Source organism: Hemicordylus capensis, chromosome 4, assembly GCF_027244095.1.
Source record: "Hemicordylus capensis ecotype Gifberg chromosome 4, rHemCap1.1.pri, whole genome shotgun sequence".
NCBI lineage: Eukaryota > Metazoa > Chordata > Lepidosauria > Squamata > Cordylidae > Hemicordylus > Hemicordylus capensis.
The window spans coordinates 270705401-270993758 of NC_069660.1; the positions used below are offsets into that span (position 1 = coordinate 270705401).

The 288358-nt window shown below is 42.9% G+C and overlaps 3 protein-coding genes and 2 long non-coding RNA genes across 13 annotated transcripts; 2 read left to right on the forward strand and 3 right to left on the reverse strand.

Annotated features, from left to right (window-relative positions):
• Positions 1-1053: 1053 nt before the first annotated feature.
• Positions 1054-14681, forward strand: LY96 (lymphocyte antigen 96). 3 transcript variants are annotated; one of them, XM_053248381.1, is made up of 5 exons: positions 1054-1213; positions 3834-3923; positions 5395-5523; positions 7731-7783; positions 14146-14681. In XM_053248381.1, exons 1-5 carry the CDS (start codon positions 1102-1104, stop codon positions 14239-14241), a joined length of 480 nt encoding a protein of 159 aa, XP_053104356.1. In that variant the 5' UTR covers positions 1054-1101; the 3' UTR covers positions 14242-14681. The 3 variants fall into 3 exon arrangements, with proteins under 3 accessions (XP_053104356.1, XP_053104357.1, XP_053104358.1); XM_053248382.1 differs by lacking the exon at positions 14146-14681 and adding an exon at positions 12367-13712; XM_053248383.1 differs by lacking the exons at positions 7731-7783; positions 14146-14681 and adding an exon at positions 6216-6334.
• A 14705-nt stretch (positions 14682-29386) lies between these two features.
• On the reverse strand, positions 29387-36372 carry LOC128324702 (uncharacterized). The gene is made up of 3 exons (XR_008307045.1): positions 36199-36372; positions 30373-30519; positions 29387-29713 (listed from the first exon to the last, which is right to left on the reverse strand). It is a non-coding gene; the product is annotated as an uncharacterized LOC128324702 (long non-coding RNA).
• A 33462-nt stretch (positions 36373-69834) lies between these two features.
• On the reverse strand, positions 69835-79660 carry LOC128324703 (uncharacterized). The gene is made up of 3 exons (XR_008307046.1): positions 79628-79660; positions 74481-74547; positions 69835-70969 (listed from the first exon to the last, which is right to left on the reverse strand). It is a non-coding gene; the product is annotated as an uncharacterized LOC128324703 (long non-coding RNA).
• An 11339-nt stretch (positions 79661-90999) lies between these two features.
• Positions 91000-188288, reverse strand: JPH1 (junctophilin 1). 5 transcript variants are annotated; one of them, XR_008306771.1, is made up of 9 exons: positions 187679-188268; positions 179732-180488; positions 109242-109360; positions 98705-99336; positions 96825-96997; positions 95585-95705; positions 94215-94346; positions 93484-93579; positions 91000-93290 (listed from the first exon to the last, which is right to left on the reverse strand). XR_008306771.1 is itself a non-coding variant. In XM_053248653.1 (6 exons), the coding sequence occupies exons 1-5, from the start codon at positions 188055-188057 to the stop codon at positions 93499-93501; spliced, it is 1968 nt and encodes a 655-aa protein (XP_053104628.1). In that variant the 5' UTR covers positions 188058-188264; the 3' UTR covers positions 91000-93290; positions 93484-93498. The 5 variants fall into 5 exon arrangements, 2 of the variants coding, with proteins under 2 accessions (XP_053104628.1, XP_053104629.1); XR_008306770.1 differs by having other exon boundaries at positions 94215-95705; XR_008306772.1 differs by lacking the exons at positions 94215-94346; positions 95585-95705.
• A 19670-nt stretch (positions 188289-207958) lies between these two features.
• GDAP1 (ganglioside induced differentiation associated protein 1) lies at positions 207959-219731 on the forward strand. 3 transcript variants are annotated; one of them, XM_053249319.1, is made up of 6 exons: positions 207959-208255; positions 211355-211547; positions 211921-212094; positions 212744-212838; positions 213414-213528; positions 214262-219731. In XM_053249319.1, exons 1-6 carry the CDS (start codon positions 208145-208147, stop codon positions 214633-214635), a joined length of 1062 nt encoding a protein of 353 aa, XP_053105294.1. In that variant the 5' UTR covers positions 207959-208144; the 3' UTR covers positions 214636-219731. The 3 variants fall into 3 exon arrangements, with proteins under 3 accessions (XP_053105294.1, XP_053105295.1, XP_053105296.1); XM_053249321.1 differs by having other exon boundaries at positions 208166-208255; positions 211355-211402; XM_053249320.1 differs by lacking the exon at positions 211355-211547 and having other exon boundaries at positions 208117-208255.
• Positions 219732-288358: the final 68627 nt, after the last annotated feature.

Consider the following 288358-nt stretch of genomic DNA (forward strand, 5'->3'; position numbering starts at 1 on the left):
TGGGTCTTTTTTCTAGGCTCCGGAACGCATTAATCCGTTCCCAATGCATTCCTATGGGAAACCACTTTTCGACTTACGAACTTTTCGACTTACAAATGTGCATTCGGAACGGATTAATTTCGTAAGTAGAGGGACCACTGTATTTTCATATATAGCAGGCGTTCCCAACCTTGAGTCCCCAGTTGTTGTTGAACTACAACTGCATTCATCCCCAGGCACAATGACCAAAGGTTAATTTGGCACAGTAATGATTGGTGAGGTCAGCTTGGTGAGGGCGGTGGGAGATACCTTTTAAAATATGCCCATCTTATCTGTTGCTAGCATCCGGCATCCTTACCAAATTGGTGGCTGCCAACCCAGTTTCCCACCACCACTCAGCTAGCCTCTGCACATGTGCAGTGGCCATTTGAAAGGACAATGTGGCTTTTAGTTTTTATTCTGTAGTTCCACAATCCGCTCTAGAAAAACGTTCTACATTCTTTGAAACCATAACAAAACTTTTCCTCCAGCTTTTATCAGCTGCTTATTTCTGATTTGAACTGTTTGTATGTTAATAAATGCTGGCCTACATGATGAGGAAAATTACTTAAAATAGTCCCACTGAAATTAAAAGGACAAGTTAGGCAATGCCTCACTTTCAAGGGGACTTCTTTGAGTAGCTTTCCTCATAATATCAGTCACTTCAGTTTTACTGTATATTATTTTTATTACATTTCTGTACCACCCTATCCATCCAAAGGCTGTAGGCAGTGTACAACATATTAATATGCTATGTCTTATTTCACTTCCTTATTTGAAAATGTGATGTACCTATGTGGTTTCAACTGCATTCTCTTTTTAAACTCACTTGTTGAATATCATAAACATAGTTTTATCTAGTTTGGTTGGCTATGGATAATGTGACTACAACATTTTTCTCTTAGAACTATGATACAAATTAGAAAAGGCATTCAAATATTCATTAAATGTATCACCATGTAAGCAGAAACGTAACCAAAAAGCCCCAGATATCACATGACTGGAAGTGACTAAGCGTAACTTTGTTCCTCTTAACTGAAAATAAAGCTGTACAGTAATATCCTTCTTAAAAATGGTTTAAACATGTTCCAGCCTATAGTTCTTATTCTGTTTGCTTCTGGATTTACTGTGGCACAAAAGAAAGAGCTCCTTTGCAGATCGGATGACTTAGAAATATCGTTTTCCACCTGTGGTGGTGAGTAAGCATTTGATTGTTTTATATCTCATAGTCTCTGCAAATAAACCTCTCCTTCTCTGTGATTAAAAATCCTAAATATTGCATACCTTAATTTCTTGTATATCTTCTTATATACCTTAATTTCTCCTATTCCAGATTCTTTAAGGAAGTCAGGAAAAATCTGTTTTGCAATCAAAGGCAGATTAAAAAAACCCACTGGTGTTTTTGTTTTCAAAGGGGAGCAGTCATTACTTCTTTGTCTGAAGATGCTTTAAGCAGCCTAATGTCTTTTATTAGACATTAGTTGATTTAGTTTGGAGCCCAAAGAAGAGTCCTATGAAACTTGAAAGATAACTCAGTCCTTATTATTTTCAGTTGGTCCTAAAAAAGATAGCAAAAATTTAAGTTGTTGGTTGTTACCTATGCAGATTTTAAAACCTATTTATTCTGAATTATTTTAAAGGGAAACTCTATTGGGAAACCCTGGTCTAGATGTTAGCCGTTGTGTGCACATATAGATCTGTATACACATACAGTTATTCACAAGTTATGTTGAATGGATGTACAACAGTGCATTTCCTATCTGTAACTGCATTTGAGGGGTCCAGGTTCACTTTTAAAATAAATGCATGTACAGTCATTCACACAAAACATGCATGCATACAGACACCTAAACTGATGTTCAATGCAGTGTTCCAATAGGAGTATGGTGCCACATATCAGTGGATCAAGCTGCTGCTGCTGCTGCTAGTAATAATTAATAAACAACTTTATTTGTTAGCCACCCCATAACAGATTGTTCTCTGGGTGGCTTACAGCACAACATTAAATCATGAGATAAAAACACACAACACATTAACTCATAACAGACAAAAAAAAGGTGGAGGGAGAAAATACAAAATACAATACAAAACAATTTTAAAAACTTGTTTAAAAATCAGTTAAAAGCAGATCAAAATTTAATTTTTTAATGATAAATACAGCGTGTAGAGATAGTATGAGATAATATATTCTTTGTATACTGCAGTGTGTGTGCCATTGTTTTCCAGAGCCTAATCTGACAGACAAACTTGAAACATTTAATTCAAGTCTAAGCTCCTGCTAAATTCACATGTATATGTCATCACTCAATGATCACAGCATTGAGTGATTACCTGATTGTGTGAAACACATTCACCCTCAGAGCCTTTACCAACAGAACTTTACCTCACACAATTACCTTTACTTTCCCTGAGCCCACCTGCCACCCAAATGACAGGTCAGCCCATTTTTGGCCCATTTTGGGGTTCTCTGTGCACCCGCGTCATTTGGGTGGCAGGCGGGCTCAGGGAAGGAGCTCTTGCCACTGCCTCTCCCACCTCGGTCTCCCCTCGAGTGCCCAGACCACCCAGCCTTCCCCCGTCTTCATTACCATACTCGCCGCTGTTTAAGTTTTATAAATATTTAACTTGCATGGTGGGTGCAGGGCAGCAGTGGGGCTCTGGGGAAGCCCCCCAACTAGGGATGTGCACGGAACCAGTTCGGAGGCCCTTTATGGGCCTCTGAACCGGTTCGATGGCAGGGGGTGTCTCACTTTAAGAGTGGAGGAGGGTGCACTCCCTCCCATCGCTTTCCGCCTGCCGGCGGCCATTTTCGTAAAAGCTCATTGGGGCGGCAGCATACCTCCCTGCTGCCCTGTTGTCTGGATATAACCGGAAGTCCCCGATGCATCTGTGCATGCCGGCATGGGTGTGGGTGGGTGTGCGATGTGCCTGCATCAGGGACTTCTGGTTATAACTGGACAATGGGGGCAACAGGGCGGCAGGGAGGGGCACTGCCACCCGAATGAGCTTTTACACAAATGGACACCAGTGGGGGGAAAGCAGCGGGAGGGGTAAGTGCATCCTTCCCCACTCTTATAGCGGCACTCCTGCTACCTTCGAGCCTCCCCATCACGGTTCGGTGCACATCCCTACCCTCAACATTTAGAGCCCTCCCAAGTCAGGAGGCCACAGGTCCGTGGCAAAGTGTGCCTCTCCCTCCATGTTAAAAAGAAGAAGAAGAAGAAGAAGGGGAAAAAAGCTCCCCGTGAATAGAAAATATTCAAGAGAGAGGTTCAGGCCTAGCCATTTGCTCACTGTGCTGGTTTTCTAGTTGCAAGGGCAGTATCCAGACTGTTGGGCATCACTGAAATCAATGAAAGAAGTTAGTCATGACTGAGTCCCATTAATTTCAATGGTCCACATGGTGCACAGCTTTCTTTCTTTCTTTCTTTCTTTCTTTCTTTGATTTATATAACGCCCTTCCAAAATGGCTCAGGGCAGTTCACAGCATGATAAAAACAATTAAAACAAATTAACAATTAAAATCAAACTATTAAAATGCAATAAAACCAATAAAACAGCTAAAAGTCCTGAATGGCTCATTAATGCTCCACCCTCGGGTTACTGAGGGCTCATAAGCAGTTTTGACACGGCTGAGATCCAGCAGTTCCATAAGCAGCGCTTCTGCCGCGCTATTTACTGCAACGGACTTCATATGGTTTTTCAAATTAGGGATATGCTGGTTTTTCCATTTCAGCAGGGAGCTGGTCAGGAAGGAAATTAAAAAGTTCATGCCATTTTCAATGAATACTATGACATATCTCTCTGTCATATAGATCACAGTACTGGCCCATTCACCTTTGGAGCAGAACCATGTAGTTTTAAAGGTAATTCAAGATGGAAGGGTTCTTTGTTCTGGATTCCAAGTAAGTTGTGTTTCCTATTTCAGATAACACTTTACTCCTTGTTTTACTTACATTAATGTGGGAAGGTGAATATTACCCAGAGGAGGTTTTTCCTGTCATCTCTATTCTGGTGGTATGCTGTTAAAAGTTTGGAAGGGGAAAAAATGATCACAGCTGCCCTTGAGCAGAAAGCAGTTGCAGAAAATCAACTCATAAGTGAAGGCACTTTGTCCCTATGCAGACATACACTCATAGCCTCTGTACAGAAACCTTACAAATGTGTGGAGGTCAGGAGTAGGGCTAGCTGGTGTGATCCTACCTTCTTCACACACTTTTGTGTCATTTGCACAGGTCTTGTGATAGTGTTATCATTGCTTGTTTAGAAAGTCTCTGAAATACTGTGATTATGAGCAAGTCACCACTGTGTTCATATTTGCTAATGTTTCAGTGAGCCAGTTATCCTTCATCAAATGAATGAGTGTTAATCCTGTGTTTGCTGCTTAAAGAGGTTTGAGGTACTGCTAGACTATTTTACTCTGGGAGGGAGAATTATATTCCCACTGCCTTGTTGGTTGGTTGTGTCTGTGTGTGTGCACATGTGCGCATGCATGCACTACTCTCATTACAGAGCTTTTCGGTGATCAGAAGTTGAGGTATGAGGATGGAAATCTATAAAATAATTCTATTTAACTAATTTATTTAATGGTCAATCTCCAAATTTAACAAAATAGTTCTACATTGACTTCACTTCATGTGCATTATTTCTCTTTACAAATAGTTTTCAGTTAATGACTTCAGGGAGTGGTCATAGCTCAGAGACAGAACACATAGTTTGAAACAGAACCACCCAGGTTCATTCGTAATCATTTCTAGTTTAAAAGAGCTCAAGTAAAAGGGCTGGAAAAGAACTCTGTCTGAGAAGACAATAAGGCAAATCACACAATGGATTCATTGTCCTAACCAGCACCTATACCCACCTGTTTAATGAAGCAGTAGGAAAAGCCTTCTTACCCAGTGTAAGACTCCCACATCATGATAACTTCTCCCTCCTCCCTAAATTTCCACTTGCACTTGATAAAAAATTGGACTGTGCATAGCTTCCGAAGCTGGGTAGGATGCTTGTCCTACCTAGTTTTCAATCATGTGAACTGCCTTAATATTGGCTTATATTAATGCCATCAGTCAGATTATCACCAAAAAATGCATTATCAAAATTCCCAGAAATCTGTATTAGTTTGGAAGTTGTCCTAGATCAGGGATTCTCAACGTTGGGTCCCCAGATGTTCTTGGACTTCAATTCCCATAATCCCCAACCAAAGGCCACTGGGGCTGGGGGATTATGGGAGTTGAAATCCAACAACATCTAGGGACCCAATGTTGAGAATCCCTGTCCTAGATCACCACAAGTATGCATTTTTCTTCCCTGAAAAAGTAAAGTCAGATTTTTGTAATCTTCTTAGATATTTACCTTTTTATTGTGATTTTTAATTAGAGGCTGATATAAACGTCTTGACTGGGTGTGTACGCTTGTGGCATGCAAATTCAAAAGTCTTAGAATGGAAAGGTGCTCTTTGCAAAGGTGTGGATGATGACTATTCATTCTGCGGAGCTCTAAAGGGAGGTAAGTGTGGATATCCCTGGGGGTATCCCAGGGTTAAGCAGGTACACAAAAAGCTGCTCTACATGAAGAACATTCCTACCTCTCTGTGGTAGGGATTCAAATGGCCTTAATACAGCAGTTAGTGCACATGAATTGTTAGCCCTTGGGAAATGTATGGTTGGCAAGGACAAGAGGATGTTATGCTCCTTTAGAATGGCTGCCTTTGGACATAACGCAAAACCACAGGTACAATGAACACACACTTCCATGCCCCCTCCTCCTGCTCTCCCATCTGCATTCGGACAAAATGGAGAGCTCCCTCTCTGCAATATCACTGACTACGGAGAGGAGGGGGAACTGGCTGCTGGGGCTTCCTCCTTTAATGAAGGATAGCCCTGGCAGCCAATAGCAGCTGGAGTGAGGGAGGAGCTTCCTCTCTCAACTCTGGGTGCAGAAGGGGGAGATTGTGGTGCCACCATTTGGATGTAATGCTGGCACCAGAGAACCGAAGGTCCAGACGGCAGACCTCACTACAAGCAGAGGTACAAAAGGCAGTTTCTTCATGAAACTGTGGTTGCCCGCATTCAGATATATAGCTTCTGAAACCAGAGGCCTCTTCACCTCCAGTTACATGCTTATGCAGCCAATGTTTTGATGGGATTGCAGCTCTGGTGGCCAGATTTTTCTCTTCTCCACCCTTGCCCTTGTTCCAGAATTTGTCCTGCTACTACATCTTTCTGGAACTCCCCTCTGCAAGGAATTGATGTAAGCTACTGAAGAATGATGGGATGACGTAGTTCTTTCCATCTGTTAGGACCAGAGGTGCACCTAGGTAATTGTGGAGCCTGGACCTAAAGGCCTTTGGAGGCCCCCCTCCCCTGAAAATTAAGCATCATCATGCTCAGCTGGGTGGCCTCACCACCCGGGACAGACTAAAGAGGATTTGGGGGCCCCCAGGGGCTGTGGAGGCCCTGGACTTTGACCCGGACATTCAGGGGTAAGAGCGCCTCTTGTCAGGACTTGGCCTGGCTTCAAGCCAGACTGTTGTTAGATGGGTCCAATTGTGGAGCAGGCAGTGAAGGCCAAAGGGGCAGAGGCAGCAAATATCCTCAAGACAGGGTCGAAGGCTGGATCAGGTAGATGAGGACTGCAAGAACCAGAGGCAGAATATGTAGTCCAAGCCAGGCTGTGGTCAATACTGAGTGAGCCAAGTAGAAGCTGAATGAAGTGAGACAAGGCTGTTGCTTAGCTGAATGATGTTGCTCTGAGGAACCAACCCTGGAACAACTGTCATACTGATGTGTTTAGAAAACCAAAGAAACTCCATGTTTGCCCAGAATACCACATTCTAACTCAAAGTAACCCTAGCCCTGCTCAGGAACATCACGGCCTCTCATGATCAACGTCGTTATCTCTCTCCACTAAATTGTATCTAAGAAACTTGGTTCTCACAAGGTTCTCACTGTTCTTTGCTGACAGTTAAGAGAACAGGATCTAACCAAATAAGGGGGAATTACCTGAGGGACAATAGAGTCAAGTTACACATGTGCATTTGAAAGGGTTAGATCACCAGTTTGTTATGTGTATTGGGCTGGGAGCCTCAGCATCCATTTTGTTGATTGTATAAAAGAGAACCTCAGCTGTAACCAATTCGTATTCAATGTAGAACAATTAGCCCATTGAATACCTTGCTAACTGCAGTAGCAATAAAAGCCTCTAAATGATTCCCACTGAGTCTGTTCGACTGGCTAAAAGGCGGACCCAGGGACGAACCGAATTCACATCAATACCAGTTCTCTATTAATCAAGCCAGGTCTCTATTAATTCCTGAGGTCAGCTGGGCTGAAGAGCTGCAGTACAAGCTGAGCTATTATATGGGGCAGGGTGCTGCCCAGCTGCATAAAGCAGGCTGATAACTTCATTTGCTTAAGAGCTGCAGTGGTGGTGTAGGAAGTAAGGTGCCTGAACCCAACTGCCAGGTATGTCAGTTCAAGACCCTTGCCATCCTAGATACATCAGTTCAAGACCTCCCCACACTGGGGTGCAGATCCCCCCCCCCACTAAGCATGTTAGGAGTTTCCCCAAAGTTCTCCCTCACAAAGTATCTTTCCACCCTCCACAAAATTTTTTAGGTGTGGAATTGTTCCTTAGCCTTTCCCTCTGTCTGCATCCCTGCTTCGTGCCCAGTTGTAATCATCATGCTCTTGATAATTGTTCCTCTTTTGCAGAGACTATCAACACAACTGTGAATATCAGCGGTGGAAAAATATTCTACCCAAAGGTAATTTTCAGATCTATTTCTTCATATATTAAAATGTGAAAAGTTAGAAAAACAGCTAGTTCACAATTATATCTTCCATAATAAAACTCAGCTAGGGTGCATTCAAGGCAGAAGACGTATTGCATTTCATTTCATTTCATTTCACTCCCTCAATGCCAAAGCACTAAATATTTCTAACTCCTGGAAATATAGGCTTGGATTTTTGAATGAATGAATCTATTATTGCAGTCAGTGACCAGCAATCAAAAAATAAAATGGAAAATAAAATTAAAGTAAAATTAAATCAAAAACAGGACTGCATAATATAGAGTATCAAAACATATACATACAGAGGTCTCAATTACAGTTAATCAACTGCTCCCATCTCAGTTTCCATGCTGCGGCACAGAATCTTGCTACCCCAGCTATAATTGCTGTATCCAGGTCTGCGAGAAGAAAGGAAGTATAATACTCTTCTGATTGATCAGGCATGTTTTTTTTAATAAGTGGTTCAATCCAGGCAATGTGAATGTCCCTATAATATGAACAGTATAAAAGCACATGTGAGATGGATTCGATATTGCCCAAACTGCATGAACATAGCCTGTTTCTGAGCAGTATTCTCTTAAATCTGCCCTCCAAAATGACACAAGGCAGGGCATTAAACCGTATCAGCGAGAACGCTCTCCTCTGGTCTAGAGTGGTCAGTTTTTTAAGCAGGGGAGTAGCAAGGTTGGAGTGGGCCCAGAGACAAGATTTTAAAATGGGCCCCCTTCACTGAAGCTCAGCTCATGAAGTAAAGAAATCTTAAATGGGGCTGATATCTATATCTATATCTATATCTATCACCTATGTGCCACAATAGAACATCATCCTAAATTATTTTTTTAAGCTTTTGTAAATTGTGGACGATGCAAGTCATTTAATGGTACTAGAGAAAGACATGCTGTTCTGGTAGCTCCAGGTCTTAACACTCACATCAGTTTCGGAGGATGAATACAACTGAAGGAAGCCCGGGCGGGTGAGTGGCTGGGGGAGTCAGTCATGTGACTTGCCTCTGGGGCCCCCCCAAGTCAGTGGGCCCCCAGACAACTGTCTCCCCTTGCCCTATTATAGTTACGCCCCTGTTTTTAAGGTATGCTGCTGGCTGAAGGTAGTATGAGAAACCACCTGGAATGCAACTAAGGTTAACAAGACTTAAATCAGATTGCCCCCCTGAATTGCTCTAATATCTATGGCTGCCTGTCAGCCAGGCCAACAGTGCACACCTGAGGGCTGTGGGACTCTCAGGGATATATTTTCAAGTGGCAGAGAGAAATTCAGAAGGAAGGGAGGACTGGTGGAAAATTGGCCCTTCCCCATTGTACATACACAATATTTGGCACATGCAACACTATCCGGATATCAACCCATTTCTTTTTCCAGAGAGGAGACTATAATTACCTATTTCCTCTCATTATTTATTATTTTTTTAATCATTGAAATAGTACTGTTTGGGAAAAGAAAATTAAACAAATAGGTCTAAGTAGACCCAATGGAGCCGACCTTTGGCTTTTAAAAACATGGTGAACCCCTTCGACGTGCTTTCCATTTGTTTGTATCTGTATGTCAGCACATGGGTTAAAGAGGTGTTATCTATATTTGGTGAGTATGAAGGGCTGAGCTAGCAGTGCTCTAGCGTGTTCAAGGAACACGGGCCCCCAGTGACACTGGGGGGCACCGTTGCAAGCCCTCATCCACCTTCACTGTGCCTCAGCAGTGCTGTGCTCCTGCTGCCCACTGCTGCATTGCTGCTGCCCGTGCACCATGCTCTGCTGTGCGCTTGCCGCTCATGCACTGCACTCCTGCTGCCTGCCACCACGCATCAGCCGCTTGGCTTTTGACCCTAAACCAGTTGGGAATGGAGGGTGCATGAGTGTTCTCCATTTCCAGCCAACTTGGGGTGAGAAGCTGTTTCTGACCCGAGCAGCTTGTAAGTGGCAGAGGGCAGCAGGAAAGTGGTGCCATGAGATATGGGGAGTGCAGTTTGCTGCCAGGAAGGCTGCCTGGGAGGGGCAGAGTGGAGGGGCTGGGCTGCCGCTATGTGAGGGGACCCACCTGTAGAAACACAGGCCCTCTTTCTCCTTGCTACGCCACTAATGACTACCATCTTGAAATGACATGGCAGATCAGCAAAAACATGCACCCATTGGGGTTCTCTAGGACTCCCTCCTGGACAGTTTGTATTTGACTGTCAGGACATCAGTTACAAAGGGGTGTTGCCAACATGTTGAATTGATGCCATCTTGAAACAACATGGCAGATTGGCAAAAAAAATACCCTCCCCAGGTATCTCTAGGCCCCGCTTCCATGTTATGTGAATTTGATTTGCATCAACGGTCGGCACATCAGTTACAGTACGTCAGTTACATTTTTAGTATATGTTCTCGATTCAACATGGCAGATTAGCAAGAAATTGCCTCTGTTGGGGTCCTCTAGGACTCCCTCCTATGTGCTACCAATTTGGTTTGTACACAGCTGTCAACACAAGAGTTCCTAAGAGGTGTTGCCTATACTTTGAGTGGCCACCATATTGAAACAAGATGGCAGACTAGCAAAATGAAAACCAAAAACCCTAGCACACCCTTCCATGTGCTGTGAATTTGGTTTGTATCTGATGGTACAAACCAGCTGACTTTTAGATGTTAGAGAAAAGACACACAGGCGCACATAAGCAGACATGATGAGGAGAGCTGGTTTGTGGCTTTGCTAAGCAGGGTCAACCCTGATTTGTTGATTTGCAATAGAATGGGAAACTAAAAGATATTCCCCTCAGGGGATGGGGCTGTTCTGGGACGTGCACCTGCATGCTTGCATGCAGAAGGGTCCAGGTTCCGCCCCTGGCATCTCCAAGATAGGGCTAAGAAAGACCCTGCCTGCAACCTTGGAGAAGCAGCTACCAGTTGTGCAGACAATACTGAGCTAGATGAAACAGTGGTCTGACTCAGTAGGAAGCAGCCTCCTATGTCCGTATCTTATAACCTTTCTTCCATTTGGAAATAGGCTGAAAGAAAAGAAAAGAAATGTGTAATTGGCCTCTTCCCATAGGCAAAGAACTGACAATAGTGCAATTCAGACAGACTATTCAAGGCACCAGTTAAAGTTATTAAATACAGATGCCCCAACCATTTTTTAAAATTGCTTTTCCAAAATGGAAGCAATAAAACTGGCTAAGCTTGCAAAGAAAAGGTTTTCATTTTACAGGCTTAGGTGTCTCAATATGCCTTAGTAGCACTTTGACTATTCACACTAGACATACTGAAGTTGGAAAACCATAAAAAAACACACACACCACAAATTGGGTCTAAAATAACATGGGAGAGGAATGGAAGAAATATTGGAAGTCAGGGCATTTCCCTACTTCCAATATTTCCTCCATTCCTCTCCCATGTTATTTCAGACCCAATTTATGGTGACTGATAGGCAAACAGCCACTCTTATGGAAACATTGGGTAGAAAAAGGAATCAGCCGGTTATCACAGCTGATAAATGAAGATAACTACAAACTCCTTGCAAGAGGAGTTCCATTTTCCACCAGCAAGTGCCTGGCAGTATATACAGTTGAAACATGGTATATCTGCTCAATTCAGTCCAGACGCCCTGGCGGCCCCAGCTACTCCAGATATATTAGTGTAAGCCATTAAGATGTCCTCTCTCCCAAAATTAAATAAATACCTATATGCCTGTGTGCATGGAGACATGGACCCTGGATTGGATTTACTTAGGGACAAATAGAACCTGGAACTTACAGAAAAAGTATCACCAGTGCAATGGCAAGCTATTTTAGGTTGTGTTAAATGCAGCTCAATGGAACTTAAATTGCACCTAATCCAACAGATTAGTTTCAGGGCCTATTGGACCCCTCTACATCTTAAATGATTAAAAATAGCCTCAAATAGTAACTGCTGGAGATGCAATAATCCTCATTCTAACTTAATGCATATGTTCTGGGACTGTCCCATAGTGCAAGGCTTCTGGAGGGAAGTTACTACGTGAATTAACTTAGTGATGGATTCATCTATTGCACTGAAGGATCTGCATGTAGTGTTGGGGTATATCCCATCTGACTGGGAACTAAAATCCAGTTCTAATCAATGGCTATGGAGGAGCTTACTGATAGCCAAGAGGTTAATACTGAGGCAATGGAAATCTCCAAGTCCACTAGGAGTGAGGATTGGGTGCATGACCTGCTTGAGTTAGCGGCACATGAAAAAGGTCCCTCATAAAAGTAAACAAATTGGATAAATGGTCAGAAATCTGGGACAACTCCCTTGAACTATTCTAATATAAACCCCTCTGATCTAACCACACCTACTGGTGCAACTTCTCCTTTTCCTTCCCTCCCCTTTTGCCCTCCGTCTCCCTCTTTCTCATTCCTTCTCTCCTTTCTTTTCTCATCTCCCCCCAACCAGCGCTGAATGGAGAAGGGAAGCTTGGGCTCGGGTGGGTGGGACTGGGAAAGATGTTTGTAAAATACAAAATGTCAAAAAAACATTAAATTTAAAAAAAGAAATATTGCAAGTCAATGATTTGGAAATTATATCTTGTGAATGTTCCATAAAAAGTGAGTGTACAAAGACTGACAGTTTCAGAGAAGAGACTAGTGTGGATTTATCCCAGGAGTCTTGATAAGCCATCTTACTTCCACTAGGAAGAACAGGAATATACTAGTAAGTGATGAAATTATTGTTTTGTTCCTTTACACATTCCATACTCGGGATCATTAGGAAAGGGACTGAAAATACACATGTTAAAATCGTAATAACCTTATACAAATTCATGGTGCATCCACATTTAGAGTACTGTGTACAGTTCTGGTCACCATATCTCAAAACTGACAGTGTAGAACTAAAAAAGGTGCAGAAGAGGGCAACCAAGATGATCAGGTGTCTAGAGCACCCTCCTTATGAGTCAAGGCTACAACATCTGGAGCTTTTTAGTTTAGAAAAGAGGCTACTAAAGGGAGATGTGATCAAAGTGTATAAAATTATCCATGGAGTGGAGAGGGTAGACAGAGACAAATTTTTCTCCATCTCTCATAACACTAGAACCAGGGGTCACCCCATGAAACTGAAGGTTGGGAAATTTAGGACTGATAAGAAGTACTTTTTCACACACCACATAATTAATCTATGGAATTCTTTGCCATGGGATGTGGTGATGGCCACCAGCTTGGATGGCTTTAAAAGGGGCTTAGTCTAATTCATGGAGAACATGTCTATCAGTGGTTATTAGTCTTGATAGCTATAGGCTACCTACCTCTCGGCCCAGAGGCAGAAAGCCTCTAAATACCAGTTGTGAGGGAGCCACAGCAGGAATGAGGGCAGCATGCCTTCATATCTTGCCTGTTGGCTTCCCAGAGGCATCTGGTGGGCCACTGCGTGAAACAGGATGCTGAACTAGATAGGTCTTGGACCTGATCCAGCATGGCTGTTCTTATGTTTTTATGTAGTCATTGCACCACATTTTTGTCCCCTTTCAGAACACTTGTAGTGTTCTGTAGTGTTTGTAGAAAAGGGAGTAACTCTATGGACAGGTTAACACTATCTTCTGCAAGAAAGTAGGAGGGAACAGCAGGTTCCAGGGGAGTGCATAATTTCAACATAAGCCAGTAGTTTCAGCCTTGTCCATGTCATCTGCGCCCAGAAATGTTGGGTGGAGAATATTGGGTTCCCACCACCTCCCAGCATTCCCCAGCATCTGAAACCAACATTTGAAATTGTCTTGAGAATGTCAGGCAAATGTTGAGCAGTGCTGGAAACCTGACATTCTTGATGCAATATGGCAGATTTGGACTTCACAAAATAAGTGCAACATGTGCCCCACCCTGCGCATCACACACATAGGGTGTGTGGCCAAGCTCAGAAAGTGCCCAGTGCCCTACTCAAACCCGCTCCCCACCTGGGATCACAGTGGCCGGGAGGGCTTTGCTTTCGTTTCCTGCAGGGAATTAAGGCAAAGCCCTCCCTCTCACTGTGATCCCTGGCAGGCAGTGAGTTTCTGAGTGTGGTGTTGTGTATTTTAGGAGCTTGGCTATGTCCCTTGTGCGTTGCTGAGCTCCGAAAAGCATGCAGTGCTCAAAAACTCACTCCCTGCCAGTTCACAGCAAGAGGGAGGGCTTTGCCTTCATTCCTTGCAGGGAATGAAGGCACAGCCCTCACTGCTGCTGCGATCCCAGGTGGGACAAGGTGCCAGTAGGTGCTGGCATATACTGTCAGAAAAGTGTATTTTGTGTATACTGTCACAAAAAACACTGGTGTATACTGTCACCAAAAAAAGCACTGCATATACATAAGAAAAAATGCTTCTCTCAACTGGGAATTAATTTGCTTTCTTTGTTTTAGGGAGAATACACAGCTGTTTTTAGAGGATATGCTGGCTATCCCAAGGAGGAGTTGGTATTCTGCATGAATTACACATTGATCATTAAGAGCCATTAATATTCTGGATTACTTGGTTCTTTTAAATTTCCATAATCCAAGAACTACTTTCCAGGATGCAGCGGAAACTTGTCTCTGAAAAAATTGGCTGTCAAGTTTTCATTTTACTGAGTGCTATTTGAAAAATTGTAAAATAATACAAATGCACACTATCATTCCAGCCAAAAATGCTGATGTATCCCTACAATATACTTTTGTGGCCAGAAAAGGTAAAATCTATGTGACAGCTCAATTTGAATTTACATAGCCATGCATGCCAAATATGGCTGGAAGCGGAGACATTGTAATGAATGAACTTCAATGCTATCTTGTGCTAGCAACAATTAGTTGCTTTCATAATTTGCTAAACAAAGCATTTTCAGTGTGTGACAGAAAATACTGCCTGATTTTTGAAATCCTTTTTTTCTTTTCCTGCTTGCCAATAAATTCCCATTTCTACAGCCAACAGAGTGGTGTTTGTTTGTGAATCAGCCCCAAGATTTTGTTTTTTAAAACAAACATCCAGGCATGTCAGCTATAGACTGAGTGGGCCAGGGGAGCTGTGGTGGCACCAGAAAAAGCAACTGAGGGGAGCACAGAAGGGGCAAAGCACATTTCTGGGTGTGCAAGCTGTGTCCCACATCATGGATTTCTGAAACAGAAATGGGGGAGCTACATTTCTGAGGGGAGACTTGCCCCTTTGCTCCCCCTCCAGCAACCCTTGCATAGGAGCAAATTAGGCTCAGCTGCCCCTCCCAAACAAGACATAGATTTTTGACGTAAGATGAGGCCTGCTGCTGTAAATGGTACACAAAATGGCCCCAGTGATGATATCTGCTGACGTATTGGATTTTAACTGGAATATTTCTATAACCTGCTTTTGGAGAGTCCTGGCTGAAAGGTATTACCCACATGATGCGTAATACAAGATAATTACCCACACGATGCTTAAGGCAAATGCGTTCCTGATTGGCCAGTGCTGGTGAACATGTTGAAGCCAGCCCCAGGGCTTTTTTTTTTTTTTTGCAAGAGTTCAGTTTTGCAACTACTTAAAGCATTGTGCCCACACTTGCTCAGCACTACTTACTTTGGAAACAATGTAAGTAGCACTGCACACGTGGGAGTTTGCTGTTTTAAGTAGTTGTGCAGCTGCGCTGTTGCACAACACCTCCAGGGCTGGCTTCCATGGGCACAGAAGCACCAGCTGATTGGGAATGCTGGCACTGCCTTGCTGATTATGTGGGCCAATAATAATACTAATGGTTATGCAGACTCAGAAGTAGAATCAAGAGCTCCACCTTTACAAAGAGCCTTGCTAGTAAACTAGCTCTGTTCAAGACAAGCCTTGTGGGCCATTATATATAGAGAGGAATAGATGGATTCCTTGAGTGGGGGCCTATTTGGATAGGAATTTATATGCCTATGCTGGGTCATCACATCTCAAGTCCTTTGCATGGCAGAAGAAGGTTCACAAGCATCCTGCCAGATGTTAATCCTTCACAACTGTGCCTCAATGACTCTGCTTTTTGATCTTGTCCCCCTATTTATTCAGTGGTGGCCAGTTAAACAACTGATTAGGCAAAACTACTGGCAGCTACTTCATGGTGATCAAAGGGGAAGAGAAATTTCATTTCTAGCTCAGGGTGGCCCTATCCAACCTCTGCACAGCATCCCCCCAGTGGCTGTTGCTGGTGTCTATCTTATGTTTCTTTTTAAATTGTGAGCTCTTTGGAGACAGGGAGACATCTTTATTTATTTATATTTCTCTATGTAAACTATTTTGGGAACTTTTGTTGAAAAGCGGTATATCAATAGTCGCGGTAGTCATAGCAGGGTGGTGGTGGGAGCAGGGTGCTGTAGCGAGCATCATGCAAGTGACTGGATAGGGTCCCAGCTGTTGTCACCAGCCTGTCAGAGCAACTATCCAGTCAGAAACAGAAACTATGAGCTTGCATGATGCTAGCTGAAGTACTTCCTTTTTCTCCCTCTGTCTCCACCTCCTGGCACCTAAAGGTACAGATGGGAATTCTCCTCCCCATGCTGGAAGCATCATCTAGGAAACAGCTTCACTGGATGCAACTGTTTGTATTTTCACACTTTAATGTGACCACATGCATTTTGTACTGACAAAGATCAAATCCTGTGTTATGCAATGAGCTGTGGTTAATAGCATCAGGAATATTTGGAATTCAGTTCTGTTTACTGTGTTCCAATAGATTAAAGCAATCTGTGTTTCCACACATATGTGTGTCTCTGCATATAAGTGTTATGACTGTCTCACAGGTATTTCTATGTTAAGTATTATGTTGCCTGTTGGCTTCCCAGAGGCACCTGGTGGGCCACTGCATGAAACAGGATGCTGAAGTGTGTAGGTCTGTTAAGTGTGTAGGATAGCACATACACTATCCATTATTGGTGGGGCTGAAAACAAATAATTGGCATTTTGGACAATCTGCTAAACCACTGTACTTACCTATGAGTCCCCATCAAACTTTGCAGAGCAGAAACATGTCCCACACAATGGCTGACACCCAGTCTAATGGAAAAAAACTTTTTGTGTGTGCAATTGGGGGAGGGGCAATCTCCTCTCCCCTCCATTGTGCCTTCCAAAAATATGCCTCTGAAGGTCCCACAATCTTCAGGGACATATTTTAGGAAGGCACAGAATGTGCTGCAGAAGAAAAGCAAAACATTCCTTTCCCTAGCGTGCAAAACATTTTTTTCAGAGCATGCAACATTAATCTGGATGTCAGCCACTGGTTTTATCTGAGCATGAGAGTGATAACAGCTATAAAGTAGTCAGAATAACAAAGAGCTCTAAGTGGCTGATATTAAAATCCACAACAGGATGGAACTGGTTTGAAAATTTTGACTATAATAATGCCAGCCAACAGAATGCAATGAAATGAAGCCAATGCTGCAACTGTAAAAGTCAACATTTATTTTTGTATTGCAAAAGCCAACATATTCAAGGGCAAAACCCCAACATTTGCATGGTGCATTGTTGCTTAAAGTGGCATTTTTAAATCATCCTATAGTACACCACCACCAATTCAGTGAAAGTCCAGAAGCAAAAAGAAAAGAAAAAAGAAGAAAAGTTGGCCTGTGATTAAACAAAAGGAATATTTCTTGATGCTCATCAACTACTTTTTCACAAGGTGTGGTAATGGCTGCGAACACAGAAAATTTTAAGAATGTTTTATATAGCAGCATGGAGAGGACATGCCTTTCTCTAATGGTAGGGATGGGTTTGGGGGTCTCTGTCAATCCCTGATTTGTGTGCTTCTCAGAGCATCTGACTGGCCACTACTGAAGATATAGTGTTGCATTATATGGACCATTCAGACTGATCTAGTAAGGCAATTCTTATAAGTAGCTTGTACCAATACCACATCTTCCTTTGTATAGGCAGTGGCAGTTGTGCACAACCTAGGATCTCTTGTGCAGACAAGTAGGTGGTCAAGGAATACCATACACTGAATGATTATTCTCTTACTCAGGAAAAACTGTGTTTCCCATAGTGAAGTCATCTCTCTCACATATAGCACAACAAGATCCATGATACCAATTGCCTCATTTCAGGTGCAGATCATTCTTAGCAGTACTGACTTTGTTCCAACAGAGTGCTTATGGAAGAGAACAATACATCCATTTGATAAAGGGCTCCAACAAAGTGCTTTGCTATAGAAATGTGGGGAATGGTGACATCACACTCTGCTCTGCTTATTGCTTTGTACAAAAATACAAAACACCCCCCCCCAAAAAAAACCCCAAAGAAAATAAAGGCTGGCCCTTAATCTTGCCTGACAATGCTTTACTTGTCACATTTTGGAAGAAGCAGAACAAAAGGGCATTGTCTCAAAGTACAAGAAATGACTGACATTCTCTGGGCATCAGCCAGCATCACCGTGGTCACTGTTACTCTTAGGGCTCCTCTTTTAGTGCTTGTATCTCAATGGTCAACTAGGTGGTTTCCAGTAATATAACTCTCTAAGGAAGCTTGCAGTTCCTTTGATGAGTCACCTGTGTGACACCTAAAAGACTAAAATTTATTACAGTGTATGTAGAGCTCACTTTATCAGGTGCATGGAGTGTTTTCCCCAGCAAGGAAGTGGGTGTGGAAGCAGATAGAGAGAAAAACAGTATTTTCAAAAGGTCATGACATGTATGAAATACAGTTTGTATTTCTAGGCAAAGTCCAAATGTAAGTTAAGCATAGTCACCATGCACAACATCCTTAAATAAATACAGACAAACCTGTTGATAACTCTAGTTCAACAATTTCATTCTGGTATTTCCCTTTCAATGTTTTTGCCCCTGAATACTGGTGACTTTCAGGTCAGCAGCAGACTGTACTGGGGGACTGAAATGTTCTCCCACTGGCTTCTGAATGAAGATATTTCTGATGCCAGATTTGTGTCAGTTTATTCTTTTGTGTCTTGTTTAACTGGTTTGTCCTACATAGACAGCAGAAGAGCACTGTTGACAGGTGATGGCATAGATCATACTGGAGGATGAGCAAGTGAAGTTATGGCTCCTGATGTTATGGCTGATGTTTTTAGGTCTTGTCTTGTAATACTGTTGCCTGAGTAGAAATAGGAACAGCAATTGGCAACTGGATTAATTGCAGGTCCTGATTCCTGGATTTGTTTCTTAATTAGATGGACTCTTGTTGCTGAAAAGTAGTCTAGGTTAAGTGACTGTTGTAACAGATTAGTACCATTATCCTTCTGGAGTCTGATGAGACAATTTTTTTCTGGTACTAAAGCTACATATTTTTCTACAGCCACTAGGCTGTGCTATGTTTCACTGATTGTTTCTAAAGTTGATTTTTTTCTTTCACTGTTTTGCAGACTCTGAAGCAGACATGGCCGGTTCCAGGGAATCCATTTGAAAGCAGGATCCTGGTCTAAATAATGAAAAAGTCACAGACAACCACTATTCTAATTGTTTCCATTTATAGCTCAAGGTGTTTAGCAAAAAGAGAACCAAAATAATGCAACAACTGATGGAGAATCCTACATCATCATTGCCAAAGCAGGGTTGGTTTTGTGGGGTTGTTGTTGGTTTTTTGCATAGGCTGCCTAGTTTCCCATCAACATGAGACAGAGAAAATAGTCACACTTCTTTCATGGTAAATGAACAAGGCATCCACAGGGTAGGTCCACATGAATGCCGGTTGGTCTGAAGCGGGGCAGGAAGGCACAAGCTCCTAGCAAGTATGATGTCGGAACCACCCGTCCAGTTCCAGAGATTCTTTACCCAACATTCTCCCAACTAGGTATCCAAGATCTGCAAGTCAGGTGGATAACCTTGGGAGAATTTTAGGCCAAGGGGACGACAAGTGGACTTGGATAGGTATAGACGTCATGCCTGCCAGGAGAATGGGCTCTTGCATCTCAACATATCCCTGACATTTTCCCCACTTCCAACTGGCCAGTGGTGATATGAGCCCACTCTTAGTGTGGCAGTGACCAAACCAAATAAGAACAAACTACTTCCATGGTTAAGGTCATTTTCCCACTCTAGAATGAATGTTCCCTATGAATTCATGGAATATAGAGCTCAAAACATAATTTTCTGCCAACAAAGACTACACACCTTTATCATCTTGTAGGATAGTACTTTTCTAGGAGCTCTTACCAGCTGTCCATTTCTGATGAGTGTCAGCTGTTTTAGGTTTTAATTCTCCTTCAGCTTCAATTGCCAAACTGCAAGGAAATTCAGTAATTATACTCCAGAGAAGAGACAGAGTCACTTCTTATAAAAAATTGTGAATAATGATTGAAAGACTGAATGATGAACAGACACTGGGTCATTAATCAATAAGCAGTATTACGTGCAAACAATTCATAGTCAATCCTTCAGCTATTAAAACAACACGACAGCCTCTTCCTTTCTTGATCTTTTTGTCAACTGCTGTCACACTTTCATTTTCTCTTCCAACTGTTCGGAATGTTCACCTCCCTTTCTTGGAAGGTGGGCTCACCAAATCTCTGTTCAAATCCCAGTGCCCCGATTGGCTTACTGGGATGCTAGCTACTTAAATGGGTTAAAATCAGATGCCATAAATGTGTGCATTTTTATCACACAGAACCGTTTTATCAAAACATAATACATTCAGATATTTAAAATATGGGACAAATTGTGGGACAAGCTTTTAAATATGTTGCTGGACTATCGACTACTTCTCTTACTTTACAAACTGCATGAGAACTCTTATCTGAAGGTCTGCTGTAGTGCTGCTGGCCATTACACCAAAGAAGTTTTAACATATAGAGGAGTTAGACAATTTAGTTATCTGCCTTGTTTATCTGCCCAAAATAGCCAATATATACCTTCCTACCCTACTTTATGTGGATGATGCAGTTATTCTATCATAGACCTTGGTGGGCCTTCAAAGAGCTTTATGCCCCCTGGGGGTATTTTGCCAAGAACAAGCACTTGTGATCAACTACACTAAAACAAAGATACTTACATTTGCGAAGTGCCCAAGAGTTCAGAATTGGTCACTGGAGGGCCACAAATTAGAGCAAGTCAAAACTTTTAAATGCCTCAGGCAAGTGCACTGCACATCTTCAGTATGTGATTCAAAATGCCCAAAATTCTGCACTAGCCATCCAATATTTTTTCTGCTCCAGTGGCGCACATTTTATCCCTGCAGCAGTAAAATTATTCCTGGCAAAATCCTGCTTTCAACTACTTTATGGAGCACATCTAGGTCCATACAGCAACCTCTCAGCACTAGAGGCGGTGCAAACAATGTGGTCCTCTGCGCAGAAGCAGCCATCGCCAAGGTTGAATCCAGGCTATGGTTCTTGATTGCTGGTTCAGGCTAAACCACCCAAAGAGCTTGCGTTTTGGGAGGTATAGAGATGTATTAAAACAAACAAACAAACAAACAAACAAACAAACAAACAAACAAACCACCATCTTCCTGGCTTGGCTCCCCTGATACTGTCAGGCAATTTTGACTCATCTTGGAAAAGAGCAGTTTGCCATAAGTTAAATTTATATGTCTTCAGCCCAGAGTCTTTATTAAGAATGGGATACACCCGAGCTAAGGCAGCTCTTAAACAGCGAATCTCTGACATGGATGCACAAATAGAACAATCCTTGATCCCCAGGGATGTCTTTCTTGGAAGCCAACCATTTAATCTCAATCCTGCTAGATATTTATCTCAATTCACAATTCCCAAATAGTGCAGGATGTTTACACTAGCCCGTTTTAATGTGTTACCTACCATAGTGCTTGAAGGGAAGTATAGGAAAATCCCATATGCCCAAAGACTCTGCTCTTGTGCATCAGGCATGATTGAAACTACAGCACATGTTTTACTGTATTGTGAGCTATACAGGGATTTCCACCATCATTATATCTCCCTGCTTTTAACCAACTTCTCACGACATTCCGATCTCTTTTATGTATTTTTAAAAACTTTCTCACCAGCAAGATGAGATCTCTAAATGTCGCCAAGCTTTGTTGGGACTGCTGCACAATGAAAGGGGCTAGAATTTATTCTGCATAGGAAGACATTGTCGGATACAGTATTAATTATGCTACTGTATTAAGCTTAATTACTTAGTTTTCCTCAACTTGTATTGAGTATTTGCTGGTCTGTGACTGTATTAATAAAGATTGATTGATTGGTTGATTGATATTTAAAATGAAGTCAAATGAGATCTGGTTCCCAAGTAAGGTAGTTCATATGGGAACACAAAATGGCTGAAATTGGCAGGTAAATTCAAATTTTAGGTACAAATTATGTACATACCACTAAATTATACCCATAGTACGAAAATATGTACTGTACCTTTTTCATAGGTATAGCTGGAATATATTTATTTGAAACATCGGTTGGTTTCATGTGTCTGAATATATTCTCTCAAATCTAACAGAACCCCAAATCAGCAGTCTCTGATTTCAGTATAAGCCAGCTTTCAAGGTCCTTGGTTCCTTACAGCTGCATGGCACTCCAGTGTTCTTGACTTTGTTTTGTCACAGCTGGCTATATATTCACTGCCTTTCACTCTTGGGATAAAAATACCTCCTACCCAATGATGGGTCATATGGGGTGAATGGGGCTGAACATGTGGCCAGTTCAATATCTAATGAGGAAGGGACTGGGAGTTTTGGTTGCCTTCATAGCCAGAAGAGAAATGTTCCTGCAGAATAGTTGAGCAAAGTGCCTGCAGATATATGTGGAAACTAGATACGTATACGACATGCACCGTGTCTTTTAGAATTAGACACGCATCTTAACATTTAACTGAATTACAGCCAGAATGAGAGCTGCAGGGAGCCGACTGTAAGAATACGAAATACTGAGAAGAGGAAGCTATAGGCCACCTAAGGCGCCCCCTTTCCCCCATGCATGACAGGAAAAAGCACGCAAAAGAATATAAACAATAAACGTGCAGCCTGCCTGTCCTTTAAGATAAGCATGAAAATGTCAGAAGTCTTGCAGATAAACTGCTAGGTGGATGACTCAGTCCAAATGTGGAGGAGAGGCCACCTTCCTTCTACAGGAGAGTTATTCTTTTAAAGGATAAGGATTAGCTGAGCAGTAGCTTTCCACTCCCTCCTTAGCTTCTGCATACCTGCTTTACCCTTCGTGAACAACTGCAAAGGGGTGGCAATATGTGTCCAAAAGATCCCTTTGATTCTGAATGCTAAATTACATGGGAGCTAGAAAGCTCTCAGCTCTGTGATTATAATTCAGCCCAATAGGTGTATTCCTTTGCATTAGAAGTCACCTGGAAGGGGCTAGCCAGCGAAAAAGCAAAACTATTTGGGTATCTGAGACAGAAAACCCAAATGACATCCCAAACAATAAGGGTATAATAATGAATTACATAACTGGCAGTTTGCTGCCCTGTAGTCACACCCCAGATTTGTTGCCTAAGGCAGCCTCATTAATGTGCATCCTGGTAGGGTTGACCAAGATCCACACACCTGGAAAAAAGGCAGGATTTTCTATTAGAAGGGAAACATGCAAGTGGAATCAGGCCACTCTGAAGCATGAGCATTCGAGTGATACTTCAGATATGTGGTGAAATTATAAGAGGGGAAAGGCAATCACTTTTGAAGCACCTATACTTGCAGACGAGAGACAGCTATCCACCACCCCCCTGCAACTTTCCTGTGTTTTTCTGTATTTTTTCTCCTACCTCATGGAGCTGTTATCACCTTTCTTATCTTTCCACTAAATCCCCCTTTCCCCATAGTCATGCTGCTTGTAATTAAAGTGTTTATCTTTTTTTGTATATGCCTCAAACATACAAAAATGGTTTTATAGAACAAGATGTTATTTCTTAAAAAGCTTAGTAGAGAGACATCCCATGGTTCCTACTACTTGTACCTCTCTTCTTTAAATGTACTGTCTTGTAGCAGTTGGCGGACATCATAAGACTTTCTAGTGAGTTGTTCATAGTACTACATACCCCATGTCTACTGTGGGTATTACCCCTCACCAATTCTATTATAGGAAAAAAACAATCCAATTAGAATGGCAAATATAAGGAACAAAACTCAGTGAAAGCTGATGTCAAAGAAACAAAAAGAGAGGAAGACTATTTACCCTGCACACAGAATTTTTTGTCTTCCACTCTTCCCTGTTGTGTTACATTGGTGGTATCTAGAAAGCAGGCGAGAATCAGAATCTGATAAACAGGGTTAAAAAAATCATACAATTGATTTTTCAATAGGAAATTATCCTTCCTCTTGGTAACTGATGGAAAGTCCAGGGAGTGTTTGACCAGCTCACACTGAAAATATAGTTTCTATCACTTTTGTTACTGTCTCCTAATGTAACAAAAGGGATAGAAACTATATTTTCAGTGTGAGCTGGTCAAACACTCCCTGGACTTTCCATAAGTTAACAAGAGGAAGAATAATTTCCTGTTTCGTTAAAACCAACCTTTCCCAAAGCATTCTTTGTCCTTTACTTCCTCATATATTTCCTTCCTCTGCCGCCTTCATTTGTATTGTTTTGAATACAAAGACTGTGGAACAGTTCTGTTTTACAATGAATTTAGTGGTTTTTTAAATTACCAGAATAAGCCTAGGTGGTGTTTTTTTTTTTTAATGGTTTTTTTTAAATGGTTTTTTTTTTTTTGGCACAGGACATCAGAATTTCACTGTTATCTTGATGTTGCTGTTGTATGAATCCATGCACATTGAAAGGAGACATGAAAAAATACATTCCTGAGGTATTAGCCAAATCAGTTCTGAGAGAGATGCTAACTTGCAAATAAGGCAAGCATTAATAAGTTGAATGTTTGTGCAAAATATATTTACAATCAACTTTTCTACAGAAAACACTATATGGTGTCGGCAGAATACTAATAGTAGGGTTTGTGAAAAGCGACAGTAAATACATTTGTATTATGCAAGCATTAGAATTGTGTACAACACACAAAGCTGTCTCAGATCAAACCCCTTCCTCATGTACTGAATCAGATGGGCTAGTAACCCTGTTAGTGACACAGCAGGGCCACCAGACATTAACAGGGAGATGCACTCTACCCCTTGAAAAATCACCAAGGATGACGAGGCCAGTGTGGCTACTTTGCCCCTGCTTTCTCCTCTCCTTTCATTCACCCCCTACACACACACACACACACACACACACACACACACACACACACACACACACACACACACTCCTGCTCACTAAAGAGATGGTGGGCAAAAGAACAAGGGATAGAAAGGGCAGGAGTAAAAGTAGCTCCTGTATCTCTTGCTACTTCAATAATCTTGAAGGAGAATGCAAGCTGCAGGTTACACCTGCCAATCCTACCTTGAAGTGTGAAACTTGGCTGTTTTGACCAGGACATTTGGAGCTATTGCTTCGTAAGTATCTTGGGCCAGTTTAGGTATGCTGGCACGTGTGACGGGGGGCAAATGGAATGCGTCAACCAGCCATGCTCCCCAGTCTCGATGTGCTCATTGACCACGCCCCTAGGCCCCTGCACACACGTCACTCACCTGTTGAGGGCAGTGTTGAATGGGGGGACCATGTGACTAGCTGGTACATTCCTGCTCAATTCAACAAACATGTAAGGGCGGTATAGAAATCGAATAAACAAGCAAGCAAGCAAACAAATAAATAATAATGTGCCTGAACAAAGCTTTGCTATCTGCCTGATCTCTGCTTGAGGGCACTGTGGTCTAGAAATGCACAGGCTGGGCATGGCCAACTGGTGATGACACTTGGTAAAAGTGTCCTCCTAGTCTATACAGTAAGGCTAAAGAACACCTAAACGGCATAACAATAACAGCATAACAACAACATTGAAAATGCATTCAAAACAAAATTCTGTGCAATTAATAAAATTAAAGGCGGGCCTTGCCCACAAGCTTTGAGTCTAACATTTCATATTTCATTTTTCATGCAGAACAGTTAAAACATGCCAAATATTAAACATGTGTGCAACCTGGCCTCAGCTAGAAGCATGAAAATGCCAAATGTCCGGCAGATAAGCCTCTGTGCAGTTTGTACTAATTTGGGTGCCAGGAGAGGAAATTATAATTCAATGAAAAGGAAATGAACAACATCTGCTGTCTTGGAGCTATCAATTCTAACTCTGCCGCTATCAAGGAAGGTACAGATAATTGTTAAGGATTTAACATTTGATTTGTAATACATAGTAGACTAGTGGGAGCTCAAAGAAGGGACTCATGTCAAAACTGGAGAAAAAAATTGGGAAATTGTAAATGGACAGTCCAATCTGGAGCCCAACTTGCACAGAGTCCTTTCATGCATGAAATGTCCCTTTCAGTGCAAGGGAGGTAGCAGACCCGCTATGCAAAGAAATAAGCACAATTATCTGCTACTTTCAATGTTATAGATGTAATTGTATGTGCATTGCACCGGAGCCCTAGTATTCAGAAATGATGTTGAAGATTTGCATACAAGTGTACAGGGTACATAGTTTCAGAACTGTACACAGGTAGATTGACATATTATGTTGAACACAAGTACAGCAGTACTTTTCTTATCTATACTACACACCATGCTCTTGAGAGGACTGTATGCTAGATTCACTTGTACATGAATGCAAATACAGTCATTCTCAAATAAATGTACAGACGTCTGTATACCTGTACAACATAGGCTGTATTTGCACATAATGCGAAACCGCAGTTAAATGGGGCAGAGGTTTGAATTTGTGAACATCTGAATGCGTGCAAATGCAGTTTTGCGGCAAAAGTGACTTGAGGTTGCCTCGCCAAACTCCAATTTGAACCTTCGGTTTGTTGTGCGTTTCGCCACCGTAACGTGAGCTTTTTCAGCGGCAGAGTTACATCCGAATGAAGATGCTGCCATAACTATGGTTTTGTGCAGATTCTGGAGCTGCAATCATATAGAGGGAGGCGCAGACCTGGGATCGCGCCCGCGCCATGCATGCAGCGCTTCTCGCTGGCTGCCTCTCCGAGCACTTGCTCCGCCCTCAATCCAATAAAGCAGTTGCCTGGCAACAGGGCACGTCCCATCCCTAGCTTATCAATCTGTCAAATAGCAAAATCACACAGGGGCATGCCCTCTTCCCACTCTGTCCCTTGTTCCCCCCTCCTGGCAATCAGGAGAGAAAGGGGATAGAATGGCCAGACAAGCACTATATGCTTTGCTTTCCAAAAATGAAGTGATAAAGGCATATGTACACAAGCACATACATATGAGATGGCAATAGAAGCAGGGCAACCCCATTTGAGCACTGGGACAGCAACATATGACAGGGCAGCAATACTTGGGGGTAATGGCTTTAAAAGGGGCTTAGACAGATTCATGGAGGACAGGTCTATCAATGGCTACTAGTCTGGTGGCTGTGGGCCATCTCCAGCCTCAGAGGCATGATGCCTCTCAATACCAGTTGCAAGGGAGCAACAGCAGGAGAGAGGGCATGCACATACTGTTCCCTGTGGGCTCCCCAGAGGCATCTGGTGGGCCACTGTGCAAAACAGGATGCTGGACTAGATGGGCCTTGGGCCTGATCCAGCAGGGCTGTGCTAATGTTTAAAGGGCAGCTGCAACTAGCAATTTGGGAATGGCTCTGCTCTATTTTTTTACACAGTGATGTCGGGAAAGGCGGCCCAGCCCCTCTCCCTTGGGGGAATGTGTGCAGTCCCTAGGCTTACTCATGGGAAGGGCAACAGGATCTGCATTGCCCCCAGTGAAAGGAGCTATTCCTAATTTGTGATGATGATGGATATTGGTCCTGAGCTCACTCATGAGAGTGTAAGGCCATGAGGATACCCTTTCACAACTCATGAGAAGATCTATCTGTGAGGACAGGGGCATGGGACTGAATCAATAATAATGTGCGATGACATCGCTTCTTCCATGGATTGCTCTCTCACGAGAGTGTCAGCCCATGGAGATACTCATGAGGACTGGACTGCAGATGCCACCCAGCCAGGTTGCTCTATACAAACAAGCCGTGAGGATGGGCACCCTGGCAACAGCTCTGCCATTCACGGTGACAGCCGCAATGAAGCTGTCAAGGCATGTCCTCTGCCAGCCCATCCACTCATTAGTCCATCTTCATTTTTGCCCACTATGGTGACCTCACTCTCCTATAATAACTGGAAATCGGGACTCCCCTCTCCTGTGATTCCCCATGGCGGCAGATCTGCATATGGCACAACGCCATTCCGAATATTTGACTGAGAGTACAGATTTGTCCCTGGTCCTGGTGTTTCTCCAGTCTGCCCTCCTGGCTACGGCTGGGCACACAGAGTGTCAAAACCTCCTTTGGGTGCATCAAAGGCCTTGACGCTCCTTTGGGTGTGTCAAAGGAGAGGAGGGGGTCGCTGTGCACAAGTTATATCATTAACCAGAGAGAACAGGGGCTCCACACAAGAATGGGATAACTCAACTCACGAGCACCCATGGAAGACTAAAGGTTGGTGAGCTTAAGGTCCTCCCCAGTAGACGGGCCCTCTCATGAGAGTGCTAGTCGCTTGGCAGAAAGCTGTCACAGGGACAGGAGTGTGGTTTGGTCTCCAAGGACTGCTTTGCCAGGGTGAGCCATCACAAGAGCATCCTTGGTCACAGTGGGCCAGAACCCAGGATCCTTTGCCCCCCCCCACATATCCCCCCCTAGGAAGTTATCATGTTCCCTTCCCTTCCCTGAGTAACAGAAAAATAGTGCCTCCCAAGATCCCCACCCCACCCAAAATTGTGCTTGTGCGAGATAGTTTTGTTTTGGGGCTCTTAGGATGGTGGCAGTGCAATCGCTGTCAGAAGAAGGGACGGAACTGCATGACATTTAAAGGGATTGAAATGCCCATTCTCTGCCGTGGGAGAGTTGAGCAATCTGAAAAGGCAGGATCATGCTAGCCATGCCCTATTGAAATTCATGGCCAATGGCTGCTACCCTGGAGATGTGCTGACACCTTGCCCACAGTCTGGCAATGCCAGCACTACAGAGCTTGCTGGGATGTGACCTCAGTGGACCAGGAAGAGGGAGGGACTCCTCTGCCCTGAAAATGGAGGTTGCTGGTCTGTGGTTGGATGGCCATTTGTGATGCAATTCACAGGTTGAAAAATTAATCATGGGTTCGGCAACCTCTGGTTTTATATTGCATGCGAATGTGGCCATAATATATAAATAGGGCTGGGCTTAGAGACAACTTTTAGAATAAATCTCCTGTTCCGACTGCTGCCCCCCAAATGAGAATTTTAGGACAAAACTCTATGATTAGGCTCTTCTGCAGTGTTTGTTTTATTAATTAGCAGCCTCATGGTTTGCACTGAAGATCAGGAGGCAGCACTTTGTGAGTGGCTGTTTAACTCTTTCCTCCCATTTCCCTTTCCCAAACTAAATGGTCCCCCACCAGTATTGGTTGTATGTGCATGGTGTTGGGAGAGACAGATAAGGGACAGAGGTTAGAGCTACTCTCACTGGCAATGGCTCTCTGGGTCCTCAGGCAGAGGTCTTTCCTAGCACTTCCCACCTCAGATCATTTAACTGGAGATTCTGAAGATTGATGCTCTCAGATATGTTTCCTTCCCACTTGCCTTATTCCTGCTCCAAATAGCCCAATTTGGGAGATCTGTGTTGAAACCTGATACAAATTGAGGTGTTGATTGTTTACCCATAATGCTAGTGTGAAGCAAGAGCTGAGAAATGTCACCAATCACAACGTTTTTATTCTCCCTCTTGCCAACAGGATATGAACATCTGAAAATTGTTATGCATGCATGCATTTGTTATTACAATACTTCAGAGAATTAGAGAAGCACTTCTGTGGCTTCTGTACAAACGGAAATATGGCAGCAAGAGACAACTTCAAGGGATGTACCAAAGAACTGGACACCAACATTTTGAAACATTTCTTCTCTAGCAGGATTTCCCAAACAAGTTAGGTGACAATGCCAGTGCAGTCCTCTCTTGGCAAAGTACACTGTGTTAGCATTGCCTGGTCTACTTCCAGGTTCTTCTGAAGTTCTTCCAAACAAAAAGGACTTCCAGGTCCTCTGAAGTCCTGCACATACAAAAAGAAGCGGGAACCCTCAGATGTCTCAAATGCATTTTCCGATGCATTTCAGACAAATCATAGTCTTTTAAGGGCACCTTCAGTTCTTGGTAAAAAAATTGTTAACAGGATACTAACTCCTCAAGCATTAAACTCTGCCACGGCTATAGAGTTGCAAGGTATGTGTTTAGCTTCCTTTTTTGCAATATTTTTGACCAAAACCAGAAAGTGCCCTTGAAAAGTAATTTTTTCAAAAAGCACTGTGCTTATTGTCTAATAAAGATACTCGTGAGCCTTCTAAGGATTCCCTCTCCTCTTCCCTCTCCTTTGTTTCTTCAGTGGTACCTCCACTCTCATTTTTCTCCAGCTTCAGTCCACCATAGGAAATTGAATACCGGCCTTCCTGTCATCTCAGTTCAGGGTCTTGTGCTCATCTTAATCATGGCTAGAGTCAACCATTGTAAGAGGCACCAGCCATCAGGACCTGGCTGCAGAAAGGTAAACCCAAATGACAGCACTATTATAAATCCACAGGCCAGACAGAAGAGGGGTGTGTGTGTGTGTGTGTGTGGCCTGGTCCAACCTGTATGACTGATGCAACACCCCTAATCAACACCCCTAATCCAATGGGTAGCAAGACTACAAGGCACCCAGCATGCCATACATACTTTACTAGGAGACAGCTGTAGAGTCACCCTTTCTGTCTGCTATTCAATCAATTAAAATAGATTTCCAGTCATTCAGATGTGAGTATCATCAAAGTTCTTCGGCTGCTGGATGCACTCTTTGTTCGCTTGTGCCCTAAAGGAAGAAAACTGAAGAGAGAAGGCACCAGATGTGGCTGCGAAGATTATTAAAGGCGAATGTTTCAGTGGCTTTAGCACACATGCTGGATATTCTGATGTCCACACAGTCCTGTATGCATATAACATTCTGTGGTCCTTCATGAGCTGGGAGATGCTCCTAACATCCTGTGAGGAATTCCACACATTTCCTTATTTTCTTCCTGGTACACGTCCCTGGTAAATCACTGCATCCATTTTGTCCCTAGTTTTGCCTTTGAGGAATACCTTGTTAGCAATTTTGTTTGCGTGCATTGCTAGCATTGTCACTCTACAGTGGGGGCTTCCAATCCTAACCTTAGGTCCCAAATGTTGTTGGACAATTGCCTTTGGCCACTGTGGCTGGGGATGATGGGAGTTATAGTCCTGGGAAGCCAAGGTTGGGAACTAGTGGTGTGCACGGAACTGTGGTTCGACGCCGGGGATGGGGGTGGCTCTTTAAGGGCGGGGGAGGGTGCACTCCCCCCCTACTCTTCCCCTGCTGGTGCAAGGTTTTTTTGAAAGTATATGGGGCAGCAGTGTACTTCCCTGCCACCCCTTTGCTTGTTCTTGTCCGGAAGTAACATATGCATGTGTGCCCGGCCTGTGCACATACGTACATCGCACCTAGTGCACACACATCGCACACGGCACATGTGTGCACTTGCGGGCCGGGCACACATGCAGACATTACTTCCGGCCGAGAACAAGCAAAGGGGCAGCAGGGAGGTACGCTGCCGCCCAATATACTTTCCAAGAAATGGTGTGCCAGCAGGGGAAGAACGGCGGGTGTGTGTGTGTGTAAGTGCACCCTACCCACCCTTAAAGAACCACCACCCCTGGCATTTAACCTTCGAATACCATTGCATTTGAACCGGTTTGGAGGCCTCTACAATGGCCTCCGGACTGGTTTGTGCACACCACTATTGGGAACCCCTGTTCTACAGGGCTCCACTCCCTTCCCAGGGGCTCTAGCAGTGAAATCTCAGGGCACTGCTAGTGATGGTGCATGCAGCTTTGGTCCAACAGGGCTTACCTGAAGAGGGTAGCCAGCCTTCCAAAAGATGTATTATTGTCCAACCAACTCATCCCTCTGAGACCTGCAAGCTATCTAAACCACGTAACAATATCAAAATTCAGGAGAGCAGAGCACTGACCTTGCTCATGTCAATGTTCTTCCTACTGCGGTACTAGAAGGGAAATTTAAGAAAATACCTGATACTGCTCAGCTATGCCCTTGCGGCACAGGTGCCATAGAAACAACCGTGCATGTCTTGCTATATTGCTCATTTTATAAGGACATTTGGATTAGTTTTATTTTGCCCTTTTTAGCAAATTTCCACAACCATACTGACATGTTTTATATGCACCACCTTCTGTCTGACCATGATGATTTCATTTCTTTAAATGTGGCAAAATTCTGCTATATAGCTTGAAAAATACGCAAAGAGATATTTACTTTGATGTCGCTTTCATTGTCTGCTGCAAACTGTATTATGATTGTCTATCTAGTTAATGACTGTAATAAAGGAATCTATCTATCTATCTATCTATCTATCTATCTTTCTGAAGAGGGAAAAGCCCTCTGTGATGGCAGGCACGTGATTGCAAGGGTGGATCATATCTATTGGGCTGAAAAATCCATGGTCTTTCATTGAGGCTAAGGTGTAGTGGGGGAATGCTTGACTAACAAGCAGAAGGTTGCCTGTTTGAATCCCCATTGGTACTGTATCGGGCAGCAGCAATAAAGAAAGATGCTGAAAGGCATAATCTCATAATGTGCGGGAGGAGGCAATGGTAAACCCCTCCTGTATTCTACCAAAGAAAACCACAGGGCTCTGTGGGCGCCCAGAGTTGAAATCGACTTGATGGCACACTTTACCTTTTACTTTAAGGTGTAAATGGCAATCACCTTAAGTGGAACAGTGGGGAAATGCTTGACTAACAAGCAGAAGGTTGCCAGTTCGAATCCCCACTGGTACTGTATCGGGCAACAGCGATATAGGAAGATGCTGAAAAGCATCATCTCATATTGCATGGGAGGAGGCAATGGTAAAGGCCTCCTGTATTCTACCACATAAAACCGCAGGGCTCTGTGGGCGCCAGGAGTCAAAATCGACTTGATGGCTTCATGGAAGCTGGACATGAATGCTCTCTCTAATGAGTCAGACCATTGGTACATCTAGGTACAAACTTGTATATCTAGGTACTATGGACTGGCAGCAACTCTTCAGAGTTTCACTTTCAGTCAGGGTTTCCCCGCAACCCTATCGGGTGATTTCAAGGATTGAGCTTGGGACATTCTCCTTGCAAAATATGTGCTACCAAAGAGAAACTGTTGTTGCCTTAACTTACAATGTCCACGAAGGAATTTGTAAAAGCATTAACTTTGTCTTTTTCATCCTAGAATAAACTAAATTATATGATCCCCACCGCATGTTAAGGACATCTGAGGAGGTCTGTCTCCAGTTACCACTGGTTCATTTGGTGGCGACTCAGAGGTGGGCCTTCTCTGTAGCTATTCCTGGGCTGTAGAATGCACTCCCAGCAGAACTCTGCAATCTGAATTCTTTATTGACCTTCAGGAGAGCCCTTAAAACGTATCTGTTTGGCCGGGCCTTCCAGGGTTTTAAATTAGTTTTAATTGTTTTAATGCTGTAACCTGGTTTTCAGGGTTTTTGGGTTGTTCTGATTGTTTAATTGTTTTTTATGATGTTTTGTTAATTGATGTTTTAAATTGTTTATATTTCTGTTTTAACTGTTATTGGTTTTAATGGTTTTGTTTTAATTGTAAACCGCCCTGAGCCACTTTGGAAGGGTGGTATAAAAATCGAATGAATGAATGAATGAATAAATAAATAAATGGCTAGATAGATAGATGGCTAGACAGATTAGCTACTGAAGAGATAACCTGACTGAAAGACCTTTAAATATGTAGGTATTTTTTGCTAAATTATTTGAAGGATATACCAAAAACTTGTTTTATAAATGATAATAGCTGCTAGAAAAATAGCTATGCCAAACACTGGAGATTGCTTTGTACATCATCAAGCTGAATGGAAAAATAAATTATCTGAGTATGCATGCAATAATGTCAAATTAAGAATCTACATACCAGTGAAAGACGGAACAAAAACATGCCTTTTACTCATTATTAGCAAAATAAGGCTCACATATTTTTAAATATGACTTGTATGTTTAATCTATTGTGACATTTCAGCATTTCAACAATGCAATCCATTACATCATAATATTTTTGTCAAGCCACATCATAGTGTCTGTAATGTTGTCATAATGTAATATTTTAGATAGATAGATAGATAGATACACTTAGCTTGACTTTTTTTTTAAAAGCTACTATCAAGTTGCTAGTAAAACAAAATTTCCCCCCGTTTCACTCAATTCCCTCATCTGCATGAAATGACACAGCCTGTTGTCCTGGCATCTTGCAGTGTGCAATTTTTGTTGCCAGAGGAACAGCTTGGAAAGCAGCAGAAGAGGTTTTAATTAGAAGAACAGAATTCAACCTGTCACTTCTCACCATTTTCAAACAGAGGATATGAACTAAATCTTAAATTTGGAGGTCCCAAGATGTTGAAAATCATATAAGAGAACTTTAAAACATATATATATCTATATGAATGTTTTCTACCAGTGTGCTTTGTAAAATTTAGCCTCTACCGTACAGTTCTGCAGGCTCTTTCTTGCTTTCCCTCTTTTTAAAAAAGATCTACCCAAGCCTCAAATATGCATGCTCACATACACCTCAAATCAGGATGTGAAATTTGAAATCTCATACATAAGACTGTGTCCTGAGTTAATGCTGCTCTGAATATTTCAAGGTAAGATTTTTCACAGCAAGAGTGGCCAATTTAGGGTGGAAAACCCCTGGTAACTTGGCAAAGATGCACCTTTTATTGTGGTGGTTCTCTTTATTTAGCAGGGGGAGAGTAACTAGCCCTATCCACTCCCTGGTCTTGTGGTAAGGAACATGGTAGTGGTAGTGAGCACTACTTGTGGCAGTGACCCTTTGTTAAGCAGGGTCCATCTTGGTTTGCATCTGGATGGTCAACTACTAGTACTACTACTATTTATATACCACTTTTCAACAAAAGTTCCCAAGGTGATTTACATAGAGATATAATACATTCAAAGGAAGAGAGGGAGGTGGCATTAGCAGTGCACAGCCAGGGAGGCAATAAAGACAAGTAAGTATGTTGTGGTTTTGCACTCACTAATTATAATGGCCTTATCCCAGGCTTCTACTCAATTACTAGCTATGGATACTAGCATTTATTATATTGCTCATCTGAAGTACACAAAGTGCTCCAGGTCCATGATCTAAGTACAATATCGTGGAGTAGCAGACTTGATACATGTTTGGAAGGCTCCCTTTCTTAAAAACAAAACAAAACAAAACAACAAAATAGTAACTTTTCCTTCCTTCCCACACATACACACACTCACTTACTTTGCAAGGCAAATACAGTAGCATATGTAAACAACAATTCTCTCTGGCAGGGAAAAAGGCAAGACCTGCTTAAAGATGCAAGAGGTTTCCCATGGCTACAATTCAAGCTTAAAGATGCTTTGAGGCAGCAAGCCTGCCTGAAAGGAAGACCTTGCTCAGGCAATTCAGAGCTTGAGGCCATGCCCCTTTGACATAACGCACAAAGGGGTGTGGTCTCAAGCACCGAAGAACCTGAGCAAGCTCTTCAGCGTCATTTCAGGCAGGGCTTCCTAATTATAATGGCCTTATATGGAGGGAGAGAAAGGGGAATAGATGCTTTCAGGCACCGAATGCTGCCTGAAATAAGCGGCAAGTGTTCGCTGGGGGGGGCACAGTTGGGGGCAGGGGTGGGGGGTGGGGCGGGCAGGCACTTTGCACCCCCCTGAAATGGCGCCCTGGGCATGTGCCCTGCCTGCCCTACCCTCGTTACGCCCCTGAGTATTTAGCTCTACAAGAATCTCCATGGGTTTTCTCTAAATAGCTGCACCAACTAAACCATCCTCTGCTACCTACTCTGTAACTGGAGTGTGTGCTCTCTTCCTTAGTGCTCTGCTGTTTACCTACTGGGGGTAAAATTAACAACCCCCAACAAAAGCAACTCCTTCACTCAATCCATCACCCCCACCTCAGCAACTGTCACCCCTATCCAAACATTGTCTCTGAGCCTGGGACTTTGAATAATATATTGTCTAAAGCTATGAATAAGGCTGAGAGGGCCCTTTCTTTCCAATATAACCCAGTGTCATTAAATTAGAAAGAAACAAGAAAACATAGCCATTTTGCTGCTGCTCTTGCTAGGCAGGCTACTGGTATTTCAGGTTGGATTCAGACAGGTTAACAACTAAGTAATGTGTTGCTAATTTCACACATGTGAGAGTTTTCTTCCTATTGCCAGCTGTGGCTCTTGGATGAAAAGTCTTATCTAATTTTTTGTAGCAAACATGTGACAAATGCTTTAAACGCCCAGGCTAGCATGTGATATCTACAGGAATGAGATAAAGAACATGGCCATCTAAATCTGCACTTTGCTGTGGTACTTATTTTTTTATAGTGCAATCCTAAGCAGGTTTACCAAGAACTGTAGAATTCAGTCCAATTGAATTCAATGAGATTAACTAGGCCTGTTCACATAAACTTTTGGGGGTGAGTTGGAGAGCTCCTACCTCATTATCAGCACATGACCAGAACTTCTGCTTGGGTCAGCAGCAAGCCCAGGAAAGAGATGATTAAGCTAGGTGCAGCATCCATCGATGAAACTGGGAGCTGAAAGTCCTCCAAGGCCTCCATGCCTTCCCAGTATGCTTTGCACTGCCAGCAGATTGGAAAGCTTCATGATGTTGGCAGCTGCCCTTGGATTGGCCACAAAGGATCAGGAGGCAGACTCAGCCCTGCTGAAGCTGTTCCAGCTACAGGAGTATATAATGTGCTTTGTAGAGTGGAACATTCATGGATGGCAGCCCCTGTAGCCACAGCTGTCTATTGTTTCCATGCCTGCTGTGTCGTGGTGGCTGGGTAGAAGAGGTGAATGTGCTCATACAACCAAAGAACCAAGGTAGAAGAGCTCTCTTCTTTTATCTTGGTCAAGAGCTGTGTAGGAACTATGGGAAACACCTATATCGGGCAGCAGCAATATAGGAAGATGCTGAAAGGCATCATCTCACACTCCGTGGGAGAAGGCAGTGGTAAATCCTCCTGTATTCTACCAAAGACAACCACAGGGCTCTGTGGTCACCAGGAGTTGACACCGACTGGACAGCACATTTTACCTTTAGGAAAATTTTGAGCAAAATGCTTTGAGCACCCTGGACTGGAGGGATTTTTTGTGTGAGTTCAAACAATCATACAAATCATGTTCACACAATCATGCAAACTTATTTGGTTAATTGTGTGAACCAGGCCATTGTCAGGTAAATATCCATAGGACTGCAGAGTTCAAATGTGTCCTTCTTTGGCACAAAGCATGGGTTTCCTTATTGCAGAATCTGGATTACACACACACACACACACACACACACACACACCAGTTTGCATATCCCCCTTTTATATACCTGCTGAGACTGAACCCTGCTAATCTTCCAGATGAATGCATAACTTCTCTCAACCTCAGTAGAAGTACCACATGGAGTTTGTATGATCAGATTCTGAAACTGACAGGCTGAATGAAGACAGGTTTCTCTCCAGCAAGCACTATCAACTGGTGCAGTTGGTACTAAGCTCTACTTGTTATGGTACTGGGTTCTTGTAAAGAAGGTTAAAAAAAGACACTAGGTTGTAATATGAGATACTATATCGCACCAGTTCCTTAGGACACTGCAAGGGGGATACAGGTAAAAAGCCTGAGTGCAGACTCTTTGTAGTGACTGCAGGTGAAGCCATTTTAACATTTTAAAAGGGCGGTTAAAAAAAGAGAAGCCAGATATACAGGTCTGACGCTACTGGAGGTCCTGAGCATGCTTTTTCCATTGGCAACACAAGTCAAGTACAATTTGTCTGTGAGAAAAATCTGACACTTGTAAGGCAGCCAAAGCCTTTGCAAGCTGGAGTGCCAGCTGCACCAACCTGCCTGAGGCACTGAGCAAGCCATCTGAGCAAGTTGCAAGGAAGTCTCTATAGCCCAGCTCAGGAACATAAAATGGACGTATTCCATGAATGAGCTCCGTTTAGGTCCAGCCATGGGCATTTCTTGCAGGAGACTCTTCTTTTCTGTTCCTTCCCAGTGAAGCGACCTTTTAAAGAAAATTATGATGATGAAAATTATCAGATCATTCAGTTATGATGTGTACACATCATACAGGGATTGTTCTGTGTTCTATAAGGATGGGTTTGCATAGCATCCAACAATACCCTAACAAAGAGGCACACGTTTCTCATTTGCTGCTATGCACTGAATCTTCACCCAGTCCTTCAGCCAAAGTGCCATTTTTTTTAGGTAGCACAACCATGTGTGATCTGGTTCAGAACTCGATACAAGAAGTTTGTTAGCATACACTGCAGTCTGAAATTCTAAGAGTATAGGGCTTGAGGGAGGGGTATTAGGCTTTAAGAGGGGTTTGTATAACTTCATGGAGGAGAGGTCTATCAAGTTGTATCAACAGCTACTAGTCAGGGGGCTGTGGGCCACCTCCAGCCTCAAAGGCAGGATGCCTCTGAGTACCAGTTGCCGGGGAGTAACAGCAGGAGAGAGGGCATGCCCTCAACTCCTGCCTGTAGGCTTCCAGCGGCATCTGATGGGTCACTGTGTGAAACAGGATGCTGGACTAGATGGGCCTTGGGCCTGATCCAGCAGGGCTGTTCTTATGTTCTTAGGGAGAGAAATGTTGCAGACAGCTGATCTATAGAAACATCACATGATTGTGCCAGGTGGTCAGCTGATCTATGGCAGTACCATGTGGGTGATCTTTTGGTGTGCCAGGGCAAGACAAGGATGCAGTTTGCAGAGTTGTTTGAATTGAGGTTTAATGTGGGTTACCGACATTAGCATGATAATCCACGCCGTGGCAGGAATTTCAGATTCATCTTAGGACAGAAACCACCTTGGCATGGGTCCACACAATCAAGCTAATGTCGGTAACCCACATTAAACCTCAATTCAAACTGTATAAATGAGGCCAAAGTGAGACCTAACATGTACTAACACATTTCTATATTGTACCAATAATATTATATCTGTATTATAAATGTGGTAATAAATTTATCTGTTGAGGAAAGGGCTAATGCAGTTCCAAGCATAAATTTGAGACTTAGGGTCAGCCTGTACCAGCAGGCTACAAGGAAAAATGTGAGCTGGAGAGCTGTGTTTTATTACAGCCTAGAGACCTTAATATGTGTCTGTCAGGCACACTCTGGAGCCAGAGTGTGTTGTAATTAGCTCTAAAAAGCTCTAACAGGATCAATAGGTGGCTCATTGATCGCTGACTTCCATTACTTTGTATCTCAAAGCTGCCTGGCATTCAGAATTAACTATCAAATTAGCCAAGCTGTGTCCAGAGTTCACTGGACACCTTCCTAAATGGTGAGTGGGGGAGGGCAGGAACATGACGTCTTTCATGCCCAGAGTTTAGATAAGTTACCCTTCTCACCCGCCAGTCTGCAGCTGGCAGTGACCGATGGCAGAAAACAAACTGCACACTATCTTCATCACTCTCCTCACGACCATTTCATCACTATCTTCAGCACTTTCAATCTGAAGCTGGGTTGTTCTCTCTTTGGGCAGCCACTGATCTGAAGAATACGCAGATTCTGACCTGCACTGCTCTCTGCCCAAAGGCTTTTAAGTCATAGGAACATAGAAAGCTGCTACATATTGAGTCAGACCATTGCTCTATCTAGCTCAGTATTGTCTTCACAGACTGGCAGCGCCTTCTCCACAGCAGACGGGCAGATGGTGCGGCACCTGGTGATGGCAGAGAACCAAGCCCAGTACATCATCACCCAGGATGGCTCCCAGCACCTGCTGCCCCAGGAGTACATGAATCTGCCTGAGGGGCACCATATCCAGGTCCAGGATGGGCAAATCACCCCAGATCCAGTATGAGCAAGGTGGCCCCTTTCTGCAGGAGCCCCAGATCCAGTATGTCCCTGTGTTGCCAGGACAGCAGCTCGTCACCCAGGCCCAGCCAGAGGCAGCCGCCCACTCTGCAGTGACAACGGTGGCAGATGCTACCATGGCGCAGGCCCAGGGCGCATTGGACACAGAGGCTGCAGCCGAGTCGCTCCACCAGCTGTGGCCGGGGATCCACTACGACATCATCACCCTGGGAGAGTAGCCAGGGCCTCTCCCATCCGCAGAGGACTGACTGACTTCCTTGTGCTTTGTCTAACTAACAGGGGGTACAGCTAACCTCTAGGAAAGTGTACAGTACATCCATTGGCACATACAGCAAACTTCCCACACACAGAGGCTATGCACACGAGCAGCCCTACCTGGGCTTGCGGGGTAAGGCTGCTCGTGTGCAGTGCTGGGATCAATTCCAATCCCAGCACTGCCTACCCCACAAGCCCAGTTTTTTTTACCTGGGCTGTTACCTGGGTTAAAGGGTGTGAGCATGCAGCCCGAGCATACACAGAGTCAGGCGCCTAGAGCACCCAACGTCCAGGGGAATCCCCTAATGAACCACGTTCATTGTGCAGTGCATTGTGGGATTCCTGGAGGCTGGAATGAGTCCTGGCCTCCAGCAATTCATGTGGCACGGAGCAGTGTGGATCGTGTGGGGGCATGACAGCATCCCATGAGGGCACTAAGGATCATTTATTTGTTTAGTTAGTTAGATTTATATGTCACTCTACTCCCATAGGACTCAGGGCAGCTTACAAGCAATAACATACAAAGCAACACAATTTCATAAAAATATATCTTACATAGCCTCATAAACCACAACCCCATACAATACACATTCCACATGACATAATAACCATGGATTACAAGATCATTCTACAACCAGCTATCTCAGCGACCAAACACACGGCAGAACATTTAAGTCTTACATGCCTTACGAAACGCCAACAGATCATGGAGAGCTCTGATATTATCTGGGAGACCATTCCATAGAGTCGGGGCCACCACTGAGAAGGCTCTGGCTCTCGTTGATTGCAGTTTAATATTCCTAGGGCCCGGGATCATCAAGGCATTACTTGTGGCTGATCTCAGGATCCGGCGAGGGACATATTGAACAAGGCAGTCTTGGAGGTATGGAGGGCCCATACCGTGTAGGGCTTTAAATGTTAAGGTTAATACCTTAAACTTAACCCGGGAATATGTGGGGAAGGTAGATGAAAACCTGCCTTCCCACCCAAACCGCCACCCTCCTCGCCCTGGCGGGGATCGTGTGTAGTCCTATGGTCTGCTTTGAGTAGGAGCCCAACATGCCTTCCTTCTCATACAGATTGCCAACCAGGCCATCCTTTCTGTGAAAATATCATGGTTTATAGCACAAAAGCGCATAGTGAACTGACATGGGCTGGTTGTCAAGTCTCACAATAGGAACATAGGAAACTGCCATACACTGAGTCAGACCATTGGTCAGTATTGTCTTCACAGACTGGCAGCAGCTTTTCCAAGGTTGCAGGCAGGAATCTCTCTCAGCCCTATCTTGGAGAAGCCAGGAGGGAACTTGAAACTTTCTGCTCTTCCCAGAGCGGCTTCATCCCCTGAGGGGAATATCTTGCATTGCTCACATATCAAGTCTCCCATTCATATGCAACCAGGGCAGACCCTGCTTAGCTTGCTACAGCAAGACCAGCTCTCCTCTCCTAAAAAAATTTAATCATAGGAACATAGGAAGCTGCCATATACTGAGTCAGACCATTGGTCCATCTAGCTCAGTATTGTCTTCACAGACTGGCAGTGGCTTCTCCAAGGTTTGAGGCAGGAATCTCTCTCAACCCTCTCTTGGTGAAGCCGAGGAGGGAACTTGGAACCTTCTGCTCTTCCCAGAGTGGCTCCATCCCCTGAAGGGAATATCTTATAGTGCTCACATCAAGTCTCCCTTTCATATATAACCAGGGTGGACCCTGCTTAGCTAAAGGGACATCATGCTTGCTACCACAAGACCAGCTCAATCTATGTGACAAGAATACTGTTATGATACTGCTATACTGATACAATAATATATGATACTAGCCCTGTTTAGACATTACATTGTACCTGTGTACAGGTGTCTGAACACATAGACATGTTTCTGTGTGAATGAAAGGCATTCATTCTGAAAGTGAATCTGGGCACAAGACCCCAGGGTACCCTTGATAACCAAGCATCGAAACATCATTTAAAATGTTGATTACCTTATATTTAGCAGGAGGAGAGCAACTGCCGCTATCCAACCTCAGCATAGCATCCCTCCAGTGGTTGTTGCTGGTGCCTACCTCACATTTCTTTTTAGACCATGAGCCCTTGTGGGACAGCAAGCCATATTTATTTACTTATTATTTTTCTGTGTAAACTGTTTTGAAAACTTGTGTTGAAAAGCGGTATATCAATATCTGTAGCAGTAGCAGCCACGAACAGACAGGAAATGTACTACTGTATGTTCATTCAACATAACTTTACATTTGTCTAGATTTGTATGTGTGTATACTGTACACAGAGCCACCTAATGGCGCAGCAGGGAAATGACTTGACTAGCAAGCCAGGGGTTGCCAGTTTGACTCCCCGCTGGTATGTTTCCCAGACTATGGGAAACATCTATATTGGGCAGCAGCGATATCGGAAGATGCTGAAAGGCATCATCTCATACTGCGTGGGAGATGGCAATAGTGAACCCTTCCTGTATTCTACTAAAGACAACCACAGGGCTCTGTGGTCGCCAGGAGTCAACACCGACTCGACGGCACACTTAACCTTTACACTGTACACAGATTTTACGTGTATTACACATAACAAGGCTATGCACACAAGCTGCCACTCCCAGGCTTGGGCAACCCAGTCTGGGTCTGGCTGCCCGTGTGTACCCGATCCAGGTGCTGCCTTGGCCCCAAGCCAGAGTTTTCTACCCAGCCTTTTACCAGGGTTACAGGGCACAAGTGCGCCCTCCACCCCAAGGCCAGGACTGTGTGTGTGATTCAGCTGCTTGCCTATAGAGATGGGTGTCTAGAGTGCCCGACTCCCAGAGGATTCATCCAATGCTCAGCACTTGTTGCGTGGTGCCTTGTGGGATAACCACACGTTGGGACTCATTTTTCCTTGAAGCAGCGCAGATCTGTGGGATTGCAAGCCATGCTCCACACAGTAAACCACTGATCGTTGGGGGAGAAGGAAGGTTTGTCCCTGCCTTCCCCCCACTGCCTTCCTGCCCCAGGGGGCAATTGTGTGAATAGCTTTAATGCAATTAGGGCTGCTGTTATGCTGCCTTGTTTGTCCCCCTCTCTGTTGAGAAGTTCCATGGGCTTTCAGTGCACTCTGGATTCTGGAGGAGAGATTACTACATACTTATGGTGCCTTGGTAACATCTACCCAGGTTGAGATAGAGAAGAAGGTACCAACACATTCCTAAAAGACAGGTTATATCAGTGCCCAGAGAGTTTGCACCCTAGGATACCTCAGCTTTCTACCTGCCTGCTTCATTCCAGGCTACACAAATTGGTCTGTCTCCCTCCCATAGCAGCTATTTATAAAACTGCTCTCTCAGTCTCTACATAGATCCCTCTGGGGAGGGGAGGGAAAAGGAAAGGAAAGGAGAGGAGAGGAAGAGAAAGGTGCCAGTCACCTTCACCCCCTTCTGTGAGATGCAGTCCAGTGGTGGCTTCACATCCAGGATAAGCCATTAGGCCGCCATTTTTAGAAACATGAAGTTGTGTCAGCTAGTATGGTTAGTTGGAATCTGCCTCAAAAAAGAAGAGAGTCACGTGGCTATCATGACTGAAATGCTCATTCATTATAAGACAACGTTCCTGCTCAACTCCAATTCATTTCAAATAACTCAATGCTGATGATAATCCTTTATTCAGAATCATCAGTCCTCTGCCAATTTAGCAGGAAATAAAACTTATTGGCTGATATGATAAGGAAAATTATTCAAAGTACTTCCATTTAATTTAAAATGATAAGTTAGGTATTGAATTCAGTAGTAGTTACTTCCAAATAAACATACTTAGGATTGGGCTGTTTGTTTATTAAATGATCATTTTTAAAAGTATGAGGGCTTTCCTCCCTTCAGTATTCATGAATACATTTTTCATTTTTTCTAAGAATATAGTATTTCCACTCATACCAGGAGGAAAATCAGAATTGTAACTTGTTTCTACTGGGGAAATGTGAAGATATTTAAGAGGTTAAGCAACCTCCTCACACCTCCTACTGGAAACCTCCTTTCCACTGACTTTGCATCATTTTATACAAACAAATTCCTCAAACATCTAAAGCCATTTGTTAAAAAGAGTTAACGGTGTCTAAGAAAAAGGAAGGAAAGCAATTTAAATCCTGCCCCATAGCTAAATACTATACACTGTGTTAGTCATGAATTATATTATTTAAAGTTTATAAAGATAACAAGAGGTTAGTTAAAGGCTCCAGTACAACACCATTAAATGATTTTGGAAGGGCAGTATATAAATCAAATAAGTAAATATAAATAAATAAGAAGTGCACTTAAGCGCATTGATTTCAATGGCATTAAACACATTAACTTTTGGACTGTGGTCAACATGTTAAATACAATAGCAGCACCTTAAACAGAAAAGCTATTAATATTACTGTTTTATCAGGGGCGTAGGGAGCTTGCCTGCGGCCGGAGTACCAAGTTCTGCCAGTGGCTCCTCTGCCTCTTTTTATTGCCCCAAGCCATGCCCCCTGCATCTGACATCAGATGCATCTGACATCAGATGCAGGGGGCATGGCCAATAGTAGGGATGGGGCCAGTGAGCAGTTCATTGAATCACTGACTGGGAGCTCTTTTCCCTGCCTCTACGCAGAGGCCCTGTCACCGGTTCTGGCCACGCCCCTGCATCTGACATCAGATGTAGGGGGCGTGGCTACTGCTTGGGCCTGTTCAGACGCTCTCCCATCCTCCTCAGTCAGCATTTCATTGAAACACTGACTGGCTGGGCTTTCCCATGAATGGCTGGGGAGGAGAGGGGCGTGCCTCACACTCCCAGTCAGTGAGCTCTTCATTCGTGGGCTGGGTGTGGGAGGGGACAAGGGGGTGCCCTGGCTGAGGAAGTGCCTTGGCACCCCCTCATACCCCTTGGTCCTTTGTCTTCACATTTGTGCATATTACCGTAATAAGTAAATAGGAAATAGCTAAACAGGGAAGAGATTAATATTACTGTATACACCTTCAGTGTCTACCCTCTCCCAAATCTTGTTTATATACAGGAATAATAATTAGACATATAATCAGTAAATGATATACAAACCACTTTTCTTCAACCCAAGTATAACCTAACTACCAGAGTGTCAGGTTCTGCCTGGGCTGCTGTCCCTTGTGGCAAGTTGCTACACTGCAGCAGTCTGAGTCCTTAGAGATCTAGCCAGCTCTAAGGCCTCGCCCCATGAGATCAGTTATCGGTTCTCTTCTCTTTTTTCTTTGAACAACAGACCCTTCTCCCCAATACCATCTTACAATTGCTCCTGAAAATCCTATCAGTTTCAAAAAGCATTTTGCTTTGTAGCACGCTCTCTCTCTCTCTCTCTCTGTGTGTGTGGTTTGTTTTGAGAAAGACAAGACCAAAGCCCTGTTGGGCAGAAATAACTAGTTGTGTGATAACCTGTATCCAGGAATTGTATCCAGAAATTGTATTTCTGCCTTTGCCCATCCTTCCAAACTTTGTTTAAATGGGCATTAGATACTGTCCATATCTTCTGCACTGGAAATGTAGAGATACAGTGCCTTCTTCCCCTTGAGGCAATGGGACAAAGAAGGATAGAATGCAGAAGAAACCTTAAAAACCTTAAAGAAAAATACACTTGTCAAAATATGGCTCCTCAAAACAGGCACAGAAAATAACATTATCACACCCTCCAGTTTTTATTTAGCTTACCTACCCGAAGGTGTTCAGGGTATCTGTGTGTGATCCAGACCCCAGCTTTTGAATGGTGCTTTTGTTACTTGCGTTCCAGTCCGGGAGTAGAGGCGGGGCTAACAAACAGCCAGCCGCAAGAGCACTGAGTAGAGGCGGGGCTAACAAACAGCCAGCTGCAAGAGCACTGAAAGCAGACTGCACTTGCCTCTCTGTACATAATATCTATCTCATTAAACCATTAGTATTCCTGATTCAACTCCACTGTCTTAGCCTTGCATACTGCCACTTTTTACTCTGGATTCTATAGTACACACTACCTGAAAGTAAACTAGGCCTGAAACAGCCAACAAGTGCAAACCTTAAAGAACCCTCCAAACAAAATCCCACTGACTATGGGCAGCTCTAAAATGCTCCATCCTTCTATAACTTAAGGCGTCATGCACTAGCAAAACCTCAAATGAATATGAAATGGCTGTTTGTTAAAAAAGAGCGGGAGAGAGAGGTGAGGGGATATATATGCCTGCAAGACTTGTGTCCTTGCCCGTCCCAATTCTAAAATCCTTTTAAAATTACACAAAAAGGCACCAGGCCTCAGTTTTTAGAGGCCTGCACGAAGCAATTTCAACACCAGCCAATTTCAGATAGATATTTTGCTGCCAGGGGCATATAAATTTCCATGAAATTATCCAAGGAACCTCTCATTTTATATGGATTCCTCTCCCCCGACCCACTCCAGACTTGTAATCTTCAAATGAACATAGAGAGTCTGAGCACACTGTATTTCCAAAACAGCGAAGACAAACTAGCATAATGAATTTCAAAGTGGAGGGTTGACATCACAATAGTTTAAAAAAATTTAAATGTATTTTTATCTACATTAGATGGACCAATGGCCTGATTCAGTTTAAAGCAGATTTATATGTTCATATGTAACCTCCTCCTTCAAGCTAAAGAAAGAGCTATTTTGAGAATGACAGGCTGTCTGGAGGAGGCCAGCTTGAAACATCATTAAAAATGTCCTACCAAAGAAAACCACAGGGCTCTGTGGGCGCCAGAAGTTGAAATTGACTTGATGGCACACTTTACTTTACTTACTATTTCCTATTTGCTCCACCAGCATAAAGAAAATATAAGTGAGTTCAGCTAAAACCAAATTTTCATTTTCAAACTTAGAGTGAAATGATAATTTATCAATTTCAGCATCTCAAATTGTGATACAATTCTAGCTTAAAAAGAAAAAAGGAAATTTCAGAACCACACTTTGGGTTCAGACTGTTGGAATTTTACTGAGTAACTAAGCATTGCCTCTCTTCTTGCCAAAGGCATTCTTACTCTGTGTCTACGTAGGGTCCTTGGCGATGGAGTCAGTCTTCAGTTCTGTTGATTGGTTGTTTTATCAGTTCAGTTGGTTTTGCTCTCCCCCTCTTACAGAAGTGACTGTTACCTTGTTAGAGAAAAAATAAATGTGTTATAGAAAAAATAAATAATGATAATAAATAAAGATGTTTCTGCAACTAAAATTAAGCCTCTTGTTTAATTCCTCATAAATCAAGGAATAACTTTGCAACACACAAAATGGTTGCTGACATGTGATAAGGGCCAAGTTATGCTGAGAATGTATCTGCTGTGATGTCGATGGACTACATCCTGACATGCTTTTGGTGTGTTCCTTTATCGTGTAAGGGGGCTGTTAATCTGAATTGTCCCTCTACATGCACTGCCAATCCCTGTTTAAACAGGCAGAGGATATCCCTCTATCATGTAAGTGGGCTGTTAATCTGAATCACTCTTCTACATGCACTCCCAATAAAAAGACATGCTATCTCTATCATGTGAGGGGGCTGTTAATTTGAATCACCCCTCTGAATGTACTCCCAATTCCTGTTTAAACAGGCGGAGGAGGTCCCTGTGTTGCATAACAGCATGATCCATCTGAATTGCCTCTACATGTTCTCCCAATAGTTATTTAGGTATTGGGAGTCCACTCACATGATAAAGGGTCATGCAGAGAGCGCATTTGGACATCCTTTGTGAATGTAATGGCGGGCATGCTCTTGGCACAACTCTGTCCTTATCACATGGGCCAATGGTGTCTCTTCTGAACCAACCCTTTGTCATATTCAGTTTCCCAAACCTAGGACAGGATGCCCCAAGAAAGCTTTGTGAACCCTACATTTAAATCCCCCTCCTGCCATAGATTCATTGGGTTTACTTTCTTCATATCCTGTCATGTATTGCACTGAGTTATGGATTCACTATGTATGGGTTCAAAATTTTATATGGCTGCAAATTTAATTCCGTAATTAAAATCAAATTAAAGAATGGAGGCAGCCAGGTGAGTGAACTCTTGTCCTCAGCTCCTGAAAAGACCGACAGACTGAGACAATGTTTTTAAAAACCTTATGTAATTTCCTTGTTTTAATATTATAAACTGCTTTGGGTGCTTTTGTCAAGGCAGAAAGACAATCTAAAAATGCAATAAATAAATAATAATATAATATAATATAATATAATATAATATAATATAATATAATAAAAATTTAGTCCTGGATAGATATTCAAAATGTAGTGGCTCAAATTTAGTCCTTTATGGATTCAAAATGTAGCTCAAATACAGCACAAGCACTTGTGCAACTCTGTGCATGCTGTGCTACAATGTACATGGCAGCTTGTGCTGTATGTGAGCCAATAAGTTTAATGATCTTCTACATAGGAACATAGGAAGCTGCCATACACTGAGTCAGACCATTGGTCTATCTAGCTCTGTATTGTCTACACAGACTGGCAGCAGCTTCTCCAAGGTTGCAGGCAGCAATCTCTCTCAGCCCTATCTTGGAGAAGCCAGAGAGGGAACTTGGAACCTTCTGCTCTTCCCAAGCGGCTCCATCCCCTGAGGGGAATATCTTACAGTGCTTACACATCAAGTCTCCCATTCAGATGCAACCAGGGTGGACCCTGCTTAGCTAAGGGGACAAGTCATGCTTGCTACCGCAAGACCAGTCCTCCTCTGTGGACTGTAATTCGAACAGAGTCTAAAGGCATCTTGTTCATATTTAAACAACCTTCAGTTCTCAAACTTAAGAGCATTTCTGTACAAAGAGCAAATAAATCCAACATAAGAAAATGCTCAAGTATGTGTTTCAGAGTTGCAGGTCATGTATTTAAGCACTTGTTCTCCAAAGGCTTAATTCATTGGTATTTCAACAACTTTTTACTTGACATGCAAGAAGAGTAGGAAAAAATAACAGCTGGAGACCAGTCAGGCAATCCAATGCAGAGTAAACTAAGGGGAGCTTGGTCATGTCTCAGCTTTTGCTGCTGTGGTCCAGGGGAAGGCTTCTACAATAATGGGCAAAGGCAGAATCTCATTAGGACAATTATATGTTTTATTTTGAAAGTTTTAACTCATCTATCTATCTATCTATCTATCTATCTATCTATCTATGAAAATGTAATATTTTATTCATTGTTTTTATAGTAGTTAGAGAGTTTAAGAGTGGAGATTTCTTTATCTGCCCCAGTTACAGTGGAAGTGCACAGGCAAGGGAGCACTGCTGCTAATTAATATTGTATGGAGACATGGAGTTGAAGTTCCAAATAAAATAGAGATTGAGACCGACCTCATTGCTAGCTACATACAGGAAGATGGGGAGAAGAAGGAAGTCTGTCTCTCCAGGTGAGAGAATGCAACAGGAGACTATCAGTTTAACACGGGGGAAGCAGAGTAGAGAAATCATGGTCAGAGAGGGAATGCCCTTACCTGCTGTCTCTACCCCTAAAGCCTCTAGTGGTCAATAGGATTGCTGGTGCTAAGAGTTGATGCTATACAGGAGGTGCAACTTCAACAGTACTTGCTTCTGAAGAAGAGCATTTCGTGCTCTAAACACATCAGGCAAAACTGAATAAATCAATTTATGAAAACTCATCAGCATCTTTGAGAACTCCCCCCCCTTTTGTTTCTGATTTGTTTGTGCCATGTCATTTTTCTCCTTCTCCTCGTCTCATTTTCAGAATCTCGTTCTAGCCACTGCAACTTCAAAACGTAATTTTTATCATTCAATACAAACTGCATGCCCCTGTACTTCAACAAGGGAATAGACAGCAGTAACTTCAGAAATACTTCACATGTAGACAAACATCTTTTTTCTTGCATAAAATCAAGGGGAAGGAATACCTAGTTAATAAAAACTATTGTTAATATGTTAGGTATAATCAGGGCTGTGCATGGTGTAGCAACATTGCGGGCAGCCCAGGGGAGGGGAGGGCGCAGCAGGTGGGAGGCAGAGGGGCACAGCCACAATTCACAGAATTTTGGAACAGCTTCCCAAGAGAGGCCTATTTGATTCCAGCTTTGTTCATTTTTTCATCAGGCAGCAAATAGTGGCTGACATACAGCACAGTGAAACATCAGCGGTTCAGCATCACCTGTGCAGCTATTGCATGTGTGTAAGACCCCACTGGCACTGTTGTGGAACAGAGCAGCTCAGCTCCAACTTAAAGCCGCACAAGTGCAGTTGCCCAACACAATGCCTATTGAAAATAATGTGTGTCAGATTGCGCATCTGGGTTTGTGCAGCTTTAAGTTGCAGCGGAACTGCTTTATTCTGCAACAGCGCCAGTGGAATTTACACAAATGCAGCAATGCAGGCAGTGCTGAGCTGCCTGCGTTTTGCTGTCAGGTGTTTATGTTTTATTCCAATGGGCTTTTTCTAGATATTGCTTTTAAATAAGATTTGACTGCTGCTCTTTTTGACCTTCCAAGTGAGGTAGTGATGTAGCTCTCACTGCTGTTCTATAGGTATATTTAATGGTCACTTGGCTTTGTTACATTTTGTTTTGTTAGATCTGTTTTCCCCCTAGAAAGCTGGGATTAAAAATATTGGTAATAAAGTCTACATGAATTAAGTGGGCTATGTGCTCTGAAAACTTGTATTTATTCATTTTTCTTCTTCTGGAAAACAATGTGTGTAGCCTCACAGTAAATCACAAATTAAGGCCACACTGCTGTATAGATGAGACTTCAAATGACGTACATTACTAAGCAACTCAGCACTCTGCAGAGTTAAATCTGATAGGCAATAGCAGGTGCTTGCTGTTCAGATTAACCTTGGAAAGATGAACCCTCAAGTGACTATTAATTTACATCTGATGGCTGTAAGATAAAGTAAGGGTTAATTAAGGAACTTCCAGAGGGAATACAGGATGTTCAGGTGAACCCTGGAAGGTAGAGTGTGCTCATAAAAGAGCAGAAAGAAGACAAAAACAGCTGCCCTGAGGCTTCAGTATAATGTAAAACTCTGTATAAAATGGAGAGCACTCTATTATTCAGGGGAAACTTGACGTTGGTGTTCCTCTGCAATCTTATGAACTGAGTGTTTTTTCAACAGAAAAGAGATCCTTATAACTAGAGAAACAAGTTCTAGTAAGAACTAATTTGCAGTGTTCCCTCTATCAGGGATTCCCAGATGCTGTTGACTACAACTTTCATAATCCACAAGCAAAGACTATTGCTGCTGGGGATGCTGGGAGTTGTACTCAGCAACATCTGGGAACCCCTATAGAGGGAACACTGCTAATCTGAATAATTTATTTCACTATCCCTACAACTGCACTAAATTTGGTCCAGATTGGTTAGGCAGTTAAGTTAGCCCACTTGCATCTCAAATGTTCATGTGTCCGCCATATTGAATTGGGGAGGATGACATCATCACAAATTATGTGTTTGAGGTGTCCCTACAACTGTATAAAATTTGGTCCAAATCAGTTTCCACTTGCACCTCAAATGTTCATGTGTCTGTCATCTTGAATCAGGGTGGATGGCATCATTACAAATTATGCCCTTGAGCTGACCCTATGTGTCCCTACACCTATAGCAACTTTGGTTCAAACAGGCTAGGCAGTTCTCAAGTTAGCCCAATTGTGCCTCAAATGTTCATGTGTTTGCCAACTTATCACTCATTCATTCATTCATTCATTCGATTTCTATACCACTCTTCCAAAAATGGCTCAGGGTGGTTTACACAGAGAAATAATAAATAAATAAGATGGATTCCTGTCCCCAAAGGGCTCACAATCTAAAAAGAAACACAAGATAGACACCAGCAACTGTCACTGGAGGTACTGTGCAGGGGGTGGACAGGGCCAATTACTCTTGCCCTGCTAAATAAAGAGAATCACCATGTTAAATTGGGGTGGATGACATCATCACAAACCATGCCGTTGAGGTGTCCCTATTTGGCTGTACAACTGTACCAAATTTATTTCATATTGGTCCAGGCATTATGAAGTTGATGGGGGCGGGGTTGGGGAACACACTGAATGCCAGGTGATCTCCTAAGCCTACTGGAAAGTATGCTAAAGAAATGACTGTATCTGTGTACAGATCTGTACTTGTGTGCACTGTACACTGAAATGGAAGTGACAAGAGGCCCATTTACACGTCATGTTCAACACTCATACATGACATGTAAATGGGCCTCTTGTCTCCTTTATTTGAAGAACAACGTTCATTGCTGGAAACGGGAGAAATAGAGAGGGAGAAGTGCTAGTGCTAGTGTGGCGGTGGCAATGAGGAGTGGTCGGCTCTTTCAAACACCCAGGAATACAGATATTTATCAAGCTCAAACCAGCAAGTATATTCTTAGCAGGGATTTTGTTGTCAAGTTAGAGGCCAGCATGTCTGCTAGCTAATTTGCTGCTTGTAACGACAACCACAAGCATGTAGACTGTGTACCCCACCCAGGCAAAGGAATCTTAAAGAGAGGCAATTCTGCTTGAGCTGAGAGATTTTGTTGGCTCTGTCCAATTTGGACAACATAAAGGCATTCTGCATTGCACTGAACAGTTGCACAAGAGGATCAACACCACAATGAGGTCATCCACACAATCAAAAACTGTGTTCTACACAGGTTTGGGAGCTGTGTGTGCTCCCAATTTTTGGTGGTGTGGAAGCAAGGCAAGACAAAAAAACTGGGTAGAAGTGATTGCGTGGAAGCAAGGTAGGAGGAAAACCTGGGTAGCTTTTCCTCCTGCCTTGCTTCCATACAATCACTTCTACCCAGATTTTCCTCTTACCTTGCTTCCACATAACAAAAAATTGGGAGCACACAGAGCTCCCAAACCCAGGTAGAACACAGTTTTTAATCGTGTGAATGGCTTCATTGTTTAAAATAACTCCATTTATGCAAATATTTGAGTCAGGCTACATTGCTTTCCTTTCCTATTCTGTTACATTACTGACAAATATTGGGTGTATCTGTTATGATGGGTCAGTATACATGTACATATTTTAAGGAGGAAAATATTTTATGAAACTTTGGGCACAGATAAATTTAACACCGATTTAACACAGATAAATATTTGCTGATGGACGCCAGCATGGTGCCAAAAATGCTATTAGTGAGCAGCATCTCTATCCTAAGCACTGGTTGTTGTATCTGCACCCCATGTGGACATTACATCATAGCTTGTAATCCAATGCTGACTGATGCAGCCGCAGCAAATCTTAAACTTGGGCTGCAATTCTGAGAGGGTAAAATTTTAATGTGAGGCATTGAGGAAAAAAGTGGAACAGATCCTCAGTTAAAAATGCAAATTGTGTTTGGCAGAAAATTTATAAAATTTTAATTTAGACCTTCCTAAAGCTTTGGCTGTTTATGCACTTGCACATCTGCCAAGAACATCCCATGGTAATCCTTCATGTGACCACTATGGCCTATCCCATCTGCAGTCTACTTGGGTGATGTCAGCGGGGCTGTGTGTGGACTCTGGGCATCACGTTTCCCTCCGGCCATACAGAAAAATGTCACACTTGCTCTGCCAAAGTAAGGCAAAAAAAATCTCCTAGAATGAGATCACATTCACAAGGTAAGAATTCTACAGGCAGGAATTTAATGGTTAAGCAAGCTTTGAGTATGATTCAGTCAGCATTAGACCAAATGTTTTCATGTAGAGCCTGCTGAAAATAAAGTTGCCTTTGGTATGAGACAAGCCATTGGAAATGAATGCAGCATTCTGGGCCCAGTTTTCACCCATTTTCCTGGTTTAGTTAGGTGAGTCCATCCTTTTCTTCTTTAAAGCTGTTATTTACAGTCTGTAGACTATATGAGAGCTTAAGCCAAAGAGTAGCTGCATTCAAATTACCATAGTTTGGAGGATCAGGACAAAACACTGTGTTGGCATGCTCCTGGTTTGATCCTGGTTTGTGATTCTGGGGGGAAGCTTGTTGCATTTGGGCACAATGGCAAACTATGGTCTGATGAAAAACAGCAAGTAATGCATTAAACAGCTTAGGCCCTGGGTACTTAAGAGAACACCTTCTCTGCTATGAACGCCACCACCCACTGAGATCATCAGGAGAAATTTATCTGCAATTGTCATCTGGTGGCTACTCAGGGACAAGCCTTCTCCGTTGCTGCCCTGAGGCATTGGAATGTGCTCTCTGCTGAAATAAGAGCCTCCCCATCTCTTACAACTTTAAAAAAGGCAGTCAAGTCACATTTGTTCACTAGGGATGTGCTGTTTGGCCACTTCAAAGGCAGGGGGCGTACATTTATGGGCGGAGGAGGGTGCCCTTACCCCTCCCACCGCATTTCCCCCACTGGCACTCCATTTTAAAAGTGTCAGTTGGGGCGGCAATGTACCTCCCTGCCACCCCATGTCATCTTCGGCTGCAAGTAACAGGAAGTACCCAGCAAAGCGTGTGCATACCGGGCATGTGCACATCATGCTCGCTCACATGCATCCTGGGCACTCGAGTGAGTGTGACATGTGCATGCACGCGTGCCAGGTACTACCTGTTGCTTCCGGCCGAAGAGGACATGGGGTGGCAGGGAGGTACGTTGTGACCCCGACGGACACTTTTAAACTGGAGCGCTGGTGGGGGAGATGTGGTGGGAGGGGTAAGGGCAGCCCCCCCCTTTCAGGCCACCCTCTGCCAGTTTCGTGCAACTCCCTACTGTTCACCCAGGCTTTTAATTAGATTCTATTTTAATAGAGTGTTGTTTGTTTTAATAGTTTTAACATTGTTTTAAATTTTAAATTACTGTAATGTTTTAAACCTTTTTATTTGTCATTTGTATTGTTTTTTTGTAAGCCACCCATAGACTTGTGTTTTGGTCGGTATAGAAATCAAATCAAATCAATAATAAATAAATATACAAATATGTTAATCAAATAAATAATGAAGAAATTAAACCACATGCATGAGGGCAATAGGGAACACAGGTTTTGGAGGATCAATGGAAGGCACCAATATCTTAGCAGCTGTGTAAGTAAACATTTACAGTATCAAGCAGGCATGCCTATTCGTGCCCAAGGCAGGCAACGTGAATAGGTTTCCTTCAGAAGCTCTGGTGCCATCGCAGGGAGAAGAAATTTCATTGGATTCTTCTTCATTTTAAAAGTTTTAAAAAATCAAATTTAAAATTCAAATTTAAAAGGCCTGAGTGAACAGAAGGGGCCTTACCTGACGTCTAAAAGAACAAAATGATGATGCCAGGTGAATCTCATTGGGCAGGCTGTTCCATAAATGGGGTGTGACCACCAAAAAGGCCCTCTCCCTGGTGGTAGATCCAAAAGATACCCAGTGGGCCTCCTTAATGTAGGTATAACCTAGCTGTGGCATTTTTTTTGTTTTCCAAGTGCAATTACATGCAGGTAACCCCCCCCCCCCTTGTTGGCTTTACCTGGGTGGCAAGGCAGTGGCTGCAGTCCTGAGTGTTGTTGGGGTTCACCTGGACACCGACTTCAAGGTCCTCATTGGAGGAGGAGCACACTCCAGCCTAGATGCCTGATGCTAGGGACCACCCCCTGGATCTGTCAGGACTGGATCCAGACACTGCCTGAAAGAAACCCTCTGCAGGGCTTCTGTCCTTTCCTCAGAGCTCCCTCCATCAGGAGGCACCAACACACCCAGAGCTCCAGCTCCAAAAGTGGAGTGGAGCATGAGGCTCATGCTTGCCGCATTTTAGAGGTGGCCTTCCAGACAACCTCCCACCCATGAATGGGCATCCTTCAGAGGCTCCAGTGCCATCACAGGGACCTCTAAATGGAGCCCATTTGCAGTTGGGGAGAATGCCTGGAAGAGATGACAATGGAGCAAGTCACTTGACAAGTCATTTCCCACTCATCCCATCTGCAAATGGGCTTCATCCAGAGGCCTCTACTACAATGGCTTAGGGTCTGTGAGTCCGAAGAAAGCCCATCTGCAAATTTTGAGAGTGGGGTAGGAAGTGATGAAGCCATTCTCTTAGCAGAGTTTGTTGCTTCTTTCACTGAAAAACGAACACTGGCCAGGGCTGTGAATCTTTTGAGGATCTTGGGCTCCTAGCCAGTGCAGACAGTAACATCAAATCACATTGTATACCGGACTGGGATGCATGCCAGCATTCTCTGAGAGCAGCAGGGATGTGTTGGGTCAGCGGCAATGGGAGAGGCAGTGTAGATTGCAATAGGTAGAGCAACAGAGGCTTTGTCGATTGGTTGAAGCTGCACAGCAGCTTGATGTGGCCCAGGTATCTGTCTCTGAAGACTTTGAGACTTACTGTGTTGCATCATCATAGGACACTTGTAGTAACCTCAGCATTAAATATTATACCTTTTTGGGCTGGAGTTAGACTCCACCCCTTGATTTTTCTATCTGGTTCTTTTCAGTCCCCAAGAAGTGTGTTTTGCATAGTAATAAAAAGGCATGTTTGTTTGACTACAATGAAAAGTAAGGGTTTGTTTTTCTGGAAACCTGGTCCTTATACAAAAGCAATAGCTGCTGCTGCTTCTTTCTTCCTTCTATCTACAAGTATGAAGAAATCATCCAGTCCATGTGATGAGCAGGTGCAGGATGTAAAGCCTCCAAATAACACAGTCCAATTCCATTCACTAACATATTCAGAAGGAGTAGATCTAATCGAGTGCCTGGAAACCTGGCCTATGAATGAAGAATATATAGCAACACGTGTCTGACATTAACTTCAATATATATAGCAATGGAGAATTTGAGAAGATGACACATCTGGCTCAAGGGTATAGCCAGCCATTGGCTACAGTAAGACCTGAGGCTGCTGTGTTTGTTTGGATTTTTTTAAGGGTGGGGCGATATGGGTAGAGACTGTATCAATGCACTATTTTTAATATATTAACATTAAATGTATTGTTACAGAGAGAGAAAAAACACATTAAGGAAAGCTTAAGGATGGTCTTTAAAAAATCAGTATTACAACCCTACCCTCATAGCTGTAGGATCAATTAATAATTGAATCATGACATATGTGAAAGAGACCTGCCTCATACAAGGGAGGGAAATCTATGAATTCTGATTGGTTTAGAGGTTTGTCCTGCAGAGGTTTTGAAGGGACCAGTGACCAACAACAGAGTGAAGCAGTTGCTGAAGTGATGAAGATAAAAGTAAGAATGGCTCAGGGAAAGTTAGGAAGAGAAATATAGTTGATGTTCAAATAATATGAATAGGTTCATATTTAATATTCTATTACTTCCCTCCATTGTGAAAACTGTCCATTTATTCCTACCCTCTGTTTCCTGTCCTTCAACCAGTTACCAATCCACACATGAACCTGCCCATCTTATTCCATGACTGCTAAGTTTACTCAAGGGCCTTTGGTGGGGAACGTTGTCAAAAGCTTTTTGGAAGTCCAAGTATACAGTGGCTAATTAAGATGTAATGTGGAGTCGCAGGTCCAATAAACCCATGGCTTGGCACCCCCCTCCTCCCACTCTTCCATCCGAATTTTCAGAGATCAGCCACTCTGCATTCAGTGAGACTGCAGAGAGGCGGGGGAGATGGCTGTGTGGGCTTCTATATTGATAGAAGGACAGCTTGCACAACAAATAGGGCTGGAGTAAGGGCTGAAACTGGTGCTGGTGCTTTGCAATGCTGGTGCCACAAAATCGGAGACAAGGACGGTGACACTCTATTCTGTCTGAAGGTTTGAAGTGGAGTTGGGGAGGGAAACTGCAGGTCCCTTTTCACCCTTAACTCCAGTTTGCTGAATTTGGACGTGCAGCTTTGGAAACTGGAGGTGAAGGGACCTCTGGTTTCCCCTTATGTCTGAATTTGGCCTATATGCAAATACAAATATGTTGAATATTTATATACCACTTTCCAACAAAAGCTCCCAAAGCAGATCCATATCAACTGGATCACCTTTATCCACATGCTTGGATTATCCACATGCCTGGATCCACATGCCTGAACGCCAAAAGGTTAATGCAGAGGCGTAACTATAGGGGGGGCAGGGGGGGCATGTGCCCCGGGCGCCATCTTTTCTGGTCACATGGGGGGCGCCGACATGACAAAATTTTTTTTTATTTTTTAAATTTTTTTTGTTAATACAAATGTTTCCTGCTCAGTGCAGCAGCGCTGCAGCAGTCAAGGGAGTGCGTAGGCAGCCCATCCCCCACGAGCGGTCCCTTCCGCGCCGCCCGCGACCCCCCCCCATTGCTTTGCTGGCGCCTGGCGGCCAGTCAGTGGCCTGGCTTGGCGGCAGCGGGCGCTTGTGAGGAAAAACCTAAGTATAATGTAGTATGTTGTGGCGCGGGGGGCGCCATTTCAGTGCTTGCCCCGGGCGCCATTTTCCCTAGTTACGCCTCTGGGTTAATGAGGCAAGACTTGCCCTCGCAGAAGCCATGCTGGTTCTCCTTCAGCAAGGCCTGTGTGTTTAACAAATTTGTCCTGAAGTATGTTTTCCATCAATTTATCCAGCACATAAGTTAAGCTACCCGGATCCCTTTTTGAAAAATGGGACTTACATTAGCTACTTTCCAGTCCTCTTGTATAGAGCCTGATTGTAGGGACAAGTTGCATATTTTTGCTAAGAGATTAGCAATTTAACATTTGAGATCCTTCAGAACTCTTGGGTGGATACCATCTGTCCCTGGCTATTTGTTAATTTTTAGTTTTTCAAGGCAGTTTAGAACATCCTCTCTCATCACCTCAAATTGGCCCAGTTCTTCAGCCTCCAAGCCTGAGAAGCTCAGTTCTGGACTGGGTTTCAGTATCCTCTGCCATGATGACAGATGCAAAGAACTCATTCAGTTCTAAACCACATGTGCCACTGTGGGCATTTAAACACATGCCCACATTGCTGCTCAATAGGGCTGTTCTCCTATTGCTTACTGTTGCATAATTGCATGTTGTGATGTGACTTGCATTATTCCCAATGCAACTTGTGTTGCAGTGTGTGATCATGCAGTGGTAAATAGTGGCTGAACAGCCCTGTTGTACAGAAAGTTGTGTGTGTGTGTGTGTGTGTGTGTGTGTGTGTTAGACATCTGCAGGGCTGTGGGTGGTTCAGAACTGCCCGCATTATTTTATTTATTGGATTTATATACTGCCCTTCCTAATGTGGCTCGTGGTGGTTTACACTAAAATAAAAAATACATAACAATTAAAATTAAAAACAAAACAAAAGCAGATTAAAATTACAATTAAAACTAGATATTAAAATCCCTCAGGCAATCCAGAAGGATGAGGAACTAATTCACAACTTTGTCAATGGTTAGTGAATATAGGCATAACAGCAAATCATAGTTAGTGCAGAATGTAGTTTTCAATCCTGTTTCAAACTCTGGTTTGATATTTGGTAGCCACTTGCAAACCACAGTTTGTGAACTGTAATGGGCAAACCATAATTTGGGCTAAAGTCTGAATGCAGGACTTAGGCCTTACTCATTGGGCAGGGAATAGGAAAGGGGTTTGGGTCTTTGGCTTGCAAACCTATTACATGAGCCCATTTGATTGTTCATAACAATAATGAATAAGATATACAGTTGCATAATTGCATATGGCCTGACAGGAATAGTGGTGAAATGTAGGACTGACAAGAGGAAGTATTTTTTCACATAACATAATTTATCAATGGGATTCTTTGCCATGGGGTGCGCCGATGGCCACCAGCTTGGATAGCTTTAAGTGTGTCTTAGACAAATTCATGGAGGGCAGGTCTATCAATGGCTACTTGTCTTGATGGCTATAGGCTACCATCAGGTTGAGAGGCAGGATCCACCTGAATTCTTAGTTGCAGGGGAGCAACAACAGGAGAGGGAGCATGCCTTCATCTCCTGCTTGGGGGCTTCCTCGACACATCTGTTGGGCCACTGTGGTAAACAGGATGCTGGATGAGATGGTCCTTGAGCCTGAGCCAGCAGGTCTTTTCTTAGGTGCTTGTGAATTCCTTGTCCTAATTAGCACAGCAGAAGTATATATTTAAGACTGGCATATGTAGTTTGAGGATCTTTGTTAAAGCTCAACTTTGCAGGCTATTCTTAAAGGCAGGCTTACTCATCACACAGCTTAGTTCAAGTTGTTTTGATTGATTTTCCATTCCAGCAAGTTGAAATGAGAATGAAACAGCCTTCTCTTGGTTAGCAACAATTCACGACCAGTGCCCCGCAAGCTGTATATTCATAGGAATGCCTGTTGTGACTAATGCAAATTGATAGTCCCTGCAATGCAATGTTGCCAGCCTGGAGGCAACTGGAGCCCTATTTTAAATTAATATGTAGGAAGCAACATGGATAATGAAGGTCTGCATATATCTCTTTTCTGGGAGAAATGAATAGATGTTGACATTAATGAGGATGGAAAAATTCTATGGCACACCACATGCATATACAAATACCCAGCTCAAGATAGAAGGCAGTCATGGATTTTTATTTTGGTCAGCCTTGTTTCAAAATGATGTCTGCAGTATAAATCGATGAGCTGCTCCTTTTCCAGCTTTGTATTAACAAATGGCAAACAAATGCAAACATATCCCAATGTTGCTATTGGCTCATTATTTCTTTTACCACATCTTATATTAAGGTCTCAGTTGCTGTCAAACAGCCAAATCGATTTGAGCCTCTCTTCTCAAAAGGGCCATTACTGTGCTGAAAATCTAGCAGCTAAATGGCCTCATTCAACACAGCACCACAGAGTGTTTTATAGTGGCTTCCCTCACAAACAACGAAATATTATATAGATTTAACTATTTTTATTTATTTTTATTTATTTATTACATTTTTATACTGCCCAAAACGTGAGTTCTCTGGGCGGTTTACAAAACAATAAAAATCAATAAAAAGATTAAAACATTAAAATTTAAAATGTTAAAACTATTAAAACACAATTAAAACACAGTTAAAGCAATGTCTAATTAAAAGCCTGGGTGCACAAATGCATCTTTACTGCCTTTTAAAAAGTTATAAGAGATGGGAGGCTCTTATTTCAGCAGGAAGTGTGTTCCAAAGCCTCGGGTCAACAACGGAGAAGACCCGTCCCCGAGTAGCCACCAGACGAGCCAGTGGCAACTGCAGACGAACCTCTCCAGATGATCTCAATGGGCGGTGTGGTTCATAGCAATTATCACACCATTCTCTTAAATACCCAGGGCTCAAGCTGTTTAGGGCTTTATAGGTTATAACCAAAACCTTGTACTTTGCCCGGAAACTTATCGGCAACCAGTGTAAATCTTTTAAGATGGGAGTGATATGGTCTCTCCGAGATGACCCAGAGACCAAACTGGCTGTCGTATTCTGGACTAACTGCAGTTTCCGGACTATATACAAAGGCAGCCCCACAGAGAGCACATTGCAGTAGTCAAGTCTGGAGGTAACCAGCAGATGTACTATTGTTCTGAAGTCATTTATCTCAAGAAATGGACACAGTTGGCGTATCAGCCAAAGCTGATAAAAGGCATCTCTGGCCACTGCCTCAACCTGGGACACCAGGGAGAGTTTTGTGTCCAGAAGCACCCCCAGACTGCGTACCTGTTCCTTCTGGGAAAGTGTGACCCATCCAGAACAGGCAGATCAAAATCATCTCCCGAATTCCGACCCTGCACAATAAGTTCCTTCATCTTATCTTGATTCAGCCTCAGCTTGTTACTTCTCATCCAGCCCATCTCTGCCGCCAAGCAGGCATTTAGGGAGGTTATGTCTTCTCCTGATGATGCTTGACATGGAGAAATAGATTTGGGTGTCATCAGGATACTGATAACACCCTGCACCAAGTCTCCTGATGATCTTTCCCAGCGGTTTCATGTAGATGTTAAACAATATCGGAGACAATATGGAACCCTGAGGGACACCATACCGAAGTTCAGTTTTTGAAGAACAACTGTCCCCGAGGGACCCCATCTGGAATCTGCCCGAGAGATAAGAATGGAAGCACTGCAAAGCAGTGCCTCCCACCCCCCAACCCCCTCACACCCTCCAGAAAGATACTATGGTCAATAGTATTGAAAGCTGCCGAGAGGTCCCAAAGGACCACCAGAGTCACACTTCCTCTGTCAATTCCCAATTGGAGTTCATCCATCAGGCCACCAAGGCAGTCTCCACCCCCTAGCCCGCCCAAAAGCCAGTTTGAAATGGGAATATTGACTGAGGAGTGATTTGAATTCAGGCCCACTATTCACTTGGCCTTACTAGCTTGGAACTTATTTTAAAAACCAGCTGCTGAAGAATACACTAACGTGGTGCTCAGAATATAGGGCCAGTTCAGATGATTAGTGATTAGATTCCTCTATCTGTGTACAAATGATCATCTGAATGGAAAACCACACATTCTCTACCCTGGATTTAGATACTAGATGTAATGTAGGATTTAAAACGTGGGGTAGTCACTATCATGTGATTAGATTACCATCTGAATTGCAATTGTAGAGTTTGAATTGTAAACAGAACAGAGGCCAGGATTGGTTCATCCAGTTATGTTGGTGGGACCTACTTTTGACAAATCGCCCCCCACTGCCCGAGGTGGAGGGTTGTGAGAAAGTTTTTTAAATCTCTGCCGCATTAGCTGAAATCGGTGAAATAAGTGCTGCTTACAAGACAAGTGTGCTGTTTACAAGTTTCACCCTCTTTCTGGTATGAAATAAATGTTAAAAACTTTGTATGCGTGCCTGTGTGTTTGCGTTTCAAGCATGGCTTTTTATTTTTACTTTTTTTTTTCAGTGACAAGAAAAAAACAACACGGGCAGTTTTACCCACCAAGACTGAAGGATCACCCCTGGTTCCTTGCCTTCACTCCCCCACCTTCTAGAGCCCCACTTGCAGCCTCTTCAGTCATTTCCCGACCTGGGCATGCAAATAGCTCGTGTGAACATGTGGCAGCCTTCAACATGGCCACTGCAAGCATGGAGACAGCCCAAAATAGGCTGGGGGGGGGAGGCCAGTGGGAGGTGGAGAGGGAACCTTCAGAGACCTCCTCTTAGGACCCCACAGAGGCTGCCGGACCCTTTTGGGAGCAAGGCCAGGCCAGAGCTCCCTAGCAATCAGGCTGGCTGGAGTAGCTTGATGAACAGGCTGTTCCAGCTAGTAAGAACAAAACAGGAATTTAGAGGGAGGAGGAGTTGGAGGAAGCTCTCTGCTCTGGAGAGTTCACTGGCTTTAGCTAAGCCTGATCTTCCTGTGTTTGTTTTTGTATTGGGGCATGGAAGGGCCGAAAGAGAGAGAGAGAGAGAGAGAGAGAGAGAAGGAGAGAGAGAAGTGGGGGTATTGGATGGCAAGGCTTGGAGGAGAATGATAAATGAGTCATGGCAAGGTTTTGTGAGAGAGTGGTGGTGGTGGGGGTCTTGGTGTGTTTGTGAGTGTATGAGTGTGAGTGTGTGAGAGAGAAACAGGCAGGCTTGGTGAGAGAGAGAGAGAAGGCATTGCAATGCTTTGTGAGAGAGAGACCCACAATTGGCTCTCAGCCACCACTGATCATTACCTGACTGTGAATTTACCCAATCTATGTGTGGGTAATTGAAGTCACCCATTAATACAGCTCTGTCTCTCTTCGATGTCTCCCTGATTTCCTTCTGCAACTCCCAGTCAGTGTCAGCATTTTGATCGGGAGGGTGATAGCACATTCCTTGTAATTCATTTCCTTTCAGGACTTGTATTGTCACCCACAGTGTTTCTGTGGAGGACTCCAGTCTTCCTAGTTTTCTAGCTTGTTAGATTCTATCACTTCTTTAACATACGGTGCTACTCCAATACCAATCCACCCTTCCCTGTCATTTCTGTAGAGTATGTACCCAGCAATAACAGTGTCCCACTGGTTCTCACCGTTCCACCATGTTTCCGTTATGCTGCCCACTATATCTGTTTTCAATAGCAACCAAACACTCCAGCTCGCCCATCTTGGCTCGGGGGCTTCTGGCATTGGCATATAAGCACCTATATGCTGAATCTCTTACCCGGTGTGTGCTATCTTTTTAATGGCCATTTGATCTCTTTGACCAGCTAGCACAGACTTCTGCCTTCTCTTTACCTGGTTCTACTCTGTCACCTTCTGGTTTATCTGAAGCATTTACACCCTTGCACTTTAAGGAATGGTATTTGCCGAACCAGATACTGCCCAGCTATCCCCCAGGTGGCATTTTAAAAGCTGCTCTGCAGCCTTTTTTATTTTAAGCACCAAAAGTCTGGTTCCATCTTGGTTTAAGAGGAGCTCTTCGCTTTTGTACAGGCTAATCTTGTCCCAAAATATATCCCAGTGCCTAACAAATCTAAACCCCTCCTCCCATCACCACTGTCTTATCCACTCTCTGGCCCTGCACATGGCACAGGTAGCAGAGCAGTGCTTACCTTTTTATCCCCCTGGCATACTTGTGATCAAGAGGGGCTCCTTTCAAGATCCCTTGCACACCTCCATGCTAAACATTCACACAAAATTCCTAAATTACTTGTGTGCTGATTCCTGTTCACTAAGTTCTGTTGGCCAAGGTCCCTGGCCACCTCCTCTTATGTAGAGAGTAGGTTTCAAATGGAGGTAAACAGGCTCAGCAGGAATGTGGTCCCTCCCACCAGGTAGGACTCATCTCTGCTCTAGCTGGCTCCTCCCACTCTCTCTCTCCAGAGGTAAAAGAGAAACTAAAACTGAAGAGCCACACAGCCACAAAACCAAGCCCTGGCAACACACACACACACACTTCACCTCTAAAGTTGCCTCAGGTTCCCAGAAGCCCCAGTTCTTACTTCTCCCATCCTGCCCAAGCATTTTCTATTTATATCCATGTAAACCGCTTTGGGAACTTTTGTTGAAAGCAGTATATAAATATTTGTTGTATTTGTATTTGTTGTATTAATGAGAACTGTGCTGTTTGTCAGGCAGCACAGCTCTTGTTATTGCTGGGAAGGGGCGGGGTGGGAGGGGAGAGAAAGGTGGAACTGGGGCTGCTGGGAATTAGAGGCAGTTGTCTCTCATTTGGTGTCCCCGGGCACGTTAGGATAAGCTGTTAGAGTTTGTATTAACACTTTTGGTTAAACTGGCCTGCTCGTCTGCAGAGGTGCACCAAGGTAATTTTGAAGACCGGACCTAAAGGCTTTTGGAGCGTCCCCCCCCAACTGGAGGGGCCCCCCAATTGCAAGTTAAACATCATTCCCCTATTCTTATCCCACATATTGCCAGCGTGGTGTAGTGGTTAGAGTGGTGGACTAGGACCGGGGAGACCCGAGTTCAAATCCCCATTCAGCCATGATACTAGCTGGGTGACTCTGGGCCAGTCACTTCTCTCTCAGCCTAACCTACTTCACAGGGTTGTTGTGAGGAGAAATTCAAGTATGTAGTACACCGCTCTGGGCTCCTTGGAGGAAAGAACGGGATATAAATGTAAAAAAATAAAATAAATAATAAAATAAATTTCTTTCCCCACTCCCCTCTCTAAATCACCCGGCACAGGTCATAATCACACTTGGCCGCCTGGTACAGTGTGGGCCAGCGGCAACCACACCACCAAGGACAGACTAAAGAGGATTTGGGGCCCTCAAGGGGTGTGGAGGCCCTGGACTTCGGCCCCAAAGTCGAAGGCTAAGAGCACCACTGCTCGTCTGCAAAGAGGCTCCCCCAAAATAGTCTTTCTCCTCAGACTTACTACTTTTCTCATTTACTCATTTATTTTCAGTGAATTAGTTTATAGAACACAATCATATCCCTCCGAAAGAGGTGGCAAATAGTTCCTTTCTTCCAGGCTGCTGGAGCTTTAAGCAACATAAGGTACTGTAGTAGCATGCATGACTTATGGGTAACCACCCACTGTTATAGCAGGAAGGAAGCAAGAATGCTGCTGCTGCTGAATGGACAAGACTGAAAAGTTAAGGGAGAATTTAACTGAACAATTGGTTAAGCAGTTAGGAGTCATTATGTATTTTTCCATGAATGACAAAAGCTTCTATTATTGTTTTTAAAAGCACAAGGTATGTCTTTCCGCTGCGGTGGCATGTAGCAATTAGAAGAAGGGGCTTAGCTGCTCGTATTGCTTTGTAGCCTGCCTAGACTCTAATTCCAATTGACACAGCATAAAATTAATTGTACTTTATCACAATGGAGGTTTAGAAGTCTTTTAAATGTTACCTTTTATATCTATAAAGTATAAAGAGCACCATCAAATTCACCGGAACAGAAGCCCAGACTCAGCAATCTCATCCCCACCACCCACTTTCTTTTTCTCATATTTCTCCAGTATTTAAAAACTGGAGAGGTTAGATTAATGCCTCATTAATTGCACAGTAAATAAAACCTACAGGGTAGGCTAAGAAGCTAGGGATAAAATACAAGGTGAATGTATGCATGTGTGTGTATTCACCTCCTTCAGACCTCAGGGCTATTTCAAATGTTTCTTACATAGAAAACAAAACACTACTGTGCCGGAAATGGGATCCACAGAAACCTTAGTTGAATGAACATGAGGCAATTTTACAGTGGGAAGCTCCAACCAACTGACCTGTGCCATATGTAGGCTCACTTCCAGTGCCGAAAGAAACCTACATTGGTTGGGGTCCATCTCCCACCCTGATGCCACCATCCCTTGACCATTTGTTCTAGGGGGCTATTGCGTACATTAACGGATGTGAGGAGTCCTAATGTGGTTGTGTCCTAATTAGCACAAATGCAAGGATCTAATTAGCACAAATGCAAGGATTAGCACAAATCCAAGGACAAGTGATCTTTCCCACCTCCTTTTCCTTATGGCTAATCTCGGGGTCCCCTCAAAAACCACTCCTTGGGGGCCTGCTGTGGGTGCTCCCCTTATGCAAGGTGGCTGCACTCAGTTTCTGGGGATCCCCTTGTAGGCCCTTGTGCCTCATCCCATGCCATTTCTGAAGGCCCCTGAGGGTCCTTTCAGGGGACTGAGAGAAATAGGGAGGAGAGAGCAAGGAAAATACCTTGTGTGAGTGCTACTGTGCATGTGCTAGTTTGAATGCAACTCAGTGTGTCTATGTCATGATTAGTTACAGCTTTCCAGTGGATATTCGGGTAACAGAGCAAGTGTATGTACAAAAATGTGTGATGGCTGACTTGCACTTTCCACCCTTGTCATTTCATGAACATGTTTTGCCATGAGTGGCGCTGAGAACAGTGCATGGCACAGCAAGAGAAGAGTTCAAATCCCTGTTCAGCCATGAAACTCACTGGGGACTTTGGGCCAGTCACTTATCTCTCAGTGTAACCTACCTCAAGGTTGTTGTGAGGATGCACATAACCATGAATACTGCTCTGAACTCCTTGGAGGAAGAGCAGGATATAAATGTAAAACCAAACAAACACGCCAGAAAGAGAAGGCCAGTTCATATATTTATATCTGCCCCTATAGCTCATTACAAAAACCTGAAGAGGCAAGAGCCTTCCCAGGGCTCACAGCATGGCAGCATTCATGCAGAGGTGCCATTTGTGGAAGATGCAAATTATGGCAGCCACAGATGCATTCCCCATGGAAATGCCAGTTCTCACCAATGCAGCCACAAGTTCACTGGTGGCCCTAAGGCTCTCCGTGGAGGCCATCAGAAGTTCAAACTAGTCAAGGGAGCTGCTGTATTCGTATTAATTGGAAACAGATTGCTTTGTCCTTTGTGGATTCCCCCTTTAATATTGCCTCTTGTGTTAAATTTCCTTCTGAAGTCTCCATGCAGATGCGCTTTGTAATTCTCTATAAAACTCTACAGTATGCTCAGAAAGCTCATTATGAAGCAAGAAGATTCATTTCCAGCAAGAAGCTCTTTCTCTGCTTAAGCACTCAGTATGACTTGTTTCTCATTAAACATGTATAAGTCTCCATTCAGGGAGGCACAGTGTTATAGGCATACTTTAGACTGGTATTGAGACGGCTCATTTTGTTGGTGAAAAAGAAATGCCATTTTGAAAGACATTATTGCAACTCTTTGGGAGTGAATTAAGTTTCACAAATGACTGATTGATATATATTCATAAATGGGAGGTCGAGCAAAATGGTATCATGGGGGCCACTCTGGGAAGCTCTCATGCAGGAGGTTCCAAGTTCCTTCCCTGGCATCTCCAGATAGGGCTGAGTAAGACTCCTGCCTGCAACCTTGGAGAAGCCACCGCCAGTCTGTGTAGACAATATTGAGCTGGATGGGCCAATGGTCTGACTTGATATAAGGCAACTTCCTATGGTTCCTATGATTAAATGTTTTGAATAGATTAATCTGTTTAATTGATTAAACAGCCCTACTATTTTTTCAGCCCTACACTTCTTTTTTTGTGTCTTCACTGACTCATTCCTGTTCTGTCAACATGATACATAATTTGCTGGGGAACCTTAGTTTTATTTGTTTGAGTCTACTATCGTTTATGTCTATAAATGTTAGAGCACAGAAAAGGAAGTTAAACATATCAGTAACACCCACCCGCCTTTTAAAATTCCTTTTGGGGCAGCTCAAGGATTAAACCAGGTATTTTAATTGTGCAGAGCATCAGCTGGACTCATTTTATATTTTAGTTGTGTCCCTGATATTCATATATTTGATAGTTGTACAACTAACATGTGATCAAAATTAATTCAGAGTGATCATGTAGGTGTACTGTATTACATACTTTCATTGGAATTTATTTGGAATTCTGCATTACCAATGCATTCATTTTCGCCAAGTACTGTTAATACCAAGGCTAAACAAAATTATTCTTGTATGTCTACTTTCATATCATAGCTACATACTCTTCTTCATAGTTGGAACCCTCTAGTAAAAAACAAAACAAAAAACTAATGGACTTCAAAAGAAACTTAATACCCAAATAATCCCATGAGTATTAAAAGCCTCCCCTCCCCAAAGGAAAGGCATTTAAATAACTAATTAGTTGACCTTAGTAAATAACCCACTGGCATTTGCAATAACCATTCCTATTGGAGGTTGGAATAAATATTTTGTTGCATGTAAAGTTATAAATAAGATATGATACCAGGCTCAACTTGAAAACAGTATGGGAAATTAGATAAATCTTGATTGTGCAAAATACATTGGGTAGTCATGTTGCACTGTCAAAATGAGCTTGTAACCCCATTTAGTTGAAGGAGGAGAGGGCAATGCCTTTGCTTTCTCTCCCCAAGATCAAATGATAAGTAAATCCAAGCCATAATGAGATTGAGTGGGCAAATACAGATGACCATATAGCCAGGCAGCATTCCCAAACCCACTTACTAGAGACAAAAGCCCACAAGTGTATAGATGTCTGTACACTCATACATCTTTTTGTATGAATGACTGTACCTGCATTCATTTTAAAAGTAAACCTGGACACAGGGCCCTCAAATGCACAGTACAGATAGTATGTGTACTGTTGTACCTGTGTTCAGTGTAATGTGGGGATAACTGTACCTCTGTACAGACCTGTTACCTTTGTACAATGTACACTTATTGTACGAGTGTTGCATATAATGTGTGAATAGGGCTGAAGTCCTATTGATAAAATGCACAGAATTCCACTGTATGTCATCGATAACTCACTTTTTAAATTGTTGCTGCTGCTTGGATTTAGTGATTTCAACTTGGGAATGGAAACAATGGATTGCCCTCTGTTGGACGCATTTTCATTGCTTTCATTATAAATTACATGTTGGGTTTTTTTGGAGAAGAGAAGGCTGGTTATTTTTATTCTATATCTGTTAATAAATACACGTGGGCCTTTTTGAGAGCATGCTTTAATGTGATTCCTTCAGCTCTTTTAGTAGGGAGATATCAGCTCCTCCCTGTTCAAGATAGAAAAAGCCCCTTTGGTTATATAGAAACTAGAGATCATATTTTGCTCCACTGTAAGCTCTATCATGAGGTTAGACAACGATTGATTTCCCTGTTGATACACAGCGGGAGGGGGGTGTAATCTGATGAGGCTCTAGTAAAATTTCTTTTGTCGGATTTGGATAAAGTAGTATCTTATGTTACAGCTAAATTTTGTTATATTATTATTAGTTGCAGAAGATCTATGCACTTATAAATTGTATGTTTTATTATTCATTAGGTTTTATGCTGTATGTTTTGGTCCATGACCATAAATTTCATAAAGTAAAAGTTGTTTTGATTATTATGTTGTTCTTAGCTGTATGGGGAATTCTATTATGGAAGTAGAAAAGCAAGGTACAAATTCACCTTAAGTAAATAAAATGTACTCCCTTCCCATTTGCCAGAACCGAGGTAAAAGAGGGCTCAGCCATATGATGATTGATTGATTGATTGATTGCTGTCAAGTCGGTGTTGACTCTTAGTGACCATATAGAAAGATTCTCTCCAGTATGATCTATCTTTAACTTGGCCTTTAAGGTTTATCAGTGGTGCATTCATTGTTGTCTTAATCGAGTCCATCCACCTTGCTCCTGGTCATCCTCTTCTCTTTTCTTCAACTTTTCCCAGCATTATGGACTTCTCAAGGGAGCTGGGTTTTTGCATAATGTGTTCAAAGTATGATAATTTGAGTCTGATCATTTGTGCCTCGAGTGAAAGTTCTGGATTGATTTGTTCTGTGATCCATTTGCTTGTTTTCCTGGCTGTCCATGGTATCCTCAAAAGTCTTTTCCAGCACCAAAGTTCAAAAGCATCAATACTTTTTCTATCTTGCTTCTTTAAAGTCCAGCTTTCGCATCCATAGAGTGTCATGGGAAAAACCATGGTCTGAACAATTCTAATATTTATAGGTATAGAAATGTCACAGCATCAAAATATCCTTTCCAAGGCCTTCATTGCAACCCTACCAAGTGCTAGTCTGCAGAGTATTTCTTGGCTGCTGTATCCTTTGCTTTTGATGGTCGATCCTAAAAGGCAGAATCTATCCACCATTTCAGTGTCTTCGTTATCAATTCTGGGGCTGGTTGCTGTACCCATTGTCATTAGTTTAGTTTTCTTTACATTTAGTCGTAGTCCCATTTTTTCACTGTGCTCCTTGACTTTCATACTGGAGCTTGCAGATCATCCGCATCCTCAGCTATCAGAGTGGTATCATCAACGTAGTGCAAGTTATTGATGTTTCTTTCTCCAACTTTAAAACCACACTCATCTTCTTCCAATCCATCTTCTCCCAGTATATGTTCAGCATATAAATTGAATAAAGAAGGAGAAAGTATACAGCCTTGTCTTACTCCTTTGCCGATCTGGAACCAGTCTGGAACCAGTCTGAACCAGTCCATAGGATGACTAGAAGTTAAATTAGTAGCTGGGCCTTGGTTTCCTATCCCCTTCTCAAACCAGCACTTCAACAAAGCTTGTAGCTAGACATAGCTGTATGGAGAAAAGTGACATTCAAGATGAAAAACTACCCTATCCCACTGATAATAATTTAGGAGAGTGTTCAGTAGCTACTGAGGCATTGTTTGCAAAGGAGCACATTTGGTATTTGAGTATTTAAGAAATACGAAATGTTAAAAACAATCAACTTAGCTCCTTTAAAAGATGACAGCTTAGGTAAAACTTTGTTTCTCTCTTATTAATGCATTTGTATGAACAGTTCTATGAATTCTAATTTGAAGAGAAATGAATATTCAACATATTAAAAGCTTGAATTGTGGACACCGTCTTTCCCATTTAGCTTAGGTGATTATTGTTAGTTAGTCAGGCTTGATCATCATTATGTTCTTTTATAGAGTTCCTTTAAAATTTCCATGCTAGCATGATAGAATTAGTACCATGAAAAAATCCTGTTTTTAATTCATTATGAAGCACCATTAGGATAGTAATGTGTGCTTCAGCCAGATGGAGTCCAGAGCTGATTATATACATTTTTTGTTTGCTGTTTCAAATGAAGCCAGAAAATCAGTGGGAGGAAATGATTCCCCCTGAACCTTGCTCTACTTGAACTTTTCAAATGGATTGCTATTCAGCTTGATGTCATACGATCTTGACAAGAACAGTGCTTGTGAAGTCACCGAGAAATAATGCCTTGCATTTCCATGTCCTTAAACAACCTGTACATTTTATAAAGTATCAGGAAGATTTATTAATGGGTTGGAAGCCTAGAGATGAAAGAATGTGTTGAGAGCTGAAGGAACGGCTGGAATAGTTAAAAATGACAAATGAGGAAAATGGAAATGACATTGTGCAGAGACCTCTAAACCTATCAGAACTTCTGGCGCGGCTATTTGAAACTTGTTCCTGTTGATTATTTAAGATGTGGTCCAAACAATGTTAAGCACTTTAAAGACCCATTGGTTCCAACAGGAGATATTTATGCATATTTTCAATTCTATTTAAATCAACAGAACTTAAAATTTCATCAGTTAGAAATTTTCTAACCATACTGAAATTGAACTGCTTTATGAAAAAAGCATAATCCTGAACAATCAGTTTTTATTCTGTAATCCAAAAACCTTCGAGTTAAGATGAGAGTTAAGATGCTTTACATTTTCACTCATGCTCTAAAAAGAATGGGAATTGCAAGTTAAGGTGCTCATCTTAATTTCAGCGTAGTATAAGCTTAAAGACTTAGTACAGTCTGGTATATTACAATGGCTTTAGAAATGAGGCTTCATACACCTACACTTTGCCTTGATCAGAGGTGCATCAGCCAGAAATTCACCAGGGGCATCTCTAGGAAGTGATTGGGGAAACGATAACTGTTATATTTCTGCCTGGATTCATCCCTCCCCAGCCCAATGTCCAATTTGCCCCAAATGTTTAGAGATGAAAGTTTGGGGCGGTATACAAATTTGATAAAACAAATAAATAAACTGAAAGACCAAGGCAAAGTGTGGGTGCACGGAGCCTCATTTCTAAAGCTATTATCATATACTAGACTGTACAAAGACTTTACAGCTTATATGGTGCAGAAGTTAAGATGATGAATGAAACATTTAATCATAGGAACATAGGAAGCTGCCATAGCCGATTAGCTTGCCCGGATTCTCAGTTTTGTTTTGTTTTTTTAAAGGCTAAGCTCTAGCCCTTGCAGAAGCAGAGTTATGGAGCAAGATGTGCAGTCACTATTCTCCTCAACTGTGAGTAAGGCAGGGTAAAGCATAGGAGGCTGGCTGGGAAAGGTTCACAATAAGTAATCCACTGAGGAAAGTTGTCTTTGTCCTGTATGGACTGCTAAAATGACATCAAATGCATTTAAAAAAATACATTATCTGTGGTGAAAAAAGGTCACCCAAACTTTGAAACCTCTTTTTAGGAGTTAAAAATTTAAAACTGCTGTATCTCAACCATTTTGCAATGGATTTGCCATGGTGTCTCTTGTCTTCCTAGCTGATGTGTGCATGATTTCAGAGGGATTGAGTGGATACCTTTGACTTCATAAACAATAGAATGTTGAGGGCTTATAATGGTGGAATGTTGAAAAGATTCTTCATCTAAATCATAGTAGCACAACTGTGCCAGTATAATTTGTAATTTATTGGCATTGTGTACAGTTCAACAGACATATTTATTTAATTTACTGTAAGAATGCTCTGTACTTTTCTTTTTCTTATTTGTTCTTTTTCTTATTTGTTATTATTTTTTCTTATTTGTTGTTAGCAATGTTTAAAAGAAAACAAATTGACCTACTTTCTCCAGTTCAGGTGTAGAAAGTAAAAGTAAAAACCTTCTGAAATGTATAGAAAAAATGGTATTTTTACAAATGATTATAGTAAGCTAAGTTATGGGAGAATTTTCTGTTGTATATGAATTGTATGCAAGTGACCTGGAAACAAATCATGTGTCAAGTTTTATTTTTGTTTTTTGTACCAACCAGTACAAAACCAGTACCATACCAAACCAGTCTGACCTGCTTAAACTATATTGTGCAGCTAGAAAACATTGTTGCTGTACATGTGTACAAGGCTGAATTTGTTGTGTCATTTCACATAAGACCTGATTTTTGGGCTACTGGTTCACATGTAGGCATATTTGTTAATTTCTCATTGGTTAATTATTTAATGATTTATGACTGAATATATGAACTGACTCCATCAAAAAGCCCTGCTGGAGGTGATTTAAGGTAATATGAAAGTTCAGGCTGAGGTGTTTGTTCTGTCATGGCTCATACATTGATGCAAACTAAAACTTGATGCTACAATCATTCAACAATATAAACATGACGCATGTATGAACCACCCCTGGGTTGTGTGTAGGAAATCAGCACAATGTATTTATGCTTCTGCTGTAATTTACAGAGTAGGGACTGCTATATCCAGCAATCTTGTCAAAGCTTAGAATGATACAAAAGAAGTGGGGACTCAAAAGCAGACAGACAGCATATATGAACTCACTGCCCCAAGATGATGTGATGGCAACTAGCTATGGCAGCTTTTAAAGCTTATTAGACAGTTTCATGGAGGACATCAATACTATCCAGTCTTGATGGCAATATGCTATCTCCAGGTTCAGAGACAGTATGCTTCCAAATACCAACTGGATGGGAGCAACTGTAGAGGAAAAAGGCAGTATTTCATCTCCTGCTTGTAGGCTTCTCAGAGGCATCTGGTTGGCCAAGGTGGAAAACATGATGCTGGACTAGGCAGGCCTTGGCCTGATCCAGCAGGGCTCTTCTTATGTTCTTAACAGATGTCTAAACTGGAACTTGGAGTGTACAAAGTAGTAGGCAAGAGCTACCCAGGTTGAAAAACATATGATACCTACCATAAAGCAAACCAGAGTGTTTGGCTGGCAGTCTGATTCATTCTTCAAATGCCACTGACCAGCCAGCTCCTCTAGCTCATCATCCAAGCAACTTCCTTCCTGATAGGTGCAACCAAACTCCATTTGGCCTTCAGCCCACAATCAAAATGTGCAAACCATAAAGATGAAACAATACCTTGTTCTAGATTTTATCTTGCTGGTGGCACTTTTTGGTGGCAGCTTTGCATCTTTTTTGGCCATTCCTATAATGCAACATAGTGTTGTGTCAACAGAGCTTTGATAGGAACATTTCTGGAATACTGGAAATACCTTTTGAGCCTAGACATACCAGCTGATTCCCATTACAGTATGCAAAGTATTTGTGGCATGTTGTACTTGCCTGCAATCAGGAGATCGTAGCTTTGAAGAACAGATGTGCATGAGTACAGTGCACATGAATCTGCATATACACTACTGCCCTCGGCAGTTTAACATGTTGTGCATGCATACACTCATGCGTCTGAAGTGGGTTTATTCAAACATCTATGTGGGGTACAAGCTGAATTAGTAGAGTGTTACTCTTTTAGTTCACTAGGCAATATGCTGTCCTCTTGAGCTAAAGATCATGAATTCTGTTTTCATGACTGCTCCTATTCACTTGGCTAGCACTGAAGGTATGATTCCTTTGGAAATACAGTAAGTGCTCATGGGCAGTGGCTACATAAGCAACAGACTTTAGGACAGTGTTTTAGGAACGGAGAACTTAAGTGTCAAACTCCTGATAAATGTGACAGCAAGATGTCTGACTAATGACCTGTTCCAAGTGGAATTAAGAATTCCTGTTTGTCTGGAATGGTCACTTCTGAATTTTGTTAGCATGGTGTGGAAAGCTGAAAGCAGCCATTTTAATACTGAATATATAATCATCAACGTAGCTTAATATTGAAAGTGTCAAAGAGGCGTTTCTAGTGAAAATAGTGCCTAGGGCAATAAAAAATTGTTTTACCTGTAGCCCCTTCAAGGAGCTTCCTAAAGGCCGCAGGGGTGGGGCAGTCTGCAAAGTTTTCCCCTCCCTCCGCCAGCCTCTTAAATTGCCACCATGTAATGAAGTTCTGTGATGTCCATCGTAAGTGTATGTCTGTCCAGATCGTCCTCCTTTTCCCCTCCCATCCTTTACTGCAGAGTTTCCCAGTATTGCATCCCTACAACTCCCATCACCCCCAGCTACAATGCCCTTTAAATGCGGACTATCTGTGTTTGCTTTTTAAATTTTGTGTAGAAATGTTGTGTTCACACCTCCTTTTATTGAAATGATTGACTGCCACCTGTTCCTACTATCCTTGCCAAGACTAGTGCAAAACATTTCTGCTAACAAAATGAATTAGGATGAACATATACTACATTAAACATACTAAGTTGTTATCAAAATATCTTAAGTTTTAAAAATCCCAGAAAGTTATTCTGAAATGCAGGGTGCCTTCTAAATCATTTGTATGTATTTTGATTTGGGTTTAGATGTGTAACTCACACATAGCAAAAGTGTGGGGCAGATAATAAAAGGCAAAAGATAATGAAATTAATCTCCTTGTAATACCACTAACATTCTTTATCTTTTACAGTTTCACACTGGCTCCCACAGGCCAGTTCAAAGAGGTAGGTCTTTATTGTCTGTTTCCAAAAGGTGTCGAAGCTTAGATGTTTAGCCTAGCAGTTGTCATGGACAGGGTTTCCTTCTGAATGCCACAGATCCCATCCATGAACAGTAGCCACATCTCTGTCCTCTCAACTTATTTCAGTTGCTCCATATTCCACTGTCCAGCACTCTGCCACAAAGTCAGACTGTCTTCCAGCAAATTTCCTATCTGCAACATAGGAATAACAAATGGGGATGCTGGCCTGCTTATAAGATTACTGAGCATGTGCGGTGGCCATTTTTTAAAAAATAAAACAACTTTTAAGAACTGGCCGCCGAAAACAAAACGGCTACTACACATGCTCAGACGGTCCCTGAGAAGCCTTAAACCTTGCCGTGCCTCGCAGAGGTCATTTGAGCATGTGTCGCAGCCTCCAAAATGGCCACCGCACCAATTTTTGCAGGCTGGAAGGGGCTGAAAATCATCCCGGGATGGGCTGTGGCAGTGATTTAAGAGGCCGGTGGGGGGAGGGGGAACCTTTGCAGACACCCCTCCCTGAGACCTTTAGGAAGCCCCCCCGAAGGCGCTACAGGTTTTTTTTAAAAAAATCCTGAACTGGGGAGGGGGTGGGAAGCAGCATGGCACTGGCGCCCCCCACAAGTGGTGCCCAGGGCACGTACCCCACATCTAGATACACCCATGCAGTGTAGTTCTTCTACTGTATTTAGGGTTGTGGAAAATGTGTGACTGGTAAAACACAAAAGGTCAGAGATTTAGAACAACTTCATGCAACACAAAGGCAATAGGAATGAAACAGATTTCTGTTTTCAGTCTGCCTGGAGTTCAGCAAGGCTCTTGGGAGCCAAATGGGAAGGAATGCATTCTGGAACAAATTTAAGTCCTTTTAACACTTACAGTTGTACAGATGTTGAATGTGTGGGATAATCCCCACCAGTGGTCCCTCTAACAGGATTTTCCAGATGTTGTTGACTACAACTCCCAGAATCCCCAAAGGCCATTGCAGCTGGGCATGCTGGGAATTGTAGTGAACAATATCTGGGAATCCCTGTTAGAGGGAACACTGGTCCCCGCTGGTTTTACCCAACTGCCACACACTCAGTGGAAGGGATGGCAGGGGTTTCTGTTGCCATCCAGTTTTACACTTCTAGGCTCTGTGATGCAACTGGGTTCTTACACACAAATACAGCTGTGTATGTTCTTCCATGTGACATTCCCCCCTGTGTCTTAAGGGGAGATAAGACAGGAAAAAATAGAAATCAGAAAAGATTGCATAATCAGACAAGGAAAACTTTTGTTCTCTGCTCTGGTTCTAATAACTAGTAACACAGGACTCTCACATAAAGATAGTGGTTCACCATGAGGAAAAGGAAGGGTGAGAATGAAGATGCATGCAGCACATTCTTTTTCATCCACCCAGAGAACTTGCATTTTGGGCGGTATAAAAATGTGATACACAAACAAACAAACAAACAAACAGGAATGTACCCACTGCTGCTCATCCCTCCAGGGTTACCATCATATCATATTTACTTGTTCATAACCCACTCCAACATGTGACTTTAGGGACATAGCAACATAGGAAGCTGCCATAAAGTGAGTCAGACCATTGGTCTATCTAGCTGAGTATTGTCTACACAGACTGGCAGCAGCTTCTCCAAGGTTGCAGGCACTCTTAAAAGAGTGTGTGGTAGCCAAAAGAGTGTGGCAGGGAGTAAGCAAGTTGTTAGCGTGGCCTGATTTGGAAAAACAGACTTAACCTCGGGTTTGAGCGATATAACCTCTTTTTGAGGTCCCAGAAAGAAACCTTCAAGGAAACGGGATGGAACAGGTGCCCTAGGGAACTAGGGAATTGGAATGTTCCCCTTCTCTTAATGCCCTAGGGAACTAGGGAATTGGAACGTTCCCCTTCTCTTAATCAGGTTAGTAAACCTGTATGTCATTTATGCAATGCTCCTACATAGGAATAGGGAAGGAAGACGTGACCAAGAGGTTCACGTGGATGAGACAGTAAATCTCTTCTGGAAAAGTTTGTATGGTTATGTGCAAAAAGACAAGTGTGTGTCTTTTAAACAGCAATGGGACAAATGTGGAAATGGACGTTGGATGTAACCCCCCCGATTACCTGATGTGCCTTGTAAGCCCCCACCCCCAAGTTACAGTACTGCCTGCATATACTTTATAACCCTGTTGGTTTCCAAATCCTTGTGTGTAAATCTTTGTAGATATATGATGTACAAACAACCACTTTGTATATAATTGTGCTTTGGCAACGTACTGTATGCTTTAGTAGTTTGTTGGTTTAATAAAAAAAATCTTGTCCTATCTTAGAGATTCCAGGGAGGGAACTTGGAGCCTAGATGCTCTTCCCAGAGCGGCTCCATCCGCTGAGGGGAATATCTTACAGTGCTCACACATCAAGTCTCCCATTCATATGCAACCAGGGCAGACCCTGCTTAGCTAAGGGGACAAGTCATGCTTGCTACCACAAGACCAGCTCTCCTCTCCTTTCCAGGCTATCTGTAAAATGTGTCATTATTTTAAGTGTCCTTAGGCATTTTGTAGGCTTGGTGAAACCTGTCCAAGTTGTTTAGGTTGTAGAACATAGAACTGCTCTCTGGAGTTCAGTTAACTACACATTTATGAAACATTTCACGGCCACCAAAATCTCTCTATGATAAGCTATCATATAAGTGCAAATAAATAAGTGTGAGTTTTCTTTCCCCTTGCCTCCCTCCTGTTATCAAAGTTAAGCAAGTATATGCCAGAATGCTTGATGTGCCCCCTTCTAAAAACCTATTCAGATGGTTTTGGCGATCACTCTTTAATAAAACTTCCTCTGTCTATAAAAGTACACCGGGAACCACCCAACACAACTTAATCAATAACTAATATGCCTTATCAGGAGCAGGAACTCCTGAAGTCAAAAAATTCCTGAAGGGGACCAATTACCAGACTCCTTTAGCTGTCAGTTAAAGCCTCAGGGTATGTTTTTGCCTATAAACATTCCCCTCAAACATGGAATCATGCTGTCCCCCCCTAGGCCTCTTGCAAGCCCGCACTCTGCCTGGGGTACCCTTGCAATTTGAACCACGCTTTTGCTGGGATCTCACTTTTGCTCTTGCAACCGCCACCTCACTTTGGCTTTTGTCAGCGCCTTCTGCCTCCAGCATTTGCCACACTTGCCATCTGTACACCTGTGTGCACCCTGCCATTGGACGCTGTGCCCTACACTGCCTGGGTGCACCCCAATGAGCTCACTTCATACTTGAGCAATCTGGAGAGAAGGGTTCCCCTAGCTGGATTCAGGTAGCTATGACAAACATTTGCTTTCTCTCTTTTCACCCTCAAGCCTCTATCTCCTTCCTAGCACAGCAGCTTGGTAAAGTGCCTAACCAATCCCTTTTTCATTCGCTATACCCCTTTTATCCCTCAATAAGCCAACTCTTTGTTTTCAAAGTCATGTCTCTATTCCCCTCCCAGTGCATCAACGCCGCAGCCACAGTCCTGCAGGGCTTTGAGTATTTTCTTGTTGTTCACAGTCTGCTTTCACCTGGCACCAATTCCCCCCACTTTAAGCAAGCAAAGGATAGAAACTCACAGTGGCAGTCAACATGCGTATTGCAGACCCTGGTAATGGCACTGTGTGTAGCTCCACCCCCCCCCATCCATATTATCTAGTACAACTGACCTTGTGTCTTGCTGTTGTCTTGCTGCAGTTCCCTGCCCCGCTCCTCTTCATTGGCAACAGCAGCCTGAGCGCACTGATTGTCAGGGCACAGTAAGTTGCACTATTCAGAGGAAGATGTGCTTCCCCATTCATCATGCAGAAGAGGGAGGAGAGCTTGAACACGGGGCTGCCATTTTTAGAGGCAACCTCGTGCTTTTTATAACATAGTATTTGCTTCTGATAAATATGATGCAGCTCCTCTAGCATTCTAGTCTTGGGCAGACACTTGGGGACACTGTGATGCAACTGCATAGTATTAGTCAACCCCGCTCATCATGGCTATTCTGGTGCAAGCACTTTAAGTCTTCAACACAGAGCTGATGTTTGGCACGAGTAACCCTCCTTTACTTTTTGCATAGAGTGGGAGGTTCTGAAACATAGAGTCTCCTTACATCATGAAAACAACTGTTTGAGCCTGCTGAAGTGTAATTAAGCCAAACAAAAATAGACATTTCACCTGGCAGCGTTCACTCTTCTTCCTGGCCACGGGACAAGATCAAAAGAGAGAGGAAAGAGCAGGGTCATGTGCATGATTCTCCAGCTGGTTTTAAGGCTCTTGGCTGAAGGATGCTGGGGAAATGATCAGGTGGTTACCTCACTGATCTCAAGAATTTACCATCAGTGGAAGACGGGAAGAAGCAAGGATATTTTGTCCACCTGAACCCCCCCCTCCCCCAAGATGCCAGCTGTATGCCTTTAGACCTACAGACTTGAGGAAACAAGGAAGCCTAGGCACATGCAACAAGTAAAGCCACAGTAAGAGAATCCAGGCTATGGTAAAATTAGTAGAAACAAAGAATGCAGAATATCTGGAACCACATGGCTGACATCCTGAGTGAGTGCTGGTGCTAAGGGAGAAAGTGCAGTGCTGCCGATGGCTTCCAGACTAACATAGTACAAGTGTTTGTATGGGGAGGTGGCGGCATGTTTTTTATGGCTTCCTCCTGTGCCATGCTAAAATATGTCCTTGAGGGATGCAAGACCCTCAGGAACATATTTTTGTGTAGCAAGAGAACTTCTAGGGGAAGTTGTCAAAAATCACTCCTCCACATGATCACTGGATCTGTTAGTAGCCTGCAGCAGTAGCACCACTACCAGCACTTCAAATCTCAGAATGCCAACCATTGTGTATATGGAAAACCCTTGTTTTGCACAATTTACATATAGATACAATTCTTCATGGAACCTAGAGTTTTGACCTATGTATATTATATGCAATTTTTTCTCCATTTATCCCACTAGCATGTAGTGGGCAATAATTAGCCATATTTCTATAGAGGTAATGTTTCTGTAACATATTTTATCAGTTTCTGCTGATATGTCAGCTACACCCTTTTCTGGGTAAATAACATTGAAACAGTGGTGCATATGCTGATAACCTCCAGGCTTGACTACTCAGGTGCATTCTATGTGGGGCTGCCATTGTACATAATCCAGAAACAACAATTGGTACAGAATGAAACAACCAGATTGATCTCTGGGACAATCTGAAGGGACCATATAACATTGATTCTGAAAGAATTGCACTGGCTGCTGCTAAGTTTCCAAGCAAAATATAAAGTGCTGGTTATTACCTATAAAGCCCTTAACAGCTTGGGTCCAGGGTACTTAAGAGAGCACCTTCTTTGTCATGAACCCAGCCACCTATTAAGATCATCTGCGGATATCTGGTGACATTTGCCATCAACTCATTTGGTGGCAACTCAGGACTGGGTCTTCTCTGTGGCTGCCCCAGGGCTTTGGAATATGCTCCCTGTTGAGATAAGAGCATCTCCTTCTGTGTTTGTTTTCAGGAAGACCTTCAAGACTCACCTGTTCTCAGAGGCTTCTAACGAAAATTAATTTTAACTGTTTGTTTTTATCCTATGAAATTGTGTTTTTTTAATTGTGTGAAATTGATTTGTTTTTACTCTGTTTTATGTTTTAAATTGTTTACAGACCTAGGGATACACCTATCAAGTGGTATATAAATGCGATAAATAAATAGACAGACAATAAAACATTAAATGTCCCTCTTCAAAACAACACAATAATGGGTCTCACTTGATGACCTAGCGATTTCTACAGATAGTATCTGACAGTTCCGAATCCCCAGGAGAAATGGTCATTTAGTGTCTTCCAGCACTGAATTAACTCTATGGCTATGAATCACTATCACCCAGATCCAGTCACATAGAAAAGAGAAAAAGAAGTAATGGGGAAATAGATGGGGGTGGGTAGGAAATGCAAGTGCAATGTTTTTGCATTACAAGTGATGCTTGAGTGCACTCCTAAACTTCAGGGTTCCCTGTAAGGCTCACCCACAGTCATGCAGCATATATGTTACAAAAGCTATTGAACAGTTACATTTTTGTGTGGATTCTAGCATGATCCTTGTAAGAAGTGTTCTCTTCGACTCATGCAACTATGCATTTAGGAAGTTGCTGTTTAGAATACGCTCCTACCTCCTTCTTCACTCCCCTCAGAATATCAATAAAAGGAAAATGCTAGGCATGAATGGTCCTTTCCTCAGAGAGGGTTGCCTAACTCTATGTTTCAATAAAAGGAATCTCCACCCTGTGTTTTCTTCTGTGTAGATCACTCTGGAGGCTTGTTTTAATTAAGACATGCTAGTAATTGAACTTGGAAAAGCAGTGTATCTACTCTCTCTCTCTCAGGGCAAAGGAAGAAACATGTCAGTTGGTTTCCCAAGGCTTTTCTAACACCTATGCATGGAGGGAACTGTCTCAGTATAGCTTATTTTAGGAAACCTGGTAGCTTTGTTCAGAAAAATTCAGAGTTTGTGATGACAGAAAAGATGTCTTTCTTGGTGGGAGTTTGTTAAATCTACTACAAGCCAATCCACCGCAAATGAAATGTACCTTAAAACAACTGATTTGAACAGCCTTAAGGTTCTGGTAGCTTGTGAGAAGGATGATGTATTTGTGTATGAAATAAATGTTTAATTTCAAGCAGCTGGCTTTAGTTTAAGGCAGCAGGCTTGCGAATTGCCACTTGCCTAGGGCAAGCAATAGTTCCCTCCAGGTGCCAATTAGTGGATTTTGTAGAACTGGAGTGAGGGGCTGGCCTCCTCATGCTGTGTGCAAGCTTCTAACTGAGGCTAGCATGCAGCACTAGCTTCAGCACTTCCAAAGCATGGGCACTTTTGATTTTCACCACACTGCCTGTGCTCTAGAAGTGTTGCTAAACCCATGGAAGCACATCCTTGAGGGCTGCGTGGTCCACTGTGTCATGTTGCTGCTGCTTTTGGAGCACAGGGGAAGTAATGAAAAAAGCCAGTGCTCTTGTGCAAATGCACCCATGCTTAGGAGGTGCTGTGGCTAGTGCAGTGTGTATACTGCTGTTAGTATGCACACTCCGCATTAGTCACCACCTTCTCCTTATGGATTTTTCAATGCAATCCTTATTATAACACTCCTTATTATTCATTTTTCTATGTAAACTGCTTTGAGAACGTTTTTTTGGTTGAAAAACAGTATACAGGCATACCCCGTTACTCTCAGGGGTTCCGTTCCTCACATGTTATTAAAGGACGTTTTGCGTGCATAGGCACATCTATTGGTGACATTGGGCCAGGCACATTCTTGCCACAGCCCCAACAAATCATGTGAAGCCCAGTGTTTGTCTGAACTTGTTCCATGTAGAGCATGCAGCCACCAGTTGCAGCAGCCAGGGGCATCTTTGCTCAGTTTGCAGGGGATTGCATGGTGTTGCAGTGTAATGCATTGCATTGACTTAGCTTAGGTTGAATATGAAAGGAAGACAAGTCTGGAGGCAGAGATTCAGCAGCACATCCTTCTTAATTCCCCTGGAAATTATGGACCTATTTATCAAGTATTAAAATAATGATCATACCACCAGGGTCATAGCAAGACAAGAAACATCCATGATTAACCATATCTTTCTTTATTCATTCATTCAATTTAATTTATATATCATCCACCCAGAAATGTCTCAGGGTGGTTCACAATAAAATTATTTAAAATATTAACATACAACTCATTAAAACAACATAAATACTGTTTAAAAGCCAAGCTGAAAAAAAGTAGGTCTTTACGGCTACTATTACTATGACAAAGATGCATATTTATACAACACTTTTCAAGAAAAGTTCCCAAAGTGGTTTACATAGAGAAATAAAAAATAAGGAGGCTCTCTTATTGATAAGGCTCAACTTCAAAAAGCCTCTCTTGAAAGCCTCCAGGGATGACGTCCTCTTATTCCAATGGAGAGTGTGTTCCAAAACTGCATTATACTTTGGCATTTTATCTTAACAGAGAAATGTGCACAACCCAAATTACATTTGATTTGCTTTTTGCCCCATGAAACACATGTGCACATAATGAATGTTTTCAAGCATATGTTCCACGTGAGTAAGAGACCGTCTGATAAAAGAGTGATATAGCAAAGGGTTTGAAGTATTATGGAACCAAAAACATTTGGAACATATCCCCAAAGAAAACAGAAAAAGAGAGACTGACATAAGCATAGATAGCTGTTCCTAACAGAACACCACATGCTTAATTTGCTCTGCTGTTATGCACAATATATCTACTGTAGAGCTAGTCCCAATTACTAAAGAATGATGGTGTGGGAAAAGAAATCCATAGGATCTAAAGGGTCCATCTCCAAGGCCAATATTAGTACAAGTTTTAACTTCATAGAAGTGCTAATGCTCAAGCAAACTTCCTATATATCAGATGATCTAAGGGTTGAACAGTAAAGCTACGATACAGAATTTATCTGGGTTGATGTTCATCACTTGGAGACAATTCCCAATGATTAAAGCAAATGCAGAAACAGTACTTATTATCCATGACATGGCATTCTGGTAAAATGTGTAGATGATAGCATTGGTTACTAATTGTTTATTAAGTAACCTCTTTTCAGATCTCTTTCTGATGTTTTTGCACAATGCTCAGTTGCATGAATATGCATATGACAAATATTTTATTTATTTAACATATTTTTATACTGCCCCAAATTTGCATCTCTAGGTAATTTACAATTAAAACCATTTAAAACATTAGCATTAAAAACCCAATATTAAAAATTGAAACTATAAATCTAATTAAAAGTCTGGGTGAATAAATGTTTCTTCACTGCCTTTTAAAAAAGTTGCCAGAGATGGGGAGGCTCTTATTTCAACAGGGAGCACATTTCAAAGTCCAGGGGCAGCAATGGAGAAGGCCCGTTCCCAAATAGCCACCAGACAGGTTGGCGGCAACCGGAAACAAACCTCTCCAGATGATCTTAAGGGCTTAAGCTGTTTAGGGCTTTATAGGTAATAACCAGCACATTGTATTTTGACCGGAAATGTATTGGCAGCCAGTGTAGTTCTTTCAACACAGGAATAATATGGTCTCTCCTATATGATCCAGAGACCAACCTGGCTGCCTCATTCTGGACCAACTGTAGTCTCTGGGCTATGTACAAAGGCAGCCTCACATAGAACGCATTACAGTAATCCAGCCTAGAGGTTACCAGCTATGTACCACTGCTTTGAGGTCATTCAGAGCTGGTCTTGTTGTAGCAAGCATGACTTGTCCTCTTAGCTAAGCAGGGTCTGCCCTTATTGTAATGAATGGGAGACTAGAAGTGTAAGCACTGTAAGATATTCCTCTCAGGGGATGGAGCCACTCTGGGAAGAGCAGAAGGTTTCAAGTTCCCTCCCTGGCTTCTCCATTCGCTCCTCGGACTCCATCATGGCTTTTAGAAAGCTTGTTAAAACTTGGCTTTTTACCCAGGCTTTTACATAATCGTTTTACTGCTGCTTCTGTGTGTTTTTACTTGTATTGTTTTTATGCCTGTTTTTTATGTTTTTATATTTTTTAGCTTGATGTTTTTATTGTATGTTTTTAACTTTTGTAAACCGCCTTGGGGTTGTCTTTTAACGAAAGGCGGTATAGAAATGCAACAATAAATAAATAAAAATAATTTTAAAAAGATAGGGCTGAGAGAGATTCCTGCCTGCAACCTTGGATAAGCCACTGCCCACTGCCAGTCTGTGAAGACAATACTGATCTAGATGGACCAATGGTCTGACACAGTGTATGGCAGCTTTTCCATCTCAAGAAATGGACGCAGCTGGCATATCAACCAAAGCTGATAAAAAGCACCCCAAGCCACCACCTCAACCTGGGACACCAGGGAGAGGTTCAGATCCAGAAGCACCCCCAGACTGTATACCTGTTCCTTCTGAAGCAGCATGAACCCATCCAGAACTGGCAGATCAAAATCATCTCCCAAGTTCCGACCCCGCACAATAAGTGATTGACTGATGATTGATTAAGTGCCGTCAAGTCGATGCCGACACTTAGCGACCAGATAGATAGATTCTCTCCAGAATGATCTGTCTTCAATTTGGCCTTTAAGGTCTCTCCGTGGTGAATTCATTGCTGTTGCAATCAAGTCCATTTACCCTGCTGCTGGTCGTCCTCTTCTCTTTCCTCCAACCTTTCCCAGCATTATGGACTTGTCAAGGGAGAATTATGGACACAATAAGTACCTTCGTCTTATCTGGATTCAGCCTCAGTTTGTAATTATTGTTTACATTTTACATTTATATCCCACTCTTCTTCCAAGGTGCCTTCCTCCAAGGAGTCTGGGGGTGCTTCTGGATCCAAGTCTCTCCCTGGTGTCCCAGGTTGAGGCAGTGGAAAGAGGTGCCTTCTATCAGCTCCGGCTGATACGCCAGCTGCATCTGTTTCTTGAGATAGATGACCTCAAAACATTGGTACATCTGCTGGTAACCTCCAGAAGGATACTATGGTCAATAGTATTGAAAGCTGCCGAGAGGTCCAAAAGGACCAACTGAGTCACACTTCCTCTGTCAATTGCCAATTGGAGATCATCCATCAGGCTGACCAAGGCAGTCTCCACCCCATAGGCACCCTGGAAGCCAGTTTGAAATGAGTCTAGATAATCAGTTTCCTCCAAGACTGTCTGGAGCTGGGAGGTCACCACCCTCTCAATTACCTTGCCCAGCCACAGAAGGTTGGAGACAGGCCTGTAGTTACTCAGCTCTAAGGGATCCAAGGTAGGCTTCTTCAAAAGTGGTCTAATAATTGCCTCCTTAAGACTAGGAGGCATCCTACCTTCCCTCAGAGACACATTTATAATCTCTACCAGGCCTTCTACAACAACTGCCCTGCCAGATAGTATAAGCCATGTCGGGCAAGGGTCAAGAGGACAGGTGGTGGGCCACACCATTCCAATCAGCTTGTCCACATCCTCAGGAGTCACAAACTGGAACTGATCCAACCTAACCACACAAGAGGAGTTGCTGGACACCTCCACATCAGACACTGAAGTAATTGTGGAGACGGAATCTAAGTTGGCCTGAATATGAGAGATTTTTTCCACAAAGAATTCATTAAACACATCACAGTGGGTAATCAGTGGTTCCAGATTCTGATTCAAGGGAGGAGGGGCACATACTAGCCCTCTCACAACCCTGAACAACTCCGCCGGATGTGAACTTGTGGATGCAATACGGGCAGAAAAGAATCACTTCTTTGCTGTACGTATTGCCTGAGCATAGATCTTTAAATAAGCTCTATGTTGCAATCTGTTGGATTCAAGCTGAGTCTTTCTCCACCTGCACTCCAATCGTCTACCTTGCTGCTTCAGCCCCCGTAGTTCTTCTGTATACCAAGGGGCCAATATTGAAGCAGGTCAGAGAGGACACTTAGGAGCAATCATGTCTACTGCCCCGGTGAGTTTGCTGTTCCAATTCTCCACAAGAACATCAACAGGATCGCCGGCAGAGCCAACACTAAATCCCTCCAAGGATTCTTGAAATCTTATTGGATCCAATAACCTTCTCGGGCGGACCATCCTAATAGGTCCCTCACCCCTGAGAAGGTGGGGTGTGACCGTGAGTCCAACCTTAACCAGATGGTGGTCTGTCCATGACAATGGGGAAATCACAGGAGTCCCCACCCACGGAACACCACCCTCATCAGAGTAAAAGTCCAAATCAACTGTGTGACCTGCAACATGCATCGGTCCAGAGCCCACTTGGGATAGGTTATGCCTTTTCCTGATGATGTTGACATGGAGAAATAGATTTGGGTGTCATCAGCATATTTATTTTTATATATTTTTTATTTTTACATTTCTATACTGCCTTTCGTTAAAAGAAAACCCCAATATTGATAACACCCTGCACCAAATCTCGTAATTATCTCTCCCAGCAGTTTTATGTAGATGTTAAACGTTAGAGACAATAAGGAGCCCTGAGGGAAATCATATGAAAGTTCAGATTTTGAAGAACAACAGTCTCCAAGAGACACCATCTGGAATCTTCCCGTGAGGTAGGAGCGGAACCACTGAAAAGCAGTGTCTTCCACCCCCAATCCCCTCAGATGTTCCAGAAGGATACTATGGTCAATAGTATCAAAAGCTGCCGAAAAATCCAAAAGGATCAACAGAATCACACTCCCTCTGTCAATTTCCAATTGGAGATCATCCATCAGGATGACCAAGGCAGTCTCTGCCCCATAGCCCACCTGAAAGCCAATTTGAAATGGGTCTAGATAATCAGTTTCCTCCAAGACCGCCTGGAACTGAGAGGCCACCACCCTCTCATTTTCATTGCCCAGCCACAGAAGATTGGAGACAGGCTTGCTAGTTGCTTCACTGAGGGATCCAAGGCAGGCTTCTTCAGAAAAGGTCTAATGATTGCCTCCTTAAGACAAGGAGGCATCCTTCCCTCCCTCAGAAAAGCATTTATAATCTCTACCAAGCCCTCTACAGCAGCCTCCCTGCCAGATAGTATAAGCCATGTTGGGCAAGGATCAAGAGGGCAGGTGGTAGGCTGCACCATTCCAAGCAACTTGTCCACATCCTCAGGAGTCACAAACTGAAATTGATCCAGGATCATCACATAAGAGGAGCTGCTGGACACTTTGTCATCAGACTCTGTAACAACTGTGGTGCTTGAATCCAAGTTGGCCTGAATAAGAGCGATTTTGTTCTCTTTTGTCCTCTCTATACCTCTTTTCAGCAAAATAAATAAATGAAATGGCTCCCTGTCCAAAGCGGTTCTCTCTCGTTCTCTCTCTCTCTCTCTCTCTCTCTCTCTCTCTCTCTCTCTCTCTCTCTCTCTCACACACACACACACACACACACACACACACACACACACACACACACACAGGCTCCCTGTTTAGATTGTGAGCTTCCTGAAAGGGCTCACAACCTAAACAATGAACAGGACTCCAGCAACAGTCACTGGAAGGATGCTGTGCTGGGGATGGATAGGGCCAGTTGCTCATCCCCTGCTAAATAAAGAGAATCACCACTTTAAAAACGTGGCTCGTTGCTCAGTTAGCAGGTTATGAGTATCATCTCAAAGTAAAGAACAGAAACAGAAAGTATTAGACAAACAGCAGAGAGAATTAATTCAAGGCTTTCTGAGCTTATATTGCATATTATATATATAATATGCATTAACCATAATGTACACAATAGAAACATAATGGTTGCATTCCTAAACACTTGCACAATAGGGAGGCACACATGAAGATGTCCTTTGTCAATGGTCTACTTAGGTGGAGGATGAATTTTCCAGCCATATTGTTAGAGGACAGGATGCATCTGAAGTAACTGTGTTTAGCACACAATTAATGCAAACACAAACTTTGCATTAATGCAAACACAAACTTTGCATTAATGCAAACTTTAAAGTCATTTTAAACACGGCCAATTGTGTTGCATCTGGATTTGAAGGCAAGGTTGTATAGGTTATTGCTCCAAATATATATCTATGATAGGTGCTAAATCATATTGGATAATTTTCCAGAGGGAAAAAAAAATCATAAATTGAATTCTTGATATCCTGGAAAATGTATGTGGTTTACTTGTTTATCATTTCATAAAACATTTTCATTAAAAATAGAAGCATTAGAGAAGCAAAACCCAGATCCAGTAATCAACCATGTAATCACCTTCCATTTATACCCATCTTTTATATAATGAACTAATGTCACTCTCATTTTTACATACTTTTACATGTCTGATTATGCCTAAGGATTCAGAAGCCACACCCACTAATCACATCAGGTAGTAACGAGTCCTGAAAACTTTCAGGCATTTTACAATGCATTCAGGCTACTATCAGGATCAGTTATGATACAGCTTCACTCTTTTACTGCATACATTCATTCCAGAATACAGACAACAGAGATATAAGTAGGGGTGTGTGTGTGTGTGATGGCATTAACAATATGCAATCCACAACACTTATTCTAGTGTAGCAGACTGAGGTCTGGTCTGATTTTGATAGTTGACAGTGTTAGCTATTTCAGTAATAACTTGATAATTTTGCTCAAGTGTCACAAGAACATTGTTAACACATTTAATCCTCTCTTTGTCCCCAGGATAAGAGCCAAAAGAAAGCCTTCTTCTATGAGCAGCTATCTTTGAGAGGGGGAGAACTGGCTTGGATGACACGAAAAATTACAAATGCTTTAATTTGTGCTCTTCTGGACTTGGATAGCCTGCACAGATCTCTGTAGATTTAGTCAGTGACAAGTCAATAACATCATTAAAGGGCAGAGAAAAAATTTACATGGCAAGAGGTCATACTACTTAAACTATATGACTGATTTCTATTCACAGCACAAGCGGAATATCGAGAATGAGATGCTTAGTAAAAGGCGGCCATAACTGAAATACAATTTTGCTAACTTTCCCCCACCAATCTAAGCTTCTCCCCTTGCTTGTCACTGGGAGGATTCATATGTAAATTATATATTTACAGAATTCTGAAGTATTTTCTGCCATTCTAAGCTCACATTGGGAAGGCAGATGAAATTTCATTATGGCCATCAGAACTGTAGCTGAATCTGAAAGTTATCTGGCATGCTTTTAACAATTATGTTGCTTTGTTGCTCACACATGTTTTATGTCTCCAGATAAGAAGCTGAAGAACAGAAAGGAGTTATTCTGCAGACAGGGGACATTGTTCCAATTACATCTTTTGGAAGAAGATGTTTAATTAACATGTACCGTAATCAGGAATAACTGTTCCTATTTACATTAAAAGGAAAGTTACTCTAGTTTCTGCTTTCTTCTTTCTATGGCTTTACATAAGATCATAGAACAAAGATACAAATGAGTGTCAAACCAAAATCAGTGTGGTTTAAGCCCACACAATTCCTCTGAAAATTAGAGTATATATAATTTTATCTGTACCACAAGAAGGAAGAGCATAAAATGCAAAAGATTCAACTTGAAAAGAACCCATATCTTTTCCTGATTTCTCACTCACTAGATAGGGAAGAAAAAGTATGCTTCTTAATAAAAAGAGATACTCAGTCTACACATTAGTAACCAATTCCATTTTATTAGCATAAATACAGTTATGAAAACTGTACATTATCCATTTTGGGGTCCAGAATTATAAATAAAGAAGCTCATTAGATAAAGAGTTCATTCACAGCAAGAAATTTTAAATAGACAAAATGACATATCATTAAGTACATTGGCAGACTTACGAGCTGTCCAAAATGTAGTGTACAGTATAACAACTAACTATAAATAGCCTTTTATGTAAAATACAGCTGTGCACATTTTAGAAAAATACCAACATTTTTGATTGGAGCTTTGTTTTTAAAAAAGCTTATAAATCATACATATTTATAAATGGAACTAACATGCTTAAGTTTATAAACATTTTCAAAAGCCGTACTTTTTAGATTTTAAACAAACATGTAATAGTATTCAAATATCAGTTACAAAATTTGTTTAAGCAGTTACTGGAGTAAATAAGAAAGAGTGCTTATCTAGGACATCAAGACTTGTTATAATTAAAAAACCTGATTCTTCATTTCAGAATTACTTTTTCTAAATTGAGGAGGAATATATATATATATTCTTCCTTAAAAACAAATATGTAAGTTGTTAAAAGTTCATTGGCTGGCTGACTGCTTCTTAGTTCCATACTGGTCAAAACACAGGCTTCTCAACACCCTTCTGCAAAAAAATGCCACTGTGTTACTGCCCTGGCATTGACCCTACCCAGGCTACAAGATCCATTCCATACCCATTTCCACTTGATGGGCTGGCCTCTTATGACAGCTAATGTAGTTATGATGAAATCTCTTCATTAAACCATGCAAATAATAATAAATAATAATAATAGTAGTTAATTTACAAATAGGATAAAAACCTGAAAAGTGTTTTTGTTCCTAAGAGATAAAATAAATCAAAACCCAAGCCCTTTACTTTTTGTTTCTAATTAAAATGCTGACTTCCAAAATGACCACACCATGTACAATTCTCTCCTATAAGTGAACAAGCATGCTTTTGAGTAATATGGAAAAACAACAACTACAGTGGGGAGGAAAACATGAATCATATCATCAAAACACAGGACTGTAAATCGAGTTAAGACAAAAGAGTCCAAGTGAGAATTTGAGGCTTAAGTTTTAACTGGCTGAGGTAATTTTACAGACTCATTTAAACAACATTAAAGGCATCAAACTGATCATCAGTCATTGTTAACAGACTTATGCTCTACCTGAATGTATTCAACGTGAAGCTTGGCCTTTTGAAAACCATAATTTATTATAGGTATTAATTAACAGCTTCTATTGTGTACTCAGGCAAGGCTTCAGATGCAAGTGAAATTTCTCTTTAATGAACTAAGACCCAAATAGTTCAGTGGTACAGCATTTCTCCAAATATTCTACCTTACTCTTCCCATTATGCTGATACAGCCCAGTTAACCTTGCAGCATTTAGAATAATTCTGCCTGCTACTGTTGCAAGGAAGATAAACACAATGGCTTTAAAAACATTGTTGCATATTGCCTTCTAACCCTCAAAGGAAGATAACTTTAACAGCATAGGAAAAACAAAAAAAGTGTTAAGAGAATATCTATTCTGCACATACGCTACAGGCTTTAATTTTGTGTTTCTGGATTTGGGGTGAAAACTAATGACATTTTTCAGGCTGGCTGACATTACTGTCTAATGGTTGTAACACAGGTTTTAAATAAATAGCAAATGAACAGAATCATGCATAAGCAAATGAAACACAATCTCCAGAAAACTGCAAGGAGATTTTAAAAGCAGCAGGTAATGGAATAAGACTGGTGAGTGATGCTGCTAACTATTTCTTCTAATGAGATAGGAGTGAATACTGGAATCGCTTCCACAGCAATAGAATCCTCTGACCACATTCCTCTGGCAGTCGCTTCCCCATCTCCCCCACCAAAAACATCAGACGGCAAAATAGTAAGGCAGCTGTTAGCTTCCATCAACAAAAGTGCAGCTCCGTACATTTCCAGTTTAGTCACACTCTCTGCTGGAACAGATGGAGTAACCAACGCACTTCACTTGTTGGGCTGCTTCAGCAAGCTTTTGTGTGCGCGCTTGTGTTTGTTTTCCAACATGGCTGCTTGCTTCAGCTTTAAGAAGATCCCAAAGCCACAACTCCTCAGCAGAGGAACTGATCAGGTCCCTGGCTGAGTGTTCCAAGTTTCCTCTCTCTCGTGTCCCATCCTAATTCCATGCCTCCTTCCCTGTGTCTGAACATGACTCGTGCCATTTAAAAGGCTGATGACACAACTGCCGAGAATTGTGGGCTTACGCCACTAGTTGTCATGACTTCACTGAAGAATCAAAACAGTTAGATCATTAAGTAACTATGTTTAATCACATTCAGGCATGGATAAAATCAAAGTGGGGGAACATTAAAAAGCTTGCAAATAATAATGCTTTGTGATTTCAAATGGGAAAGATTAAAACTGGGGTTGGGGAGGAAGGTAGAATTTTATACTGAAAAAAACCCAAGATTGTTCTTACCTTTTCTAATTCCAATCAAGTTAGAAAATGGACAAAAAGAATGGCTAAACCAATATTCAACAGCATTACCAGGGCAATCATGATTGAATTAGGACCCTAAAAATGAAAAAAAAAAAGGATTTTGATTACATTCACAAAAAACAAATAATGAATAAATCTACTGCTTGCAAATGATGTCATAAGAAAAATCAGAATTAGACTCTCCCTCTTTGCAGTTTTTTTTTTAAAACCACAATCTTGAATGATTAATCATCTTGAAAGCAACAGATTTAACTCTGGGTTAAAATTATCTTTAGTTATTTTGTGCGACATCCAATTGAGCAGCCTTCTTCTTTTTTAAAGACATGAATACAGGTGAGATTATGACCAGCATCATATGGATTTAATCACATAAATATTAAGTTATTTCCCCTGGAAATTCAGTTGTGCAAAGGAAAACAGAATAGTATTTAGGCCTCAAACAGTGCAATCATTTCTCAAAGAGAAAACTAAGATAAACAAGTGTGGTAGGCTACTTGTCTCTAACCTTTTGTCGTAGTTACCTATCTGCTCAACAAAACAACAACAATACATTTTGAAGGATGAACCTCCTCCCCCATCTTTCATGAAAAATGAACCAAAATGCCATGATAGTTGCTAGTGCCAAAATCAAACTTAGGTAAGTAGTAAATTGAAATGTTAGATGTACAAAATGTTGACCATTCTTCTTCCTTTCATTAACTGGGCCTTACCGTTTTACTTAGAGACGATTGTTTGAGAATGTAAAAGTGATGAGAACACATAATCAAATCGTAACAATCATCTTAGCCTCAAGCACATTTACTCAGATATCATTTGTAGACTGCAGCCATAGCAAAGAGATTCTGTAGGAATTGATAGACAACAAAGAGATTCTGTAGACTGCAGCCACAGCAAAGAGATTTGAAGGTCATGTTTGGTCCATGAAATTGGATGTCAGTTTGAAAATAAAAATAAAAGTATAATTTGTCTAGCTTCAGATTCAGACTATAAGTACAAATGCTATGTTGGAACTATATTCAGAAAGATACCAGCCACATGGATGAGACTTTATCATTCATATGTTTAAAAGGGAGGCCATCCTACTTATTTTCTCCTTTTAAAATTTTTCGGTGACTAGAGATTTTGTCTTAAGGAAACCAAAGGGTATTGGTATAACTGAATATTCAAATTCTCAGAAATGCATAATTAGCTGCAATATTAACCTCCCTATGAGTAGTATCTCAGGTCTGCTGATCTGTACCAGGATGGCTGTTCTCTGCAGTTTCAACCAATCAACTGAAGTATTTTGAAAGACTAATAATGAACCTGCTACAAATGAGCTGCTCAGACACTGTGTTATATCCTAACTCTAAGTTCTCCCTGCAAGGGAATTTCCACCCTCCCTCCTTGTAACAGCAACTTCCCACACTTTCTTGAAAATCAACTCCTGAGGGTTAATGGACCTTCTGGAGTTGGAGGGCAAAGGACATGGGAACACTGCTGAGAGAACAATGATCAGTGAAAATTACCACCTTCTTGTGCAAACGCAAGTGTCTTCTATTTGCAGAAGAAGCAGTTAAGGCAGCACTTCCAAACTTTTTCCTTTATGCGGACCACTATGTCCTCATTGAAAGCTTTGGCAAACCACCACTTAAGCAAGCCATTTAAAACATTTTAAACAGAGCCTATGGCTGATGGGAGTCAAACCTATATATTAAGGGCTATTAAAAATGCAGCTATTTCTAATAAGTTATTATGCTCACTCACAAATTTATTGCATTTGTCACAGTAAATTTACCTGCAGTAGGCCTACCAGTGGGAAAGAGTGAACACTTACCTAACGGGAAGACTGAAAATGGAGGCAATTTCCTGCAATTTCCCCCATCTTTCAGGCCCCCCCATTCACTCCTGGTGGTTGGGGAACCCTCCAGAGCAGAATGGAATGTGGCACAGAAAGCTACATACGAGACACACAGGATTATATTATTATTACATTATCTTTATTTATTTATTTTGCCCATGGGCAGCTTCCTATCTTCTTATGTACCAGGAGATTGTTGGGAATTTCTCAGCATCAGGAATAGCCTCAGAGATGACTTACCTTGTTGTAATATGTTGTGCTAGCCATCATGTTATTCTGGCATCTGGCATGAAAAGACCTATGCCAGGGTTACCATCTGGCAGATGGCTGATGCTGGCACAAAAACTCTCTATGGCAGGCACTAAAATGACACAATGGCCAATGCTACATGTTAAAGCTCTGTGAGGGATAAACATGAGAAGGCAAAGTCGTGGACAAATAGCCTCCTTACCACTGTATGCATAGTTTATAAGCAGTTTGCAAAGGTATCCATGTTTCTGGTACAATACTCCGGAATTGTTGGTGATAGGATGGATTTAAGTTTATAGATTTTAAGTCTGAATGCTTTGCTGACTAGTTGATTAAACATATTAGATAGAAAGTTAAGTGAGGAAGAATTTCAAGAAGTGGAAGGAAGGACAGCGCGGACCAGTATGAGATACTTTAAAGATTACCTAAAACTCTGAGGAGCTCCTTAGGCATTTTCTGTGGTATTAAGAACTATCAAGCAAGTTGTAGAGAACTATGTTCTATCTATGGGATTCAAAATGTGACTCTAATTCTGGCTTTTAAAACATTAATAGTGCGACTCCAAAAGGCTTTCGGGTGAAGCACCATAAATAAGGCCTCAATGCTCTGCAGTGGCTTAAAATAGAAAAAGGCAAAATTAGTCTCTGCCTTCCATGACTGATTTAAACAGGTGTTCTAAAGAAGTGGTAATAGAAAAGCTTTATGCATGCCTGGAACCATCCCTTCAGCTCTTATATAACAGTGAAGCTTAAGGCATACAAGGAGGAACATATTAAAATGAAGTGTTAAATTTGAGACAAAAAAAAAAAAAGACTAAAAGTGATTCATTTGGGAACTGCATATCAAAAGAGGGTTAATTAATACAAGACAAAATCAGTCTTTATCCCAAATGTAGCTCTTATTTTGCAGACATATTTTACTTAATTATGAACAAAATTAAGGGAAAGGGCTGTAACTTAATGGTGGAGCAGCACATGTTTTGGATGTTTAAGGTCTCGTCAAGCCCTCAGTTTCTCCTGTTTAAAAAAATCTCACATATGGGAATGGGAAACTTTGGGGAATCTCTGGCAGTGAAAACAGACAGTGCTATGCTAGATAGCTCAACCATTAGACTTTATCTAAGGCAGCTCCCTATGTCCCAAGCCCAGGGTGCAATTGAGCCGCATTAATATAAATGAGTTTTTTTGCTTCAGAATCTTTGTAACATTAATGAACTTCTGTAATACTTAACCAATATTTTGTCAAATAAGCCAAAAATCATTTCAATATTCCAAGAACTTAGTTCAAAACATTTTCTGGCACTTCTGATTAATCCATCAAACCTCATCGGATTATATCTCCAATAGTTTTGCAGTTCTCATTTCTGTGGATTGGCACACTGGATGTTTTCTTCCTCTGAAAAGGCTGGGAGAAGAGGCAGAATGAGGAAGATCATTTTTCCCCCTGTGGCTGAAATGGCAATGCTGAAGACAGAGGAAAATCTGCAAGCAACATTATACAAAAGCTCTGCACCTACTAAATTCTGAAAGGACACAAATCTACTGGAAATCACTCATGCTGCTCAAAGTAATTTCACTGGTCCTTGCACAGGAAATGTCTCATGAGACCCTGAAGACTGATAGACTTTCCCTCACTTTGAATTATGTAATCAGAGAGAACAGCCATCACACTTAATCCCTTAATATGAAAAAAGCAGAAAACAAAAAACTAAAACAACTCAAAACGAAAACACACCTCTATCTGTTTGGAGGATAGTGGTTTCAACCGTCTATCTAGTAAAGCCCTTCATCTTGAAATATGGTTTACAAGCTTAATGTTACCTATCCTTTTTAATAATGCTTGGTTCCATCAAGGCAAATGCAATTATTGTGCTCTGAAGGACAGAAGAACTGTCAAGTTTCTTGTCACCTCAGTAACTAAGGGCCAATTCACACATATGAATTGTCCTAAACAGATATCACTTCTGTTTACATGGGTAGCATCCACAGTTTCCTCTACTCTGAAACATGTAGTGCTACTCTGGAGGAAAACCCCTTGAGCTAGTACAAGGTAAAAATCTGGATGCCACTCATTGTGTATTCATGAATGCAATGCATTCATCTCACCTACACTTCCCTACACATGCACTATGGGTGCTGTCACATGACTACCATCTGGTCATGTTGGTCATGTTTACCCACCAGCTGGGTAAAATGTTGGGGTATGCCAGGATATGAGAATGCATGCTCCTGATGAGTGTGCCATCTGAGGCCACCTAAGTCCGTTCCCAAGATTATCCACCCAACATTCTTCTGAGATTCTCTGCTTGACTTCCAGATCTTACAGACGGAAGTTGGGAGTGTGTTGGGTGGAGAATATCAGGAACTGGACTTGGGTGGCTTTACGTATCACGCCTGCCAGGAGCATGTGTTCTTGTGTCCTGGTGGATCTCCAACATTATCTCAACTTCCAGTCCGGCTGGTAGTTGTGTGAAGCTACCCTATGAAAGTCTCATATGTGTATATCTTTCACATGCCATAGAGTACACACGGCTTCCTATAAAGAAACTATAACCAACAAGAAAAGCTGTCAGCAATGAAGTGGCCACAAATTAAGTGCAAGATACTTCTATTCTCTTTATTTATCCTTCTGAATATTGGTTTTATGTTCATATATCTGAACATATATTTTATGTTCATATATCTATTCTCTTTATTTATCCTTCTGAATATTGGTTTTATGTTCATATATCTGAGGGCTCTAAAACCTTCTTTGTATTATTGCTGTCCTGGGATAACTCCTGAACTCGCTTTAACCACAAGGGGTTAATTAAAAATCGCAGTCAACAATATCTGAGAAGACAATGGTCTCTGGATTCATCTTTTTAATCCTGAAACAAAAAGCTTCCTCAGCCATTACATGGTGCCAATCCTATATTTTCTACCAAACACACAATTTTTAGGGAGCTGCAGTCAATCCCAGCTTTCCATCTAATGTTCTTTTGTAATACACAAAACTAACAAGCACATGTTTGCTGAATCCATTTAGTAGCCAGCTCACCCAAATAAAAACAAAACTATTGCATTGTTTCTGGGATTGCTCAGGCTTGAGCTTTCAGTCCACAGCACCTACCAAACTGACTTCTCTTTCCACCGAATAGAAGTCGTTATTAGCTGGATTCTTTGGTGCAGCAAAATCAGGTTTCTTTAAGAATTCTTTGGCATCTAACTGAAACCCAGATTTGGAGGGGCTTGACTTCTGAGCTGATGCTACTAGTGCAAGTGCTGAAGATGATGGGTTGGCATGGTCCTCGTCTTCCCCAAGCTCATATGGATACAAAGTTGGATTCGTTTTCACATAGTACCCATGGTAATGATCATGCAGCTCCCCATTCTCTGTGCTGCTAGGATTGTTGCGGGGTGAGAACTTTGGCTGGTGCTTTACCATTGCCTCCTCCTTCATAGGAACTTTTGAGTGAAGAGGTTTGTTGATACTCGGTGTTACATTTTCAGTGACTAAACTCTTTTTTTCTTGAATGAGTCCAACCTCTGATGTCGAGTTTTGCTTTTTGATTTGTTTTGCAGGGGAAGGTTCAGCAGAGAGGATTGGACTCTCCCTTGGGCTCTCTCCTGGAGTCCCGGGAGGTGTAGTTCCTTTTCGATAAAAGTGGGGGGATTCTTTTGGTGAAGGTGGTTTCTCCTGAGCTTTTTCTTCAGGGTTTTCCTTAACTTCCATGCTGTGAAGTTGTTTGATATAATCAGGACCTGTAACAACAATTAAATGGAAGACTTGCATAAAATTCACTAAAGCAAAGTCAGTTGCACTGTGTGCCTGATACACCGTAGTTTTGCTTTGTTTTGTAATTGTGGATACTTTGCTTTTGGAGTCACCACTTTTACAATATTAACTTTTTCTTAAAATATAGCAAATGAAATTTGGCTTGTACCTGTGATTTTATTTTTGTGTCCATTATTCACTAATTTACTAATTACTAATATTCACAAAACAGTTGATATGATAAGCAGAGTTAACATGGGCAATTCAGAACTGCCTGTCCTATTGCATAAGAGCACTCTTGTGCTAATACTTAAAATTGCACTATTTCACTTGAGTGGCAAAACTTCTATTATTTCCAGTGGAAGTACTACCATGCAAGAGCGACTGTGGAAGTTTAAGCATTAAGCACACAAACACTTCTGCACAACACAGTGGGCACTGTTTTAGATGCTTGTAGTAGCACAGCACACACACTCTATTCTGCTTATCATGTCAACCACATATTTAAAATCCTGTTTCCCTGCTTGGTGATCTGTGTCAGAATATGCACAAAACACTTTACTAGTATTCTGAAGTGAAATTGGTGAGCAGGACCAGAAAGGATCCTATTCACTGTTCCGTCACAGAAAAGCAATGTGGAAACCAATTCCGTCAGGATAGTTCCATATGCATAGCCTAATTACATTATTTCAAAAAGTGAGTGCGTGAATACATTAGGAGAGACCTGTGAGGGCAACACTAAAACAGAATTTTTGTAAGTAATATATCTGTTTAAATTGTAAGTTTTCAGTGGCTGACACACTGACTAATGAAGCATGTGTGTAAGGAGGGGCAGGGGAACGTGTTGCAAATCCTTGCAACTCCCCCAATTCCCCTATGCATGTGCTGTTCCACAAGAGCCATGAGAGTTTGGACTACTCCCCTCACTCTAGAACAGGGGCGCACAACTCAAATACCCCATTGGGCCAGAAGCAACCATGAGTTGGCATGCAGGGGCCGAGGTCAGTTTTCAGTGCATTATGACATTAAAATTATTAAAAACATTAATGAAAGCAACTATTAGTTACTTATGGATCTTTCCGCCTGCCAAGGGACCCACAATTTTAATCAAGGAGGAATGCCCATAGAATAGGCCCTATCCCTGCTCAGTCCATGGGGCATTTGGAGTGCCTGCCAGCCCCAAATAAACACCAAGTCATCTCCTCCTCTTCCGTAATCACAGTTGCTTTTAAGCTCCAATTCTAGGCATACAGTCCTAGAGCTCTTCATGGATCTTGCTGTTCATGGTTCCTACTGTTGGGGCCAGCAAAAAAGTTCCTGCGGGCCAGAACTGGGCCCCCAGGCCTTATGTTGTGCAGGCCTGCTCTAGAAGCACTTGGAACTCTAATGGCATTTGCACAACAGCGCATACACAGGGAAGTTGCAAGGGTTCACAGTGCATCTCCACAGTCTATCCATTCACATACACTTTGCTAGTCAGGATGTCAGGTGCTATCTGGAACAATCTATCCAGTAAGGTACAGACAATAAATGCTGCAAAATCCATTTTTCAAAAACAGTTTCCAGAATAAAACCACACTTCTGCCATTACTACTGCTTTGAATTGCCTTCAGCCTCTTTCCAGTACTGAAGTGCCCAATGCAGTGCCAGTAGATATATGCACAGAAAGGACTATCACCTTGCTTCTCCATGACGTCCTGCCTTTGCATGCACAGCCTAAAATAGCATTAGCACTTTTGCTGCTGTATCATATTTCAAATACATGGGCTGAGCCTGCAGGGTTTGGCAGTTCACTTCAATGGGTGTAGGATCACAGCTCTCATCTAATTTGCTGACTCCTCTCACCTCCAAGTTGGTTTCACAGCATTACTTTTGATCAAGTTTCTTCCTTCCACTTGATTGATCATTTCTTTCTATTTTGTTAGCTTGCCATTTTAAGCCAGATTGTGCAACCCTTACTTATCTTTAACTACCAACTTGCCTGGAAAAAAAAAAAAAGGCCTGCCGCTCCTATGCAAGTATTCTTTAATTACTAGGAAGGAACACTGTGTCTTCAAGAGTTATTTCTTGTTCCAGTTGTCATTCTCTGTTCCTCTGTGGAACACTGGTACTTGATGAAAGTCACAGTCCTAACTTCACCTTTTTATTTCAATCTTTTGCTAAGTATTTATGCTGTGTAGTTTATTAAAACAGAATTTTTTCCTTCTGTTTATGCTTCTTTCAACTCCAGCACTGCCAGATCTTCTTAGTTTCTTAACAGTCGTTTCCCAAACATGCAACATTTAGATGGAGATGCTGCAGAATTAGTCACTGGTTCTAAAACTAGATGTGCAGTTATGCAATGCATGCTAGGGAACACTGATTAAACACAAGGATCAGAATTGAGAGTTCCCCAGCATTGGCAGACTTGGGATTGGGCACACTGTCCTACCAGTCTACAACTCCACGGCAGCTCTGTCTGTCTGTCACTTGTAAGAGATTCCCAGAACATGTCCCAAAGGTGTTCTGTGATTGCTCAGTGGTTAGAGAGGCTGTTCTCATGAGCAGTCAAGTCTGGGCTAAGGAAACCAAGCCTGGGCTTGGCTGCCTGTAAGAACCACTGGGAGGCACATGGCTCTTGGTGGCAAATCCGAGTGCTCCCTTAGCCACTTTTCCCTGATCGTGTGCAAGTGCTGGCTGCTTGTAGCTGCCACTGAAGCACTGATGGGCGCCTGCCTGTCGCTGGGGAACTCACACAATGCATTGTGGGATTTCTGGGAGCCTGTCTCCGCGCTCCCTGGGGCACAGTGGACTGTCTGGGTGCGTGATCCACTAAGGGGAATATCTTACAGTGCTCAGGCATGTAGTCTCCCATTCTAATGCAACCAGGGCAGACCCTGCTTAGCAAAAGGGACAAGTCATGCTTGCTACCACAAGACCTGTTCTCAAGGGAGTGCATTTCATGCCAGTCTTTTGCTAATCTTGGCCACTCTTCACAGAATAGGTTGAGAAGGGGTGGGCTGCCTGACTGCTTGACTGGGAGTCCCTTGGGAGCAGGGGTTCTTCCATGAGGTGAAAGAACCCCGTCAGGAGTTGCCTCAAGCGATGGATTATTGGACCACTAGCAGCTCCATTGAGTTCCACTGTTTCAGTTTTGTTTGTAAGCTGCCATTGAGATTGGTGGGATAAAATTCCTTTAAATAAACAAAGGCTGCAGTATGCTGTATACTGGATTTTATAGCATATGACATAGATGTTTAGTGAGCTTCCCCGGCAAGCGCTGTGGAGAGAACTAAATTGTCATTGACTCGGAGATCGGTATGAGTTCAACCCTGGCAAACAGGCAGCAAACAAACTGTGGGACTAAAAGATCAATTTTCCATAAAGGGAAAGAATAAAAATGGCGCAGCACAACAAAACATGGTGGGAACATACCTGTTGCCAAGCTTTATACTAGAATAATTTATTTAGGCTGGGAAAATACAAAACAAAACACCTAGGCATCACGGTAGCCAAAATGTATCTCCCGAGTTCATTTAACACTTTTCCTTGTTATTAACTCGAATATCAATATATGAAAGAAAGAAATAAAATAATTCAGGAAACTTGTTAAGTAGCTCATAATATTCCCATAATTTATTGTTGTAGGGTAATTCATTCTGTACTTCTCAATCTTGAACAGAAGTTCTTCCTGACATGCACTTTGAGAAATGGGCTGCCCATTTATTATAGCTCCTGCAACTGTGGACAACTTGAGGTGTTGTCATTTTGCGACTCTGGTGTTTTCCCACCAAACAGTTGCTCAAGGAACCTGAAGCTCACACAAAATGCCCCCTACGCCTTTCACTCATACTGGAGAAACATAAAAGCATATCAACTGATAGTTAATTGAGTAGGTGATCAGCAAGCACAACTGGCACCCTGAATGCAAGTCATTTTCATATGCTGAAAATACTGGCAGAATGTGAAAGCAAGAGGACTAAGTTCTGTCTCACCACACAGCTCAGGAACACATACATGGGTGGTGGTGGTGGTGGGGGGGGGACCCTTCACCAAGATAAGGAAATTCTGAGTGCCACAAATAAAACGGTGTCAATTAACACATCTCAGCAAATATTACCCAAGAACCCTTTTCAACGACAGACTTTGTAAGCAAGGTTTCAACTTAGAACAAATATTTATGACAGCTATATAGAAAGATGTATAATAAAGATGCTGAACATGCTCTGGTAAACACTCTTACGGAGAAGCCTCTAATTCCTCCTGCCCTTGGCTCATGTTTGTTTCAGAGACTAATTTAGTGAAGGATGGGGGCATGCAGACACCTCATTCTTTTTCAATTACACATTATGATACACAGCAGTTTTTTTGAAGACCTAGCGTGCTTGGGAAGCTTCCTGCGAAATGATGGGAAAACTAATGTGGTCAGGGGCTTACTTTTACTTTTCAAAAAGCACCCGAGCCACTGAGACAGTGGGTGCTTAAAGGACAATGAAGCAGCACGAGTGAAAGGCTGTGCATAATTAGCTTTGGGTGCAAGGTTGCAGTTAGAATTCCTTGAGTTCCTACCATTCTCAGTCTGCATCCTGCTTTTCCTCCCTCAAGGATTTCGCTTACGAATGGCAGCTTTGGACTTCTAGTACAGTATATATCTGATATGGCTGCACACGCATCAAAGTATAAGATTGACTTTCAATACATTCTCTTAAAAGTATTTAAGAGAACGCCTTCTTCGTTATGAACCCTGCTGCCTATTAAGATCATTAGGGGAGGTTCATCTGAAGGTGCTACTGGCTCATCTAGTGGCAACTCTGAAGCAAGCCTTCTCTGTAGTTGCCCCAGGGCTGCGGATCACGCTTCCGGCTGAGACTGGAACTGTTCCATCCCTGATGGCTTTTAGGAAACAACTGAAGACACATCTCTTCAGCAAAGCTTTTAAGTTGAAGTTTCTTAGTTGAATTTTATTGATTGTTTTAACTTCAACATTTTATATATATTTTAAATGTGTTAGATTTTTGTTTTGTTTTGTTGTAAACCACCTAGACTTTGGTAGTGGGTGGTATAGAAATGTGTTAAACAAATAAAAATGATATATCAATATTTCTGCTTATTAGGAAAAGTCCTTAGAATGAATTATTAAACTCTAGTTAATTATCGTCAGAAAAAGGCACAAACTACTTGCAGGAATAGGTGCACCTATTCATACAGCTGAGAATTCAAGAGCTTATCAGAAGAGGATGGTGTGCACTAATACAGTGTAATCCAATTATGCCATAACTACATGCTAAGAAAGATACCATTAGCTAAAAATAAGTGATTTCCACAGGTGCCATTGCTTCTAATAATATCTTCCAGTTGTGCTATTTGAGTCCGCATCTATGCTTAAGATTTAACATTAGCAAATTATACTTGAAACTATACTTAGATTTCTTTGAAAAGCTCCAAAAGCAGCACTCATAACTTCTATCATATTGTTCTGAAATACAGAATGCCTAGAAAATTGCACTTTGTGATGGAAGTCAAAGGTTTTGAGTTATTTCTGCTGTACCTGAAGTACTGTAGTTCCCCCTTTTCACAGCTCTGTACAAAGATAACTGCTGCTTGAAAAATTAACTAAGACCAGAGTGATATTATAAACGCATATGTGCTTATAAAAATCGAGTACACGTCAACATTTTTTAAAAGCATGCTGCTTTTAAAATTGTAGAGTGAACTATTATTACTGGTATTGTTGTAAGTGACCAACTTAAATTGCAATTTCCACACTTTTGAGAGTATTAGTGAGAACTGCAAGCATCTTTATTCTCATATTAAACTGATATTTTAATATAAATTTAGGCAGCTGGTATACATTAGGAATGGCATGAGCTGGAGAGTCACAGTTCAAATGTTAGGTCAGTGATTAACTCCCACCAGCATGAAGCAAATCACTATCTTTATTATTTATTTATTATTATTAATTTTATATCCCACTCTTCCTCCAAGGAGCCCAGAGCAGTATACTACATACTTAAGTTTCTCCTCACAACAATCCTGTGAAGTAGGTTAGGCTGAGAGAGAAGTGACTGGCCCAGAGTCACCCAGCAAGTCTCATGGCTGAATGGGGATTTGAACTTGGGTCTCCCCGGTTCTAGTCCAGCACTCTAACCACCTCAATCCACCCTGTACCACTATAGAGATGATAATGCTAGATAACGTAGAAATTCAGGGAAGCCCTTTTGAAAGTGAGTCCTTTAAACATAGTGTCAGGGAGATATTCTGTAAGCCTGTGATTCTTTTCTTTTCATTTTTGTGATACAAACATTATTAAGTCAGCCTCCAGTTTTCAGAGAAGACACAGCGGAGTAGATCCTCATCACAGCATTTCTTCAGGTTATCCAACTGTTTTATTTCAGTTTCATTGAGCAAATCTTTGCATCCCTCCTGCTGCTTAGAGGGCCTTCTGTTGAAAGATGGAGAGGATTCCCTTGACTTCGAACGCTGGGGACATAATTTGTACCAATGTACACATTTATAACTTGTAGTGGCTGCTGAACATAGTCTTCATACGTATCTTGTTGTAAACCTCCTGCACAGGTGTCTACTTTTTATTATACCCTGCCAGGGTGCAGAATAGGAAGTAAATTCCAGCAGTCAGGCGTTCTGACTATCGCCCTCAGTGAGTGATGATAATTAGGGTTGGAATAAGTGTGGTTTCAAATAGAATGTAGAATAAGGTTAGTTCTAAAGCGGAAAATGTTAAAATGTGGGATACTTGTAAGAAAATAATTGTTATAAGGAAGATTCGTTTTTGTGGGAGGGGTTCTTTGTGCAGGTGGTTTTGGCTGGCTAAAATTATGAGGGGGAGGAGTCTATAGGATAGGACAGTTAAGAGGGCAGAGATTATATCAAATCTGAAGTAGGGATTTATAGATGAAAGGTTTAAGATAAGAGGATAATTTAATCAGGATAAACTAATTATGGCTAGTAGTGCCAAATCTGTGGTAGCTGTGTTGAAGAGAAGTTTTAGAAGAAGGGCTGCTGGGAACAGTATGACTATTGGAACAACCACTTTTAGCATTGTAATAGGTTTAAGTTTTTAAGGTGGCCGTGGGTGGCCATGGGTTTGTGACGTGGCCACTAGGAGTGCCAGGCCTGTGCTGGCTTCGCAGGCAGAGAAGGCTAGCAGAATAATGAGACTTGTTGCAGTGATAGGGGTCTGTTGGGTTAGGGTAACTATGGAGAGAAGTATGAAGACTGCGAGCATTATACCTTCGATGCAAAGGAGGGCTGAAACAAGGTGTGTTCGGGGAAGTGATAAACCAACTGTACTAAGTATAAAAGTTGTAGCTATTATGAAGGTTATGGTGGTCATTTAGGGGCCCCAAGGTTACTGAGGCTGGGATCTACTAAATTGAAAATAGCAATCTTTGTTAGACTAGTCCCTAATTCAGCTCATTCTAGGCCCCCTTTTAGTTATTCACAAATAAGGCCTAGTGTTAGTAAAATAAGAATAGGGATGTTAAACAGTTGTAGGTAAGGCAGGTAAGGCAGTTGGTTGTTGTAAAGACCATGAGTGCTGGGAGGATTATGGCGAGTGTTAATAGGGGAATACTAAGTACCGTATATACTTGAGTATAAGCAGAATTTTTCAGCACCCAAAATGTGCTGAAAAAATCAGCCTCGGCTTATACTCGAGTCATCTATCTGCCCGTGCTAAAATGTCCCCCTGTAATAAAGTACATACTGGTCACAATATACCCCACTGATGTCTCAATTAATGTAATTTTATTGGCATTTATTTTGATTATTGAAACTCACCAGTAGCTGCTGCAATTCCCTAGGCTTATACTCGAGTCAATTTTGGTTTCTTAGGTAAAATTAGGTACCTCGGCTTATATTCGGATCGGCTTATTCTCGAGTATATACGGTATCTTGGGAGATAAAAATTGGTCAAAGAAATTTAAGATCATGTTCAAATTCAGTTTTGTATTTGTTGTGTTTTTAGGTTTGTTGGTGGGGTGGATTATAGTGGGTGGAAAGAAGGGTTTTTGGTTTAAAGACAAGTAGAAGAATAAGTCAAAATGATAAGAAGATTAAAAATCAAGGGGCAGGGATTAGTTGAGGCATATCACTGAGGGGGGTATCTATCCCCTTTTTCAGAATAAAGGGCTGAGTGTTCAGCAAGCTTCTAAGTGATGAGGTAAGTATAGAGGTAGATTAGTTTTCAAAATGTTGCAGTAGTGTTGACTTCATTACAACTGGCATAAAGTTGACCCACAAATTTGGGTTTGACCCACAAATGGGTTAGGGTTAGGGTTTGACCCACAAATTTGGTCAATCTGGTTTGACCCACAAATTTCATTGCACTGGCCGTAGAATAATCCTGGGTGGGATGTAATGAATGTTGTTTGGTTTAGTTGGCCAGGAATGGCATCTGTTTTAATGCCTAGAGAAGGGACAGCTCAGGAATGAAGAACATCTTCCGCTGAGATAAGCATGCAGATAGGAGATTCTATGGGTACTACCATTCAATGATCTACTTCTAATAGGCAAAAATAGCCCTTTGGGGAGTCTTATGTGGGAGTTAAGTAAAATGGTGATACAACTTGGTACTATCATAGCTCTCTGCAGAGGTTATGAGCGCTGCAGCCACTCAAGGGCAAAAGCAGGGAGAAAGTCCTGCCACCCCACTGTCAATCACTCTCTTGTGCCCGACAAACATGTTTACGATACTGTTTGTTTGAAGGGGAGGTACGTTGATTCACTAACAGCAATTCCATGAGCTACAACTTCTCTCTCTCTCTCCCCCACACATGGAGTGCCTATTGAATTATTACTAATACCTCTTTTCAATAGAAATATAGTTTACATAGAAAAAATAACAGGAAGAGGATGGTTCCTTATTCCCAAAGGGCTTGCATTCTAACAAGCAGCACATGGTGGACACCAGCAATGGCCAGTGGGGAAAGGCTGTGGTGGGGAGGCTGTGCTTGGGCTGGATAAGTTAGCTTGCCTCCCCGATAAATGTAAGAGAGCCATCACTTTAAAAGGTGCATATCTGCCCAGTTAGCAGGGGAGATACAAAATATTGAGGCTATTTACACGAACGTGCAAAACAGGGCTAAGGAAGCCCAGCCATTTTTGCATGTGCATATGTACCACCAGGATCAGGCCTGATCCCGGTGACACCACGGCGGCAAACCTGCCTATGGAGCCACCCTCCAAAATGAGGTCAAGGAGGCAAGCGCTTCCTTAACCTCGTTTTTTCGATTGTCTGTCAGCCGCGTTTGCTAGCAAACTGCAGTGCTCTCGGGCAGGGCAGGAGGAATCCTCATAGTACATTACTGGAGCTCCAGGGAGCGGGGCGATGCATCTCAGCACCCTGGCCCTCGGAGCTCCCAGCAGCAGCCGGTGCTCGTCTGGGTGGGCAATCCACCTGGCCAAGGAAAGAAAGCTGCTCGTCTGCGGGGTGATAAGCTCTTCAGGGCTTCCTCCCTGCAGTGCTCTCACTGGTCATAAGAAAGGCCTCACTGTATAGGCAGGTAAATTGACTTATGCTTATCATCAGTTTTCACAAACAACTGCATGTACATGAACTGTAAAAGCCATCCTAATTCAACAGAAAAAATTTTCTCAGCTTAGAACTGCAATAAAGAATGTATTACACAAAACCCTTCTGAACAACACGTACTCTTCAGTGACGTGACCAGTCTTCCCTCTAACAGGGATTGCCAGATGTTGTTGACTACAACTCCCAGAATCCCCAGCTGCAATGGCTTTTGTTTGGGGATTATGGGAGTTGTAGTCAACAACATCTGGCAATCCCTGTTAGAGGGAACACTGGATGTGACTCCATCTCACAGATTATGAATGCATGAGCTTTTAGATGCAACAGAACATTCTTGGTCAGCTCAGAACAAATATACTTTACCTGGTTGGTAGAAGCCTGGGGAAAGTTCTCTGGCAACCGCTCTGGCAATGTCACACTCCTGACGGGCGGACTGGGAAGCCTGATCTGCAGCATCGGCTTTGGCTCTCGCATGTGCAGTTCTGTGCGGGGCATAAAAATGGGTTTATGAATACAGGTTTCCTTTTTAATTATTGTTATTAATTTACAATAAAGCCATAGGACAGAGTAGGATAGAATTAAAAACACCACCACCACACATAGGCTTTGGCCTCTTAAAAACATACATTCACTAGTGGCGGGCAGGGGCGTAGCTAGGGAAGAGGGGGCCATGTTCATCTGTCTCTCTGGCGGCCCCCCCAGAGTGAGGGAGATAATGAAGAAAATAGGGAGGGATGGAGCTGGAGGGCCCTAAGGATCTGGGGGCCTGTGTTCTTTGAACGCTTTTGCTCAAATATAGCTATGCCCCTGGTGGCGGGATAATTTTTAAAAATTGTATTTATCACATGTAGAGTAGAGCCTGCCTTTCTTTCATGATGGAACTCAAGGCAGTAAACATGGGGGTTCCCAGGTGGTCTCCCATCAGACATTGACAATACTCAGACCTACTTAATTTGTGGTTGCAGCATGTGCTTTCAGACCAATGTGGCTACATCATGTGCTTTCAGACCAAGCCCTGCTCTTTGACTGGAACTGCAAAAACCAGGTGGTTGTCAGTTGCCTAGATTAGAAGACCACAAATTCATTGTGGTTGGCTGCATTTGGCTCGGTGGGCCACAAGTTGTGTAGACTTTCCAATTATATTTGATAAATTAAATCTAGATGAAGTTACACTGAGACACGGAAGAGTAGTGTATGCATTTGGTGAACATCTGTGGAGTGATTTGGGGTTGATTTGAATTGAAACCTCAGCCATGTTTAACTCCAGTTAACTTGTATGTCTGAACTGGGCCTAAGAATCTGCATTCTATGCTTCCTAGGAAGAAGCATCAACATGAGAGGAAGAGCAGTCTGGTCCCACCCACTGTCTGGAGAAGAAGAAGTTGCTTTTTGTCACAAAACACAAAACTTTCTGTGATGAAAAAGGAATATATCTGTGCAACAATGCTCCAAAATGGAGTGAGATAATGCAGTGCAGATATGCCTCCTTTAACCTGCTATGAAGTATTCTTCGCCATAGCATAATTAGACAGTAGCATAATATGGCAAAGTACCATAAACTGTTATTAGGCAATAATGTCTGTGAGTGTACAAACATCAGGGCTACTGCCTTCTCTGACGAGTCAGTTAAATTACTACATAAACCTCAACATCATGCTAAAAGAATTTTAAAGCCAAGCCTGTGCTAAAGCAAGGAGGAATGTCATTCCTGGCAGGGCCCGCAAAAAAGCAGAGCAATATGAAGGCAATAGAGCAAAAAGGCAATTGCTGCCTTAATAGATCAATTTTATCCCAAGCTTTTAGATAGAATATAAAACATTTTGGATGAAAATAACAGGTGACTGTATAAGCTGCACACTAGTTTGAAAGAGCAAATAAAGTGAAAAGATGAATTAAAATCCAAGATCTCACACTCTTACTTGCATTTTCTATTACTTCATTAACACTGATAGTCTTGGAGGCTGTTCTCACGAACAGCCAAATCCAGGCTTAGGCAACCAAGCCTGGGCTTGTCTGCCCGTGAGAACTGCTGCATCCACAAGTATCCCGGCGGTGCCTCAGTGCCAAACGTTGTTGGAGATGAACTTCCAGTGCATCGACCTTTTGCACCAACTGTCCTAATGACCACTAGGGGCATTGGGAGTAGAGACAGTGAGTAAGGGACTCCCTATCTGTCCCTACTCTATGACCCCTGAACTGACTCTGCAGCACTTCCTGTGCTGAGTCACAATCCTTCCTTTCCTTCTAGAGAGCAGATGGAAACATCTCTCTCTCTCTCCTTACCTATCCACTATGTACAGTAGTCCTTTAGATTAGATATAGGTCTTTCCTATCTAAGTGTATTTAACCAATAAATGTTTAGTGTTTAGTCATACAAGGATCTTCATGTGTTTTCTCTAAAATAGCTGCAATATCCAAACCATCCTCTGCTACCTACTCTGTAAATGGAGTTTGTGCTCATTTCTTAGTGCTCTGCTGTTTTACCTATTGTGGGTAAAAATCAATAACCTCTAACAAACCCTACGCTGAAGGGTTCTTAGCTGCGATTGTGTGTCACAGAGACAGGCACCTAGTCCATCACCCAGGGGAATCTCCCAGCTGGGCATGCAGTGCACTGTGGGATACCCAGAGGCTGGCACAACAAGTTCCGGTCTCAGAGCGATCCACCATGCTCCATGGAGCAACGGGGATCATTTAGGAGCATGGAATGCGCTCTCACCAAGCAGAGAATTATCACCTGGGGGGGAGGCAAGGTTTGAGAAGCCTTCCCCCTCTCTGCCCAGTAGGTTGTGTGAATAGCCCCTTGGTCTATTAGTCAAGCAAAAAGGTGGGGGGGGGAATGCCTGGATAATTTATAGGTATTTAACAGATGGGGATCACTGGCACAAATAAACTTACTTACTTTATTTATTTACTAACAAATAAATAAACTCCTGTGAGTTTACAAGAAAAGGTATAGTATCAAAAGAAAGCATCTGAAATATGTGATTGCTCTCCCAAAGTATGCCATTTACAAGAAACATGGACATATAAGTGAACAAACATGTAACAATACATTAAGACTCAGTATATGGCAGCTTCCTATGTTCCTATGAGAATAGAAGTGTTGAAGTGAGATTGGAATAGAATGGAAATTCTTTCTTAAACCAGTGTTTACTTTTCATTAATTTTAATATATACTTAACTAATAAAACGAATTATCATGCATTATTTCACAAGTTAACCCCCTAACCAGAATAGAGATTCTTAATAGGTGCAAAATCAGTATAAATAGAATTATCTTAAGTGCATCAATAGTTCTCCATTCTGAAACAAGACATTTTTCTTTCCCATCTGTCCCACAAATACAAGAGCTCTTGTTTCCTTTCAACACAGTGAAAGGAAGCTCTCTCACCATTTCTCTCTCTCACACACACTTAAACTAGACATGATGATTAAACTAGACTCGATTATAGAGGTGCATGAATGCTTATTTTTAAAAAAATGTTTACCGACAGTAGTCATGTCTGAACCTGACCAAAGTATGGTTTTCCTAGTGGGAAAAACAGCAGTTTTAGAGGAGGCAATCTTCACTTTTATAACAGGACAAAAGGGCAAACTCCCATGATCCTGATCCAGATTCTCCATGCCCATGGCTATTTATAAACAATTTAAAGATACAGAGATTCATTAATACATTTCCATCACACACCTGATCTGGTCCTTAGTCAGTGCATTTATGTCTGGCCAGTCAGACAGCACTTGAGTGTGCATCTGCCTTGATACTTCTATTGACAACACACATGCTAAAGCACGCATCATCAGCAACAAGGGAAGACTCCTGTGTGCACGCACGCTCTCTCTCTCTCTCTCTCTCTCTCTCTCTCACAGCCTGGACAATATATATTTCTTCTTAGGGACTTCTTGTTTTTAAAATTTATCTCACTGGGCAGGAACACTGCTAGGAAGTATCAGCAAAGCATTACTGAGTTCTAGCTATATATTTCACTCACATGCTTTGCTATCTTCAGAGCACCAAACACACACACAGACACCCCCCCCAACCTACCCACTCACCCCCATTCTGGAAAAATGCAATTTATTTTCATTACTGGTTACCTCCATGGCAGATATCTGCTTTTAAATATCTTAATAGACTGGCTAGTTCTGTTTCTTCTGGATTGTGAACATTTTGCTGATTATGTTTTAATGGAAGCTGTTTCCTAACAATGCAATACATGCATTATTTTGAATTATTCCTTCTAATTTAAGGAGAGGAGTGCTGGTCTTGTGGTAGCAAGCATGACTTGTCCCCGTAACTAAGCAGGGTCTGCCCTGGTTGCATCTGAATGGGAGACTTGATGTGTGAGCACTGCAAGATATTCCCCTCAGGGGATGAAGCCGCTCTGGGAAGAGCAGAAGGTTTCAAGTTCCCTCCCTGGCTTCACCAAGATAGGGCTGAGAGAGATTCCAGCCTGCAACCTTGGAGAAGCCGCTGCCAGTCTGTGAAGACAATTCTGAGCTAGATAGACCAATGGTCTGACTCAGTATATGGCAGTTTCCTATGTTCCTAATTTGCTTTATCCATATCTTTTTAAAAACTTGAAAACCTCTTCCTCTCTTTCCCTGTTGAAAGAAAGGAAATAGCTGTAGCTAGCCACTCATATCAGTCTTTTCTGACTTCAAGTAATGTAAGTATGAGTGTGTGTGGCAGAACATGGTGAAATACACCGAATCTTGCCATGACATGCACCTGAAGCTTTGCTGGTGTGTGTGTGTGTGTGTGTGTGTGTCTCAAAGAGAGGCAAATGATCCTTACCCTACCATGTTCAGATCCCTTTTCTTGTAGGGATCATTCTGTCAACCAAGCATTTGGACAATATGGCTGTAGGTACAAATGCAGTGGGGAAATGCTTAACTAACAAGCAGAAGGTTGCCGGTTTGAATCCCCGCTGGTACTTTATTGGGTAGCAGCAATACTGCAGGAGGAGGCAATGGTAAACTCCTCCTGTATTCTACCAAAGCAAACCACAGGGCTCTGTAGGCGCCAGGAATCGAAATCTACTTGACAGCACACTTTACCTTTAACTTACAAAACCTCCCTTCCAAAGCCTTAGCAGTACCACAGAGAGAATTATTGGTGCTGTGCTCTATTTGCATGGTTCATCTTTCTGGCAAGTGCAAGCTCCCACGCATTGGGACGTTTATCAGAACTCTTATGCGTCACATCTTTGTACAGAAAGTACTGACAGATGGAATAAGAATGCTGTGTCTGTCATCACTATTCTGAGTATAGCCACACTTCTTATAAAAAGAACTTCTCCAGCTTTCAGTTTTTAAAATGACATCGACATTAAAATATATTAAAATCAACAGATAATTTTGACCATGTTAAACTAGTTTTCATGTGTTAACTAACAAAGGACAAGCTGGAACAAATCATTAGATACAACCATTAACTTGTTAAGATACAAGTTAAGATTTCACATCAGACTTGGCAAACTAGTCACAACATCCTATATAATAAGATGCTTGGTGTCTGCGTCCGTGTCTTTTTCGGGTGTTCTGCGCATGCGTGGTGCGCGTGTGCAGAACACGGCGAGGGAGACACGGACGCAGGCGCCGGCCGCCATGTTGGCTGGGTGGCGGAGAAGCGGTGGGCTGAGGAGAAGCGGCCACCGCAGATGCCGGGCGGGGGGAGGAACAGCGGCAGGCTGAGGACAAGCGGCTGCCACTGGGCGGCCGCGCCGGGGACAAGCAGCCACCGCCGCCGGACAGCCGGGCAAAGCAAGGAGGCGGTGGGGGAATCCGGGAGAGGCGGCAGCGGCCCCGGATTGTGCCGGCCCCGGCCGGGAGGAGGAGCAGCGGCAGGCTGCGGAGAAGCGGCTGCCGCCAGGCAACCACACCAAGGACAAGCGGCTGCCGCCAACACCGGACGGCCGGGCCAAGCGAGGAGGCGGCGGGGGAAGCCAGAGGAGGAGGCGGTGGGCCTGGGCGGGAGGAGGCAGCGGGGGAGGGCGGAGAAGGCTACTAGCGCCCGTTAATTTAACGGGCTGAAAGATACTAGTACTATATAAATACCATTTCTTTTAATATCACTTGTCCAGCTTTCAGAAAGTTACAAGCTTTTCTCCTTCATTACAGCAGAAAGTTACCAACCGGTTGTTTCTGTACATACCTCCATCAATGCCATATGGACATAAAGAAGAAAAACCCACCTGAATACTTGGCACAGGCTGTCCCAAAATTTAGACAGGCATTCTCAAGTGTGTGGAAATGGTCTGAACACAGAGTTCACTGCTCTGAAAAACAAATGCCTTGGGATACAGCAAATTTATATTCAAATCAGACCCACCACATTTTAGAACGACTGTCTTTACCCTCAGCCCAATGTTGTTTCACATCTCTAGGCCCAGCTATTGCAGCTCTTCTGCCTCCAACATTTGATGTGGGAAAGCAAGTAGCAGTGAATAAATTAAGAGAACTGACTAGAGTCAAGAGAAAATTCTGCTCAGCTCTTCAATTGCAAGCATGATTTCCTCTGTCTGGTCTGGACTCTAAAAACAAAGAGCAGGTAAGGAATAGAACTATTAACTGTTTTACAGTTTTATATTGTTTTAAATGTTTTGTAAACCACCTTGAGATTATTTTAACAAAAGGCAGTATAAAAATCTAACAATTAGAGCAAGGGACTAAATACAAATCACTGGTAGCTGTTATTGGTGCTTAGTGAGAGAAACTGCAACATGAGATAAACTGAGCGAGAATATGAAAAGGGTAGGGTAGAGCCCCTAATGGCGCAGTGGGGATGTAACTTGCTTAGGGAGCAAGAGGTTGCTGGTTCGAATCCCCGCTGGTAAGTTTCCCAAACTATGGGAAACATCTATATCGGGCAGCAGCGATACAGGAAGATTCTGTAAGGCATCATCTCATACTGTGTGGGAGATGGCAATGGAAAACTCCTCCTGTATTCTACCAAAGAAAACCACATGGCTCTGTGGTTGCCAGGAGTCGACACTGACTCGATGGCACAACTTTACTGTAGGGTAGGGTATGTTATGTTGTTAGGGTGGGGCAGGGTACACCAATAGACTGCATGTTGGGTTATCGAACTGCCACAAAAAACAAATTGCCATGTTTTAAAGTAACCAATGGGATTTACAAAGCCCAAACACATGCAGATTGCAACCTTAATGTTTGGATTAATTAAAAGCACCAAAATACAAACTCTGTAAGTTCTACATAAAAGACATCAAGAATCTCAACATCACTACAACTTCATGCTATCTCCCCTCCCGGTCAACCCAGATAAACTTCAACCCAAACTGTTCCTCTTGATGATAGTTTAATATTGGGAATTGTTTACAGGAATTTATTTCAATAAAGCAGAGGTCATAATCTAGGATCAAGTTTTAATGGAAAATTATGTTTGATATACAATATGCAATATACTTCTGCAAGCTGATAGAAATGAATCAGGCCCTTGGCATCACACGCTGAAGATCAACATATTTTAAATGTTGTTTCCCACGATCATCTTTTGTTAACAAGCACACAATTTTCACTGAATTCAAAAGACACTGCCTTTTTGGACATAGTGATGGAAAGATTTAGACCACACCAACAGAAGTAAAACTACAACACATTTCAAACTAGTTACTATTAAACAAATGGAAATTTTGTCACAAATCCAAATACATTTCAACTAGCTTCTCTAAAGCAAACTCTAACATTCCACACTAAGTGAGTACTTAGGTTTGTACAGTGCACTCCCATTGAAATGCTTCACTGAATTTGAAAACATGACCACCACATGACCTGCACCTAATTATAGGGATGGAGTGGTCACCAAGAAAATGGTTAGTAGGTTCCAGAGAGATCCCATATACAGATAGATCTGGCACTGCATCATGTCAGACAGTACTTTCTACCCAAGGGAGCCCAAGGCTCATTCCAGGTTCAGAAATGAATGTCCTACTAGGGCCAAAGAGTCTTGTTATTCTCAAAAGGCTAATACATTTATTGCAGAATGAACTAACAGCCAGAGGTGACTTCTTCATCAAACACCCCATAACCGAACAGCAGTTCCTCAGAATGTTTACCACAAAGAACCACTGAATGACATCATTCAGCGTTCATCTTTTTTCCTTTCACTTATTCTGGGTGCTCCTAATTCATTAACTGCTTGTGGCATATACTTCTGAAAAACCAGATGCAGAAAATGGGAAACAATGAAGCAGGTTAAAAAGCCACATAGGTAAACATTTGATTTATTTTCTTATTGTAAAAATGTGTGTCCCACCTGTCTGTCTCAAGATGCTCAACACAAGAATTATGTGACAGGGGAAAAAAAAATTAAAATTCTGAATGTGGGATTGATAGCTCTACAACAGTAACTTCCGAATGATTGGTCAGCAGTTAGCAAAAAGTTGCCCTTTGGGTTAGTGTGAAAAAAGGTTGGTCTGCTGGGATTTAGAACTGCAGTTGTCCCTTTCATAACAATAAGAGACTTATCTTCCCAACAACACTATACCAGCATAGCAGATATCTTTTCAAACTTAAAATGCCACCAGACATCTAAATATTAGAACATTTTATTTTTCTGTTTGTAAAGAATATGTCATTTCTAAACAACGAGTCTACAAGATCCTGGGATGATAAAGGTAACTGGACAGGTCTACAGTCTCAGAATTAATAATGAAGACACTGAAGTGGTGGATAGCTTCTGCCTTTTAGGATAGAGCATCAATAGTAAAGGATCCAGCAGTCAAGAAAAATGCCACAGTCTAGCACTTGGTAGGGTTGCAATGAAGGCCTTGGAAAGGATATTTAGATGCTGTGACGTGTCTACACCTACAAAGATTAGAATCGTTCAGACAAGGGTTTTTCCTGTGACACTCTATGGATGCAAAAGCTGGACTTTGAAGAAGCAAGACAGACAAAATGACTCTTTTGAACTTTGGTGCTGGAGAAGACTTTTGAGGATAGCATGGATAGCCAGGAAAACAAACAAATGGGTCATAGAACAAATCAATCCAGAATTTTCACTCAAGGCACAAATGACCAGGCTCAAACTATCATACTTTAGACACATTATGCGAAGATCCAGCTCCCTTGAGAAATCCATAATACTTGGAAAAGAGAAGAAGAGGATGACCAGCAGCAAGGTGGATGGACACAATTACAACAACAATGAATGCACCACTGCGAGACCTTAAAGCAAGGGTGGGGAACCTTGGCCCTCCAGCTGTTTCTGAACTACAACTCCCATCATCCCTGGGGATGATGGGAGTCGTAGTTCAAAAACAGCTGGAGGGCCAAGGTTCCGCACCCCTGCCTTAAAGGCCAAGTTGAAGACAGATCATCCTGGAGAGAATCTATGTGGTTGCTAAGAGTCAACACCTACTTGACGGCACTCTATCTATCTATCAATCATTCAACAGCCTAATGCCTTTGGGTTTGCAGGTTACAACCCAGAGAACATACCCCTGCTAACTGAACAAAGAGACACCTTTTAAAGTGGTGATTCTCTTATATTTAGCAAGGAGAGAGCAACTGGCTCTATCCAGCCCCAGCACAGCATTCCTCCAGTGGCTGTTGCTGGTATCTGCCTTATGTTTCTTTTAGATTGTGAGTCCTTTGGGTACAGGGGACCATTTTATTTACATATTCTTCTTTGTGAATTTTGGTTGAAGAGCCGTATATAAATATTTGTTGTAGTAGTAGAACATGTATGCCTTTCTCACAGCTTCAGGGGAAAGCTTTTCCCATTCATATTTCACTTTTTCTCACCTCTTTATCCATCTCCTCCCTTGCCTGTTAGAGCAATAGTATAAATAATAAATAATAATAATAATAATAATAATAATAATAATAATAGATATTATTACCAGTAGTATATATTTTTAATCAAATCCTTCCTCTATGCATGTTTAGGGTAGCAAACATGATTTATTTATTTATTATTATTATTATTATTATTATTATTACATTTATATCCCGCTCTTCCTCCAAGGAGCCCAGAGCGGTGTACTACATACTTGAGTTTCTCTTTCACAACAACCCTGTGAAGTAGGTTAGGCTGAGAGAGAAGTGACTGGCCCAGTTTACATCCCACATATCTGAACGCAGGTTTCCCCAATCCAAATATAACACCTTATCCACTATATCACACTGATTGGTATATTATATTCATGGCACAGGACATACAAATTCTGTGTTCTCTTAAGTGTGTGTCTAAGAGAGTTCAGGGCACCACATATATGATTCAGAGCACCACATATATGATGAAGACCAACTAAGGATGATTCAGAGGAGAGAGTCAAAGACTAGAAAGGAGAGGACATAAGAGCTGTACATCAGTAGAATATAATCATTAAAGGAAAGATTATAGAACTATCTCATGGATTCCAACAATGAGAATGTAAACAGGAAAAATTTGATCATACACAGTAGGTTGAGTATATGGCACATTAGTATAGTTTTCAAACAATTTTAAATGTTCTGAGTTTTCTCTGCAGCAGCTACTAGAACAGCTAATCTCCAGATGGAAATACTAAGGAAACATGAAAAAATATATATACTCAAACCGTGAATTCAAAATGATGTATACAGACTAAAGAGAATTAAAAGTAACACATGATAAAGCATCTGCTTTCCTTTTCTGTCAATTACAGAATTAAACGGGACACAGTTCAGCTTTCAAAAGAAAAAATAAACACTCAAAAGAGGAGGCAATAAGATTCAGGACAATCTACCAGGCCCATCTTATCTACAAATGGGACCAACAATTACAGAATGTTATGGAAATGACAGGCACAATGATGGTATAGGACAGGGATGGGGAACCTTGGCACTCCTGCAGATGTTGGCCTACAATTCCCATAATCCCTAGCTATTGGCCTCTGTGGCTGGGGATTATGGGAGTTGTAGTCCAAAAACAGCTGGAGTGCCAAGGTTCCCCATCCCTGGTATAGGAGAATCAATAACTCTGGCAGGAGCAGGGATAAACTATTGTTCATTAGTCCTATTCATATATTATGTTGTATCTCCAATTCAGAAGTTTGTATACAGGTACATAATTTTGTGTGAATGATTATAGCTTTCTTCAGACATGCAAAAAAGGGGACACTGTACTTGTGTACAACATCCTTAGAGTGCACCTGGAAGTCCTGCCTCACCACTGATATGCCAGGAAGCATCATCTCTGCACACTCCATGCTTGTTGCGTTTGCCTGAAGAGACGAACACTGTATGCATGACTATTTCCATAGTTGGAAGGCTGATGTGCCTCAGCCTTCCAATCACAGAAACAGTCACCACCATGCTTATGGCATTTGCCTCTTCAGGCAATTTCGGTAACCATAGAGACTGCGGTGGTAAGAAGGTTCTCTGTGTTGTAGCACTGAGGTGGAGCTTGCCAGTATGCTCTCGGAACACTGTACACAGTTTTTTTTGCATGTCTAGAGAGGGTAGATCCTACAATCATTTAAAAAGTGAACCAGGGTTCAAGGTCCTCAAATGCATGGTTTTGACAGGAAGTGTACTGCTGTATCTGCATCCAACATATAAATAACTATAGCCTCATTCAGACATTACGTGATATGAGTGTACAGATATCTGTACACTTCTAAATGTTTTTGTGTGAATGACTGTATCTGGGTTCATTTTTAAAGTGAACCTGGGTACTGGCCCCTCAAATGCATGATACAGATAGGAAGTGCACTGCTGTTCTTGTCTTTAACATAACATGTGAATCACTATACCTGTGTACAAATCTGTACCAGTGTATACTATACACAGATTGTATGAGAGTTGAACATAATCTGTGAATAGGGTTTTTGTCTCTCTTCATTCTGGACTGCTTATCTAGCAGAGCGGTTGCAGTGTTTGTAGCTGGAAAAGGTTCTATTGCAATTGACATACTATTCTTTCAAGAAGAACGTGTATTTCACACATTTGAACATAAACATGGAACATAAAAAATTGCTGCCTGGGAGGGTTGTGGCCTGGCTTTTGAACTGGACTCTTCTGTAGTGGGAGATCTGCTGCAGCTTTTGCAGGTGAAGTTTCAAAAACCCAAGGGAAGAAGTTGCTCAAATTCAGACCCTTAATGGAAAAATATTAAAACAGAGATAGCTGTGGCAAGGCATTGATGTTTAGTGGGCTTCAGACTCCCATTAGACAGATTAATTTGATTTCTGGAAAGGATAAAAGCACCGAGGAGCTAGCTGGCTTGGAACACCACATCATGTTGAAAGGTGGAGAGGTGCTAATGTGGTATGCTTTGATTTAGAAAACTGGATCTTACAACTATAAACACTAAAGAGAATCCAAGAGACAGCTGTGGTTTACAGGGCAGAGATAAAATAAAGATCTAGTAATGGCAACAAAATTCAGAATTATAGCAATGGGTAAACTGAACTTGATATATAATACTTGATACAGATAATATTTTGCATAGGTCCTGTTATTTGAAAGCAGAAGATACTGAATGTGGACTTTCATGAAAACAAAACCTTCATAAAATTATTTTTGTTCATTGGTTTAATCTCGATTTGCTTGTTGAAGACAAGTGGAAAATATTTTTGTCAGACTTCCAGGGGACGAGGTGGGCTCCTAGCCCTTCTTGAACTCCAGAATGTCTGGAGCACCCCCAAAAAGGTCAGCCTCAGGATCAGCCAGGGGAGGAGGTTAGCTTGTCACCTGAATCCTCCTCCTGGCTTTCTGCATTCAGCCAGTTCTGTCTCCTGGAGAACTCCTGGCTCCCATACTCAGAAGCAACTCCTCCTCATCAACTGCCTTGCCTTTAAATACCTTAGTGCAGAGCTGACTGGGCTTAAAGCCTACTTCCAGCCCCTCCCCCTTCCTGACCTTGCTTCCTGTTTCCTGCCACACCCAACCTAGCTGTCTCCCTAGAGCTGTTTCCTGCAGCTCTCCCTGCCTTGCCCTCTCAACCTTACTGGGATCCAAACTGCCTGGGCTCCTCTCATCCCCACTGCCCCCTAAAGGGAATGAAAGCCTCAGAGGAAGCCTCAGAGGAGGGATGCCACGCCTTTATTTATATACCACTTTATTTATATAGTGGCTCTTTAAATACCACTTTATTTATATAGTGACTTCACAGGTCCATCCAAGTGACCAGGTAACATGGCATCTCGGCAATTTCATCCAAAAGTTTCAGAAAAAGAATAACAGTCTTCAGGTAGGAGGATTGGTGGGAAAATGAAGGAGAAGAACTTATCAGTTCAAGAAATTAAGTTTAAGTTATAGATGTGAATTCTACACAATTTAAACACATTTCCCCCCTAAAAGGGAATAGCACTGAGATCCTTACAGGGCTGAGAAGCAAAATAATGGTCTATCTCAAAGTAAAACTGATATGTGTCCCCACTCCCAGAACAGACTTCTGAACGCATATTGGCCCTAAAAGAGAAGACTATAAACAGCAATTTACCATCCAGAACAAAACGAAGAAAAAGCGAGTAAGACATCTGGTCATATTCAGCATTTCAGATTGATGTAAACCCTATGGTAACCTTTTGCAAAGCAGGGTCTACCTTGGTTTCAGTTTGGATGGTAGATTGCATGTTAGATGGACTTGGTATAAGGCAGCTTCCTATGTTCCTAAGGTAAATTGATGCCTCTATCAATTTTATTATTGGATTGAAAAGTGTTCAATTGGCTAACCAGGTATTTCCAATCAATCAGGAAGAAGATTGTTTGAAAAACATTTTCAATAACATTCAAAAACTGCAGTTGGTAAGCACCATATTAAGAGAGAGGCACTCCTCCGCTTCTCTCACACACAGGGGGGAAAGCTTCTTCTAAGATTGTATCTGCTATGACACACATTTGAAAACAAAGTGCATTTTTTGTTTCATAACTATTGCTTTTAATCAATTAAAATTTGCATGTGAATAACAAATCTACTGTGACTCATAAGACTGACTAAGATTTTTTAAATTGGATTACAGCTCTATTAAAAAAAACCCCATATTAAATGCAGAATTAAAACAAAACATGTTGTTTTTTATATCCAAAACATGTTGGAATTTATATGTTAAAAAGTAAGAAGACATAGGACAGATTCAAATCTCAATGGCTTATATTCTGCGCAGCAAGCCACCAATCCAAATGGGAGGAGTCTTCACTTCTTCTTTGTCACTGTGCACTGAAGTGATGCACCTACACTGCTTCTGAAGGTGGGGAGCAGTCTTCCCTGTAACAGGAATTCTCAGATGTTTATTACTACAATTCCCATTATCCCCTGCTAAAGACAATTGGAGTGGGGGATCCTGGGAGTTGTAGTCAAACAACTCCCTAACAGGGAGTCTCTGTTAGAGGCAACACTGGAAGGGAGGCTCCATCTCTGCTAAGGACTGTGTCATTGCACTGGCAATGATACTTTCACTGGCAATCATGGGTGTACTGCTGCAAGTGCGACGAGACACTCCTTAGTAGAGACCGAGCCTCCCTGCCTCCAGAAGCAGTGAAGGTAGGGTGTACAATGATGTAGAAGCAGCTAACACGTCTCTCCGTTGGACTGACAGCTCACTGTGCAAGATGTAAGCCAATGCTGTTACCAAATAATAGAAATCTCCACAAACAATCCTAAACATCCATTATATTGAATCTATAAATAACTAGACATCAATCTAACATTCACAAATGATTAAATAGGGCCATGTTTTAGAAGTAGATAGTTTGAAATCAAACTCCTTGAGCACCAATATTAGTAATGCAGGTAAGAAAAAGACCTATCACTTGGAGCAAGAAGTGGGAAAGAAGAGGTTAAAAACCATGCAGTATGTGCCTCTCAACTGAGGGAGGCAAATGCTAGAAGTGTGGAGAGAAAGGCTAACTCAAGTACACCTGTGGGTTTGGGGTGGGGAATGGCCAAGCTGTAAATCACATAATGTACTGCAATAAAAATAAAGTATCCTTGCAAGAGAAGGCATTTTTCTTTGCAAAGGAGGAGTTTTAAATACTAGAGGTTCTCTCTTTTGGGAATAAGCCTTCTCCCCCAGCAACACAGGCTTGACTCTCAAGGTGTGAAAAGCACAACCTCAGTTAGTAACCTGCTTGCTTGCATTTTATCAAACTGCTATAATCCTATACCTGTTCACCTGATGCAATTTGGTAAATCTTTCCAAGTTTCAAAATTTTTTAGATGCTCATATGCATAAACGAGACAAGACTATCAAGGTATCCACAAGATACATATCACTAGCCTATTGACACTTTTTAGCCTACTTTTATGTCCTCCCCTATCAACTTCGTAATGCCTGGACCAATATGAACAAAATCAGGTACAGTGGTAGGGTCATCTCAGTGGCGTAGTTTGTGGTGTCATCCACCCCGATTCAAGATGGCAGACGTGATGTTTGAGGCATGAGTGGGCTAACTTATGGGCCGCCTAACCCATTTGAACCAAATTGGATGCAGCTGAAGTGAGTGACACACAGGGATACCTCAATGGAATGGTTTGTGATGATGTCATCCACCCCAATTCATGATGGCAGACACGTGAACATTTGAAGTGCAATTGGGCTAACTTGTGAACCACCTAGGATTTGGACCAAATTTAATCCAGTTGTAGGGATATTGAAAGAAATCAGGCAGATTAGTTCTTACTAGAACAACTTGTTTCCAACCATGTGGTTTCCAACAAATCATGTTAGTACATTTCTTATTTGACAGTCTGTGCAGAAATATTGAATCACTCCAAATCATTTGGAGATTTTCTGCAAAGGCCAGCTGGCTATGAACATTCAGCCAACTGAAACCCCCAAAGATCAAAACATTTTGGTTATCAAAAGTATTTCATTTCAGCCTCAAAACAGACCTCGATGATCTCGTTGAAATGAACATTAAATAATTTTCCATTTATACTTGTGCAAGAGATGAGTAATAACATATTCTATGAAATATTGTTCAGCTGAGAGATGGTGTTTGACACTACTTGGCAAAAATGTTTCACTGCAAATATGGGTCACGCGCACAGTGAGAAGTTTCATTGTCAGAAACCTCAGAATAGCAGTGAGGGCTAACAACAATTTTAGAAAGCTTTACAGATAACAATATTCCCTAGGCTAAAATAGGATTCCTCCAAATGTCAAGCAACAGATTTAAATTGCAGCTTTAATTTAGGCAGCAATTTTATTATACATACATATTTGGGAATAAACCCAGCTGAACTCAGTAGGCCTTACTTCTGAGTTGGCATACATAAGATCAGGATGTTTAAGGCAGTGCTACATGTTCCAATAATAGAATAAGAAGTGGAAAGAAATCATCATTTTTGATAGGAAAGTCAATATTCTCTAAAAATACTGAAGAGTACATTTCATTCAGATAAAAAAGGAAAAGGAACATCTTTTCAGAGTCAGATTTTAGAACTAATAGAACTACCAGATGGTAGAACCTATATGCGGAGGTCCATCTGCAGGAGTGCTGTATAACTGCAGAATTAAAAAAGCCATTTCCCCCCCTTTTAAAGATATGTGAAGGTCCGGAGGCCAGGCGGGGGGGGGGGGGCACACAAAATCACCAGTATATTCATAAAAACATTTTAATGTTTTCCCCTTCCCCGCTGCAAAGCCAGAGATGGGAAATTTGGGGGAAACTGAAAAAAAACCATTATGCAATACTTTCATTTTTAGAATGATACATTAAATGTTTTACAAAGCATGCTTTTAAAGTATTGCTTTCCGGCCATTACTCTTTCAAAATGCTATCTTAATAACTTCATAACATGAAGATGTTTTATGCAAGACAATGAAAAACATTAATTACAATTCATCCTGCATAATACAATATTATATATAACTCTCAAATCCCAGATACATTTCAGCCCTTACTCCTTCACTGGGATACACTGTCATATTTACTAGAGAAATACACAGACACAGCCCCTTCCTAGAACCCTTCTTTGCTTGTGAATTGTTGGCTGCTTTCCTCTGCCTTGCCTTTCTCTTTGATCTTAAGAGTGGTGGTGATGTGTTCATTGTGTTAGCACTGTGTTAATGTTTTAATTATTGCCTACCTGCCAACATGTCCCTATTTTCCCATTCAGGTGAATGGGAAAAGAAGGACATGATGCCCGGCTTGTTATTGCTGTGAGATTTGTATATGGGGCTGTACAGAAATGTGCCAGATAGAATACTAATACTCTATCCTCCTGATTTGGCCTATTCATCTTAGAAATATTAGATTAATATTAATGTCTATTCAGACATTGGGTGGGTTCAGACATACAGCAACACGTGAGGTCCCTGTGCAACTGCTTCCTCCCCTGGTGCTGATATGTGGATTCAGACAACATGACCAATCTTGGCAAATCCTTCCCTACTTCCAACAGGGAATCTGACATCTGTAAGTTAGAAATGAAATAACTTACAGATGTTGGGTTCTGATGGAAGTAGGGCAGGATACGTTGAGGTTGGTGGTGCAGACAACATGACCAATATCGGCATATCAGCACCAGGGTACGAAATAAGAGGCTAATGTGGGAGTATGTGCTCCTGGGGAAATGGCTGCTTGTGCCAACCTCAGGTGCTGATGTATGTTTGCACCTGCCCATTATGTTGTACAAGTGTACAGCTACTCCTATGTTTCTGTGTGAATGTCTGTAAGTTAAAGTGTGCTGTGTATTTTGATTCCTGGCGCCCACAGAGCCATGTAGTTTTCTTTTGGTAGAATACAGGAGGGGTTTACCATTGCCTTCTCCTGTGTAGTATGAGATGATGCCTTTCACCATCTTCCTATATTGCTGTTGCCCGATATAGTCTGGGAAACATACCAGTGGGGATTCGAACAGGCAACCTTCTGGTTGTTAGTCAAGCATTTCCCTGCTGCGCCACTTAAGGTGACTGTGAACGTATGTACCTGCATTCATTTTGAAAGTGAACCTGAGTACAGGCCCCTCAAATGCATGGTATATACAGGACGTATACTGCTGTACCTGTGTGAACAGAATGTGCAACTCACTTTATATAGCCCTACCATAGATCATATAGCACACTGTGTTCAGTACTCACATGAGTGTATAGTATACACAGGTACAGATCTAACTGACATTATGTTGAACACAGATACAGCAGTAGACTTCCAATCTGTACCATGCATTTTAGGAGATTGTATGCTTTTAAAATAAACAGAGGTACAGTCATTCACACAAAAAACATGTATGTGTGTACAGGCAGTCCCTCTAAATTTTTTCATCTCTGTGTGCAATGAGTTTTGTTGTGGGTGGCAATATCAAGGCAGTGTGCGCACACCTGAATTCAGAATGGGGCCTTCCTGATTCAACCTGAGCGGGATCATAATACTAGAACCAGGGGTCATCCCATGAAACTGATTTCCAGAAATCTAGGACCAGCAAACGGAGGTACTTTTTTATACAAAGTGTAATCAACTTGTGGAATTCTCTGCCACAAGATGCGGTAACAGCCAACAACCTGGATAGCTTTAAGATGAGTTTGGATAACTTCATGGAGGAGAGGTCTATTGATGGCTACTAGTCGGAGGGCTCTAGGCCACCTCCAGCCTTGGGGGGCGGGGTGCCTCTGGGTACCAGTTGCGGGGGAGTAACAGGAGAGGGCATGCGGGAGAGGGCATGCCCTCAACTCCTGCCTGTGGCTTCCAGCGGCATCTGGTGGGCCACTGTGCAAAACAGGATGCTGGACTAGATGGGCCTTGGGCCTGATCCAGCAGGGCTGTTCTTATGTTCTTAGGAACTGAGAGGACATTCATAAACTTGTGAGAGTGTGCATGTGTGCACGCCTTAGAGGCAAAAGTGGTGTGTACAGATGAACAGTGTGTATACTCTACAACATAATGTCTGAATAGGGCATGTTTCACCCTCCTACAGGCAAACAAGCATCCTATTGCCTGGCCTGCTTCTTTGGAGAACAATAAAAAAAGTCGAGAGGCAGATGCAGCAAGAAGCTTGGTGTGGGTAGCAAAAACTCAGGAGAAACAAGAACTTTTAGACTGGGTATCTTGGAATCTGTTTCTTTCTGGTCCCATCCCATCTTCTATCTATCTATCTATCTATCTATCTATCTATCTATCTATCTATCTATCTATCTATCTATAAAATTCTCGAAGGTGTACCCATGGCTAATCCCGTGCATGGCAGCTCTCGTGAGAGTTCTGGTGAGAGAGAGTTGCCCGAAGGGCAGTTGTGGCCGAGGAGGGAGGGAGGTCGAAGTGGAGGCAAAGAAAGAAAGAAGAGATGGTGAGCAACAGCATCTGTCGCCGTTGAGTCTCCTCATGAGGAGGACGGCTGAGCTGGGGCATAAGAGTGCATCTGTGCAGGCTGGAAGAGAAGCCCCGGCTCGGTTGTCCTCCATGCGAGGAGACTTGGTGGCAATGGATGCCGTTGCTCAATGTCTGAGGGGAGACTAGCTGAATGGATGAGGGGAGATGATTGGCTGAGGGGAGAATCCTATATAATAAAAGGCTAAGTGAGTGGCCGTGGCCTTTGAACGTTGGGGATCTGTGTCCCTGTCTCTCTGGGCTGTTCTGGGCCTGCACGAAGTGCAGGCCCAGAACAGCCCAAGGGAGACAGGACCACAGACGCCAGTGTCCCAAAGCCACCACACACTCGACCTCCTGCCATCACCCGCCCGCCCTCCACCACCGTTCCGGCCCCACCGGCGACCATTTCGCGCCTATCCCCGGTCCTCATTGCTGTCTGCCCGCCCACCCACCTCCCATCACTGTCCCGGCCCCACCCACGGCCAATTTGGGCCAATCCCCGGTCCTCCTTGCACGGAACCCACGGGCGGCCATTTCACCCCAAGCACTGCCGTTGGCCGCCCGCCCTCCCGCCCTCCCTCACAACTGCCGAGCCCTCCTTACCCCGGCCATGTCCGTCGGGTTAAAAACTCCTTAATTTCCGAGAGAGAGAGGAGATCGCAAGCAGAGCTCCTCTCTTTGCAACGGCTCTGCCCGAACTGACACTATGGCCGTAAAGGACGCAATAGGTGTCCTTTGCGCCCAAACCACCAGTATGGGCAGAGGCTTTGCAAGAGAGAGGAGCTCTGGCCAGGGTAAGGAGGGCTCGGCAGTTGGGAGGGCGGGAGGGCGGCCAACGGCAGTGCTTGGGGTGAAATGGCCGCCCGTGGGTTCCGTGAAAGTAGGACCGGGGATTGGGCCGAAATTGCCGCCGTCGTGGCCGGGACGGTGATGGAGGGCGGGCGGGAGGGCAGCGATTGGGCCGTAATGGCCGCCCGTGGGACCACGAAAGGAGGGACGGGTGATTGCTGGCAAATGGCCGCCTGTGGCTTTGAGACACTGGCGTCTGTGGTCCTGTCTCCCTTGGGCTGTTCTGGGCCTGCGCTTCGTGCAGGCCCAGAACAGCCCAGAGAGACAGGGACGCAGATCCCCAACGTTCCAAGGCCACGGCCACTCACTTAGCCTTTTATTATATAGGATTTATCAAAGGAAAAAATTAGCACACTTTGTGACAGACAGTGATGGAATTTACTCATTTGGAAGGCATTGGTTTCCTGTCATTAAAAGTACATCATGTCCTTTTCTATTAAACTTGAACTGGGGGCAGTAAAAAGTCACTAAAAGGAAATGAAGAGGTTTTTTGACAGAGAGAGAGAGAAAGGAAGGAGTGAGTGAGGGAGGGAGACAGGACAACAGAAAGATAGAAAGAAGGAAGAAGAGAAAAGAGAGAGAAGGGAGGGAAAAGGACAAAAGAAAGAAGGAGGGAGGGAGGGATAGAAAGAAAGAGAGAGAGAAGGAAGGAAGGAAGGAGAAAGAAAAAGGAGAAAGGAGTGAGGGAGAAGGACAAAAGAAAGACGGAAGGGAGACAGAAGCAGCCAGCCCCAAAGAGCGAGCCTGTTAAATGAAGAAAAGAGGAAAAGAAAAAGAAAACAGAAAGAAGGGAGTGAGAAGAGGTGGAAGAAAGGAAGGAAAGGAGAGAGAGGGAGAGAGAAGGAAAGGAGGAAAGAGGGAGAGAGAGAAAGAAAAAAAGAAGGAAAGGAGTACGAGAGGGAGGGAGAAGGAAAGAATGGAGAGAGAGAGAGAGAGAGAGAGAGAAGAAAGGAAGGAAAGAGGGAAAGAGAAAGAATAAAGAAGGGAAGGAGAAGAGGGGGAAGAAAGGAAGGAAAGGAAAGAGGGAGAGAAAAGGAAGGGATGAATGAGAGAGAGACAAAAAGAAAAGAAAAAGAAAGGAGGGCAAGGGAGAGGGAGAAGGAAGAAAGGGGGGGGGAAACGGTACTAGCGCCCGTTATTTCAACGGGCTTAAAAATACTAGTGGAGCAATAAAGTCCTAAATGCTCTGCGCGGGATAAAGCTAGTTTGACACTAAAATCCATAGAAGGATGCATACACTGCATCTTACAGGTTGATTTCTAGTGCTACATATATTTGTAACCATTGTTTAGTATACCTATCTATCCGTCTGTCTGTCTATCTATCTATAAATAAAAGGCTTAGGTGGTCCGTGGCAAATGGTGTGTGGTAAGCCCCGCTCACACAGTTCTTTACCAATTGGACGTAACAGAGCAGGAGCACCATGGTGACTGGGCAGTTGGAATTCCATATGCACACAGGGAAGAGGAGCCTGTCATGGTTAAGGTCAGTTGGAATGCCGCTGTTACTGGTGGGAAGATTTTAACTAAAATGATAGTGGGTAGGGGTCTGCAAAGAGGGGTTGTGAGGGAGGAAAGAGCCCCTTCAGGAGGAGGCTGCCACTGTGCGAATTAGATGAGGAAATAAGATGAGCAAGATCTGTTAATTCAGGAAAGAAGAGAGAGAGAAAGTGGGGGGAAGAAAGGAGGGGAAGAAAAACAGGGGAAGAGTGAGTGGAGGAGAGAGAAAAAGGAAGGAGGAGAGGAGAGGAGAGAAGAGAAGAAGGAAGGGTGAGGGATGGGCCTGGGCCTGTCAGTGGCCTGAGGGGAACAAGTAGCCATGGCAGCAGTGACGGCAGTAAGGAATGGCCCGGTCAACCATCGCTGCTACTAGGAGCTAACGAGGCCATTGGAGGAGGGAGGCAGGCAGACAGGCAAGGGATGGGCCCAAATCTGTCAGTGTCCTGAGGGGAATGAGCAGCCATGGTGGCAGCAGTGAGGAAGGGCCTGGAAAATTGTTGCTGCTACTCCTGCAGAGAGGAGCAGGAGCAGGACTCTGGTGAGGAGGTCTCTGGGGTTAGGGGACTGCGGCTTGGCCAACTGGCGCTGGCAACACTGCAGCCGGTGAGGGGGGTGGAAGCAACGGGATGGAGGAGGAGGTGCAGGAGCGCAGCTCAACTGAAGGTGGAGAGAACTCTAAGCTGAGGGGGCTGTGGCAGGGGGTGAGAGGAGCAATCAAGTACTAGCGCACAGATGCTCTGCATGGGTTAAGCTAGTGACATTTAAAACTATACATGCCCTAATTTTTTTTAAAAAAGGAAATTATTTTAATTCTAAGTTAGATTCTTTAACTTCCATTAAAAAAAAAAGGAAATTATTTTGTTCAAACTGCATGTTGTTTGTTTGGGGTCTTTAAAACAGTAAAGGAAGTTTAAATATGATACAAAAATAAATACTGTATATATTTCAATTTCCTACCAATTTTCTGCCCCCTCGGACTCCCCCCCGCTGGACTCTCCCCCTCATGGCTTCAAAATTTATAGATATTCTACATCTCTATTTTTTTCTTTTAAAAGCAAGATTCTAAGCCTCATGGCTGAACAAAGAAAATTCAAAATATATGAGTAGTGGCAAAACAACAAAAACCTTAATTGGGCTGAGCAGGATTTCCAGTCTTCATGTGAGTTCCCCCTGTGACCAGGCTGGCAGAAGCAGAATAAAAAGTGTAAAATAAGCCGATACATGCAAAACAAATTTTTTTAATCTTCTTGGCTAAGAAGCTAGTGTAGACTGCAAGGTTGCTCTCCTTGCTTAGTATGTGGTGATTTATCTTTCATTTGATTCTACTATACACTCATTTTAGTTGCAGCAGCACAACTGAGCTCAAGTCACTATTGTTAAAGCAATACTGCATGCTTAACAACTGGAGAATAGCTGTCTGATTTCATCTTACTTGTTAGCTAAAACATTGTTTTTACTCTTAACTGATGCCTCTGGGGGTCGGACCAACATCCAGAAACCTCACAGGATATTATAGCACTATTACCAGTGTTATCCCACTTCCTCTGTTCTTTTATGGTGCTGCATAAGCCTGCCCGCCCCCACCGCCCCAGGCATGGCTTTAACAGTTGAACAACAGGTAGAAATCCAAAATACGTAGCTTATTCTCATCACTGCATCTCTGTGCTGGAAAATTACTGTCCAACATGAAATGCTGAAAGCAAAGGAGTTCTACAGGTGCCAATGGCTACACTGTGCCAGCTCTAACACTATAATACACACTCCATGGGCAAAAGAATACAATTGCTGGTGAATTTGGCATCAAGAAATACCTTTGCAAAGGAAGTCCATCAATACAATCTCACCCATTTTGATGTTGCATTAAGGTCTCTTATCCTAACACTACATAGCTGCCACAGCACTGAATTACATTACAGGATCTGGTCAATTCAGCAAGGTATTCACAAGCATCATTTTTACTTCCATGAGGTAGTCTACTCTAGAATGCAAAGCACAAACCTGAAATCTGTCGCTACATGCCATCATACTTATCTAAAATATTGTGGAATTGCTCCAAAAGGTAAAAGTTTTGTTATGGGCTGTTCATTTATTATTTTTAAAAATCCAATATAATTGTGAACTCACCAATAAAATGAGCAATTCGGATTCCTAAATATGTTGGAAAATTACAACGGATTGGATCCAAGGATGCCTTATAGTAGCAGAAAGATATTTCCTGTTGTACACGGGGAGCATGATCTCCATTGAGTCCCCCCGCCCCTCTATCAGCTCACCCTATTTTTGGGGCTTCCCTAGTCCTCAAGATGAGTTCTTTGGGGAAGAAGACAGAGGGGCTGCTGCATGAAGAGAGTGGAAAAGCATGAGCAGACCACCAATCAAGCTTCTCTGGATCCAGCCCAGTAAAAATTACAGAAGCAAATCTCACTGGTAATCACTCACCTAGTTGCCACTGGCCATCTGGAACTTATGTCTGGGCAAGGGCGGTTCGACCCTGAGGCAAAGTGACAGCCTGAGCCTGACCCACAGGGAGGCAAGCTTCTTGCCCTGGCCTCACCCCCAGGCACTGCCTCACCTGCCTGACACTACTGTTACCCAGCTTCTCTCTGCCTCACTCTTCTGCCCGTCCAACCCTCTAGCAGCAATACCAGCATCGGGGTGGGGCCAGCCTCATGGGCATCGCCCTTCCTCACCTAATGGCTGCCATTCTTTTTGCAGCCGCTTTCCTTCTTTCTTTCGCTCTCTCATGTTAACATTTCTGCAAAAACAAACAAACAAAACATTGAAACAAAAAGATACAAAATATTGCTTCATATAGCTTTCCAAGACTTGTTTTATTTAACACAAAACAGTTTAATACTACATATAAAAATTCTAAAAAGACTTAAAACTATAAACTACAAGCCTGACTCAACAAGTGTGTTTTCAAATCCTCCTTAAAAACTTTCAGAGAAGGGGAAACACTTATTCTGTTAGGAAGCACGTTCCAAAGTCCCGGGGCAACCCTAGAAAAGGCCCAGTTTGGAGTCACCAAGCCAGAGCCAACCGCAACTCCGATGATATTAATAGAAAGTTCCAAAGGAGGAATGTGAATGCCTGGAGGCATTCTAAATGCCTGCCTGGAGACAGTGATGGGCTGGAAGAGAGGGAATAAGCAGAGGCTGAATCCAGATAAAACGGAGGTACTTATTGTGCGGGGTCGGAATTCGGGAGCTGATTTTGATTTGCTTGTTCTGGATGGGGTCACATTTCCCCAGAAGGAACAGGTACGCAGTCTGGGGGTGCTGCTGGACACAAAACTCTCCCTGGTGTCCCAGGATGAGGCACTGGCCAGAGGTGCCTTTTATCAGCTTTGGCTGATACACCAGCTGCGTCCGTTTCTTGAGATAAATGACCTCAGAACAGTAGTATATCTGCTGGTCACATCCAGACTTGATTACTGCGATGTGCTCTATGTGGAGCTGCCTTTGTACATAGTCCGGAAACTGCAGTTGGTCCAGAATGCAACAGCCAGGTTGGTTTCTGGGTCATCTCGGAGAGACCACATCACTCCTATCTTGAAAGATCTACACTGGTAGATATGTTTCCAGGCAAAATACATGGTTTTGGTTATAATCTATAAAGCCCTAAACAGCTTGGGCCCTGGGTATCTAAGAGAATGTCTTCTTCGCTATGAACCACACCACCCATTGAGATCACCCGGAGAGGTTCATCTGCAGTTGCCACTGGCTCGTCTGATGGCTACTCAGGGACAGGCCTTCTCCATTGCTGCCTCGAGGCTGTTGAACACGCTTCCTGCTGAAATAAGAGCCTCCCCATCTCTTACAACTTTTAAAAAGGCAATCAAGATGCATTTGTTCATCCAGGCTTTTAATTAGATATTGTTTTAATTGTGTTTTTAATAGTTTTAACCTTTTACATTTTAATTGCTGTAATGTTTTAATCTTTTTATCTGTTTTTTTTATTGTTTTGTTGTAAACCGCCCAGAGACTTGTGTTTTGGGTGGTATACAAATGTGTTAAATAAATAAATGAATAGATAGATAAATGAACCCGGCAGCGACTACTAGACTCACACTGGAGCAGAGGTGAGTGAGTGAAACTGCCTAAACTCCAGCAGGGTCTCCTTTACAAGGAACCTCAATGAAATCCTAAAAACCCATTCCCACCCAGCAACAAGAAACCATCATTCTGATGTAGACTGCCCTTGAACATGGAGGCTCTACATGAGAGCCAAACTGCTTGTGAACATGGCAGCTTCATTTCCACTGGCAGTCTGGCTCTGATGCAGAACCTCCATGTTCAAGAGCATACTACACCAGAATTATGGTCCCTTGGTGCTGGGTCAGAATGGGTCTTCAGGATTTCCTTGAGGTTCCTTCTTCAGAACCTCCTAGCATGGGGTCCTCGTTCCCAATACTATACATTTTTACTCAGAAGTAAGTTCTGAGAAATAAATGGGTTACTTAACTCAGAAGGATTTCCTCCTTCTATGCTTTGCTGAGGGGCTGGGAGAAAGGGGGAAAAAAGAGAGAGAACTCCCACATTCTTGCCTAGGACCTCTGCTGGTCCTGATTCCTACATGCATTTATTCAGAAGTAAGCTCCAGTAGAATCAATGGATTTACTTTCTAGTAATTTATTCCAATCTTTGCTGAGGAACTTTGCTTCCCCGCTTTGGTGGGGCGGAGAGAAAGGGGGCAGAGAAAGAAAACAAATGCCCATGAAAGGAAAAGGAGGAGAGGAATGTTTAATTATAACAGTTCCACAGTGTTCATAGACTCTCTTTAACAGGCACCTGTGTTCAGAACTCGCTAGACTCACTGGCTAGAAATTGCCAGGACTTGCGCCTCCCAACTTTGGCTTCAGAATCCACAGTGGGCAGACTCAGTTATGCTCAGCTAACTTTCCCTTAGTTATTTTCCCAGTGTGGTGTAGTGGTTACAGTGTTGGACTAGGACCAGTGAGACCTGAGTTCAAATCCCCATTCAGCCATTAAACTCACTGGGTAACTCTGGGCCAGTCACCTCTCCCTCAGCTTAGTCTACCTCACAGGGTTGTTGTGAGGTTAAACATAACCATGTACACTGCTCTGGACTCTTTGGAGAAAGAGCGGGATAGAAATGCAAAAATAATGGGGATTCTTAACAGTAATTACTAAAAAATCACTGGACTGCTGTTTTTCAAATCAGTAAAAGGCACCAGTCCAGTATGAACCTGAATATTTGGGGAATGCTAAAAAGATACTAAACATTTTAAAATATTTATTGGGGGGGGGGAGTAGCCAACTCTTTGAAACCTGTTTTTAGTAGTTAAAATCTTAAAGTGCTGTATCTCAGCCATTTTGTTAAAGAATTGCACCATATTCAGGAGAGTGGTATCTCTTGTTCCTCAGTTGATGTGGGACTGGGCAGACACTTTTGACTTTGTAAGCAATAGCATGTTCAGGGCTTATAATGGCGGAATGTTGAAAACACACCTCAGCTTAACTATACTGGAACAAGTGTGCCAGTATAACTATCACAGACCACACACACTACCAGATGCATCCAGAATTTGCATATTGCTTGTATTCATAAAAAACCTAATTTCATCCAATTGACTTTGTCTTACACCTGCAGGTAGGAAGCAGCAGAAGGAAGGGATCAGGCTGAAAGAGGCCACATCTTTATTCACATCAATCAGTCATCAGACAGTTTGGTTAGTTGGCATCATGTGGGTACGCAACAACCGAAAATGGTTGCAGACAACTACTCAACTGAAAGCACACACAACTCCCAAACCTCAGTAGGACCCAGTTTTTGGTTGTATGGTTGACCTGCGTCTCATAGTGAAATCTGTGATAAGGAGTACTCCGATTCAAGTGGCCAGATTCAACTGATGGAAATCACTTCAAGCTGGATGATATTGCTGCTGAGAAGCATGTAGTCTACTCTCCATCCTCAGTTCAGTACTTTACAAAGCCCAGAAATGCAATAAACAACACTGGAATTAAAAATTTGAAGATTTGCTTGTGTATATAGTTGTTACAATGCTGCACTAAAAGGATCTGAAAAATCACTTTGAGTACAGCTTTCACTGTACTGTATACTGCTGGAGATAATATTCCATGTGCTATAAAATGCAATAAATTATTCTTTTCATAAAGTGTTAAAAAATTCTAATGCATATCTGCATTTGTGCTTTTTAACATGTTTACTATGCGTATATGCTAGAGAATATTTAAAATCAGTGCTTTGATTTCCAAAATAAGCTATGTGATAAAACAATATTATTATTTTTAACGATTGAATAAAAATAACGTTTTGCTTGCAGCAATTCAGTTGATGTGGAAAACCAGGTTATAGCTGATGAGACGGAAACAGCAATCACCATAGCAACAATCTATCTCTTAAGAGAGAAAGGGGGAAGGGCAGTACAGCCTTTGCTCCTTGCCCATGTAAACGGCTTCATTCTGATCCCAGGTTTAGGGATCTTAAGTAACTATTTACCTGGGCATGAACTAAAATATGGTTGTGACCACATCAGTGACACCCTCTACAACATGCATGTGATTTCTGCTAGAATGCATATCCCTGATTTGCTGCACAGGCAACATTATGAAGGGAAAGACAAATTTACAGAGGAGCTCAATTACAACAGACAAGCTGAACCCCCACAGAGAATCTGTGCACTAGTGCACTTGGCTTTCCCACCCTCCCAGGGAGGCTTCCCCACCTCAGAGATTTGGCGGGGCGGCAGAACACCCCCCTCACCTGGCCTTCCCCCCGTACCGCCTCCCCTCCCCGAGACTTCGCTTGGACATTCCTCCCACCCACACGCCCTTTGCTCACCGCTCGGCAGCTGCTTTCCCCCATCCACTTGTCAATCTCCCCCCCGCTTGGCGCTCAGCAGTTTCTCCTCCCCTATTTGCTGCTCGGTAGTTGCTTTCCCCTGCCAGCTCGCCCGTTCCTCCTCCTGATTGCCCTTTGCCCTCACCCTCCACTCCTCAGTTGCTTCCCCCCCGCTCACCTGTGCCTTCCCCCACTCGCCAATTGCTCCCTCCTGTTCACTAGTTCATCCTCCCCACTTGCCACTTGGACTTTGTTCCCCACTGCTTGGCAGCTGCTTCCCCCCACTTGGCCCCCTGCCCCACCTCTCTGTCCACCTTAAGCTGCCCCATGGTGGCAGAGAGGATGGGAAGTGACAGATTGTGGCTGCAGTGGGAGAGGAGCTTGCTATGCATGACCTTAGCGTATTAAATATATAGATGTGTTTTTTGGTAATAGGATAGAAAATGGAATTTTAAAATTCCAAATTTTATGTTTCAAGGAATATAACTATAGATATAACTATCTTTAATTATAGTTTTATATATGGCAAGATGTCAGCTGTTCTGTACAATAACTTATTAGCCAAAACAAAACACGTAAAACGTAAACACTGCAACACTGAAAAAACTGAACTAATTGGCACAAATCCAAATAAACTGGCTCAACTAATTTACAGAGAGGGCTGTAAGAAGAACGGTTTGGCTGAAACATATGAGAGGCACACTGCTGGGGGATTTATGTTCATCACTGCTTAGACCTTCCTGTTTCATTCTCCTTCATGTTGCCTCTCCACTAGCCACAGACTTCAAAGAGCATTATTGGTTTTCAGTTCCTCTGAAAGACACATGCATCTAGGGACATAGATATAACGCAAAATGCCTTCTGTCAGATCACTTGTAGTTTAAAATAAATCAACACAGAAATTCTGTGACAGAACCAGGACATCATAACAGCCTCTTACCTTTCTTTTACAACATAATATAGCAAGGAAACAGAAGTGTTTTTATCAGTACAGAAGAACATAAGAACAGCCTGGATGGATCAGGCCCAAGGCCTATCTAATCCAGCATCCTGTTTCCCACAGTAGACCACCAGATGCCTCTAGGAAGCCCACTGACAAAAGGTGGGGGCATGCCCTGTCTCCTGCTGCTACTCTCTTGCAACTGGTATTTAGAGGCATTGTGCCTCTGAGGTTGGAGGTGGCCTATAGCCCTCACTGTCAGTAATCTAGGCACCCAGCAGTGGGGTCTAGGATGTAGCTCACAAAAGTCTGGGTTGCAGAGGCTAAAGCACAGCTTGGAATCTCTCTCACTCAGGCTGCAGGCTGTCGACACTATGGATGATGTACGTTGTCTTCCAGCGGCTAACTGCAAGCTGTAGACATGCTTTATAGTCCAAGCTGATAACTCTCAGCTGGCAGGGATTCAAGGCTTATCAGCCCTCTGCAAGAGGTGTTTACTTCTCCTGATGGATTCCAGCAGTGCTTGCCATCTTGTGACCCGTCTTTGCTGTGGAGTCAGTGGGGGTTGCCTGCACAGCTCATCCTCCAGTTCGTCAGTCCCTGTCTCTGGTGCCTCAGACTGCTGTGCCTGCTCTGGGACATCAGCCAGACCTGCCTCAGACGTCTCTTGGGAACCGACAGCCAGGCTCTGTCCCTCAGTTACCCCTGCATCGGCTGAAGGGCTGTCAGCATCCCCTTCCTCCTCGCTCTCTGAGACCGAGGGTGTGACACTCACACTAGTAGCCCTTAATAGACCTGTCCTCCATGAATTTATCTAAACCCCTCTTAAAGCCATCCAGGCTGCTGGCTATAACCACATCTTGTGGCAGGAAATATCATAGGTTGATCATGCGTTGTGTGAAAAAGTACTTCCTTTTGTTGGTCCTAAATTTCTTGCTAATCAGTTTCATGGGATTACCCCTGGTTCTAATCTTATGAGAAAGGAAGAAAAAAACCTCTCTCTATCCACTTTCTGCACACCATGCATGATTTTATAGACCTCCATCATGCCTCCCCTCAATCATCTTTTTTCTAAACTAAAAAACTCCAAACTAAACTTTTTTCTGAACTAAAAGGTTGTAGCCTTGCCTTATAAGGAATGTGCACATTCTCCAATTGTATAATGTCCTTTCTGAAGTATGGTGATCAGAACTGTACACAGTACTCTGAATGTGGCTGCACCATAGCTCTGTATAAGGACATTATAATATTAGCATTTTATTTTCAATCCCCTCCTAAATGATTCCAAGCATGGAATTGGAATGGACTTCTCTGCAGCTGCCAAAAATTGAGTCAACACTTTCAACAAGCTGTCCACCATGACCCCTCTCCTGGTCAGTCACCAACAGCTCAGACCACATCAGCGTATGCGTGAAGTTGGGCTTTTTTGTCCCAATATGCATCACTTTACATTTGCTAAGATTGAACCACATTTGCCATTTTGTTGCCCAACCTTCAGTTTGTTGAGATCCTTTTGGAGCTCCTCACAATCTCTTTTGGATGTCACTAGCCTTAATAGTTTGGGGTCATCTGTAAAATTTGGTCACTTCACTGCTTACCCCAACTTCTAGATCATTTATGAATAAATTAAAAAGCACTAGTCCCAGTACAGATCCCTGGGGAACCCCACTTCTTACTTCACACCATTTAGAGAACTGTCCATTTATGCCTACCTTCTATTTCCTGTCCTTCAACCAGTTACCAATCCACACATGAACCTGTTCCCATGACTGCTAAGTTTGCTCAAGAGTCTTTGATGAGGAACTTGGTCAAAAGCATTTGGAAAAGTCCAGGTATACTTTGTCAACTAGATCACATTTATCTACACACCTGTTTGTTGACACTCTCAAATAAGTCCAGAAGGTTGGTGAGGTAACATTTACCTTTGTAGAAGCCATGCTGGTTCTCCTTCAGCAGAGCCTGTTCTTCTATATGCTTAACAATTTTATGTATATGAATGTTTTCCATCAATTTGCTGAATATCTTACCTGGTGTGTGCTTTCTTTTGGCCATTTGATCAATTTGACTGGATAGCATATCCTTCTGTCTGCTCTTTATCTGGTCCTACTCTGTCTCCTTCTGGTTTATCTGAAGCATTTACTGAATAGGATACTGCCAAGCTCCTGTCTTTCTCAGAATGATGTCTTCCTTCCCCGAGACCTTCATTCTCTCTGAGAGCAGAAGAGCCACCAGCCTGGAAGTGGGATGCCTCTACCACATCCCTGAAGGTCTTGTCTTGTCTATGTACCTCTCCTGACTCTCCAAGCTTCTCCAGGTGACCTTCACCACCTTGGCTTCGAGAAAACCAACTTGTTCCCTGAGAGTCAGGAGCTCCTTGCACTGAGCAGACATGCATGACTTCTGCCCATCAAACAAATAGTATACTTGACAGCAGAAGTATACAACATTCTGTACAATACAGTGGGAAGCGCCCCCTCCCCTGCTGGCTTTCTATCTTTATGACTAGTTTTGTAGTCTGTTAAAAGTATATGGAGATTATTTATTTGAAAGTTAGGTCAGCTATTCAACAGTTCAAACTTTCTTTCCTGAGAATATAAAAGAGGGAGTAGTACTTACCTTCTCTTCCTGCTGGCCTCCTTGTGATAAAGAGGACTCCTTTTGAGCTCCCCTGCACACTTACCCACTAAACCCCACACAGAACTCCCATGGCCCTGTTTGCTAAGCTCTGTTAGCTGATTTCCCTGGCCATCGCTTCTTATGTAGAGAGTAGGCTTCAAACGGAGGCAAACAGGCTGAACAGGAATGTGGCCCCTCCTACCAGGTGTGACTCACCTCAGCCCTAGTTGGCTCCTCCCACTGTCTCTTTCTAGGCAAGAGAGAAACTGAATGCCTCACAGCCCACAAACAGGTGCTGGCAAAAAACAAAAACGAAACACAGACACACACTGGGGACTTCTCCCCCAAAGAGAAATCAGTCCCTCAAAATCTCCCCCTCTTCCTATTCGTTTGTTTGGGAGGAAAAAGAAAGTGGGGGATTCTTAGAAAAGCTTGCTACTTACTCAAGTCTGCTTCTCTAATGGCTTCAAACTCCTCCTCCTATGTTTTAATACATGGGCTTCACATATCTACAGCAGTGGTTAAAGAAGGCAGCAGCTGTTAATTGCAGGGCTCTCATTGGCTCTTTATATTACAATTTAGGATGGACAAAAGTAGTGAGATAGAAAGAAGATCTCAGGGACCACTATCCTTTCTTATCCTGAGATAATATGAAAGTTGCTGAGGAAGTGTGCCAGACAAAGAGGGCAGATCATTTAGATCTATAGCAAGAGTAAGGAGGTACTAGATTACTATCTCCAGTGACTGTTGCTGGTGTCTATCTTATGTTTCTTTTTAGATTGTGAGCCCTTTGGGGACTTGTTTATTTATTCTTTCTCTGTGTAAGCCACCCTGAGCCATTTTTGGAAGGGCGGTATAGAAATTGAATAAATAAATAAATAAATAATAAAAATAGATTTTTAAAAAATAAGTAGGCTTCCTAAGATATGGTGGAATTGTAAATCAACGAAACCTAACCACTAGATTAGGAGAGTAACTGGCCCTATCCACCTCCAGCACAGTACCTCCTGTGACTTGCTGGTGTCTATCTTATGTATCTTTTAGATTGTGAGCCCTTTGGGGACAGGGATCCATCTTATTTATTTATTATTTCTCTGTGTAAACCGCCCTGAGCCATTTTTGGAAGGGCAGTATAGAAATTGAATAATAATAATAATAATAATAATAATAATAATAATAATAATAATAATAATAATATATAATTAAATAAATAATAATAATAATAATAAAATTATTATTTTAAAAAATAAAATTGATCATAAAACCATAAAATTGAAGAAGTTGAAGAAAATGAAGTACTATGGGACTTCCGACTACAAACAGACAAACATTTGCCACACAATACACCAGATATAACTGTAGTCGAGAAGAAAGAAAAACAAGTTAAAATAATCGACACAGCAATACCAGGGGATAGCAGAATAGAAGAAAAAGAAATAGAAAAAAAAATCACAAAATACAAAGATCTACAAATTGAAATTGAAAGGCTGTGGCAGAAAAAGACAAAAAATAACCCCAGTGGTAATTGGCGCCCTGGATGCAGTTCCAAAAGACCTTGAAGAGCACCTCAACACCATAGGGGCCACAGAAATCACCATCAGCCAATTACAAAAAGCAACTTTACTGGGAACAGCCTATATTCTGCGACGATATCTATAACAGCAGCAACAACATTGACAATAAAATTCAGCCATCCCAGGTCCTTGGGAAGGACTCAATGTATGGATAAAACAAACCAGTCAATAACACCTGTCTGACTGTGTGAATAAATAATAATAATAATAATATAAAATTAAGCAGCAATGTAGACAGAATTTGAGAAAGCATCTGTGGAATTTATTTATTTATTTATTACATTTGTACACCGCCCCAAACTTTCATCTCTAGGTGGTTAACAATAGAATCTAAAAAGACCTCAGACTTGATGGAGAGAAAAGAAGTACAAGTTACAGAAGCATTTAAAAATGGTTTTAATTGGGCTTCTGGTTTTAATCAGTTTTAGTCTAGTCTGTTTGAGTAAAGAAAATTTTATCTTCTTCTTGTTTTTTGTGTGTGTTTGTTTTAATATTTATTGTTGCTTTACTGTGTTCTTATTATAACCCACCCCCAGCAGCAGCAGCATGCTAGAGCAGTAGGATAGAAATCTTTGAAATAAATACCTGCATACAGCAAGTAGTACCAAGTATACAATCACAGAGCTGTAACAGCAGAGTGGTCTGAACTGGGGATGGGATTTGTTTGCCCTGGGGCAGCAGAGTAACTGTTCCTATTTCCTCTATAGGGATTCAGACTGGACAACATCCTTTACCCAGGACCCTCAGTCTGCATAGACTCGCAGAACTCCCTCATTATGAAAAGGCATGCAGATAACAGGCAGACAGCTTATTTACTTGGTGGTTCAAATAAAGTTCAGTTGGTTTTTAATCAAAGCAACTCATTATGGGAGAAAAGTTATTTCTCGTGTTTTTGCACCAACATCTACTTGTCTGAAGTAAGGAGTCAGCTTTCAGGTTATATATTAAAATTACATATGTGAGCTTACAGGAACATGATTAGCAAATGTTCACAAGTGTGCTAATCAACTCAGGAGTAAGAAGCACACACATTCTGTGTTGATGAAATATTTTAATTGTTCTCAAAAGTTAAAAAGCATGATCTTTCTGAGTGAAAAGCATATAGCTGGTGCAGCATAGTGGCTATAATCATAGTGGCAAATCAAGACTTTCCTGGTTTGAAAGTGAAAGTGGTTCACAGATAAAACAGACAAGAGATCTGAAGTTGTGTACCAGACAAAACTCCAAAATTTAGTAACCCGCAAGTCTTTCAGTGAGCAGAATCAGAAGATGCTTGGCTCTAGGCCAGAATCAGGACACGACTTCTTAATAACAAACCGAATATAGCAAAAAGACACAAATACATATTCACATTTGACATAGTAAAGATGTGAGGAAAAGGAACATTTATCTTTTTCTATCCCATGCTCTTGTTCTAGTGGCCAATAGATCAAATACAATACCTTTTGGAAGGTTATCATTGAACAAGACTAAACAATAAGCAAGAGAAAGGAACACTGGACTTACCATGAAGTGTTATTTTCACCAGTGTCAGTAGGTCATCCTATGAAGTATGGGTTGAGTACTGCACATGCTTGGTTAGCAGACAGGAATCAGTGTAATTTCAAGCTGGTTTCTGCGTGCTGCATGGTGCCAAACCCCAGTTCCGTTACAAAGGGTTATGCAGAAAGAGAAAGAGAGAAAAGGCCTAGGAAGGGCAATTAAGTCACAACATAACAGGACAAATCGGGGGGGGGGGGGAGGGGGAGATCAGGAAAAACCCTAAACAACTAATAGCCCTGAGAGCTGTATGCAGCCCAGAAAACCCTGAACACCCCTATAAAGAAACAAATGGAGATAACTATATACATCTGAGGGTGGACTGGATGACCTACTGACACTAGGAAAAAGAATGGACTTACCTTCATGGTACGTCCAGTGTTCCTTCCCCGCCAGTGCAGTAGGTCATCCTATGAAGTATCGGACATGCTCAAGCTTGTAGAAGAAAAGGGGAGGAATCTGATGAGATTAAACAACCTGTTTCAGGACAATGTGTCCGAAGGCAGCCTGGGCAGACTGAAAGGAAGAGATTTTATAATGTCAAAAGAAAGGGGTGACTGAGGACCACATATCCAGCAATAGGGTGCGAGCAGAAAAAGCTGCCGAGGTAGAGGCGCTGCGCATTAGGAGGCGCTGTGATGTTTCCTAGAACTGGAATGCTGAGAGATTCATAGGAGAGGGAAATATACGTCTTGATCCAGGTGGCTAGAGGTGATTGCCATGCGGAAAAGGACTTTAAGAGAGAGAAGTCTGAGGGGAACCAAGGAGAGAGGTTCAAAGGGAGGTTGGGTGAGTGCCAGGCGCAGAGCCTGACCGCCGGCAGTTTGTGTGCAGCGGCAGCCCCGCTGACCCCGCCCCCTGTGTCTAATGTCAGATGTGGGGGGCATTGTCTGGCTCCCAAACGGAGCCTTGAGGCTGCATTCGGGAATTGGTTAGGCTGCCCCTGGTGGCGCAGTGGTAAAACTGCCGCCCTGTAACCAGAAGGTTACAAGTTCGATCCTGACCAGGGGCTCAAGGTTGACTCAGCCTTCCATCCTTCTGAGGTCGGTAAAATGAGTACCCAGAATGTTGGGGGCAATATGCTAAATCATTGTAAACCGCTTAGAGAGAGCTTCGGCTATAGAGCGGTATATAAATGTAAGTGCTATTGCTATTGCTATTGCCAGGTCTCTCAGCTCTCCTGCTTCTGTCTTTTTAATGATTGTTTTTTGGGTGTTTTTTGGTTTCTACCATTTCACTGACTTTAAGGTATTAAATGTAACTTTTAAGGAATTTTAATGTCTTAGCTTTTGTAAACTGTCCTGAGATGCATTATGAAAAGTGGTACATAAATTGAATCAACAAACAAACAAATGGCTGTTGGTGGGAAGGCGTAGAGGAGTGCTGGGGGCCACAGAGCCGAGAGCGCACCCATCTCCTCCGCTTGGGGAGAATGGAACCTGGAGAAGAAGCAAGGTAGGAAGTGATTGGTCACTGAGGCCAACAGGTCTAATTTGCAGTGGGTGAGGAATGTGGCCAGAGGTCGGAAGACTTCAGGGTGAAGAGTGCATTTGGCTGGGTTGAGAGTATTGCGTCTGAGCCAGTCTACTTGGAGATTATGGGTGCTGCTCATGTGTTCTGCTGCAATGGAGGCGATGTGTACCTCTGCCCATTTGAACAGCTCGGAGGACTCCACCATCAAAGCCCTGGACCTGGTCCTGCCCTTATGCTTTATGTGCGATTTCACAGTGATTTCTGTGCGACCTTGGATGATGGGCAGAAAATGAAAAAGAGCTAAACATACTGCTCCCAGTTCTAACCAACTGATGTCATGGAATGCCTCTGTGAGACTTCACTGGCTCTGTATGCACTGGTTGGAGCAATGTGCACCCCAGCCCATCAAGGTGGTGTCGGTGGTGATGATGGTCCAGACTGATTCAAAGAGGGAGGACCTTGGAAGTGCTGGGGAGAGCCACCAACAGAATGCCCTGCAAACTGTGAATGGAAACTGTACCATTGTTTGGGTACAAGCCATGATCTCATCCTGAAATGAGAGAATCAACCATTGTAACGGGTGGGAATGCCAGCATGCCCACGGGGTGCACTCCAGACATGCTATAGTGGAGCCCAACAGTTGAGACAGGAGCATCATGTCTTTTGAAATCCAGTGCAGAAGGGGGTGAATCAATGCTGCTATGTTTTCTCTTCTTTCCAAGGGAAGGGAAACCATCACCTGAGCTGTGCTGAACATGGCTACGAGATGTTGTAAGGACTGTGACAGGCAGAGATGGCTTTTTGCTTGATTTATCAAGAAGCCATGATTGTGGAGGCAGTGAAGGGTCGCATTGACATCTTGCTGGGCTTGAAGCAAAGTCGGGGACCGGATCAAAAGATCATCCAGATATGGATGCACATCGACTCCCTGTAGGTGCACGTGTGCTATCAGGGCCACCATAGTATTTGTAAAGACGTGTGTGTGTGTGTGTGTGTGTGTGTGTGAGAGAGAGAGAGAGAGAGAAGCGAGGCTGTATTAGAAGTCCTGTAATGGATTCAAAGGTCTCTCCTGTAATCTTGGGATATGGAGGAACACCTCTGAGAGGTCCACAGATGCTAAGAAATCATTGGGGCAGACAACCTCTTTGATTGTGTGCAGGGACTCTATCCTGAATTTTTTCTTGATGAATCTGTTGAGGTGCTTTAGGTCCAGGATCCGTCCTTCAGTATCAGAAATAACATAGGACAAACTCTTGAGCATGATTTGGTCAAGGGCACTGGTTCTATGGCCCGATTCTGCAGAAGATGTAGAATGGCCTAAGTCATCCTGAGATGTTTCTGCAGGTTCCACAACCTGGGTGTGACAATGAAATGGTCCAAGGGAATGAAGGTGAAGTCTATGGAGTAACCCTTGGAAAGGGTGCATATTACCCAGTGGTCCTGTGTAGTGTGGGTGCATGTCGGGGAGAAAAGAAGCAGTCTGCCACAGAGCCATTGTTTTTTCTGTGGCTGCGATGTGGAGGGAAGGGCAATTATTCTGGGCCCATTAGTTACCCCTGGTCTGTTTCTACTTGGTCCTGCCTTGGAACTTGGTGGAGTTGCAGACGTCCCGGTATTGCCCACCGGAGTAGCCTTGGAACATTAGTCCAGAACGAAAGGAAAGCACTGAAGGGTGAAAGGGCAAAATTATTTCGCATCGAAGGCAGTACATTCTTTTTGTTGTGGGTCTCCACCAGAATGGGCTTAAGGGATTCACCAAAGAGCTTACTATCTGTACAAGGGGAAGAAGCAAAGCAAATTTTGACTTAATATCCACACTCCAGTTCTTGAGCCACAGACAGCACCAAACTGCCATGCCTAAGACCAATGCTCTGGAGGCCTGTTGGATACAATCTAGACTGGAGGCTGCCAAGAGAGCAGCAGCCTTCGCTATTTTGTTGATGCTCTAGCAGAGTTTCTTGTTTTCTGGCAGTATGAGCTGGATCAGATCTTTTGCCCAAAGGATGGAGCCCTGGAGAAGATGGAATTGGTGGCCGCTGCTCCTATGACAGTGGCAAAGGTGTTGTGCGCCTTTTGAAGAAGTATGTCACATTTCTTGTTCTCGGAAATCTTGAGCTGTTCCTGGACCTCCATGTTCATCACTGAGCCTGAGCTCAGGAGCATCAACAGAAGGAAAAGAGAGGAGAGATTGAACATCATGAGGCAGGGAGTACATTTTCTAAGGACACATGCCCACAGGCCTGGTGGAGACCAGGGCCTTCCATTTAGCTAGTATAGTATTGCAAAAAAGTTGAGGGAAGGGAACTGTGGTCTTGAGGGAGGAGGAAGAAGAGGGAAACATGATCTAGGGAGGATGGATCTTGCGAGCTTTCAGATGGGTCACAGATTGCACACTTAGCCTCAGCCAAAAGCACTTCACATTCAGCTTGAGAAAATAAGTGAGGAGAGATGGGAACCTGCTGAGCAGACTCTTCCTCAGACAATTCCATTTCCTCCTTGTCCAGAGTGTGTGGGTCAGGGTCTAGTGAGCTTGCCTAAGAGGATTCAGACACTGAATATGCTGGTGTAATAGGAGCAGCGGAGGAAGTTGAGGCGGGCCAGTAGGGGTTGCCGGGTGTACTGGAACCACTCAAAGCACATCTTGAGGATAGGAAGGTTAGGCCTCTTTGGAGGAGCAGGTGAGGGGGAGCAAGATACCCTGCATTTGCGTCTCTGAATTCTATTTCTGAGAATAAAGTGGCCCCTTCCTATGAGCGAAATAGGATTCCTGCCCATACTGGAGTCTGAAGAGGAAGAAGCCCTGGGGTTCCTGGGAGGAAGGGCAGGTGTGGTATTGCAAAGTGCCATACACTCTTTAGTAATGAATTCCCTCAGCCAGTTTGCTACATCTGGAGGGAAAGGTTCTCTTAGCCCCTGGGGGGGGATTACTCACTGGATTGGGTCCAGGTGTGTCACCCATTGAAATTTTCACCAGATTGGTTGGTTTTTGTGGATCAGGGCAGCAGGTACTGGAGCCTGATCCAGCAACATTGTAGCATGTCGCTCAATGGAGCAACGGGATGTGAATCAGGAGAAATAAGCAGAGTAGCTGGGTTCTTCTCACCCTGATCCCGCAATGGTTCCTGAGGGCGCACTGGTTTGGAACCAGTCTGATCACCAACTATTTCTTTGCTAGGGATTGTTTTCTCCCTTAGAGGCCAGAGGTGTAGGGAAGACTTGGACGCAAACCACCCAAATGAGAATGTGCTTGCTAAGCCTCAAAGAGGACGGCTGAGCTGCTTATTTTAACTGCTTTGCAATGAACTCTTCGTAGTGTTTTTTCTTCTTCGCCGCTTTTCTAGGTGCAGGAGCCTTCGAAGCAGTGGAAAAAACTGAGGTGTCATTAGAAGGGGGCAACCACAGTGGGGAAACCGATCAGGGCTGTTTTTTCTTTGTCAGCTGCTCTTTAGGTTGTTTACTTCTCCCATTGGAGAGGGGGCCCTCAAAGAGGGAACCTTGCAGCCTTTCCCCAGTGTGGGATAACTCCATTAGGAGGAAAAACAGGAGGCATAGATGAGAGCAAACACAGAGAGAAAATGAAATGAAAGTGAAAGTACAAACAAGGAGTCGAATTGGTAGGAATGGAAAAAGATTTTTTAGAAAACGAGAACGGAAAAATACAGCTCCCTTCCAACCCTCACACAACTGTGAAGGGGCAGGGGAGGAATAAGAAGGGTAAGGCAAGGAGAAAATGACTAGCCTGTAAAATTAGTAAGCTGGAGCTCTTGGAACATGCTGCTGACTCAAGCAGAGACAGGAACAGAACAGGGGTTTGGCGCTACCTGGCTCCTGGAAGCTAGCTTAAAATTATACTGATTCCTGTCTGCTAACTGAGCATGTACAGTACTCAACCCATACTTCCTAGGATGACCTAGTACATTGGGGAAAATCAGAGCTTTCATTTTCACCAATGCACCTTTAAATTTCTTGCCAATAAAGAGTCAAGATTTTATGCCTATGAGGAGTATGTCAAGTTTTACAGCTCTAGCTAGGTCTTAATATTTAATATCAGCCAGGGCTCACCAGGCTTGAGCCACAGAACTTGCTTTCAATGTGAGCATTTCACCCTGGAATGAACTTGTCATCTTTATGAGTTTGTTTAATAGATAAGCTACCATATAAGCCAAGCATGATGCAGTCCACTGCATACACAGCTCCAATGTGCAGAGGATTCAAAAGCATATTCTACAGACTCAACAGAACACTTCTCTCTACCCTTACCTATACATAACCATTCATGCAAGCAGCACAAGGGGCTGCTAAAGAGAATGACTGGAAACTCAGACGCCCTACATTGATATAAGCAATGTAGGGCGCAGAGGGGAAATGCTAGACTAACAAGCAGAAGGTTGCCAGTTCAAATCCCCGCTGGTACTATATTGGGCAGCAGCGATGTAGGAAGATGATGAAAGGCATCATCTCACACTGAGGAGGCAATGGTAAACCCCTCCTGTATTCTACCAAAGAAAACCACAGGGCTCTGAGGGCACCAGGAGTCAAAATCGCCTTGACGGTACACTTTATGTTTTACTATGCAGGAGGAACAGTGGGGCTTTGCTGAGTCAATAGGAATCCTCTGTACAGCACCTCTGGTGGACTAAATTGTTCATACCATGCATTAACACATTATAAACAAAGCATGGTGCAAAAGACAAAATTATAAGGCATTAGTATTCACATTCCATTCATTAGACTGGGCTTGAAAACTGATATAGCCAACAACTTTGACAATGCTCAAGTACGTTAATTAGCAAGGGAAAAATATATCCTGATAGTGGCAAAATTGCACACTTCAGTCTGGGCAAAAAAACAAGTCTCTTGCTGTGATTCATAGTTCTTATAAATGCATTTAGTTATAGCTGGGATCACACACTTTTGAACTACCAACCTCTAATTACTTCTTCCCATGGGGGAATTAAGGTTTTTAAATTGTCTTTCAGTTGAGTTGAACATAGAGAACAACACTACTAACTCTCCTAAAGTGGCAGAAAGAGAATAACCCTGGTCATTATTCTTTTTCACATGATAATTTAAATATATGCAGTCTTAAAAAAAAAAAAAGCAGCCAGAAAAAAATGGTATAGAGGCTTATAAAAACAGGTTGTCTTTTTTTAAACACCACACAGTCTCGGTACGAACACATTTACCAAAAACAAATTATTCTTTATAAGTGAAATTATCAGTACTTGCTGAACAGGCAACAAAAAACATGCAGAAGACTGTTGAATATGAAAAAAAGAAGTCTTGTGAAAGCTAGTAAAAAATTACTACTACAAATATTTATATGCCACATTTCAACAAAAGTTCTCAAAGCACTTTACACAGGAAAACAAATAAACAAGATGTTTCTCTGTACTAAAAAGAGGTAACAATCTAAAAAGAAGAATGGGGTAGACAGAAGAAACAACCACCAAAGAGATGTGGTTTGCTGAGGGTGGATAGGATAGTTGTTCCCCCTCCTAAATATAAGAGAATCACTAGTTTAAAAAAGTGAGGCTGTTCTCACAAGCAGCCAAGCTCAGCCTTGGTTGCCCATGAGAATTGGCGGGAGATGAATGGCTCCCAGTAGCAAACCCACCTAGGGAACCCACCTCTTAAATGAGGTTCAGTGTGCGAGTGCTCCCGTAACCCCGTTTACTGGATCGTGTGCCAGAGCTGGCTGCTTTCAGCCAGCACTGAAACACTGATGGGCACCTGCCTGTCACTGGATGGGAATCCGCACAGTGTACCATGCACTTTTGTGGTGCATTGTGGGATCTCCGGGGGCCAAAACAAGCTTCCAGGCCCAGATCCCTCCGCCCAGCTCTGTGCTTCACAGAGCAGCGCTGCTTGTGTGAGAGCGCAGAACGAGCTCCCACACCACTCTGATCAACTGCAGGGAAGGTAAGATCTTTGGCTTCCCCCCTCCCCGCTCTCAGTGATCATGAGACTCGCCCTCGTGTCTCTTTGCTCAATTAGCAGGGCTTAAAACAACACACAGAAAAGATTAAAAGGACAAGTAGCAGCAATTAATTAATCCAGTATGGGTACAACCCACCAGACATTTCTCTTATGGAAGACCAACAGAAATGAACAGATGCAATTGCACAGCTCCCAATTTTTCTGTACAAAGTTCCCAGAGGGTCAAGATAGGAATAACTTGAAGTGGGGACCAAATGCTAGTAGCAATGGGGGAAAAATGACACGAGAGCCAGCCCAGCCCAGGACTTCTAACAAAACAAAAAACTCTCTGCCTCCAGGAGATGCTGCCACAGCTGAGGTCTCTGGCAAAAAACCCTCCCCCAGTCTCCAATTGGCCTGGTTCGAACAGTATTCTGGCCATTTTTGGCCTGTTCTTGGCCTCTTCATGCTGGCAGTGAACATTCTGGAGGCTGCCACACATGCGCACTAGCCATATGCATGACCGTGGTCATGCAGATGGCCAGTATGCATGAACAGCGGCCTCCAAAATGGCCACTGCCAGCACTAAGAGGTCCAGAATGGGCCAACAAATGGCATAAAACAGCCAGAAAACTGTCTGACCTGGGCCAATTGGAGAGTGGGGGGGGGAGGCTGGCGGGGGTAACTGCTGGAGACTCCCCTTTGGCTGCAGCAGTGCCCCCCAGAGACAGTGAGAGGTTTATTTTTTTTAAAAAAGTTCTGTTAGAATCTCCAGACCAGCTTGAATTTGAGCCGAATCATGGGAGTCTGCTTGGGGATGGGAGAGGGGGAAACCGAACATGCCCGGTTTCGTTCGAGTCTGATTCAGACTCAAACCAAACTGGGCATACCGGTTTCATGCACACCCCTAACACACACACTATAGTTGCCACCACCAGATCCCAATCACCCCAGGAACTTCCCGAACTGACTGGGCTGGTACTTGCAAGAGCTGGCTTCCTTGAAGTGACGGGCTGATTGGCCAGAAAACACAACTGGGCTGGAAGCACTGCAAGATCACTTTGTGTGGGGGCTGAGTAGGAGATAAGCTGTTCCCAAGGCTTACATATCAATGCTTGCAAATATGCTCAGTTCTTTTGACGGGAGTGTTGAGCAGGTAGTAAGCTGCTCACTCTCACTCTCCTACAGCTAACGTAACTTGATTCCTACACACTGCCAAGGAACAAGAGCTATTCCCTGTAGTTTGCTAGGTTAGAGCCATCTTGTTTAGTGGCCCCATATAACTTCATTCACAGATATGACCAAGATTGCCAAAAAATGTATAGATTCTGCAGGATTTAATCCTTGACGTGCATGTATCCAGACATACTATATTTTGAAAATAATGTAATACTTAACTGTAAATTGAAAAACCTAAAAAATATTCTACCTTACATGAATCATTTTTGTTTAAAAATGTTGCTTATTTTTAAAACTCCAGTAATTTACTAATATTGGTGTTTTTAATGGATATTTTAATTTGGTTTTATGTTTTATTTATTTATATTTCTATACCACCCAAAACATCTCTGTTAATTCTAACTGTTAAATTCTTGGTTGGTTTTATTCTTGGTTGGTTTTATGCAGTAAACCACCTAGAGACTTCAGTAGTGGGTGGTATAAAATGTATTAAATAAATATATAAATAATCAACGTCAATTTTTACAACTTTGGCTTCCAGGCTATATGCAGAGCCAATATCAAACTTGCAGAACATTGTGAGAAGGCTTTTGAATTTTATAAAGGCGTACACACAGAGCCTAAATGTATATTCCAGCTTGATGAGTAACATTTAAAGGATGCCTAATTATACTAGACATTACACAGCAAGGCATATTTGAAATTGTTTTAATTACCCAGGAGCTTGATAATGTTGGTATAATTACAAAACAGCTTGCAAAGCTGAATTTGGATTTATTTAATTTTAAAACAGCTGTATGTTAAATAGAAAAGATGCTGCAATATGTAAATGAACTTCTTAGAAATCTCATTAACCATTAAAATTAAACACAAGATCAAATTATTTCATAATGTATGTATGGAAACTTGTTTCATATTCAAACTCTTTAAAAGTCAGGAGAGTCAAATATTTAAGGAGGATATAATTTGTTTTCCTGGTAGTCTTTGAACATTTAAATTCACCCTGCATGCTTGGGCGATGTAAGAATGAGCCTTTGCCAACATGGCAGTACTCTCAGTAACGAGAGCACATAGCCCTCTAGAACAGGGATCCTCAGCGCTGGGCCCTCAGATGTTATTGGATGTTATTTCAACTCCCATAATCCCCAACCAAAGGCCACTGGGGCTTGGGATTATGGGAGTTGAAGTCCACTAACATCTGGGGGCCCAACGTTGAGGATCCCTGCTCTAGAACATGCTAGGCTGCAGGCTAACTTGATCCCCACTGTAGCTGGGTACACAGCACAATGCTCACTTGGTCGCTTTCACACTATCAAATTTCAATCAGCCATGATTAGGAAACCAGGCCAAGCATGTAAGAGCAACACAGGTTTGCCATTTGTTCAGTGGCAATGGGGAGGAAGCATATGAAGTTCTATAGCAAAAGGGCAGATAACCCAATGCAATTTACTTCAGGTCAAAAGCTACTGTCCCCTGATTTGGGACAACTGACTATGCAAAAAGGATTGACTACACAAGAGTGTTAAATATATAATACACTTGCAGACCTATTATGCACATATTTGCCCAGGTCCACTGAATTTAATGGTCTGATTCACAGATAAGTGTGTACAGGATCCTTTACGATGATGCCAAGACTGATCTTGGAGGAAATCCTTCCAGTTATTACTTAGTTAAATATTTGGCTTCTCAACCGATGATGGCCCTGGATACTGGAGATCCTCATCTTTATTACAGAGCAAGCTTGAATTACTTTAACTGGAGGTCAGCTGTGAGTCTGGGCTATAGTAATTCTAGCTTAGTGCTATGCTAAAACTTGACCTGTATTCATACTGACTGTGCTGTGTGCCAGAGGCATGCCAAATTTCAGAGGCAAATTGCAGGGTTCTCTGCATGGCTATTTACAGATATATCCACACCAAGACGAATTCATCCACAGGTGCACTTACATAATGAATATTACACACAAAGTGGGAAAAAGCAAAGATCCAACTCAGCCAGAATGACAGGCTCAATTAAAAGAGGCTTTATTTGCATGGCAAAAATATTAACTAAGGACAGATCCTTCAGGAAACAGTAAAATGGAATCAGTTCACCTCATTTGGAAAACAGGTGAAGTTCCACATCTATAATGGAGCTCTGCCTCCTCTTAATCTGCAAGTCTGATGGGACTCTTGCAACCACCTTGCTTGTCCCACACCTAATAAACATTCTAGTAAGTACATCAGAAATGACAGACTTGGGTGGCTCAGGTCTGAGGTGGATGAGTCTATCAAGACCTTGGGGGCTACATGCTACTGTGTGTAGAGCATAGGGAAGAAGACTACCTTGTATCTGCTACTGCACCATGTGAACTGCACAGTACCAAATGCTGCCTTGGAAGCCATCTAGGGTTGCTCAGCTAACCTGGTTCACCTCAATACTTCATGACAGGCACCCATGTACGGGTGAAACTCGAAAAATTAGAATATTGTGCAAAAGTTCATTAATTTCAGTAATGCAAATTAAAAGGTGAAACTGATATATGAGATAGACGCATTACATGCAAAGCGAGATAAGTCAAGCCTTAATTTGTTATAATTGTGATGATCATGGCGTACAGCTCATGAGAACCCCAAATCCACAATCCCAGAAAATTAGAATATTGTGAAAAGGTTCAACAGTCTAGGCTCCAGGTGTCCCACTCCAATCAGCTAATCAATCCATAACACCTGCAAAGGGTTCCTGAACCTTGAAATGGTCTCTCAGTCTGGTTCATTAGGAATCACAATCATGGGAAAGACTGCTGACTTGACAGTTGTGCAGAAAACCTTCATTGACACCCTCCATAAGGAGGGAAAGCCTCAAAAGGTAATTGCAAAAGAAGTTGGATGTTCCCAAAGTGCTGTATCAAAGCACATTAATAGAAAGTTATGTGGAAGGGAAAAGTGTGGAAGAAAAAGGTGCACAAGCAGCAGGGATGACCGCAGCCTGGAGAGGATTGTCAGGAAAAGGCCATTCAAAAGTGTTGGGGACTTTCACAAGGAGTGGACTGAGGCTGGAGTTAGTGCATCAAGAGCCACCACACACAGACGGATCCTGGACATGGGCTTCAAATGTTGTATTCCTCTTGTCAAGCCGCTCCTGAACAACAAACAACGTCAGAAGCGTCTTACTTGGGCTCAAGAAAAAAAGAACTGGTCTGTTGCTCAGTGGTCCAAAGTCCTCTTTTCTGATGAGAGCAACTTTTGCATCTCATTTGGAAACCAAGGACCCAGAGTCTGGAGGAAGAATGGAGAGGCACACAATGCAAGATGCTTGAAGTCCACTGTGAAGTTTCCACAGTCTGTGTTGATTTGGGGAGCCATGTCATCTGCTGGTGTTGGTCCACTGTGCTTCATTAAGTCCAGGGTCAACGCAGCCGTCTATCAGGAGATTTTGGAGCACTTCATGCTTCCTTCCGCAGACGAGCTGTATGGGGATGCTGACTTCATTTTCCAGCAGGACTTGGCACCTGCCCACACTGCCAAAAGTACCAAAACCTGGTTCAATGACCATGGGATTACTGTGCTTGACTGGCCAGCAAACTCGCCTGACCTGAACCCCATAGAGAATCTATGGGGCATTGCCAAGAGAAGGATGAGAGACATCAGACCAAACAATGCAGAAGAGCTGAAGGCCGCTATTGAAGCATCCTGGTCTTCCATAACACCTCAGCAGTGCCACAGGCTGATAGCATCCATGCCATGCCGCATTGAGGCAGTAATTGCTGCAAAAGGGGCCCAAACCAAGTACTGAATACATATGCATGCTTATACTTTTCAGAGGTCTGATATTGTTCTATTGACAATCCTTGTTTTATTGGTTTCATGTAATATTCTAATTTTCTGGGATTGTGGATTTGGGGTTCTCATGAGCTGTACGCCATGATCATCACAATTATAACAAATTAAGGCTTGACTTATCTCACTTTGCATGTAATGCGTCTATCTCATATATCAGTTTCACCTTTTAATTTGCATTACTGAAATTAATGAACTTTTGCACAATATTCTAATTTTTCGAGTTTCACCTGTATGATTTTAAGTAGCAATTTTCCAGTTCTTCATGCTTCGTATTGGAGATATTTAGAGTAGAGACAGTGTATTTCAGTCTCATCTTCCCTGCATATCACATTGCCTGCTTATCCACTCCTATTTGGGTTTAGGGGAAGCTTTCTGCTCACTCCAAACTAAAACCACACAGTAGCATCTTGATGCCTTTGCTTTCCAGCAACTGTATATCACAGGTTTCATGCATTGGCACAGACCAGTGTCCACTGACATGGCTAATATTATTGCTTTAAAAAAACAAATACTAAAATTAGCTTTTGTTTATTAGACATAGATTGAGGGGAAAATGTTGAATGACTGTAGAAGATAAAACAGCAACAAATCATGAATGAGTGAACATCAGGATAAGCAATTAACTTGTCAGGAAATGTTTAGGCAGGTTGTAAGTCCCAAAACACAGCTAATATTTTATTTAAGGAGTTCTGGAAGTGAAGAAAAATTTAAAAGCAGCTCCTGCTCTTCAGAAAGGTTCATGGGTTGCTTTCTATTTTGGAATAACTTAACTGTTTTAGCAGGTAACAATTCTAAAGGTAGCTCTGTGTTACAAGCTGGTCATGTACTCCCATGAACAGAAGTTAAAAGCAAATACACACAGGGCTCAATATTCTTACTGTAGTGTGGGCTTTCAGTAACTAGAGCACAAAGGAAGCCTTTCATCAATACCATTGGCAGAACACTAACTTTCACAAAGTTTGGATTTTTAGAAATGTTTCAGTGATATTAAGCTTCTCTTTTAAAATCAATATCGTTTAGAATGAAAACAGAATTTCATGCAAACATATGATGGCTTTATGATGCCATCTTATGAACTTCACAGCTATAGCCTCTTCTGCAGGCACAAAAATAATTAATTTCCTCATTTGGAATTGTTTGTTCAACATTAATATTAGACAGGGAGTGAAGAAAGTAAGCACACTTGTATTCCTGTTCTAGTCTATGAGGCTGTTCTCAAGCGCAGCTGTGCCAGGATCACTGCCTAGTCCAGCTTTTAAGCCTGGCTGTTAGCTGAGGTAAAGCGAGTAAGCACTCCCTTACCCTCAGCTACTTGCTCGTGTGTGAGCATGGGCGGCTTCCAGCCTGGCTACACACAGAGATGGGTGCCTAGAGCACCCGTCTCTTGGGGGAATGCATCTCCCAATGCATCACACGTGTCACATGGTGCACTGAGGGATTCAGAGGCGAGAACAAGGAGTCCTGGCCCCAGATCAATCTGTGTGGGAGTGTGCTGCACACAATCATGAACAAAACAACTATCATCTGGGGGGAAGGCAAGTTTTGGAAAGTCTTTTTCCCGCCCGACCGGTAGGTCATGTGAATGGTCCCACAGGCGCCTAGAGCACCTGTCTCTTGGGGAATCCCACAATGCAGCACACATGTTGTGTGGTGTATTGTGGGCTTCACGGAGGCCGGGATGACGAGTCCCAGCCTCAGATCAATCTTCCCTGTTCCATGCTGCATGGAGCAGGGCTGATCTTGTGGGAGCGTAGAGCCTTTCCCGCAACCACCTACTTGCCTGGTAGGTCATGAGAATGGTCCATATGAATAAATAGGAGAGATGAAGACTACTAGCTTTAAAAATCTGGATAACTTAAGCAACTTGGAATGATGTACAAATAATAAAGCACATAAATCAGCATAACAGTAAAAGCGGACTGACAGTAAAAGCTAGCAAAACAGCAGTCATAATAAAAGCTTATCACATAAGGAAAACCTTTTTTAAAAAGTCTTCAGATGTTTATTAAACATGACAAAAGAGGGAATCAAATCTCTCTCTATGAAGAGAGTTCCACAGTTGTAGTGAAAACACCGAAAAGGCCCTATCCTTGGTCCCTCCCAACTGAATCTTAAGCTAATGGCAGACCAGACAGCAGGACATTTGTATCTTGGCAGGCTGATATGGGAGCATGCTGTCCTTAAGATAACAGAATATAAAGAGCTCTAAACATCAACACCCTTTGAACTGTGCCCAGATGACTGAAATTGAATTAGGCCCAGAAGCAGTGTTCCCTCCCTGTAACAAGGATTTCCAGATGTTGGACTGCAACTCCCATAATCTCTAGTCAAAGGTCACTGCAGCTGGGGATGATGGGAATTGTAGTCAAGAACATCTGGAACTCTTTGTTACTGGGAACATCACACAGAAACAATTATTTTTCTGTGTATATGATGCTAGTGAGTGTAGTTCCAATGCAGTTTGACATGATCATGAGTACTGTTACCTATCATACTGTTATCTATCATATTGTTATCTATCATACTTCAGACACATTATGCGAAGATCCAGCTCCCTTGAGAAGTCCATAATGCTGGGAAAAGTTGAAGGAAAGAGAAGAAGAGGACAACCAGCAGCAAGGTGGATGGACTCGATTACAACAGCAATGAATGCACCACGGAGAGACCTTAAAGGCTAAGTTGAAGACAGATCATCCTGGAGAGAATCCATCTATGTGATCGATAAGCATTGACACCGACTTGACGGCACTTAATCAATCAATCAATCAATCAATCAATCAATCAATCAATCACTGTTATCCTAAAACAAGAAATGTATCTCATTTTTAAAAATGTTAAATATATTAAATATGTGTGAGTGTTGTATAAAGGCTCTAGTAAGTTATAAATTAATCTGCTCTTTCAGGAAGTATTTAAATAAATGATTTTTTAAAATTCTAATGAGTGATTTTAATTGTCTCTTTTGATAAATTTTAAAATTCTTTTGACTAATTTAAATTCTGCCTTTCTATATACAAGAAAGTGTCAAGGCAGCTTAGAGTAAATACAGTAAAAACAAGAGAATATAAAACAACTTCAGAATTGCTAACACTAATAGAATATTGCTTTAGACTGCTTAAAGAAGCAACAAGTCTAAAAATCTTGCTGGAAAACACAGTCTTCACTGCCTATAATACTTTCCCTACAAAGCTGGGTATCACAACAGAAAATGTCCTCTTTCTGGTGCACACCCATGAAACTCCAGTGGTGAGAAAACATGCAGAAGGTCTTATCAGCGGAACAGTGTTATTAGACAGCTTTGTAGGGAGTAAGGCAGTTCTTGATAAACCCTGGCTCAAGGCTGTTTAGAGCTTTAGAAAGTCAAAAGAATCAAATTGAATTAAGCCTGGAAAAAATGGTAACTAGTGAAGAATTATCAGATCTTCTGGACCCAGACAAAACTCTGATGAATGCATTCTGGACCAACTTAAGTTTCTGGATTGTTGTCTTTAGTGGGTAGTTCCACTTAAAGCATTTTATAGCAATCCAACCTGCAGATGACTGAGAACAAACTGAGGCTGAATCCAAGCAAGACGGAAGGTACTCATTGTGGGAGGTCGAGACTTAGGAAGTGGTTTAGATCTGCCTGTTCTGGACAGAGTTGCACTCCCCTCTGGCAGTACTTCTGGACCCAAACCTTTCCCTTATCTCTCAGGTTGACTCAGTGGCCAGGGGCTCTTTCTATCAGCTTCAGTCAATATACCAGCTACGCCCATTTCTGGAGATAAATGACTTTAAAACAGTGGTGCATCTGCTGGTAATATCCAGACTTGATTACTGCAATGCACTCTACACTGGGCTGCCTTTGTACGTAGTTTGGAAACTGCAGCTAATACAGAATGCAGCAGCCAGGTTGGTCTCCAGGGCTGTCCGGAGATATTACATTACATCCATTTTTAAAGAACTACAATGACTGCCAGTAAGTTTCCAGGTGAAATACAACGTGCTTGTCATTACTATAAAGCCCTAAATGGCTCGGGTCCAAGGTATTTAAGAGAATGCCTTCTTCTTCACCACTGCCTATTAAGATCATCTAGAGAGGTCTGGTTGCGGTTGCCACTGGCTCGGTTGGTGGCGAAACTTCGCCTTTTCTAGAATTTTCCCAGGACTCTGGAATGCACTCCCTAATCAAATTAGTGTCTCCCCTTCTATAAATGTTTTTAAGAAGGACCTGAAAACATACCAGTCTTTTATAGTTTTAAAGCTTCATTTTTTAGAGTTTTTATTTTATTTTTAATTTTTATTTTAATGGTTGTTTTTAGATTGTGAACCCACTAGGGACTTCTGTATGGGGTGGTATAAAAATGTGCCAAATAAATAATAATAAACAAACATTCAAATTGGTCCCTTGGTTTCCAACCCCAATTGTCCTCCTCCCTTAGAAACAGCAACAAATCCTAAACCTGACGATCTGTCTATGAGATGAGAACCATTTTTGGCTGCCCACCTATATCTTCCTCTCCATCTACACAGAAAACTGAAATCAAGCATAGGACCTGCCAAAGCAATTCAGCCTGACTCCTGGTATATATATATATGTGTGTGTGTACACACACACACACACACACACACACACACACACACACACACAGCTTGTGTCTATTTCAAACTGTCTTAATACTTACCAGCACTAGCTCTACCCAAAGAGTACGGCATGTGAAAAACTCACAGTCCTAACAAAACATTTCTGTGCCCAGGGCACAGTTAAAATTACAAGTGTATGCTCATACACACAGTCCTAGACACCATTTTCAGCCTCAGTAAAGTAGAACAAGAACAACCAACCAAAGAGCTCTGTGATGGTGAAAATAAAGATAGCAAAGGACAACAATATTCTTTGCAAATGCAAATATTGCAGTTTATTTTAGTGAAACTACTTATGATCCACCTTTCTGTAAAAAAAAAAAAAAGACCTTCAAGGCAGCCAACACCACATAATCAAAATAAAATAATTTAACCAGTTGTCTACTAAGAATTAATCTGCCTACTTTCCTTTCACTATCTCTACAACTGGACTAAATTTGGTCCAAATCTGTTAGGCAGTTCGCAAGTTAACTCACTTGCACCTCAAATATTAATGCATCCACCACTTTGAATTGTGGTGGATGACATCATCACAAACTATGCCATGGAGGCATCCATGTGTGTCATTACAGCTGTAGCAAATCCAGTTCAAATCAGTTAGGCAGTTCACAAGTTAGCCCACTTGTACCTCAAATGTTTACAGGTCTGCCATCTTGAACTGAGGTGGATGACCTCATCACAAACTACGCCACTGAGGTGTCCCTAGAACTGCACCCAATTTGGTTCATATTGATCCAGGCAATGAAAATTTGATAGGGGGACAGACACACATGCATACACCCCACCACATGGAATGCCGAGTGATCTCATAAGCCTACTGTGCAAAGCAGACTCCATTCCATGCTGGGGTGCAGCCATGTAGGCTTAAATGAAGATCTAAAATACAACCCCTTATCTCAGACTGAAGAAATAAAAGCAAGCTGCAAATTAACAGCACACCACATCACAGCCAAGAACCTTTGGGTACCCTGACTATAAGGACAGACACAGCACAGAAAACACAGACACAAAACCAATACTAGAAAGAACCCAGCATTAATCTATGTCCTTCTTAAAGGAACTGAACACAGATGAGATTTGACCAGTGTAGAAAAAAGTGGATCTATTACTTGTCATGACTTGACTATGGCTCTATTAATGTAGTCTAAACTTGCATTAACTGGTTTTTTTGCACTGCTGATTTGTATTCAGCCTGTGATCTACAGCAATCCTGAGATCTTTGTCACATGTACTAAATTCAAATCAGTAACCCCCATTCTATACCTATGCACTTTTCTTTGCCCAAGCTTTTTGCCATGTGCCCAAATATTTCAATAGAGCAGGCCTAACAGATCTTTCCTAGGAAGAAGTTCCACAATACTAGTGCCATAAAAGAAAAGTATCAGTGCCCGATTACTGGAGAGAGCCCAATATTGTATTAAAAGTCAATACATAATTTAAACAAAAAAATTGCTAGGTAAAGTAACAGCCAATTTAGGCCTCAATAGGTTTATCAGAGCAAATGCATGTGTCATGGGTAAATGCAATCTGGCCTTCCTGTTTGACATGAGAGGAGCCATTTTTGTGCCAGAGCTACGTGGAATCTAGAAAAAATAGCCTTTGTGCCTATGAACTGTTTCCCAGTTTCTCCGCGCTATGGTGAAAAGCAGAAATTAAAATAAAATGAACAACCTTCATAGGTAATGACCTTGATGAATATGAAGAGAGAGAGGAATTTAACAACGTGGTTTAATCATTGCATTAAAAAACAGAACATTCACCCAGCCCAAAGGGAATGTGTAACAAAAACTGACACCAAACACTGTAATGCAGCAATATTAAATGTTCTTAATATTAAACATGAACAATGAAGGCCTTATTGAAATACTATCATAGATTACAATGGAAGTCACTGCCTGGAGAAGCAAATTCCTAGAAATGAAATAAGAGCATCAGATCTCCCCCATATCGGACTTCCTTTTTATTATTGTGGTGCATAATCTGTGAAGAGTATGTGTAAAACAAAACAACCTGTGTACTTTACTTTGCTGAACATTCATTTTTTCTCTTCACGCACAAAGAATACTAACTTGGAGATGGAGGGCTAGCAGACAACAAATTACAGACGAAGATATCTCACACAGAATGGTCTAACAATGCTCTTGTGCATATTCAGTGGAATAGCTTTACCAAGGGACCTGACAAGAATGGAACATCCTTGTGGAACATCATTTCCCCATCTGCCCCCCCTCCCACTCACATTCATGTAGCAATTGACAAGGATCTGACACCCTTCAGTTGAAATTTTGGGTTGGAAGTTCAGAATTATTAGCATCTACCAAATACCAGTAGCTGTGAATTGCTTTGGTTCTAAAGGTAAAGTGTGCCATCAAGTGGATTTTGACTCCTGGAGCCCACAGAGCCCTGTGGCTTTCTTTGGTAGAATACAGGAGGGGTTGAGAGGAGAGCTGGTCTTGTGGTAGCAAGCATGACTTGTCCCCTTAGCTAAGCAGGGTCTACCCTGGTTGCATATGAATGGAAGACTTGATGTGTGAGCACTGTAAGATATTCCCCTCAGGGGATGGAGCCACTCTGGGAAGAGCATCTAGGTTTCGGGTTCCCTCTCTGGCTTCTCCAAGATAGGGCTGAGAGAGATTCCTGCCTGCAACCTTGGAGAAGCCACTGCCAGTCTGTGTAGACAATACTGAGCTAGATGGACCTATGGTCTGACTCAGTATATGGCAGCTTCCTATGTTCCTATGTACCATTGCCTCCTCCCATGCAGTATGAGATGATGCCTTTCAGCATCCTCCTATATCGCTGCTGCTCGATATAGTACCATTGGGGATTTGAACCAGCAACCTTCTGCTTGTTAGTCAAGCATTTCCCCACTGCGCCACTTAAGGTTCTACTACACACAAACACCAAGTTAAGCATTTCATAGAGAAAGTTGTTTCTTTTAATAAAACAAGAAGGTGCTTTTAACAGATCTGTCCAAAATGAACAAGTTGTTCTAGTAAGAACTAATCAGCCTACATTCCTTTCACTGTCTCTACAACTGGACTAAATCTGGTTCAAATCAAGGTCCACAAGTTAGATCTCTTGCACCTCAAATGTTCATGCATCCACCATTTTGGATCAGGTAGGTTACATCATTACAAACTACACCACTGAGGTGTCCCTGTGTGTCACTCACTACAACTGTATCCAATTTGGTTCAAATTGGTTAGACAGACCTCAAGTTAGTACACTTGCACCTCAAAAGTTCAAACGTCCACTATCTTGGATCGGGGTGGATGACATCACCACAATCTACACCACTGGGGCATACTATGTGTCCCTAAAGCTGTAGCAAATTTGGTTCAAATTGTTTATCCCACTTGTGCCTCAAAAGTTTGTATGTCCGCCATCCTGGATTTGGGTAGATGACATCATCACAAACTATGCCATTGAGGTATCCCTATGTGTCCCTACAACTGTACCCGATTTGGCTCATATTGGTCCAGGCATTGCGAAGTTGATAGAGGAGGAAACACACGGACACACACACACAGAATGCTGGGTGATCTCATAAGCCTACTGGAAAGTAAGCTAAAAATCACATTTGCAGTGAACTACTGGAACCATCTCATATAGAGGATTCTGTCAATTTATTTCACATGAGATGCATCAACAGGAACCATCCCATATAGAGGGTAAGTAGGCATACAGTGTACGTGTACGTCTATACTCAAGAACGTGTAACGGGGAAAGTCCAAACAACTCTGTATTTTAGTCATGCTCCCCCACCCGCATTCTAGATAGATAATTCTATATATCTAGATAATTCTAGACAGACAAGGATACTAATCCATTCTTTTACCAGAGGGCAAGGGAGGATAAACTGTGTCCTTCATGAACACAAGCTTACTGCAATGTGTTGTACACCGGCTGCCTTTGAAAATGGTTCAGAAAAAGGCAACTGGTCCAAATAGGGTCACAAGATTATTAACTGGGATCATATCACTTCAGATGTTCCTCAGATGGTTCCCAGTTTGTTTTGGGGCCCAATTCAAAGTGCTGGTTTTATCCTTTCAAGCCCTAAACATGGTGGGACCAAGCTACCTCAGAGAGTTTATTGCCCCATGCGTCTCTACCTGGACCTTGAGATCTTCTTCAGAGGCTGTGGTCTGAATACCTCTGCCTAATGAGGTGAGGTGGCTGTTCACTCATGTCTTTTAAAATAGGTTTTTAAAAAAGGTTTTAAAATGTTTTTGTATTTGATTATCTTTTGTTTTATATGCTTTGATTGATTAAGTGCTGTCAAGTCGGTGTTGACTCTTAGCAACCACATAGATAGATTCTCTGCAGGATGATCTGTCTTAAACTTGGCCTTTAAGGTCTCTCAGTGGTGCATTCATTACTGTTGTAATTGAGTCCATCCACCTTGCAGCTGGTCGTCGTCTTCTTTTCCTTCCTTCAACTTTTCCCAACATTATGGACTTCTCAAGAGAGCTGGGTTTTTGCATAATGCGTCCGAAGTATGATAGTTTGAGCCTGGTCATTTGCACCTCGAAAGAAAATTCTGGATTGATTTGTTCTATGATCTATTGGTTTGTTTTCCTGGCTATTCATGGTATCCTCAAAAGTCTTCTCCAGCACCAAAGTACAAAAGTGTCAATGCTTTTTCTATCTTGCTTCTTCAAAGTCCAGCTTTTGCATCCATAGAGTGTCACAGGAAAAACCACTGTCTGAACAATTCTAATCTTTGTAGATATAGCCACGTCATAGCATCTAAATATCCTTTCCAAGGCCTTCATTGCAACCTTTCAAAGCAAGCAATGCTTTCATTCAAAGCAAGCGATGCTTTTGTGGTAGGTTTTATTCATTGTTTTACTTTGTGAGCCACCTCGAGAACAATTTGTTATGGGGCGGCCAACAAATACAGTTGTTATTATTTCATGAAATGAGCTTTACTTGGGCAACAAAGAACAAGTGGTCCTTCCATCATTTCTTTGGCAAGATAGGAACCACTAGAGCAGGGTGACCAAAATGAGGCTCTCTAGCTGTTTGGACCAGAAATCCCATTACTCAGCTGCAGTTTATTATGGCTGGGGATGATGGGAATTGTAGTCCAACAACAGCTGGAAAGCCTCGGGCTGGCTATCTCTGAACTAGACCATGCATCCTTCCTATATAATCCTATAAGAATGTCTTCCTATAAGAATGTCAGAAGTCCAAGATCATGAGTTTCATTATGTGCACTTTCCTACATCAATGTTGCTGAGTTTCTAAGATATCATAGTTTCACCCCCACTCTCCAAAAATGATGACATCCCTAACATAATATTTTTGGCCTCCATTTTTGAAAAAAGTGCATACATACCAGAGAAAGGTAGTAATCAATGCCCTGCACTTTGTGCTCAAATCTCATTGATTTTAATGGCATTCTGAATGAATTAAAATGAGGACTGGGATACAAAAGCCTTAAAAGACAAATGGCCTAAGTTGGGAAACTACAAAACCTAGAACAGTCAGATTTATTTATTTACATGGTATATAAATCAGTACATTCCTAGACTTCTATGGCTGAAAATATTTTCTCTTCTAAATTGTTCTACAATTCCAGCTCATCAATCTAATTCTGTCCTCCCATATGCATGAGTAACTTCCATGGAAATCAATGCAAACTGTACATCAATGCAAACTTCCATGGAAATCAATGCAAACTTGAGGGCACAACTGTCTGGCAGTCCTGTATGGTGGCTTAGTTAAGGGCTGCAAACGGAACAGACAAAAGGTAATAAACAGCAGTAAATACTCACAGCACTTTTGGCCAAAAGTGTGAGCTTACCACTTATAATACCACTACACTATTTTCTGTATCTTCTGTTTTCAAGATCCTTAGAGGAGATTGACTATCCACTTTCACTGACATTAAAAGAACTATCCAAGTACAAATAGTCAGAGGATTGACTCCTTAAAATCTCTAAACTGAATTGACTGGAAAGCTAAACTAGAAATGTAGTATACTGAGAGTTAACATTAAAGATTTGCCCCTGCCCCATCACATACAGCATATTAATACCAAACACATTTTTAAAAAATCCAAAGCCACAAAGCATATTTGATAGGTAGATCAGGTAAGAATCAGATGTAGAACAACCGTAAAAATATATTTGAGCCTCTTGCATTTTATATCATAGTTTTACTTAATGAAATGTATAGCCCACTCTTTAAGTGCCAAGAACATAACTTCCCTTCACAACTACAATGCAACATATTCCTGTTCCCAAATACCCAAGCCTGCAGAGAGCCAGCCAGTGTGCCCACAACTCTGTTGTAATGTGAATGCTACTGGATCTCATCAGCACACAGGCAGCAATCCACACATCCAATTTATTTGTATAGGATGTAACTCAATTTGATTGATCTAAAAATGTATGCAATTTATTATTGGTCTACGCCATCTAATTTTTCCTAAATTTTAATAAAACAGCTAAACATTCTGGATAAATAATACATAAAATGCAAGTTATTGAATCAATACATTGTAAAGAATGTTTATACCACTTTCAACTTAGATCACATCACAAAAAGAATATTTTTGGAATAACAGACAACTGAACTGTTATAAAATTGGAACATTACCAAAATTAACAGCCATATTTTGTTGTACAGCAAAAATAATGATCACATAATATGACACATGGGCTTCTGGGTTCTGCATAAAATGGTCTATTTCTCTATTCTGTAACCAGGATTTAACACACATCAGCTTAACACTTGCTGAATGCTGGAAAGATTGACCCCATCCTTCAGTAACTATAGGTCCCAGGGTTTTGCTTGTTCTCAGCTTGTAACTGTATACATTTTCTGTGTCTTCCATGTATTGAGCTCAAAAGTGCCATCATCCTGATACAAAAGCAAGCAATATATGTCTATATCAATACCCTTGGCATCAGCTAAATTCTATTCCTAAACACAATGTTCATATTGCATCTATAATAAGTAAAGCATTTTAAAGATTTGCAAGGTGCTAGTTTTGCAAGTGCTCAGTTTAGTGTCTTGCGTAAAGTGAGACTGGTAGCGTCAGCTTAATCCAGAGTGGAAAGTTGTCTGCTCTGCACATGATTCCACAGTTTGGCAGGGTTGGTTGCTAATATTCATCGGGGGCAGAATCCAAAGTGGAATGCCTGCTAGAAATCTTAGTCTTCAAACAAACAAACAAAATCATAAGACAGCCATGAGAACATTGTACTGTAAACTGCTATACAAGAATACCATATTTAAATCCTATTGGCTCTCTAAATCTCTGCTGAAATGGAAGGAACAGAGAAATTTCTATGGGTTCAGTTCATTAATTGTGTCACTGCAAACGTTTCTGACGTATCTCATAGATCATATATGTAACAAAGTTGTTAATATTTCTCTCTCATATTCTATCTGTCTATCTATCTATCACAACTTGTTAATATTTGTAACAAAGTTGTTAATTAACAAGTTTGTTAACGACCAAAGTTCACATAAAGCCACTCTGATCACACCCTGGTGCACCCTCTAAGTGTTTTAGAAATCAGGTGTGCACAATTGTAGCACGAGTATCTGGTCCACCCCATGAGACTAGTCCAAAGAAGCAGCTCCAGTACAATTGCTTACTGCAGTCTCCAAGGACTTGTAGCAGGACACATTTGAGTATAAATGGCTAAATAATTGGAGGCACAGCATTTCAGTGGTTCTGTGCCTACCTTTATCTTTTCCAGAGGGTGATGCTAGGAGATGGCATTTATGTATTTATATTATGAGGCAGAGCAACTATAGTCTGATTTCTCATACTGTTTGTCATCTTCATTAAATCTCTGGAAGAGGTCATTTGAGTATCTGGAGCAAAGTATGATCAGTATGAGAGATGGTATTTGTGCATTTAGAAGCATGGACCTGCACAAAATGTTGCTGTACATCCCTGGTGTGCATATATTACCCGAGCCTGTATCTGAGTACAGTGAATATTCACTACAGGCTGGACTTCTTTAATGCGCTCTACGTGGGGCTGCCTTTGTACATAGTCCGGAAACTTCAGTTGGTTCAGAATACGGCAGCCAGGTTGGTCTCTGGGTCATCTCGGAGAGACCACATTACTCCTTTGTTGATGGAGTTACACTGGCTGCCAACAGGTTTCCGGGCAAAATACAAAGTGCTTAGGCCTTGGGTATTTAAGAGAGCGTCTTCTTCGCTATGAGCCCCACCGCCCACTGAGGTCACTTGAGAAGGTCCGTCTCCAGTTGCCACTAACTCGTTTGGTGGCTACACAGAGACGGGCCTTTTTGGCTGCTGCCCCGAGATTGTGGAATGCGCTCCCTGCTGGGATACGATCCTTTCCATCTCTGGCAATTTTCAAAAAACACCTGAAAACACATCTCTTCAACCAGGCTTTCTCAGCTTTTAAAAACTTATTTTTAAATTGTTCTGATTATTTAATTGTTGTTTTATGATGTTTTTAATTGTTAATCATTATTTTTATGCTTTATAATTTTTGTTTTAATTATTAACTGATTTTAATGGTGTTTTAATGTAAACCGCCCTGAGCCTTTTGAAAGGGCGGTATAAAAGTTTTAAAAACAAACAAACAAAAATATTTTGGGCAACTCTCCCCCCTCAGAAGCAGACAGGGTTGTGACTCTCTTGTGAAAATGTTCTTGAAGCTGAGAAATTTACCACTCTTTTTGTTCCATTGCTCCTTCCCCACCACTTGCCAATGGGTTCCATTAGATCCGCCTACCAGGTGGTCAGTTAACTATGAGTCCATGGACATTCTGCTCCATTCAGTTACATCAGGGAAGGGTTTTTTGGTGGGGGGGTGGGTTGGCCGTCAGGTTTTTCCCCCTCTTCCGGTTTTTGTGAAACTGCTCTATCTGCATGTTACCCCAAGTCCCTCTCACTTGCAGGTATTCTTAAGCGGCCATAAGAATAACAACATTTCCACCTGTTTTGGAAACAGATGCTAAATATTAAGGCTGTTCTCACGTGTAGCCTAACCCAGGCTTGGGACACCCAGCCTGGCTAAGGCTGCATGAGAGAGAACCACCAGGATCAGGCCTATCCTGGCAGGCCAGCGCTGCCTAGCCCAGCTCCTTAGTCTGGCTGCTAGCTGTTTAGGGAGCAAGCCCTCCTTAAACCTGGGCCACTTGTTCGTGTGTAAGCTGGGTTGCTTCCAGCCTGTTTGCACACAGAGACAGGTGCCTAGAGCTCCCGCATATGGCACATGGTGCATCATAGGTTTCCCAGAGACCGGGACAACGAGCCCTGGCCTCTCTTTACCCACGCTGCAGGGAGCGGCATGGAGATGCATTTGCGTTGTTCCTGGCAGCATGGCTTGTCTGGGAACATAGTCCGTGCTCCCGGAAGCAAGCCATCATTCATCTGTTGGGAGGGGTGGAGGTAAGTTCCACCAGCCTTCCCCACCCACCCGGTTGTGTGAACAACCTCACTATGAGGCAAAGGAACTATGGTCTGGTCTCTCATATTGCTTAATACCTACACAAAACCTTGGGGAGAGGTCACCTGGAGCAAAGTATCATCAGTATGTTAATGATACCCAGCTCTATTCAGGTGTAGCCGTGGACATTTTGAACAGGTGTGTGGCATCAGTAATAGGCTGCATGAGGCCAATAAACCAATGCTCAAGCCAGACAAGACCAAGGTACTTTTGGCTTGTAATAAGGGTTGTCCAAGAAAAAGGGGTTCCACCTGTTCTGATGGGGCTGTACCTCTAAAGAATTAGGCCCACCGCTTGGGAGGTGCTATTAGATCTGGCTTTGTGGATGTGCAAATGTAACCTGTAGCACAAAGTGCCTTTAACCAGCTTTGGGTGCTTCATTACCTAGAACCATTCTTGATTAAGGCAGCAATCCTATGCAAATGTACTTGGGAGATTGTCTGCAAAACTTATTTCCAAGGCAACATGCAAGGCATGAGACTACAAGCATCTTATATACTCTCATTTATTTAGGCATTTATAAAATACCTGCAACATCCAAGTCTAGGCCCCTAATTTTACACTGAAAAACTGTGTCCAATAACAACTGTGCTCCAGTTGGCAATTAATCCTGTCCTTTTCAAGGAAGCACAAAGTTCCCATGGCTTATGTGGTAATTAGTACCTCTCACATAAAATGTGTACAATGTAGTTTGTGTTGCAATTAAAAAGATTAACTAGACATGCTTATTTAAAGTCTTGTATGTCTTGCAGAGCAGCAAGAGCTATATTAATTATGTATGTTAATGAGTACTAACCAACATCTTACAGAATTCTTTTGTTATTTTGATAGTCAGACTGAAGGTCTAAGATATTATATGGAATAAAAACAAGAGGTTCTAAGTAGAATTTCCCACTCATTTCAACATGATGAATCTTGTAAAATTCACCATGTGTGGAGGTGTGGATGAGTGGAATTCCCACTTGTGGAGGTTTTGTGAAATAGATCGTCATTTATAGGATGGCTGGATCAGATTTAACTGTAATACTTACGTAGTGTTTAGAGTGTTGGACTAGGACTGGGGAGACCCAAGTTCAAATCCCTGTTCAGCCATGAAACTCACTGGGTGACTGGGCCAGTCACATATCTCTCAACCTAACCTACCTCACAGAGTTGTTGTGAGGATAAATATAACCATGTACACTGCTCTGGGCCCCATGGAAAAAGAGCAAGTGTAGTTAATAACTAATACTACTACTTCATTCTGTAAATGTAGTTTGAATTGGGCTGGAAACACATGAATTCTGAAGTAGTTGTGCTAATAATACAAGTGGCCACTCTCTTGTTCTAGATAGTGAATCAAAATACAACTATCAGGATCTACATAGGACCTTCTCCCATGTACTGCAAACTTGGATTGCATTGAGCTGTATTGTGTTATTAGGGTGAACACATGGAAACATTGATCCCATAAAACCTTCTTCCCTTTGAAAAATAGGTTAAAAATACTTTTAAAATCTGCAGCACCTTTCCCCCTTTCCACAGCATATTCCCCCTCTTTTCACTTCTTAGATATAGAGGCTATTCTCACAAGCAGCCAAGACTGGGCTAAGGAAGCCAAGCCTGGGCTTGGCTGACTGTAAGAACCATCAGGAGCTGAGCGGCTCCCAGCAGGGCCTCAGCGGCAAACCCGCCTAGGGCGCCTGCCTCGTAAATGAGGTTAAGTCAGCAAGCGCTCCCTTGGCCACGTTTACTTGACCATGTGTCAACACTAGCTGCTTTCAGTTGATGCTGACACACTGATGGGTGGCTGCCTGTTGCTGAGGGGGATCTGCATAATGCACCACACACTTGTGTGGTGCATTGTGGGATTTCCAGGGGCTGGGATGATGTGTCCTGGCCCCTGCAACTTCATGCTGCATGGGACTGCAGCAGCTTATCTGGGTGCACGATCCGCATGCCCAGCAACACTATCCAGATCATCTTCAGGGAAGGTAAACTGGTGCTGACTTCCTTGTGGCCCACCCCGCAAGCCCACTCACAGAATTGAGATAACAGGCTCGTAGTTACCTAAAGCTGAACAAGAGCGGCATCCATTTGGTGTGACCGTTGGGACAGCAGAGTCACACACCTATGCTTCAAAAGCAGAGAAATTTTGTATTTAATTACAAAATATATCACATATCGGATGACTGGACCGAGTATCAAAGGCTGCAGGTACCTCTAATAGACAGATTCACATGCTCATGGGCACATACTACATTTTAGATGTCTTAAGTTTAAATCTAGAAATGTAAAATGCAAATTACACAAAAATGTGTTCTCATATATAGGCATATCAGGGAATTGCGATTGGCTGCAGCTTCCTGTCAAAGACACACTTAATGGCTAACTCAGGCTCAAACTATTATACTTCAGACACATTAGCTCCCTGGAGAAGTCCATAATGCTGGGAAAAGTTGAAGGAAAGAGAAGAAGAGGATGACCAGCTGCAAGGTGGATGGTCTCGATTACGACAGCAATGAATGCAGCACTGAGAGACCTTAAAGGCCAAGTTGAAGATGGATCATCCTGGAGAGAATCTATCTATGTGGTCACTAAGAGTCGACACCAACTTGACGGCTCTTAATCAATCAATCATTCAATCAATCAGTCAGTGAAATGGTATTGAAACCTAACTAGGCAAAGTTTGCCACAAAACTGTGGATACAAAGTTTTGCAGTTTACATATTCTCAACATTTTGGTCTGTCATTACTATCTCCTCTTCCTTTCCTTGACCTCCATGCAAGCAATGGCTGCACTGCAACCCAAGGCTAGGACGTCCAACTACACTTACAGAAATAAAGTAAATATTACACAATGAGTGTCCTTCAGCCTTCACTATTACTTATGTTTGCGCCCAAAATAAATCTGGTTCCTAAAAGTTGTATTGTACAGCACCCACTCCCAATCCTCAGATCAGAATGGCATTTTTAAAATCCTGTTAAATCCAAGTGTTTAATTTCATAATGTAGTCATGTTTCAAACTTACTTGGACTTTACTGGACCTAGATGTCTAGTAAAGTTATTTTTACCAGTTTGCGCAATATGGATACCACTGTAATACTCAGTTGACAATATGCAACGAAGGAGCTGGAAGTACACAGGTTTACATTGAGAATCCACAACGCTGCAATGCATATGCATAGAAGTAAGGTAAAGTAAAGTAAAGCATGCCGTCAAGTCAATTTCGACTCCTGGCACCCACAGAGCACTGTGGTTTTCTTTGGTAGTATATAGGAGGGATTTACCATGGCCGCCTCCACGCAGTATGAGATGATGTCTTTCAGCATCTTCCTATATCGCTGCTGCCTGATATAGTAGCAGTGGGGATTCAAACTGGCAACCTTCTGCTTGTTAGTCAAGCATTTCCCTGCTGCGCCTCTTAAGGTGGTTATGCATAGAAATACCATACAAAAAACATTCATCTTCTTTGAATGAAACTATTACATATTTCATGTAATATCTTCATATTTCTGTGTCCAACACAGCAACAGGAACACTGTTTTCAGTTTGAATCTAATTTATTTGTGTAACTAAAAAGGAATGATTCCACTTTTCAACTGTAAAGTGTGTCTGTGCATAATAGATAGATTAGTATGGCAACACCAAGGCTAGGTGCAAGATAAAAATTGAACTAAAACTACTTGTGTGCCTGTGAAGCTAATTAATTGCCAACCAGTTTCTGGGGGAAGGAAGACAGGGCTACTCTTAGCAGCAGGTGCACCTTGGCTGTAATTAATGTAGGTCTCTCTTTCCACTGCAGAGACAGCTTTCCCAAGAGCAGCTTCTGGTGCAAATCCAAAATTGCATACTCTGCATGTAACTAGATCAGAATATTAGAAGTTGTGAAAAATAAGAGTAGAGCCGCTTCCAGATTGAATGATGTGCACGTACAAGTCACACTGAATCAGTATGCTCAACAATATGCATAAAGTTCTGACCAATCCTGTCATCTTCTGTAAGATTCTTTCCCCTCCACTTCCTATTTGGTGCTAGAATTCCTGGGAAATGTAGCTTTCTGCAAATGCCCTAGAAGCAGGTCATTAAAAAGTAGAGTTGCCAGTGAAAGGACATGAATGAGGACTTGATTCTGTCCACTCTGAAAAGCTCTGGAGCCTTCAAGGAGCCAATTACATGGCCTAAGTAATGATAGTCAACTCTTTTTTAGACGGGTTTGAAAACAGTTCACAGTATGACAATGAATATGATGAAGCTATTCCCACAATTAGCAAAAACCAGGCTAGGGAAGACTAGCCTGATTTCTCCCAGTCGTGGGAAGCAACAGGAGCTGCGTGGCTCCTGGTGGCGGCAAGCCTGCTTACGGAGTCCTCCAGTTAACCCAGGTTTTGGGCATGAGAGAGCCCCAAAGCCTGGTCAAATGATTGTATGTCGCTGCGGTACAGCTCTGCACCACAGCGACTCACCCACAGACCCCTGAGAGGGAGGCTACAACAAGCCTCCCAGCATTGGGAGGCTCCTCAGAATGCCCTGCACACTTACAGGGACACTGTGGGACTTCCAAGGGCCAGGAGGCCCCCAGATCCTGCTGCCTCAACCGGCTCTGTGATGTAGTCGTTAATTGTCTGGGCGGCCAATTCGGCTACCCAGGGAGGGCTCCCCCCTCATGTGGAAAGCCTTGATGAAGATTTATATGCAACGAATATTTATATACCGCTTTTCAACAAAAAGTTCCCAAAGTAGTCTACACAGATATAAAGAAAGAAAGAAAATGTCTCCCTGTCCCCAAAGGGCTCACAATCTAAAAAGAAACATAAGATAGACACCAGCAACAGCCACTGGAGGGATTGCTGTGCTGGGGAGAAACCTGAGGAAGACCTAAGCCACTTGCCTTTCACAGTAGCTATATCAGTTCATATTCACCACATGAACCAGAACCTCAGATTCCAGATCCCATACCATATATGTCCTCACAGTCTCTCAGTGACACAGAAGTTACTCCAATCAAACAATCCCCATCTCTAGGTCCCAAACACTCCACAGAAAAGATATAGGAGGAAAAGCATCTTCCATACCCATATATTTTTCTCCAAGGGTAGAAAAGAACCTGAGGTTTGAGATTTTGAGCAGAAAGAGTCAAAGCTCCCTCCTTCACTATTCCTCTGGTCAAAACCTCAATATTTTGCAGCTGCTTTTGATTTGAAAAAGAAAGCCGAGAAGTTGGGAGACTGCTACACAGGTCTACTGTGAAACAACTAGTTTCACAGTGGACATATACAGTCATTTATACTTTTCCTCACTCATCATCATCTCATCTCATTTCAGTTCAGCACATTAGCACTACTTGAGTTCTCTCACATCAGTTAGGAATTGTAAAGAACCTGGTTCCAGCCAGCTAAACCACAAGGGAGGTTTTTGCTGAGTCTCCCCTCTCTCTGAGCTATACAGCTGACTGGGGTTCTAACCTTTAACTTTTAAGGCAAGAAGCGAAAGAAAGAAGAAGGAAAACTCTGGTGGTTTAAACTGCTGCCACCAAGCATTCCAAATTTTAGAGACTGGACCGCTTGGACTAGAGTGCTTTAGTCTAGAGTCTCTCTTTAAACTTCTTGTTGGGCAGAAACATAAAAACAACTGCTTCTCCAGGTGTATGCCTGCACATGGACAGGGCTAGCGAATGCTGGCTGAGCTTTTTTTGAAGACGTTTTTGCACTAGAGGCTCCCCCCACATCCTTCTACTGAGAGTTAGTAAAAACAGATAAAAGCCTTTTATTACGTTGCTACAAACTTGTTGGGGTTAGATTTCAGCTTTTGGTTGCACTTAAAAACGTTTAGCTTGGTTGCAAGAATTCAAAATGCCCAGATCTTTTGTAGGCAGCACGTAATTAATCTTAGTTATTCAGTTACAAGAAACAAATATTTAGAGATTCAAAGCAACACATAGAAAGTAAAATAACTTCTAACGCAGTCTTACTAGAAATACCTTCTCCTGCACTAACTTCTGAAGCAACAAAACTATGAATAGAATAAACTTTATTACGATCATAGATCAGACAATACAACAAAACGTAAGACTCAAGCGTGTAATACAAACAATGTAGCAAAACCTAGCCACATTGAAAATGATCTCTTTGCAAAAGTTAGATGATAAAAACTCTAAATAAAATTCATCAGAGTGACCCGGAAACTTCCCCTCTGACTTCATTCCCCCTTGAAGCTCATCAAAACCCTGGTGAAATCAAGCCCCTGCAAATCTCTGAACCTCAAAGATTTCCTGCAGACTCACCATGTAAAATACTCATTTCCTCCTCTCTCCCATAGCACTTTCCACTTTCTTCCTCCCAGCAGCCCCCAGAAGCCCTCCAGTCCCACCCACCTGGTTGACTGAATGGTTAGGACCTAGAGTCGCCAGTCTGAACCCCTTCATCAAGGGCAGGGGTTCACTTTCTGTTAACTCTATTAGAGCTGGAATGCTGCTCACTACAGGAATACACTCATTGCACCTCCAAGCTGCTTTTGCACATCCAACCTCAAAGAAAGGTAGCCCTCAGAGGGTACTTTCATTACAACAGACCTCTCTGGGGAGAGACCACAGCCCTCTTCAAACAACAGTCCCTGAAGCAGCACTCACAGTTACAGCACTGAAAGCAGGTAAGAAATCCCACCCTGATGCTATCACTCACCACACCCGCCACAGCTGCTCACAGTTACAATGGCATTCACGTGAAAAGGGACACACTGTAACCATGATGGCTGCCGCTTCTGTGATTGGCAGCCTCGGGTGCCTGACGTCCTACCCACTTTGGGCAGTGTAATCAGCACTGCTTTAGGGTCTAACATCTGAAGTGAGTTAGTGGCACAGTACCTACTTCACATATTGCCAGAGACCCCTTCAACTGGGACCCCAGAGAGGTCTCAGAGGAGGAGCCCACAACCAGTTGTTCCTTCCATTTGGAGCAAGAGATCCCTCTGCTGCTCAGCCCTACCCCTCAAAGCTCCATGGAACACCTGGACGAGGCCACTCCTGAGGACCATATCCTGGAGACGCAATACCCAGTCTCTGCCGGGGAAGACCAGGATCATCACCATATTCCTAGGAGTGCCAAACTGGGCCCAGGAGTAGCAGTGACGGTGGAGTGCTCAACTGGTAGACCATACACTGGTTCTGGAAGAGGCTCTTTGTGAGGTAGTGGGATCACCTGGGTAAGAGGAGACAGAACCAAGCACAGTTGTGGAGGATGAGGATGAGTAATATCAGGAGGTAGGTGGAGACTTCTTGGTTCTTATGTAAGCAACTCAGTTTCAGCCATCTGTTGCCGACACAACAGGCCTACTTGACTGTACTCATCCAGCTGCTCCCTGCCGTGACCTGCTCTATACAGGAGGAGTTCAGACTCCGGTCCCTAGCATCTTCAGTTAAAAGTGGCAAAACTGGGAAAAAGTTCAATCCAAGAGTCTGAAGTGTTGCAGTCAGTCTAAGTAGACAATGCTCAACTGGATGGACCAAGAGTATAATATATGAAGCTGCCTTATACCATTTCACAAACCTCTGGGGATCCTTTGAAACATTCATATTTAATAAGAACTAAAACTTCAACTTTTAAAAGGGCAAGTCTTTTTTTCCATCAAAGAGCAACATACTTTCATCCACACTATGTTATATTCCCCCCCCCCCAAATAAAATGCATTACTAAGAGTGTCCTTTATTGGAGGTTTGGAAAAATCAAGAGAAGTTTGAGCCTTTAATCTGTTGTCTAATAAGATGGTTCCTTGAACACATTTAAGGCTAAGCTATTGATGCAACACGTTGCTAGCTGATAATACTTGCCAAGTTCTTCCTTGCTTCTTTACAGAATCAAGCTACCAACATTCTTCAGAGGGCAAATTGTGTAATCATGTATGCTTCCTCTCTAGGTACAGAGTTTTAAAGCAGAGTTCTATAATACAGAATTGCTTATATATTTTCTAAACTGTTTTCTCAGCATGCAATTCAAATATACAATTTATTCCCAGTTCAGCTTTTTTAAAAATCATCATCACTACATGTACAGTGAATGTACCACTTAAGATTTATAGCATACAAGCAGGATGAGTTAATCTAAATGTCAAGGGTCAGTTCCACAAGGTCATTTTTTAAATAGTGTAACACAAACACATCTTTCCAATTTATGTTGTGGAATATTTTCTTGCCAAGACTGCAATGCAAGTACTCTAGACTATTATATGCAACCACTGAGAGAAATTATTCTGAATAAAAGGTTTTAATATCTTGATTTAAAACTTTACAACACTTCCTGGGAATATCTCTCTCCCACAGTTTCAAAAACTTATTTTTTTATAATCAGTTGATTCTGTATAGCTGACAGAGAATGAGTTCACAATTACAGTGGAGAACATATTAATTAATAACTAAGCTTCCTGTATGAAAAGACTGCCTTCTATTACTGATGTTATGAACAGTATCAGGCAATCTGAAATAGACCATTTTATATAGCCAGCGTACCAGGTTGCAGCTGCAACTAGCTTGCAATAAGAATGCATGTAAATCAGTATTCAGAAGACGATTTTTAATTGTAAGAAGACAACCTTGGAACCCTATAGTATTAATTATAGTTATGCAGAGACATAAACCCTTGTACAATTATGCAAGACACTCTTAAACTAATATGGCTGTCAAACAATATTTGTTTGATCTCATCTATGGTAAGTACATTTCATATAATCCGAAAAGCAAAGCAGACTAATCTAGATACCAAATTAAGTCCTCACTATATCATAATTATGGGACCTCCTTGTGGGCCGTGCCAGTAGGGGAAAACTTTAGGGGATGCTAAAGTGACTGGGGCATTTAATAAAGCCAGCAGATATTTCTTTTGTGTTCACAAGGGGGTGTCACAGGCTAGGACCTGTGATGAAGAACACTTCAAGATGAGCCCGACTGACAGGAGCTGGTGAAGGCAGGGTTTCTGATCTGGATCTATATAGCCATGATGCCCTATAATAAATACTAATAATGTTGGAGCAATCTAGTTTCTCAGTCACTCTGTCTTATTTGAATACCCTCACATCCCACATTCCTTTTGTTCTTAGAACTGTTGGACCAAATTTTCTTCTTAGATTCAAACATGCAATTCCATGAAGCAAGTGTAATTCCACGAAGCAAGTGTAATTCCACCTGAGAAAATCTGAGACATGAGCTGGAACTGTTGCACCTTTACCAATATAACTCAATACTATTACTAATACAGCTAACACCACATTCTTGGTGTGTGTGCAAGTGAAGCAAAGAATAAGCCTGCTTTGCAATGACATACCTTGAGGTTGCAATTTCCACTTTAGTTCTTGCCATGGCAGCTGCACGCTGGGCACCTTCTAGGGCCCGATCCACTTTTTCTTTAGTTTTTGTGTTCCTTATTGGTATTAGCTGTTTCCTTATTCCACGGACCAAAACATTGTTTTTATACTTTCCCTCTTCCTTGGTGCCATCTGGAAACATGGTACATCCATATCCATGTCTCTTATTATTTAGCCACTCTCCTTCATATTTCATGCCGTTCGAGCGCTCACTAATACCAAAACCATTGCGCTTGTCATTCTTCCATTCACCCATGTACGTTTCTGTTGTGGTGGCATCAACATGGTCTTCTACTGGGCAATAATCACAGTCCCCATCCCCAAAACTAATAGTAGAATTGGCATCACTAGAACTAATTCTGCTCATAGCAGCATCACTCCTAACAGAGCTACGTTTGCTAGAAATGGATGATTTAGATTCAGATTTCCTAAGTTTTATACTACCCAGAAGGGATCCTCTTCTGAACAAGCCTCCTTTTTTCTTACTACCAATACCTTCAAGATCAGTGTGAAAATTTAGAACAAATCCTCCTCTAGTTCCAGCCGGACTGTCTGAAGTAATATCATGTAGAACAGTACCATTGCTCTGCTCGCTACGGAGTGAAGCTAAAGATGTCCGGAGGGGTGAACGGATCACAGTTGCCATGCCGTAGGGTACACTTTGCCGCATGCCGTAGCCATGTCTCATCCCTCCTGTCCATTGTCCCTGGTATGTACCTTTCAAAGAAATTTTAAAATATATTAACATTTTTTTAAAAAACACACACCCTAACAAATACTTGACATTTATATTTATTTTTATTAATTAATTTAATTTATATACCGCCTGCCTCCAAAGTTGCTAGGCAGTTCACAAAAAACAAACTAAAAACTAAAAACCAAAATAAGACAAACTCTTAAAACAAGTTAAAACATTCAAAGACTTAACACTTGAACATTTAGACCAATTGACTGAAAATTCAGCTTTCATATTTTAAACATGCTAAAATAGGAACATAGCCAGAAATTGTTACTTCCCCTTACCCAATTTAAACAGGAGAGAACAATCACACTAGCAAAATGAGATCAGGCTAGATAAAGGGTGTCTATATTATTTCCTGTATATGTTGCTGAAAAGGCAATTAGCGATAAAAGTGTGGGAACTGCTGAATAAACTTTCACATCCACTGGCAAAAAACCCCAGCGGTTGCCAGTGTTTTGGCTCTCCTGTCTATATCTCCAGTGCTACACTGTAGCTGTCTCCATAGTTCATAGGACCAGAGGAAAAACGACCTCAAAGCTACAGGTTGGAGAGGGTACTTAGCAGGACTGTCCTTAGGACATGGCTAGCAGGGTGACCGCCCTGGGCCCCGCTCTTTTAACCCCCATTAGAATTAACAGGAAGGGGGCCCTGCACCCTGCCAGGGCTCTCTAAGGATGGCCCCGGTACTTAGTGTGCATGCTAGTACGTATCTGATACTTTGGATTGGTTAGCAAGTAGCAGCAGTGCACCACTGGAGAGGCAGGCAGGAAAGGGTGGGCCAGAAACTATGCTGTATCCAGACTGTACAGCCTATTCGGTCCCTGTACAAGCCTGCCCCATCTCCTGGTGTCACTTGTGTCATCAAGATTACCAATCCATGGCCAGCCCAAAGTAAGTCTGGATGCTGGCCAATGAAAATTCATACACAAGGCTTTACAACTGTGGTGATTAAATCAGTTTGCAAGTACTCCTGCACAAAGGTACCCTTTGTAGAGCTCAGTAGATACTAGGGTGGCATAAAGACAGTACTTCATTTCTTCACAACCAGGCTGCTAGGCAGATTATACCAACAATAATTTCCCAAAACCACTCACTGAGCTTTCTGGCTGAAGGGCATTTGAACCCTGATTTCTTCCATCCTACTGAGAGAGACTTATTTGTGGGGGTCAAGAAATGTTGGCTCAGTTCATCAGCCAAACAAAATATTTTATTCACAAGATGATTCCCCAAGCTATGTTGGTACATTACTCGTCAGGATATCCCCACCACTTGTCAGGCATAATTTTCCACACATTGTGGACTAGTAAACTAGTGGATTTCATGAGCCCTGGTTATTTGTTCTATTGGTTTCAATGAAATGTACAACACAATCCTAAATGTGTTTACTCAGAATTTGAAATGAATTTCTTCTCCTATACATGTGCAAAAGAGTGCAGCCTGGGGCTAACAAACGTAGCATGGAGAAAAGATGCCACCAAACCCAGACTTTCAGAGACTGAAATAAAGTATCAGGAGCTTGCTTAGAGAGAGAGAGAGAGAGCCCACATTCTTCTCTGACTCAGATTAAAATCTGGGCTGGAGAAGAATCCCTATCTAAACTCCATCTGACCCACTGACCAAGTCCCCAAACCACCTAAATCCCCCTCTTCACCTTCAACTCTATTTACATGGCTATTTACATGGCTGCAGGGGCATAGCTACAATGTGGGGGGACAAATGGCCCTAGGCTCCAAAGGGAGGGGGGAAGGCTGGCTGGGTGACACCTTGCTCTTTGCTGTCCCCCTTGCATCTCTCTGAAGAAGTGGTGGTGGTGGGGGGGGTTAGGGGCCCTTCTTCACTTTTTGTCCCAGGGTCCACTCCAGCCTGCATGGCTGGTTAGAATGGTTAACACAAGCAACTGTCTCTCCATCCATTCCTCAGCACATGATGCCAGCAGCCCTTGGGGAAACTACATTTCCCAGCAGCTGTGGATTTCCCCCCATTCTCCTTGTGGACACTGCTACACTGTGTGCCAGGTGGCAAGGAGTGTTGCCCTCCTTTCCTTCTCCTGAATCTATTTGCCACTGCTGGAAAGTTGCCATTGGTGTAGCAGTCATGTAAGTGGAATTTACGAGGAAGAGGGGGGCTTGGGAGGGTGAATGTGAAGCTGCAGGTTTGCGGGGGGGGGGGGGGGCTTGGCCAGACTGAATTTGGATTGGCTTATAAACTAGTAGTTTCATTTCTTTCTCACTCTCTTTCTTTCTGAGAAATGGCATAGCCAATTTCCAAGCTAACCTAATTCAAGCTTACTTCTAGCATGAAGATATTGTAGGAGCATGAAATCCTCAATATCCGCTATTCTGAGTGTCCATATAAAAAGCTTACATATATATCTTGCCCTACATTTTCCATATGGTTCTCCATTTAATGGCTCTGCAGAAAGATCTGGCAGCAAGACAGTGTGACTTTATCGTTTCCAAATGTAAAAATATCTATCAATCAACTGAACAAATTTTACTGTGAAGTATGCCCCAGTCAAGTTAGATTTTTAGGCTGGATTTAAACTTTCCCTCTATATAAATAAAAGTGCAATATATGATGGTATTACTCACTATACTATAGCTTTAGATTACAATGTAAACATTAATTTGTATCTATTAAAATATTAATGACTATCCCAGTACCTATTTCAATACTATTGCCCATTTATACATTTATTTTCCACCTCATCATGCATTTGAGGTGGCTTATATAATTGTAAACAGCAAAACAATCCAATTATAGATTTTATAATTTAATTTATGTAGATACTGATCTGGGTTCTCCGTTTCTCTTTAAACTAGAGTCAACAAGCTACATGAAATAATTTAAAATAAACAAAGTGTGAACCTTTAATAAACAAATTCCTTTGGAATGTTTAGCTTTCACAGTTAATATTTGCTTTTCATTCTTTCATACAGTACTGTTTTTCCACTGGCTGAGAAAAACATGATTATCCACAAACGACACAGAAAGCGATGTTTTATAAGTTGAAAAGCACATCTAACACAGGCACCTAAGATGTAATAGCCTATTTTAATGCAACAAACTATTCCAAACTCACTCCACATATACAACTGTCGGCAAATTCAGGGTCCAACCCTAAACAGAATTACTAAGGGGTAGCCCCATTACTTCTAAGTAAATAGGTACAGGATTGTGATTTAAGTGTGGATGCAAATTGGAAACAGGCTTTTGATTTATTTTGTTAAGAAGCCCAATGTTTTCCATTTTTAAAAAATGCTTCTCACAAGTGAAAAGGACATTTTGCAGCAATTAAAAAAATGTGCAGTAGGATATTGAGATATGAAACTGGCACACTGGCTGACATCCTGTCTAAATTTACCAGAGAAAGTCCTATTGAAATGTGTTAGTCCTTTAGATTATCCCCTGACTATTGATTATATTTGTGCACCGCCCCCAAACCTATGTCTCTGGGCAGTTTACAACAACAAACAAACATTAAAACAATTTAAAACTACAATTCTAGTAAAAAAGCTTGGGTGAATAAATGCATCTTCAGAGGCTTTTAAAAAGCTGCCAGAGATGGGAAGACTTTTATTTCAGCAGGGAGCACATTCCAAAGTCTTAGGGTGGCAACAAAGAAGGCCCATTCCTGAGTAGCCACCAGACAAGCTTGTGCAAACTGCAGATGGACCTTTCTGGGTGATCTCAATGGGAAGTGGGACTCATACGGAAGACGTTGTCTTAGAGTAGTATTATTCAGTAAGCTAGCTGGATGTCCTTCACTGATTTTTGAACCCCTCCTGTATTCTACCAAAGAAAACCACATGACTCCGTGGTCACCAGGAGCCGACACTGGCTCGACGGCACAACTTTACTTTACTCTAAAAATAACAAATTCATGCTTTGAGATGGGCACTGCCAGAACCTTTATTCCCTTCAGCTGCCAGGAACCCAGCAGTCAGAACCTCCCTCCTTCACTACGATGAACACAGTACATTTTATCAGGGGTCAAGAAATGTTGGCTCTGTTCACCAGCCAGACAAAAATGTGTTACTTGTTGAACTATGTTGGTACATTACTCGTCAGGGGTTTTTTGCACTCGTCAGGCATCATTTTTCACGTCACAGACAAGTAGACTAGTAGATTTCCTGAGACCTGCATTTTATATATGTTTTGCTATTAGCTTTTTGGATTCTAGCATTAATATCATTCTTAGACATGCATATGTGTGATATGTAGCCTATGGCGATTATTCAGAAGCAAGTTCCACTGAAGTGTTAACTATATGCTATGCTTCAACACACGCACAACTGTCCTGACACTTTTATTTAAAGACAGTCACTTTGAGAAGAGATGCTTTTAAAGCAAAAGTGGCAGGAGGGCCACCTAAACGTTTTCCTGCCCATGGTTTTATATGTCCCAAATCATACTCACACAAATGGGGTTTAAAATACTCATGTATGAGGGCAAACAGATATTTAAATTTTTGACACTTCTGGGGAGCAAATTGGAGCAAAGGAAAGCTCTCCCTTTTTATGCTCCACTCAAACAGCAGTGCCTTTAAAAATGCTGAAGACTATTTGTGTACTAGTATGTAACATGTAGTTTGCTTCTTCATTCAATGGGGCTAGCTCAGGTATGCACACTTGGGAGTAAGTCCTATCAAACTCAGTGCGACTTATGCCCAAGTGAACATGCAAAGGACTGGACTGTTAGGTTACAATCTTACAAATACTTCTTTGGAACCAAGGTGCACTGAAATCAATGGGTCTTCTAACTGTGAAGAGGTACAGAATTCAGCTGTAGATACTAAACACCTACAAAAAGACTGAGAGTGTCACTTAAGCAGCTGGAATAGGGCAGGCCTTCAAACATTTTCTTTGGATCTAGAAGCCAGCCCCAAAGTTTAAAAGCCAGTACAGCCTATGGATGCTCGACAACATTACCAGACCTAGTGACGGACATTGATCGACGGGGGAAGAGAGTAAATGGGCTTCTCTTTATCCCCTTTACAAGTAACAGAACAGAAACAGGTCAACCTAGGAAAAATATATTTTATTTAATAACTCTACCTCTGAATACCCTAGTTAAACTTCTAAGCACCATGGCTCCCTGGAGCCTGTGATCTGTCAAGCCCTGGAACAGGGTTTATTATATTGCAGTGCAGAAAACTTTGTCCAGTTGTGTGTATTATGCACTAGTCATACAATATGAATTGCCAAAGCAAGCAAGATAAATATGCCTAAGTTTTATTTACCTAAAATATTTTAATCCTGCTGCTCTCACAGCTTGTGGCGGCTGTAGGATATTTGTTAATTATTAATATTTATACAGTTATGGAATAGTATTTGCAATATAAATTTTAATATTTGCAGTAATATTTGCAATGCATGGAATTCTCAAAAAACATACCTAATGTGTAAGCTGAAATAAATCAATAGCAAATCTACAGCTCCAAAGAAATGTCATCTGTGACAGAAACGGATCAGGCATATTTTTATTTTTTGTACAGTGGTTGAAATGACACAAGTACAGTATGCCAGTGAAATAGTGTATCTGGACAAGATGTACTCTAAACTGACCTGAACTAACTTCTGTTTGATACTCTTGTTGTGCTTACTTTGATGCCATAAAAACCACAGGCTAATAATGTACTTATCTTGTGGAACACAGGACTAATGAAGTGCATGGGTAGTGTAAAAAAAAGGGGGGGGGGTACTTATTGTAAAAACATAGCTTATTACTTTTAGAATTACAACCTTGAGGATGGCTCTTTAAATGTAGATCTTGCAGCCTTATTAAACAAATTCAAATTCAAATTTAAGCCATCCTGGAGTGAAAAATCGCACCCTGGGACTGCTTAATGATCTGTGTAACTCTATGGTGATGCAAGTTCTGCTGAAATAAATCAAGACTTCAAGTGCAAACTTATGAGCAGGGATGTTAATGCTTCATGGAAGCACTTTGTGACCTGGTCACAAAGACAACTTTCAAATATGTCTCAGCATTCCAGAAAATTGCAAATATTTCTATCAGCTGAAGAACAGGGATGATCCCTAAAATATGAGTTATACGCTCGTTTGCTTCAAGCTCACTGAATCATGGTATAAGCGGTTTTTAATGTTTTCAAGAAACAATTAAACAACTCTATATCCTGTAGGCACTGAGCTGGAAGAAGGAGACATTAAGATCATCTAGGCCACCTTCTATAATTAAACCAGACTATCCCTATGTGAACAATTCTAACTAGTTCAGCCCATTTCATGTGCAATGTGTGTCTTTGTATGTTCCCAAGCAGATAACTGGAGGGACCAGGAGTGTTTACACAAGATCACTTAAATGCAGATTACATCCCCTGAACAACCTTTAAACACAATGTTATGCAATCAGATGGTAAAAGGGAAGACTAATATCTGCTAACAGGGGAAATGGGGATTTCCAATTTATCTAGGGTGTGTGTGTAGACTGGCCACAGCAGTATCTGTCTTATTGTAAAGTAGAAAAGGGGTATGAGCTTTTGTACATAGTGCAGAATGCCGTAGCAGCACAAGTAGTAAAATGTGTTATAGCCCCAAATCAGCTTGGTCTGCTTCTGTTTTAGCCTCACAACGCAAGAGATCAACAGCAATAGGATCTCAGCAGAATCATTCCTTTGCTTGATGTGGCAAATGGATGGCAACCAGGCCCACTTCTATGCAGGAAAAAAGTTGGGATGGCTGATAGTGATGGAAATAGCATAGAGCTGGACTATTATACAATATCCGTGGAGGTATGCTGGCCTTGGGCCGAAACAAACAAACAAATAAATAAAACAAACAAGACCCGTGGAGGAGAAAGGCTACACTTTGTAGGTCGCTTTTTAAACGTTGCAGAGAAACTACGAACACCCCTGTATCATTAAAAGACATGAGTGGACCTATCTGCTCAAGCGGGCAATGAACATGCATTCACCCCATTTCCTAAGAGGCGTTTCTAAGAATCCACCCTGGGCTTGTCAGGAAACAGTCATCTGATTTTGAGAGAGAGAGAAACGAAGCTCTGCACCTGCTGCGCGCAGCTTTGCGCTCCTGCGCGCACGGGGGCAGACTGGCGCACATGTGGAGGCGTTGCGCGCTGCACGCCCACCCGTGCGCCGGCCGCGGGCGCCCCCCAACGGCCGCTCCTCGGCTCGCCCACTCACCTCCGTCTCCGTAGGTCTCGACGCCGTAGCCGTCCTGCAGCCCGTTGCTCCAGGTGCCCTCGTAGCGCGCAGGGGTGGTGAGGCTCTGGCGCACGCCGTAGCGGCCCTTGAAGCCGTGCGACCACTCGCCGCGGTATATCCACTTGCCCTTCGTCTCCACTCCCAGCCCGTGCCGCTTGCCCTGCGCCCAGTAGCCGTGGTAGGTGTTGCCGCTGGGCCAGGTGTAGGTGCCCACCACCTCGAAGCCGTGCGCCCACGAGCCCGCGTACTCGCCTTGCCCTTTGGGCCCGGTGCAAATGCCGTGGCCGTGGGCTTTGCCGTCCTCCCAGCCGCCGCAGTAGGTGCCGCCATCGTCGAAGTCGAACCTGCCGCCCGTCATTCAGGGGGAGCGGCGCGCGCCCGGGCCAAGCAGGGCTCCTCCGCCACCTCCGGCTTCTGGGGCAGCGCTGCTGCTGCTGCTGCTCGAGGCGCCGCGCCGAGACTCCTGCTGCCGCGACCGAAATGCCAAGGCTCAGTCCCAGCCAGGCAGCGATCCTCGGCTCGGCGCTGGCGCCCGCCCTCGGCTCTGCTCCTCCCCTCCGCCGTCTCCTCCCTCCACACCCAAGCCCAGCCACCGTCCGACTGCCACCTCGGGGAAAGGAAATGGCGGGGGGAGGGGGCGAGGCGGAGCCCGGTCCGGGTGTGTGTCTCTGATAGAGGTTTGCTGTGCCGGGCACTGTAGAAGAAAAGGCGCGTGTGGGGCCCGCCCTGCTGCACTCGCTTGGGCAGGGGTGGGTGTCCTCCCGCCTCGGTCTGTGCAGAGGTGCGCGGAAGAGTCGTTTGCATGGGCGGGCGAATGTTTTCTTGTGGGCTAGGCAAGGGTGCCTGATGCACAGCGTTACAGGTTCAAAGTTTGTGCACAGGTTCTCACCCCCTGAGGGTGCAGCCCCAGCCTTTGCTTTGCAATGGCAGCTGCTGGGACTCAGTCGTGAAACATGGGCTGCAATGGAAAGAGTATCGGTGAACATGAGCGGGGGGACATTGTCCCTGTCATTGACACAGTATCCGGGGCTTTCACAGGTCTTCTCCCAAGACAGGGCTTCCGGCAGAGAGTACAGGTGCCAGCCAAGCTTGGCATGTCTGCTCTTAGAGAGAGAGTGTGTGTGGGGCGGGGGGCGGGGCGTGTTTTTGAAGTAACAATTAATTTCTAAAATGAGAGGTTCCGGGACAGGAGTCACGCCTGCTTGGAGCCTTGCTGCTCCATCCCCTGTTGTGTGAAGGTGGCTGTGGTTAACTGGCAATGAGAAAGGAAATATATTGGCTGACATCCTGACCAGCAAAGCAGGGCTGCTACTGAAAAGTTCAGCTAACTCAACTACACTGTGTTGGCTCAGCCAGCGTGGTGAGGACAACTATGATGACTTCCCCTTCCCCAGGAAGCGCACTGTGCCACCTGAAAATGTATCCTGACCTGAGGGTTGTGCTGCAGCCCTAACCCTGGCACCAAGCTGCTCTCTAGGCAGAGAGTACCTTTGGTGCCCTCTTCCATTGTTCAGCTTTTTAATACTTTGGGGTTTTAAAATTGCATTTGAAGCCACTTCCATTTGATGCACAGTGAGCATGCAAGATTTTATCTCTAAGGCTGCCAGCTCTGATTGAAGCTACTCCTGGAAAATTTCCCCCCAATATTAATTTCCAATATTGCTTGATGTTTTCATTGCTTTTTATTGTATGTTTTAATTTTTTGTAAACCGCCTTGGGGTTTTCTTTTAACGAAAGGCGGTATAGAAATTTAAAAATAAATAAATAAATAATCAAAAGTAGAGTAATACCTTTATTAAGAACAACTTAATAAAGTGAGCCACCCATCAAGTTATCCAGAAGTCAGCTAGAAATTTATCAGAGAAAACCTTTTTGCTGTGAAGATGCAGTCAGTGCTAAGAAAATCTAACCTGTTGAATTCTTACCTATGATGTTTGTCAGAAAATAGCAACCTTATTGTGAGCCCTGTCTCAAGCAAATGCCTGTTTTTAGCACTCTTAAAAACAAGGCGATCTAAACAAATGGCAGAAAGCTGGATGCTAGAACAACTGTTGAAAAACAACAGAAATAAAATCGAGAACAGAGTTACCATTCAATGCACATTAATTCAGAATAATTTGGCTAATACAAAATAAACCACTTGCTAACAGTGTCTATGTTGAATAGATACTAAAGCACCTGGTATAGGGAACTCACTCAGTGCTACTTCCATATATAAGATCGAGTTGTAAGCTGCTTCTTTTTTTATTTGTAGTTTAAATAAAACCAGAAGTTGAAGCTGAAAGAAAAGAAGTTAAATGGCAGAAGAGGAAGATGGATCAGACTGAGGGATTAGGGACATAACAATAGAAAGGCACAATGAAGTCAATGGGATACCAAAAGGAAAGGAGGGGGATAAATATGACAGGGAAGGGCAAAAATAGAAATAAACTACAGGAAGGGGAGCCTTGAAGAAACAATGGGATCACATGTAAGTTGTCATAGGAACCAGAAGGATTGAATGTTCAGAGTGGGATGGCAGTATCACAGCTAAATGACAGTCCTATAAGTGGAATGACAGTCAAATGTCAGTCCCTCCCTATCCCCCCCTCCCCCAACAGGCATAACAATGTCTAGGATAAAATTACAATTTGTGGAATCACTGTTGCATTAAAGTGTGTACTGTAGATTGATTAGAGGCAGTGGCATGACTAGCAGGGGACAGTTTTATGAACCCCACCCTTCCAACGACAGCCCCCTACCCCCCAACATCCTGTTCTGGAGAGTAGGGAAGTGCATGGAACCGGTTTGGAGGCCCTTTATGGGCCTTTGAACCGGTTTGAACAATAGGTGTTTCCGCCAGTTCAAAGGCAGTGGGTGGGTGGGTGGGTTGCAGCTTTAAGAGTGGGGGAGGATGCATTCAAACCTCCCGCCGCTCTTTCCCTGCCGGCACTCCATTTTTAGTAAGTCCATGGGGTGGCAGCATACCTCCCTGCTTTACTGGGTAAAGTTTACTGGGTATACCTGGAAGTATCTGACACGTGGCAGGGAGGTATGCTGCCACCCCATAGACTTACTCAAAATGGAGCACCAGCAGGGGAAGAGCAGCGGGAGGGGTGAGTGCACCCTCCCTGAAGTGCACCCCCCTCCGAGCCTCCTGCACCCAGTTCCGTGCACATCCCTACTGGAGAGTTGCCTAAACCTTAGAAGTGAGGGGAGGCGGGCTGCATGGGACTGCAAAGGGAAGGAAGAATCGGCAAAAATCGCCTCCTTCTTGTGGAAATGGATGTGTTCACTCAAATATCAACTGAGGATCTAACCCACTGACTGCATAGGATTCTAATGCTACATTACTGCCCATGTTAAATTGCTTGGCTATCCTGCTGTTTGTGTGTACTTTTTGGTTAGCAATTTAATTGCTGTTCTTTCCCCAGTTTGCCAAAGTATGTAGAACATGCTGGGGTAGTGGTGGTGGTACTGCGGCTATCTCATAGTTCCTTGCAACAGCAGTCATAGTACCTTTCTAGGATGGAAGGATTTGGTCATGAAGGCTGATCTGCCAGTGATACCTACCAGTGAGCAAGAGCTACTGAACCCGGCAGGATGTACTTCTCAGTTGAAATGCTCAGGTTGGTACTACAACTGAATCAGCACATGACACGTGTACAATCTTTTTTCCTTACTAACAGCTACTTGCATGTGTGTTATGCAGAAGCAAATGTTTATCATTTACATCAGAATTTACAACTCAGTTCTGGATCAAGTTCACCTGATCCAGAAACAAATTTGGATCTGTATGCCTTTGGCATTCCATAGGTCAGCCTAGCAGTTAGCAAGGGAAGTGATAGTTGGCAGATCTGTATTTTACACCAAAATAGTTGTACTGGATCCGTTGAATGTTCATCTATCTAGTTCAGTAACTGCCTTTTCACAGTGGCTAGATCCAGAAACTTCAGGATGTCACCACTGACTTTAACTTATTTTTAAAAATTTTACTGACCTAAGACCTCCAAACAGGGTGAATTGCACTCCCTAACTGACAGCAGTATGTGTGTAGAGGTATCACACTGAGCTTCATTTTGGATGTTGTTCACTCAGGGGTGTACCGGTGTAGCTAGGGGAGAGGGGGCCCGTGTTCACCCCTCTCCCCAGAGGCCCCTGGGAGTGAGGGAGATAATGGAGAAAATAGGAAGGGGTGGAGCTGGGGCTCCCTCAGAAGATGGGGGACTTTTTTGAACCCATCTGCTCAGTTATAGCTATGCCCTTGTGTTCACTCCTCCCCATTCATTATCAGAACCTTTTTCTTTTACAACGATGATGTGCCACATTACTACCATGCATCTTCCTAATACCTTCAATTAATTTTTTGACGAGTTCAGGGGTGGAACAGTGAGCATTCCATTTTATTTCATCAGGAATATTTGGCCTGAAATGCAGACCCTGGTCAAAGGAAAGTAAAAATCCTGACCACAGCTGAAAGTGTGACTAAGCAAGGGAGAGTGCATTCCACTGCCTTAAGGCTTACAGAAATGTGCTAGCAACCAATCTGCTTCAGTGCTTCATTCTTTCTTCAAATAGCTAGTAGAATCTGCATTCTAGACTAGAAATATGGTGTGTGTAGGGGGCTGCAGAATACAAACTGTTCTATAGCTACAGGCCTAAAATATTCTTTTAAAGGAAGTGGAACTCCTCGCCCCTACAGTTTCCATTATTTTAACAAATAGAGGATGCATCAACATTGTGATTTAACATAGAGGATCCAAGGCTGCTCCTACTCCAGTTGTACCTATGCCACCTGTGAGCTTTTTGGTTGAGAAATGCTTGCAGAAAAATGTGCAGTCAGTCCAAAGCATTCTATATACTCGGAACAATGGCAAGGAAGATTGCTTGAAATATTATACAAAACCCTACATGGAAAGTACTTCCATGGGAGTTAATGTGCATCTTCCAAGCATAGCATGGCATGTCAGTCATGTGTGTACCACAGTTTGAATGCTGCAGCAAATTGCAGCTTACCAGTCCCTTTACTTGCAACAGAAATGGTGTGCATGCATCTGTAACAAAGGATACTTTAAATATTACAGCTCAAGTGGAGACAGTGGCCAGGGTTCCATAGCTCTGGCTAGTGTGCCAGCTGCGTCCCTTTCTCGAGAAGGTAGATCTGGCCACGGTTACCCATGCCTTAATCACATCATAGCTGGATAACTGCAATGCACTCTATGTGGGACTGCCCTTGAAGAATATTCAGAATGCAGCTGCCAGGATGCAGAATGTAGCTGCTGGGGTTCTCTCTGGAACTGCTCATTTAGAACCTATTCTGAAAGAGTGCATTGGTTGCCAGTTTGTTTCTGGATCCAATTAAAGGTGCTGGCTGTTATCTTTAAAGCCTTTAATGGTTTGGGCCCTGGATACTTGAAGGACCACCTGCTCCCAAGGATTTCTGCCTGCCCAACAAGATCGTCAGAGGGGCCTTTACTCTGTGTGCCAACGTTGATTGAGGCTAAATTGTTGTGCACACAGGACAGAGCCTTCTTTGTTGTTGCCTCCAAGCTCTTGAATGCTCTCCCAGTGAATGCCTGCTCCTTGACATCTGTGGCTGTTTTTTTAAAAAACCACAACTAAAGACCCTTTTATATGTTCAGGCTTTTACCCCTTAGGGACTGCCGGGTCTCTCAGCTTTCCTGTTTGTCTTTTTAATGGTTGGGGTTTTTTTTTGGTGTGTCAAATGATTTTTACTGTTTCACTCATTTTAAGATTTTAGATGTAATTTTATGAAATTTTATTGTATTTTAACTTTTTAAAACCGCCTTGAGATGCATTATGAAAGGCGGTATAAAAATGGAACAACAAATAAATACATTAAATATTGATTACATGCTAATTCCTATCCCAAAGTGCTACCCATGTAAGGAATGTTGCAACGTTTGAAGAACCTTTGGAAGCTTGCATTATGTGTGTAACTAGCATGCTGATGCTTGCTTTATACAGTCCGTTAAATATGACAGCCAGCCAAGATACGGTAGGTGATGATAACCCAACACAGCCTTGAACCCGTATGACCCAACACTTGAGATTAGCTGTATTTTGTAATTAAAGAGCAGGTTGAGAGAGTTGTAGGTATAGAACACATAAATATCAGAAGTGCATTTCAGTTATGGTTATGGTGCACAGCGGAAGACTGATGTTTGTATATAACTGAAATACCTGTTTTTAAAAAGCCTGATGCATGTGAGCAATTTTCCTTGGAGTAAACTGTACGTTTTAGTTCATCCTCTCTTGCTAGAAGTGTGTGTTGAAAGATGAAGGGACAGGCAATGCGCTGCTGGTGCCAAGGAAATAAGAGGCGTCATGCTGCCCCCAGAATAGCAACAGCCGTAAATATGGTCATGCTGCTCCTCCACTCAGAGACCCAGATCACATTCCCAGGGCCCAGCGGGGCCATTGGCTGCCAGGAATTCAGCGGCTTTGATAAAGCATTTGCAAATGTAGCTGTGGTTAAGAGAGACTTAATTCCTTCCCTGATCAAGCTGACATCAAGCAAAAAGGGAGGAGAGCATATGGTTCTTGAGCAAAAGGAGTAGAGTTCTTGGGCCATATATTCAAGGAGCAGCTGACTCAGTGCTTCAGGATATGGAGTGTGTTCTGCATTGGAGCCCGGAGTTATTTGTGGCACTGACCAAAGCATGTAACTCCTTGCATAATGCAGATGGAAGACTGAACAGGGATTTTTGCTCTAGTCTTCTCTTTAGTGCTATACAGCATTGCCTGTAGACATACCAAATATACAATCAGGATACAGACAGAGAGAGAACTTGAGGAGAAGCTTCTCACTTAATTTTTGTTTGTTTGTTTGTTTGTTTTGTGGGGAGGAGGGTGGAAATACAAGTTTGGAGGGGATATGAGTTATTAGGTTTGGCAAGGAGGGAGTTCACTAAATGTGTGTGTCTGTGGGACTCCTCAAAGGCTTAGTGGGGGATTTGCTTTCCTGTATGCAGTAATGACGGGAAAGCTCCCCTTTTCTTTGTTCCAGTCATCTCTCCTATTAATTTAAAATATCTCATCAAATTAGACAGCCTTTATTCACTCTTCATGCCTAAGAATTCACAATTATCTTTTTCAGCTTGTTGGGAAATGCCTTTAAACTCTAAATCCTGAAGGATCCTTTTGGTAGAAGTTTTTGTAGAGAAGGCCACCTAAACTGGAGATAAATTGCTATCTCCTGAAATCCTCTCAAGGATTTTCCAAACAGCATACTCTTACTAATTGTTCCTTTCTTTGCTTTTTATTTAGAACTAGTAAGTGGGCCCATTGTTGACCAGGCAAAGTCATTTTGTGTGGATTACACATACAGGAAAGATCAAGAAATGAAATACATGTCATAGAGGTGTTTATTAATGTGCTTGCAAAAGGGAAGTAAAAGAACGGTTTGAAATGTGTGTAGGATTTCAACTTCAAGCATTATTAATTTTACTGAATAATGACCATATGGTGAATTTAAATCAAAGTAAATTTGAATCGGAAGATCTGCTTTTGGGGGGGTATTATGTCATTTTTGAATTATCGATCTGATTGATTATTGTGTGTTAAAATCTGTTGAGAATAATAAGTTAAAATATGATTATATTCAGATTCGGTTTGTTTTAGATACAACTCACTCCCCCAGTCCCCACGAGCATATTGTGGTGTAAAAAATATATTCAGCCAATTTAACTGGAAGGATAGTGTATGTAGAATTTGGTATCTGCAGATCATCAGAAAGTATGAGTTTAATTCGCACAAATGAACGAACTAACAAACAAACAAACAGATTCTTTAAAATATCTTATAGATATTTAAGCTAAACCCTTCCTCCAACCCTAGAAAGCACCGCATCATACTTCATTTAACCAAAATGGAATCTAGGGTACACCAAATGGCAGAAGATAGCAGAAAAACCACATTGGATAGAAAGAAGCAGTGGGATCTTCCAAGATCCTATATTGATAAGGACCGATACTATTTAACTAATTCATAAATTATCTTGAATCAGGGCTGAGCAGTAAGATATTGTAGCCAAGTTTATAGATAACACCAAATAACTCAGTATGGTGAAAATGCAAGCTGATTCTCAGGGGTGTAGCTAGGGGACAGGGGACCCATGTTTGCCCTCTCCCCAGCTGTCTCTTGGAGTGAGGGAAATAATGAAGAAAATAGTGAAGTGTGGAGCTGGAGGGCCCTCAGGAGCTGGGGGACCCAGGTCCTTTGAACCCTTCCACTCAGTTATAGATACACCCCTGCAGATTTCAAAGAACTCTGAAAGATCTCTCTATATGAGGAGATTGATTGATTGATTGATTGATTGATTGATTGATTGATCGACATTTAATATACCACCCACTCCAAAGACGCTGGGCGGTGTACAAAAACAGGCAAACAGGCAACATTAAAAATACATTACATTAATAATTAAAAATTATTAAAGAACTAAAGTAACCACCTGGAAACAGAAAAATGAACTACAGGGCAAAGGCCTGGCGAAAAAGAAAAGTCTTCAATAGTGATTTGAAGATCGGTAAAGAAGGTGCTAGCTGGATCTGTAGGGGGAGAGAGTTCCAAAGGAGCAGAGCAGCAACCGAAAAGGCCCTGAGATGAGCAACAAAACACCAAATGAGTTTCAGTGCAAGTATATAGTGAATCCCAATGGGTCAAAAGATCCCTAACTTGACATGTACATTAATGGTGTCATGTCTGCTATGTGAAAAAAGCAACTTCTATGCTAAATATTATTGGGAAAGGGACTAAAAACAAAATAGCCACCAGTATTTATGGTGTAGCTACATTTGGAATCTACTATATACTTTGAAGGGTTTTTTAATTTGTGCAAATTAAAGTCATATTTCCTGATTACCTACAGATAACAAATTTTGCATATACAATCCTGCCACTTTTTACACCAGAATATGCTGGGTGAAAGGTTTAAATAATTTTAACGTATTTTAAAAGCAGAAATGCTGAATATAACAAACATATTTTAACTGTTCTTATTCTCAACAGATTTTTAACACTCAATAATCAGATCAATAATTTTAAAAAATGACATCTAGTCCAAGAGAAGCAGAAACCTTCCCTCAGGTTCAAATTTTTCAATAAAATGAATAATGTTTGAAGTTGAAATCCTACACATTTCAAGCTTTAATACATGATGATGATGATGATGATGATGATGATAAAAAGTAATTGATCTACAAATCAATTTGTAGATCTACAAATCAATCTGTAGATCTACAAATTGAAATTGAAAGGCTGTGGCAGAAGAAGACCAAAATAATCCCAGTAGTAATTGGCGCCCTAGGTGCAATTCCAAAAGACCTTGAAGAGCACCTCAACACCATAGGGGCCACAGAAATGACCATCAGCCAATTACAAAAAGCAACTTCACTGGGAACAGCCTATATTCTGCAACGATATATCCTCTCTAATAAAACGCTTGGTGTCCGTCCGTGGACGGGCACCAAGCGTGTGTTCGTGCCTCCCTGCCCTGTTCTGCGCCTGCGCGAAGCGCAGGCACAGAACAGGGCAAGGGAGACACGCTCGCCGGTACCCGGCGGACATCTTGGGCGGCCAGAAGCGGCTGCTCAGAAGAAGCCGGGAAGAGGCGGCGAGGGAAACGGCGGGGCCAGAAGCGGCCGCCGCAAAGATAGGAAAGAGGCGGAGGGGAAAGAGGCGGCGGGGGAAGCCGGCCGAGGTGGTGGCGGAGCCGCCGCCGAGGCCTGGCGTCGCCGCTAAAGCCGGCCAGGGGGAAAACTTTGGGGCCCGACTTCCCCACACTAGAGCCCGACATCCCCGCACCCCCCCCCCCGAACAAGGGCCAACATGGCCCAGGAAAATGCCACCGCGGCAGCCGCCGCCAACCGCCCTCCCTGTAGCCCGATCCCGCCTTCCCCGCTCCCCCACACATGAACAAGGGCCAACATGGCCCAGGAAAATGCCTCTGCGGCCGCCGCCGCCAACTGCCCACCCAGCTGCCCGAGACCTCCTTACCCAAAGAAGAACCAACCCCGACGACCGAGGAAAAAGGAGCTCACAAAAAGAGCTCCTCTCTCGGCAAAGACACTGCCCAGACTGCCGCTGGGCGTCCTTTACGCCCAATGCAACAGTCCGGGAAGAGGCTTGCCCGAGAAATGAGCTCTGCTTGCGAGCTCCTTTCTCCGTCGCGTTCAAAACAGTGAGTAAAGTTGCCAGGTTGGGGGGGGGGAGCGCAAGACTCTTCTGGGCAGGGGAGAGGGGGAAGGGGGGAGGGCAAGTGGGGGAGGGGGCAGGGCAAGAGGGAGGGTTGGAGGGGGGAGGGCAAGAGGGAATGGGGCAGGGAGGAGGGCAAGAACGAGTGGGGCAGGGGGGAAGAGGGAGGGCCAAGAGGGAGTGGGTCAGGGTGGAGGGGCAAGAGGGAGTGGGGCATGGGGAGGGGAGAGGGCAAGAGGGAGTGGGGCAAGAGGGAGTGGGTCAGGGGGAGGGGGGAGGGCAAGAGGGAGTGGGGCAAGAGGGAGTGGGGCAGGAGGAGGGGAAAGGGCAAGAGGGAGTTAGGCAGGGGGAGGGGGAAGGGAAGGGCAAGAGGGAGTAGGGTGGCAGGAGGGACTGGGGCAGGAGGCTGACAGGAAGGGGAGGGTGTGAGCGGGGTGGGAGGGGGAGGAAGAGAGGCCAGAGTGTGGGACAGGAGGGAGGGTGGGACAGGAGAGACAAAGAAACACACACACACACACACACAAAGAAAAAAAAGATGAAGAACACATAAAGGGGGGTAAAAAGGCTAGCGCCCGTTGTTATAACGGGCTTAAAAATACTAGTATAATAATAAGAGCAACAATATTAATAATAAAATTCATCCATCCCAGGTCCTTGGGAAGGACTCGATGTCTGGATAAAACAAACCAGTCAATAACACCTGTCTGACTGTGTAAACAACAAAACAACAACAACAACACATTTAAAATATTTATACCCTGCCCCTCCTGTACACTATTGATCAGGATGGCTTACATTAATAAAATAGATACAATGTAAAGTAAGACTAATTAAGTTAAACAAGCTAAAAGACCAGGCTAAAACCACATTTAAAATTACATTTTCTTTTTTAAAAAGTTTAAAATTAAAAATTATTAATAAAAAGCTAAAAACGGAGAATTATAAAAACTAAATCTACTAGATATAAACAGCAGATAAAACATTTAAAAACCTCTTTAAGAAGATGTGTTTTAATAGGTTTTAAAAAAAACACCCTGAGGGAGGGAGCATGGTGAAGCTCTTCGGGGAGAGTGTTCCAAAGCCAACAGGCCACCACTGAAAATGTCCTGCCTCTGGTCCCTGCCAACTGGATCTCTGTTAGTGGCAGGGCCATGAGCAGGGCCTGAGATGCCGAGTGGAGGGCCTTCACAGGTTCATATGAGCGAATGCGGTCCGACAGGTATCCCAATCCCAGCCCCAAGCCATGTAAAACTTTAAAGGTGAAGACCAGCACTTTGAATCTAGCCTGGAAGTGAACTGGTAACCAATGCAGCTGCCACAGGATGGCTGTGCAGGATGGATTGCAAAATTTTATTTTGCTAGCATATTAATAAAAAATGCTATGACATGTATTTCATTTCTCTAAGTGTGATCTATGAAAAATGACTTTACCCCATTAATGATGGGCTGCACCTGCTAGAACTGTATATATTGCAGTTGTGGTTCTCCCATCTCTAAAAAGATATTGTAGAATCAGGAAAGACTGACCAATTTATCAAGGGGTTGGAGCATCTTCTCTGCTAGAAAAGGCCAGTTTATTTGTGGCATTTTAGTTCAGTAAAAAAAAGACTAAGGCAAGCACATTACAGGTTTTTAAAATGTGGAAAAAGTGGATATTTCTCTCTCTCGTAAGCTCGAGAAACTGGAATCGTGAAATTGGCAGATGGTGCAAAACAGACAAAAGAAACTACTTCATCACACAGCATAATTTATGGAATTAATTGATATAAAATGTGTTGATGGCTGCTGGCTTGGATGGATTCCAAGGAATTGAAAATGTGGAAGAAAGATCGGCTGATCAGTGGCTATTAGTTCAATTCCCACCATTCCCAGCCACAGTAATCAACTTTGCCCCATGCAGGCATCCTTGTGAAGACACCAGTTTACACTTTTTCATAGAGGAAGGCAGAGGAAGAGGGCAGCCTCCTCCATGGCTAATTTATTATTATTATTATTATTAAATTTGATTTCTATAGCGCCCTTCCAAAAATGGCTCAGGGTGGTTTACACAGAGAAATATCAAATAAGATGGGCTCGCAATCTAAAAAGAAACATGATAGACACCAGCAACAGTCACTGGAGGTACTGTGCTGGGGTTGATAGGGCCATACATCTGGATGTATGAACTAGGGCAGGAGCGATGAACCTGAGGCTCTTCAGCTGTTGTTAGATTATTACAACTCCTACCATCCCCAGATGCAATAAACTGGCCACCCCTGAACCAGGCTTTGCTCCATTTGTTCCCTTCCTTTTCAGCTGTAGCCTTTCCTTACTAATGTATGCACTGTATTATCCACAGCCACATGCAATGCAAGATGGTTCCCTTATGGTTCTACTGTCTACATCTCTATGTAATTTGTGAAACTGCTGGAAGGCCTCTTGGGAATTTCTGCTTTGCTTCTTTCTCTGCCTCACCATAACCAACTGTGGCATTGCTGAATGGAGGTTGTTATTTCATACACATACTATCACCTGCTCTACTAATTTCTCTCCTCCATTCTCACACAGGGAATACAGGCTACTTTATACTTTCATTTGTGTCAGTTACAAGATAAGGTTTTAAGTTCCTCTCTGTCTCTTTATAACTGAATATTTTCAGTCAAAGGAGTTCAGTAAATGCTGCACTAGTGGATCTAACTGCTGCATGAAGAGCAGGTGTGATGCTGGGTTTGGGGATGAAACTGCTGCTTTTCATATTGGTGTTATGGGTTTGCTGTTGTAAAACACTATTGGGATGGAAATTTACAATACAATACAATACAATACAATACAATACAATACAATACAATACAATACAATACAATACAAAAACATCACCCAGTTCCTGATTCATGTTATGGGAAGGTTGTGTGTGTATGTGTGTGGTTCCCCTACATTAGGAAAAGCAATATATTTCCAAGGCAGTAACTTTGGTGTTTATTTTCTGCTTCATCAGTGAGTCTATATCATTTGGAAGATTCATCCCAATATTTTTGCAGTGGGTTCTTAAGTAGTGCAGCAGAGAAATGCTTGACTAACAGGCAGAAGGTTGCTGGTTCAAATCCCCGCTGGTCGGGCAGCAGCGATATAGGAAGATGCTGAAATCTCATACTGCATGGGAGGAGGCAATGGTAAACCCCTCATGTACTCTACCAAAGAAAACCATAGGGCTCTGTGGCTGCCAGGAGTAGAAATCGACTTACAGCACACTTTTCCTTTACCTTACCAAGAAAAGATAGCCACTTTTTCATGTCCAAAACTACTTCTATCCAGAAACTTATTAAGGTTGTTTGCATGACCGGAAACCGTTATCGGAGGGAGGGTTGGCGGGGAGGCAGGCTCCTACCTGCCTCCCCACACACGATCAAAATTATTTTGAAGACTCTGCTGCTTGTGCAGCACATGAGCCACACTGCAACGAGTGGCAGAGCAGGGATCCAGAGGAGGAAATCCTTCGGCATCCCTCAATGCTCTAAGCGTGGTGCATCAAGGGATTTCCCCCAAGCCGGGTGCTCTTGTCACCCTGCTCTGTGTGTGCTTGGGCTGCCTGCAGCCTGTGCACACACACAACCAGGTACCTGGATATCGAGGTATCTAGATAATAGCCCAAAGTAAAACCTTGGGCTACCCAGTGGGGCAGCACTGGGATCAGCCTCAATCCCAGTGCTTCACGTGAGTAGCCCTGCCCCAGTAGGCCTGCACAAGTCCTGGGTAGGGCTGCTCATGTGAATAGCCTTAGTGTTGGGAGTTATAGGACTTTGCGCTGTCTCTTTGCCTCAGACAGTGGAGGACAGACTAGTAAGTCAGAGGGCTAGAGAGTCAAGACATTGGTCATCCCTTCTCCACTGCTCTGATGCTATCCCTTTGAAATGTAGATTGCTACTCTTAGGGATTCAACTTCCTCCTTCCTCTCTCTTTCCCTACCTGCCCGCCTACCTTGCAACATGGCAAGCCTCTCTCCCTGCACCATATGTGCAGAGAGGATGCAGAATCCATCTGCATCGAGCTAGATAGATAGATTAGAGATCCTAACTCCTTACTTCCCTATCTAGAATGGAGTTCCTTAATAAATGCCTTTTATATTGATTTGAAACTATGAATTGGCTCCAAGTTACTTTACTCTCAGGATACACGCATGCCTAACTAAATTTCTGCTTTGTTGTGCCTCTGTGCACTCTGCTATAATGAGAAAGGGATTCTCTCACCACAGAGAATTTCCAACACTTAGTGTGTCTTGTTTATAACCTCAAAAATTAAGAAAGATTGGGTAGATGGAGCAATGCCAGGGGCAGAGCCACCATTGGGCAAAGAGGTTCAAATAACCCGGGCCGCACCCAATCAGGGGCTGTACCTCATGGCCCCGACACCCCTCCCCCACATTTTATGTCAGATGTGGGGGTGCTGGTTTAGCTTCCGGGGGGGGCATGGCCCCTGTTTGGGAGTTAAATGGCTGCCGCATTCATGACACGGCCAGGAGCGGCTTCACTTTAAGGCAGGGAAGAGCCACTCCTGGCTGCACTGCGAACGCAGCGCCAGCCCCAACCCCAGTCTAGCTCCTAAAGGGGACGCACAGCTCCTTTGGGAGTTAAGTGGCTGGCACTGTGAATGTAGCGCCAGCCAGACTCCAACTCCCAAATGGAGCCACGCGGTTCTGTTCAGGAGCCAGACCACGCCCCCACGTCTTACATCAGATGCGGTGGGTGGGGTGAGTGGGGCCGCTGCGGCCACATACGGGCCGCTGGCAGTCAGGCTTCATGCCTGAGCAAAGCTATTGGTTCTTCAGGCAGTTCATTGTTTCAAGCTGATTTTCATTAGTATTGATACCACATATTTTGTTTTTGTACTCTAAGGGTAGCATCATGCGATGACAACAAAGTTGGTTAGCCAGGAACCAGGGGTTTACACAGCACCCTGTTTCATTTTTTGTGAACCTTTGGTTTGCCTGTTGCCATCCTGATTTTGTCAAACCAGTGTCAGCCCTTGGATATAGACCTTGGATCAAAGGGGTTCAAAATCGAGTTGGCAATGGGGTCTCACAAAAATGTCTGGGGTCTCACAACACGTCCCATAGGAATACACACGCCACTGGAATCTCCAACTGATTGATAGAAAACTTTGCTCGATGAAAACCAGCATCAAAGTCTGCTGATCACACACATGCACACCACAGGTTTATGAAAAGAGACAAGTTGAAAATACTGGCAATCCATTCAGAAAAAAGCAGGAGGGTCCACTCATTCCCTTAGCATGTTTTTCAGAAATGTCTTTGGTTCAATTCAGACATCACATCCAATCCAAGAATAGGCAGATGGTTGCTTTTTTCATGGAAGAAGTGTTTGTCGCCATTTTTCTGGATGGTTTTCATGGGAAAATCTAAGAGTTTAACCATTATTGTCTCACATATTGTTTCTTGGAATCAAAGAGCATACAGAGAGTTATTCTTACTGATTCTTTGTTCCTCAAGTTCAACAAAGCCCAGACCTGAATTTCTTCTGGAGGTGCTGCAAAATGTTTTTGTCTGGGCAATATTTAGTGGCTAGAGACTCGTTATTTTAGTAGGGTTTTTTTGCAATAATAATAGTTTCTGCCAGTATTTTGTCTTTTGAAGTAGCTTCCCACTCTGAGCTTCTGTGAATAGGGTACAATGGCTGACATCCAGCACAGCGTTACACTGTGCTGTGGAGCTGCTGTGCCCTTTAAAGGCAGCGTTGGGACTGCACAAGCAGCACTTCCACAGATTTCCCTATTCAAAACAAAGGGGAAGTCTGTGGAAGTGCTGCTTGTGCAACCAGCCCCTTTGCACAGCTCCAGCACTGCCTTTGAAGGGCACAGCAGCCCCACGGTGCAGTGCTACGAACATGATACTTATAGGCTGACATCCAGTGCAGCATTACGGACATGTAACACTGCACTGGATGCTAGCCTAAAAGTCTAAAAATAATTAGAAAGGCACAACCTAACTCAGGTTAAGCACTTTTAAGCAGTGTTTACTTTATGCAGGGAATTGATTATGCTTTTTGTCATTGCCAGCAAAACTTTGCATTGCTAAGGAGTGGGAAAGGAGGAATCCTCCAAAAATTAAATGTTGGTTTGACAAAATTTGGGAGATATTGGTACAGGACAAGCTCTCTTCCCGCCTAAAAACCTCTTCTCATCTTAATTAAAAGTGTTTATGTTGAGAACATTGATTACCCTTTTAAATTTTATTGATCTCCAAAAGCCTGATATAGAACTGAAAGGCTGAAAAGGTGTTTTAAGAAATAATTGTATTTACAAATATTCTAAATGAATTAAGTAACGTAGTGATCCTGAAGTGTTATATTTGTTCCTGGTTTGAGTTTTACCTTTTGCTTGTTGTTATTTGTTTTCTTTTGTACATTTCTGCAAAAATTAAAACATTGTATAGGGAAAAAAATTTCAATGGCAGAGAGCACATGTTTCTTCCATCTGCTTAAGCCTCTTTCAGTGAAGCCAGTGGAATTAAAAAGTAACTGACTTTGGATGCTGAATTGTGCACAGATGTAATATGTTGCAGGTAGCTTGACTACTTAATTGACTTTCTAGCACTACTCTTTACATGGGACTTGGCTACTGTTATTTATTTTACTACCAAAGGCACAATGGATATTATGATAATAAATGGGGATATGAAGTCATACAATAAATAACTGGGAGAGATATCCAGGCAAGTATCAAAATGAAGTACGGAAATCAGCAACTCAGATGGTCTGCTCAATTGGAATGAATAACCTTTGGCTGCAATCCTATACCCACTTGGATGTAAGCGCCATGGAACGGTGTCTTTTTTCCTGGGTAAACATGCCTGGCATTGTGCTGTTTGGGGCGGGGGTCTTGATGGATTGAAAAGAAGGATATAAAATGTTAATCAATAAAATATAGCCACTTGGGTGTGAATTTCAAATTCAGCTCTTGAAATGTGAGAGGACTCTCATAAAAAGTGAAATGAGAAGTAACTATTAAAAGGATGATTAGTTGTGAAAGGTGAATGAAATTATTTCTAATACATCTCCTGAGGATCTAGAGCTGATATTTCTTCCTGCAGATGCTTTTTCTGCTAAGTCACCATAAGAAAAATAATTATTTTTTTCTCATAATATTTTTTTCCTTCCATAACCATGATGACTATATTAACTTGCATCTGTTTCACCTTGGATTGACTCAGGCTGCTAACTTATGCATTCTTTCCTGAAAGAAAGCTCCACTGCGCACAATGCCAATTACTTACAAGTAAGCATGTACAGGAACTCGCAGACGATTGGAAACACCTATATTGGGCAGCAGCGATATAGGAAGATGCTGAAAGGCATCACCTCACACTGTGCAGGAAATGGCAATGGCAAGCCCCTCCTGTATTCTACCAAAGACAACCACAGGGTTCTGTGGGAGCCAGGAGTCGACACCAACTCAATGGCACACTTTACCTTTTACCTTTGAGTAGATGCTCTCCTTACCTTTGAGTAAAATGCACAGAATCACACTTTTGTGCTTCCCTTTCATCTCTAAGATAAATGTTCATTTCTAATTTCTAAGAGAAATACAACCTGAATCAATCCTCTGCCATCATAATGCGTAGTTTCCTTAAAAAAGGATATAATAGAAGAAAAATAAAACATTTTGCATTATGAAAGTACTGTACAATTCTTATGATGATTTTATGATAAACCTTTCAGTATTAGTCTTTTTGGGGGGGAGGGGGGATCCTGCTTTTTAAATGGAAGGGAAATGTAGCAACCCCGCCTCCCGCCTTGGTTGTGCACCAAGTAATCAGATCTAAGCCAGAATCCACAGAGACAACAGATCTATGGGTAAGATGTTCTAGTTTTACATACCACTCTCACATTGCAGACATAACAGGACCTTATGTGACTTGCACAGATTACAAAGCAAGTGAGTAAGGGAGCTTGGAAAAATCCCAAGCAATTTGCCTGGCCCCAATCTGGAAGATATGCACACACGAGAAAGTCCTATGGGAGCCAATGGATCTTACTATCAATTATATTTAGGACTAAAGCCTGGAAGGGCAGCACCCTAATGCCAAACTTGGAAAATATAGCCAGCTTTTAACCTAGGACTTCATGCTGCTTTCCTTGGCCATACAATGGGTCTGAACATGGATACAGACACTATGAATCAGGTTGTAGCTGAGTGGTAGTGCATCTGATTTGTATGCAGAAAGTGCCAGATTCAGTCCCTGGTACCTACAGGGAGGGCTAGAAAAGACACCCACCTGAACCTTGGAGAATCACTGCCAGTCAGTGTAGACAATATTAAGCTAGATGGACGAGTGGTCTGACTTGGTATAAGACATTTCCCTATGTTTCTATTTTCTAATGGCTAAGTAGTCTTTATACTGTATTTCTGTGAGTTACCTTTCTTTTACATAGACATATTTTGTATAATCTTTTCACTTCTATTATTTGAATGCAACACTTTCTTTTAAAGTACTTTTTCTTTGTGACTTATTGTGCTCCTGGTACAATCCCATAGTAGACAAAGGGGTATAGTCCCAGGGCAGTTCTTATAGAACAGTGTGTTCAGAGAGCATCAGGCCTTGATTAATGGTTGTTTGTCAAAATATAGTCCAAGTATTAAACTGAGCTGATTGTCAATGGCTGCCATATACATACCAGGCAAAAGGGGTTTTTACCATCATGGTGCAGGGATAATGCAGTTTCCCCATTTCTGTCTATAGAGAGTCATGACCTCTGGCATTTTTCAGTTTTATAAATATTTTAATTCCTGCAGTTCAGGCTGTTTCTTACACTAGGCTGTTTGCGATTATAAAACAAGAAGAAGTACAGGAAGTATCATCCACAATGGCAACTGCCTCTTCACACAGAGACATTCTGATATTGGACCCACATCTGTTTCATGCAGAAGGCACAGTATGCCTTAAGTGCAATTTTTTTTAAGCTGACAAATCTCTCCTAAAGAAGACCCAGGCCCTATTTGGACCTTATGTTCTACATGAGTTCAGATGTCCGCATGCTTCTACATGTGCTTGTACAAGCCCTATTCAGATATTATGTTGTACATGTATGTAGATGTCTGTACACTCATATATGTTTTATATGAATGATTGCACCTGCATTCATTTCAAAAATGAACCTGTGTACTGCTCAAATGAATGGTATCTATATTCAAATGAATGGTATAGATAGCAGTGCACTGCTGTTCCCGTGTTCAGCAGAATGTGAATAAGTGTATCTATGTACAGATCTGAACCTGTATACATTGTCCACAGATTGTATGAGTGTTGAACATAATGTCTGAATAGAGCTCTAGTGTGAAGAAAGCATAATGACTTGGTTTGTTATGACAAAATATAGACAGTGGTTGTGTGACAAAGTATAGTTTAAACTTTACATGCCCTTTTCTGATTCCCGGCTAAGGTTTTTCTGTTGTTACCATCATAATCTTATCATAATTATAAGTGGTAGAAGTAGTTGTAATCTTGTGATTCATTTTCACTACCCTCTATGTAGTTATAAATTTGAGGTTGCACATAAAAACATGTTTGAAAAGGCACATATGAAGAGAGAGAGAAACTACACATGTAATTATAGCAAAAAATTGCTGGGGTAATTGAATTCAAAAGACAATATTTAGTTTGGAAAAGTGGAAAGTCAGGAGATTCTGAACTGCCCACGAGGAAACGGATTCAGAGTACTCAATTTTCCCCTCATCATTTCTAGAAACATGGGGACCTCTTGTGGTCATTTAGGGATAAATTATTTAATGGCTATATGTTCAGTATTATCTCATTTTATATGGCTGTTATATTACTTTCCCCATTCCATTTCCACTGCCTGCATTTAAAATTTTCCTGTTTCAAATCACATCATTTTTTCTTCCTTCCTTCTTTAAAAAAAGAGAGAGAGAGAGAAGAAAGAAGACCAAGAAAAGGCAAGAAGGGTTTTGACTCCTTTATGTTTTTTTTATATATATATGTTAATTTTTATATATGCATTTATAGCTTTCCTCTATGTTTCTCCCTAGATTCAAACCCTGAGAACAATTTTGAAAACAGTTCCACCATCTCATTAGAAACCAGGTTCTACGAGTGACTGAGGGCACAGACTGGAGTAGTAGCTTCATCGGCCAAAAGTGAGCATGCTCAGTCCATGGAGCAGGCTCAGTGACAGCAAGAGAACGAAATCTCATGGGCAGCAGCTCAGGGTGGTGAGTTGAACAGAGGGAAACGTTGAAATGGCAGAGGAGAAGGAAGACCAGTCTAAAGGCAAAATGTCTCCCGCTGATTTCAAGACAGATGCCAAACTGATCCTTTATCACTGGACACAGTCCTTCAGTTCCCAAAAGGTGAGTGGTTCATCTGGCTGATTCTAGGAGTGTCAGATTTCAGGACCGGGACAGCTCCCTTGGCCCATTTTGCCCACTGTGTGACTGATCTGCTTGAACGGACTATGCTTTTAGTCTTTTAGTCCGTGCAGATGCGTGGATCTCAAGAAGGGGGAAGGGGGAAGGGAAGGGGAGAGAAGGGAAGTGGAAGATGTATAGGGTAGGATGCTTTCTAAGTAGGCCTCAGAGAGCCCTTACAATTTTAATATACTGTAACCCTCTTTAAAATTAGTGGTGATGTCCAAGAATATGTGAACTCAAAAGCAAAAGAAGTGCATCCAAGCAACATTTTTCTACATTTCTTCATATGAAAAATTGGGTTGTTTACCAAAATCATGGAGTGTACACAGGGCAAACAAAGCCCTGTGTGTGAACAGATGTTACAGTCACTCTATGCTGTCAAAGGTAGCTTCCTATGGTAAATGGTCCCCACCAATGGATCACCCCAGCTTTAACATATAGAATTGAATTTACCTCATGAATATATACCAACACATTTTGAGTGTTCATATTTAATTTATGCATCGTATTTATATACAGCCTGATCTGTGTTTCTCTAGGTGGTGTGCACAATTTAAAACACAACAAATATAAAACAGAGTAAAAAACAATTAAAACAATTTCACAGAATAAAAACAGAACAATTTCATGAGATAAAGATGATCAAACAGCTTAAAATTAATTTCAGTTAAAAGCCTCTGAAAACAGGTGAGGGTCTTTTTAAAAGCAAGCAGAGCAGTGGCATAGCGAGCTTTCCAGCAGCTGGGAGACAAAGTGCAGCCAGGGAACCTCCATGTTTCCCCATTGCATGTGCAAGGTGCATGCGCCTGCCCCAAGCCACACCCCTCTGTCTGGCATCAGATGTAAGGGGGCGGGGCAATTAGGGGCAGCCACCTCTGCCAACCTAATCCATCCAAGCCTTCACCTCCCCGTTTCCAACCAGCCCATCTCATCCTCCTAGGTATTGCCTAGGTAGCCTGCTCCACTCCCCCAAACTTCATCTGCAGGTGAAGCTGCTTTGTTCTATTCCCACTGTGGTGATTCCACTGCAATGGGGAAATTCCTCAGTAGCACCCACTCCAGCACTCACATTTTCTAAGCAGGCACACTCCGATTTGCCCTGCTGAAATTGAAAGGCAGCAGCTGCTGCTGCTGCTGCTGCTGCTGCTGCTGCTGGAGCCACAGCCACTTTGTTCTTCTCCTGACATAGCAAAGACTTTACCGAGCCTCAGCCATGTGTAATCAGCGGCCTCTGGGAGCCATCATGACAGGGGCGTTAAGCAAACTGAGAGAGAAGAAGAGCGGCAGCACCTACATAGTAAAACCACTTGGCATCAAATGCTAGCAGAAAGTTGTTTGTTGCTCTGGAGGACAGGGGAGGAGGCGCATGCTGGCATCTCACATGGAATGATGGCCCATGCAGAGGCGCATTGTGCAGGCATGGTGTGCTCCAAAATGGCCACTGTGCCAGGGGGAAAGGCCCGAAAATGGGACAAAGAATGACTGAATGGCCAATTTTGGAACTAAGGGAGGCCGGTGGAGGGGAGGGGGAACCTCTGCAGACCCCTCTCTGCCTCCACAGATAACTCCCCTGGAGGGGGTAGGTTTGGGGGAATATGTATTAAAAAAAAAAAAAAAAGCTTGTGAACCCCCCAGACTGAACTGTGGGGGGTAAGTCTGAGGGGGTGCTGGACCAAACTGGTCCGGTCCAGTTCAGGTCTGGTTCAGACTTGAATCAAACCAGACCAGCTGGTTCTGTGCACACCTGTAGTGTACATGTATTCAATGTAATGTTTGAAAAACTGTACCTGTATACAGACCTGTACCTGTGTGCACTGTACATTCATCACAGGAATGAATGTACTCTTTAACATCTACATGAAGCTGCTGGGCTTGGTCATCTGTCAGTTTGGGGTAAGTTTTCATCAATATGCTGATGATACTCACCTTTATATCTCTACCCCTAGCCAAACAAGTGATGCCACCCATGTGCTGGCTCACTGCCTGGAAGTTTTCAAGACCTGGATGGGCCAAAACAAACTCAGGCTCAATCCCTCCAAGTCCGAGTTGCTCTTGTTCAGTCTGTGATCTGGCCAATTGCCGTGTGTGAGTTTATATCTTGATGGGGTTGTGCTTCCCTTGAGAGAGATGGTTTGTGATCTGGGGGGTCCTCCTGGACTCACGGCTCCTGCTTGAACAGCAGGTGGAGGCCATGGCCAGGGGTGCCTTTGCCCAGCTTTGGCTGGTTCACCAGTTATGGCCTTTTCTTGACCAGCAGGCCCTGGCAACACTAACTCATGCCTTTGTTACCTTTCGTTTGGATTACTGTAATGCGCTCTACCTAGGGTTGCCTTTGAAAATGATTCGGAAGCTTCAACTAGTCCAGAATGCAGTGGCCTGCCTCCTCATGGGTGGCTGTAGATTTGATAGTATCACACTTCTTTTATGGTCACTGCACTGGTTGCCTGTTCACTTCTGGGTCCAATTCAAAGTCCTGGTTCTCATCTACAAAACCCTTATGGACTCAGCACCTGTATATCTCCAGGATCACCTCTCTCAGCCAGTTGTATCCCGATTCCTGACCTGTGAGGTCTTCTCAACTAGCCCCCACTTAGTGTCCCAGACCCTGGTGTAGTGCATGGTGCCTGGACCCGTAGGAGGGCCTTCTCTGTGCCACTCTTCTTTGGAACACTCTCCCCCCCCCCAGGTTCATTCAGCCCTCTCCCTGGCTGCTTTTAAGGCCCTTCTTAAGACCCACCAGTTTCACCAGGCGTTTGCCCTTTGTTTATTTATTTAAATCAATTGTTATTGGTATTGTTGTTCACCACCTAGAGTCTTTGGAAGAGGCAGTATATAAGAAATTTTAACCAACCAACTAACTAAATATGAGTGTTGAACATAATGTGTGAATATGTCTGTAGAAGCCCACAATATGAAGCAGAGTACCCAGAAGTACAGACAATTCAAAAGGTATAAAACATGGGACAGCCAGAATTTATCTCTTGCTTTTCTTATGAACAAACCAAAGCTTCAAGAAGAAAGTTGTCATATCTTTTGCAGGTGCGTTTGGTGATTGCTGAAAAAGAACTGAAATGTGAAGAGCATGATGTAAGCCTCCCACTGAGTGAACACAACGAGCCTTGGTTTATGCGATTAAATGCATCTGGAGAAGTTCCTGTGCTCATTCATGGCGAAAACATAATTTGTGATGCCACACAGATCATTGACTATCTTGAAGACACTTTTGTGGATGGTAACAACAAAAGTGCTCGTGCAATGTTTTTTAATGAAAATGCTGTATATGAATCACAGTTTGCTGCATGGGGGTTTATTTACATACCCAAATGATTTTCCATTGCTTGATCAAACTGAGGGACTTTGATGGACCGGTAGTGTGCAGTTGAGTTTTTGCCATGCACAGAAAATCTCGAGCTAAGATTCACCCCTCTTTTTCATCATTTTCAGTAGATTAGGTGCTAGAAAACCATTTACAGGGTAGAATTAGGGCAAAAAAGCCATCATGGCTTCTCCTATCATAGCACTGCAGTGGAAAAGGAACACAGTACTTACACTTTTCTACGCTGTAGTAATATATATCTTCATAGTAATATATATCTGTTTTCCAGAAAAAACTCCAAGGCTAATGCCAGAAGAAGGAAGCATGTACTCCCCAAGGGTTCAACACTACAGAGAGCTCTTGGATTCCTTGCCTATGGATGCTTATACACATGGCTGCATCTTACATCCTGAATTAGCAGTTGACTCTATGATTCCAGCATATGCCACGACTAGAATTCGTAGTATGTACCATGAATATATTAACAATATTTCATGTCCATGCAGCTCTCAGGGACACATTTTTGGGTGACACATGGCATCTCCAGAGCTAGAGCAAATAGTCACAATTCACTCCCCACTGCTGTGTATGCAGCCCCAGCAAAGCTAGGGAAGCTCACTGTTGTGTAAGGGGGAAATCTTCCTAATGTGCTACCAGTGGACTGCTCTGGATGTCAGCCAGTGTCTTCAGCATCAAGGGCTGAAGGATTTACATTAAGTAGGTAAGATTTTGAAATGGGCATACCACAGTTTGTTGGTAGAAACCATAATAAAAAGCTCCTAGGTCACAGTTGAAAGTGATCACATGAAAATATCAACTAGCAATCTGGACAAAATTTAGTGAACTTATTTTGAAAACCAGTAACTAGTAACTATAGTGACAAAGAGACTGAGGTGTGAATCAGGACTTTCCTGATTCAAATTTCACATCTGCAATGAACTCACTTTGTGGCCTTGGGGAAACCACTGAGCTTCAGCAGCAATATGGGGCTAATACTACTGATCAACTCTTATTGAGTTGTTGTAAGGATTACAGCAAAATAAAACACATGAAGCACTTTGCACAGCCAAAAACTGCTATACAAATGCTAAGTGTCATTACTGTTTCATCAGGCCAAATAGGTAATACCGAATCTGAATTAAAGAAGCTTGCTGAAGAAAACCCAGACCTACAAGATGCATATATAGCAAAACAGAAACGTCTCAAAGTAAGAGGATAACCTTTGATGGCTTAAAAGCTAGCAAGAATACTAGTGTTGCTCAAAATATGTTATGAATATGGGGTAAGATGGCTGACATACTGAGCAAGGATGCACCAGGACAGCAAGAGCAGTCTGACACTGCTCTGAGTCTGAGTAAGTTCCTAACTTACTGCACCAGTGTACTGTGGAAGTGGCAATGTTTGAGTGCCTCCCCTTCTGTAAGAAGAGCTCTGTGCCACTCAAAACTATGTCTTTGAGAGATGAGCAGCTCTTGGGAACATATTTTTGGATGGCACAGAGGGCTTCCTAGGGAAGGAGAGGGCAACAAAAATTGCTGCTTTCCTGCTGCACCAATGCAGTTAGTTTGGAAGTTCTGTAAGGCTGCTCTTTCACTGCTCTGGTGTATCCTTGCTTTGTATGTCAGCCCATGTGTCACTGCATGTATATCTGGGACAACACTTCCATTTTAAGGGAATTTGTTCATAGTAACTCTGCTATTGTGTATTTGCTATTTGCTGCTGCTGCTTTTGTGGTTGTTAATAAATGCATAATTAAAAATATAATTGATGTATTTTGTTTAGTCTAAGCTGATGGATCATGATAACATCAAGTACTTAAAGAAAATCTTGGATGAACTTGAAAAGGTTTTGGATCAGGTTGAGACAGAATTGCAAAGAAGAAATGAAGAAACACCAGGTAGGGGGTCTCTTCATATATAATTCTACTTCAGAACATAGCTGTTTTAATTCGATCATGCTGATTGATGGCATGCCACATTGGACTACTGAATTGTCTCTCTGTGGGGTAGTCCTTGAAAACTGTTCTGGAGCTGAAATTGGTGCAACATTCTGTGACTCCTGCTTTGATGAGGATGTGTTGCAGGTATAATATCATTTCTATCTTAAGATAGTAATATTGCTTGCCAGCAGTGTTCCCTCTATTTTTTTTCAACTATGTGAGGAATAAATTTTGTTCTCGGTGGCAGTATTGAGGCAGTGTGTGCGCATGTATATTCAGAGTGGGGCTGTCCTGATTCTATCTGAGCGGGATCTAAAATTAACTGAGCGGACATAAAACATCTTGTGTGTGCATGCATGTGCACACACCTTAGAGGGAACGCGGGTTGCCAGTTATTTTCCACATTCAATTCAAGGTGCTGGTTAATATGTTTGAAGTCCTATATTCTCAGGCAGTAACCCATATTCCTAGACAAACTGTCAGATACAATATGACATGAAAATCATCAGAATCAAAATGAATATTGCTCTCAAAGTGACTTATTTGCTGTGAAAATTTTGCTGGGAAAATTATCAGAATAACAATTTGAATACAATTTAGAAAATAATCATAGATTCATTACTTTAGGGGACTTTTCACATCCTAATGCAATTTGCTAGTTTTAACTCTTTATGCCTTTATTTCTGATTAGAAAATGGACACCAGCCTTGGCTCTGTGGTGAGTTTTTTAGCTTGGCTGATGTATCTCTTGCTGTTACATTGCATCGGCTGAAGTTCATTGGACTGGCCAGAAGAAACTGGGGAAATGGAAAGCGACCTAACTTGGAAGTCTACTATGAGCGTGTCTTGAAGCGAAAGGCATTTCACAAGGTTTTAGGACATGTTAACAACATACTAATCTCAGCTGTTCTTCCAACTGCATTTCGAGTAGCCAAGAAGAGGGCACCTAGAGTCTTTGGCACAACACTCTTGGTCGGCTTCTTAGCAGGAATAGGGTATTTTGCTTTTGTGTTTCTTCGGAGGAGATTTGCCAACATACTGTCATCAATTAGAACAAAACAATAGATAGCTCTGTTGTCAGCAAATGAAGCGACCAACACTTCACAACCACCAAGCATTTGACAATTACACATTTATCACAGTTCATTGCGGCCAGCCCACTAATAGGTAAATGTGATGGCAATGGCATTCAGGTCTCAGATTGGCCTTGTACATGTTGGGAAAATGTCAATGTGTTTCATCAGTGATTTGTCACACGGTGACTGGATTAAAAATATATTGTCCTAGGAGGCCAGTTAGCTAATTATAGCTTGACTCAGCAGCACACATTTATATCACATTTGGAAAGCACATGGGAAGTATGACTAGATACATATGTCTGAATAGGTTTATCGTGGACAGGTTTCCAAGGTGCAAATAAGAGTTTGGCATCAGGTGCCTGTTACTCATTCATGAGAATTAGCTAATGGGATCTGTGCCTTGGATAATCCTTGCACAGAAGTCTTACATACTGTACCTTCAGTTCATTCATGAAGCACTTTGCATCAAGTGCCAATTATTGTGCATATCATGTCTGGTGCATAATTTTGTGATTTTAGGTATATATTTTGTGTCTCTGTATGAATGTAGCCCATAATGTGCCTCAGAAAATGTCTTTGTCATAACTATAGTGGCTAACATGTTGCACAATGCTATGGAGATGTGTAGCTGTGGTTCGGAGCTGCTGCAGAGTCAGAAGGCAGTCCCAACTCAGAAGAGACTGGGAGGCTGCACTAGCTTCCACAGTTTTCCTCATTCATGGCAATGGGGAAACTGTGGAAGTGCTGCTAGCAGAACCGCCCATTCTTAGCAGCATCTGGCTTGTCTTCCAACTTCACTGCAGCTCCAGGCACAGTGTTACGTCTCTGTAATGCAGCACATCATGTTAGCCAGCGTCTTTAGAACAGTGCATACAGTTATAAATAAAGTTGTGTCCAGTGAGTTGCAGTTCTGTATTTTGCCCATTAAAAATGGTCTGCAAACAGCAGTTTGGCTATTAAGCACAGGTTCAAAGTGGCATGGCTGTCCTCTTAGCAGCATGGATTGACTGTACTGTAGGGCTAGAGTGGTGTGAAGAAAATCCAGAATGAAAGTAGGATATGTGTAGGATATAACTATGGGGAGGAGAGAAGCTCTCAGATAACTTCTGGCGAGACCTGGGATTCTGAACACCGGGCCTTCTACTGGAGGGGTGCTTTCTAGATTGTGCTGCTGTCAGTGGGATCACCGCACTATGGTTTCTTGATCTTTCCTGGGTTGTTCCATCTAGTTGTAGTCTCTTTCAGGCTCTTCTCTTCATGATTCATTACTTAAGGATTTAAGGTTACTACTGTGCAGTAGCACCATGACAAGTTTGGTGATGCCAGTTGGGTTTTAGGGATGGGATTTCAGCTAAAACTACTGCTTTCATTATTGCTCTTTGATCTCAGTAGCAGGAGCATAGCTAGGGGAGAGGGGGCCTGTGTTTGCCCTTCTCCCTGGCAGCTCCTCAAAGTGAGGGAGATAATGAAGAAAATAGGGAAGGGTGGAGCTGGGGGTCCCTCAGGAAAGGGGAGGGTGGGTTCTTCGAACTCATCCACTCAATTATAGCTACAACCCTGCTCAGTACTGTGAGTCTTCAGCTTCACCTCCCAATAGGAACATAGGAAGCTGCCATATACCGAGTCAGACCATTCGTCCATCTAGTTTATGATTGTCTGTACAGCCTGGCAGTGGCTTCTCCAAGGTTTCAGGTAGGAACCTCTCTCAGCCAGGGAGGGCTTCTTCTTGGAGAAGCCAGGGAGGGCTCTTGGAACCTTCTACATGCAAGCATGCAGATACACTTCCCAGAGTGGCCCCATGTGCTCACATGTAGTCTCCCATTCATATGCAACCAGGTGGACCTTGCCTAGCAAAGGGGATAAGTCATGCTTGCTACCACAAAACCAGCTCTCCTCTCTAGATATTTCTTTAAGATATGCCCATTCAGATGTTGACTGCAAAATTCTAGTGATGATTAATTAATATGTGTAAAATAGCCACCTCTAAACAAACCTTAAGCCACCTAATGGCACAGCGGGGAGATGACTTGACTAGCAAGCCAGAAGTTGCCAGTTTGAATCTCTGCTAGTATGTTCCCCAGACTATGGGAAACACCTATATTGGGCAGCAGTGATATAGGAAGATGCTGAAAGGCATCATCTCAGACTGCGCGGGAGATGGCAATGGTAAACCCCTCCTGTATGCTACCAAAGACAACCACAGGGCTCTGTGGTTGCCAGGAGCTGACACCAACTCAACGGCACACTTTACCTTTAAATAAACTTGAGAGAAAGAGCTGTCTCTCCTGATATCAGCTCAAACATATGACTTTTCAGTGGAGGAGATTGATACAGATGTGGGAATCAGCCTTATGTGAAATGTTTGGGCCATGATGACTCCTCTCATCACAAATAGCCAGACCAATTAGCTGAAAGCTAGTAAATAAAACAGAATGAACCAAGATGCACTATGTCAGAGATGGCTGTAGGGAAAGGTATTTCTTTTCAGTAAAATAAACCCAGATGGCACAAACAGGAATACTGTGAAACACGAAGTAGGGAAGTGAAAATTGCATTTCTCAAGAAAATTTGATTTACCAGATAATTTGATTTATATTCTAGACCACAAATGTTGAAATGTCAGACCAAGACTGGGTTTTTCCAGCAATTTACGTCAGTGTCTCCTGTCCTATGCTGCATGTTCAAATTGCACTAATCTTTGATCCATTAGAAAATCCCCAAAGTCATTGATGAGGCACCCCACTATTTGTTCATCTTGTTTGTATCCCAGCCATCTTCTAAGGCATTGTATTGCCCAATCCTGTGTATGTTTACTCAGAAGTAAGTCACACTGAGTTCAGTGGGTTTTATTCCCAATTAAGTATTTGTAGCCATGTTTCATAATATTGCATCCAGCTTCATAACAACCTTACGTTGGTAAAATAGGCTGAGAGAAGGTGATCTTCCCATCCATTAATGTAATCATTGGTCAGAGATTTGAACCTGGGTTTCTCACATCCAAGCACGGCACTTTGGTCACCATGACAGTGTTTCTGAAATGTTTTCAACCCAGCCCCCATGTAAATGCCCTTTCTATGCTGAGGGCGGACAGACCACTCCAAAAATGCACGATCACAGTTGGCACCCCCCCCCTTCAAGATCGTATACCATCGTGGCCACTCCGCTGATGTGCTGATGCTTTGCCCAGAGTCTGACCATGGAGCTTGCTGGGATTGGCCTCGGTGGCTGAGCAGCAGGGCGGGGCTCCCTCTCCTGGAACTGGAGGTTGTCGGACTGTGGTTGGGTGAACGTCTGCAGTGCGATTTAGGGGCTCTGAAGAAATCTCAAGGTGTTTACAGCAGTCAGAAGAGGCTGGATGCTACAAGGAAGTGGTGTGGGGAGGACACAAGCATTCTACAGAATCCATCAAAAGTCAGGTTGGCTAACAGAAGTGGGACTAAGTAGACACTGAACTTAAACACACAGGGACCTGAAGTTACCACAATGGTTGAAAGATGGGATTGAAGAAAGGAGAAGCCAAGAAGAAAGTAGGTCTGCAAAACTTCACTAGAGGCCTAGGAATAAGAGAGGTTGTGCACTACTAGCTGGAAGGGACAATCAAGAAAAGATTGGAGGGCTGAGGGTTGATAGGCTTACTAGGTTTATAGTCTAAAATCTGATGGGGCTGCTATTCCTTTAAGAGTTGCAAAGAAAGAGAATATTATGAGTTGTGGCATCTGTCACTGCAGCATTGTGACCTAATAACCCTAATGGGGCAAGGAAGGCCTAGAACCTTCCTTCTGAATGGGGCTAGGGAGGCAGATGAATTTCACACACTGATTGAACTAACCAGCTAATTCCTTGACAGCAAGTTTCCAGTTCTGAATAAAGTCCAGTAATACAAGAATAAATGGTATGCATTTCAAACTGTAATATATGACAATGTACTAAAATAAAGCAGGACATATAACTTTAGGTCTCCAAATTGCAAATATTGGTGACACTCTTTATTGCAAAAGGGCAGAATTTCTGATGAAGCCCCATCAGCTACCACAACTGAATGAATTTCCCCAAACTTTTTCTATCAGACTTATCCTCCAACTTCACTCAGCAGCTGAGTAGAGCTGCTTGGTAGGAGAGAAACCTCCAACAGAGCTGTTGCTTAGCATATGAGCATAGATGGCACCTCCAATCTAGGTTTTAACTGACAGATGATCAGCGAATGGAAGTGCGCATAGCCCCTGAATTAGGATAGGAGGCTTCTCTTATCCTAATGATAGTGTGAACTTCCTTAATGTGTGCCTACCTTCAAGTTCAGTTTTGGCTATTGTCTCTTACAGTTGCTATGGGAACCTGATGATGTACTCATAAGATACTGTACATGTGGTATATACGAGGTGCAAACCTGCCAGTTGACAATTACTGTCAAAGCAGATACTGAAATGGATAATTCACTTGTTTAACATTGCTGATTTCTATTTAATGGTTTAACAAATTCTGATTCTCTACTCAGTTTCACTAATAAGAAACATTCCTTTACAATAAAAACAAACAAAGCCTTTTCTGTTTTGGGAGGTGGTAAAAACCAGATGATCATAATTTAACTGACCCAGTTATTCTGGCAATACTGATAAAACGGATATGCTCTGTTTATCAGCATACAGTTTAATGTAACCCAACATCACTGTTTATGTTCTGGCATTTTTATTTTCCAATACTAACAAGTTTTAGATGGAAGTAAGCCTAATTATTTTCAATTGAGCTCAGTTTCAGATATAAATGCTTAAGATGGTAGACTTACTTTTTCACTGTTGTTAATACACTGAGATGAATAATCATGTACTTACATAATATCTGCATGTATAGCCTAGACCTTGAAACTGGAGATCTGTAATAGTTCATGAACTTGCCTAGAGATTCTGAAATGTTCAGTTTGAATGGTTATAGAAATACTTCTGCTCTGCTCTTGCTGTTATAAAAGTAAATGCTATTATTTGACTATGGTTCAAGAATATGAAAATATCATGCGTCTTCCTCAGTCTTTGTAAATGTATACAGTGCCACTTTTCTCTCATATTAAAGTGCCCAGCATTCTAAATTGTCTGACCTATAGTGAAGCTTGATTATTTGCGCACATATATCATTTATCTTCATCTGTACTGGAGATGTGCAAAACGTTTCAACTCAAAATGGGCCATCGTGTCCTGAGCTTGAAGACACCCTTTAAATAAAGCTTTAAATAAAGGGCCTGTTCTGAGCTTGGAAGAAAACAACCCTGTTTTGAAATGTTTCAGTGTTTCGAGTGCCCTTTTGGAGGCCTCTTTTCCCCTTGTTGATTAGTTTTCTGGCACTGGCTTCTGATCCTATGGGGGTTTGGGGAAAAGGTTAAAAATTTGTTTAAAATCGCCTTCTTGCCCATTTTAGTTATGGATTAGGTGCTAGGTAGCACCCATCATGCCCTATTACCCAACCCACTTTGGTTTCCCTAGGAGTTATCCATGGGAAACAATGGGGTATTTTGAGTTTCCCCATTGTTCTCTATGGCTGAAACACTCAAAACGTTTTGAGTTTTGTTCTGTCGAAACAACCAGGTCAACCGCTGTTTAGACGAAATGTTTTGGCCATTTGCATTTTGTTTTGAACTAGAAAAAAAACACAAAATCTGTTTCGTGCACATCCTTAATCTATATGTATACTGGAAACTGACACTAACTGAAAAACCAAAATAGTCACTAGATGGCAGTATTCTTCCAAGACTACATTTTGGAGAAAGTTTTTATTTAGTGGGACTTTGGAATTCTAAGAAAGGCAGTTTATGATGTTACATTTCCCCGCTTGTGTTTAAAAAATGCATGTAGTGGAGTAACTGGCTAATAGTAAAAGAAATGCATCTTCATGCACACATTTATCAAAAGCACCTACAGATTGATCAGACCCAACCAAGTTCCAGTCAAAACAGCAAATGTTAGAAATGACATGGGGAAGAATATTCCAGTTCAGCAGCATCCTCTGACATAGCTGTAGTAGCACAGACTTGTAAAGAGGCACTTGCCTAGTAACAGGCTGGCTTTAGGGGTCAGCATTGTGCCTAGTCCCCAACACCGCCGGTGCTGACCCTTGACTGGCATCTGCTGAATAGCAGCAGTCACTTCTGGCAATGAGAAGACCCCGGGGGCTTTGTACTCCTTTGGGTGAGCACCCCTTTCTTGTCCTGTGCTGCCAGTTCATGGCTGTGATGGTGACATCTCCCTGCTCCCTCCATGTCAGAGGTCATACAGCACAGAAGTCACTCACTCACCTGCAAAGTTGGACAAGTGAGTAGCCAGCCACTACTTCTGCTCACCTGCTGTGACCCTCTGGGGTCACAGAGGGGAGGAATCGCCCCATATCCATTCGGAAACTGAGAGTGCTGCCTCTACTCTTCATTTTCCTGCCCTCCCTCTCTGAGCAGCAGTAGAGATTGGGCCTCTGCGTGGCAAGGGGTCAGGCAGGGAGAGAAAGCCAGAGGGCCCACCAAGGACAAACTGTTGATCTCCTCTCCAAACCTGGAAATAGCTTTATTAGTCACCTGTGGCAAGACATACTTCCAGATGACCAGATTCCTCTCCACTCCACTGGGCCATCTTTATATGATAAATTACTGACATACATACGTGTGGCCAAGCAGGCCAGTAAATGTTCTTGTGGGCTAGTAACCTTTATGGTCTTAATCACAAAGCTTCCATAACATCTGGTAATTAATATCTATTCTAAGCATACAAGACTAGGGAAGAGAGCTACCACAAGCAGGCATGGATTGGTAGCAAGCACGAATTGTCCCCTTTGCTATGCAGGGCCTGTCCTGGTTTGTATTTGGATGGGTGACTACAAGTGAGCACTGTCTGCTGTAAGATATTCCCCTTAGGACAGGAGTTCCTAAGCTGTGATACTACAGATGTTTCTGAACTACAATTCCCATGATCCCCAGCTACAACCTATTGTGACTGGGGATGATGAGAGTTGTAGTTCAGCAACATCTGGAGTACCAATCTTGGGAACCTCAACCTTAGGGGATGGGTCAGAGTTCAGTGGTAGAGCATCTGCTTGCATGCAGAAAGTCTCAGGTTCACTCCTTGGCACCGTAGGGCTGGGAAAGACTCCTACCTGAAATCTTAGAGAGCTGCTGCCAGTCACTGTAGACAATACTGAGCTATATGGACCAATGGTCTAACTCGGTATAAGGCTTTCTAAATCCCTAACTCTAAACAGGCGTAACAAGAGCATGCAGACACGATATGAAATGCATTTCTTGCAAAGCCTTTGGGAACTTCCTTACAGTTCATGCTTCTCTGGAGATTTCTGGGAGTGTCGTCAACATCTCAGACCACTCTTTTCTCAGCATGGTATTTGCCTCTCCAATGTGATTTAAAAAGTTTCAGATACAACATAGCCATAGTAGGGTCTCACATTAGAACAGCTACTGGTATGATCTTGCTTTCCGTACATGGGCAAGCTAAGTGGAGCAAAGTTCATTCATTGTACACATGAAACCAAGCTCCTTGACCTCATGCTTACATAACAAATAGTTTCCCCCATAATGTGTTCTAAATCCAGCCAGAAGGGAGAAAAGCAGGAACACCTCTCCGTTGCTAAGCAGGGTCTGCCCTTCTTTGCATTTGAATGGGATACTACATGTGAGAACATTGTAAGATATTCACTTGATGGGATGGGGCCATTCTGGTAAGAACATCTCTTTGCTTGCATGCAGAAGACTCTAAGTTCCCTCCCTGGCATCTCCAGATAGGGCTGAGAAAGTCTTCTGCCCGTGATCTTGGAGAAGCCGCTGCCAGGCTGTGTAGACAATACTGAGCTAGATGGACCAGTGGTCTGACTCAGTAGAGGCAGCTTCCCATGCTCCTAAGAGAGTCGGAAGGGTTTGTGTCAGGCTTGCCCAATACCTGCAAGCTCCTTGGAACTGTTCCAGTCTCTGTGTTGATTACTTAGTCCAAATTGACCTGCAGAGTTGGTGTACCTGGCAGGACAGTGACTATGGCACTCAAGCCCCACACTAATTTGTATGATAGGGAACACAGGAAGTTGTCTTATACCGAGTCAGACCATTTGTCCATCTAGCCCAGTATTGTCTATGTTGACTGGCAGTGGCCCTTTCAGGCAGCAGTCTTTCCCAGACATACCTGGAGATGGCAGGAATTGAACCTGGGACCTTCTGTATGCAAAACAGATGTTCTACTACTGAGCTACAGCCTCATCCACAACCCCCATGGGGATAAACAAAGGTGGAGGCAAAAGATACCTCTAGAAGATACCTCTCCCCACTCCACAATTTTAGTTATAAACAAGTGGGGGTTGTTACCCCCACTTTTACCCCCACTTGTTTATAACTAAAATTGTGGAGTGGGGAGCGTGGATGAAGCTGTCATCTGGATGTAGCCTTAGTTTTTTCTTCATGATCCTCACCCACTAGCCAATCCTCTGGCATCACCTTAAAGGTCAGTAGATCGACAGATGCCACTTTTGTTGAAAGGATAAGCTGATCATGATCATACATTAATTTTTATACATAGCCTAGCCTTGACACCAAGTAGGAGGCAACTTCTGACCCAGGGATTTCACATTCCAAACAGACATGGAAATGAATATGCTAAGGAAACCTGAACCAAAGGAACACACCAACAAGAGCCCAAAGGTGGACCCATTAGGATACAAGCAACAGGGCTTTCCTTAGGGCATGGCAAGCAGGGCAACTGCCCCAGGCCCTGGTCTCTTAACCTCCATTATAATTAATGGGAAGGGACCCCTGCACTGAGCATAGCTAACAGGGATAGCAAACAGGATGTTGGAGCCTGGTGGAGAAGAGAACGTAAATACAAATCCCTCCCTCATATTCTTGGGAAAGGCTGTTTGGACAGTTAAATAGCTGACCATTACAGCTGAGACCTATCCTTCTAAAAAACTATCTCTAAATACTGTAAACAGCCAACAAAACCAGTATGAAGATAGAAAGCCAGCAGGAGAGGGGGCACTTCCCAGTGTATTGCACAGGGTGCCACATGTGTGACTATTTGCCCCATGGGCAGAAGTCATGGGTGTGTGCTCAGTGCAAGGAGCTCCTGGCTCTCAGGGAACAAATTTGTTCCCTTGAGACCAAGGCTGCGGATCTGGAGAAACTCAAGCGAGACAGAGAGGCATGTGGACGAGACCTTCAGGGACGTGATAGAGGCATCCCACTCTAGGGCTGATAACTGATCTGCTGTCAGAGAGAATGAAGGTCTCGGGCAAGGAGGACATCGGTCTGAGGAAGAGGGAAATGCTCCTTTAGAAGGGACTCCTTTCATGGATGATGAGCCCATATCCTCTTGCACAGAGGATACTCCTCTGGGGGGTGGAGGCCTCCTTGTAGTGGGTGATTCGAACATTAGAGGTATAGAGAGATGGACTTGTGACCCGCGTGTTGACCACACGGTGACTTGCCTGCCTGGTGCGAAGGTTGTGGACATCATGCAGTGTCTAGATAGGCTGTTAGGCAGTGCTGGAAGAGGGGACAGCTGTCGTAGTGCAAGTCGGAATCAGCAATGTGGAGAAATATAGTCGGGAGGTCCTGGAAGCCAAATTTAGCCTGATAGGTAGTGTATTGAAGTCCAGGACCCCCAAGGTAGCATTCTCACAAATGCTACCTGTTCCACATGCAGGTACAGTGAGACAGGCAGAGCTGAGGGGTTTCAATGCGTGGATGAGACATTGGTGCCGGGAGGAGGGGTTTAGATTTGTCAGGCACTGGGATACATTTGGGGGCAAGAAAGAGACAGGCTGCACTTGAACCAAGATGGAACCAGACTGCTGGCGCTTAAAATCAAAAAGGTTGCAGAGCAGCTTTTAAAATGACACCTGGGTAACAGCTGACAGGAGCTGGGCAGTATCCTGTTCGGCAAAAGCCATCCTGTAAAGTGCGAGGATGCAAAGGATTCAGATAAAACAGAAGAGGACAGAGCAGAACTGCATAAAGAGCAGACAGGAGCCTGTGCCAGCTGGTCAAAGAGTCAAAAGAAACATAGCATACATCAGGAGAGAGATTCAGCATATAGGTGCTTATATGCAAATGCCAGAAGCGTCTGAGCCAAGATGGGTGAGCTGGAGTGCTTGGTTACTAACGCAGAAATAGATATAGTGGGTATAACAGAAACATGGTGGAACAGTCAGAACCAGTGGGACACTGTTATCTCTGGATATAAACTCTATATAAAGGACAGGGAGGGGTGCCTTGGAGGTGGAGTAGCACTGTATGTTAAAGAAGGGATGGAATCTAACAAGCTAGAAAACCTAGGTGCACCAGAGTCCTCCACAGAAACCCTGTGGGTGACAATACAAGGCCTGAAAGGGAATGTGCTACTGGGGACTTGCTATCGCACTCCGGATCAAAATGCCAACAGTGACTGGGAGTTGCAGCAGGAAATCAGGGAGGCATCAAGGAGAGGCAGGGCTGTACAAAAAGGGAGGCAAAAAGAGAGTTTGAGGAACATTTAGCCAGAAGTATCAAGGGGAATAACAACAACTTCTTTAAATACATCAGAAGCAGGAAACCTGCCAGGGAGGCGGTTGGACCATTAGACAATGAGGGAGTAAAAGGGGTTATTAAGGAGGATATGGAGGTTGCAGAGAAGCTAAATGAGTTCTTTGTGTCCGTCTTCACGGCAGAGGATACTGAGCATATAACTATTCCTGAACCAGGATTTTTAGGGATGGAGGCTAAAGAACTGAGTCAGATAGAAGTGACAAGAGATGATGTTCTAAACTGTCTGGAAAAACTGAAAACGAACAAATCGCCAGGGCCGGATGTAGTGAAATCCAAAACAGATTGTGAGGAGCTCCAAAAGGATCTCTCCAAACTGGGTGAGTGGGCAACAAAGCGGCAAAAGCGGTTAAATGTTGGCAAGTGTAAAGTGATGCACATTGGGACATAATACCCCAACTTCATGTATATGCTGATGGGATCTGAGCTGTCAGTGACTGTACAGGAGAGGGATCTTGGGGTCATGGTAGACAGCTTGTTGAAAGTGTCGATTCAATGTATGGCAGCTGTGAAAAAGGCCAGTTCCATGCTAGGGATCTTTAGGAAGGGGATTGAAAATAAAACTGCTAATATTATAATGCCCTTATACAAAACTATGGTGTGGCCACACCTGGAGTACTGTATACAATTCTGGACACCACATCTAAAAAGGACATTGTAGAACTGGAAAAGGTACAGAAGAGGGCAACCAAGATGATCAGGTGCCTAGAGCACTTGGGGCTTTTTAGTTTAGAAAAAAGACAACTGAGGGGAGACATGATAGAGGTCTCTAAAATCTTGCATGGTGTGGAGAAAGTGGATAACTAGAAATTCTTCTCCTTCTCACATAACACTAGAACCAAGTGTCATACCATGAAATTGATTGCCAGGAAATCTAGGACCACCTAATGGAAGTACTTTTTCACACAACGCATAATCCACTCTGCCACAAGATGTGGTGACAGCCAACAACCTGGATGGCTTTAAGAAGGGTTTGGATAATTTCATGGAGGAGAGGTTTATCAAAGGCTACTAGTTGGAGGGCTGTGGGCCACCTCCAGCCTCATAGGCAGGATGCCTCTGAGTACCAGTTGCAGGGGAGTAAGAGCAGGAGAGAGGGCATGCCCTCAACTCCTGCCTATGGCTTCCAGTAGCATCTGGTGGTCTACTATGTGCGGAACAGGATGCTGGACTAGATGGGCTTTGGGTCTGATCCAGCAGGGCTGTTCTTATGTTCTTATATGTTCTTATGACTGATTTGCCCCAGGCCCCGCACCCCACCAGGGCTCCCTAAGGACAGCCCTGACAAGCAAATAATGTCCTAGTTCTGGGGAGGAATAATCTGATCTCGGTTGGCAAAACCTTTCAACCTGCAGTCAAAGAGAGCACCTTTCCTACAGGAAGGTGAGAAAATGAAACTAATGTAGAGCCTTTTCAGTGGCGGAACCCAAATTATGGAACTCTGTTCCCAGATGTGTTCACCTGACTTCACCTTTATTATTTTTTAGGTGCCAAATGAAGTTCATCTTATTCTTTCATGCAATTTAAAAAGGATTTCCTTTATTATTTAAAGTCATTAAAGAATAACTTTTGATAGTATAGGAGATCCTTTTTAAATTGCCATTTAACTGGAGTGTTTTTTTAAACTGTTGTTTTCATCTGCTCTTTTTAATTGTTGCTTATTATTCTATCATAAGTGCCTTGAGGCTTTGTGGCAAAAGGTGGGAGATAAATACCATCAGTACATCTTGGCCTCAATTAACCTAAAGTTAGTGATTTAAATCCCATTAAAACCAAGTTCGTCATCATTTAATTAAGTCTCAGCATGTTTCATGTCCCCGTATTTAGTCATTACTAGTTTTAACTGGTTTTGAGCTTTTTGTTATAGATGTTGAAGTGTAACTAAAATGGTTACAGAATCACAGGATCATGAAATAAGAGAACCAAAGGAAGGAATTATAGAAGAAAATAAAAGGCTATCGGCCAAACTTTTGTGTTCAATGCTGTCTCTGCTTGATGGTAGTTGCTGATGCCCCTTCTATGATGGGTCACTGATACCTCTGACAGGGTCTTTTGCACTGAGAGAGCACTGAGCCTGCCAATATGGTACCAGAATATCAATCTAGTTCATCCACATCCCTGAAACAACTTAAAATTCTAGACCTGAGAATGATTGCCCCTTAAAATGTCTTTTAAAAAGCACTAAACAACAAGAAGATATGTCTGTTTTGTGATCTTCGGAGAGTTAACACTGGGTTTGGGGGAGATGACACATGTGCCAACAACTCTGATGAGTCATTTTTAAAAAACCAAAGACAAAACATTAAATGAAAGATGCAGAACATTGCTTACTTCCACAATCAGATCTGGAGCATGTTTGTGCAAACTGACTTCTCCGCCCCCCTGAATCTGCTTCCAACAGGCCTGAATGTGACCAGTGATGGTATTATACCATAAATCACATAGGAAAGCTTCACATTAAAGAAATATCATTTCAAACAGCCCAGTTGGTTCTAATTCACCAAGAGCCACATAATATTCCCCTTTAAAACCGAGAATGCAGGGTAAGCATAGTGCTGTGATGTATTTAACTCATTTAAGCTTTGAATATGGGCATCATGTACTGAACCAAACTTTTGGAACATAGAGTTATTTCTTTGGAATAAGGACTCCTTTTAAAGTGAGTTTGGAGAGTATGTTTAGGATTGTCTCCAGGACAGCATCATAAATTTTGTGTTTTGTGTGTTTTAAGAAGCAGAAGAACGCTACAGTTTATTTTAGCTTTCCCCCCTTGCCCTCTAATCTCTATAAATGGGAGACTTCAGCTGTCAAGAAGGGATCTGTAGTTTATAGCTTTCCTTTGTAACAGTACAGTCATACACAGGGATAAGGCCCTTGATTTCTCCGTATTGAGCACCAGTCAAGACTTCCAAGAAAGCCAGGTCACAAAAATATCAAAATAAATAATGGCACATTGCTAAACTTTCAGCAACAATTTCACTGTGCAATACTTACAGCTATCACAACAAACAAAAGTCCAAGAGCAACAGCAAAAAGAAAAATATATCTGGCAAGGTAGAAGAATGCCATAGAATTAGAGTATTGACTGTGGTATAATCAGTTCAATACAGTGTTAGGCTTGGATGTGCAAGAACCTGGTTCAAATTCTCATTCCACCTTTAAGTTCACTGGATGGCTTTTTATTCTTCTCTGTGCTACATGAGCTAAGATTTCAAATGAATTGAGATAATGGACATTTCCTGTCTAAACCAGGCATGCCAAACATTTATGGGTTTTGCATGCTTTCATTTCAACGTCTGCTGATGAAGTGTATCTACTGTGCTTTACCCAAAGGAGCTCTATAAAGTATATAGTTATTTTTTAGCTTTATAGGCAGCAATGTTTGGATAAGACTTTTAATTTTTTTTTTTTGCCTAGCCACCTTCCTCTCTAAGTATTAAAATATGGAGGATCAACTAAAATTATCCAAATGGTATTTTTATTTGAACATGGACCTTGATTAGTCTTGAAAAAGTTTATATTTCTGTGGGTTTCTTTTGGTCCACATCAGCAACCATTTCACCTAGAAGCACAAAAGGGAAAGGAAGGACAGCATCATGGTCCTATTGAGAGGACATAGTGTGTGGATGTCAGTCAGTAAACTCTTCTCATGATAAGAGCTTCTGGCGGATCTATGGGGAGAGCGGGTTAACTTACCCCTCCATGCAGACAATCACTGTGTCATCCCTGGGTGGCTGATTGCCCGCCCGCACGACTACCGGCTCTGTCACAGAGCGGTTGGGGCGATGGGGATTTAGGGCCACCCGCCCCCCAAAAGTCACAGGATGTCTCACTCTGCTAACCTGGGTGAAGGGGAGGGCTACTTTGGTGGGCTAGCCACCAGAGAACCACTGGGCTCGCCCGCAAGCCCAGTGGTTCTTACGATGGGGGGAAAACCGGGCTGGGCTCCTTTAGCCCAGTTTTCCCCCATCATAAGAATAGCCTCAGTTTATTTTCTTCACATTCTTTAAATTAAAAAAAAAAGCAAATTGAAAATAACTTTGATTGAAAAAAATCTTAAAATGTTTAATTAATTCAGATATGGAAAACGTTAAAGAAGTTATTATCATTTTTTTACACTTCAATCGCATAATGTGAGCATATATCAAAATATATCCAGACTCTTGTGTTGAGATCCATAAATCAAGAACTGTAGGCAATCCAAATGAGATACGTGTTTGGCAATCAAACTAAACCCTGTAAGGAATATGAAGGGGAGAAATGCAAAATGAGCTGTGAAAAAAAGTTTTCACTATCACCACTGATGCTGTGTAATCCACAGAGGACAATGGAAATCTACAATATGAAGCTGCTTGGGCCTCACTGACAGACTGACAGACTGACATGAAACTCGCAAACCAAATCACAAATGATAGAAATATGCTGTTTGTGCAGGTAAGTTCCAGATCTTGCCCAAATTACCAAATAATAATAATAATAAAAAACAAACAAACCAAAAATATACAAAAAATGCCAAAAAGGAAATAATGACCTGCTATTACAAGTCTAGTCCAACTAGAAGAGGTTATTTAAAAAGAATGTACCAAATTTGGAAAGAGAAGCATCCAGATACAGAAATAACAGAACAAAGGCTAGCAGACCAGGTAAGATTCATAATAAGAAATAAAGTATTCACAGAAGTTGAGCTGGAGGAACTGCAAAGAGCAACACAGGCTCAAGATATGGAAGAAGAATTACCACCAACTGAAGAAGTCGCTCAGGTGCAGGTGGAGGAGGAGGTGTTGGAAATAGAGGATGCCACTGTTGCTGAACTGTTTCAAAATCAAAACCAGGCAACTTCCCCTTTGCCTTCACATCAAAAACCCAAATGCCGTTTAACAGAAAAGCAACAAGAACTAAAGCAAAAAAATAACTGAGCACATGAAACAAACAACTACCAGGGTTCGACTTCCAGCTCTAAAACAGTTGCCAAAAAACAACGTGCTCAGGCATTAAAAGATATAAATGAGGCACTTGCAGAAATAACAACCAACAATTTGCAAGAAACAAACCAACTAATGTACAGTGCAGCAACAATAACAACACAAGAGCTCAGATATAAGATCAGTGGACCTGTAAAAAAAGAAAGTAGTACATCACCTAAATGGATTTTAGAAAATAAAATCTCCAGGCTTAGATCAGATGCTAGTAAACTGAAAGATATGAAAGACAAGAAGCTGAAGAATGAAAACACCAAACAGTATCTGATCCAAAAATACCACCTAGATACAAGGAAAATTAGAGAAGTCCTGGAAATAATAAAGCAGCAAATAACAGCAGTGTCAAAGAAGATTAGCAGATACAAAGCCAGAATTACACAACACAGGCAGAATATCAAATTCCAGTCAAATCAGAGACATTTCTACCAAAGCATAGAAGGAGAAACTGCAAGAAACGTAGAAACACCAAATCAAGAAGAAACAGTGCAATTCTGGGGGAAATTATGGGACAATCCAATAGATTATAATAAAAAACAGGCTAGGTGAAAGATGTCAAAAAATGTAACCAACAAATGCAAGATCTAATAATAACACCAGAATTAATAAGTGAAAGAGCAAAGAAAATTAAAAAGTGGACTGCACCAGACGACGATCAACTGCATGAATTTTGGCTTAAACACCTAACAAGGCTTCATACACAACTATCAAAACAGTTCAATCACATTTTGCAAGGAGGTGATATTGAACAATGGCTAACAACTGGGAAAACACATCTCATAATGAAAGGCCCAGCAAAAGGTGCAGTTCCAAGTAATTATAGACCGATAACCTGTCTGCCAACCATGTTCAAATTATTAACTGGAATAATAGCAGATAAAGTAATGCAACACTTATTAACTAATAAGCAGCTTCCAGTTGAACAGAAAGGAAATTGCCCGAACACCAGAGGCACAAAACACCAGTTGCTGACTGACAAAATGATTTTAGAAAATTGCAAGAGAAGAAAAACAAATCTAAGTGTTGCATGGATTGACTACAAGAAGGCCTTCAACTCATTGCCTCACAAATGGATGCTAAACTGTTTAGAAACAACTGGTGTCAGCAAAAACATTCAGATATTTATTTAAAAAGCAACGAGCATGTGGAGAACACAGTTAACAATCTATGGCGAGACACTTGGACAGGTTAGCACTAGAAGAAGTATTTTCCAAGGGGACTCACTATCCCCTCTGTTGTGTGTAATCGCCATGACTCCACTTTCACAAATACTAAACAAAACAGGCCTCAGAAACCAAACATCTGAAACATCAAGTAAAATAAACCATCTGCTGTACATGGACGATCTGAAGTTGTATGGAAAGTCCCAGTCAGAAATCGAATCATTGCTAAACACTGTCTGTATATTCAGCAGCGATATAGCAATGGAGTTTGGACTAGACAAGTGTGCTGCATTAGTAATGAACAGAGGAAAAATAAGAAAAACAGAAGGAATAGTCTGCTGAATGGAAGCAAGATCAAGAACCTGGAAGAGAAAGAACATTACAAATAATTGGGCATTCTCCAGGCTGATAACACTGCACACATTGAAGTTAATGATAACATTGAAGTTAAAAGAAAAAAATGGAAGTGAATATATCAGGAGAGTGAGAAAAATCCTAAAGTCCAAACTCAATGGCGGGAACACCATACAAGCCATGAACACCTGGGCTATACCTGTTATCAGATACACTGCAGGAATAATAGACTGGATCCAGGCAGGGCTAGAGACTCTAGATTGTAAGACCAGGAAAATAATGACCATCAGTCATGCTCTGCACCCCCACAGTGATGTCGATAGGCTATACCTCCCTCACAGCTCAGGTGGAAGAGGAATGCTGCAAGTCCATCAAACAGTAGAGGAGGAGAAAATAGGCTTTGAAGAATATATCAAGGACAGTGAAGAAGATGCACTTCAAATGGTCAATAATGAGAAACTATTCAACACTAATGAAACAAAGCAGGCCTACAAGAAATAACAAGTCAAGAACCGAGCAGGAAAATGGAAAAAGAAGCCACTGCATGGTCAATATTTGCACAATATAAGTGGAAAATCAGACATCACCAAGACCTGGCAGTGGCTTAAGAATGGCAACTTGAAGAAAGAAACAGAGGGTTTAATACTGGCTGCACAAGAACAGGCACTAAGAACAAATGCAATAAGAGCAAAAGTAGAAAAATCCACAACAAACAGCAAGTGCCACCTTTGTAAAGAAGCAGATGAAACAGTGGACCACCTAATCAGCTGTTGTAAAAAGATTGCACAGACTGACTACAAACAAAGGCATGACAAGGTAGCAGGGATGATACACTGGAACATCTGCAAAAAATACAAGCTACCTGTAGCCAAAAATTGGTGGGACCATAAAATTGAAAAAGTTGAAGAAAATGAAGATGCAAAAATATTATTGGACTTCCGACTACAAACAGAGAAACATCTGCCACACAATACACCAGATATAACTGTAGTTGAGAAGAAAGAAAAACAAGTCAAAATAATTGACACAGCAATACCAGGGGATAGCAGAATAGAAGAAAAAGAAATAGAAAAAATAACAAAATACAAAGATCTACAAATTGAAATTGAAAGGCTGTGGCAGAAAAAGACCAAAATAATCCCAGTGGTAATTGGAGCCCTAGGTGCAATTCAAAAACAACTTCAAGAGCACCTCAACACCATAGGGACCACAGAAATCACCATCAGCCAATTGCAAAAACCAACTTTACTGGGAACAGCTTATGTTCTGCGACGATATCTATAATGACAGCAACAACATTAATAATAAAATTCAGCCATTCCGAGCCATCCAAAGGGAGGAGTGGTTTAGATTTGTTAGGCACTGGGACACATTTTGGGGCAAGCAAGGCCTGTACAAAAGGGACAGGCTGCACTTGAACCAAGATGGAACCAGACTGCTGGCACTTAAAATCAAAAAAGTTGCAGAGCAGCTTTTAAAATGACACCTGGGGAACAGCCGATGGGAGCTGGGCAGTATCCCGTTTGGCAAAAGCCATCCTTTAAACTGTGAGGCTGCAAATAATTCAGATAAAACAGAAGGGGACAGAACAGAACTGCACAAAGAGCAGACGGGAGCCTGTGCCAGCAGGTCAAAGAGTCAAAAGAATAGCATACATCAGGGGAGAGATTCAGCATATAGGTGCTTATATGCCAATGCCAGAAGCCTCCGAGCCAAGATGGGTGAGCTGGAGTGCTTGGTTGCTAATGCAGAAATAGATATAGTGGGCATAACAGAAACATGGTGGAACATTCAGAACCAGTGGGACATTGTTATCCCTGGGTATAAACTCTATAGAAAGGACAGGGAGGGGTGCCTTGGAGGAGGGGTAGCATTGTACATTAAAGGAGGGATAGAATCTAACAAGCTAGAAAACCTAGGTGGACTGGAGTCCTCCACAGAAACCCTGTGGGTGACTATACAAGGCCGGAAAGGGAACGTGCTACTGGAGACGTGCTATCGCCCTCCGGATCATAATGCCGACAGTGACTGGGAGTTGCAGCAGGAAATCAGGGAGGCGTCAAGGAGAGGCAGGGCTGTAATTATGGGTGATTTCAATTACCCACACATAGACTGGGTAAATTCACATTCAAGTCAGGACAAAGAGGTCAAATTTCTAGATACGCTAAATGACTGTGCCCTAGAACAGTTGGTCATGGAACGAACCAGAGAGAAGGCGACCTTGGATCTAATTCTGAGTGACACCCAGGACCTGGTGCATGATGTCAGTGTCATCGACCCTTTAGGGAACAGTGACCACAGTGCCATCAAATTCAGCATACATGAGAGGAGAGAGTCACCAAGGATGTCTAACAGAGACATTTTGAATCTCAGAAGAGGAAACTTCTCCAAAATCAGGAGTATGGTGAAAAGAAAGCTGAGGGAGGAAATCAGGAGAGTCACTTCGCTCCAGAATGCATAGAGTTTACTCAAAACCACAAAACTAGAAGCCCAGTTAGATTGTATACCCAAAAGGAGGAAAGGTACCACTAAGTCCAGGAGGATGCCAGCATGGCTAACGGCTACCATCAAAGAAGCCATAAAAGGGAAGAAGACTTCTTTCCGAAATTGCAAGGCCTGTCCAAATGAAGAGAACAGAAAGGAACACAAACTCTGGCAAAAGAAATGCAAGGTGATAATAAGGGAGGTGAAAAGAGAGTTTGAGGAACATTTAGCCAAAAGTATTAAGGGGAATAGCAAAAACTTCTTTAAGTACATCAGAAGCAGGAAACCTGCCAGGGAGGCAGTTGGACCATTAGACAATGAGGGAGTGAAAGGGATTATTAAGGAGGATATAGAGGTTGCAGAGAAGCTGAATGAGTTCTTTGCATCTGTCTTCAGGGCAGAGGATACTGGGCATATACCTGTTTCTGAACCAGACTTTTTAGGGATGGAGGCTAGAGAGCTGAGTCAGATAGAAGTGACAAGGGATGATGATCTAAACTGTCTGGAAAGACTGAAAGCTAACAAATCACCAGGGCCGGATGTCATCCATCCAAGAGTCCTCAAAGAACTCAAATGTGAAATTGCCAACCTCCTTGCTAAAATATTTAACTTATCCCTGAAATCGGGCTCTGAACCAGAGCACTGGAGAGTAGCAAATGTAATACCAATTTTCGAGAAGGGATCCAGGGGCGATCCGGGAAATTACAGGCCGGTTAGCCTAACATCCGTTCCAGGCAAATTGATGGAAAACATCCTCAATGATAAAATTGTAAAGCACCTAGAAGAACAGGCCCTGCTGGGAGTGAGTAACCATGGCTTTCGCAAAGGTAAATCTTGCCTCACCAACCTTTTGGACTTCTTTGAGAGTGTCAACCAGTGTGTGGATCAAGGTGATCCAGTTGACATAGTCTACCTGGACTTCCAAAAAGCTTTTGACATAGTTCCTCATCAAAGAGTCCTGAGGAAACTTAGCGGTCATGGGATAAGGGGACAAGTACATGTGTGGATTGCTAACTAGTTGAAAGACAGGAAACAGAGGGTAGGTATCAATGGAGAGTTTTCACAATGGAGGGAAGTAAGAAGTGGGGTCCCCCAGGGATCTGTACTGGGTCCAGTGCTTTTTAATTTATTCATAAATGATCTAGAAGCAGGGGTAACCAGCGAGGTGGCCCAATTTGCAGATGATACCAAACTCTTCCGGGTAGTGAAATCCCAAACGGATTGTGAGCAGCTCCAAAAGGATCTCTCCAAACTGGGGGAGTGGGTGACAAAATGGCAAATGCGGTTCAATGTTAGCAAGTGTAAAGTGATGCACATTGGGACGAAAAACCGCAACTTCAAGTATATGCTGATGGGATCCGAGCTGTCAGTGACGGACCAGGAGAGGGATCTTGGGGTTGTGGTGGACAGCTCGTTGAAAGTGTCGACTCAATGTGTGGCAGCTGTGAAAAAGGCAAATTCCATGCTAGGGATCATTAGAAAGGGGATTGAAAATAAAACGGCTAACATTATAATGCCCTTATACAAAACTATGGTGCGACCACACTTTGAGTACTGCATACAATTCTGGTCACCATATCTTAAAAAGGACATTGTTGAACTGGGGAAGGTACAGAAGAGGGCAACCAAGATGATCAGGGGCCTAGAGCACCTTTCTTATGAGGCAAGACTACAACACCTGGGGCTTTTTAGTTTAGAAAAAAGACGGCTGCGGGGAGACATGATAGAGGTCTATAAAATCATGCATGGTGTGGAGAAAGTGGAGAGAGAGAAATTCTTTTCCCTCTCACCCAACACTAGAACCTGGGGTCACTCCATGAAATTGATTGCCAGGATGTCTAGGACCAACAAACGGAAGTACTTTTTCACACAACGCGTGATCCACTTGTGGAACTCTCTGCCACAGGATGTGGTGACAGCCAACAACCTGGATGGTTTTAAGAGGGGTTTGGATGACTTCATGGAGGAGCGGTCTATCAATGGCTACTAGTCAGAGGGCTGTGGGCCACCTCCAGCCTCAAAGGCAGGATGCCTCTGAGTACTAGTTGCAGGGGAGTAATGGCAGGTGAGAGGGCACGCCTTCAACTCCTGTCTGTGGCTTCCAGCGGCATCTGGTGGGCCACTGTGCGAAACAGGATGCTGGACTAGATGGGCCTTGGGCCTGATCCAGCAGGACTGTTCTTATGTTCTTATGACTGGATGTCTGGATAAAACAAACCAGTCAATAACACCTGTCTGACTGTGTAAACAACAACAACAACAACAACAATAAATAAAATTGCCGACCACAGAAAAATGCATTGCTTTCCTGGAAAATCTGGAAGAAGTCTCCCATTGTAAACATGGGGAATGATACCGCATAGGCAGACAAAAAGACTAGAGTCGCAGAGAGAGAAGATGTTTATACTAGTATCTACTATATATACCTATATATCTATTTATATAAAGTTTGGGCCTCACTCACTGTCTCATTCACTGACTGATATGAATCTCCCAGACCAAACCATGAAAGATAGAAACATGACATTTTACAGGCAGATTCCAGACCTCACCCAGACTACCAGATAAAAATAGATTACTTTGCAGAAAGATGCAAAAAAAACCCTCTCCCATCGGAAAAGCATGGAGAATGATACCTTCTGACAAACTTTGGTGGGTATTTTTTGAGACAGGAAGTTTGGACTTCCCCTGAATTATGAAGCAATGAACAAGCTATATTTCCCCCCAGTTCACTGAATTTCAATCTGTGTCAAATTTGCACGAAAATTGCTTAAGAAATGGGAAAAAATGAGCAAGCTTAGGTGTTGGAAATATAAATACATTTTCCTAAACACAAATGCTTCTCCACATTAACTACCAATGAGTGAATGGAAAAGGTATGGTCATTTTGTGGTGCAGGAGGAATGCTTGCAAACTGCAAGCCATTTCACATTAGATCTATATCTATACACACACACACACACACACACACACACACACACACACACACACAGAGCCTTGGCTTGAGTTGGCATTTATTAATGTATTATAATTATTATCATCATCTATATATTTAATTTTCTAAGACATACCCGTGGCTAATCCCATGTGTGGCAGCTCTTGTGAGAGTTCAGAGAGTTGCTGGATAGCCACTGGTGGGAGGGAAGAAAATGGTGGTGTTGGCTGGCCAGCTGGAAAAAAACCCAGTGGTGAATGGTGGTGGAGACCAGCTGGCCACAGGGAGAACAGCAACAGGTGGGTGGAAAGAGATGGTGGTAGAGGGGATGCGGCAGCCAGGCCAGACAGCCATGGTGGTGGGGAGTGGCAGACAGGCCGACTGGCAGAGGGTGGTTGAGCGACCAGGACCGGTAGGCAGGTGGCAAGAGAGCAGGGGGCAGGCAGTGCAAAAGGAGATGGCGGGTGGGGAACAAGAAGGAGGTGGCAGCTGCGGGCAGGTGGGGGGGAGGAGATGGGCAGGGGTGGGCATGCAAAAAAGCAGCGGCAGGGTGGGGGGAGGCAGAAAACTAGGGGCACAGATGCTCTGCGCCAGATCAGCTAGTTGTTGTTGCTGTTGTTGTTGTTGTAATACTGCTTTTCAACAAAAATGTTTTAATAGAAAAAATGAATAAGAGGGCTAAGAGGGCTATCTAAGAAGAAACACGAAGAGACACCAGCAACAGCAATTGTAGGGATGCTCTGTTCGGGCTGGGTAGGGGACAGTTGCTTCTCCCCCCTCCAACCCCCAATATAAACAAGTCATCACTTTAAAATGTATCTTTACCAAGAGCAATGTTTACAGCCAACTGTTATGGTGGCACGTAGGCCAGTATAGGTAAGAGTTACTATCTTCCCAATTGGTCTTTAGCTTCCCTCTGAGAATTGAGTGTGGAAAGATAGCCTCAATGCTCCAAGTATGGCACCAACACTTACTGATCATTTGAAAAATCTATCTGTACACACTGGATTATCAGAATGTATGCTAGTGGCAGGCCAGTTCAGACAATGCCATCTGCTGGCCCTGCCTCACTGTGCAATGAAGCATATGAACATCTTACCTCTTCCTAGTGCATCGTATCATAGCAACAGCATTGCGTGGACAGCAGGCATAATGGATTTAAAGTGATTTACCAGTGGGATCTCACTCCAGCTAGACTTAATAGAATGTTCTGTACTGATAGATTCTGCTTCTGCTGTTGCCCAGCTCAAATTTACACATTTCTAGTGGAGTTGCTTGCAGTCACCCAATTTTCCCCCCAGAGATGGGTTTTCAATATCATCAGACCAATTATCAGGGTAGTGATTGGGATGGATCGAATGAGCATCTTGTTGATCCATTTCAAAATGAATATTTGGTTATAACTCAGATTGATTTGTTAGTTGTTGCCAGGATTGTGTTTGTCCATTAATGGATATCACCCAATACATCGACAGTACAGAAATGACTGATGGAAGCATTAGAAATAAGTGAAATGAATAGATAAGGTCAATGCTTGAGAAGTATCAAATCAATTACGGGAAGTGGTACACTTCTGTTCTCTTCTGGAATAAGCATTGTAGTTTTATGAAAATTCAATACATTTGTTTTTGTAAATTTCTAACATTTTTCTTCCTTGTCAAATTTTCTTTATCTTCCTTGACATGCTCTCAGTATGGAAGGAGAGGGATTATCATGAGAGGCATTTTTAAAAGTAAATAAGCAGGTCATTATCGGTGCTACTGCCAGCAGCCCTTGTGCAGAACCAGGTAAGTGCCAGAACTGTTTCACAGGCAGGCATGGGCTGCTGAGGGGAGCGCCACGGCTACAGAAAGCTACCTGGACAGGTGGTAGCACCAGTAAGGACCTGCTTGTTTGCTTTTACAGTTGTCTCTTGCCACCGACCCCCAGTGCCACCCTCACTATCCCCCGAACCACCAAACCAGTTTGCAGTTGGGCCAAACCAGACCGAACCGGTTCACGGACCAGTGGTTCGGGCTGAATTTGGACCGAACCATGAACCCTTGGTCCACACATACCCCTAGATGCAAGCTCTAGCTAAGGGGGAATGAAGTGGAACAACTTCTTACAAATGTTTGTTATCCATACCATATCTAGAGCTAGGCTACAAGTATCCCAGTTGCAGAACCTCTTTGAAGAATAGCACTATGAAGAGACCAAGGCAAACCCCAGCCAACATCAGGCCAACACCATCACAACTGCCTTCAAAGAAGCCAAGCCACAGCCCTCAGCCTACCAGTGTGACTTCCTTGATGTCATCCAGCTACCCCAAGTTGTGACAAGAGTAATAATAAGAAAGAAATAACACTTATGAGGACAAAGATTCACATGCTCAAAGGCCAATGAGAGCAAATTCCTCAGGGCCCCCATAAAGGGCATACAGCAAAGACCTGACTGGGGAGGAAATACATAAGAGGGGAATGTACTTATGACTCATCCTAACTCCAAATGAACAGCATAAAATAATGGATATTCCATATACGCCTTGTCTTTCCACCTCTCTCAATCAATCATCTCAGTCAATTGCATCCCAATGGAAAATGTCCAAATGCTGCACTAGAATGTCCAAATGTCCAAATGCTGCACTTATTCACTTCCCCACCAATAATATATAAAGATTTGGGGTCCAATCCAGATAAAGCTAGTCATCATGACTGACTGCCTCAAGTATCATTGCTTTCCATTGGTTTTCCTATGCATGTTTACTTGGAAATGGGTCCTACTGTGTTCATTGGGGCATACTCCATTATAAGCGTGTTTTGGATTACAGCTGTAATAACAATCAATTTTAGTTGGATTGGGGTCAAATAGTTAATGTTGGAATAATAATACTTAGCATTTAATCTGAACTGAATTTTGAGTATTAGCTTGCAGCTAACACTAATTCAGACTTGCCCTATACATGTTTACTCAGAAGTAAATTCTGCAAAGTTAAGTGGGATTCATTGTAAGGCAAACGTGCACAATCTTAAGTCACTCTGCTATACCAACATATGTTTATATATATCTATACAATGCAGAAATCCATTTAATCATTAGCAATTAATTTTACATTGTTGTTTCTGTAGTTGATTAAAGACAGATGGAATTGATTTTATGGCTTCTGACATTATGCTGAGTGGTAGCCAGGATGACAAATTATCTCACTCTTTGACATCCTTTAGAAAATATTTTGAAATAGCAATAGCAAATGCAATTTCGTGTGTGTGTGTGTGCGTTTGTGTGCACGCGTGTGTGTTACTGAAAATTTACCTATATTTTTGAGAAGCCTTTTAATTAGTGGAACTACATTAATTTGGTACTTTGTTAAAGAATAATTCTATTCCCAAGGCAGTCCATTTTCTGTACATGGTGTGTGCTTTTCCAGCAATGTACATTGCATGTGACTTGCACTCAGTTTAATTTTCTGGCTGCCTCTTGCTCAGTATCTAGGGGAATTAGAATTTGAGACCAGGATTTGTTGGAGTTACATGTGTTTATATGGAAATCTCCAAAGTAAATTCTCAGGCCTGGTAAATAAACAATGTCACAAAATCCCCATTTCTCTATTACCACTAATACAGAATTCATTTGGAGTCTTGGACTGAAACAGGCACCCTCAAACTGAGTTTAATTTGCAAGGATTTTGACTCTGTTGTGTTCAGATAAAATTAATTGTTCTTAACATTTTGTGTGTGCCATTTTCTATAACAATAAGGAAATAATTCACAAATATGCTTTATTAGTAGACGCGAGGTAAGCTGAGCAGATGATTTACTGGATATCCATCCATTTGGGTAAACAAAATTGATTCTATCTGTCTCATTTACATGAGGTCTTCCCAATAATCATTGCAGTCAGTGTTTTTTTCCAATGAAACAAGAATTTTGCCTCAGTTGGTCCAGTCATCAGAGGTGCCATTTAGATGGGAGTTTCCCCAGCCCATTGCCATGTATTCTGGTTTCAGGAGTGCCAATATTTCTGGCCAATACACTTGCTTCCCATCCTGAAATATGACACAACATTCCTAATGGTTCTGGAAATATTCTTTTTTAATAACAAAAAGAAACAATATGCATAACAGGTATTGGAGTTCCCAGTCCCAATTGTGCCAGACGCCATTTCCCCTGCCACAAACATAGCCGACTCGTTCCTGAATGTTACTCTTAACTCAGCCACCTCTTCTGCAGGCAGAATGACACTGGGGAAACGGTAAGCCACCCCAAGGCTCCAGCATGCTGCTGGTTGCACAAAAGTGGTTGCCCAGGCAACCAACCGGAGGGCAGCGGGGAGCAAGCCTGGAGCTTTCCCAGACAGCAGACTTAACTGTGGGTTTACTGCGAGGTTTAACTGAGAGTTCGAACTTGCCCTCCCAAAACTGACACAAAAGTGGATTTTTTTTAACCCTGAATATAAAATGGTCTACACTCTAGTGCTCAATGAAAAACCCAAATTGTGTGTGAAGTAGGAATGGGCACGAACCTGTTCAGAGGCCTCAACACAGGGTTCTCTGCCCAACATCTCCTTCCATTGAGTCACGCGCTTTTGCAGCTGCTTACTGCTGGCCACAAGGGCTGCCCACCACACATCTCCTTTGAGACTAGTTGAGACTATCTTGCTGCTGGCTACCAAGGTCACGCACTGCCCCTCCTTTGAGCCCAGCAGATGTCTTGCTGCCCATGCTCCCTCCATCGAGCCTAATAGTCAGGGCCAGCCTGCCCATTAAAGCAGGCACAAAGCTGGCAAGAGCAGTGACCAGTGCCCCCACTGCCCCCCTAGGTGGCCTCCTGGCTAGAGTGGGCAGGAGGGTAGGTGGGTGATGGGGAGTGCTCACTGCCACAGGGTTGTTGTGAGGATAAACATAAGCATGTACACCACTCTGGGCTCCTTGGCGGAAGGTAAAGTACAGTTGTGCCATTGAGTCGGTGTTGACACCTCTCGCCCACAAAGCAATGTGATTTTCTTTGGTAGAATAAGCTTACTAAGGGGAGACTTGATCTAAGTGTATAAAATTATGCATGGAATGGAGAGAGTAGACAGAATTTTTCCTTCCTCTCCCACAACACTAGAACCAGGGGCCACCCCATGAAACTGAAGGTCAGGAAATTTAGGACTGACAAGAGGAAGTACTTTTTCACACAGCACATAATTAATCTATGGAATTCCTTGCCATGGGATGTGGTGATGGGCACCAGCTTGGATTGCTTTAAAAGGGGTTTAGACAGATTCATGGAGGACAGCTCTATCAATGGCTACTAGTCTGATGGCTATGGGCCATCTCCAGCCTCAGAGGCATGATGCCTCTTAATATAAAAACATAAAAGTGTTGCTTTTTAAAGGTATTTTAAATGGTTTTAATTGTTTTTGAATTGTTTTTATATTGTTATTAGCACTATGTTTTTAACTGTGTGTTTTTATGTCTTTTAAAAGTTGTTGTACACCACCCAGAGCCTCTAGATGGGGCAGTTTATAAATGTAATAAATAATAATAAATAATAATAATACCACTTGCAGGGGAGCAGCAGCAGGAGAGAGGACATGCACATACCTCTCTCCTGTGGGTTCCCCAGAGGCATCTGGTGGGCCACTGTGTGAAACAGGATGTTGGACTAGATGGGCCTTGGGCCTGATCCAGCAGGGCTGTTCTTATGTTAATGGGAGCTGTCGAACTGGCAGAAACGTGGTTGGTTCTTATGTCTTTATCGTGTCATGTAAAATATTGTAACTTGTGTTTTTATTGTATCATGATACAATGACATTTCCAGCCAGCTCAAGATCCAGTTAAGCATGGCAATACAAATAACAAAGAGCATAGAGATGCACCTTGACCGAGAAGTCTGATTTTGCTGAATTGGGGTATAGATTTATTGCTAAATGGAAGTTCAAGTAAAACTTGAGCTCATATCGATTTTCATTTTTAGAAAGTTTAACACAGCAAAGATACTAGAGAAATCATAATTCTCTTCCTCACAGGATTTACTCAGCTCTGACTTGGTTCACATCAAATGTCAACAAGGGTGGATGAAATGTGGAGTTATAGCTCTATTCATGGTTACTTTGCCTCATGGAGCATAAATTGCTGGTTAATATATTCTTATTGAAATAAAGTTTGTTTTATTTCAGAGGTGGGTGGGGGGGAACAAAAATCCTTCAGAGCACAGAGTGGGAACATGTGCTGTTTGAAATGCAGTCAAATTCTCTGATACTTATCAACTGCTTAACTTTCTTGGACGGAGAGATGATAAATGATGATTTTCAAATTGTCTTCCAGAGATGGTTCTCAGCTCTTTGCAGGAGGACCCTAAGTTCAGAAGGAATAACTGGTGAGCCAGCAAAAACAGCTGTGGCTAGTTAACATGAGGAGGATTAAACATACTAATTGGAAGGCAATCCCAGGCTCTGTAGGCAAATCATTTTGGAATTTTAAACATATTTACTAAAATTGAGGTCACACAACAAACCTCATAATCCTATGAAAGATGTTAGGTTTAGGGGTGTTTCACATATTATACACTAGCAAATGTGGACTTGCCATGGATTGCACATTTGACAGGGCCCTGTTCTTGTAGCATTTACCCATCATTTTTAAAAGTTTGTACTTGAAACATCTTAGGAATACACCTAAACATGTAAAGGGCAAGCAGCTCAGAGTTTAGCATTATGTTGATCTAGAATAAAAACTTGTACGCTATTAGATGAAAATAATTCATCCAAGGAATTGAGGCTTGAACTGTGAATATTGCGACTGCATCTTTCCTCCCTTACATAGTCACACAGGGAGTCAATGAATCCCACATTGCAGGCAGATGATGTCATTCTTGCAAATATTTGCAATTTTAATCATATAGATATATACTGGTTGACATCCAGTCAACCAGTATAATGGTTGACAACACAATGCTTGCGCAATGAACAAATTTACACTAGTGCAAGACTGCATATCCCTAATCCCTAATCACAGGGATTTTTGGAATTGCATTCTGGTGCAAAAGTTCCCTGCAAAACATATGAGGTGTGGCACAGATTGTACATCTTGTTGCACAGGCGCAAATATGTTTGTGTTAGCACAATGCTAGACTGGAATGCAACATCCATGTATAAGCACAGTGTTAGTCCAGATGTCAGCCAGGGAACAGAAAAGCAGACGTGAGTTTTCCCTTATTTTATTATAACAACTCCTCAGTGAGATAGTCGAGGCACATGCACACAGAACTGGTTCTAACAAACTGGTTCATGGTTCCATGTACATGGAACTGGTCAGCCTCGACTATCTCACTGAGTTGTTATTATCATATGAGGCAAGCATCCCGCACTGGGCCAAAGCACTTTGACCCAGTTCATGGGCATGAACCAAACCGGGTGGTTCTTTGCATGGTGATGCAAATGGCTTCCATGCATGCACAGAAGCCTGAACCGGGCCCAAGCTGGCACACACTGATGGTGGGGGGAGTGCCAGCGTGGCCTAGAGGTGCCACCACCAGCCCATGGGCCCACTACGACAGTGGAGCTGCCGCGGGTAAGGTGACCTCCCGCCCCAGCTCTTTTAAGCCCTAATTTTGTCACTAGGGATCCCCAGATACACGTAGAGGGGAATCCTTACTGGATTCCTCTTTATAAGCATCAGAACTGGTTGAACCAGTTCATTTTAAAAGGGCTTTAAATAGGGGCTTCGACTTGTCCTCCATGAATTTGTCTATCAGTGGCTACTAGTCTGGCGGCTATAGTCGACCTCCAGAGGCATGATGCCTCTCAATACCAGTTGCAGGGGAGCAATAGCAGGAGAGAGGGCATGTCCTCACATTTTGCCTGTGGGCTTCTCAATGGCATCTGGTGGGCCACCCTGTGAAACAGGATGCTGGACTAGATGGGCCTTGGGCCTGATCCAGCAGGGTTGTTCATATGATCTGAACCGGGCCCACTTTGGTTTGAACTTGGACTTTTTAGGTTTGAGTTTGAACCGGTTCTGCACACCCCTACTGACCAGTCCATGGTTGCTCAGTGAGTTTCATGCCTGTTTAAGAAGTTTAACCCAGGTTCTCTCTAGTCAGAGTCTGCTTCCTTGTCTACAATTCCACACCAGCTAAGTGATTTGATTTGGAGACAGAAATACAGTGAGTATTTAGTCTCATGTGTTGAGGATGAGAGATCATAAGAGTAACTGGGCCTCCCAACCATATCCTAAGACAGTGGCAAATTAGCATTGTTAATACAGTGAATGGAGTAACATAATCAGCAAAGATAAAATAAAGCATTTTGGTTTTCTGTACTGAAGTTCTGTTTGAGAAAAGAACTTTATCATATTTTTATACTACCTGATATATACATCTCTAGGCAGGGTACATACAAAATTTAACAATATAAAACAGAATAATAACAATTAAAATTTTACAAAATACAGTAAAAACAGTCTAATAAAAACAATAGTTTGAAATTGATTTCAATTAAAAGCCTGCAAAAACAGGTGCATCTTCCTAAAAGCAAACAGAGATGCTCTTATTTCAGAGGGAGGTTATTCACACTTGGTTCAGTCTTCGGGGTAAATGTTGAGCAAAGCCACTTTGAAGTACACTCGCAGCCCCTCCACTCTTGCTCTCGGCTTTCATTTTTGCAAGTACACAGGGTAGGCATCAGTGTTTTCCTTCCTAGCCAATGGGAGGGGTGGGGGAGAGAGTTCCCTGCAGAGATAGATCTGCATTTCTGAAGAGACCATGCCTCCTATCATGCTAATGATTCTACATCAGCACCTCTGCCTGTTTGCTCTGGCGTTTTCAGAACAAGTAGCTTAAAACCAGCATTTTATGAATCTGGAAATACCTTGAGATAAGCTAGAATTCACATCACAAAGCCTGGCTTGTGTGTAGAGTGAGTCCAAGGATCTTGTCAGGAGTTCGGGGTTGGTTTGGCTGGTGTCTGAATGTACACTCTCTCTCGAAGGAGATTCGGGGCAGAAGCCCCATGTGTAAAGCCTCCAGGGAGCATATTCCAAAGCCCCAGGGTAAGCACAGAGAAGGTGCTGATCTTAAGGATAAGAAACCTTAATTTGGAGCTCTGCCATCTCATTTCTTTACCAGACTGTTAAACTCACCATTTGATCTTCTCTATTGATCCTGCAATCTCTTTGAAACAACAGGTGACCACTTATATGATTGCAGACCACTTGGCACAGCTTTTTAACCTTCTCATTTTCTGGCACAACTATGTTGTTCCTGAAGTTCATGATTACCTGGTTTGCAATATAAAATTTTCAGCTCAGAATGTTTGGCTGTATTTTGAATTGAACTCCCCCAAGCTCTTCTTTGGCTCAGAATGCAAAATGAGATTTAGTACATGAGCAGTCAGGCACCCAAGTCCAGCAGTTATATAGCTGCCTTTACAAAAGACCTTTGGTGTTAAGGCTCTTGTGATTGGCTCTGAAACTACATGAATTATGGAGCAAACGTCTTTAGAAGTGGATGCACAGAATTTTTAAAAATGTCAAAAACATGTTCTTGTTCATTGCTGGAACCCCATGAGGAGATCGCTTGATGAAGAAGCATTTTGTCTGATGAGGAGGACCCTCTGTTTTGCTGTAGATATAGTGTAATTTACACTTGCATGCATCTTTGGAGAGAGTGAATTTGCATTTTCAAAAATAACACAGAAGTAGTCTTATCACAGGTAGTATGTTTTTAAAACTTCACCTCTTTATTATTGGTTGTTTAAGGCTGGTAGCTTCGCCTGTGCTAAAAACATGTAGGCCTTCTGAAATATCTCCTGCAACCACTTCCCCTTGAAGTACTAATTTACAAGGACAGCTAATCTGCATGTTCTTCATACGTATTAATTGGCAGATTTTCCTTCAAAAGATGCCTTAATATTCCATTCCCCCTCCTTTGGCCCCATTTATTCCACTGTACCCTCGCCATCTGCTTTGTTCTCAGATAAAGATAACTGTTCAATTGTTTAATTTTTTAAAATCAAGTATAAGCAGCCAGTTTGTGCGATTTCTCAGGTGTAAATAATGAAAGATATTTGGGAAAGGTATTTGTTATTAAAGGGCAAAGGGCTTTAATGCTTTGTTCCCGCCATGGTCCAAATCCAGATTGCAGAGCCCCTCACCCCCAGCTCCTGTTTGATTAGGGAAAAGGTCTCAAATTGCTGGCAGTGGAAACCTTTCTTCCTGAGCAAATAGCAAACTGTGCTGAGTGGGATCAGGATCCAGGGGTAAAGTTCCCTGTCTCTACCATTAGGATTGAGAGTTTGTATAAAATGAGCCTGTTTCTCTAGTTTCTCTCTCTCTTTTTCTTGGTGGATGGGCAACAAAGATTAATCTCAGGCCACTTGGGGGTCACTTCTGGGTTCTCCCCCATTATAGCTGCACTGTGCCCTTTTACCATTGAACACCATCCCAGTATTAGATTCTTACGACATTTTTCAAGAGCTGACAGTCTTGTGACATCCCCAGGCCCCACTTTGTGATGTTACTAGGGCTCACCGCAGGTTTTTGGATGCATCCAACCTGGCAACCTTACCCACCATGGTTCCGATCCAGATCTTCCCCATGTGCTATTTAATAAAGAAGCAACAAGCATGCAACTGCAAAGCAAATGCCTGAAGTAATTTCTAGTTTGACCTAAAGCCACTAAGGAGTGGAAAACAAAATTGATAGATAAAATGAATTTGCCTTTAAGAAACCAACTAAATTTACTGTGCTATCCAGCTCCTTCATTTGGTAGGATTTCGCTAGGTGAGGGCTAGGGATGGGCACAAACCACTTTGGAGGCCCTTTTATGGACCTCCGAACCAGTTCGGAAGTCTGGCAGTTTGGCTGGTTCGAAGGTGGGGGTGATAGCTTTAAGGACCGGGGCGGGTGTTGTAGTGTCCCCGCCGTGTTTCCTCCACCAGCACTGTAGTTTAAAATGGTCCAGTGGGATGACAGCATTCTTCCTTGCCGCCCTGGTGCATGGCAGACCGGAAGTACCCAGAAGTGCATGTCACACTTGCTCAGGCACGCACACATCACACACATGCACACCAGGAACTTCTGGTCCACCATGCACCAGGGCGGCAAGGAGGTATGCTGTCAACCTATGGGACTGTTTTAAGCCACAGCGCCAGCAGAGGAAATGTGGTGGGGTGGGAGAAGTGCCCCCTCCCCAGTCCTTAAAGCTATCCCCCTACCTTCAAACCGGCAGTTGCCGGTTCCATGCAAATCCCTAGTGAGGGCTATTGAACCGGGCCCTGTTGAGTGAGCAGGGAGATTGGGCTCATACATAAACCCTATTAATATCTTATGTACACTTCCTATCTCTACCCTACATTTGAGGACACCCTGCATTTCACTTTAAAATGAATCCATGTGCAGCATCAACATTCACACAAAAACATGTACTGTATTTACCTGACTCCAAAACTTGGTTTCCCCCAAACCTTTCCCCCGGAGGCTTATGGATCCACTTAGATTCCAGACAGCCCTCAGGGAGTTTCCAGTGTCCAGAGCTAGTGACCCTGTTGAGGCCCTGGTCGATCTCTGGAATGGAGAGACAGCCCGGGCTGTTGACACGGTTGCTCCTAAACGCCGTCTCCGGCTTGGTGGAGCCCGATCTGCTCCTTGGTTTTCCTCAGAGCTTAGGGCGATGAAACAACTCGGACGATGGCTGGAATGATGCTGGAGGAAGAGTCGTGATGAATCCGACCGAACATGGGCTAGAGCCCATTTTAGGGACTATGCCGTGGAGGTGGGGGCAGTGAAGAAACTTTTTTCTCAGCCTCCATTGCATCTGCTCAGTGCAGACAAACAGAGTTTCATGTGGTAAAAACACTGCTCCACACATCCCCCCAGGTAATGGGGGAGGAATCATCCACAGCTCGCTGCGATCAGTTTGCTTGTCACTTTGCAGATAAAGTCGCTCGTATCCGTGCTGATTTGGACTCCAGAGTTTTGGCAGTTCCGGCAGATGTGCCTTTGGTAGCATCTGGTCCCGCTGCGTTGGATTATTTTCAGTTGGTGCGGCCTGAGGATGTGGACAAGATCCTGGGCAGTGTGCAGGCGACATTGTGTGCTCTTGACCCTTGCCCTTCATGGCTAATAAAAGCTGCCAGGGAGGGGACAGGTAGATGGTTGGAGGTGACTATTAATGCCTCATTAAGGGAAGGCAGGATGCCACCATGCCTCAAGGAGGCAGTGGTAAGACCACTATTAAAAAAGCCCTCCCTTGATCCTTCCAACTTGGACAACTATAGATTGGTCTCTAACCTGCCCTTCTTGGGCAAGGTGATAGAGCGTGTGGTGGCGTCCCAGCTGCAGAGGGTCTTGGATGATATGGATTATCTGGACCCTTTTCAATCTGGCTTCCACCCCGGGTATGGGACTGAGACTGCCTTGGTCACTCTAGTGGATGACCTATGCCAGGAACTAGACAGGGGGAGTGTGTCCCTGTTGGTTCTGCTGGACCTCTCGGCGGCTTTCGATACCATCGACCATGGTATCCTTCTGGGCCACCTCTCGAGTATGGGAATCGGAGGCACTGCGTTGCAGTGGTTCCGGTCCTTTCTTGGGGGGAGGGTCCAGAAGGTGGTGCTGGGGGACTACTGCTCGGCTTCGTGGCCACTAGCCTGTGGGGTCCCGCAGGGTTCGGTCTTGTCCCCCATGCTGTTTAACATCTACATGAAACCGCTGGGAGAGGTCATCCGGAGATTTGGACTGAGTTGTCAGCAATATGCAGATGACACTCAGCTCTATCTCTCCATGTCATCTGATCCTAAGGAGGCGGTGGCTGTCCTGAATCGGGGGCTGGAGGCCGTGATGGGTTGGATGTGGGCTAACAAACTGAAATTGAATCCGGACAAGTCGGAGGTACTGTTGGTCAGTAGGAGAGCCAATCAGGATGAGGAGATTTTACCGGTTCTGGATGGGGTTGCACTCCCCTTGGAGGAGCAAGTACTCAGCTTGGGGGTACTACTGGACCCGGCTCTGCTTTTGGAAGCTCAGGTGGAGGCGGTGGCCAGGGGTGTCTTTGCACAACTTCGGCTAGTGCGCCAGCTGCGTCCCTTTCTCGAGAAAGCAGATCTGGCCACGGTTACCCATGCCTTAGTCACGTCGCGGCTGGATTACTGTAACGTGCTCTACATGGGGCTGCCCTTGAAGAATATCTGGAAACTGCAGCTAGTGCAAAATGCGGCAACTAGGGTTTTGTCCAGAGCTGCCCGGTGGGAGCACATCACACCCATCCTGAAAGAGCTGCACTGGCTGCCAGTTCATTTCCGGGTCCAATTCAAGGTGCTGGTTTTGACCTTTAAAGCCCTTAACGGTTTGGGCCCGGGGTATCTGAGGAACCGCCTGTACCCAAGGGTTGCTGCCCGCTTGACAAGGTCATCTGAGGGGGCTCTGCTCCGGGTGCCTACAATGAAGGAGGCTTGTCTGTCATGCACTCGGGAAAGGGCCTTCTCTGTTGTTGCCCCCAGACTTTGGAATGCTCTCCCAGTGGCCATTCATTCCTCAGACTCCATCACAGTTTTTAGAAAGCTTCTTAAATCTTGGCTTTTTACCCAGGCTTTTACATGACCGTTTCTATGCTGCTTCTATGTGTTTTTATTCTTGTGTCTATGTGTTTTTATGTTTGTATTTTATAGTTTTTAAATTAGATTTGTTTTATATTTTTAGCTTAATATTTTAATTGTCATTTTTATTGTATGTTTTTAACTTTTGTAAACCGCCTTGGGGTTGTTTTTAATGAAAGTAGGTATAGAAAATCAACAATCAATCAATCAATAAAGTTCCTTGGTGTTAGAAATGAGGGGGGTCATCTTAACTTCAGAGTCCTCTTCCTATTGGGCAAGGTATGGGTATAACATGTATTTAACCTCTACTTTAAGGGACTCGTCTTAAATTCAGGTTTGTCCTGTCTTTGGGTAAATATGGTACATGTGTACAGATATTTGTACACATGTAGAATGCAATGTCTGTATATGGCTTTAGTCATCAGCAGGCCAATTTTGTGCCAACTGAAAGCACTCATTCTATAGAAGCATCTGCTCCCTGGATCCTAAACAATAGTTTGAAGATTTGGAGATCAAGTGCCCTAGGGGATCTGTTACTATATATTTGTAGGACTGCTACATACTTAAAGTTGGCTAATCAGTCCAGATAAGCATTATGTTCAATACTGTGGGATTGGAAGGTACTAATTAGCATTCTGTAAAAGTGTTCCTGGTAACGGAATGAATCTGTCAGGTCCAGAAGATCATCAGAACTCAAAGCCCAAATTATTGGGCTCCTAATTCGCAAATGTATCCCATTAATCTGCTTTTGTGAAAATTGTTCAGAATACCAATCTGTCATTGCTGAAAAGGCTTTTTAGTTTGCAACAGTACTGCAGTTCTACAAGAACCACCATTGAGGTAATTGTTGCTGGTTTTTGTTGGCTGATGGCCTTTTACTTTCAGTCCTATAACACCCCCCTGAAGAATTTTGTAACAACCCCAAAATGTTTTGCCGAGAGCTGTTTATAACCTGATCACAATAAGCTCTGGGGCAATTAAAAAAATAAAATAAAATCAGAACTTGTTTCCATGCCAGTGGGCTCCAACCCATCTTGGAATAGAGTCTTAGCATTTGTGGGTTTCTTTTTCTTAATAAATGAATATGATGGTGCCAATGGCCCAAGTGGATTGCTATTGAAAACATTGTTTTTCTCTTCTATCGAGATACTTAGTCACTACAGAAATTAAAATGACCAAATCTTTTAAAAATAGCGTATTTCAATGGCAACATCTCCTCTTTGGGGAGTTTATAAATTTATTATGTGGCTCCTGGCTCAAGACCTGCAAATTAACTTAAGAACCGGCTATTGTTTTCCCTCTGACAATGGGAAAGCTAACTTAACCCATCCCTTTCCACTGTGATATATACTAGGAATGTGCATGAACTGAAGTTTGTGCACTGGTTCAGTGCTGTGGAGAGGTGAGCAGGATCATTTAAAGAGAGAGAGAGAGAAGGTCCTTACCTGTTCTCTGCCACCACCACATGCAGCTTCCTGCTGTGATGGTGCTGCCCCCACGAACCCACATGCAACACTAGCATTCACATGGCATCTGTGCATGAGCAGGCACTGTTTGCATGGCCAGCAACACCATGCAAATTGTGCCTGCACATGCATGGACACTGTGTGCAGGTTCTTGGGGGCAGTGCCTTCACAGCAGGAAGCTGTATGCATCAGCAGAGAACAGGTAAGGACCTGCTCTCCTTTAAAAAAAAAAGATCTCACTCACCACTCCCCTCCCTCAGTGCTAAACCATTGCATGAACCTTGGTTCGTGCCCATCCCTAATATGTACAACTTCCTTGGAACTATAGTTGAATTGCTCCCTCCCTTCTTCTATAGCAACAGATCATGCATGTCAAGTAAGTACACATAATTTAGCTTAGTAAAACATTAAACATAGAAGCCTCAGTTTGTATCCTGAAAGTTTTCAGTTCAGGAACTCCAGTGCATCCTTATTGCTCAGAATGACTACTCCATTCATCTCAATGGAGGGAGCCAAGCCATTCACAATTCTATGCACATGCAGACAAGGGTTGCTTGGAAGTGGGAGGAGTCCTACAAACGACTACTAGACAAGTAGTTCGCTTCTCATCTGTTCACATTTGTGTTTCAGCAAACTAACATGTGGGACACAGTTCACAAACCCGGGAATGCATTTCTGTGCCCAACTTTAGTTTTTTTTTCCTAGTGCCACAATTAGATTGGCTCCATAACTAAAATTAATGGGGCCCCTGCACATACAGCTGTCTCTTGCAGGGCTAGGCAGTGAAAGGACTCACCAGGAGAGCGAGGCAGAAATTAAGTTCAGTTCACAAGCCAAGGTCAGAAGCAGGGAAGTCAGGTCTACACATGAAGAATGGGGTCTAGTCAAGCCAAGGTCAGGTCTAGTCAAGCCAAGAATCAGGTCTAGTCAAGCCAAGGTCAGGAGCCAGCAAATCAGGTCTACACAGGAATAGGCAAGTCAGGTCAGTCAAAGCCAGGAGATCAGGTCTACACAAGAGCTGGGCAAGGAACAGGCAACAAGCTTAGGCAACCATGTTGCTGCAGTGAGGACCTTCTTTGAGGAAACCAGGCCATCACAACAAGGACCTGCAGCGGACTGAGACCTTTACAAGGGAAGTGAATCCTGGCCACGCCCTCTGGTCTGGAGTGTGGCAGTGTTAAAGTGGCCACGCTTTATTCCTCAGTCACTGGCTGTGGCATAGGTGAGGCACGGCTGAAGCTTCTTCCTCTGAGCTGGAGGAGGAGGAAGAGGGCAAGGGTGCCTCCTCAGGATGAATGGGAGATTCCAGAGGCACAGGGTCCCCCAAATTCTGGAGCTGGGGAATCTTATGTCCTACTTCTTCAGCCAGCTCTTTGGAATCTGTCTTAGCTGAAGTGGAGACAGGCTTGGGGTCTGTGTCAGATGATGGGTGGTCAGGTACAGGATCCATCTCAAATGGGGAGGAGTCAGGCTCGTAGATTATGACCACCCCCCTCCCCATGGCCTAATCCTGGCTAGTGTTCCAGGCTTCTTGGGGTACCTTTGATGGAAATGACAGAGCAGATGAGTTGTATGGATGTGGGTGGAAGGCTCCCATGACTTTTCTAAGGGTGTGGTGATGCCAATGGCGTCTGCACATGCATGGAGGTAATGATAATGGCCTCTGCATGTGTGCAGAGGCCCAAACCAGGCTACCGCCAGCCCAGGCTATCATTTGGGAGGTTGGCAAGGGGCTTGGAGGAGCCCTGCCCCCTGCCACCTCTGATGCTTTGCTGCCACCGCTTCGCCACCTGCCTATCCCACCTATCCCACAGCCTCCGCTAAAGGTATGGAGGCTGCTTTCTCTCATTCTACCCTGCGCATCTTCAGGGAAGTTTAGGTCAGGAATCCTCAAGGATTCCCCTTTACAAGTATACCTGAGCCAGTTAGCGAGCTGGTTCTTCGAACCGAGGACCAGTCCGGCTTGAATTCAGACAGGCCCCCCCTTTTGGAGGGGGGGCAACCCAGTTTGAATGTGGACTGGTCGAACCAGGCCGGCTTGATGTCGAGCCTGGCTTGAAGTGAGCCAACTCGCACATCCCTAATCTTTAACTGGGATGATATATATCTTTATTTCTCATTTGATGACTTGTCCTTGACATAGATTTGGACAGCATACGAACACAATTAGAACTGAGGTTCCAACTCCCACCACCCACTTCATTGTGTGTGGGGGGGTGTCTGCTAATACAGTAGTATCGTAAATTCAGGCTGGCCATGCAGGCCACAAACTAACTTGACAGGGTCAAAGGGTCACAGCAAAGTCAATAGCACAACCAAAGGGAATCCCAAATGCAAGGACTTAAGGGAACAACACATACAACTCTCCTTCAAATGCATGCAGCCGTGCCCTCACCTCGCTTAGCAAATATGGCCACTATGGCTAAATCTTGTGCTGATGGGCACACATGCTGTAACACAATCCTCTCCCAACCCTGACTCCACAGAAGATTCCCTTAAGTCATCCCTCAGAAATCTTTCAACATCTGTGGGAATGGACCTCGGTTTTGCTGCGGGGGTCCTGATATTTCCATTATTCAGCAGCAGCTGTAGCCCTCTGTTCTTATGCTGTCAGATTAATTTTTGATGTCTATCTTTGGGCTCCCTCTGGTGGCTGATTCTGTTAACTAGGGCTGCAAAGTGCATATGCTGCAACATTCATTATTAGGGATTAATTTAAAACAATATTTCTTGAATCATGCTAAAACCAAGTTGTATCTGATAAACTCAACTAACTATTAATATCGACTGCTGCATAATACAGACAATAAGAAAAAAATTAAGGTTTGTAGTGACTTTGCAGAGAGAAGAGCAACCTCATTAAATTATCACCAATAATTTAATGAACCAATTAGCAAACCAATCAACTACTAAGTTATTTAAGCTATCTGACATACATAGTACACCAGAACACTGAAACTGGAAGTCACAGCAGTTCTCTTGTATAGCTCTTCTTCCTTTCAATAGAACTTCAATTCCATTCAGCTCCCCTGTTCCAGCTGTGGCCCCTCCCTCTCCAACTGCAAACCACAGAGCGGCCAGGGACCATCTTGCTCTGAAAGGAGGAGAGAAGAGACAGATGCAAGCTGGGGAGTTGGGTCTGTCTAAAGTCTGAAAAGGGCAACATGTGAAGAGGTTTAATCATGTTTCTTGTTGTATGGTTCTTTACTTATGCTTTTATATAAAGTGTTTTAGGAGGTTTGTCTGAGTAGTGGCATATAAATGCCAAAAACCAATCAACAAATAAATTTTGCTTAGGGTGACTCTAAAACAACTCTCCTGGGAGGGGGGGGGATGTTATGAGGGAAGCGAGAATTGGGCTATATATATTTAAAACTTCATGTTGTAACAACATGCAATTCATGTTATTTTATTTATCTTATGAACTAAGCTTGCTAGACCTTTTAGAACTTATTTTTAAAAATGGGCCACATTCGTCTCAGGAAATACTGTCTTCTTGGATTAGGTCAAACTTTCCAGTCTGCTTTCAGGTTAGTTTTTTCTTCTTGTCCAAGACCATGTGGTAAGAAAGACTGGTGAAGAGAGAGGTCAGTACCAGGCCAGCCAAAATCTGCTGGGAAGGTGACCCTGCCCCACCTCCTGCCCACCATCATAGTCTCTCTCAGTCCAGTGATGACTAGGGAGAAAGTTAAAGTCTGGCTTCTAAGAGGCTGGATGAGTCTCCTACCTTCACTGGCTTCTACTGCTTGTTCTGGGGTAGATGAGTGAGTAAGTGAGTCTCCTTTGAACAACAGAGAACGTTTAAAATAATTAATTCAAGTTATAGGACTATAATATCCTATGACTGTGCAGTAAAGTTCCAGTCTGGTGAATGGGGGAGTGAAAGAGGAAGTGAAAAATATTTTGGGGGAACTATCTGCTACCATTCCTACTCCTTGGAGCCATTACTGATGTTCATAGTGATTTGTGCTCAGATGTCCCAATGCAGCAGTGCTGAAGCCTGCACCCAATACCTAGGAGTGGCAAGCATGGTCATCCATGCTGCTAAGAACAGCCCTTTGTTGTGGTCCAGGCCTGATTTGTATACTAAATATGCTCATTAGCTAGCATACAAAATTAGGCCTGTCTCATAAGTGTCACCAAGTGACCAAGTTCTTTTATATAGTGACCATGTAGGATCTGGGCACAAGGAAGAAAGGAGATCAAAGCAATCCTAAATGATTCAATGGGCTTTATTGAGTATAAAAGAACAACAACATCTATCTAACTGAGCAGAAAGCAGAACATTCTATCAGTATTACTAACAGTATTTCAACCCTAGCCAGCAATAATATTCACCCAGTGTTCCAAACTAACATATGTGTGTGTATTAAATCTTCCTAGAGCCTAAAAGAATTCAGATATAGATGGAAAAGGGGGGGGGTAAGGAAAGCTGAGGCCTGGCATGGTTTGGGGAGATCAGGAATTAGTAGAGGGAAGGGGGGGGGAGGAGAAGGGGGGAAAGGATGGAGGGATCCAAGGCTTGTGGGTGGCATATTACCAGGATCAGAGGCTTGAGAACGGTGGATCTTTCAGCTGAAGGAGAGAGGCTTTTGGCTGGGGACAGAAGCTTTTAGATCAAGCACGCAGTTTGCTCAGAGCACGGCTGAGAGTCAGAGCACCATGGCTGGGGAAGTATTGACTTCTCATTGCGCAGTGGAAGTCACAGACAGTTCCTGTCCATGGACAGAGTTCCTGCCTCTAGCCCCGCGGCTTGGGCAGCAAACTCTTGGATTACTCATGAGCAAGTCTTGCTTGTAGGCAGAAGATTGCGTGTAGGCACAAGATTGCTTGCTCTCTGTCCAGTAAGCCTGTTCTTTATAGTTGTATTTTCCTTTGATCTCTCATAGTCTATTCAAATCTCCTCATCTTTTCCTGGGTCCCCAAAAGGGTGACAATGCTGTTACCTTCTGGATAATGTCTTTTAATTATTCAGGATATTGGCCAGTCCAGAGAGATCTGAATCCCATCTTCTGTAAGCTGTGAGCTTAGAAAGGCGGGGGGAACATTGCCCAAAGCAAATCTGCATCTCTGAGCTGCAAATGGGTATCTTCTCTTGTCCCAGATTTGCTAGCCTGATCCCAAAAGGTGTTAAAGTGTTAGTAAAGTAAGAATTAAAGTCTATAGGTGTTTTATTTGTGTGCATTTACCTATGCTGAATATCTATAGAGAGCAATTGAGTCAATCATTGACAAAGATTAACATAGACTTCTTGCAACAGGAAAGGGGAGATCAGCCTCTGGCCTCTTCCACAGACATTATCTGATAGTGAGTCACATTTTAGCATTTGGATTGTTCTGGCCTGGCTTTTGTGCTTCCTTGAGTACCCATTTCACAATACAATGCTGGATCGCCTCTTCCCTCACAGACCAGTTGAGATCTGGGGTGTCAATTCACCCTGAGCCCAGCATTAATTGAACTCTTAATATAAAATGAAATCAGACACAGGCCTGAATTCCATATACTTCTGGGCTGGTACCTCTGGGTCTAATATGTTGGGGTGCCCCTAACACCTTCTGGATCATGCCCAAGGCCTATCTAGTCAAGCATCCTGTGGTCCACCAGATGCCTCTGAGAAGCCCACAACAAGAGGTGAGGGCATGCTGTTTCTCCCTTGCAATTGGTATTTAGAGGCATCCTGCCTCTGAGACTGGAAGTTGCCTATAGCCACCAGATTAATAGCCATTGATAGGCCTGTGCTCCACGAATTTGTCCAAGTCCCTTTTAAAGCCACCCAAGCTAGTGGCCATCACCACATCCCATGGCAGAAAATTCCATATATTAATTATGCACTGTATGCAGTATTCCAAATTTGGCTTCACCATCTATTTGTATAAGGGCATTATAATATTAGCATTTTATTTTCAATCCCCTTTCCAGTGATCCCAAGCATGGAATTTGCCTTTTTCACAGCTGTCATGCACTGAGTTGACACTTTCAATGAGCTGTCTACCACAACCCCAAGATCTCTCTCTTGGTCAGTCACCAACAGCTCAGACTCCATCAGTGTATATGTGAAGTTGGTTTTTTTTGCCCCAGTATGCATCACTTTACACTTGCTTACATTGAACTTCATTTCCCATTGTGCTGCTCACTCCCCCAGTTTGGAGAGATCCTTTTGGAGCTCCTCACAATCTGTTTTGGATTTCACTACCCTAAATAGTTTAGTGTCATCTGCAAATATCGCCACCTCACTGGTTACCCCAACTTCTAAATCATGTATGAACAAGTTCAAGAGTACTTGTTCTGGTATAGATCCCAGGGGGAACCCACTTCTTACTTCTCTCCATTTAGAGAACTGTACATTTATACCTACCCTCTGTTTCCTGTCCTTCAACCTATTACCAGTCCACACATGAACAGGTTACCAATCCACACGAACCACACATGAACCCCTTATCCCATGTCTGCTAAGTTTATTCAAGAGCCTTTGCTGTGGAACTTTGTCAAAAGCCTTTTGGAAGTCCAAGTATTCTATGTCCACTGGATCACCTTTATCCACATGCCTGATGACACTCTAAAAGAACTCAAAAAGATTAGTGAGGTAAGACTTGCCCTTGCAGAAGCCATGCTGGTTCTCCCTCAGCAGGGCCTGTTCTTCTATACGTTTAACTATTTTCTCCTTAAGTATGCTTTCCATCAATTTATCCAGCACAGAAGTAAAGCTAACTGGCCTGTAATTTCCCGGATCCCCCTTGGATCCCTTTTTGAAAACTGGAGTTACATTAGCTATTTTCCAGTCCTCTGGTACAGAGCCTGATTGTATGGACAAGTTACATATTTTTGTTGGAAATGAATAATTTAACATTTGAATTCCTTCAGAACTCTTGTATGGATGCCATCTGGCCATGGCGGTTTGTTAATTATTAGTTTTTCAAGACAGTTTAGAGCATCCTCTCTCAGCATCTCAAATTAACCTAGTTCTTCAGCCTCCAAGCCTGAGAAGCTCAGTTCCAGAGTGGGTATATGGTCAATATCCCATGAAGACCCTCTTCTGAAATGCAATGCATATAAGCTGAATTGGATCATACTATGGTCACTGATTCCCAATTGGTTCTACAACTCTGACATCTTGCACAAGGTCCTGGGCACCACTCAGGATTAAGTCCAAGATCATCTTCTCTCTGGTTGGTTCTGTGACCAACTGTTTTAAGGGACAGTCATTTAGCATGTCTAGACATTTGGCCTCAGTCAGTCAGTTCACTACAATATTTGATCAATTACATATAACAGAGTTATAAATTAACAGAACAACAATTAGCATCCCTTCCAGAGATATATCCAGACCAATATACAGATTAACCTAATGGACACATGTCAATATATATTGTGATGCAAAGCAAGTATATATACAAACTATAAAGTAAGATTACCTTTATAATTCATTTTATTGGTCATAAAATGACCTAAAACAATCTTGACCTAAAACAACCTAACACAATCTTAATTGCTGCTGTAAAAAATTTAGCTACCTGACATGAAATGTTAACGTGCTGATCAGAAAGAAGGTAAGTAACATAAATCATCCTTATTGTTGGGATATGTGTTTATAAGGGGAGCAATAAATCTAAGATGCATATCTCAATAAAAGGAGCAATATAAAAGTACATGACCAATTGATTCAACATCCCCATTCCCACTAGGGCACAAAGGCTAGAAATATGGGATTTTCTGGTACCTACCCTCTAACACCACTGAAGGCAACACATACAGCTGTGTGAGTGTCAGGGCCCTTCTATGTGTTGACAATGTCAAGTTATATAAATAATTAGCATGTCTGTAAACAGTTCTAGCATCTCCAATCCACATTTATCTAGGTTCCAGACTTAAATGTTTTTGATATTTCATATCAGTCACACACTGCCTGATAATTAATTTAGCATTTTCGTAGCCAAGGGGAATAAATATTCCAGTGACAATCTATATAGCAATAGCAATAGCACTTACATTTATATACCGCTCTATAGCTAGAAGCTCTCTAAGCAGTTTACAATGATTTAGCACATTGCCCCCCAACATTCTGGGTACTCATTTTACCGACCTCGGAAGGATAGAAGGCTGAGTCAACCTTGAGCCCCTGGTCAGGATCGAACTTGCAACCTTCTGGTTACAGGGCAGCAATTTTACCACTGCACCACCAGGGCTTGAATTGGATTATATGTCTTGAATTGGTCCAGTCAGAGGAATATTTATCATTAAGGATCATCAAGGGAGCAAGTCCCATGGGAAAAAATAGCAATTTCAGCCAAAAATTAATACATCCATACATGCATATCCAAACTAGGCAGGTCTGCCTCCACTCTCAGCTTAACACTGAATACACAATGAAGAGTTGAAAGATGGACCTAAGAAATCTAGACCGAACCCTCTCATGTGAACAATAATCACTATACATACAGATTTGAGAACCATACAAAAGCTGTGATAATACTTTAGACTGAAAAACCTTAATAGCAGTGGGATGGGATTAACCCCCTGAAGAGAAGACGACTCAAAATTGCAGTAGCAGATCTCTGGGCATTTGTCACAGCAGAATTAATATGCTCTTTGCAACTACCTGTCGCCTGAAAAGTGACCCCAAATACCTCTAAGCCTCTCTGTCAATACGCACATCTAATTGCCCAATCTATGTGAAGGTAATTGAAGTCACCGATTATTATAGCTCTGACTATCTTTGATGCCTCTCTGATTTGCTTCTCCAACTCCTGGTCACTATCAGTGTTTTGATCTGGAGGGAGATAACACACCCCTAATAACAAATTTCCTTTCAGTCCTCATAATGTTACCTATAATGATTCTGTGGAGGACTGCAGTTCTCCTAGTTTTTCTAGCTTGTTGGATTCTATCCCTTCTTTAATATACAGTGCTACTCCACCCCCAATTCTCCCCTCCCTGTCCTTTCTGTAGAGTTTGTATCCAGGAATAACAGTGTCCCACTGGTTCTCACCGTTCCACCAGGGTTCCTTTATGCTCACTATATCTATGTTTTCATTAGCAACCAAGCACTCCAGCTTACCAATCTTGGCTCAGAGGCTTCTGGCATTGGTATGTAAACACCGAATGCTGAATATCTTACTTGGCGTTGGCGTGTGCTATCTCCCTTACTGTCATTTGACCTTTTTGACCTGCTGTCATGTGTTTCCATCTGCTCTATGCCCCCTCGCACTACTCTGTTCCCTTCTGGTTTATCTGAATCATTTGCATCCTTGCACCTTAGGGGATTTTGCTTGCCAAACCAGATACCACCCAGTTGCTGCTGGCAACCCCCAGGCATCATTTTAAAAGCTGCTCTGTGACCTTTTTGATTTTAAGCTCCAGCAATCGGGTCCCATCTTGGTTCAATTGTAGCCCATCCTTTTGCTTGCTCCAAAATGTATCCCAGTGCCTAACAAATCTAAAACCCTCCTCCTGGCACCACTATTTCATCCATGCACTGAGACCCCACAGCTTCACCTGTCTTGCTGGCCCTGCATGTGGAACAGGTAGCACTTCAGAGAACTTCAGCTACTGTGGGGTCCTCAATATGCTACCTAGCAGCCTAAATTTGGCTTCCAGGAGCTCCTGATTGCATTTCCCAATATTGTTGGTGTCGACGTGCACCACGACAGCTGGCTCCTCCCCAGCACTGCCTAACAGCCTATTTAGATTTCCTTCTGAGGTTTAGAGTCTTAGCGGCTACACCGCTCTGCAAGGGTGAGGGGAACCTATAAAAATGATCTGCCTTTGAAAATGATGGACTGTGATGGATTCCTGAGGGCTTTGGGGGATTTTCCAGCTGGCATGGCAGGCGCTCCTGTCAAAACTCTAGTTGCTCTCTGGAATAGAGAGATAGCTCAAGCCGTTGACATGATCGCTCCCAAGTGCCCTCTCCCACAAAACAGAGCCCGTGTAGTACCTTGGTACACACCTGAGCTGAGGGTGATGAAGCAAACTAGGAGACAGCTGGATTGTAAGTGGATGGAAACTTGGGGTGAGTCTGAGTGAACACAGGTTAGAGCTCATTATCAAGCCTACTCTGTGGCAGTGATGGAACCGAAGTAACACCCCCCGCTGCCCCTGTCCATCGCATCCTATCAATTTCATCCAGTTGGGCTTTTCTGTGTGTTGCGGGGCCTCTTGAAATCTGGCCCTGGGCAGGATGTATTAAAACCCTCAGTAGCATGCTGTGATGCATCTGCACAGCACTTTGAGGGTAAAGTTGCTCACATCCACATGAGTTGGACACTACGGCTGATTCAGGATCATTGGGAGAAGTGCCCTGAGTAAAACCTGGTCTAGTTTTGCTGGAGAAGTTTCAATTATTAGTGCACAAGGCTGTGAACACACAGTTGTATCTCTCTTTTTCATCAGATGCAGGTGAAGCGGTGATTGTCCTGAATCGGTGCTTGGATGCAATAATGGACTGGATGAGGGTGAATAAGCTGAGACTCAATCCCAACAAGACAGAAGTACTACTGGTCAGTGGTTCCACTGCCCAGGTGAAGGATGTTCAGCCTATTTTAGAATGGAGTTGTACTCCCCCTGAAGGACCAGGTTCACAGCTTGGGAGTGCTCATTGATCCAGCACTGTCACTAGAGGCTCAAGTGGCCTCTGTAGTTCGGAACCTCCTTTTATCAGCTTTGGCTGATATGCCAACTGCAACCTTATCTGAACAGAGATAGCTTGGACCCAGTTACTCATGCTCTGATAACCTCTAGGGGTGTGCATGGGACCGGCTGGCCCGGTTTGGTTCGAGTGCGAACTGCACTCGAACCTGACCAGACCAGTTTGGTCCGGCCCCCCTTTGACCCCCCCCCGGGTTCAGTTCCGTCCGGGGGTGGGTGGGTGCGTTTGCAAATATGTTTTTAAATTTTTATTCTAAAAAATTATATACCTCTAGCCCCTTTGGGGACTTCCTAAAGGCCAGCAGGGGGAAGGTTCCCCCCTCCCCTCACCGGCCTCTGTAATCACCGCCACGGCCCATTCAGCAGCACTTTCTGGCCCATCCGGTCCTCTGTATACCAGCGCAGTGGCAATTTTGCCTGCCGCCGCACATGCACAAATGGCCTCTGTGAGGCCTGGCATAGCCCTGGGCCTCACAGAGGCCATTTGCGCATACGTGGTGACCATTCTTTAATTTTTTAATTTTTTTTTTTAAAGGCCACAGTGCATGCGCAAATGGCTTCTGTGAGGCCCTGGGCCATGCCAGTCCTCACAGAGGCCATTTGCACATGCGCAACAGCAGGCAAAATGGCCGCTGCACTGGTATACAGAGGCCTGAAGGGGCCAGAAAGTGCCGCCAAATGGAACGCGGCAGTGATTACCGAGGCTGGCACGGGGAGGGGGAACCTTCATGGACACACACACACACCCACGGCCTTTAGGAAGCCCCCAGAAGGGGCTAGCGGTGAAGAATTTTTTAATTTTTTTTTTTTAAATTGTGGACTGGCGGGGGTGGGGTTCGGTCCCAGTCTGGACAGAACTGGGTTGTGGGAGGGGTTCGGTTCAAACCTGAACCATAAAACCCCGAACCATACCATCAAACTGGTTCACACATCCCTAGTAACCTTTCGCTTAGATTACTGTAATGCATTGTACATGGGGTTGCCTTTGAAAATGGTCCAGAAACTGTAGCTGGTACAAAATAGAGCTGCAAGTTTATTAACTGGGACTGGACATTTTGAGCATATTATGACAGTACTTTATCAGCTGCATTGGCCCCCCAGTCTATTTCCAGGCCCTATTCAAGGTGCTGCTTTTAATTTTTAAAGCCCCAAATGGCTTGGAACTGGGTTACCTTAGAGAGAATCTTGCCCCATATGTACCAACCTGGTCCTTAAGATCATCTTCTTTTGAGGCCCTCCTCTGGGTGCCCCTGCCAAATGAGGTAAGGTGGAGGGCTACTAGTGGATGGTAAGGTGGAGGGCCTTTTTGGTGGTGCAACCCATTTATGGAATAGTCTCCCCAGTGAGGTCTGCCTGGCTTCAACACTTGGTTTTTTTCGATGACTTTTTGTTCACTCAGGCCTTTTAAATTTTTATCTGATTGTAATTGATTTTTTAAAAAATGTTTTAAAAACTGTTATGTAGTCTATTTTGTGTTTTCCCTCCCCCTCTTCTTAGTCTGCTATGATTTACTGTATAGTGTGTTTTTATCTAATGCTTTAATGTTGTGTTGTAAGCCACCCAGAGAACAATTTGTTATGGGGCAGCTAGCAAATGAAGTTCATTATTATTATTATTATTTAGATGCTGTGTGACATCCACAACTTCTTACCAGGCAGGCAAGTCATTGTGTGGTCTACATGCGGGTCACAGACCCATCTCTCTATGCTACTAATGATCAAATCACCCACTACTAGGAGGCCCCCATCCCCAGGAGGAGTATCCTTATGCTAGAGGATATTGGCTCATCACCCAAAGAAGGGGTCCCTTCTAAAGAAGCAGCATTCCCCTATTCCTCAGATTTATGTCCTCCTTCCCTGAGACCTTCATTGTTCATGACATCAGAGGAGTTGTCAGCCTGGGAATGGGGCGCCTGGGAATGGGGTGGAGCTGGAGGGCCCTCAGGAGCTGGGGGCCCGTGTTCTTTGAACCCTTTCGCTCAATTATAGCTACGCCCCTGCTTCTGCAGGTCAGCCATCTTGGCTTCGAGGAAATGAACCTGTTCCCTGAGAGCCAGAAGCTCTTTGCACCAAGCACCCACCCACAACTTCTGTCCCTTTTGGCAGATAGTCATACATGCAACACTCTGTGTAATACACTGGGAAGCACCCCCCTGCCCTGCTGGCATTCTACCTTCATAACTGGCTTTATTGGCTATTTAGAATACATAGAGCTTGAAAGCTAGGTCTTAGCTGCAGTTGTCAGCTAATTAAAGGTTTTGAGCTCTGTCCTCCAACAAAATTACAAAAGTGGGGTAGTACTCACCTTCTCCTTGCGCTGGGTGTCTCCTTTGCAATGAAGGGAAACTGCCTTTGTGCTCCGCACATACTTCTCTGCTGCACTTCATGCAAAACTCCTCTGATATCCCTGCATACTTCCCCACAAAACTCCTTCGACATCTCTAAGCAAACTCCTGTTCACAGAGCTCTGGGTAGGAAACCTCCCCTGGTCTGAGTCTTGTCTTCTCAAGAGCTACTTCCAAATTGAGCCACCTCAGAAATGTGGCCCCTCCCACAAGCTGTGTAACTCACCTGTATCTAATCCCCACTCACTGTCTCTCTAGGCACAACTGAAATGGAAATGGAAACTACTCAGTTAAAAACAAACCCCAATCAGCCAGAAACCAAACTCTGGAAAAGACTAACCCTAACAAATTGACCTTGTCCTTTCCCCCATCTTTTGTTGCTGATTTATTTATGTATTTGCTTGGTTGGTTGGTTATTTAGGAAAGAAACCAAAAATTTGCTGTCTTTCCTGGTATGCGTTTTGTCTTCTCAAGAGCTGCTTCCAAAGGCTCTACACTTGCATTCCTGGACACAGGATTGGTGCTGTTGGTTTGGATAGCACCAATCAACTCCTTGGTGTTTGGATGTGTGTCTGTATGTATATGTAGGACTGAATCAGGCCAATTTCCCACTTACGAGGTAATTCACAATATCAAAGCTGAATAAATTGGCCATTTATCAGGAACATGGTGGCTGCTATTATTCATTTTTCTATCTGCAACTTTTAGACAGATAAATATTCTATCCAATAACAAATAATATACAGAGCATCACAATATTGGGTGGAAAACCCAATTGGCTACCAAGTCAAATAATGTCTACAAAAGTTAATAGCCATCCAAGAATCTTAACCAGTAAATTCCTTCCTGCTAATATTCTGACAAAACAGTAGTAAAGCCCATAGAAAGAAAGTTTCTGATTTTCTTGGCACTTCAGCTATTAATTTATTAGCCTTCAGGTAGCCCAATTCTAGCTATTGTCATGATGTTGGATATTTTGGTTGGACACTGCTTTCTTGACTTTCAACAAGAAAAAGTGGAGTATGTGCTGACCTTATTAAGTAGGACCTTTCAAAGTGTTGGCTTAATCTTCAGATTGCACATACAAATTTTAACAAAGAAAAGATAGTAGGGTTTTTTTTGGAAGATAAGTCACTGAAATACCCAGCCAAAGCCAAAATGAGACCATTGTTTTTTGGAATTAACCACTGAGGGGTTATTCTCACATTTTGAGTAAAATAATCATTGTATGAACTGATGTCTGTAGAGGTATAGGGCAATTCAATTTTAATATTTGCGTAGACAGAAATTCCTTGGGTATTATTCCCATGTGAATGACATATCATGACTCTCAGTGACTCATGTGGGCATTCTGGGGATGGTTCAAAACAAGGATTCTAGATTCATTTCAACTCCAATCCATGGAGTGCCAGAAAAATCCACAAAGATGGCCAGGTTGATGGACCTGCTGTACAAGGAACTCTAGCACTTTGGAGGAACCAAAGATTATATCATAAGTTTTATTTCAATTAACAGAACACAAAGGATAAAATAATGAAGAGGGGGGAAGCAGATGGATAATCAACTAGGAAGGAGAATGAACAATCCTGGTGGACAATCTCGTACCCCACGAACAAGATGAACAGCCTTGTATCCCACCAATCCCACCCAAAGATCCAAGAAACCCTCATAAAAACCTTGGTAGTCTGTCATAACCTGATGGCTCAGAAAGTCATGATAGCTGCCTTAAATCTTCTTATAAGAAGAACCCCAATATTAACTTGGTATTAGTGTAAGCCAAGGTAGCTATCATTGTTTGGACATATTATGCAAAGATCCAGCTCCCTTGAGAAGTCCGTAATGCTGGGAAAAGTTGAAGGTAAAAGAAGAGGACAACCCCTTTAAGTTGTCCCTTTTAAGTAGGGTTTGGATAACTTTGTGGAGGAGAGGTCTATCATCGGCTACTAGTCGGAGGACTATATGTCACTTCCAGCCTCAAAGGCAGGATGCTTCTGTGTACCAGTTGCAGGGGAGTAACAGCAGGAGAGGGGGCATGCCCTCAACTCCTGCCTGTAGGCTTCCAGAGGCATCTGGTGGGCCACTGTGTGAAACAGGATGCTGGACTAGATGGGCCTTGGGCCTGATCCAGCAGGGCTGTTCTTATGTTCTTAATCAGCAGCAAGGTGGATGGACTTGATCACGAAAGCAATGAATGCACCACTGAGAGACCTTAAAAGCCAAGATGAAGACAGATCATCCTGGAATCTATCTATGTGGTCGCTAAGAGTCAACACCGATTTGACGGCACTTAATCAATCAATCAATCAATCAATCAAGGCAGTTAGCCACAGCAATTTTTTGTAAAAGAAAATTGGATATATCTAAAAGAAAAGCAGAGTTCATATAGTATTTAATCTAATTCTGGCAAGCATAAAGAATAGAAAAAATGCAAGAGTCCTTGAGCAAATGCCTTTCTATACTACTGGAAAAAGATGTAATATTGGACAGAGCCCACAAATGTACCTGATTCCAAATACCTTTTGTTTTCAAGCCATTTCAAAGGATTTCCCCCTTTATTTCAAATGAAGTATTACAACACCAAATGATATAATTAAAAATAATATTTTTTTTAAAAGATAAAAGAGAATGTTAATGAACTTTTGTGCTGTGAAGAAATATATCCTTGGAAGATATATATATATATATATATATATATATATATATATATATATATATATATATATATACACACACATATTATGTTCATGATTAAGGTTCTCATTTCAAAAGATTTCAACATTTGTTGTGGATGGGAGATGGCTGAATGTCATTGCACTCTGACATATGTTCAGTATTGTATCAAAGAAATGTGGGCTATATATTTTAAAATAAATAAAATGAAGAGAATGATGAAGCAGAAAGGTTACATCAGCGGGAAAATCTCCCTTGAATTCCCTAGGTTCTGCTCTTTAACATATTAATGTGGCTTGATAGGGAAAAGGGTTGGCCAAACCTCCTTTGGCATTAAGCCAATCTGTGTCATATGTAGCTATGCAACTTCAGGCTTGAAACAGATAGGGGAACTAGCTTCACTTTGAGATATTTGCTCCCCATTAGGGATGTGCATGAAGCATTTTGTGCACATTTGGGGCAGTGGAGAGTGGGAACTTTAAAAGGAGGAAGGCAAGTCTATTGCAGCTCTGCTACCCCCTGCTGCCCCAGAGCGGCGCTGTTTGTATGAAGCAGCCAGGCTCTCTGTTTGCTGGCTGCATTTGCTTAGGAACAGGAAGTTCCCTGTTTCCAGCAGGAAATGGCATCTGAGCATGTGTAGATGCCATTTTCAGTGCTCTGTGTTGCTGATGTCACTAGTCTTCCTGAGCCATTTCTGGATCTGCTGCAGTTGCCGATCTTGTGGACACTATCTATGTATTAAGTCTCTATGGTTATCCATAGTAAGTGTGATGTCTGCATCCATTCTTAGTTAGCAGTGCTTAACTAACAGAATAGCAGTGGGTGGATAGAAGCTTCTGATGTTGAGTGACAGGCACTGAGATTGAAACAACAAAGAGGCTCATTGAGAATGTCCTTTTTCTTTCAGGGAGGAGGGTGTTATAAGAGATGGAGCTGGCCATGTTAAATGCACCAGCACAGTGTTCCTTTCTTCCCTCCTCTCTTCTACTCCCTAGGTCTGGAGGCATATGGCAGCTTTGAACCAAGCTGAAGGTGGATTGAAAGAGATTATGGCCAAATTGAGATATAATGTGAAAATGGAGTTAAGCAGGGCAGAGGTTGGAACTCCATTATGTCCAAATTCATGCAATTCTGCTTTGCCTCACCAAACTTCAATCTGAACCTCCGGTTTGCGCAAAGGTTCACCGCCAAGATCTCTGGTTTCACTGCCGATGCATTATGGCCAAACCCAGATGCTGCCATAACACTTGAGGGAGCTTCAGTGGTGCATGCTGCCCACTTGGGACATCTGTGGAGTGGTAGTGGATGGGAAGGCCAGCCCACATAACTCACACAGCTGAGGGAACAAAGAGGTAGTGTTCCAGGGAGGGTGGGGGGGGGGAGGGATTGAGGGAGCATCCATTCTTGGTGCCCTGCCTGGAGAATACTATTGACCTGCTGCTTCAGGTCAATAGTATTCAGGTCACCACACCCTCCTTCCAGCTTCATGCCCATGGGGCAACTGGACATGGCTCATTATTTGGCCCCCTTCCTGCACACTCTACTTTGTTTCTGGAGGGCTGAAACCCTCTTATTTATGTTTGTGTTTAGGCCCCCTCTCCACCCCACACACCAAGTTCCATGGACCTTGGATCTCTTCCTTGACAGGGGAGCCTCTTCAACCTTTTCAAGTTGGTCATCCCTCCCTCCTACCCTCTCTCTCTCCCTGGAACACTGCCTCTTTGTTCCCTTGGCTTCTTGAGTTATGTGGGCTGGCTTTCCAGTCCGCTCCCCACCTCTGGATGTCCCGAGTGGGCAGCATGCACCATTAAAGCTCCCTCAAGGGTGTGCGCCATCACCAGACCTCCTCACAGCAAGAGAGGTAAAGCTATGCCATGGCAGGTACAGCACACAGCATTGCTGTCTAAACCATGATGCAGATGGCCCTGAGTACCATGGAGGTGGAAGATGTATACAAAGCCCACCAAAGGAGGCACTTTCTATGAGTTCTGGGGCATTTCGGGACCCAGGGTGCAGCAGCTGGCCTCCAGTGTGAACTACCTGTCCGTGAGCAACCTGTTTGCATTTGGAACATCCACCATCTGCAAGATAGTCAAGGAAGAGGTGGACCTCCTGGTGGAAATGTTCCTGGAGGATGTGATACGCAGGAGGTGATGTCAGGGTTTGAGGAGAAGGGGTTCCTGGAGGATGTGATCCACAGAAGGTGATGTTGGGGTTCACGGAGAAGAGGTTCCCAGGCATCCTCAGCTGTATATACGGCACACATGCAGAGATTTTAGTGCCCCACCACCAACAGCACAATGAATACTTTGGGAGGAAGCACTACTACACCATGACCCTGCAAGGTGTGGTGGACTCCATGGGCTGATTCATGGACATGTACGCAGGGGTGTCTGGAAAAAGCCATGACACAGCCATTTTCTGGTCCTTGCAACTTGCCCTGAAGCTCTGCAGAAGTACCTGGGCAAATGTAGGTACCTGGGTGAATGTTCCACCCATGGAGGTGGGTGGACAAAGGGTGATATTTGGGGACCAGGGATACAGCCTGCTGCCAAGGAATAACAGCACCTAGAGGTCAATGGAGGATGTGGACGAGTGGGATGATGAGTGGATGGTCACCCCTTTTCATGCACCCAGAGATGCCCTGGAGAGGAACTGTGACCACAGGCACAGCAGTGTGAGGATCATAGTGGACCAAACATTTGGGAGGCTGAAGGCCGGTGGTGTGCCCTCTGCTGGATGTGGAGGAGGATCTTATCCTGAAGGTGATCATGGCCTGCTGAAACCTGCACAACATATGCAAATACAAGGGATCTCCCTTGCCACTGGTGAGGAGGGTGACTGGTGGTTTGTGGGGTTGGATGGGGCAGGGAAGGAGATGGGATCCCCCATGAAACACCTAGACTCGCCATGTACAGAATAGACTTCACTGGGGGTACATAGTGCATGGAGGGCTTGCTTTTGCTCCATCTGGAGGTGCGTGGGCCCATGGGTCCCCAGATTATGAGTGCAGAGGTTGTGGAAAGAGGGGGGAAAGAGTAATTTGGCAACTTTGCAGGGGCAATGGCAAGTGGCCCTCCCCTGGCTCCCCCATGCTGCCCGCATGCAGCAGAATGCACGGAGCTTTAAAAACATAGTGCCCCTGCTTGTGCTCATCCCTCCCACCCCCATGAAGGTGTGCCCCTCTGCTGCCAATTATTGGGCCCATAACCCATTGTTCTGCTGCAGTGCTATTAAGACAATAGCATGCAGGGGATACTGAGGAGGGGTTAAGGTCACCAGCCTAAGAAAGCTGGCTGGTAAAGCTGGACGTGCTGATGCTTTGCCCACAGTCTGGCCATGGAACTTGCTGGGATTGACCTTGGTGGCCAAGGAGCAGGGAGGGGTTCCCCTTTCCTGGAACCAGAGGTTGCTGGACCACCTCTGAATGTCTGTGGTATGATTTACAATTTAAAATTTAAACCATGAATTCATCAACTTCCGGTTGGGTTGGACCCAACTCCAAGTTTTAGATCCATGCACAGGCCTAGATTTTGCAGGTTTTCCAAATGATGCAAAAACCTTCAAAGCCTGTTTTGTCTCTAGTTAGAGACAAAGGGGGAGGGGAGTGCACATATCAAGATCCCTCTTTTGAACTATCTTCAGACCCGGGTGAGGGAGAGGAAACTATCTCCAACCCCAGAATCCAGCCCCTTTTATTTCTCTGGGCTGATTTCAGAAGCATCTCTTTGGCTGGCTGGCTGGCAGCACTGGCATATTCTTCCTCTTGCCTCTTTCTCCCAAAGATTGGCCCAGAAATACCTATTTTCTGCTTTGTACTGTAAAACATCTGAAAATAATATTTTCTTGCATACTGAGACTTATAAAAAAATTCATCTAGCTCTTTCAAACACCAAAGAGCATGCCTTGGGCAAACCATAACAGATGTCCACAGCTAAGCTAATTGCTCATCTGACATTTCCAGTGGTTGGATGCACAGCTGTCTGGTATGTACTCAAGTTTCCTAGATTAAACATGACTTCTTGTTGTTTCCTAAGAGCCTAACTCTTGACAATAATGCATATCACATATCATTCATTTTTTCATTTGTTCATGTAGACTATGTGTAAGCCACACTACAATACACAATAACTAGAGTAAAATACCATAAAACAATAAAACAATAAAACCATTGAAGCAACAGCTATTACAAGCCATAAAAACAACAAACATAAAGCTGGGCTTTCCAGTTATAAAACGTGCTGGAAAGCCCAGGGCAAAAGAAAGTCTTTACTTGGCACTGAAGAGGCTTCAAAGCTGGCACCAGGAAAGCTTCTCTGGGGAGAGCATTCCATATCTGAATGCTATGATGGAAATACTGTGGCCCTTGTTTTCCTTCAGATCGTGAAAAAAAAAAAAAAGAGTTTGGGTCAGCACATGTGGAAGTTTTAGGATTGAAACTGTTGGGCAGAGTAGACTCTGTTGGAGGCAGCAGAATAATCAGTCACTGGCAAGGAAAGCCAAAGAGAAGCTTGCATTTCCTCAACTTTTTTGGAACTATGATGTCATCCTTAAGAGACAGACAAGAGTTCTATTGATTGGTGCTGCAAATAAGTGCTTTCTATGCTTAAGACTGGAGCTGGCAGATGTGTCCCAGGCACAAAGAAAAATGTAGCTCCTTTTCATATAATGTCTGTAAGTTGCTGACCTTTGGCAACAAAGGTTACATAAGCAACAATAAATCACAGTAAATACCAATGTTGTACAACTATGTTGTGAACCAAAGAAGTATGTTGGGCTATTTTGATTTCAGCGATTATGCATAAACCACAGAGTGTATATTTTTAAAACCCCATCTTTCCAACATATACTTTAAGCTGCAGAATTTCTTCCAAAATAAATGCTTTAAATATGAGGTTTCTGAAGGCCTTGTTAAAACTTCTATCTTAAAGTAATAATACATTTGGCATCAGAAAAATGTATACTGCATGTCTCCAATCTGAACATATTACCACAACTAAAGAAATACTGGCATTAACATGAGAGCAAGTATGCATGTTATGGTATTGATTTCATACCTTCACCATGTAGCCATTAATAAACAGTTTGGCATAATTGTGTCAGTTACATCATTTCTTTTTCTTTTCCCCCTTCTATTCTTCTCTTCCCCAGTCTGTTTTGTACTGTACTCACTAAAATGATTCTTTTGCACTTGGAAATCCAAAGGGAAGCATACAAAAAGTGGAGGAAATGGAAAAACAAGTCAACAGAACAATGGGCCAGTCTAAGGAGCTGACCTGCTGGGTCAGTCCAGCAAGGATTCATCTAATCTAACATCCTGTTTTCCAAATACAACAACCAGATACCTCCAGGAAGTCCACAACACAGCTTGATGGTCATAGCCTTCTCCCACTGTTGTTCCCCAGCAACTGCTAGGGTTGGGGACGTAGCTCAGTGGTAGAGCATCTGCTTTGAATGCAGAAGGCTCCAAGTTCAATCCCTGGCATAGGAACATCGGAAGCTGCCATATACTGAGTCAGACCATTGGTCTATCTAGCTCAGTATCTATCTAGCTCAGTATTGTCTTCAGAGACTGGAAGCGGCTTCTCCAAGGTTGCAGGCAGGAATCTCTCTCAGACCTATCTTGGAGAAGCCAGGGAGGGAACGTGGAACCATCTCCCATTCATATGCAACCAGGGCAGACCCTGCTTAGCTAAGGGAACAGGTCATGCTTGCTACCACAAGACCAGCTCTCTAGCATCTCTAGGTACAGCTGGGAGAGATTCTGCCTGAAAGCCTGGAGAGCTACTGCCAGTCTGAGCTAGTCTAGATGGACCAATGGCCTAACTTGGTAGAAGATCTGGAGATTCCAAATCACCATGATTAATAGCTTGATATCCTTATCTTCAATGTATCTGTTTAATCCCTTTTCAAAACCATCCAAGGATCTTACCATAACTCGGGGGTGCTCCTAGGTGATCTTGGCTCCTGGACCATCCCTTCTGTGAGTCCACCCCCACTGTGAGGCCTCCCCATGAGGAGCCCTCCCTCACTGTGAGGCCCCTGAAACCTACTTTTGGGGCCCTCCTGTGGTGAAGCTACATGTTTTTTTAAATCAAAGCCACCACACAGCTGAGGGGTGGCTGGTGTGTGTGGGGGATGTTAGCTGAGCAGTCCACCTCCACTCCCCCCCCCCAGTGGCGGCGGGGGCGGGGGGAGAGACCTGTGATGTCTCAGGCTTTCCACAATCTTCCTCTGAACTGCGCAGGTGCACCTCACAGTTCACTGCAGCCACTGGGTCGAGAGGACATGCCCAGCAGTTGTTCCCCCTGCCACCATGGGGGGGGGAGGAGGAGGAGGAGGACTGCTCGGCTAACCCCCCCCACCAGCCACCCCTCGGCTGCACAGTGGCTTTGATTTTTTAAAAAACCACATAGGTTCACCATGGCAGGCAGGTGCGGGGTGGCTGTAGGAGGCCCCCTGGACCTTTGAGCCTACGGACCGAGGCCCCAAGGTCCAGGGGTTAGAGCGCCTCTGCCATAACTTGAACTCCCAATGGATCTTTGGGTAATTCAAATTCATCAGTTCCCGTCTCAATGAAATACTGAATTTCATGGTGTGTTTCACATTTCGGGGGTTATTGGACTAAAACCATCATGGTCTACCACTTCATGGAGTATATTGCTATAGCATTTTATTTATTAGAAGTCCTGTATTCCTCCTTTCCACTTCAAAACAAACCAAAAAACAGAGGTATTGAAAGTGGCTTACAGTGAATAATAAAACAATAATAAATTTACTTTACTCAAAAATACAAACATTGATCTATAGAACACCAAAAGCAACAGTTAAAAACTAAAGCCACAAGAGCTAATATTAAATAGAATGGCAGACATCCAGACTAAGTGACTTATTAGTATACTCAGAAAATAGTCTAAAAGACTACTTAATTTCAATAGGGCCACTCAGGAGTAATTTAGTCTGGTTGTCAGCTGCTCAGCTTATGAAATCAATGGTCCAAATGTAAAACACAACCCCACTCTCCTTAAATCTAATTTCCAGTTTAAGTTTGAGTCAAAAATATTATTAAACTCTTAAGATCTCTGAAATGTAAGTTTAATCCTGTGTACATGCCATCTTCTTGAAAACAGGTCTCATTGATTTCCATGGGATTTACTTTGGAGTAAGTGGACATGGGTTTGTAGGCTTAGGGAACTCCACCCCCCCAGATAATTGGAGAACATCAAAGTCATAGCATGAGTAAACAAGAGGCTAGAGAAATGGATATTACAAGCAATGACTGAAAATTGATGTCCAGGTAATTATGAACCTCTGTGTCCCAGGCAACTTGCTGTTCTACTGTGAACAGGATCACAGCTGATCAAAGGAGAATTGTACAAAATATGTGCCACTAAATAATTCTGACAGATAATAACATTATCTCATAATGGTCATGGTAGTCTGGTGTGTAGATGAGCCGTTGTCTATTTCTAGGGTCACAACTATTTGATTCGTGGCTTAAATAAAAGTGGCTTCAGTTTACTGAAATAAGCATGTTAATTCTGAGCATAACCAGCTGAAGGACAGATGAAGACATGAGAGACATAAAAGGAAGTGGACATGTTGGCGGGAAATCATTTTTTCTGCAGCCTCATAAAACTGTCCCCGCCCCCCCCCCCCCCGCCGCTCAAGTAACTTCTTCCTTGTTTATATTTACTAAAACATTTGTGCTCTGTTCCAGGATGCAATGGGCAAGACTTGGACACCAAGACGTGTTTCTTTATTCTCAGACTCTGTTGCAGCTATTGTCTCTTTTTCCCTTCCCTTCCTCTAGTCTGCCATTCTGATAGCCACATGCATTACTTGATAACTCAGCCATTCAGTGAAGACATCACAGAATGAACTTTCATGTCTCCTCACCTCACCTCACCCCACCCACAATGCTTTTCAACAAAGTTGGTTGTGAGTCATCCAGTGGTGGCACCATAAAAAATGGTTTGAGGGGGGCACAGAAGGGGCAAAGTGCATTTATGGGTATCCCACATATTAGGGGGCAGGTGGGGCACAAACTACTTGTTTGGGGGTGCTTCCCCCTTGCCTATTCCTGGAGCCACCCTTGAAATGCTACATAATCAGTTACAAGAATGACATTCAACGAGACAGAATGATTCATACTTTCAACCTCACAAAATAATTTAATAATATTACAGTCAGCCATATAATAGTTCATTATTTATCATATCACATTGCACTGTCTAATGCACAAAGTATTTTACAATCCTTATCTTATCCAGTGGGGAGACAAGAGCTGACATGAGGAAAATTATTACTCATGCCAAACCTTATTTGAATTTATTACTTGGATATAAATCCCATTGACTTCCAAGGAAATTCCAAGAAATTTTTGTAACTCAGTGTGCTTAGATGTCACCTTTTATTAGGGGTGTGCATGAACCATTCGATGCCAAACCAGTTTGCCTCAAACTGGGCCAGTTTAGTGGCTCAGTCGTGAACCCAACTGAGGGTGGCTCAGATCATGATTGAACTGAACCAAGCCCGGTTCAGGTGAACTGGTTTGGCGTCGAATGGGCGGGTGGGAGGGTGGCAGCAAGATCCATACTGCCACCGCATGAGCGGCTTGCTCACAGGGCATTGCTTGCACTTGGGCTGCATGGGGTGGGGGGAGCAGTGGTGCTAGCCACTGCATCAGTTGTGTAAGACCCTTACACTGCTTCTCTCACCATCCTTCCAACCATTCCTAAGAGGATTCTAGGACCCCCACCTCTTTATTTGTAAGGAGGAATCCTCACTGGATTCTCCTTTACAAGTATTATCCCCTCAAACAGCCAAACAGATTCAGAAAAATGGACCGAACTGGATGGTCGGTCCAAATAAACTGGTTCAGCTGAACACATGGCCATCCTTCCTTCCTAACGATAATCAATGTTCCTTATAATCCTTTTTTGTTTTTCTCAACTTTTAATTTTAAGACATAGTGGATCCTCTATTTAGATAATTAAATACAACCACATACTCATGACTTTAACAGTCTGCCAAACTCAGTTCGTGACAGCTGGGGAAAGACAATATTTCAAAACAGCACATCATCTGCTTGAGTCTCAGAGTGATCTTAAGAAACATGAATGTTTGCCAATGCATTCTAGACCCCTCATCCCACCCTTCCTTTCCTTTCCTTTCCCTTGTAGCAGAGAAATGCATGCTTCAGCATTCAAAATGCTTCCTGTGCAACAGATGGCCTTGTGGGTGATTTCAGAGATCTTGGAAGAGTATGAAAACAAGCCAACAGCTCTTGAAAAGTGCTGGAAATAATCCATCTGCAACTGGACCATAACATACAACAGAACTATTGCCAAAACAAAAACAAAAAAAATCAAAAAAGTATCAGCATTAGCTTGGCTAGAGTGCCAGTCTTCCAGAATGAAGCAAGCTGTGTGAAACATATTTCTGAGCCCCTGGGTATTTTTCTGAGTCCCTGGTGTCAAAGAGAGAACCCATTTTAAACAAATGAGGATATGGAAACAAGGAATTGAGCTTTATTTCGTGAAAGCAGAAATTTACAAGCTAACTCCTTTGCCTTGGTGAAATGTGGAATGTGCGATCCTCTGTTTTATAGAAGGAGCCCCCTAAATAGAACCTCTTTAAAAGAATAAAGCTCAGACAAGGGTTTAAAGAAGTATATCTTTTCAAAAATGATTTCTGCTTTGCCACAGGGACTGCTTTAGCTCTAGGGGTGGCTTACAATAAATTGTTACAATACAGTAACCATAGCATTAATCAAAACAAAGCACCTATTTAAGCATAAAACAAAACACCTTGGCATCTAAGCATTTTAGATTCATAAAAATCTTAGAATTTTCTATAGAATAGGAACATGTTGGCAGCTATACATTAGTGTTGCCCTAAGCCTTCCAGTCATTCTAAGTGACAGGCCCATTGTTGGATCCACCAGTGGGAATTAATAAAAATATTATTTTTGTAGATCATATACTTCCCTAATTGGAAGGTCTCTGTGATTTCCAAGCCGGGACACTAATCATTTACATCTCCTTCAACAATGCTATAGTAACAGGTACCTCCAGATCATTTACTGGAGGTACATGATCAATGAAAAGCAATCTGTATGTCAATTAATTCCTGAGGATGTGATTAAATGTTACAGTGCTGTTTGGCTTGACCATTCTGTTCTTAATATATAAAGATATAATTCACACAATCAAAAACTGAGTAGGACAACTGTTCTACCCAGGTTTGGGAGCTGTGTGTGCTCCAATATTTGGTTGTGTGGGTGCAAACAACTACGTAGGAAGAGGGAGAAGTGCTGGTTTGGAAGCAAGGTAGGAGGTAGGACAGCACTGCCCATCATTTGACCAAGATAGGAGGAAAGGCTGTCTTCCCCGTCTCCCATGGGCCAGTTCAGCTTGTTTCAGGTCCTTTGGGCCCTGTTTGCGCATGCGGCAGCCATTTTGGGGCTGCTGCACAATGCACTGGTCATTTTATAACCTGGGTTGTGACAAAAATGGCTTCTGTGTGCAAACAGGGCTGAACCAGCCAGTGAGGAGATGAGGGGAAGCCAGTGGGGGGAGGGGGAACTTCCAGAGACCCCCTGTAGCTGCAGCAGCACCCTCCCGAGGCCGCAGAAGCTCTCAGTGGTGGTAAGTCAACTTTTTAAAGAAACAGATTTATAGGCACCTAGGCCCCCAAACCAGGCCCAAACTCAGTTTGGTTAAAGGTCAAGCCCTTGAACCGAACCAGTTTGAGCTTGAACTGGCTAGAGATTGTACCGGTTTGCACATTACTAACTACATATGTGGTAAGATAGTACATTAGGGGATGGAGTTGTGGCTCAGTGGTAGAGCATCTGGTTTGCATGCGGAAGGTGCCAAGTTCCCTGGCATCCCTGGGTTGGGCTGGGAAACAGGGCTGGCCCTAGGGTGTTTGGAGCCCTAGGTGAAGTTGACCTTGGTGGCCCTCTCCCACAGTAAAGTGCAGAACCCCAGCTCTAACTTGAGCTGTGCAGGCTACTCCCTTTCATATGGTCAAATGACCAGCCCATGCAGAGGACCAATGAATGATAACACGGGCTGGTTTGCGAATTCCCAACCTATTATGGGGGCAAAACATGAATACTTCAGAGATGAAAGGATGCTGCTTTTCATTTAGAAATACAGTTTGAGAGTAGCATTTCTTTAATGAATGCTGAAGCAGGCAATTCATATTCAAGAGCGGGAGTGCAACTTATGAGACTATCTGTTTATTGGGGGCTGAGGTCCAAAGAGCAAAGAAGACTGTGTATTTTGGGGTGCAGAACATGAAGGCTCTTTGAGGAGCAGGGTGCAGCATTACATATTTTGCTCTTTCACACAATTGTATGGGGGTGGGCTGGCTGGAGGGGTGGCATACTCCATCCCTAAGCCTCCCAGAGGACCCAAGCCCCAGGTTGGGTTTACTTACCCAACCCCCACAATTGGGCAGCTGCACACTCTGGGAGAGGGGGAAATGAGTTGGGTCCTCTAGTATCCCACAATGCATTGCAGGAGCAGTGGAAAGACAGTCCTCAGAACTGCAGCAGCTCTGCTCTGCCTGGCCCCACTTTACACTCTATGGTCCGGTTGGCCACCGAGAGCCACAGCTGCTTTTTAGATCGATTGCACATGCAGGCGACCAAATGCCAAGGCAGGAGAGGAGCTGTTTCCCTCCAACATAACAAAGTCAGATTACCCAGTTCTGAACAGGATGGATTTGAAGGAGTCCTGTGGTCCCAAATGAGACTTTGGCTTGTTATTCCTTCTCTACAACCCAGCTTTTCTGGTTATGAGAATAGCCCCATTATAGTCTTCTTACACTACTTTGCAGTGCTTTGGGGTGCAATACAAGAGGGAGAGGAAGAATAATCGACATTGCTATATTCTGGCACTGTTTATGCACCTCCCAAGAATTGGTGCCTTAGACGACGAACTTTGGAGAGCTGTTGCCAGTCAGTGAAAACAATACTGAACTAAATGGGCCAAGGGTCTGACTCAGTATAAGGCAGCTTCCTGTGTTCCTAGAATCTAAAATGTGCTTTATTAAAAACCCCCACAGTTTTGCTAGAATAAAAATGCTGCAAAAATGAGTTCAAAGTAATTGCATTTATCTAGTCAAAACCCCAATGAGCAATTGACTGATCTCATTTGCATGAGGGAAATTCAGAGTATAAAAGTTCTAGTTGTGGTCATAACAAAGAACAACCTGTTCACTTCACTTCTCATTATGATATCAAACTGAGAATGTTAAGCCAAGTGCTGTGATTTCATACATTATTCCAAAAGCTACATCAAATTATCAGCTTGCTTCTTCACCCAAAGTTCTTTCAGTTCAAACAGCCCTAAATAATGTGTGGTTTTTATTTTAACTGATAGGAAAGCACTGGTAAAGTACCAGGGTAATATGCTTACAATCTCAAGAGATATACTTGCTGACTTATAAAGCCAGGATTTGCCAGTGGTCCCTATGAAGTGAAAAATCAACAGAGAAGTTCAGTTGCCTTAGCTAGAAATGCTGTTCACTCAAAATGCAGAGCTATTCTGTTCTACTGAAACTCAGGGCAAGTGAGATGAAACCTTTAATAGGATCAAGTAATCTTTTAAATGCTGGAAGCAAGCTTTTGGGTTACACAGAACTCTTCAGAAATAGGTGTTCAGAGCAAAAATAAAAATCTACACTCTACCAGACATGCAAACTAGATGCACACATGTATAGGAGACATGGCTCCCAGCAAGTATGATAACATACATGGGAAATCAAGTATGTTGGTCGCTTAGAATCTTCTCTTGTACCATGTCAGCACCCTAGGCCACAAGCCTTTACTTTAGAATAATCCCATACATTCCACTGAAATATGGTGAAATAAGTGTTTTGGGTATAGATGGCACCAGAAAAAGACCTTTGCATCCTGCCTGAATTAGAATCAGCATCTGAAATATGGTCTTGTTTCTATTTTGGAAGACTGCACGCCTAGCCTGCCCACTAGGCGTACCTAGGTGATTGCCTAGGGCACCAATTCTTGGGTGTCTGTGTGCATAAACAGTGCCAGGACCATGTGTACTTTTTCACCCTCTTGTATTGCAGACCCAAATACTACACTGTGGTGTAAGAATAAAGGCATAATTTAATTCACATCATCAAAAACTGTGTTCTACCCAGGTTTGGGAGTTGTGTGTGCCCTCAATTTTGGTGTATGTGGAAGCAAGGTAGGAAGAAAACCTGGGTAGAAGAGATTGTGTGGAAGCAAGGTAGGAAGAAAAGCTACCCAGGTTTCCCCCTACCTTGCTTCCTCACAACCGAAAATTGGGAGCACACACAGCTCTCAAACCCAGGTATAACACATTTTTTAGATTGTATGAATGACCTCAGTATGTGATACGACACTCTGTTCCCCAAAGGGCTGGCACATTCTGCACCCCAAAACACACAGTCATATTTGCTCCTCAGCCCCCAGTAGTCTCAAAAGCTGCATTCCCTCTCTTGAATATGAATCATCTGCCTCGGTATTCATTTCCAAAAAGAAATTATCTCAGATAGGGGTTCCAAATGAACTGAGGCATCCTTTAATCTCTGAAGTGTTAGCCCTGCCACCATCCTCCATAATAGACTGGGAAATCTTTCCCACTCCATATTCAAACCAGCGTAGGTTAGTCATTTGCTCGTCATCCCTGTGGGCTGGTCATTTGTAGCCTGCATGGATCAAGGCTCTGCTTTTTTTTTGGCTGGAGTGGCCCCCCAAATGAAACACTCCCTAGGACACCAAAACCCCAGGGCCGGATGTGGAAAACTGCATATGTGAGAAAGGGCTTACCCACACAACTGCCTTGTCATCAAATCTATCTTGCCTCCTTTTTGCCCATTTTATTATGATTATTTTTCTTCTGAAGTTGCGGCTCCTGGTTTCAAGGTGTATAGGCTTGATTCGCTGTGTACCTAAAATACATGGGATCTGATGTTCAAGCATGCACAGGGTCACCAACAGGCAGTGGAAAAAGCAGGTCAGCTGTATAAGCATGAAGCTGGGTTTCTAAGCTTAGGCAAGCAGGTTTGAAACGTTTGGCTAGAGACTGTTTGTGTCTGCTCCTTTTCTCTTTCTCTTATAAAGGATGAGATGATTCGTTTACTTTTTTGTCTTTGAGTCATTTTTTGTCTTTGAGTGATTCTTCAGGGCTTTTTTTTTTTTTTTTTTTTGCCAAATGTCAAAATATGGTTGTTACTTCGCTTCACGGATAAATCAGACAAAGATCCACTCAAAACAAATGGCAAAAGCACCTTGTGCTGAGAGCCAAAGAGCAAGACTTGGCCCGCGCTGACAAGAAACCTTGCATCACGCAGCTGGCAAATCCTCTGAGCCAAAAGAGAGAGAGGAAAAGCCGGCCAGCTCTTCACTCTGAGCAACCTGCAGCAAATCAGTTCCTATGCCATGGCATTGTTGATGAGAGACTGCCATGGTCTGGAAGGCATTATGTGAAAGATAATTCTAGGAAAAAGGGAGCAGGGGGGAGGCATAATTTCATAGCCAGAACTTGATCTTTATGATCTGGTCCTCCTTTAAACAAAGGGAAAACCCTTCGAACTCCAAGCGGAAGAAATGGAAACAGAAAGTGTAGCTTCCTGATTGTGACGCTGTGCTAAATTTCTGCAACATTCACTCTTCAACATGTCCTTGAACACACAGGGAAACATACTTAGAAATAGAAAGCAACGTTTAACAGCACCTGGCCTTCGTATGTATGTTTGACTTTGTTAAATGCCAACAGGAATGTGTGTGTGGAGGGGAATTACAGAAATCCTTTCCCATCACAAATATTTTATGGCAGATTATTGGATGAATACAAATAGATTAAATGCAATGATATTCTCTGAGCTTTCTGGTGGGACTGGACAGGGAAGGCATTCTTCTCCCTGCTGCAAGTGATATGGATCAGGGATTCTCGATGTTGGGTCCCCAGATGTCATTGGACTTCAACTCCCATAATCCCCAGCCCCAGTGGTCTTTGGTTGGGGATTATGGGAGTTGAAGTCCAATGACATCTGGGGACCCAACATCGAGAATCCCTGATATGGATGATGTACCCTCACCCAGGGAGCAAATGGAGTTTGTGAAATTTGTGTTTGAGAGGAAGAGAGAAAGGAAGGGAGCGAAGGGAGCCCCCATCTGGATGAATATTATTTATTATTTTATTTTTAATAGAATATACACTATATAAAAATATTATATATATGAATATATTTTATATTAGAATAGAATATAGACGTGAGCCAGCTATCTAGCATATAGGCTGAGCTTGCTGCACTTACTTTTCCTGTTTATACAAAGGTCTCAGCTGGATTAATGCCCCAAGTACAGTTTGGTTTAAGCACATATCTCACTGTGCAGTTTGGTTTAAGTACATATCTCACAGCTTGGTTTAAGCACATATCTCACTGTGCTTATCTCACTCACTAGTCAATTACATCTGAAAGGCTCACCTGAAGAGGTTATTTCTAGCTACAAGGACTGAAGGGACATTTGGAGCTCTTAATGCTCAGTGGTCGTTTTTGAAGCCGATGGAGTAAGAAAACAACAGAGTGGGCTGCACAGGCCTCCACAAAGCACTGCGAAAGCATAGTGTACCAACTGCCTGCTGAGCTCCTCAATATGGTATTTGATGCAGCTTCTTGATCATCCAGCTTCAGAGCTCTTCATCACATCTAAGTTTGGCCTCGGTATGAGCCACTGTCTAAAAGGCTGGGATTTCCATTGGTTTAAAAGGTTAGATTGAACCATTTGTTGACCCACCCCCTTTCTCATTAGCCCAGGCACCACCTTTCTTCTCCCTCATTGCTGACTTCAGCTCCTGGGTCATGCTTCTACTGCTGCTTGATGTTGATATGGAGTGAGACAGCATGGAGCATGTCTCTGGCAGTGCCTCTGGCCTCTCTTCTGTACTATTGCTGTTTTCAGATATGGTAGTCTAAACAGGTGTGCAGTGTGTGTGTGTGTGTGTTTTAATCACATTCCTTTTGATATTATCTTTACTCCTCCAACACTATCTCATCTCTGAAGGTCTCATCATTTAAACATCTCTGCCCTTTCTACTTGGAACAGCCTCTTGGAACCCTGACATGATACCTTTCCTCTTAGATTCTTCAGACCTATTTTTTTTCATGAAGCGTTCAGCACAACCCCCTAGCTCCCATGCCCAACTCTATGTCCCCCCTTCATCTACTGTCTCCTTTGTGTTGATATCTAGATTGTAAGACCCTTTGGGCAGGCACCTCTCTTCACATTCCTTGTAAAGTGCCACATGCATAGATTGTGCTATATAAACAAGAATGTAGGACAACTTTAAGTCTCTGTGGGTCTGAATGTAGCATTGATTAGCATTGATTAGGGGAGACTGGTCTCACAACCTCCCTGGGCTCATGTTCAGATGAGAAACACTGCCCTATCCTAGCCAAGCCCAGAGTCCATGCATTGTTGGGTATAGTCTACAGGTTTCCAACCTGTAGTACTCTAAATGTTGCTGAACTACAACTCCCATCATCCCCAGTCACAATAAATTGTAGTTGGGGTGATGGGAGTTGTAATTCAGCAACAGGTAGAGTACCACAGGTTGGGAACCCCTGGTTTAAGGAGATCCAAACCGAAGCAGACTGCAACTATGACCAAAGAACAGGTCAGACACAGCCACTGTGACACCTGGGATAGTTCCATAGGTTTCTGGACAATGTCTGGGGAGAACCAGCTCAAATCAGAGGTCAACCATGAGAGGGAGCAGTTCAGGTTCAAGTGCTACAGAACCTTGGAGAGCTCCCAGAGACAGTAGGAGCTGATCCAATGATAACTCAATTGAGTTAAGATTCTCAGGCAGGGCCTGGTGACTGCCAGGGGCCTACTCATCAAATAAAGTTGCAAATAATTTAGGTATCACTTTGGTTTGGTGCTGTGTACCATGGCACCTTTGAAGGGCCTCAGATGGTGCCTTTTGCATGTGGACCTTGAAGACAGCGAATAGCCCTGATAGGTTGTGAGTAGATTCTGACCTTTTGCTACAAAGGTCTGAGCATCCACTTTCAGATTTGAAGTCTACTTCAGAGAGGTTTATGAGGAACTTCCTCTTTTATTCTATGTCCAGTAGATTCCAGGACAATGTGACTCTAATCATTTTGCTTGAGGTAATGATCAAAGGAGTCATTATAAGAATCGACTGAAAGCTGAGTCAGATGCACAACTACAGCATTATAAATCTGAATACAATTAGAAATATCACACAGTCTTAAATGCAACACAGTGGAATCAATGTGTGTCCTTAATAAGAACTGCAAATAGCTGAGTCTTCCTTATTTGCTCTCTTTTGGTGTAGTGGCAAATGTTCCTGTATTAGGTGATCACACCTTTTAAATAACCAACAAGGTTTCACAGTTCTAACATTTACTATTGCTTTACTTCACTTTGTTTCTGTGTACTATGTACAGTGGAAAAGCCTCCTGAATTTTCCTTGCTCCAGAGAGGTATGAAATATGCCAAACAATGACTGAGTGATCCTTCTTGTCTGAAATATGAGGGCTTCATGAGAGAAATCGGTGGAAAAGTTGGATTAGCTGAAGAAGCAAAATAATTAAGACCCCCCCCCCAATTTGGCTGATAACTGTGTAGTAGGGGTGTGCACGGAACCGGCTGGTCTGGTTCAGTTCAAGTCCAAACTGGACCCTGACCAGGCCAGTTTGGTCCGGCACCCCCTCAATCCTTCCCCCCCAGTTTGGTCTGGTCCAGGCGGGTTCATTGACCAGGTACAATTCTTTTAAAACTTACCCCCAGGGGCTTGTCTGAGGTGGTGGTGGTGGTGTCTGCAGAGTTTCCCCCTCCCCACTGCCAACTTTCCTTTCTTCAAAAACGCCCCCGTTTGGCCGTTCTTCAGGCCTTTTCACCGGTGCAGTGGCCATTTTGGAGGCTGTCGTGCCTGAGCAGTGGGCCTCTGCATGGCCTGGGTGCAGGCTCTATCTGACAGACTGGCTGCCTTGGAAGTGGAGAAGCACAATCCTGCACTGGTACTGGTTGATCTAACTCAGGACAAGGAGAGAGCCACACCAAAGCCTCTGGAGTCTGGTAGTGATGGCCGGGATGCTGGTGATGCTGGTTCAGGTGAGTATCCTCAAGGTTTCTGGCCTTGGGGCTTATACCCCTATGCGGGTCCAGCACACACTTATGGCTGGTACCCAGGAACATTTGGGCAGCCCACACCTTACAATTCCCGTAACGAGGTTTGGTAGGACCTGAACACACTGAGTTTGGCCAGATGGCTGGCAGTGCCACCTGCAACACCTGCACTGCCAGCTCCTCCCCAGGAACACTGCCCTCCAGTGGACACCTCTTTGCCTTTAGGCGATCACCTGCTTCCCTCTGTAAAAGTACACATTTGGAGGAGTGAATTTGTAGACGTGTTTCAGCTCCTTTTTCGGGAGCCAAAACCGGTGATTAAAGGAGGTGAGCAGGACAGGGACAAAGAAAAGATGAAGAGGAAGCCCATAGAGCATAATTGGATGAACTGGCTCTCGGCATTTATGTTTACATTGGCGTAGCTTTGCAGGTCCAGCCCGCCAAGGGGCCTGTGTTAGTCAAGTACTTTTACATCATCCACAGGAGTTATATGGACTCACCTGGAAACACTATGACTGCTCTTTCCACATTCGTGCAGCTCTAGACCCCGCGATCCCGTGGAAACTGCATCATCAAGAGCTGTGGTTGCAGATTATGACCCCTTCTATGCCTATGCAAGGAGCTTCCAAGATTCAGGGAACAGGAAAGGAGGGGGAGGGGGAGCACCACAAGGGGGTGGCAATGGAAAAGGGCCCCAGCCCAGTTAAGATTCCCATCTTGGCCCATTTACTACATGAATACCCAAACTGGGAGCACACTGTATATACAGGTGAAACTCGGAAAATTAGAATATCGTGCAAAAGTCCATTAATTTCAGTAATGCAAATTAAAAGGTGAAACTGATATATGAGACAGACGCATTACATGCAAAGCGAGATAAGTCAAGCCTTAATTTGTTATAATTGTGATGATCATGGCGTACAGCTCATGAAAACCCCAAATCCACAATCCCAGAAAATTAGAATATTACATGGAACCAAGAAGACAAGGATTGTAGAATAGAACAATATCGGACCTCTGAAAAGTATAAGCATGCATATGTATTCAGTACTTGGTTTGGGCCCCTTTTGCAGCAATTACTGCCTCAATGCGGCGTGGCATGGATGCTATCAGCCTGTGGCACTGATGAGGTATTATGGAAGACCAGGATGCTTCATTAGCGGCTTTCAGCAATTCTGCATTGTTTGGTCTCATGTCTCTCATCCTTCTCTTGGTAATGCCCCATAGATTCTCTATGGGGTCAGATCAGGCAAGTTTGCTGGCCAATCAAGCACAGTACACTGTATACTTTTCAGAGGTCCGATATTGTTCTATTCATCAATCCTTGTCTTCTTGGTTCCATGTAATATTCTAATTTTCTGAGATTGTGGATTTGGGGTTTTCATGAGCTGTACGCCATGATCATCACAATTATAACAAATTAAGGCTTGACTTATCTCGCGTTGCATGTAATGCGTCTGTCTCATATATCAGTTTCACCTTTTAATTTGCATTACTGAAATTAATGGACTTTTGCACGATATTCTAATTTTCCGAGTTTCACCTGTATGTTAGAGTTAAACTTTTGGTATTAGGATTTCTTGCACTTCCCCTTGGGAACATAGCATGGACCTGAATCTGAAGTCATTACAAGGTATGGAAGCAGTAGTTGCCAGGAAGATCAGTGAAGAGGTGGCACTTGGTAGAGTGCTTGGCCCTCTCAGGGTCCTTCCACTGCCCACACTTTGGATCTCCCCTTTGGGGGTGGTCCCGAAGAAGGCCACCAGGGAATATCACCTCATTCATCATTTGTCTTTTCCTCGGGTGGGGGGGCTCAGTTAATGAAAGGATACTGGCAGAGCTTTGCTCTGTCTGTTTGATGAGGCAGTTAAGATGGTACATTCTTGTGGGTGTGGGGACCTTATGGCCAAGTGCGATATCGAATTTGCCTTTTGCCTCCTACCTGCGCACCCCAAGGACATTGATCTGCTGAGGTTTGCATTCCAGGAGGATTATTACATTGACTGGGCTCTGGCTATGGGCTGCTCAGTGCTCTGCACTACATTCATATCATTCGACTCCATATTGGAGTGGGCAGTTGGATGCAGGGTGAAGTAGCAATCCTCCTCACATTACAAGGATGACTTCATTATCTTGGGCAAAACTGGCACGGACCAATGTGCCCACTTGCTGGAATCCTTTATGGGTCTGTGTTTGGAGTTGGGGGTTACCCTTGCCCAGGAAAAGACTGAGGGTCCTGAAGCGAGACTTACATTTCTGGGGATTGAATTAGACACCAGTGATGAGTGTTCCCATCTCCTGGGCGAGAAGCTGGTGCTTCTAAAGGGTCTGCTGGCCGAATCACATGGGCTAAGAAGTCCCTCAGGCAGTTACAACTAAATTTCACTTTCAGGGTGGTGGCTCC

Coding starts and splice junctions, on each gene's coding strand:
- LY96 (XM_053248381.1), top strand. CDS start 1,102: ATGTTCCAGCCTATAGTTCTTATTCTGTTTGCTTCTGGATTTACTGTG. Junction 3,924..5,394: donor TTCTTTGTTCTGGATTCCAA/GTAAGTTGTGTT, acceptor ATTTTTAATTAG/AGGCTGATATAAACGTCTTG. Junction 5,524..7,730: donor CTGCGGAGCTCTAAAGGGAG/GTAAGTGTGGAT, acceptor CCTCTTTTGCAG/AGACTATCAACACAACTGTG.
- GDAP1 (XM_053249319.1), top strand. CDS start 208,145: ATGGCAGAGGAGAAGGAAGACCAGTCTAAAGGCAAAATGTCTCCCGCT. Junction 208,256..211,354: donor AGTCCTTCAGTTCCCAAAAG/GTGAGTGGTTCA, acceptor TATCTTTTGCAG/GTGCGTTTGGTGATTGCTGA. Junction 213,529..214,261: donor AAGAAATGAAGAAACACCAG/GTAGGGGGTCTC, acceptor ATTTCTGATTAG/AAAATGGACACCAGCCTTGG.
- JPH1 (XM_053248653.1), bottom strand. CDS start 188,057: ATGACGGGCGGCAGGTTCGACTTCGACGATGGCGGCACCTACTGCGGC. Junction 180,489..187,678: donor CGAGACCTACGGAGACGGAG/GTGAGTGGGCGA, acceptor TTTCTTTGAAAG/GTACATACCAGGGACAATGG. Junction 99,337..109,241: donor CCCAGGCTTCTACCAACCAG/GTAAAGTATATT, acceptor TTGTTGTTACAG/GTCCTGATTATATCAAACAA.